This window comes from Lissotriton vulgaris, chromosome 7 (genome assembly GCF_964263255.1).
Source record: "Lissotriton vulgaris chromosome 7, aLisVul1.2, whole genome shotgun sequence".
Taxonomy (NCBI): domain Eukaryota; kingdom Metazoa; phylum Chordata; class Amphibia; order Caudata; family Salamandridae; genus Lissotriton; species Lissotriton vulgaris.
In genome coordinates, this window is record NC_141695.1 from 1588018291 (window position 1) to 1588306648 (window position 288358).

The following is a 288358-nucleotide window of genomic DNA, read 5'->3' on the forward strand; positions in this document are numbered from 1 at the left end:
AGATGCCTCACTCACTAAATCATGACATGCTTCATCATTGGTGCCTATCCACACCCTGGTAGGTGAGATTAGATATGCCGGGGAATATTCAATATGTGGCAGAAGGGATATCTCCTTTAGGGACATCGAGTAACTGGTTAAGAGCTACAAAAAAAAAAAAAAAAAAAAAGAATTCTTATATTTCACATATAATAAATAACAGGACATTTGTTTTTTCACAAGTGTGTGACTATAGGTATAGGATGATACCTTGCGCCAGACACACGACACCTGAACCACCCAAAAACAGGGTAAGATGTGAGACAAATGTGATTCACCTAGGATTTAGTGCATGCGTTTAGATAGCATGGTTATGGCTCCATACTAAGCAATGTGAACATTTTTAATGATTTTGAATAAGTTGAATTTAGCTCACCAACTAACAGCTGGAGTTGGTTGGAATCTTCCAAAAATCTATCACACCAATATTCGGTCTGCATGCATAGCACAGAATTGGGAGGAGTTTGAAAAATAAAAGTGTTGCTTCCTCTACCTAGCAAAAAAACTGGGGTACAAATAGTAACAGGGAACCATCCAGGCCACAGTAAAACTACAAAGTTGGGATTATCCAAAGAAACCCCTTGTGACCAAACAAACTTCTTTTTATTTTTTTTGTTCTTACCTCCATTGTGTAGATATTCTTGCAATCAGGGAGTCCTGTCTCATGGAGGGCCTTAAGTATTTACATGGAATGCATGCATAGGTAGGCGGGGATACGCACACAGCCCTGATGACGGACCCAGTACCAGATAGGCTCCTGGTGTGGGCCAAAACATATTGGCAACGTAAAAAGAAAAATCTGGGGCAATTGACACACGGAAGCCCCATTAAAACCCATATGCTTTTTATTAATTTCCACAGTACCCTACGAATAGAGAGGAATCCCTTTAGGTATACAGCGAGGCATTATAAGCTTGTCTTCCCTATCTGGATCCCTGAATTATCCAGAGAAATCCATACTAACATTATAAAGAGAGAGCCCAAACCTTTGAGGCGGGTAAGCTCCGGAACCACAGCACCAATCACAACACCCAATACAGCGTTGGAAAGGAGAATATCAGCAGATGCACATAGGCTATAAACCAGCCCAACATATACATTAGAAGGGAAAAGAACGTTTGGGAAAAAGTAGTCCGTTGTGGGCATGTGCGTTCTGCGATGGGCGTGTGCATATAGCGATGGGCATGTGAATTTGGCAAAAGCCTGTGGTATTATACAGCTTGCAATAAGCGTTCTGTGTGGGACTAGCGTTGTAACACGAGTGGGCGTGCCCTTCGGCATTGTTGTGGGGGTGTGCCATCGGAGACGCCGGAAGCATTCAGAAGCAGGAGTTGTGGCGTTTGCCGTTGACGCGATGTGGGGCGTCTAAGTGCACCGCGCCGTGTTTGGGGAGTGCGTGCATTTTGTGGCGATCAGGACGTCGGCTGGAGCGGACACACACGTTCGCATAATTCGGCAAGGACAACAAACAGGAGAGCACACGCTCACCTTTAGCGGTACCGAACGAGGGCTTCTGAGCGGACGCACAGGCAAGTTTGGAATTAAATTTGCCTTGCCTATTACAACCATTGCAGACATTCTATTTCATCCCCGGACAACATCGGGGTGGGCTGCTAGTATTTGATATAAGACCTCGCACTACTGTGGTGGTGACTGCCCTGGTGGTAATATCCATCCTGGGTGTGGATAGGCGTCAATGATGAAGCATGCCACGATTCAGAGAGTGAGGCATCTACTCCAAATTCTATAAGTGGTTCTCTTTCCACTTTCCCAGTTTCCTTCTGCTAGGTGCTCTTTTATGTCAAAGTAATTATTTGGGGGAATGCAACTATGCATGTCTTCTCTCCCTCGCCCTGTGTAAAAACACATGTGCCACTGCACCCACTCCCAGAAAACCTTTCTGTCCTTGAGGGAGTGGGTAGTCCTAGCTGACCCTACCCCCAGAGGCCACCTTGTGGGGCAGGTAATGCATTGTGAGCCAAATAAGGCACCCAACCTCTCTCAGTATAATTCCCACCCCTACTCTTCCCCAACATGGCCCTACCCCTCCTTACCCCCAAACAAACCTCCCTTCAACTAATAACTATACCTAATATATTAAACCACTAAAATTACAATCACCTGATAATACAACTTGACCTCCCGTCCAGTACCCTCTCGGGCAATTTCCCCTCCATTTCAACCCACAACATGTTAGAATCCTCCCTGGACCTAGGGGACACATTAGCTCCCATCAGGCCTCCCAACTCACCACTGCAGGGGGACCCGTTTTTCTTTCAAGCACTGTTCCCTTCTCCCTCATTGGCACATCCACCACACCACTGCAGGCCCCATCCCATTGTACCTGGTGCATTTCTTGCCCATGTCTCCTGATACTCCTTGAACTCTCTCTTGGGCTCCTTAATCGATCCGAGTCCTGATAGCGAGCCTACGTTCCCTATAGGGTTGAATTGCCATGGACTCAAACGCAGATGCATAACATTTTACATTATATCATGCAATGAGCCATGCTGTTCTTTGCTACAAGAATACGCACTCTGATCACATGTATCACACTTAAGAGATCAGAAAGCACCTTTTATCACCGACACCCCTTAGTGGTTTGTTTTATACTTTATATTTTTGCATTAAATTGCCATTTAGAGACAATAGCCTGGGAAACTTTGGGTGCATTGTAATTACCTGCAATTCCAGTGACCTCAGAGTGTGAAATTGTGACAAGATTGCACCTTTTATTTAGACTAATTAACTTCATGCTTGCATTTGGACTTTGATTTATCAGGTCTTATATAAGTGAAGCTAGTACAAGAGACCAGGCCTTCAGCAAGATCCATGCAAAGGCCCCCTCTGTTCAGCAATATACAACTTTGCCTCCCAGTCTTGAATGACATTCAGGTGCACGAGGGCACACTTGTATCACAACTGATTATGTATGCCACCACTGAACACCAATATGCTGGACCCGGGGTCACCGGTCCACTTAGGGTAGCCTGGCTAGAGGTGGTAAGACCTATCTCGAAGGCAATTGTGCAAGGCTTGCGTCACACTCACCACAGCAACCCTGCGCCCATCCACCAAAAAAAGACACCACACCTTTTTAGAAAGAGTAATGAAGCTTTATCTTTTCTTTAGTTTCCTCTTGCACTACAGTTTCATTACTTACAGAATGTTCTTCACCATTAAATTTCCTACTTCTCTTTGTGATCAAAGCACAGGAGAAAGATTACAAATAAAATCACCTTGCTTATTATTTCAAGACTTTGAACTTTCCCTTTCAGACATACGTGCAGTGATAAGTTTAGGCTATTACACATTTACATTTGTCTAGCCAATTAGTTTATTTCTTCCTTAACCCTGACATTCAATAGGTAGAAACACCCCTCCTAAACCATTTGTGACAGATTTCTAATTCAGTTTAGGCCAGCGAACACATCAAAGGTTACTATATTAAATATGCGATGGCCTTCCTAGAACGTCTAGCATAAAATGGCTTCACTTTTCCAACCAGTTTCTTCTTTAACTTAAATTAAGCTCTGAAAGACATTTACTTTAAACATCATGCCGGTTAGTTAATCTGAGGCTGCTGTCTCTCTTACTCCTCTGTCTGAACAATTCCTCACAAGTTTAATTCCAAAAAGAGGGGGGGGGGGGCGAAAGTTGACACCTCCGATTTAATTCAGGAAAGTCGAGCAGGCTTGAATGGGGGATATTCCTTTGCAGTTCAGTTCCAGCACAAGCCCTTCTGTTTCCTCCCCTCCCGGACTCCCAAATACCTCAGCACTCGAGCAGTACTTGCGCGGAGCAGCTCCGGGACTGGGCCCTCTGCCGATCGGTCTACCTTCCTTCCCGCTCAGGTCTGGAGACTCGCCTGAGGCGGAAAGGGGCCTCTGCCACTCTGCAGGATTTACCTTCCCGGGGATACCATAGCACGGGGTTTCCGTGCGCTTCTGCTCCAGTCCCTCCGGAGAGGCAGCAGACTTCCACACAACACCAGGAATCTCCGACTTAACAGGGAGAGCTGAGAGACGTGCCTGGCGGGAATCTGGATGCCAGGCGACCCTGCCCCTCTCCTCAAGCTGGCGACGACCCCAATTCCTTCTCACGCCTGGCACGGGAATATTTCACTCTATTCCTCACAACAGAATCAGCGGTGTCGAGACACCCCTAGGCTCTCAACCAGGTCACACAAGTTGCTAGCAATGAGGAGGGCAGAAAGAGGTTATCTCGGCCACGCTACCACAGCAAAGTCATCACTCCCCAGACAGGCCACATAATAACCCAAGTCACCACTCCAGATGCCCTCTTACTTCCGAGCTCGTGTCAGCAGTCCTTTTTCTCTGAAACCCAAGGCACCACGCTTTTAGATTTTTAGGGTCACAGCCAGGTTACCCCAGATGCTGAAGTAATTTAGTTATTTCTCTGCAGAGGCCACTCTGGAATCCATGAGGCCCACAGTCCTTTTTACATGGGCAGGGTCAGATCAACAGGGGGGGGGGGGGCAGCACCCATGACTATCTTGCAGTCCCTAGGAACAATCAGAGTAGCCTGTGACACAACCCCCCCCCCCCCCCCGACGCAGTGGTCTATACTCCAGCCAGTTCAGCAGTGACAAAATGGCCGTCCAGATTCTGACCTAATATACCCGAGGCCCAGGTCACTAGAATGGGCCGGAAGGTTCTAGATCCCTCCAATACTAACCTATTGGCCGAACCCTGAGGTAAATCTTTGACAGTTGGTATGCCACCATTTTGTGCGAGAGAACCTTCCTCCATTCTAGAGGAGCACCTGCACTTCATTACTAATAGGTAATAATGAGGTGCCCATAAACCTACGGTCAATACCAAAAAAAAAAAAAAATTATGGTGGCCAGCGAGTGGGAGGGAACAGGCCAAGCGCGCGCTCGAGAAGAATAATTAACACACATTGTCGGAAATCCGACTGGTTTGAGAGACTTTGATTCAGCAGTAATAGGCTTGAGTATAACTCGACCTAAAAAGCATGGAATCATCAAGAAAGTCGGAGCAGAGTTCTGGATCTGCATCAGAAAGCAAACAAATAAAGAACAGATGTCAGAACGAAAAAGTAGTGCTTTTGTGGGTCCATACCATCACTTATGGAGGAGAGCCTCATGCTACCTAGTGGTTCAAAGCACACTGCTAGGAAAACAAATTGATTCGGTCTGGCACCTAGGAGAGATTTTAAGGCGAGAAGGACAAGTTACTTATCTTCAGAAGCACCTTATCTGGTAGAGACAGGATCTAGCTGCAGATTCCTTACCTATGAACTTCCAGGCATCAGGCTGGATCTGGAAAACTTGATATTAGTACCCCTGCACGCCAGTAGGTGGCATTGGTAGACTCAGGAGATCGTAGGCAGCGTGTGAATCATAGTTACGTCCATATAGTCAATATAACCACCACCACTTCGGCACGCTGACATCAGTACCTTTCACGACTTTCCAAGCCAGAAGTGCAGAGCCATGAAGGGACTGACCATGGTGTGTTTTAAAAAAAAAAAGGCAACTAGGACCCCCAAAGAGAAAAGCCCTCACCATTAGAACCAATCTGCAGTGCAGGGAGGATGGGTGGGTCAGTAAGTAACCTGCAGCTAGATTATGTCTGCACCAGATAAGGCATTACCGAAGGGAAGCAACTTGTCCATCTGCCAAGAGACATCTGCCCCCAGATTGCTTACTTTTGAACAGCTACCCAAGCAATGCTATACCCACAGGAGGGACTCTGGAAACGTTTAGACCAGGTAGTCCTGCAAGACAGAGCGACCAAACAGGGGTTCTCTGCGAACCTGGAAATCCAGCCAGTAGTCTAGCAAACGTGCACAGAAGTGACCACTTGGCAGATATCCAAGATGACAACACCATGCTGGAGAGCCATGGTGGCTGCTTTTGCCCTGCTGGAATGGGCTCAAAGTCCTTCAGGATGATACTCCTGCGCTAATGCGCAACAGATTTTGGAACAGAGGATAACCCAGCAGGATGTCTTTTGGACAGCAGGCCCTTTCTTTGCACCCACGTACCCTATAAAGAGTTGGTCATCCACCCAGAACTCTTTGGTTCAATTGAGGTATAACAATAAAGCTCTTTTTGGATCAGACTATGGAGGTGCTCCTTTTCCTTGGAAGGGTGCAGAGGTGCATAGAAAGCATGTAGAACAGCCAACTGCCCACTATGAAAGGATGTTACCACCTTAGGTATAAAAGGTGGCCTTGGGCGGAGCACAATTTTATACAGAAAGACAGTCAAGGAAAGAGGCTGCGATAGTGCCCAAAGTTCGCTCACCTTCCTGGCAGAGGTTATTGCCACTAAGAAAGCTATTTTGATGGTGAGCAGCCGTAGAGTGCAGTTGTGCAGCAGCTCAAACTGTGCACACATCAGAAAAGGGAGAATCAAATTAAGGTTCCACTATGACATAATAAAGGGGGAAACAAGTGGGTTAACCCCTTCAAGAATCACTGCACCAGAGGGGATTTGAAAAGAAGGCTGATTAGACAGCCAAAGAAAAGAGGAAAGGCAGCCCTTCAAGGTTCCAGAGCAGTGCCCTGCTGGGCCAAGGAAAGTATGAACAGGATATCAGATAAAGATAGAGGGTCAATAGACCGATCCGTACAATATTGACAAAGTTTGGACCATCGGCAGGCATATACTGACTTCATGGAGGGACGTATGGCTGCCAGAATAGCCTATCAGAATTCAGGAGGAAAGTCAAATGCGGTCAGCTGTCGCTGCTCAATCTCCACACACGGAGGCAGAGTGTGCACAGACTCACTTGGTGAACCTTCCCCTACTGCTGTAACAAGAGATATTTGGGATGGGGCAGCCTGATCAAAGGATTGATTCTCATTGCCAGAAGCTCAGGATACCAGACTTTTAATTGCCAGTCAGGATCCACAAGAATGACTTGTGCCCAGTCTCTCCTGATCTTTTTGAGCACTTGGTATGGGCTGAAAGGCGTACAGGAGGCCAGAGCTCCATTTGTGACAAAAAAGTGTTGACTAGCAAGAGCCGCCTTGGAAACTCCAGCGTGGAAAACTGCTGACATTGTGCATGCTCTACAGAGGCAGACAGTTCTAACCAAGGCTCTGCTCACCACTGAGAGTCCTTGCACCATCTCTGGATGGAGCCGCCACTTGTGATCCACTAGGCACCTTTGGCTTAGTTCATCCTCTGGCGTTTGGAGAACTGACCAACTGCTGAACCACCAGGGAAATGCCCTGCTGTTCCCGCCAAGTCCAGAGATGCAACACCTCTTGACACAGAGTCCACGACTGCACCCTGCCTTGCTTGCTGCAGTACCACATAGCAGTCGTGTTATTTATAAACACCTGAACTAGTGTCCTCTAGGACAGCAAGAAGGCTTTTAGCGCCAGCCAGATAGCCCGAAGCTTCAACAGATTTATAAGGAGCCAGGCCTCCGCCAGAGACCAGAGTACTCTGATCTCCACCCCTCCCAGATGGCTGCGCAATCCCAGAAGCGACACATCCGTGACTACTGTGCGGGTCTAGATGGGGCAGGAGGGAGTCTGCCTCTTACCCAATCACTGTTTGAGAGCCACCACAGCAGGTCTTTTGCAGTGACCTCCGAGATCCAGGTCAGTGAGACTTCCCCGATGCTGCACTCCGGTCCAATTGCAGAGCCCGGATGCATCATCTGGCATGGCCCACAAGAAGGATGCAAGAGACCATGATTCCAACAGCCTTCTTCATTCTTACCGAAATCAAGAATAGAGGTTGAAACGAATTGTTGGGATGAGCCCACCTTCAACAACCGGTAGTCGAGATAGGCGAAGACTGGAATCCCTAATCTTGGCAGATTGTCTACAACCACTGCCATCACCGTTGCGAACACCTAAGGGGCACTGGTGAGGGCTGAGTGTTGACAGCCCTGCTCCTTTCGAGGACTTGGACTAACTTCTGCGAGTATCAGTGGAGTGTTTGGGGTTCGACAATTTACCTCCTTCGACGTTTTCTTTTCGACCTCTACTATGGCAGCTTTCTCCGGTCCTTCGGCAATGTTGTCTTGCTCTCCACTGGAGAGTTCAAAATCTCAGAACAATGGAGGTGTCCCGGCATGTTGTAGTTTTCTCATCTTTGCCTCTCCCTTACTTGCAGGTGAATGCTGCACAGGTGTTGCAGTCCTCGCTTGGATGGTCGAGGGTCAAGCAGAGATTGCAAACCAGGTGTTAGTCCTGTTGCACGTACTTGTGGTGGCAGTTTGAGAGCTTTTTAACAGTTTTGTCCATCACCACGCCTACAGAGCCCCCTGTATGTGCATTCGCCATAGAATCGTCAAATTCATCGATGTTCGCTCTTCTTTCGTTGACATCTGTCTTTACTTGTCTTCCGGTGTCTTGTCCGGTCACATTTGATGGTTCTTAAATTTTGTTGATTCTTCTCTCCAAAGTTATGGAGCTCCTTCACTGTTGATCCAGACCCAAAGCGGAAAAAAGAATCTGAAGATGGAGACCAAAGGTGGAAGCTTCCAGAGGAAGCGGGTGGACATCACAAAGGACACCCACCTGGGCCACGTAGAAAAAAAAACTACAATTCCAAACCCAACCATTAGATGGCAGAATAATGCACTGCATAGTGAATCCAGAAAGATTCACCCTGCAAAACGAATAGTTTCTTACCTGTCGGTGTAGTTTTGCAGCTTGAAGATCTTTCTGGATTCACTATGCTGTGCATATTCCGCGGTCTTGTGGTTGGGTCCGGATTCGTAGTCTTTTCTTTGTTTTTTTTGTAGCCCTTGTGGGCGTCGGCGTCACACCTCCTCGGGTGCATTTCCGATGACGTCGGCATGCTTCCGGCGGAAGCTCCCACTCTTGGGCGCCATCTTCGGATTCTTTTTTCCGTGTTTCCTTCTTTTCCGAAGCAATGGCAATGTTCTATTCAGGTGATAATTTCTTTACCACTTGTCCTTATATTCTGTTATTTCTTCTCCTCCTATCTCCCTTTTTTTTTTGTGGACCACCTCTTCTCTCTCCAGCCTCATCTTTCTGGTGGAGGTGGGTGGGTTCGCTAGTGAATCCAGAAAGATCTTCAAGCTGCAAAACTACACCGACAGGTAAGAAACTATTCGTTTTGCAGCGTGAATCTTTCTGGATTCACTATGCTGTGCATAGATTTTGTAGCGGTTTCTCATTTCCGTGGTGGCTGGGTGGAAGATGAGCTCTGGTTTCTGAATATATGCTGGAGCACCCTCTGTCCGACTTGTGCTTCCTTGTTCATCTGAACATCCACGCAATAGTGCTTCGTGAATGTGTGCACCGAAGCCCATGTTGCCGCCAGGCATATGTCTTGTATGGGTGTATTGGCCAGGAAGGCTATTGTAGCCCCCTTTTTCCTAGTGGAGTGGGCGCGTGCCCCCTCTGCCAGTTCTTCTCCTGCCCTTTTGTGGCAGACTTGGATTGTTTGCGCGATCCATCGTGCAATAGTGGTCTTAGTGACTGCTTTGCCCATGTAACTGTTGGAGAACGACACAAAGGACTGTTTCGTTTTCCTGTGACCTTTTGTCCTTTCAATGTAATGCATGACCGCCCTTCTGGCGTCCAGGGTATGCAGAGCTCGCTCTGCGCTAGTGGTTGGTTTTTGGAAAAAACGCGGTATCTGTATGGACTGGTTCATGTGGAACCTGGACACCACCTTCGGCATGAAGTGTGGGTCGGTCCTCATCACCACCCTGTCACTGTGTATTTGTAAGTAGGGCTCCTGTAGCGTTAGCGCTTGCAGCTCGCTCACTCTGCGCAAGGACGTAATTGCAACCAGGAAAGCAGTTTTCATAGTTAGCATCTTCAAAGAGGCCTTCATGAGTTCCGTCAGGACCACGTTTAAGTTCCATGCCGGTGGTGCAATCCTTTTTGCTCCTTCCAGGAACCTCTTTACAACTTGTGATGTGAAGAAGCTTCTGCCCATCTCACCCCTTGTGTATGCCACTATAGCCGCCAGGTGAACTGTCAAGGAGGACGAGCTGAGCTTTTTGTCCAGTAAGTGTGTCAGGTACTTCAGTACCGTGGAGTCTTTCTTCATTTTATTGTGAAGTCTCTCCCTCCTGCACCACATCGTGAACCTTTTCCACTTTGCGACATAGCACTTTCTTGTACTGGTCCTTCGTGCCTCCCGAAGGACCCTGAGGGTGCTCTCTGGCAGTTTCAAATGTGCGAATTCGATGTCCTCAGGAGCCATGCTACTAGGCTCATGCTCTCTGGTTCTGGGTGCAGCACCTCTCCGTTCTGCATGGAGAGCAGGTCCTTTCTCCTGCTGCATCTGTGGGGCGCACACTGCGCCATCTCCATGATCTGCGAGTACCATGTCTGCCTCGCCCACTGCGGCGCGACCAGTATCAGGGTCATGGTGCTCTCCCTGCACTTGCTCAGTACTCTGTGTATCAGTGGTATCGGGGGAAAGAGTATGCAAATTTCCCGGACCAATCTATCCATAGGGCATTCCCAAGGGACCCTTCTTCGTGTTGTCTGGATGCGAAGTTTCGGCATTTCGCATTCTGGCGTGTTGCAAACAGGTTCACTGATGGTGTTCCCCACCTGTTGAACAGCCTCCTGGTCTCCTGAGCATTGAGCTCCCACTCGTAGGATGCCGAGGTCTGTCTGCTCAGCCAGTCTGCCTGAATGTTCTCCTTCCCTGGTAGGTGTATGGCCAGCAGGTCTATCTGGAGAGGGATGGCCCACCTCCATATCTCCTGCGCCAGCGGCGAAAGCGTTGTTGACTGTGTTCCACCCTGTTTGTTGATGTAGAACATCGCCGTGGTGTTGTCTGTCTGTAGCAACACCCTCTGCCTGTACAGTCTTGTCTGGAAGGCTTTCAGTGCAAGGAAGATTGTCTTCAGTTCTAGGTAATTGATGTGCTTTGTCGCATCTACTGGCGTCCAAAGACCCCTCACCTTGAGTTCCTCCATGTGAGCGCCCCATCCCCTCAGGGATGCGTCCGTGGTGATGGTCACTGTCGGAGTTGGGAGTGTAAGAGGCTGTCCCCTTGTTAAGTTCTCCAGGGTCCACCATGCCATCTCCTTCTGCACTGCGTGCGTCACCACCACAAGATCCTCCCAACTGCCCGAAGCCTGTGACCATTGTTCCTGCAGCCATTCTTGCATGGGTCTCATGTGGAGCCGCACATTCGGCACTAGGTGGATGCATGATGCCATCATCCCCATGATCTTGCTCGCAGTCCTCACTGTCCGAGCTTGCCCCTTCCGGTATAGGCGAGTTTCCTTGACCAGTGCCCTTGCTCTCTTCTCGCTGGGGAACACTTTGCCCTGTAAGGTGTTGATCTCTGCCCCCAGGAAGATCTTCACTTGCTCCGGCTCCATTGATGATTTCTTCCAATGGACGGAGAACCCCAAGTTTATGAGTGTGCTCGTCACTGTATGTGCATGCACTTCTGGTACGAGTTTGCTTTCACCAGCCAGTCGTCGAGGTAAGGGTATACGTGTATCCCCTGTCTTCGTAAGTGCGCTGCGACTGCCGCGAGGCACTTCGTGAATACCCTCGGTGCTGATTTCAGTCCGAAGGCCAGCGTTGTGAACTGGTAGTGGCCTCCTCCGATTGCGAACCTGAGCATATGCTTGTGCTTCTCGTTCATCGATATGTGTAAGTAGGCGTCCTTGAGGTCTATTGTGACCATGAAGTCTCCGACCTGCAACTGCGGCAGCACCTCCTGCAAGGAGGTCATTTTGAACTTTTGTGTTCTTATGAATTTGTTGAGGAACCTCAGGTCTAGGATGGGTCTCATTTTGTCGCCGACCTTTGGTACTAGGAAGTACGTTGAGTATATTCCCTTGTTCCTTTCCCTGAAGGGAACTCTTTCTATGGCCTTTTTTGTAGAAGTTCTTGCACCTCTTCCTGAAGCCTCGCCAGCTGTTCTTTTGCTGGTGGCTTCCCCCTTGGTTTTCTGTTCGTTGGTTTTCTCTCCAACTCCAAGCAGTATCCGAATTGAATGATGTTTAGGATCCATTTGTCTGATGTTATTTCTCTCCATTCCTGGAGATAGAACTTTAATCTTCCTCCCACTGGTGTCATGTGGTCGTAGGTCATTAGATTGTCCTGACCCCCTTCGTACGTGGTGCCCCCTGGAATCTTTTCTGTGGTCGGGCACCCGGGGGAGTGTGAAGTCACTTCGAGGTGGGCTGCTGCCCCCCTCTTCTATTCTGGCCACGTCCATTTCTCCCTCGAAAGGACCGACCCCTTGGTTGGTATTGCCAGGACTGCTTCTGGTGACCTTGCTGAGCCTGCGAGCCTGCCTGGTGCGTCTGCTGGAAGGCCTGGTGCGATGTACCTGGCTGGTTTCCACCTCTCCCGCCAGGCCTCCGTGTCGGGGTGCCTCTTCTGTTGCCTCTGAACTGCAATGCCCCCATGGATCTTGCAGTCTCGTTATCTTTTTTGAGTTGGCATAGTTTGTCGTCAACCGTTGCTCCGAAAAGTGTTTCGCCGTTGAACGGTGTGTTCAGGATACTGTGTTGTACCTCGGGTTTGAACCCTGAGATCCTGAGCCAGGCGTGTCTCCTTTCCGTGACACCCATCATCATTAGCCTGCTGGCGGTGTCTGCTCCGTCCAGGGCCGTCTTAAGTCAAGAATTTGCCGCGTTCTTCCCTTCTTCGATCAATTTTTCGGCCTTCTGCCTGGCATCCTGGGGTAGGTCCTTCACCAAGTGCCCCAGCCCCTCCATGATCTGGTACATGTGCCTGTTTAACAGGGCGTTGGAATTAGCCATGCGCCAGCGGGTCGCGGCATTTCGCTCGATCCTTTTCCCCACCAGATCCATCCTCTTGCTCTCCTTATCCGGCAGTGGGCCCGAGGTAGTAGATACGCTCGCCCTCTTCCTAGCTGTGGCCGTGATAATGGAGTCAGCGGAGACATCTCGAAGGACCCGGCCTACATTTGAGGCGGAGTGTTTGTATTTTTTCTCTGTTCTGGGAGTTACCGCCTTGCATGTTGCGGGCTCTTTGAACACTTCCTTTCCCTGCGCCAAGACGCTCTCGAGCATTGGGAGGAACTGGCTTCTTGTTTGTGTTGGGAGCAATGTCTCTAGCAGGAAGTCTGCTTTCTGCTTTTCTTCGTCGAGCTTTAACTTGAATGCAGTCGCGGCAGATTGTATCGCCGAGTTGTATGCCCCGATGTCGTCCGGCGGCGAGGGTCTCGAGGGGTATGAGTCGACCGCCTCCCCTGGGCTCTCGGTGTCGACGTCTAGGTAATCCTCCTCACACGGGTCAGAGGTGACCGACTCGGCGTCCACTCTACTGCCCTCTTCGTCCTCGTAGCTGTAATCCTCGTAGGGATTTTCTTCAACTTCCCGGTCGTCGACCATCTCGTCGCTAGGCACATGGTCGTCGACATGTTCCTCTTCCTCCTCGACCAGATCTAGCACGGCGTGCTTGGTCTTGTGTGGAATCGTGAAGGCACTCATCTCGGCGGCGACCTCCTTTCTCCGCTGCAAGAGGCTTGCCATCTCGGCTTCCAGCCGACGTCTTTTCCTTTCCACCCCGACCGCGTTTTCGGCTTCGGAACGTTCGGCTCCTCTCTTCGGCGCCTGGTTCGGCGTCGAGATTTTCGGCGTCGACGGCTTGGACGTCGAACTGGCTTTCGGGTCCTTGGGCGTTGCCGAGGCTTTAGGGTCTTTCTCCCTCAACGTCGATCGGTCCCTTTCGGCGACGATCTTCGACGTTTTCTGCTGGTCAACAGCCTTCGGCGCCAGGGACTCCTTCTCCAAGGATCCGCTGGGCCTGCTCGTGGTCCCGGACGGCAGCTGTCGCTGTGTCAGCGCCTTCGGGCTCTTGGCCTCGTGCTTTCGAGACTCAGAGTCTCTCGTGTTCTTGTGGGACGTCGAGTCTCCTACCTTATCAGGTGTCTTCTTGTAATCGGTCTCTACGACTGTGTAGCCGTCGTCTTCGGCGGCAGCGTTGTCCTCCTCCTCTGATGACATCCCCAGCTCGTACAGCGATGGCGTCGGGGATTTTCCTCCGAGGGCGGCGTGTGCTACCCTCTGTCTCTTCCTCACACGGAGGGTCTTCTGGGCGAAGACGGCGCAGGCGTTGCAGTACTCGCTTCTGTGTTCTACCGGTAGGCAGAGGTTGCAAACCGGGTGCTGGTCCTTCTGTGCGTACTTGTGTCTGCAGTTCGGGCAGAACTTGAACGGCGTGTTGTCCATCCTCGTGCGTTCAGGCCTTCCGGAGCGCGTGGACGTCGACGATCGTCGAAGTTCGAGGTTTTCACCTTCTTTCCTCTTCGTCAATGTTTTGTGAAGTCTTCTTCTTCCAATATCTCCTCCAACTTCCACTCTTTTCAGTACTTTCTCCAAAAATGTCTGGAGCCCAACGGGAACGATCCAGACCCGACCGCGGAAAAAAGAATCTGAAGATGGCGCCCAAGAGTGGGAGCTTCCGCAGGAAGCATGCCGACGTCACCGGAAATGCACCCGAGGAGGTGTGACGCCGACGCCCACAAGGGCTACAAAAAAAAAAAAAAACAAAGAAAAGACTACGAATCCGGACCCAACCACAAGACCGCGGAATATGCACAGCATAGTGAATCCAGAAAGATTCACGCTGCAAAACTGCAAGTGCTTGTGGCCCACTGCAAATCGCAGGTAGCAACGATGGGCCAGCAGGACGGGAATGTGGAAATACACGTCCTGCAAGTCCAACACTACCATCCAGTCTCAGTGGTTTTGGGCAGATAGTACTTAAGTTAGTGGGCAACTTGAATATCTCCTTCTTGAGGAAGTAGTAGAGGGCTCTGAGGTCGAAGATAGGACAGAAGCCTACGTCTTTCTTTGAGCCAAGAAATAGTGGGAATAGCAACCAAAGCCTATTTCTGGCCCAGGAAACCTCTCTATAGCTCCCTTAGGCTCTCAGAATAGCAAGAATCCTCGGTCAGCCTGTTGTGAGTTGAAGGCATGGAGGGAAGGGGTCTCGAAGGGGAGTATCCCCTTCAGAGACTATCTGCAACACCCACCTGTCCGAGGTGATGTTGCGCCAGTGGTGGAAGTGATGGGGGTATCCTGCCAGCCGTGATCCCAAAGGACTAGACTAGGATGACCGTGAGGGCGGGATGAACTGCAGCCCATTGTGGCTTCTTACCTTGCAGAACCAGCTGGCTGGAATAGGGTTGTCGTGGTTGGAAGCCTTGAAGCGCTCAAGCACCGAATCAGCCTGGTCTCTGAAGAGACATGAGCCATCAAAAGGAATGTCCATGAGGTTTGCCTGGACATCACCTGAAAAGCCAGATATCCTAAGCCAGGCATGGCACCTAATTGCCACCTATGAAACCACTCTGCCCTGTTGAGTCTGTCTTGTCCAAGTCACAGCGAATGGCAAACTGCTGAATTGCTCAGTCTGAAATAGCTTGGGAAAGCAAGGTCAGATTATCCTCCGAGACCCTAGGCAGCACCTGCACAACTGTATCCCATATAGAAGCAGAGTAACAGCTCAAAAAAGCCTGCTGTGTTAACCAACCTCAATGCAAGGCTGGTGGAAGGGAGAATTCTTTCCAAAGTTCTCCAGTCATTTGGATTCCCATTCCAAAGGGGCGAAAGGGAACGTGCCACAGGAAGTGGTGCCTGGACCAACGAGCTAGGGGGGCAAGTGAGAAAAAGTTGGTCAACCAGTGCAGGGCAATGGTGGCTGGCAATTGTTCTATTCAGAGAAGCCCCTGTGCTGGGTTTGAACCAGGTGCCCAGAAGAACATCTGTTAAGGCCTCGTTAAAAGCCAGCAAAGGTTCCAATGAAGAGACACCAGGCTGCAGGACTTCTATCAAGACATTAGTCTTGACCGCACCTGGAAAGGGATGGAGACGGTCTACTCCGGTGTCTGCGGAACAAGGCCTAGAACACAAGTGCTCCTTAGTCTAGCTGCGTGGCAGACAGGGCAAAGTCAAAGCATGCTTCGACTTCTTGTGGTGCCTCTTACCGGAGGCCTTCGAGCCCCTGAAGCGATGCTCAGACCTCCCTCTCGACTGGAGCTGGCTACGGTATGTGCGGTCCATGAGCAGCTTCAGGGACCACCCCCTCGAAGACTTCTGCAAATGGCCCGGCAATTGCAGCAAGACTCATGGACACGCTCCAGGCACCAGAGACACACAAGGTGGAAGTCTTTTACGGATATGGCATGGTGACAGGAGTCGCACAGCTTGAATCCGAACACCAAAAAGAGTAAACACAAAGCTGAAAAATCTGTCAAAAAGTGACAGGTGGTAGGTCTCGTCAACTGATTGGCACTGGCTGGCGTAGAAAGAAAAGAACTGATGGCAGGGCACCAGATTGGGGAAGGTTGTTTTACTGATGACAGAAGTCATGGCAACAAACAAGATATAACACAGATGACCAACGCCATCAACCGGTCCGCAGGGGTACTGCTAACAAAAATTTTCCAGATCCAGCCTGACTCCTGGCAGTTCAAAGGTAAAAAATCTGCAGCTAGATGTCCATCAGATATCTCAATTTAGGGGAATCCATTAAAAAGAACTGAATGCACTGCAAACAATGCAGACTAATAGCACTTGCCTTTATACAGCCCAGACTAAGCACTTTACCTTCGTCCCGGAGGTGTGCACTACATGTTTTATTTTAGGTATTTTAGTCTTGTGTTTTCAGATTAAATCCTTACATGCATTACCCATTTAATTTTTTAGAAGAATTAGAGTGGGTTAAATGTCAGTAGGTGGAGCAGGTTAGCCATTCACCCCACCAATAATGTTCATGTACTAAGGTAGAGAAAGATTAGAAGATGGACAGCCTTTATAGTTCCACTAATGAATTCATCATTTCAGGTTCGCTGCACACAATCAAATCTATATTCACCAATACCATGTTAAGATAAGAGTTGAAATGGCACCCACCAGCTACATCCCTCAAAATGCATGCCACGTATCATGGCCACCTTCAAAGCAAACATCCTATCTCACCAGTCAACATTGGCTCATTCTTAAAAGGACCTTTATATTGTTATGGACCAATTCAAATACTTCAACCTATCCCCCATTCTACTTTGTGATTTCAACATCAATCTTACAATCCCATCAGCAGAAAACATTCTCCGGACTACTGAACACTCAATACCTACACAAAAACAACCACTGGATTTCATCCAAATGTTTGAAAAAACATTCTCTGCAAGAGAAAAATGGACCCCCTCCAATATACACTGGTATCTCTAGCTTCTCCCCTCCCCCAAAGTCCATTGCCTCTACGATCTCAAAAATAGATTTACAACTTGCAGCCTACTTTCATAAAATTTTACAATAACAAAATGATTTACTGGTAGTTTTGCAGCTTGAAGAATTTGTTTTATTCACATGCTGTGCATTATTCCACCAACTAGTGTTTTGGCCTGGAATAGTCTCCTTGTAGACTTTGGTAGGCCACAAGCATGAGTTTAAACTTTTGTGCAACAACCGACGTATGCCCAGGAAATCCCACCAGTCAATCTTTAGATTCTCTTCCCCTCTCATTTATGCTGGTCTGCATGCAACTACAGCTCAACTGGAGAAGGGCGGGTCACATGTGAATGCAGAAAATGCTTCGAGCTGCAAAACAACTTCTACAGGTAAGTAACCATTTTGTTTTGCAGTCTGAGTGCCATATGTAGGTAAATGGCATTTACCGAATCGTAAATACAGAATTTTAACGATTTGGTATTTACAAATCGGTAAATGCCATGTAGGAAATTGTTCGGTATCAATTACCGAATCGTTAAGAATCGTTAATTACCGAATTGGTATTTACCGATTCGGTAATTGCCATTGATTCCTATGGGCCTTGAGGCCCATAGGAATCAATGGCAATTACCGAATCGGTAAATACTGATTCGGTAATTACCGAATTGTCAAGGGGGACAGGGTGTCCCTTTGACACCCTGTTGCACCCCTGATTCTGGCTTGTGTGCCATGTGTGGCACATACATGCCCTTAGGGCATGTATGTGTGCCACATGGCACAGGTTTACACGCACAGATGTGCATGTACACAGAAATTCGTTATTTACCATGCTATTGTATTTCATGGTAAATAACGAATTCCTAAGGGCCTGTGGCACGGTTTCCAGTGCCACCTACATCCCATATTACTGATTCTGTACATTTACCGATTCAGTAATTTACCGATTCGGTAAATATACAGAAAATGGTAATTTTCTGGCCCCCTACATCTGAAACTACAAATACCGGTCGGTAACGGCCGAAATCGTCCGTTACCGACCGTTATTTGGCCACCTACATATGGCCCTGTATGTTTTCTGTATGCACATGCTGTGCATTGGACAGCTAGATTTCTTCCTGCGGTTAGGCTGGGTCCTTTAGGCAGTGTGTTAACAAATGTTTCAGTTCGGTCCCACTGGTGCTTCCCGGTTGATCAGGATATCCATTCAGTAATGTTTTGTGAGGCATCTATCTTGATCAAAGTGCCTGCAGTTTTTCTGCAAGCATTGCTCCCCCTTCTTTGTGACAATACTGTATAGTTTGTTCGATTTACCTCATGACAGTTCATTTGGTGACCAGGGACCTCCTTGCATGTGCAAAACACTGTTCTTTCCTGAGTTTTGTCCTTTCAAAGTAGTACATAATTGCCCTTCAGAAATCTAGCATGTGCAGCGCTCTGCCTGCGTTTTAAGCTCCTGAAAAATACTGGTAAGCAGATAGCATGCTCAATGTGGAACTTTGATAAGAGAAACAATGGTCCTTACCAGCAATCAGATATTACATGAGTCAATACTTAGTTACTCAGGCAAAGCATTATTTAGAGCATATCATAATTCTACAGCTCTATGTGATGAATCCCGTGTGCGGTACAGCAAACGCAACAGACTTATTTATTACCAAGCAATTTAATTCATTGCTACTCCAATAGATTTTTTTTGTGGTTCATAAAAATTTTCTGAGTATCAATTCAGTACATTAGTATAGCAAATTGATCAAAGGTGATTATGCCCCAAGAGGGGACGTGCAAAGGCAGACGTGATAAAGGATAAGTGTTTAGAGAAAATATATAGAAAGAATCAGAAATTTGTGACAGAGTGAATTACAATCTTTACAATGGAGAAAAGACGGTTTAGGAATTACCGTCCCAATAGACACCCAGCCATAATATTGTTCATATACAATTTCATCAATGCAAAATGGACATGAATTCCAAAATAGGCACGTCAGGTTGGGTGGGTGAATCAAGGTCCGGGTGAGATCGAGAAATGGGAGTAGACGCTTCGACTCGCCTAGTGGCCCGACGGGTAGGTTACACCTCGGCCGTGCGAGTCTTCATCAGGACAATAGAGGGAAGGGCAGTATCACCAAGACTTGGTAATCCTTTTTATTATTATACATTTGTCCTTTAGGCGAAATAATATATCCCGCTCCGGTGTGAGAAAGCCCACATACGGATATCTGTTCTCCAAGTGGAATAATATACCCCTCCCCGATGTGAGAGTCCACATACGGGCGATACACTTCCTGCTCTGGACCTTTGCGGGTAAGCTTGGCCCCCCCCTTTTTTGAGGTGACTTTAAATTATGAAGGAATAGTTAAATCAGTGCAACAGGTTTACTATGCCCTTAATCTCACCCGGACCTTGATTCACCCCCCCAACCGGACATGCCTATTTTGGAATTCATGTCCATTTGCATTGATGAAATTGTATATGAACAATATTATGGCTGGGTGTCTATTGGGAAGGTAATTCCTAAACCGTCTTGTCTCCATTGTAAAGATTGTAATTCACTCTGTCACAAATTTCAGATTCTTTCTATATATTTTCTCTAAACACTTATATCATCCTTTATCACGTCTGCCTTTGCACGTCCCTTCTCGGGGCATAATCACCTTTGATCTATTTGCTATACTAATGTACTGAATTGATACTTAGAAAATTGTTTTTATCAACCATAAAAAACTATCTATTGGACTAGCAATGAAGAACAAGTTACTTACCTTCGGTAACGATATATCTGTAAGAAACATTAGTTAGTGTTAGATTCCTTACCTTAGAATATCCCCAGGCGTCAGTCTGGATCCGGAAACTTTTGCGTAGCAGTACCCCTGCGCGTCGGTAGGCGTCGTCTGCAGGCGTCCCCTGCGGCTCCGCGTCCGTCGTCGGCGTCGTGCGCCGTGATGACGTCGCTGGAGTACATAGACGCCGCCTCCGCGCGCTGACGTCAGTTCTTTGCACACAGCTTTTCCGCGCCAGGAGACGCAGAGCCATGAGAGAACCAACACTGGAGCCATGTACAAACTAGGGCCCTGAAAGGGATGACCTTAACCCTAGGTATCAGTTCGCAGAACGGGGAGGATGGGTGGGTTCGGTAAGGAATCTAACACTAACTAATGTTTCTTACAGATATATCGTTACCGAAGGTAAGTAACTTGTTCATCTGAAAGAAACACGTTAGTGTTAGATTCCTTACCTTAGAATACATACCCCAGCAATACCAACCCCGGTGGTGGGTCTGCGAACCAATACAAAACTACACCAGAAAGTCCTGGAGGACAGAACGGCCAAAGAAGCCATCCCTCCGGACTTGACTGTCCAGGCAGTAGTGCCTCGCAAAGGTGTGCAGCGAGGCCCACGTAGCCGCCTGGCAAATGTCCTGCAAGGGGACTCCCCGGCCCAGGGCAGTAGTAGCCGCCGTGGCCCGAGTGGAATGGGCCCTCAGCCCAACAGGAGGCTCCTTCCGAGCCAAAGAGTAGCACGCTTTGATGCAGAGGACGACCCATCGAGAGATGGTTCGTTTACAAACCGCCCGTCCCTTCTTCGCACCCACGTAGCCAACAAACAGTTGGTCATCCACCCGGAACTGGCGTGTGCGATCCATGTAAAATGAAAGCGCACGTTTTGGGTCCAGACGATGGAGCCGCTCTTCATCCTTTGAAGGATGCGGAGGCGGGAAGAAGGAAGGGAGGGTGATGGACTGCCCGATGTGAAAGGCCGAAACAACCTTGGGCAGGAAAGAAGGTCTAGTCCTCAGAACCACCTTGTCAGGATGAATGGACAGGAAAGGAGGTTGGACAGAAAGAGCCTGGAGCTCACTCACCCTCCTGGCAGAGGTGATGGCAACCAGGAAAGCCGTCTTTAAAGTCAGGAGACGGAGAGGGCAAGAATGAAGGGGCTCAAAGGGAGCACACATCAGGAAAGTTAGAACCAGGTTCAAATCCCACTGAGGCATCACAAACGGAACAGGTGGAAACATGTGAGTGATGCCTTTCAAGAATCGAGTTACAATCGGGGATTTGAACAAAGAAGGCTGATCAGGAAGCCTCAAAAAGGCTGAAAGGGCAGAAAGGTAGCCCTTGATAGTGCCCAGAGCAGAGCCCTGCTGGGCAAGAGAAAGAAGAAACAGAAGAACCTCCGAAAGAGGGGCAGAAAGAGGATCCACAGCCTTTGCTGTGCACCATGCCACAAATCTGTTCCACCGACAGGCGTATACCGACTTAGTGGAGGGACGCCTGGCTGCCAGAATAACATCACAGACTTCAGGAGGCAAGTCAAATGGCCTCAACTGCCGCCGCTCAATCTCCAAGCATGGAGGTGGAGACTGGACAGGTTCGGGTGGAGGACCGTCCCCTGCTGCTGCGACAGAAGGTCCTCCTGAAGGGGCAGGCGGATCGGGGGACCGACTGACATGCTGAGTAGCTCGGGATACCAGTACCTTCGAGCCCAGTCCGGAGCCACAAGGATAACTTGGGCCCGGTCGCGCCTGATCTTCTTCAGCACTCTGGGCAGAAGTGGTATAGGCGGAAAGGCGTATAACAGACCGCAACTCCACTCGCGCCGAAAGGCGTCGCCGTGCGAGTGCCGTCTTGGAAACTCCAACGCGCAGAACTGATGACATTGCGCGTTCTCTTCTGTGGCGAATAGATCTAACCAAGGCTCTCCCCATTGCAGAAAGATGCCTTGCGCCACGTCCGAGTTCAGACGCCATTCGTGATCCATCGAGCACCGACGGCTGAGTTCGTCCGCCCTGGCGTTCAGAGAACCTGCCAGGTGTTGAACCGTCAGAGTCACGCCCTGACGTTCCAGCCATTGCCAGAGGCGCAGAGCCTCCTGGCAAAGGGTCCACGACCCCACTCCGCCCTGTTTGTTGCAGTACCACATGGCGGTGGTGTTGTCGGTGAACACCTGCACCACACTCCCGTTGACAAAGGGGAGGAATGCCTTCAGTGCCAGACGAATCGCCCGCAGCTCCAACAGATTGATATGGAGCCGGGACTCCGCCGGAGACCAGATGCCTCTGATCTCTGCCTCTCCCAAGTGGCCACCCCAGCCCTGGAGGGACGCGTCCGTCACGACAACGTGCTCCGGTTGGGGAAGGGAGAGGGACTTGCCCCTGACCCAATCGCGGTCCGTAAGCCACCACTGCAGTTGTCTCGCAGTGCCCTCCGAGATCAAGACGTGGTCGGACAAGTTGCCCTGATGCTGGGCCCACTGAAACTTCAGGTCCCACTGCAGAGCCCGCATCCGCCACCTGGCGTGATGCACCAGAAGGATGCAGGAAGCCATCAGTCCCAGCAGCCGCAGCGTCAACCTGACCGAGACTCGGGATAGCGGCTGAAAGATGGGAATCAAAGCCTGAATATCCCGAACCCGCCGTTCCGGAGGATAAACCCGAAACTGCGCCGAGTCCAGAACCGCTCCGATGAAAAGGAGCTTTTGAGAGGGACACAGGTGTGATTTCGGCACGTTGATGGAGAACCCCAGGTCGTGCAAGAGGTCTGCCATCATCTGAAGGTGGTGGACGACTGTCTGGGGCGAGCCCGCCTTCAACAACCAGTCGTCTAGGTAGGGGAAGACTGAAACCCCCAACCTGCGCAGATGGGCTGCGACCACCGCCATCACCTTTGTGAACACCCGTGGGGCGCTGGTAAGGCCGAAGGGGAGCACGATAAACTGAAAGTGCTCCTGGCCTACCGTGAACCGCAGGTAACGCCGGTGGGCCGGCAGGACGGGGATGTGAAAATAGGCGTCCTGCAAGTCCAACGCTACCATCCAGTCTTGCGGGTCTAGAGCAGCCAAGACCTGAGCTAACGTCAACATCTTGAACTTCTCCTTCCGGAGGAAGCCGTTGACGTTCCTTAGATCCAAGATAGGACGTAGGCCCCCCTTGTCCTTCTTGGGCACCAGAAAGTAGTGGGAATAACAACCACGCCCTACTTCTGGCCCAGGAACGCGCTCGATGGCCCCCTTGGCCAAGAGGGCCGTAACTTCCTCCTGCAGAAGTGTCAAGTGGTCCCCCGACACACGGTGGTTCTGCGGTGGCATGGCTGGAGGAGAGGTCTCGAAGGGGAGGGAGTAGCCCCTTCGGACAATTTGCAGCACCCACCTGTCCGAAGTGATCGTGCGCCAGTGAGCGTGGTGATGGCGAACCCTGCCACCCACTGGCGTCACATGGGGCCGAAAGCACGGACTAGGAGGATTTTGGGGTAGATGCTGCGGGGGAAGGTGTGGTCTGACCCCGCCGTTGTCCCCGACCGCCACCACGGCGGTTTCCACGGCCGCCACCGCGTTGGAAGGATTGTTGCGGCGCGTGGCTGGCAGCACGTGTGGGGGCGCCCCTTCCTTGGCCACGAAAGGGACGAAACGAACCCGGTTGCTGACGCTGGGTCGAGAGACCCAAGGACTTGGCCGTGACCCTGGAGTCCTTGAAGCGTTCCAGCGCGTGGTCCGCTTTGTCACCGAACAGGTGACAGCCATCAAACAGCATGTCCATCAGAGTATTTTGGACATCAGCCGAAAAATTGGCGGATCTCAGCCAGGCGTGACGACGAATCGCCACCGTCGTAGACATAGCCCTGCCCAGCGAGTCGGTCGTATCAAGACCACACCGAATTGAATATTTCGCTGCATCTCGGCCCTCAGCTACAGCTTGACCGAGCTTTGCCCGCACCTCCATGGGGCATTCTGGCAGCAGCTCCGCGACCGTATCCCACACAGAGTGGGTGTAGCGGCCCAAGAGGCAGGCGGTGTTGCAAGACCGCAGGCCCAAACTAATGGACGAGAAGACCTTTTTGCCAAACTGGTCATACCGGGGCCGACGGGAATGCGGACTGGGAGGTCGAGGCCTGGATCACCAGACTCTCAGGAGTGGGGTGGGTAGACAGGTACTTGGGGTCGTCCGGACAAGGACGGTGGCGCCTGGCCACGTTCCGATCAACAGGCGCACCTGAAGCGGGCCTGGACCACGTGCCCAACAGAACGTCAGACAAGGCTTCATTAAACGGCAGCAGAGGCTCCAAAGGGCATGACTGCGGTTTGAAGACCTCGGTGAGGATGTTAGGCCTCACGGCCGCGACGGGGAGCTCAAGGTTTAAGGCCTTGGCAGCCCTCATCAGCACCACAGAATAGGCAGCTCCCTCCACCGATGCCACGGTTGGAGGAGAGATCAAACCAGGGTTAGGGGAGTCGTCCAAACCACTGGCATCCCCCAAGTCACCTGTCCAGTCCGGGTCATACTGGCACTCGCGAGCCAGAGGGTCCTCGGACCCCTCCCAACCTTCACCGTACTCCTCATCCTCTCCGTATTCGGAGTCAATGATGAAGACCGGCTCCTCGGGGTTCATGGGCCCCATCGGCGCCGGGACCGGCGTCGATCGACGCCCGTCCGGCGCCGCGTCCGGCGTCGGAGAAGGTAAGGGGACGGCGCCGCCCGGAGCCGGCGTCGGAACCCCACCGCCGGCCGGAACCGGCAGCGGAGAACCGGCGCCGCGCGGGGGCGGCGTCGGGGGCAACCCCGATGGCAACGGCGCCGGGGAGGCCGGAAGACCAGCCGGCGCCGATCCCGAAGGCCCCTGCGGCGCCGGGGTCGGAGCCGTCGGCGGCGCCGGGGCCGGAGCACCCGACGGCGCCGAGGCAGGGACACCCGAACCGCCAGGGCCCCCAGACGGTAGCACTGGGCCCGAAGGCGCCGTAGGCCCCGTCGGAGAAGCGAGCGCCCTCATGGCCATGAGGAACGCTTCGATCTCCTCAGGCGTCGCACCATGCCCAGGGACCGGAGGGCATGAGGCAGGCCGCGCCGGCGACTCTCGCGGAGCCGCGGGGTTGGGGTCACCCGAGCCCCCGGCCGCATCGCGCGAGCGTCGGGGGGAGTCGGGGGTACGATGACGACGCCCCGACTTCTTGTGCTTCTTACCTGACGAGGATGACGAGTGGCGTCGGCTTCCGGAGCGCCCGGCGCGGCTCCGCGACCGCTCCCGCGAACGCTCTCTCGACCTCCGGCCGGACCGGGACCGCTCCCGGTCCCGACGTGGGGCCGACACCCGGAGCTCCAGTAGCTTGCGGGACCGCTCCCGTCTAGCCTTGTTGGTAAGGGCCCGGCCGTCGACGCAGGAGTCCACGTCGTGGTCGGGGCCCAGACACCGGAGGCAGAGGCGGTGATGGTCTGTGACCGACATCGTGCGCTCACAGCCATCGCAATTCTTAAATCCTGGCATCCTATCAGGCACAATAGAGAAAAAAGACAATCGAAAAACTTGGTCAAAGACCGGAGTACTGCTCTTCAGATCTGCGTCCACTGGCGCGGAAAAAAGAAGAACTGACGTCAGCGCGCGGAGGCGGCGTCTATGTACTCCAGCGACGTCATCACGGCGCACGACGCCGACGACGGACGCGGAGCCGCAGGGGACGCCTGCAGACGACGCCTACCGACGCGCAGGGGTACTGCTACGCAAAAGTTTCCGGATCCAGACTGACGCCTGGGGATATTCTAAGGTAAGGAATCTAACACTAACGTGTTTCTTTCAGATTTAAATTGCTTGGTAATAAATAAGTCTTTTGCGTTTGCTGTACCACACACAGTATTCATCACAAAGCTGTAGAATTATGATATGCTCTAAATAATGCTTTGCTCGAGGAACTAAGTATTGACTCCTGTAATATTTGATTGATGGTAAGGACCATTGTTTCTCTTATCGCACTTCACCCAGGTCGTTGACCCATTGGGTTGCCCCATTTTTGAAAATGGTTAGCAATGTGGAACTTTGACATATGCACAAATGTTGCGTGCCCTCATTACTAATTTTGTCTATGTATCCACAGATATAGTTCCTGGGTGGTGAGTACTTGCATTTCACTGCCATTCCTTAAAGACTGCATTACTCATTCCTATCTCGTCACTAGAGCGAGGAATTGGAGTAGTGCATTGGCTCAAAGAGTGATGGCATTAGTAGCGCAAGTACTACATTCAGGTACCACGTAGGCATGGTCCCGCTCTTTGGAGGAGGCACTTTCTTTGCTCCCCCCAGGAAGCATACCACTGGTGTGGGATGTTGAGGGTATGGGGTGGGGAAGCGCAGCCCCTAGCATGCCTCTTGTGAATGCTGCATAATCTGGTACATGAACTTTAGCAGCATAGGAGAGATGCTCACCCAGTAGGTGGTATACAGGGTACAGTCGGTTTCCCTGGTTTCTTGCCCCCACTGCCTTCCCAAGAGCATGATCTTCACATCACCTAGGTGTACTCAACCTTTTGATGCATACGGAAGAGATTAGTATTAGCACAACAGCAGTTTACTACTAGGTAATACACTACACCACCTCTTGAATTTCTTAATGTTAAAACCAGCAATTCAAATACTTAAATTAGACTATGAGAGCCTACTGGCATGCCCACCTCATTCTTTCACTTCAAAGGAAAATGGTTTTACTTTTAGGAACCAGGTTCAATTGGACCATACACACCCACAACTCCCATTCATCCTCCAAGTTGGGCAGCTCTGTGCAAAAAATAAAGGCATTCTACAAACTGGTGGAAATTGTTTCAAGGGATTCATGGCACTTCACCAACACCTCGCTAACCTCTTTACCTATTACACACCTCTCAGAACCTGGTCTAACAACTTACTGGTCATCCACAATTTGCTCATCATTCACCACCACAATGAACAAGTTGATGTCTTGATAGTTAAGGCCACCCTTTATAGGACAGTCACCCCCACATCTGGATGCTTTCAAACAAGTTTAAGTCCATTTAATAAAACTAGTGGGTAAGCATACCAAAAAAATAAATAACCTAAAGACAATATCAATATTTACTCCCAATTAATCAGCATTCCGAAATTTGCATCAGTGTTCAAATGCTTTAGTCATCCCTGGTTCATCGACGAGTCATGATATCACACTGTACCAATATGTGCATTAAATAGAAAAGGGGTGTGCTGGTTTTAAATAAATCCTATCTAGTCCTCTTCCTTTCAAATACCACAATTTCTATTCCTAGGTTCAACACTAACTTCACCTGTTGGGATACTGCCTTAATCGAACCCAGACTGTCTTTGACGAAAAGTGTTTTGACCTCCATACTGGTTGAATCCTGCTCTAAGATTTTATGATCAAGGTGAGCCACGGAAAGTAGATGCGATACTGCAACAGTCCTTGTGGTATCATCGGTCGTAAGGCCTTGCAGAACTTTTCCAAAGCTGAATGTGAAGTGCCTGTGTAGGGCCCTAGGTGTAGATGTGTAACCAATGCTGGGATAGTGATTGTAGGCGACTAAAAAGGAGCAGACAAAGCTCGACTTTAATTCTGCGGCTTCACCAGTCAGGTTAAAAACAACATGTGCGCCACTGATTGAGGCTCCTTATGTGGTCGACATGTTTCTTGATAAGGTGGTCAGTAAACCATCTCTGGCTAGTCTTCAGGACCAAAAAGGGGAAATGTAATACACAATGCTTGGAACGAGTGTAGCGAATGTGATCCAAGCAGTGTAGCGAATGTGATCCAAGCAGTGGCATAATCTTTAAGTTTCTGAAGGCCAACTTAATCAGGGTCTTGTGATATATCACTAACTAGGTTAACCCTATTAGGGTTACTTGTGTTCCTCCTCGTGGTAGTCTAGAGAGGCACGCTACATTACAGCATAATCATCCTGGTGATAATTTCACAGCAACCTACCCAGTTTCCAGTGCCTCAGACAGGGTAGGTTTCCACTGTAGTACATTCCCTCCTGCTAACTGGCAAACACCCACATTTGAAGCATCCATCGCCACATTGGTAATTTAAGAGGTCTACGCTCCTTCCTTTAGGATAGCTCTTGATGTTTCCCTCTTGGCGGCATTACTGGATCTTATCCCGGAGCATGACATGCCACAATAGCAATCATATGACCTAGAATCACCATGGCATCTTAACTGAGGTTTCTGTCAGAGAAAAAAATTAGAATATATGATTCCATTCCGCAAACAAAAATCCCGCATACCATCACTCCGCATTTTTTAGTCCGCAAAAACCATTACTCCTCAAGCCATAATTCCGCAAATTTTTACAACGCATATGACTTTACTACGCATGCAATTACAACGCAAATGCATGTGTGGTGAAGTCATATACTTTGTAAAAGTACTTTATTTTTAAATATATATATATATATATATATATATATATATATATATATATATATATATATATACACACACACACACACACATATATTTTTAATTAAAATGAAACATTATTTCTTTAAAGTTACATTATATTTAGAACTATATTAATATTACACACATATATAAAAATAGATATATTTAATTTTTATTAATTAATAATTACCCTATACACCCTAAAAACTAATCCCACCCGAGTCCCTTTAAATACCCCAGCACCCTTAAACTAACTCATCATGACCCTAAAGATACCCCTGTACCCCAAAACCCAAACCTACCCCTGAACCCTAAAAATACCCCTGTACCCCAATACCCAAACCTACCACTGAACCCTAAAAATACCCCTGTAACCCAAACCTACCCCTGAACCCTAAAAATACCCCTGTAACCCAAAACAACCCCTGAACCCTAAAAATACCCCTGTACCCCAAACATACCCCTGCACCCCAAAACCCAAACTTACCCCTGAACCCCAAACCTACCCCTGTTCCCCAAAACCCAAACCTACCCCTGAACCCTAAAAATACCCCTGTACCCCAAAACCCAAACATACCCCTGAACCCTAAAAATACCCCTGTACCCCAAAACCGAAACCTACCCCTGAACCCCAAACCTACCCCTGTACCCCAAAACCCAAACCTACCCCTGAACTCTAAAAATACCCTTGTACCCCAAAACCCAAAACAACCCCTGAACCCAAAAAATACCCCTGTACCCCAAACCTACCCCCGAACCCTAAAAATACCCCTGTACCCCAAACAACCCCTGAACCCTAAAAATACCCCTGTACCCCAAAACCACCCCTGAACCCTAACGAATAGTTTCTTACGTGTCGGTGTAGTTTTGCAGCTTGAAGATCTTTCTGGATTCACTATGCTGTGCATTATTCCGCGATCTGGTGGTTGGGTCCGGATTCGTAGTCTTTTTTCTCTTTTCTCTCTTTTTTTTTTTTGTAGCCCAGGTGGGCGTCGACGTCCCACCATTTGGTGCACCTTCGTGACGTCGGCACGCTTCCTGCGGAAGCTCCCACCCTTGGGCGCCATCTTCGGATTCTTTTTTCTTTTCTCCTTTGTGGTGAATCCATGGCTATGTGTATTAAACTTTCCTTCAACGTAAACTTCTTCACGTATATATGTCTTTGTTAAACGTTCCTATCTTGCTCCATGTCCTTCCACCTTCTCCAGCCTCATCTTTCTGGCGGAGGTGGGTGGGTTCGCTAGTGAATCCAGAAAGATCTTCAAGCTGCAAAACTACACCGACAGGTAAGAAACTATTCGTCTTGCAGCGTGAATCTTTCTGGATTTACTATGCTGTGCATAGATTTCGTAGCGGTTTTGTCACTCATGTGGCGGCTGGGTGGAAGATGAGCGTTGGTTGTTAAAGATATGTTGAAGCACTCTTTGGCCCACTTGTGCTTCCTTGTTCATCTGCACATCTACGCAATAGTGTTTAGTGAAAGTGTGCACTGAAGCCCATGTTGCCGCCAGGCATATGTCTTGGATGGGCGTGTTTGCCAGGAAGGCGATCGTTGCCCCTTTCTTTCTGGTTGAGTGGGCTCGTTGCCCCTCCGTGAGCTCTTCACCAGCTTGCATGTGGCAGAGCTGTATTGTTTTGGCAATCCATCTTGCTATGGTGTTCTTAGTCACTGGTCTAACCAGAAGACTCCTTGCGAAGGACACAAAGAATTGTTTTGTCTTCGTGTGTTCTTTCGTCCTTTCTATATAGTGCATTACTGCCCACCTTGCATCCAGAGTGTGGAGCGCCCTCTCCGCGTTTGACGTGGGCTTCTGGAAGAAGCTAGGAATCTGGATACTTTGGTTCATGTGGAATTTAGATACTACCTTGGACATGAAATGCGGGTCTGTCCTCATCACGACCCTGTCACTGTGTATTTGTATGTACGGTTCTTGCAGCGTCAAAGCTTGTAGCTCGCTCACTCTGTAGCGATGTTATTGCTACTAGAAAGGCGGTCTACATTGTCAGCATTTGTAGTGACGCTTTATGGATGGGTTCAAACGGTGGCTTCATGAGTTCCGTCAGTACCACGTTCAAGTTCCATGCCGGCGGCGGCATCCTCTTGGGTGGCGCTATTCTCTTCGCTCCTTCCAAGAACCTTTTGACCACTCTGGAAGTGAAGAAACTTCTCCCTGTTTCTCCTCTTGTGTATGCCTCAATCGCTGCCAGGTGAACCCTCAGCGAGGAAGAGCTTAGTTTGGCTTTGATCAGGTGCGTGAGGTATCTGAGTACTGTAGACTCTCTAGTCAGTTTTCTCTCCAGGTTTTTCCTATGGCACCACTGCGTGAACCTCTTCCATTAATCCCCATAGCACTTCCGCATGCTGAGTCTCCTTGCTTCTCTCAGCACCCGAAGTGTGCTCTCTGGTAGTTTTAGATGTGCGAACTATAAGTCCTCAGGAGCCACGCTGACAGGCAGAGGCTTTCTGGTTCTGGGTGTAGAACTTGTCCCTCTTCCATGGAGAGAAGGTCTCTTCTTTTTGGGAACTTGTGTGCCCTGCCCTGCGACATCTCCATAATCTGAGAGTACCAAGTCTGCCTCGCCCATTGGGGAGCCACCAGGATGAGAGTCATGTTGCTCGACCTGCACTTGTTCAGGACTCTGGGGATCAGTGGCATCGGTGGAAAAGCGTAGGCAAATTTCTTTGACCAGCTTATCCATAGGGCATTCCCATGGGACAGTGGTTCCTGTTCCCTCGACGCAAAGTGTTGGCATTTTGCATTCTGGCGTGTTGCAAACAGGTCTATTGTTGGTGTGCCCCACCTCCTGAACAGGTTCTCTGTCTCTTGGTTGTTCAGTTCCCATTCGTGGGACACCGATGCTTGCCTGCTGAGCCAATCCGCTTCCACATTGTCCTTCCCTGGCAGGTGTATGGCAAGCAGGTCTATCCTGACTGGGATCGCCCATCTCCATATTTCTTGAGCCAAGCTCGACAGAGGGAATGACTGAGTCCCCACCTTGCTTGTTGGTGTAAAACATCGCTGTGGTGTTGTCTGTCTGTATCATCACCCTTTTGTTGTAAAGGTGCTTTTGGAAGGCCTTGAGGGCCAGCAACACTGTTTTCAGTTCCAGGTAGTTGATGTGCTTGACCGCATCTCCTGGGTTCCACAGACCCCTCACTCTGAGCCTGTTCATATGTGCGCCCCATCCTTTCTGGGATGAGTCTGTGGTGATGGTCACAGTTGGGTCCGGTGGCGTTAGAGGCTTCCCCATCGTTATATTCTCCTTCGTCCACCATTTCATCTCCTCCTGCACATTGTGCGTAACAACCACTAGATCTTCCCAACTTCCTTCTGCTTGTGACCATTGCTGTTGCAGCCACTCCTGTAGTGGTCTCATCTTTAGCCGAACATTGGGGACCAGGTGGATGCATGACGCCATCATCCCCAAGATCTTGCTCACCGTCCTCACTGTCAGAACTTGCCCCTTCTGGTAGTGACGTTTCTCCCTCAGCAGGCTGAGTGTTCTCTTCTCGCTGGGTGTCACTCTGCATTCGACCGTGTTGATCAGGGCTCCCAGGAAGATTTTCACTTGTTCCGGGTCCATGGTGCAGTTCCTCCAGTGGATGGAGAAGCCCAGGTTCGTGAGCGTTCTTGTGACCCGTTCTGCGTGGGCTTTGCATCTCGTGTAAGAGCTTGCTTTCACGAGCCAGTCGTCCAGGTAGGGGTACACGTGTATACCCTCCCTTCGTAGGTGTGCGGCCTCCGCCGTGAGGCATTCGGTAAAAACCCTTGGCGCTGACTTGAGCCCGAAAGCCAGGGTTGTGAACTGGTAGTGGTCTTCGTTCACCTTGAATCTTAACATGTGTTTGTGTTTCCTGTTCATGGGGATGTGCAGGTGTGAGTCTTTTAGGTCTATCGTGGACAAGTAGTCCCCGGGCCTTATTTGTGGGATGACCTCTTGCAGGGAAGTCATCTTGAACTTTTGAGTTTTTACGTAGGTGTTCAGGAAGCGTAGGACCAAGATGGGTCTTAGGCTTTCGTCCGCCTTTGGTACTAGGAAGTAGTTTGAGTACACCCCCTTGTTCCGTTCTCTGTGCGGGACTTGTTCTATGGCCTCTTTGAGAAGCAGTTCTTGAGCTTCCTCTTGGAGCAACTGCAGTTCTTTGCCCTTGTGACCCCTTCTCTTTGGCTTTCTGCTTGGTGGATATTTTTCCAACTCTATGCAGTATCCGTGTTGTATAATGTTTAGTATCCACTTGTCTGTGGTTATTTTTCTCCATTCGTGTAGAAAAAATCTCAACCTTCCCCCTACTGGTGTTGTGTGTTCTCTTGAGCCGTGTCCGTGTGAGCCTCCCCTTAGCTGTTGGTGCTCTCCCCCCTGAGGCTTTGGGTGGGTGAGCGCCTCCTTCACGGAGTCACTTTGGGGGGGGGGGGGGGTTGATCACCACCTCTCCGTCTCTGGCCCCGTCCGTTTCCTCTCCCTCGAAAGGACTGGCCCCTATTCTGGGAGTTCCAATTCTGCCTCTGTTGACCCTGGTGCCATTGGTTGTCACTCTGTTGACCATGGTGGTGCGACTGTTGCGAATGCGATTGCTGGTTTCCCCCTCTACCATTTGGTCTCCTTGTGGGGGTGCCTCTCCGCATCCCCCTGAATTGTAGGGCTCCCATCGATTTGGCTGTCTCATTGTCCTCCTTCTGCTGAGCCAGTTTGTCATCTACTGATGCCCCGAACGTCTCCCCGTTGAAGGGGGTGTTCAGGATGTTATTTTGCACTTCTGCCTTGAAACCTGATATTCTGAGCCAGGCTTGCCTTCTCTCAGTGATGCCTATGGCCATCAGCCTGCTAGATGTTTCTGCCCCATCTAGGGCTGTCTTCAGGCATGCGTTTGCTATGTCCTTTCCCCCCTCCACGAGGTGGGCTGCCCTCTGCCTGTACTCCTCAGGCATGTGTTTCAGCAACTGGCTCATCTCATCCCAGTGCTGATATTGGTGTCTATTCAGGAGTGCATTGGAGTTTGCCATCCTCCAATGCATAGCGGCATTTCTTTCAATTTTCCTTCCAGTGAGGTCCATCCTCCTGCTTTCCTTATCAGGTGGTGGCCAAGATGTGGTTGGCACGTTGGCCCTTCTTCTGGCCGTTGCCGCGATTATGGAGTCAGCTGCCACGGTGCCCTGGATATAAGGGGGGTCCTCGGAGAACTTGTATTTCTTCTCTCTCCTCGGGGTCACTGACCTGCAAGTGGCCGGTTCCTTGAAGGCTTCAGTCCCTTGGGCCGTGACGCTCTTCAGCATGGGCAGGAAGCTGCTTTTCGTCTGTGAAGGGAGCAAAGTCTCTAGCAGGAAGTCAGCTTTTGTCTGTTCCTCCTCCAACGTCACATTGTAGACTGCTGCAGCCTTCTTAACGACCTCATAGTAAGCCCCGATGTCGTCTGGCGGCGAAGGCCTCGAAGGGTATGTCTCCACAGGTTCCTCGGGGTTATCGGCCTCGAGATCCTGCCATTCTTCCTCTAGCGACGCCGAGGATTCTGAGTAGTAGCTCTCGCGGAGGTAATCTCCTTCCGAGCGGTAGAAATCCTCCTCTTCTCCCTCATCTGCGGGGTTTGGAGTTTTCGGCGGTTCCTCGGCTTCGAAGTCCTCCTGCACCTCTACCTCTTCGGCGGTCGCAGCGGTCTTCGAGGGAGTCGAGCCGGTCTTCGAAGGAATCTTATAGTTCTTCATTGTTTCCTCGAAGGCTCTCTTCCTCTGGAGCATACTCTCCATTTCGGCCTCGAGCCTTCTTCTCTTTTTCTCCATCTCTGCCGCTTGCTCGGCATCGAGCTTTTCGGCAGGTCTCTTCGACGGTACCTTCGACGTCGAGGCCGTTCTGAGAGTCTTCTCGCTCGAGGGTCCCTTCTCGAGGGCCTGCTTCGACGACCTTTGCTTGTCGCTGGTCTTTGCCATCTGGGAGTCCTTTTCGAAGGATCCGCTGGGCCTTTCGGAGGATGCGGCTTCGGACGTCGAAACTTTCGTCGCCGGCGCTCCTTTCGAGGACTTAGCCTCTGCTTTTCGGGGTTCTCCCTCAGGCTTTTTCGGCCCGGTCTGGGTTTTCGGGGTCGTAGACTCTCCTACCTTTTTTGAAGGTCTCACATCGGTCTCTACGACCGTGAAGTCATCTGGTCCCTCGGCGATGTTCTCCTCTTCGTCGGAGGAGGCACCCAGCTGGTAGAGGCTCGGCGTGGTCCCTTTCCCTTGCATCGTGTGGTGGGCTACCCTCTGTCTCTCTCGAACTGAGTCTTCGGCGTGAAGATTGAACAGGCGTTGCAATCCTCGCTGGAGTGGTCGATCGGTAGGCAGAGGTTGCAGACCGGATGCTGGTCCTTCAGCGCGTACTTGTGGTGGCAATTACGGCAGAACTTGAATGGGGTGTTGTCCATGTGCTCGCTCAGGGGGCCCCCTGCGCGCGCTCCCTGCACGCGCTTTCTCCTTGGCCGTCGAGTACCACGAGGATTTTTCCTCTTCCTTCGTTCTGGCTCTAGGAGGTCTTCTTCTCCGACTTCCCTCGGTACTTCTTCCTCAAAAACTTGGTGTATTTCCTTCCTTTCTCCTGAAACTTCTCCGGAGCTTCGTGCGGCGATCCAGACCCAACGGCGGAAAAAAGAATCTGAAGATGGCGCCCAAGGGTGGGAGCTTCCGCAGGAAGCGTGCCGACGTCACAAAGGTGCAACTAATGGTGGGACGTCGACGCTCACCTGGGCTACAAAAAAAAAAAAAAAAAAAAGAGAAATGAGAAAAAAAGACTACGAATCCGGACCCAACCACCAGATCGCGGAATAATGCACAGCATAGTGAATCCAGAAAGATTCACGCTGCAAAATACCCCTGTACCCCAAAACAACCCCTGAACCCTAAAAATACCCCTGTACACCAAAACCCAAAACAACCCCATAACCCTAAAAATACCCCTGTACCCCAAAACAACCCTGAACCCTAAAAAAAAAACTCTGTACCCCATAACCCAAACCCAGCCCTGAAACCTAAAAATACCCCTGTTCCCCAAAACCCCTGAACCCTAAAAATACCCATGTACCCCAAAACGCAAACCTACCCCATAACCCTAAAAATACCCCTGTACCCCATAACCCTTAAATACCCCTGCACCCCATAACCCCAAACCCACCCTTAATATACCCCTGAACCCAAAAAACATACTCCAAAACCCCAAACAAAAACCATATACTTACCTTAAAACATACTTTTACCAATCATGCTTTTACAACGATTTTCGTTGTAAAAGCATGCGTGATAAAAGCATATAATATATAATGGTATGCGTTGTAAAAAAATGCAGAGTAAAGGTACCTGCGTTATCATGGTATGAGGAGTAAAGGAATGCAGAGTAAAAAAATGCGGAGTGACGGTATTTTACCAAAAAATTATCCTACCCAAATGGTCAATAAGTTTCATATCCTTGTCTGGTGAACCAGACAATGGAATTGTTGAGGTCTCGCGTCCTTTGCTGAGCTGCTGAAGCAATTACTGAACCCGGTCTAGTAGGAACAGTGAGGCAAGCCAGAGCTAAATCTGATACTCAGTATTTCTTTTGCATACGAGGCATCACAGCTGGAACAGTAGTAAGTGTCATCATTATTTCAGACCAATCAATAGGGATGGATTTAACATATTTCCAAGGTTGCTCTTTAAAGTCACTAACAAAAACGAAGGTGTGTGGAGGGTCAAGGGGAATATTTAGAGACCTGTATGCTACCTCCCCTGCTATCAGAACATAAGACATACGTCAAAGCAGACCAGGTCTAGAGGGGGTGTATGACTATGCCAGTGACTATGGACCAGCTGGGTGCGCATGTGTATACACATGCACATCCAGCTGGTCCATAGTCACTGGCATAGTCATACACCCCCTCTAGACCTGGTCTGCTTTGTCGTATGTCTTATGCTCTTTAAAGTCTTCTGAAAACATGGACTGATGTTTTATTGGTAAGTTGAATTTCTGACCAACTCTTCCAATTAACAAATGAAACTTGGAATATCTGTAGCATCTTGTGAATTTGGCCCATTGTTTTCACCTGGGTCAAAAACTTCAGTCATCATCTCAATCAGCGTCTGGTGGTAGCTCCGCTTCTTCTCCTACATCTGAACACGTAGAACCATTAGAGTAAACATAATCCAGGTTATCTCCATGTAGCAACCCCTTTGGCATCGAAGGTTGTTGCGGATATTGCTGCTTAGCAGCTAAAACTGGTAAAGGTGACGCTGAGGAAGCGGAAGGATGGGAGCAGCAGGTAACCCCATGCTAGAAGTATGAGATGGTTGCTACAGCAATATTTTAGTAAACATATCCATAATTTTTGCAACGTTGATAAGCCATTGGCAGTTAAACTACATCCTGCCCTCTGAAATACCTACCTGGCTTTGGCCTTAAATCCATTTGAGAACATACAGACTTACTCCTGTTTACACACTCACTATAGGACTCCTGTCCCAGATTTTGAAAAGGACTTTATTGGATGATGGCTTATAGCCCAACACAACTGGATGTGCAATGTCAGTGAGACATGATCACTAGCCTATTGTTTACAGAACTGCAATGATTGCTCTGTAGGCACATCCATCAGTCTTGAAGTGAAAAAAACATCTCCTACAATGTTCTTCGCTGATTTAATGGATCCTCAACGTTGATGCTGTCAACGTTATGGGCACTGTATAGTTAAAGTCATGTGTGATCAGCAGTTGACAGAATGGTCTTCGCATGTAGACAGTGGCTTCGACAGAATGCTCAAACAGTATGGTCGTCGACAGGGACTCTAAGATAAAGGTCGACAAGATTACCTTTGAAGATTCCTTCTTTGCCACAGGAGAGTTTCTAGAACGCTTAGACTCCAGTTAGCCAGGAGAAGAGGTGGCTGCATGCACTACACCAAATAAACCATGGTCGGGAACCTGAACAAGTCTTATTGCGCGCTGCCTTCATGAAGAAAAGAGGCAGGGGGGGAAAACTGCACCGTAGAAATCTTTCAACCCACTAACTTATACTTACGATAAAGGCAATATATACAGTGCAAATCTTACAGCCACAACATAAAGGTTTTAAACCGCAATCTTCTTTGGTCTGACAAGTAACTGTTCCCATGCCGGACAAAGATCTCCCTGGTCCAGAAATTGAAACAGTCTTTTCCAAAAACCAACCCAGTCCAGTAGAGCAGAGTCAAACCAGGGCAGACCAAATTGGAAACATTTCCTGGCTCACTGAAAGGTTAGAGCAGAGCTCCAAGAGAGGATTCAATTAAACACGATGTGCAATAGAAATCTGATCTATTGTGGCCTGTAGGGGGTCTTAAGCATTGGCTGAAGTTTGGGTTCTTTCAAAAGAGGTGGATAGGTTACTATACATACTGTGTTTCAGGCCTAAGGTCTTTAGCACTCTATACTATAGGTGGTATATTTTTGCACTGCTATTTTAATATGCCGGAGAGTCCCAGTCCGACAACAGGGAAGGATTCATGCATGTCAATATATGAAATATCCAGTGTTATTACATTTTGCAGTGAAGACAAGTGCATGGTGTCAGTACAGCACAAATGTTAGATCGGTGCCTGAAGCTAGCAAATTCAAAGCATTTTGTGGAAGGGTTAAAGTAGACAATGGACGCTAGTTGAGACTTACCCAACAATTTTCAAATTGTCACTGTCTACACAGTCGGGGAAAATATTTGGTCACATGTTTCACAAAAAAATAGCTGCATAAGTAATCTTGTCAAAAATGACCTAAAAAAAGAGTAGAGCTCAGATGAGCAAACTTTGCACCTCAAATAGCAAAGAGTAAAGCAACAGGAATTTCCACAGACAAAATAAGGTGGCTAGGCTACATAGACTAAGTGTTACACAGCAACAATCCCCACGGCAAGTGACGGAACAGCATGTTCTATGAAATCTCAAATTATGGGAAAATGCTTAAATGGCCATGCTAGATGCCACTATAGTAAGTATCCTAATCTGCTAAAGCACATTTAGAACATACAAGTATAAAAATCTATTTATTTTATTTGTTGTATTTCTGAAGACAATATTAACAAGGACAATATTAACCATCTCTGAAAGCAAAATATTAAACATACACAGTGAAAAAGGCATCTAGTAAACACTTAAGAATTATATAGGCTCCTCACAGTCAGACCAGTCAGACAACTCATCCGCTTGATATTCTTTGCCTAATCACACCATTCAAACAGGACTTTACAATGTTAATTATGTACAGTGTATTTACATACATTGGCATTCTTCCTTCCCATTCACAAGTGACAAGTGCATTGCAAGGACAACCATAGCAGCCTAACATGACGGTAGTACAGATTGCACTTTACCAAGTGCAATGAGATCACGCAAGTCACATTAAAGGTCAGAATACAGCCCTGAAAATAAGATTTTTTTTTTTTTTTAAGGACACTGATTGACAACTACTTATGTGCTCGAATTTCAGCTCAGTCTGCTAAAAGTCAACTTTGGAATGCTGCAGGAAATGCTTTCCACTGCCAATAATTGTGATGAGCTTGTTCCAGCAGGTGCAAATGTGTGCAAGATTATGGCCCCCCTGTTTTAAGATGGGTCACTGTGAAGGCGTTACAGAATTCCTTTGGGACGCTTAGAGGAGTTTGCTACAATCCACGGGTGTTCCAAAACATCCTTTAAAGGCAGCCTTTGGTATGGATTATGTTTTAGCAGCTTTGAGATCAGGTCACGAGCGCCATCAGACACAGATGAAGGAAACTGATAATCAACCTAAGGAGAGAGAGAAAAAAAAAATAAGCCATTAGCATCTGTAAACTCATAGAAATAACCAGCGCACTTCAGTCTAGTACTATTGCCACAACTCGCCACCACTGCATTTAACTAGTGCGAATGGCCCTACCGAGTCAGTGCCCTTTCTGCATGGTTGCCCCCAAACTTTTTGCCAGATACCAGACAATTTGACTGAGTGACCGGGGTCACTGCCAATCAGGTCCCAGGGCCTGTGTTTTCCCTAACCTGTACCATTGTTTCCAAAATGGAGCCACTCTTGCCTACCTGTAAGCTCCATATAGAGGTTACCTATGGTTCCAAGGGCCTGGTACCCAGGGAAAGACCTCTGAGGTTTGCAGTGCGTCTGCCAGCTTCAGAGACCTCACCGCAAACATGCACCACTGCTACTGCAGCCTGCGCGTTGTGGTGCAGCTAAAGCCAACAAGGCACTCATTCCTGTGTGATAAATACACCAACTTTTAAAGGGGGTCCAAGGGATATAAAGTTTAAAGACCCATACCTGGTTTTATCCCCAGCTACAAATTGATATATACCATAAGAAGCACAGGGGGTCTATTAGCTGCTTATTAGGGCTATACTATCACTACGGAGTCGCCTAGATCTCAACGTGTGTGAAAAGGATGAAGACAAAATTAAAGACAAGTGGATACAAAGGTGAAGAAAGAGACCGATACATTATAGACTATTCATCAGTGGCTGACCAGTCCAAAAGAGTGATATAGGGTTTCCATCAAAAGAGACTTTAGTGATCAGTCATATCATCTGGCCAAACCCTGGAGTGTGAACGGCTAGTCCTCTGATCATGGGGACTGAACCACACAGTATTGATATCTTCGGATTTGGTCCACCAACACTGATGAAACATCCGCAATGACTGATCTATTGATGGTTTTGAAAAAAAGGTGCAACAAAACAGAAAATGTGACTTAAAATAGGATGGAATGTCCTCCTTTATGCAACTTTATTCTATGGACAAAGACATGCCTCCTAATTAAAAACAGAACAGTGCAAGATGACAGTAACAAATATCTGTCTGTAAAAGGGCCCTTTTCGGTCTCTTTCTTCACCTTTGTATCCACTTGTCTTTAATTTTGTCTTCATCCTTTTCACACACGTTGAGATCTAGGCGACTCCGTAGTGATAGTATAGCCCTAATAAGCAGCTAATAGACCCCCTGTGTTTCTTATGGTATATACACATTCCTGTGTGCCATGCCTGCCCAGAACTGCATGAGGCCCAAGTCAGTCATCCTTACGGCAGGGTGCCCTATACCTCATGTGAGGACCCAAGAGCAGATATGTCCCTATAATACCCAAGGACATTCTTAGATAAGTGCCCAGCTAAGCCATCATGAGGATATGGATTAAAAACTAGTCATTAGAAGTTTCCTATCATCATAACGGCCTTTCTGAATCCTGTGATGCAGATTTATTATTCGGAGAGGTTTGATACCAGTGTCAGATTTATTCTTCCATGCACTCAGGGGTCTATTCTAGAGGGGAACCCCCTGAAGAAAACCAACTGCACCGCTGGTGGGTTCCTGACTGATGAACACCAGCCTGCCACCATGAGACTGGTTATTGGACCCCTGGGGTGGGAGCCTTTGCTCCCTGGGCCTAGAAAAAGGCCTTCCTGCATGGAGATGTTCACACCGCCCCAGGTTAGGAGAGCCATCTGTGGCAGGGGAGCTTCAAAGGACTTGCCGCCTTTGCAACGCGACCTAGAGCCTCTTTCATCAGGAGCAGCCCCACCCGCACCTTTTTGCAGGAAAAATAAAATAAAAATCAGGACAGCCCAGGTGTGCCCATCCTCTGCCAACCCCACCCGTCAGATGGGGAGGCAAGGTGAAGCCCACTCTTCAGTGCCTGCCAACTTGTAGATGTTAGTCATCCTCCAATCAGGATCAGGATTTGTGCCAACTTAAAGTGCAGGGGGCACACCTAGTAAAGTATAGGCACCCCAAGGACAGTAGTCCATTGGCTACTATCTTGAGACCTCTAAACCGCCCCCCTTAATACAGTATTTAGAAGGCAGCCCAGAACCCAGAATTTAGAATTGATGACTTAAGACTGGAATTCAAAGTCGTAACAGGGAAGACTCCAGGCCCAACTGACTTGGCCGCAGTCCCATCGGCCTCCCTACAGCTCCAAATCCCCTTGTGAAGAAAACGACGGCTCCAAATAAAGATAAGCATCCTCCAGACTTGAAGACTGGTCCCCTACTTCAACAAAGACTCTGGACTACAAGGACAGTGGCTGTGTCCACAAAAGACCAAGACCTTACGAAACCAAGAAACCCTGCTCCTGGACTTCTCTGCACTTCCAGTCCATGACAAGTGTCCAGAGAGTCCACCGATCCATCAGTGTTTCCCCAGTGGTCCTCATCTCCAAGGTCTTGTGTCGACTTCTGAAGCCTCTTCACTCCGACCGACCTCCACTGCAACAGGTATTTGCCTTACAGACGTCGAAAGTCCCCCCTGCAGTCTCCAAACTTGCAGTCTGGTGACCAGACCCCCGAAGAACCCAGACGATGTGGAAAATACCTACTTACCTGCCCAGCTGTTGGTTCCACTCAGAAAGGTTCCTGGACCGAGCCTACAGCCAAAATCTGAAGAACACCTCCATAGGATAACATTGGGCTCCCATCACCGTCCAAGCACCCCGCACCCAGCCACTGGTGGTGTATTCTTAGTGCTGACTTTGGACCCGCCTTTGCCTTCACCTTAAAAACCAGGAGCGTGCCTCTTAAAACCATGGACTGCCCGTGCCCCATTGACTAACCTCGGCACCCTGCCACCCTAGTGCTGCTGGAGTGCTAACCTGAACCTTGGTTCTAACCTCCAAACCGATTTACCTACCTGCAAACTTACCAGGTTTTTCCCTTTAGGATTGCATGATGGGGGTTTCTCCCCAAAAATTTCTACGTGTTGACTGTCTTTTATTGCAACAGTTACTTAGTACTACAATGCCAAACTATGGCTATTTTTGATAGTGCAGATCAATGTCACCACCGCCGCCCCCCCCCCCCCCCGCCCCCCTGAGCTCATCATGAGCATTGGGGCGCACAGCGCCCCCCTCCCCCCAGCACAGCCGGGGAATCGGCACGCAGCGAAGGGGTTAAAGTTCCCAAGTGTGTATCCACACCCGGAGTGCAACACATCTGCTGTGTGGGTCAGTTTTGGATATTTCAAGTACCCAACTTGGTTTGCATTGTCCACCATTTTAATTGCTTTTTGAATTTGCTTATGAGAGCTACTTCGTTTTAATCCCTTTTTCCCCTAACTTGAGACGGCAGATAGAGAAACTCCTATTCTGGTCAAGAAAGTTGGCCAACATGTACTGTTTCAGCACAAGTCTCTCCTGGAGTAGGCAGTCTTCATCTAGCTTCAAGGTGTTGGCATCTGCTGCTCTCTTGTTTCCATGCCCAAGGAGACATCCAGTGAGCATGTCTAGATGGGTATGAGTCACTCAGGAGAAAATCACATTGTTGATTTTTTCCATCCAGGCTTTACTCCTCTGGGGATGTGTCTGGCTAGTCTTAAACTAGGAAAGTCCGACACAATATTTAGAGTTCACAGGGCTAATTATTCGTCCCGCTTTAGATTTTTCTTCATGTGCGTTTTATTTGCCGCAGATGGGAAATTTGAAACTCTAAAATGGTAGCACAGTTACAAGTTTTAAAATTTTAGCCAAGACTTATGTCAACTTCTCTGTTTGGTGCAAGTCAGCATGGCATGTTTCCTAGCTGTAGTAGTCATTAAAGGTGAAGAACCTATACAGGGATATATTTGAAGAGAGGACTGAAATTGGTTTGCTCTAGTGACTTTAGTTTCTTGCCTACTTACACCACATGGACTGCAATTTTGGACTTTACCCATCTGGATCTAGTCATTTTGGCGCAGATATGAAGTTCCTAAAGTGTTGCAGGTGTATGACTCTGATAGTAATTTTGCAGAGTGGTGTACGTAAGAACCTTGATGTCTGGAACAAATTATGCAAAACACGACAGCCTTGCTGCTCCCCTCGAGCATCCATCTCTGCTGTCCATTCTTAATCAGAAAATTCAAGGTCTCAACGAGAAGTTACTTTCAGCTCTAGTTCTTAACTGGTGCTGTGGGTTTATGCTCAATATAGCATGGTATTGACAGGACACTGTCAAATAAAAATCCAGAGGAAAAATTACCTTGGAAATGCGCCGGTAGGTTTCCTGATGCGAGTCCGCTTCAAAAGGTGGCCTTCCAACAAGAAATTCATAGCACAGCACACCAAGACTCCAGAGATCCACTTTATCGTCATGCATTTTACCTTCAATCATCTCCGGAGGCAGGTAGTCTAAAGTACCGCAAAGCGTACTTCGCCTAAAGGGAAAAAAATAAAATAAGCAATCTATGGGAACTTACTGAAGAAACCAGCATACATGATTGTATGGTTTGGATGGAGTAAATAGTTAGAAGGAAGTGATTAACACTGAACAATATAATCTATAGAACTGCACAGACAAGAGAATTAAAGACAGATAATGCAGCCTATAAAACCAGGCTACACTGTCCAGTACTTCAGCTAGAAATTCCACTAAAAATCCACAAACAGCAAAGTCTGTCCAGATTTCCCTTGCTTCAACAGCAAAAACCCTCTGGAATGATAGAGAGGAAGGCATGGACAGACAAGCCCCATATGCTGCCATTATGTGGCACAAAAAAGGATATTGTGCCTTTAAGAGAACTTTCCAGAACTTCACAGTATCCCAGAATGCACTGCAGGTCTCTTTTCCTTTCAGTTCTTTTGGAAGGCGTAACACGCCAGACCAGTAGCATTCCTTACATGAATATCTCACTCCACCGGGAAGGCGGGCGGGCGCTTACGACTATAACAGAGATACCCCTACTAAAGAACTGGAGTTACAGGACAGAAACTACTCCTTCTGTAGTAGAGGATCTCTGTGTATAGTCATAATCTAGTGAATAGAATGGCAAGCCCATCCCCCACACCAAAGCAGCGGTGGAGAAACGAGAAATAACACCACTATTGTGCGAACAGATTTCGCAGCAAAGCCTGCCCAACCTGAGCGTCTGCCCTGGCATCAGTGTCCAGACAGTAATGCTTAGCAAAGATATGGACCGACTTCCAAGTGGCCGCCTTGCATATTTCTGCAATGGGAACATTACAGAGCAAAGCTGTCGTGGCAGCTTTGCCCCTGGTGGAATGAGCCTTAGGTTCACCCCCTAAGGTCTTATTAGCCTTTTGGTAACACAGTTGTATGCAGGACACAATCCACCTAGAGATAGAGACTGCTTAGAGGTAGCAAGACCCGTCCTGACCGATCCATAATTGATGAACAATTGGTCTGACCTACAAATATCTTTGGTCTTATCCTGATAAAATTTAAACACCCTCCTAACATCCAGGGAATGTAAAGACCTTTCCGCTGGAGATTAAGGATTCTGAAAAAACGTAGGCAGTTATAGTCTGGTTGACTAGAAAATCAGAAATAACCTTGGGAAGAAATAAGGGGGGTGGGGGGGGGGGGGGGGGGGGGGGGACGCATAACAACCTTAGCAGCATGAAATACAGTATAAGGTTCTTGGCAACACAACGCCTGAATTTCACTCACCCTGCGGGCCGATGTAATGGCCACGAGGAATGCCGCCTTCCAAGACAGGTGCTGCAACAAAGCCTTATGAATAGGTTCAAAAGGCTCCTTCATCAATCTGGACAGCACCACATTCAATTCCCATGAGGGCGAAGGAAGCCTGACAGGAGGAAATACTTTCTTCAAGCCTTCCAAAACATCTTTGATCACAGGGATCTGGAAGAAGGAAGTCTGTGAAGGGCATTTCCTGTAGGCAGTCAATGCAGCGAGATGAACCTTAATGGAATGAACATTAAGGCCAGATCGCGCCAAATGTAGAAGGTAAGGAAGGATGACGTCTTCCTTGCCTGTCGTAGGGTTTTAGTTCTTAGACTCGCACCAGATATAAAACCTCTTCCACTTGTAAGCAAAGGAAGTCCGAGTGGAAGGTCGCTTAGCCTCCTTCAGTATGTCCATGCATTCTCCGGGAAGATTCAAATGGCTATATTGCACTCTCCGGGAAGATTCAAATGGCCATATTGCACTCTCTCAGGAGCCATGCCGCCAAACTCAAAGACGAGAGGTTGAGGCGCAACATCTGCCCCCCGGACTTCGTGAGAAGGTCTGGCCTGCACACCAGCCGTATGTGAGGAAGCAGAGACCGGTGAAGCAGGTCCGTGAACCACCACTGTCTGGGCCATTCCGGGGCGATCAGTATCATCTGCGCTCTGGACCAGGACAGCTTGAGGAGCACCGCTGGAATCAGGGGAATGGGTGGAAGAGCGTACAGAAAGCTGTTCGACCAGTTGATACATAGCGCATTCCCCAGCGTCCCTTGCTGGTAGTACCTGGAGGCGAAGTCTCAGCATTTGCTGTTTTCGGCGGTGGCGACAGATCTATGTCGGGAGTTCCCCACCTTGCGAAGACTTCTCCTAGTACTTCATCGTTTATGACCCATTCGTGGTTTTCCTGAATTAGTCTGCTCATTGCGTCCGGCTGAACATTCTGCACACCTGGCAGATGGGTAGCCGTTATCGTCAATCCTCTGGCCAGAAGCCAGTGCCAGATCGCCTGCGCCTCCTGCGGCAGTGCGTGATCAAGCCCCCCCCCCCCCCCCCCCCTGCTTGTTGAGGTAATACATTGTGGTCGTATTGTCCGTCTGTACAAGCAGAGAGTTGGTCTGAAAGGACGGATGAAAGGCCTTCAGTGCCAAGTGAACAGCTCCGAGTTCCAGGAAATTGAGGATATACGTGGACTCCATCGGGGACCACGTTCCTTGAATTTGTAAGTCTCCGGAGTGCACCCCCAACCGTGGAGAGAAGCATCCGTCACGATAGTCTGAGTGGGACTGTCCTTGTGGAAGGGGACCCCTCTGAGGAGATTCCTCGCTGAACACCACCACTTCAGAGACTGAAGAGCATGCAGAGACAGTCGTATCTTGTCGTCCCAAGACCCTCTCTTCTGATCCCACTGATTCTCCAAGCACTCTTGCAATAGTCTCATGTGCAGCCGTGCGTGTGGCGTTAGGAAGATACAAGAGGCCATCGATCCCAGTAGAGAAGACACCGCCCTCACTGTTGTAGAAGGAGTGGTCATAAGTGCCTGAGCCTTCCGAACGAGTGATAACCGTTGCTCCTCCGAAGGAGACACACTTGCTGACAGCGTATTGATGGTGTCTCCCAAGTACTGAATGCACTGGACAGGAGTCGGGACAGACTTGGACATGATGTGCAACCCCAGTTTGTTCAAGAGAACGCACGTCTTCTGGAAGTGAGCCTGAGCTTCCGAGAAGGAGGCCTTGATCAACCAATCGTCCAGGTACGGATAGACAAACACCTTGTTCTTCCTTAGGTGTGCTGCTACCACTGCCATGCACTTCGAGAATGTTCTGGGCGCAGACTTCAGCCCGAATGGCAGTACGGTGTATTGATAATGATTGGTGCCGACTTGAAATCGCAGGAACTTCCTGTGTTTGTGTGCAATGGGCACATGGAAGTACGCATCCTGTAGGTCTATTGCTCATAACCAGTCTCCCTGTTGCAACGGAGGATAAATCTGATGCAACGACAGCATGCAAAACGTTTCTCTGCGAATCCACTTGTTTGCCTGTCGCAAGTCCAGAATGTGCCTGAACTCGTTCTTGCGAACCGGGAGTACAGACCTCTTCGAGACAGAGGTAAGTCCAGAATGGGCCTGAACTCGTTCTTGTCCTTCTTGCGAACCAGGAAGAACCGGGAGTACAGACCTCTGCCTCTTTGAGATAGAGGTACGTCTTCTATTGCCCTTTTCCTTAACAGGATATCGGCCTCCACCCTGGAGCTCGAGCAGTTGAAACTGCGAGCTGACCGGAGGAATTGATGGAGGCGGGCTTGTGAACCGAAGACTGTATCCATTGCAAACAATATTCAGCACCCGCTTGTCCCGAGTATTTTTTCTCCACTCTGCCAGAAAAAATTGAACGCTTCCCCCCCCCCCCCCCACCGGAGCGGGTAACGGATGTAGGGGAAGTAACTGCTCAGGTTCGAGACACGGCCGGGCCCTTGTTTGCTGTAGAGGACTGCTGTCCCACTCTACCCTTCTGGCGCTTCTGGAAGGGTCTCCGGAACTGCTGCTGTCCTGAAGACTGACCTCGTCCTCTTCCCTGTGCACCAAACCCTCTCTGGAACGGTCGGTAGGCCTACTTTTCATTGGGCTTCTCCAAGCCCACAGCCGTCAAGAGTCTCTGCCTCCGCCTTCATGCGGGCCATCTCATCATCGGCATGCTTTCCGAACAGGGTTTCCCCATAAAAGGGCAGATTGGCCACCCGCTGCTGGGCCTCCGGCTTGAGTGATGATAGCCTGAGCCAAGCACGGTGCCGCTGGTTGATCCCATGACCGTACCCATGGGCAGCAAAAAGACATCCGCAGCCGCGCTGATGACCTGGTTTGACACCAGCATCCCCTCTGAGGATCTCTTGGAAGTCCTCCCTCTTGTCTCGTGGCAGAAGTTCCGTGAACTGTTGCAGGGAGTCCCACAGGGCACTGTCATACCGCCCTAGCAACGCAGCATCGCTGGACACCTTCATGGCCGCGGATCCATCGGCTCTCCTTATCGGGCGGCACTGTTGAGGACGCAGGCTCTACCAAACCAGGCACTATTGGCAGTAGAGGGAGAGACAAATGCTTCTTGTGAAGCGTTTCAAATAACACGGACGTCGTGGGTGTTGGAGCAGTCACCGTGATTCCCAATTTTGCAGCCCCCCTCAGGAGAACATCCTGGAACGTGCTGATGTCGTCCACCGGAGACACCCTTGTCCCTGGGGATTCCAACAAGGTCGGTGAATAGGTCCTGGAGGAGTCCGTGCAGGACCTAGATCCCTGCCTACTATGGCCACGTCTTGACCTGGTGGAGGATCTCCCTCTCCTTCTGGAGCGTGACCGCGACTTCCTTGGCTTCGATCGATCCGCCAGTTCCACCGGAGCGGGCGCCTTTGGTTCGGCCGGGGCCTTCGGCTTAGGGGTCCCCTTGGGAGGGGTCGGAAGTCTGGGCAGTGAGACCGACCTCAGAGGGACCGGAGGTGGCTTTTCTGGCAACTGAGGTCGAGGTACAGGTTGCTGAAGTGGTGGTAAAGGAGGAGGAGTAGGGGCCCTCGGAGGGAGACCCGTCTGCAATGGAGGCGGGGGTGTAACTGGCCTCTGACTGGGTATACACCTCTGAGTACACAGATCCCGGTGATCCGCCTTCTTTTCCAGCCTGGGACGTTGGTGAACCTCCCAGCCTGGGACGTTGGCGAACCTCCCAGCCTGGGACGTTGGCAAGCCTCCCAGCCTGGGACGTTGGCAAGCCTCCCATGGCGTCAGACCTCCTTCCAAGTCTCTTCGGCGCCTAAGAACAGCGACCAGACGGAGAGCGTTTGTCCCTCGACGTAGAGCGGCTTTTCCTCGGCGACGACCGTCTCTCCCTCTACAGTGAGTGCCTGCGCCTAGACGGCGACCTTCTGCGCCTAGACGGCGATCTACTCCTTTTCGCCGACGGCGAACGGTGGTGTCGCCTCAACGACGAGCGCAGACGCCGGGCCTTTCGACGTCGATCACTCGACGATGACTTCGACGAGGATGACGAAATAGTCACAGGAGACTTTGTTGGCGGTCTGTTCAGTTCCTTCGACGTCGAGCGTCGGCGTCACCCCAGACGACGGGAAACAGACTGCACCGACTACGGCGTCGAGAGGGAGGACTACAATCGACCCAGACGGAGAATGGGGACGCTTGCTGGTCTTCCTGCCCCTGGGAAGCTCCCCAGAGGCCTCAGCACGGGCAGAGAAAGCCCCTCCAGACCCACCTTGCGCCTTCAGCCTTCTTTACTCAAGGCCATGAAGCCTGATCTTCTTTGTCCTTCAGGGTACTGCCAGAGAAGCCCTGAAATCACACACTCCTCTGGGACATGGGAAGAGGGAAGGCAGAGGATACACACCTCATGGGGATCTGATTTGGCCTTCTTCCTGGAGCACTCTGAACATATGTCAAACAATGCAGGCATATTTGACATCAAAAGGGTGCAAAAACCAAGAAGAAAAGCACTAAAGTACTTTAGAAAGCACTCACTTGAAACAAAAGTGAAAAGAATCACCAATAAACCCTTGAAAAGGGAGAGCTCAATGCTCCAGGGTCCTGCTTGCAGGAGCCGGAAAAGAGAACTGAAAGTAAAAGGGACCTGCAGTGCAATCTGGGATACTGTGAAGTTCTGGAAAGTTCTCTTAAAGGCACAGTATCCTGTTTTGAGCCACATATTGGCAGCCTATGGGGCTTGTCTGTCCAGGTCTTCCTCTCTATCATTCCAGAGGGTTTTTGCTGCTGAAGCAAGAAAAATCTGGACAGACTTTGCGGTTTGTGGATTTTTGGTGGAATTTCTAGGTGAAGTATAGGCTGCATTATCGGTCTTTAATTCTCTCTCAAGTGTCTGTGCAGTTCTGCACTTTTGACACCTCAAGAGATTATTTTTGATTGCTAGATTATGACTATACACAGAGATCCCCTACTACAGAATGTCTATTTTCATGGATCAATTTACTAGGACCACTATTGGCAGATTAGCACAATGACAACTCCACTCAAAGGACACACGGGAGTGCTTAAAGGTCTGCCCATGTCAAAATAAAGCTGAATTTTAAAAAAACTAATTAAAAAAAAAACCAAACCAACATACAGCCTCGGAAAAGGGATATTTTCTAATCTGTCTAATAAAGCCATGCAGCTAGTTCAGCTACGTTCACTAGGTAACTGGACACACTAAATACTTGCTGTGAAGACGTGCCTGTGATGGCCACTGTTTAATTAAATGTTTATTGGATTAAAGAGCTGCACCAACGAAGTGTCATTTTCAAGCCTTATTTAGAACAAGATCTTCCCAGATGCTAAAAATGAATGTTTACACCTATGTAAATCACCATGAATAGGCAAAGGAAACCCCCTTAATGAAATGGAGTTCACAGCTCATCCAGGTTACAATGTGTTAAGCATATCCACTTTAACCCACTTTGTAATATAAAGGACAACATTTTATTTATTTTAGGAGATTGAGTGCACAAATACCCGTAGGTGTCTCGGTGCTTGTGGATAGACTGACTGTATGGTTCGTTTTTGACCTACCTAGTCGGGTTCGCCCGAGAACACTAACTTTGCTTTTACTAGCCTCCATAGACTTTGTCCCGCATGAGAGTGCACACTCTGCACCCGAGTTCCCTAGGCCTCCTACAAGTAATCTGAAGGTTCAGTAACGTAGTCCTAGCGATTCCAAAGCCTATTAGTCCAGTACTTACCTGCTAGTAATTTTGCATTCCACTTTCATAGTATATGGTTTTTCGTGCCCCTCGGGCATTTGTGTAAATTGTGCAACTTAAAGTATTTTTGTTGTGTGCTTAGTACCCTGTCCTCATAAAGAGTACAGGGCTGTTGTGATCTAAATAAATACACTGTTTATTTTCATAACACTTGTGTGGTGTCCTTTCACTTGGTGTTCAAGGGGTATATGTGATGGTATAACAGCTGGCTTAACACGCCCTCTAGAGTTTAGCCCGAAGACTGCTCTTGTCCATGCTACTAGGATAGCTGGTCTATCGGTTGACTTACAACCAATCACCATAAGGGTTGTTTGGACTGATACATAGTGATCACTAGAATAGTGAAGACTGAATATCAGGCCAACTTCTCACAGACACGAGAGAATTTAAAGACATATAATGCAGTCTATATCCACAGGCTATACTGTCCAGTACTTAATCTAGACATTCCACCAAAACCACACACAGCACAGCCTGCCAAGTTTTCATAGAGAAAAACTTTCCCTTTAACCAAAAAAGCCTCTGGAATGATAGAGAGGAAGGGGAGGACAGACAAGCCCCATAGGCTGCCATTATGTGGCTCAAAAATGGCTATCGTGCCTTTAAGAAAACTTTCTAGAACTTTCTCAGTGTCCCAGAATCCCCAGCAGGTCCCATTTACTTTCAGTTCTTTTTGAAGGCGTATAACCCCAGACCTGTAGCATTTCGAACAAACATCTGTCTCCACCTGGGAGGAGGGCGGGCGTTTATGATTAACAGAGATACCCCTACTACAGAACTGGAGTTACAGGACAAACTACTCCTTCTGTAGTAGAGGATCTCTGTGTATAGTCATAATCTAGTGAATAGAATGGCAAGCCTATCCCCACACCAAAGCGGCGGCGGAGAAAAAGAAGTACAACACTACTACTGTGCGAACAGATTTCGCAGCGAAGCCTGCCCAACCTGAGCGTCTGCCCTGGAATCAGTGTCTAGACTGTAGTGCTTAGCAGAGGTATGGACCGACTTCCAAGTGGCCGCCCTGCAGATTTCTGCAATGGGAACATTACGTAACAAAGCAGTTGTGGCAGCATTGCCCCTGCTGGAGCCTTAGGTTTACCCCCTAAGGTCTTATTAGCCTTTTGATAACACCTGTATACAGGACACAATCCACCTCGAAATGGATTGTTTTGAGGTAGCAAGACCTGTCCTGACCGATCCATAATTGATAAACAATTGGTCTGACCTACGAATATCCTTGGTTTTATCCAGATTACATTCCCTGGATGTCAGGAGGGTGTTGAAATGTTGAGACCTTTCCGCTGGAGAGGAAGGATTCTGAAAAAACGTAGGTAAAGTTATGGCCTGGTTAACATGGAAATCAGAAATAACCTTAGGAAGAAATTTAGGGTGAGTACGCATAACCACCTTAGCAGCATGAAATACAGTATAAGGTTCTTGGCAACACAACGCCTGAATTTCACTCACCCTGCGGGCCGATGTAATGGCCACGAGGAATGCCGCAATCCAGGACAGGTGCTGCAACGAAGCATTATGAATAGGTTCAAAAGGTTCCTTCATCAATCTGGACAGCACCACATTCAATTCCCATGAAGGCGAAGGAAGCCGGACAGGAAGAAACACTTTCTTCAAGCCTTTCAAAAAATCCTTGATCACAGGGATCTGAAGGAAGGAAGTCTGTGAAGAGCATTTCCTGTAGGCAGTCAGCGCAGCGAGATGAACCTTAATAGAATGCAAATTAAGGCCAGACTGCGCCAAATGTAAAAGGTACGGAAGGATGACATCTTCCTTACATGTTGGATCATAGTTGCAACCAGATGCAAAATCTCTTCCACTTTTACGCATAAGAAGTCCTAGTGGAAGGTCTCTTGGCTTCCTTCAGTAAGTCCATACAATCTGCAGGGAGATTCAAATGGTCATATTGCACTCTCTCAGGAGCCATGCCGCCAAACTCAAAGATGAGATTGGGGTGAATCATCTGCCCCCCGAACTTCGTGAGAAGGTCCTGCCGGCACGTCAGCCGAATGTGAGGAAGGAGACCAGTGAAGCAGGTCCATGAACCACCACTGCAGGGGCCATTCCGGGGAAATCAGGATCATCCGCGCCCTGGACTGGGCCAGCTTGATGAGCACTGCTGGAATCAGGGGAATGGGTGGAAAAGCGTACAGAAAGCTGTTCGACCAGTTGATCCATAACGCATTCCCCAGCGTTCCCTGCTGGTAGTACCTGGATGCGAAGTTTCGGCATTTGCTGTTTTCAGCGGTGGCGAACAGATCCACGTCTGGAGTGCCCCACCTGTCGAAGACTTCTCCGAGCACTTCGTAGTTTATGACCAATTCGTGATTTTCCTTGATAAGTCTGCTTAGTGAATCTAACATTCTGCACACCTGGTAGATGAGTAGCCGTTAGTCAGTCCTCTGGCAAGAAGCCAGTGCCAGATCGCCTGCGCCTCTTGCGACAGGGTGCGCGATCGAGCCCCTCTGCTTGTTGAGGTAATACATAATGGTCGAATTGTCCGTCTGTACAAGCAGAGAGTTGGTCTGGAAGGACAGATGAAAGGCCTTCAGTGCCAAGTGAACAGCTCTGAGTTCCAGAAAATTGATGTGATACGTTGACTCCATCAGAGACCACGTTCCCTGGATCTGTAACTCCCCGGAATGCGCTCCCCAGCCGTGGAGAGAAGCATCCGTCACGATAGTCGGAGTGGGATGACCTAGTGGAAGGAAAGCCCCTTGAGGAGATTCTCTGCTGAACACCACCATTTCAGAGACTGTAGAGCATGCAGAGACTGTCATATCTTGTCGTCCCAGCTGCCTCTCCTCTGGTCCCACTGATCCTCCAGACACTCCTGCAGCGGGCTCATGTGAAGCCATGCATGTGGCGTGAGGAAGATACAGGAGGCCATCGACCCCAGTAGAGAAGACACCGTCCTCACCGTCGTAGATGGAGCGGTCATAAAAGCCTGAGCCTTCCGATGGAGTGATAAAAGTCTTTCCTCCGAAGGAGACACTTGCAGACAGCGTATTGATGGTGGCTCCCAAGTACTGTAGGCATTGAACCGGAGTCGGGACAGACTTGGACATGTTGATGTGCAACCCCAGCTTGTGCAAGAGAACGGACGTCTTCTGGAAGTGCGCTTGAGCTTCCGAGAAGGAGGATGCCTTGATCAACCAATCGTCCAGGTACGGGTAGACAAACACCTTGTTCTTTCTCAGGTGTGCCGCCATCACTGCCATGCATTTGGAAAACGTCCGGGCGCTGACTTCAGCCCGAACGGTAACACTGTATTGATAGTGATTGGCGCAGACTTGGAATCGCAGGAACTTCCGGTGTTTCTGTGCAATGGGCACGTGAAAGTACGCATCTTGCAGGTCTATTGCGCACAGCCAGTCTCCCCTTTGCAGCCGAGTGTATATCTGGTGCAAAGACAACATGCGAAACTTCTGGATTTGCGACAAGCAAACAAGTGGATTCACAGAATAGGCCTGAACTTGTTCTTGTCCTTTTTTCAGACTAGAAAGAACCGAGTATAGACCTCTTCCCCTTTGAGACAGAGGGAAGTCTATCGCCCGTTTTCTTAACAGGGTATCTGCCTCCGCCTGGAGCTCGCGCAGTTGAAACTGCGAGCAAACCGGTGGAATTGCTGGAGGCAGGCTGGTGAACCGAAGACTGCATCCATTGCAAACAATATTCAGCACCCACTTGTGCGGAGTAATTTTTCTCCACTCTGCCAGAAAGTATTGAACGGTTCCCCCCACCGGAGTGGGTAACGGATGACGGGGAAGTAATCGCTCAGGGCCTAGACCCGGCCAGGCCTTTGGTCGCGGTGGCAGACTGCTGACCACCCCTGCCCCTCTGACGTTCGTGGAAGGGCTTCCTCTGGAACTGATGCTACTGCTGTCCAGACTGTTGACCTCGACCTCGCCCTCTGCCCTGTAGCGTCTCTGGAACGGGCGGTAGTTCTGGTCCTTGGGCTTCTCCAAGCCCACCGCCGTCAGAGTCTCAGCCTCCATGCGGGCCATCTCATCGTCGGCGTGTTTCCCGAATAGGGTCTCGCCAGAGAAGGGCAGGTTGGCCACCCTCTGCAGGGCTTCCGGCTTCAGTGATGTCAACCTGAGCCAAGCGTGGCGCCTCTGATTAACTCCATGGCAGTACCCGTGGGCTGCCAGGAGCGACGAGTCTGCAGCAGCGCTGATCAGCTGGTTCAACACCAGCAATCCCTCATTCAGGATCTCCATAAAATCTTCCTTTTCCCGTGGGAGGAGGTCGGCGAACTGTTGGGACTCCCAAAGCGCCCGTCATAGCGCCCCAACAGCGCAGATGCACTGGCAGCCTTCATAGTGGTAGCGGCCGTCCCGCACACCTTCCTGCCCGCTGAGTCCAACCAGCGACTCCTTGTCCGGAGGCACATTGGAGGACGGGGTGGTGGAGTGTTGTTTCCTTGCCGCCGTCACAATTACGGAATCCGGAGTTGGATCCAATTGGAGGAAAGCCGGGTCCGCATCCGGAGCCTTGTACTTCTTTTGCAGCCTGGAGGGAGCTGCTTTCTTCACCGCCGGAGTGAGGAAGAGCTCCATGGTGGGCTCCACTAATCCAGGAACCAAAGGCAACAGAGGCCTCGATAGGTGCTTCTTGTGGAGTCTCAAATATTACAGAGGTCGTAGGCGTGGGCACAGTCAGTTGGATGCCCAGCTTGCTCGCACCCCTCAACAAGACTTCCTGAAAGGAGACCACGTCGTCCACAGGGGATACCCTCCTCCGAGGGGATCCGGATTAGAGTGGCGAATAATCCCTTGCGCTGGACGACTCCGTGCTGTACCTAGATAGACTCCTCCTACAGTGTCGCCTTGATCTCGATGAGCGGCGGCGACTCCTGGATCTCCCTCTCCGTCCGGAGCGAGATCTAGGTCTGCTAGGCCTTGGACGTTCCGCAGGTGCTTGCAGAGGCGCCTGTGGTTTTGCAGGTGCCTGCGGCGGCCTGACCGGGGACCTCGGCCGAGGTGCCTCCTTAGGCGGCGTAGGGAGGTGAAACCGATCTCGGAGGCTGTGGCGATGCATGTGGAGGAACAGGAGGAGGTGGTGGAGAAGGAGTGTGCGGCGGCGGCTCCTTAGGCAGTGGAGGAGGAGTAGGTGACTTTGGCTTGGGAGGAGAGTACACCACAGAGTACACTGAGCCCGGTGACTCCCTCATCTTCTTCCTTGGCGTAGGCGACCGAGAGGCAAGGCCCCCGGTCGGTGACAGACGTCACCGTCATGCCCCTGAGGATCGGGAAGGACTCCTGGCTCCAGAACGCCTCCTGGAGGATGATCTCTTCCTCTTAGGCGACGAGCACCTCTTCGGCATCGAAGAACGCCTCCTCGACGTACGTAGTCTCGGCGTCGACCTATGCCTAGACGGGCTTCACCTCCTCGACGCTGAAGGTCTGTGCCTTGTTGGACGGGTCCTCTCGACGCTGATCGCCGCCGAACAGTGGCGTCGCCTCGACGGCAAGCGCCGACTGGAATCCTTACGACGTCGAAGATGACGCCGACGAGGAGGAAGTCTTCAGCGGCGGTCTCGACAGCCCCCTCGATGCCGAACGTAGACTCGACCCAGAGCCCTGGGGAGACTGGGAGCAGACCGCCGTCATGCCACTCAACGCGGTCGTCGATGTTATAGATGTCGACGGAGAATGGCGAGGCTTTCTGGCCTTCTTGACGCTGGGGAGACGCCCAGAGGCCTCAGCATGGGCAGAGGAAGCAGATCCAGCTTGCCCAGACCCACCTACACTCTGCAGCCTTCTTTCTTCCAGTCCTTGGAGCCTGATTTTCATTCCGTCTCTCAGGGTCCTGGAGGAGAAGGTTTGGCAAATCTCACACTTCTCTGGAAAAAGAGTAGAAGGGAGTCACAAGATACACAGGGTGTGGGTCCGACTTGGCCTTCTTCCTGGAGCACTCCAGGCATTTATCAAACAATGCTGGCCTTTTTGACAAAAAGGATTGCTAAGAGTATTAGAAAAGGAAGAGGGCACCAAAACACGTCGAGTGTAAACACTCACACACTTTAAAAGTGCAAAAATTCTTATCACAAACCCAAAAAAGGGAGAGCTCAATGCTCCAGGGTCCTGCTACCAGGAGCCGGAAAAAAGAACTGAAAGTAAATGGGACCTGCTGGGCATTCTGGGATACTGAGAAAATTTTCTTAAAAAGGCACGGTATCCCTTTTTGAGCCACATAATGGCAGTCTATGGGGCTAGTCTGTCCTCCCCTTCCTCTCTATCATTCCAGAGGCTTTGCTGGTTAAAGGGAAAGTTTTTCTCTATGAAGAAAACTCAGCAGGCTGTGCTGTGTGCGATTTTGGTGGAATGTCTAGTTGAAGTACTGGACAGTGTAGCCTGTGGATATAGGCTGCATTATATGTCTTTAAATTAGCTCTTAAGTGTCTGTGCAGGACTGCATTTTTAGACAGCTTAACAGATTATTTTTGATTGCACCAGGGTCCACGCTCATGAGCGGGACAATTCACTAGATTATGACTATACACAGAGAACCCCTACTACAGAAGCGGTAGTTACTACTCGCAGCTTCTCCAGCTCTTCTTGGTCCAAAAAGAGTTCTAAAGTTCAGGGTTCTGGACCCCAATATTTATACACCAAAATCCTGTGATCTCTTAGGCAACGAGTGTGAGTCCAACCAGTTATGCCTTCTCTGGTGTGCCTTTCTGGCAGGAGGTGGAGACTGCATTGTCAAAGGCTGATCAGGCCCTTTGAGGTGCAAGAAAATAGCCTTCCCTCTTGCAGTCCAGGTCTATTCAGCCCTTTCCTGACCAACCTAGACTCTGGAGCCACTCCTGCTCCCCAGTGATATGTTATCCAAAACCCAGACAGGCAATCTACATTCCAACAGAGGCACAAAGGATGACCGAGCAAGAAAATACCTACCTTCTACAAGTGGCATTTCAAACACAATGTAAAAATCACCTTCACTAAAAGAGGCATCTTTAGATTCTGAGTTCAGGCATACTAAACAGTTTTCCTACCTAATTTCACAGGCCAGTTACGTTTAAAATCGGTTATAAACAAACTCCCCTTTCTGTCCTATGGCGAACAGGTAGCCTTGCCATAGTGACAAACAAAATTGGCCGTAATTCACTATCAGGACATGCCACACAAATTAGGGTATGTCCCACCTTTCCCATATATTGCACCCTCCAAACAGGGGTACCATGGGCCTACCTTAGGGGTGGCTGACATGTAAGAAAAGGGAAGGTTAGGGACTTGCAAGTGTGTGCACTTGTCAAGTCCACATGGCAGTTACAAACTGCGCGCATACTCTAATGGCAGGTCTGAGTTACCTTTTATGGGCTACTCACATGGGTGGCACTATCAGTATTGCAAGCCTACTAGTAGCATTTGATTTACAGGCCCTGGCACACTTAGTGCACTTTACTAGAGACTAACAAGTAAATCAAACATCCAATCATGGAAACACCAATCCATAACAATTTACAGAGAGCATATGCACTTTAGCACAGATTAGCAGTGGTTAAGTGCCTAGAGTCCTAAAACCAACACAAACAGGTCAGGAATAATAGGAGGGAGAAACAAGTAGTTTTTGGAAATGGCCCTTTCACGGTTATCTCCAAACTTCAAGTCAATTCCTAAATATTGCAAGTGCCAAGGAAGCCAAAAGGAGTACAATGGCTGGGAACTCATGAACTCTAGTTCGCCAGCACCATGACAGCTTTCAGAAACCAGGAGTGTGTGGTATCAAACAGTTCTGTGTAATAAATCAACACTGATGCCAGGGCGATTAGTAAAACATTTAATCAGATTACTGAACAAAAGAAGCAAAATGTATAATTGAACATTTTAAAACGGTTAATGTGAAGTGAAGGAATTTTAAGGCTAAATATTAAATAAGTATCCCAAGATTAATAAGTGGGAGCAGTACAAGTGGATCAAACAGAACATCGTATGGATGATGGAGACCTCAAATGAATTTAGAAACGCTCCAACCTTCCTATTAAAACAGAGTTGCTTTTTTACATTTGTTATCAAACTAAATAAAATGTTTTATAGTTTGTTTTTGTTTGACTTTCTGCATTTGATGAATATGGTTTTGCAGTTCAAATAATCAAAAAGGTTTAGGCTGGGGTCCCTGGTTTCCAGTTATCGATTAGTGGGGGTCCACAATTCAAGTAATGGCTCAGTGGGGTTCTCCAATTCCAGTACTGATCAAGTGAGGGTCCATAAAAGTCAAAAGGTTAAGAACCACTGCTCAGGCTAAGTCGGCGGAGCATCTAAGGTAGGTATTGTACGTGACAGAATGACTGATGGCTGTTTATTTCGAACACTCAATGGGTCACACTAAAAAGAGAAAGGCTGGACTTTTTGGAATGTCGACCCCCATTTATATTTCCCAAAGATCAAATCACAAATGGCGATAGTAATGAAGCACAAACTGTCCTTGTAAAATACATGGAATTCAGATAATTAAAAGTCAGTACAGTGGTTCTTAACCTGGACTTCTGGTAAACCCCACTTAACAATAATAAACCCCCACTTAATAAACAGCTTGTAAAGCATGCAGCAACCTCCAATGTTTGTGTCCCGGCGCTAGTAGTGCTCGTTGACTTTGGCATGGGGAACCAGTAATGGAATGTTAGGGAAGAGCAAAGAGCCAAAGCTTTAATGCCTTCCTGAACATTTATTCTGAGTTGATCTTTTAGATGTTCCGGCATGGTGTTCCACAGAGTGGTGGTTTTGACCGTGAAGAAACAGCCTCCTGTCCTGGCCGTTGCAAATCGTGGAGTGACCAGAAGATTCTGGTCATTTGATCTTAGTGCTCTTTTATTGGTGTATTTTCGGAGCCTATGCCTCAGATAATGAGGTCCAATATTGTTCATTGCTCTATGTGCCAAGGAAGGGTTTTGTACTCTACTTTGTCTCACTGGTAACCAGTGAAGGCAGAGCAGGTGAGGAGTTGTGGTGACGCATTGGCACATTCCGTACCAGCCTAGCTGCTGCATTCTGTATAATCTGCAGCCTTAGGTACTCCGGAAGTCCAAAGTAAAGGCTATTCGCATAGTCTAGTTGGGAAGTGACCAATGCGTGGACCACAGCCTTCCTACAGTCAATTGGAAGATAGTGAAGAAAGCTCGGGAGAGCTATTGGTTCCAGAAGCACTGCCCTGAGACATGTGCAATTTGCACGACAATTGTGTATAAAACTTAAAGCCCAGATTCCTGGCAGGGGTAGCTGGGCATGGAGGCGGATTTAGCTCAGCCGGCCACCAAAGCACTTAATTACTGGAATCCAGGACCTCCTCCAACCCACTTTAAATTACTGGAATCCAGGACCTCCCCACCCCGCTTTAATTTTAAAAGTTACATATTTATAGAATATTTTAAAATCTTTAATTTACAGTTTACTTTTTTATTTCTACTTTTTTTCTATGCAGTCATGGACCCCCAAGGGTTTGTAGACCATAGTTTAAGAACCACTGAGCTACTATACTCCTTTAGTGGTACATAAAGCAAACATTGAACCACTATGCCCAAGTCATGTTGGTTTTTAGGTATCTCGGCTTTGGAGCAGAAAAATGCTCACCTGACACATATGTTCCAATAGTTAGAGAAGAGTTTTTCCTATATTTACCACGGTCTGCTGTTCCCAACTAAGAATTGGTGATCTTCACCCAAATATTTTTATAGTATTTTTCTCAGAATTAGATCTGGCCTCAAGTTTTATGGATAATCGTGTTCATAAAGGACCATTCTATCTTGTTGCAGGGTCTTCGTGCGTAGAGAAAGGTTCTACCGTTGGAGTAGAAAAAAAGACAGACAATTCAGAAACCCTACTAATCTGTAACCAGCGACTATTAAACTAACAAAAAAACCTTACCGGGACGAGGGTGCATGCACAGACCAACCGAAGTCTGCAATCTTCAGCTCTCCATTTGAGCCAAGCAGTAAGTTCTCAGGCTTGATATCCCTGTGAATGACCTTCTTCGAGTGGCAGTAAGACAGTGCATCTGCCAGCTCTGTTATGTACTGAAGACAAAAAAAACAAACCAAAATAACTTGACCACAGCGACCATTTATCCTGTACAAAATAGCTTTAAGGCTTGGCAATACACCACAAAATACCACCCTCAGTGAAGCAGAATGCACATACTGGTAAGCACATACTGGTAAGCACACATGCCAACTCCCACTTCTATTGTTTTTTTTTTTAAATATTTTTATTTGCATTTTTTCAGTAACATTACAACTTCTTACTCATCAATCAGCATCCACTGCCCTCCATCCCCCCACCATATATCAAAAAATAATAATCCAGTCTGTTCTTCATTCCAGCTCAATGATTCTATCCCCAACATTTTCGGTATCGCCATGTCTGGATTCCCCCTGAGCCATCTACACCCGAATGAGTCCTATCCCTGCTTTCCCACTCACAGTCCCCCATGAAAGCCCTCTTGCCTTATATGTGACCCTTTCTGCCGTCATGTAGAGGTCCATACCCCTCCTCCATTCCTCAATCTGCGGTGTTGTGTCCGCCCCCCCAGTATTTCACAACATCCCTCTTAGCCACAACCAAGGCCAAGGCCAGGAAGATCAGTAGTGGGCGCGCCAGATCTATATCATTAGTCATACCTAAAAGGACTAGCTTGGGGTTCATGGGCAAAGGGGCCTCCAGCACCGCTTCCAATTCTTTCAGAATCTCCCCCCGGTATACTTAGACCATATTATATGGAAAAAATCTCGTCCTTCCTGGCCGCAGCGGAGGCAGCTCGTACCTATCTTCCACATTTTGTATAGCTGTACCCTATCAAAATAGGTTCTATGCAGTACATTAAATTGTATGAGTCTCAGCCGGGACTTAATGGCTACCTCCCTCGGATGCATAAGAACTGTGTCCCAATCTACCAAGTCCATCTCGCCTACATCTCTCTCCCATTTACTTCGAAGGGTGTTCAGGCCGTCTGGCAAATTATTCATAATAGTCCTGTATGTGATTGAGATTGTACTTTCAGGTATTTGTTCCTGTAGTAACCGATCCTCTAGGGGGGCCTATTCTGGTATGGTGCCTTCTGGTATTTCCTCTGTCCGCCACGCATGACGCAACTGAGCATACTTAGATATTGCGTGGGAAGCAGTCCAAAGTCTGTCCGCAGAACCGGGAATGATTTCAAAACACATCCCACAGTAACATCCCCCATCGTTGATATCCCTGTATCGTCCCATTTCTTGAATCCCTTCAATTTATTCAGTACATAAGCCAGGTGCAGTGCCATAGTGGCGTTAGTCTTGTAAGCTTTTTCTCCCATCCTATGGTCCTGTTCGCTCTACTTCATATCAGCAGCATCAGTTTAGTGGCCGGCAGTAGTCGACCCTTCCCTTTACCCCCATATAGATAATAAGTATAAGTCTGGTTACCCATAACACTTCTGTCCAGGGCATACGTGGGGTGAGTGGCCGAGGGGTGGACCCAGTCATTAATCGTTATCAGGTGTTCAGCCCAGTAGTAAGCCTCAATATTTGGGAAAGAGATCCCTCCGCTATACTGGTGTCTCTGCAGCGTCGACAATGCTACTCTAGGCTGTTCACCTAGCCACAGATAGGTCCAGACTTCAAAGTTTATATCTCTGAACACTCGTCTTGGGAGAGGGTAATATTAGTTTTGAAACGCATACAGGAATTTAGGTAGCGTCACCATTTTGAACATGGCCCGTGACCCAGAAGCGTCAGGGGCAATAGCCTCCATCTAGCAGTCTTTTACAAAGTTACGCACTATACGCCTGACATTTCTATCACACGAGCGTTTCCTATCCATTGTCACAAACACTCCAAGATAGACGAAGCCCTCCACTGTAGTCTATAACCTGTCCCGGAGGGTTGTCCACTTCTCCCTGCCACTAGTGTCATATGACAGATTTGTGCCAGTTAATCTTATACCCCGAGTGTGCTCCATATCTTTCTAGCTCTGAAAAAAAGCACCGGTACCGTTGTCTCCGGGTGCGTGACGTATAGGAGGACATCGTCCGCATATAATGATATTTTTTCCTCTGCCACCTCGAAGTCTTTAACCTCCGGGTGTTGTCGAACCATCGCTGCCAACAACTCTTTTGTCAGCGTAAAAAGCAGTGGGGACAGAGGGCACCCCTGCCTTGTTCCTCGCTTTATTGGGAACTCCGTTGTGGGCCGCGTCTATAAACAGCCCCAGGAGGTCTTTTGCTTTTTTGAAGAACTCTGCCGGGAACCCATTCGGGCCAGTAACTTTACCCGCACGCAACCTAGCTATGGCCTTCCTAATTTCTTCGATTGTAAGTGGGGCCTCTTCCCACTTCTATTGTTGACCAGGAATAGCAGACAATATAAGCACGGCTGGGGACTCCTGTTGAGTGAAAATGGTGTTAACTTCTTGCTTAAAACTTTGAATGTCATGATGCAGTTTCTATTGATTAACCAATCATTTTGAAACAGTGGGAACTTTGATGTCGAGACCTGCTCTTTAACTACAATTCTACAGCACTAGTATATTCATTAATTTTTGGGCTGCGAGTACTTTAAAAGATTTGTCAGTTCAGTTTTTCACTGGGTTAGAAGGCTTAAAGTGTGTTAAGAACTTAGAGTTCCCTGGGGTGACATGACTACAACACAATGAATTGTATCTACTAGGACTGATAACCTAACAAGGTGTGCCAAGGCTAGAAACTTAAGGTGTATTTAGTTACGAGTATTCATACAGAAAAAAGCAGCAAAAGAAAAAGAAAGTTCAGAAAGGTGGGCATGAAGTCCAAGCACAGAATACCAAGAATATCAAATTGTGCATTTAGATAAGTGTCAGATGAGCTGAAAGTCCCAGACTGTCAAAAAGTAGTGTCTCATTTGTGGAGATAGTCATTTTACTTGCAAGGCTTACAATAAGTTTTTTTTTTTTTTTTTTAATAATGGGAGTTTACCACCACCCCCCCCCCCGCTCCCACCAGAGTGCAATTGCAATTGACATGGTTTACATCCAGGCATAGCGGTCATTAAATAATCTGAACAGGTGACATATTAGACAATAGGAATTGCCAGTGCGGGAATTTTTTTTACCGCTATATTGCAATCTCATTAAGACTTATCTTTTTATTTAGTGATGGAGTGGAGGAGGACCTCGACCCCCCCCCCCCCCATATGAATGTTTACCTACATTTGTTTAGACAGGTTCCTTGGTTTGCCTCAACTTCCTTGGTTGCTCACAAGTCTCCTAAACTTCAATTTCGAGGTCAGCGATATCGCAAAACTGATACCAATCCTTAGCAGTCAATTTCTTTTCAACTCCGGTTAAGGGGAGGGAGGGGGCAACAGAATTGTTACTCACTTGGTAGGAGTGGTTTTGCAGCTTGAAGAATTTTCTAGATTCACATGCTGCGCACTATTTTGTCATCTGGTGGTGGGGGTAGGGAAAAGTCTCTTTGGTGGAAGGCTACCATTTGGGTTTAAACCTTCATTGTGTGACAAAACACATGCACCGGAAATCCAGACGCATGGACCATCTTCAGATTATTTTTCTCTCTTCCTTTGGATGACTGTTAGTTGTGTATGTAAATTCACCTCTACTGGTGGAGCTGGGTAGCATGTGAATCCAGATAATTCTTCAAGCTTCAAAAAACTACTCCCATCAGTAAGTTCCCATTCCGTTTTGCAGCGGTAATCTTTTCTGGAATCATATGCTGTGCATGGATTTCAGCAGTTTAACTCCACGTGGATCTGCTGGGTTTCTTAGAGTGTGCATGTGCAAACAATGTTTCAGTACTCTGTCCCACTTCTGCTTCTTGGTTTATCTGAATGTACATGTAGTGGTGTTATCTGAAGGTATGTATCGATACCCATGTAGTAGCTGCATAAAAATGGGCTAGTGCTACGCTGCCTAGGATGGCAAGAGTTGCTACCTATGCTTTTTTACAATATTGTATAGTTTGTACTATCCACCTTGCAATTGTTCCCTTGGTGACTCGGAATACTTTCCTTGCATGGGTGAAGAATACAAAGTGTTCTCCTTTCCGGATGTCCTTTGTTCTCAAAATAATACATAATTGCCCTTCGTGCATCTAACATAAGTAAAGCTCTCTGCTTGAGTTTTAAGATTTTGAAAAAAGGCTGGCAGGTGGATTGGTTAACACTGAATTTGGATATCAACTTTAGAATAAATCTTGGATTGTTACCATTACCTCCATGTATCCATAGGTATGCCTCCTGGGAGGAGTGATTGCATCTCTTAAAGTGCTAGCCATGAGAAAGTTATGAGAATTAGGAACCTCAGTTCTGCATTCCACATTGGTTCAAAGGGTGAATTCATCAGCTGGGCGAATACCACATTGAAGTTCCATGTAGGCATTGACATGCTTCGAGGGGTGCTTCTTTCTTTACTCCTGGGAACGGCTTCGCCTGTGGTGAAGATTCTCCTACTCAGTGTACGCAATGATGGCTGCCAAGTGGACTTTGATAGAGGCATAGGAAAGCTTTTAGTCTAGTAGTTGTGTCAGGAATCTGACTGTTCCCGCAATAAATGGAAGGTAATTCAGCTAGGTGTAAAGTTTACTGGCTGTTGGCCACCTTGCTTCTTTAAGAATCTCCATCGACCTTCTTGGCAACGTGAGATGCCAACATTTTAAGTCATCAGGGACCATGCTGCAAGGTTGAGGAGGTTTAGTATCGAGTGCCACACTCGTCAGTACTGTATTGTTAATAGGTCTTGTGCTGGTAGTGGGATACATTGCCTATGGGATATTTCCGTGAAGTTTGAGAACCAGGTCTGTCAACCTCATTGTGAGGCTATTAGAATCCGGTTGATTTGTTCCTGTCTGCACTTTTGGATTACCTTCGGTATTGGTGCAAAGGAACAAACAAATCTCCTGACCACTTCGACAGAAGCTGCAAAAAACAAATGGACGTATTGTGGAACAAATTAAACATTCACCCCAGTCAAGAGATCTGGGTTAAATCAATTGTTCTTTTGCTCACCATGCCACTCCAGCTTGGAACCAGCCATATGCAAACCAGTCTTGACTGATTCTCATGGGAGCAGACCAGCTTGAACTGCCATTCCAGGTCCTCCCTGGACACGAAAAAAGCATCCTGTGATCGACTTTTTCGCAACACACACGCCCTTGTCTCCACAGGACCTGAACTTCCACCTCAGAAACAACAACACCACCAACTCCACCACCCTGATCAACAACCTAGCCAACCTCGGACTCCGACAACTCGTCACAACACGCACCCACTCCGCCGGTCACACGCTTGACGCCATCTTCTCCGCAAGCCCCCACGTCTCCTTCAACCATACCTGGGAACTCCACTGCATCCACTTCACCTTCAAGAAGTGCACGCACCACCGCACCCAACAGATGCCTCGCCGCTGTTGGAGCAAAGTCAAAGACCAGCTAACCACCACCCTTGCCCAGAGCCCACCCGCCGCACCCACCGACCCAGACACCGCCGCCCGCAACCTCAGAAAGTGGAACAACTGCGCCAACACCCTCGCCCCGATCAATAATCCCTCCAACAGTCACACCTACAAGAAAGCCAGCTGGTTCACTGAAGACATCCGGGCCTCCAAGCAACCCTGCCCAAAGCTGGAGAAGATCTGGCTCCGTGAATGAACACAGGACAGCCACACAGCCCACAAAAACGCCACCCGCAGACACCATCAGATCCGCCAAAAAAGCCTCCTTCAGACTGCCTAGACAATGCACACAACAGCAAAGAGCTCTTCCAACATCATGAAGAAACTCTCCAGCCCCACCTCCAACACCAATGACGTCCCACCCTCGCAAGACCTGTGCGACTCGCTGGCCACCTTCTTCCACCGCAAGATCGCAGACATCCACCAAGACCTCCACGACCACCATCCGCACCAACCACCTGCTCCCCTGGACCAACACCATCAAGATTATTAACATCCACTCCGGATATCCATCAGACCCATGCCCACACCACATCTTCAACAAAGCCAGCAAATCCATCGCGCCCCATCTCCGGAAAGTCATCAACACCTCCTTCGAGACAACAACCTTCCCGGAGAGCTGGAAGCACGCCGGGATAAACGCCTTACTCAAGAAACCCAAGGCAAAACCCATGAACTTCCGGCCCATCTCCCAGCTCCCGTTCCCGGCAAAGGTCATCGAGAAAACAGTCAAGGAACAACTGACCTGCTACCTCAAGGAGAACAACCTGGACCCTTTCCAGTCCAGGTTCCGCAGCAACCACAGCACCGAGACTGCCCTCATCGTTGCCTCCGATGACATCAAGTCACTGCTGGACAACAGAAACAGCAGCACTCATCCTCCTGGACCGGTCAGCCGCCTTCGACACAGTCTGCCACCACACACTATGAACACGCCTCCACAATGCCGGGATCCAAGAGAAGGCCCTGGACTGGTCCACCTCCTTCCTCTCCGAAACACAGAGCCCGCCCCCCACCCCCCTCCGCGCCAAAGCCACAGAGATCATCTGCAGCGTACCCCAGGGATCATCCCTCAGCCCAACTCTGTTTCACATCTATTATGGCACCGCTCGCCCAAGTCACCCATCAGCACGACCAAAACATCATCTCCGAGGACACCCAGCTGATCCTCTCCCTCACCAAGGACCCTCACACCGCCAAACCCAACCTTCACGAAGGAATGAAGGCTGTCGCTAAATGGATGAGGAACAGCCGACTGAAGCTGAACTCGGCAAGACTGAGGTCCTCCTCCTGATCCACCCCTTTGGCCTGGGACTCCTCCTGGTGGCCGACCGCACTGGGAACCACTCCAACACCCACTGACCACTCACACAACCTGACCACTCACACAACCTAGGGATCATCCTCGACTCCATCTCTCCATGACTAAACAGGTCAACACAGCCTCATCCTCCTGCTTCAACACCCTCCGTATGCTCCGAAGGATCTACAAGTGGATCCCCACTGAAACAGGAAGAACAGTCACCCAGGCCCTCGTCTGCAGCAGGTTGGACTACGGAAACACCCTCTAAGGAGCCTCAGCCAAACTCCCGAGACGGCTCGAACACATCCCGAACGCCTGATCCTCAACATCCCTCGCCAAACCCACATCACAGCCCACCTGAGACCTGCATTGGCTCCCGGTCAACAAGAGGATAACCTTCAGTCTCCTCACCCACGCACACAAGGCACTCCACAACACTGGACCAACATACCTCAGACTGCTTCTATACCCCTACCAGACCGCTCCGCCGACCTCAGCACAGTCCCCCACTTCCAAAGAGCAACCTCCGGCGGCAGATCATTCTCCCACCTCGCTGCCAAGATTTGGAACACCCTCCCCATCCACCTACGGCAGACCAAAGACCTGCTGACCTTCAGAAAACTCCTCAAGACCTGTCTTTGAGCAGTAGCAGCATTCCCCACCCCAGCGCCTTGAGACCCTCACGGGTGAGTAGTGTGCTTTACAAATAATATGATGGAACGTGAAATGCCAACATTTGTATCCATGTTCTGCTTGTGGAGTCCCCAAGATCTAGATCTGCTTAAACACCTCTGGTTTTCGTTAAGTGTGTGGTTTTGCTATTGCCCATCTCCATATATTCGCAACCAAGGTTGATAGAGTAGGATCTTGTCCGGCCTGGTTTGTTTAAGTAGCGCACTGTTTAGTTCTGTTGGAATTAAAAAAAGTCCTCACTGTCCAGTCTAGGAAAAGCATTTAATGCCAGAAAAATCTTTTGCAGCTCCAGCACGTTGCACTGCTTCCGTGGGGTTCCAGATATCCCAGATATTCAGTCTGCCCATCCTATGTGGGATACATCTCTTGTGTTGCAAGAGAGAGTTAGTGAGGGAAGCAAGGGTTTTGTGGTTCCAACCTTTAATCCCATTCTGAACCTGGTCTGTAACCAACTAGCTTGTCCCAAATCCCAGTTGATTGCGACTGTACGTCTCCAAGTAGCTCTACTTACCTGGGCAGCTGTGGGTTTTCTTCATCGGGTCTCTTGGACCGAGCCTTTAGCTTTTCTTCAATCTCAATCTCCCCACTGATTTACATTAGGTGCCAGACGCTCCATAGGCACTATACACCTGTGCTGCCGAGGGTGTAAGTTTGGCGCAGCCTTGTGCCCTCCTACTCCTTCCCCCAGACTTCCCTTAACTTCAGGAGATAGAATCCCAACACTGCCCCACTCACCTGTGAGAAGTGCATCTCCGAGGACCCCCAATGTCCATTGGTTAACACAAGGCACCGTCCCTGAATCAGACTTCTGCACCTGGCCACCCCTGTGCCACTGCAGTTAAGGTGCCAATCTTAACCTTGCCTGGTGTCAACCTGAATCCGGAACAGTAAGTTGTGTACTTACCGGAGAAATGCATTCTTGTTTTCCTGCACAGGTTAACATTTCAAAGCTTGAAACTTGCTCTAAGTGTACACTTTAAAGTATCAAGGATTTCCCCAGAAAAAAAGTACTTAAAGTTTGAAAACATCGCTAAAAAAAAAAACCTTCAGAAATGTCTTTATTGGCGAGGATCTCCATTGAGCTGTGTGTCATTTATCAATCACTGTGTCAATAAATAAATGTCTTACACTCCTTTGCATTAGGCCTAAGGCTGCTAGACCACACTACTACAAACTGAGTGCAGTGCTTACCTTGAACCCTGTACACTTCTGGGGAAATCTTTGGACTCTTTGCACAATGTAACTACTTAATGAAATATCATAACAGTTATGTTGGTTTACTGCAGGTAGGTGTCCTGGAGGTGCATTGTTGCCACATAGTCTATCAGGGAAATTACCTCTTGTAGCGCAGTCATCTTGCATTTCTGCTATTATGAACTTGTTTACGGACCTCATGTCCAGTATTTGTCTTGGTCGGAAGTCTTCTTAGTCGACGAGGAGGTAGTCGATGAGGATGTCGTCGACTGTATCTTAGTCGACGAGGAAGTTGTAGATGGTAACTTGGTCGACGAGGATGTCGTCCACGGTAGGGCTAGCTGTCGACGGCAAGATGTCCGTCTCTTAATGAGCAGTACTAAACTACCCTTCGGGTCACTGCTTTAGCTGGATATTTAAATAACTCTGCCCTGATCTAGCAGGCTTGGGAGCATTGGAAGAAACTCTTTAGCGCCTGTAGAAGTGTCTCCAGGAGGAAACGTGCTTTTGATTGTTCTACTTCCAGTTACTCTCTGCAGGTGCCTGCAGTCTGCTTTTACTACTGTGTTGCATGCAGGGATGTAATCTGGTGATGGTTTTGATGGACAAAACTACACCGCCACACATTCATCTGGTGAGTACAGAGATGTCTTGCCAGTCCACTGTTTCCCCTGTGCAGGAGGCCTTCTTGCTGTTCTTCCTACAGGTTGGAAAACAAACTCTTCTTGCAGCTCCGATAGTGAACATGCCTCCTGACTAGCTAGTTTTCCATCCGGTCCTTGAGCTAAATCCGCCTCAGGGCGGGGGGCATCTCCCAAGTCTGGGGAGAAGCCAAGGTGACACAAAGACAGCAAAGACCTCCTGCCTTGAAATGCGGATCAACCATCCTGCTTAGAGGAGGTGGCAACATCTTCTGACAGAGCAGGAATGGTATTTGCCCTCAGAGAATATAGGTTCTCACCTGCAGGGGATGAGAAACCTGTCTGATGGCAGGCTGGTCTATACCAGTCAGCCAGCACACTAGAGGTTGGTAGGTTCATGGGAGGGGTACCTAGAAGGTACCCTATGGATGCATGCATTTATTAAAAACAAAACACTCAAAGGAATAGGAGAGGTTTGATACCAAACCACTTTGATTTCAGTGAAGCCATCATGCAGCTAGGAAACTCCAGCACAAGCTCCCAGTACATTCACTCAAGATGGCTTCACTGTTCACCGGCAATGACTAAGAAATCAACTTGGACATCACAGGGGTATAATCGGCTCAAGCAGATAGGTTCTCACATTTAAAATACACCCAGACGTGGGGCTGTAAGGCCAGCTGTAGAGCGGACTAGCATATATTGTTGAATGCAGTGCCTGCTGGCATGGGATTAATGTCCTAGGAAGTTTAACTTAGAGCAAAGTAAGAAAGGTATGACTGGTATGGTCACGTCGGAATAAGTGTCTTCAGCAGTTATTTCAATAAATACAAGTGAGATTTTGTTCCGTTTGTCAGCATTCATCGGACGAGTCTTCAATTGAAAGATACTAACAGTAAGTTTGTTGAAGGTGCTTCTTAGATGGCTTTTCACTCTAGTGGTGAAGAGGAGGCAGGGTAGACAGTATGGCTTATTGTTTGGGACTCCTCTTCACCTCTGTTTTACACGAAGGTTACTTGTGAATTTAGCAGCATGGAATTTCCCTTATGGGTGAGGCACGAATGCCATATAATAATGTATACACACTTCAATAGTGAATCCCCCAGTTTGACGCTGAATATTTTTTCTTGCTCAGATAAGACTCTGAAGAAGGGATCCCATCCCGAAAAGCATTGGGCAGGGCAGATTGCCATGTAAACTACAAGATAATTTGGTGTTACATAAACTATGAAGGCATCAATGTTATGATTTAGCAATATATGCAGTCTATTAGAAAAAGAAAATTGCATTAAGTATTTTCTCAAATAAATTTGAATGGACACAATCATAAAAAAATTAAATGGATTTGAATCTGTAAAACGCGTGGACATTACATTTAAACTGAATAATACATTCCCAAAGCTGTGCATATAGGGTCCAAGGCCCTTGTAGTTCTTGGCTTTAGTTAAAATGACATACGTATTGCAGGTGGCATACATTTTAGTGTAGAATGCAATTGACAAGCAAGCAATATTTTGCCTTACATAGATTAGAAAAGGTGTGTACAATATATTAACACAAAATGGATACACTCCAGGGTGCGGGACTTCATGCAGACAGAAGTGAATACACAACATAGCACATCTCCAATGGCAGTTCATGCAAGTGTGGTGAGGGGTTCCCTTAAGGGGGCCAATACATGCTGCAGCCCTTAAGGACCCTCTCTAGCATCCATGCCCTAGGTATCAGGAGTCCTATTCTGTAGGGACTTACAGGGGTGCTAAAGTTCTTGCCGATTGGGTAAACACTTGTACAGTTTTAGGGAAAGTTCTGACACTGACCTGGATAGCACTTCTGCCAAAATTGCATCATTTACCATGCAAAAAGTGGGTGTGACCATGACCAAAAAGGAGGACTTTCCTTCCGGAGCCATAGCAGATATTCACTCTGCTCTCAGACAGAATGTAAGTTGCACATGGAACCTGCTACTTGGCAAATATCCCCGCTGCGGACACCATGGGGGTCATTAACAACAAGTAGGGGGACAATAAACTAAGTTGCAGGTAAGACTTATTCTTGCCTTTGTGCAAGTACTAGGACATTGTATAGACAACCATATTCAGCCTGATGAGGGCCCGAAACAAGTTGGCACAATGAAAAAGGATGCATGAACCCCAATGTTTCACTTGATCCGTTTTTTCAAGGCTTCATAAATTCCAAATAAAGGAAACTGCTACAGGTTTACACAGGCAGTTCGTTGTATGGACATTAGGAATTCCACATAGTTTATTTTAATCTCCCTTCGCTTGAGGCCGCCTTGATGGTATTATTCAATCAGGGGTGGGACTATCAGTCAGCAGGCCACAAATGTGCTAGAGACTTTACAAATATCTAGGATATTACATCAGCATTGCCAGAGACCATCTTTAAATGTTCAAGCGTGGGCTTCCTTCTCCTTTGATAGTGTGGAGGGAATACAATAAATCAGTTTTATAATACTTTGCTTCCACTATCTTGCTGTTGTGTGCCACACAGCATTCCAAATCGGACATGTCGTAGCCTCTGTAGAAGATTGACTCCATGGGAACCAAATGCTCAGACCGGTTGAGCATGCAACCGTCCAAATAAAGATCATGCACTTAGAGCATTCATGTTGGCCTTGCACAGATAACCAACTTTACTACAGATAAAATTCAGGAGCAAGGACCTCAGCTGAGGAGGCAGACATAGCCAACAGGATGTTATGAAACAACAAATATTAGCATCATAAAGGGAGAGGAAAATCTAAACTGGGTCAGAACCCTTCACTTGTAAACACCACTGGAAAATTGCTAAATAGCTTACCGTAGCAGATCTTTGGTCATCAAACATCTTATTTTTCTGGAGCTCTCTGAATAGCTCTCCACGTGGTGCATATTCCAAAATAAGGTAAACTCTGGTAGCATCATGGAAGTAACCATACAGCCTTAATATGTTGGGATGCCTGAAAGACAGATTGAGTGTTAAAAAACAAAAACTAGGCTGTGCTCTGAGAAGTAATACCAACCTGGTATTCTATTTCAGCCCATCTACACTTTACCTCATGTCCTTAGTCCCTAGAATAAATGTACTTACTAGTACCTTATCTAAGATCATAAACTCAACCAATCTCTGTAGCGTGGATTCAGTCTGTCGTCGTCCAAGTTTGGCCAACTTAAAGGCTTGTTGGACAACTAGCCCCTGCAAACAAAAAGATAGGTACTTAACTTCTCCAGCCTTTCTGGGTGTTGAATGGATTGAAATAGAATTGATGAAATTGCATCAGTGCACTGTGTAGGTTGCCCACCAAGCTGGTCTAGTGGCTAGGCTGTGGGGATAACCACCAATGTACACTTCCTCCAGCAAAATGCACCATGGCCAGGCCCTGGAGCCAACCTGACAAAGGCAGCTAACTCACTTCATAGTAGGGGGTTGGGCAAAAGGACAGCCCAGAACCAAGTGTATAAGGCCCACAGGAACCCGTCCAATTTATTTATCTTTTATTATGCACATTCTAAGTTGCACTCCCTATTAGCCAGTAAAGGATCTGAGATTGCGGCTTGGTTTGTGGCATTTCAAAGAGGCGAGGTACCCTGTACCTTGGTCATTGAAAAGCGAGTGACAGAAGTATATGGCTTTAACTGAGATTCTTTTAAGAGACGGCCAATATAGGCTAAATAGAGCAGACGTAGCAGCATGTCGGTGGATTTAGTACAAGGCAGGCCTTGTACACCATTTTGCAATTGCTGTAGTTTCTGTAATCTCGATTTAGTAGTTCCCAGGTAGAGTCCATACAGTTGTCAAACTGGGAGGTGACTGATGCTTGTAGAATTATCTTCCTTACCGAGGGTGGAAGGACATTGAAAATCAATTTTTCGCCACAGCAACTATTTGGTGTTAGAGTGATAGTGCCAGATCTAGCCACACAGATTTTATATTTTTTCCTTGGGGACTGGTAGGGCCCATTTTTATCACGCCACCAAGCTGAGGAACATTTAGAAGGGCCTTTTTCCAAAAATGAGAACCTCAGTTTTGTTGGCATTTAATTTGAGGCAACTATTGGTCATCCATTTATCAGTCTGTCAGGCACCTCTCCAATTGTATTGCCCTCCCAGACTCCTGTGATAAAGTAACTATAAGTAGAGTGACATCCGCATAGGATAGAAGCGTTACGTTACAACTCCATTTCAGCCTGGGAGATTGGAGATATTAAATAAAATAGGGCTCAGGATCAAGCCCGGTTGCACCCCTTGGGCCAGTGAGATGGGGTCAGAGGAGTCAGGTTTTTGCACAACTTAGAAGGAGCAGTCCTGTAAAAAGTATGCCAACCATTTCCCCTCGTGCCAAGCATGTAGGAGTAAGCTGTATGATAGTGCCCATGGCAAAAAAAAAAAATATATATAAAATAAAATGGATGGGCAGAATGCTGAACAAAGCCATATTTACCCCAGTAAAAAGGGCTGGTCCTAAATCTATCTTTTTTGCTCCCAATGCCATTCCAGTTGAGATCCAGCCATATGCAAATCAGTCTTCACACTCTTTCCCATGGGAACAGTCCTGCCTGAACTGAAAGGGCGGAACTCCGATCTAACAATCAGTTCTGCAGTCTGACCCTGCCATCACCATAGCGCAACAGGGATTCTGTATACAATAGTGCCATGTCTATCTGGGTTAGAGGGGCCACCTTATCCAGGGTAGCTTTGACCAAACTACAGATGCCAGCAAAATCTGCTGTAGTTTACCAGCCCCCCGTAGTGGTTTGATATAGAACGTGTAGCAGATCCTCCCGTGGCATTTTCATCCACCTACAGGATTCCGGTGTGTGAATTTGTGCGGCACTATCTGGTACGGTTGCATCGGAAAGGGTACGAGTCTATGATCCGACCAAATTACCTGCTCAAGGGGCCTGCACTATGATGTTGGCAACATTTGCAAAAATAGGATAGTGTGTGTGTGTGTGTGGGAGGGGGGGGGGGGGGGGGGGGAGGGGGGGAGGTAAGATTAGCTGCAGGTACCAAAATCGTCTATCAATGTGTTAGCTGCTGGGCAGTTTTTATCATTGAGCTGCAAATTCAGATCCTCTAAAACCATTGCCTAAAATCGGAGTGTATAGGATGGTATTAAATCCTAATGAATTATGATAAGTAATTAGAGATAAAGTAATATTATGGAAACCTCAAAATATATAGCCCATTGGCTTTCATAACTTGAAGACACATATGCATCCCTGCATATTGTCTTTGTATGCAAAGCCAAAATGAGGCACACAAGATGGTATTTTAAAGTTCAATAAAATATCAATACCCATCAAAACGTAGTGCAGCTTGTCTATGGAATCTCTATGGGGGCAATTGTGTTATTGCCAATACCTATGGCATGAAATGCAGTTTTGACACTGCGCATGGTTTGTTTTTAATGCTATCATGAATTTTCCGTTATTAACATATGCCCCATTACTTATCAAAATGTGTTAACATTTGAAACATAAGTTAAGATGAACTCCCACTTGCCAATGGGTTTTAAGCTCTAGCCCCTGTAAGTGCATGTATCGTCTTGCAGGCGGTTGTATTACACATCAACAAGGCGAACACCAAAAAGCGCAGATTTTTGTTTCTCTGCACGGTGACAATGTAACTGAATAAAACAGTTGCATTTCACTGGATTGGACTTTTTCCTGCCATAGCCAAGTGAGTCTCAATTTGGTGGGAGAGGAGTGTTGCGTTTATGGACTGGTTCCTCAGACAAGCGCACAGTTTCCGATTGGGCTCCCCGGCAAAGAACTAGGAGTTATTATATATATATATATATATATATATATATATATATATATATATATATATATATATATATATATATATATGTCTATCTATCTATATCTATACGCACACAGACCCCTCAACCCCAATACAAGACCATTGCTCAAACAGTACTTTTAAATGTGGTGGGAATAAGCTAGCTACAACTCACCTTAAATGAGACTGGATTTCAACTTCTCTCCTTAGCTGATGTTCAACTCCTGCCTTTTCCAGCTGAGATTTGAAGAGCACCTTCAATGCTAGAATGAATTTGCTTTGCTGCTCACGGGCAAGATACACGTTGCCAAACTTTCCTTTACCCAATGGACGTCCAATTTCGAAATCTTCCAAACACCACTGTTTCCTAACAAAATGTGTAATTAATGAAAAGGTAAAGATGTAAATGTTGAGTAAATTCAGATCATGGTTTTGTCAAGTAACAACCCAAAATGAGAACCACACTACAAATTCATCCACCAAACCCAAGTTAAATACCCAAATACAATGAAACAAAATCCATTGCCAACTTTGACTTCGCACTGGCCAATTCTTCTGCCATCGAACCACATGTTCAGTACAAAATTAATGTGGAGTTGAATGTAAAACATCTTTGTTTCCATCTTCAGCTTTTGTAACACGTATCTTAAATTACTTTAGCTGTGCTGGGGCTTTATCCGTTTAGGCTACCCATACACTTTCACTGGGAGGCAGGTGGGTCGCATGTGAATCCTGAAAACTGCACAACTTGTTCCATCAAACTTTTGCAAGATTAATATATTCTAGACTCACTAGCTGTAAAAACATTAAAGGATGGGGTTTAAGTGAGTTTGCAAAAGTGAAACTGTCCCACTTGTGCCCTCCGGTTACATCGATATCCACTACACCGTAAAAGCGCAGATTAATGACCTTGCACATTTAAAATGAAACATACACCCCAAAAAAAAAAAAAAGCTAGCGCACTGTTGCTTATTTAAAAAGGTCTTTCCTGTTAGGCTGTATCAGATGTGTATGGTTTGTGCTACCCATTTTATGACCGGAATTTTTTTGTTACAATGGATAACACATTCCTTTTTGCCAATACGCTTCCCCCGCCACAGACCTGCGATACTTCTTGTAGTTGGTTTCTTGGGACAAGCTGGGCAATTACCTGCAAGGTGGTCCTTTTTATTAGATTACTGAAGGAGTTCATCAGGGGACAAATTTCAAGTTTTTACCAGGAATTAAAGTCTGATCCTCTGTGGGAAATAAAGCACTGCCTAAATTTGTTCCGGTTAGTACCTCTATTGCCCCTTTTTCCAGAAGCTCCAGTAATCGTAATAGTTTTAGTTCCCCTCTGCAATTGCCACTCCTCTTTGGCTTGAGATTCAGAGGTATTTTTTCCAGTTCTGTGCAATATCAATGTTTTATAATATTCAGAACCACCTGGTCAGGTGATTTTCTACAACTCCACAAGACAACCTCCAAAAAGAATTCTCACGGATTGTCACGGGTGTGGCCCAGACAATTACTGCCAATAACAATCATTTACCTAGGGTGCAAATTTGTTCATGGGTTGACCCTTTTTTCTGGCTCAGAAGAAATAGGTTGGCTACGAGTAGCAGTCGTTTTGCAGCCTTAAGAGTTTTCTGGATTCACAAGCTGGGCATCTACTCCGCCACCTAGTGGTCTGGTCTAGAATTCTGTTTTGTCCAGATTTCTGCCCAGACCAACCACCGCAATATTTATTTTTTTAGACTGCCTCAGTAGCATTGGTTTTCACACCAGAAGACATATCAAAGGGGTTTCATATTGGTTTATTTAGATGTTCCCGGAATTCACATGCACAAGTGACTCGAGATTTCACATTAAGGTAATCAGTGAAGGATAGAGTTAGATTAATTTCTTACTCCCCACAATTTAAGAGTCACAAGCACTAAAGATGCTGATTATGTTTTTAGGTCTAACCTAGGCAGTGTATGCACGGGGTCTGAGACATGGTGCATCTACAATATGGGCATCAAGCACTGCCCAACTTTATTGGTTCCACTTGCTATCCTTTGTAAATGCAGCATTTTGTTTGGCGAATTCACTTAGTCCTTCCTTTGGACTTTTGCATCCTTCAATGAGGACTGCCCCGGTTACAAGTGGTCTCCCTCTGCAAGTTATTTAGCAAACTTTGAGAACACCTTTGTTGGCCTGCCACTGCTCTATTAAGTGTACTGCTTTGATAATTTGTGCACTATTAGTGCCCGTTTAATTTGCTGGGCAAGCCAGTCTTTGCAGGTTGAGATGAAAGGGTGAAGCTGAAATGGTAGGCATTGGGTGAACCGGTGCAGAGACTTAAACCCAGTTCCCAATGTAGCTGCTCACATTCAGTAATCAGATACAGTGAATATGTTGGGAGTATTTTTATAAGTGACCACCAAACCTTCCCATGGCGATTACTGCAGCTGTTGCTAGTTATCAACTTGAAATTTGACGCTGCAGATACGGCGCAGGAGACATGGTGTTTTATTCTTCCTTCTGAATGCACTGCACAGCGTCCGATTCCTTCAAGTCATGACTTCTGCATTTCTTTAACATGCCAACATGCTTTGTGTCCCAGTGCTTGGTTATAAAGAGGTACTTTTGTGCCTGTTAGTTTGGTATACTTCTCATGCTACCATGAGCTCACTGCAACCGTCACACTTACAGAAAGAATTCCTAGTATGTATTCTCCTTGCAGTTGCACTTCCCAGACCCCAGAAAGCCTACCAATTCTCAAGCCTCCCAAAAAAAAAAAAAAACGACTTGTGCACGGTACCCATGCGCCCTGTTAGCAGAGGGTGCTATGTTTCTGCAGGCTGGTAAACAAGACTATCTAGTCCACCTACATGCTAGTACCTTTGCTCCTAGGTATGACATGCCCTTGTGTGCATACCCATCACAGACCCTAAACTATTTACAGATTCCTAGTGCTTATAGGAATTACACTGCCCAATATTGAAGAATTTATTTTGGGCCCTCTAGATCCAAACCCTCATTGCCTCAGATACCTACAGAGATTTTGCAGCTCTCCGGGTTAATATATGGTTGCCTCAAGTCTGTGCTTGGACTTAGTGCCCAATTGATCAAAGTCTAATGAACACTTTTTTGAATTCATCTCATCAGTACTCCTGAACCATACACAGTTCTGAGCAATGAAAACATTGAGTATGCATAAGATACACCAAGCATATCAAAGTAAGATAGTCCCTCTTAAATTAAAAAGGCATTATTTATTGGAGGCTTGTGTTGTACTTTAGTGCATTGAATAGTAATGGATTGATATCTTAAATTAGTGAGTTTTAATACGAACACATTTCCTACCCCTTAGTAGCTTAAGACACTGAAAGCCAATAGCTCTGGCTAAACACTTTAAAAAGGTCCCAAAAGCAGGACCTATTGACTAGGCCAATGCTGGTTTTCTTGTAGTATCCAGCAGTTCTGAGGAGAACCCCCAAAATAAATTGGGCAGTGTCAACACAGTTCAAACCTAATCACCAGAGTTTACTAGAAACATCCCAGGGAATAAGTAGAAACAATAGCACAAAAGACATCCCTGTTAACAGCCGGTCTTCAAATAAACTTAGCACCTCTGGGCATAGTACAAACCGGCAGGAGCTAGCAGGATTTGCTAAAGTTTTGTCAGCTCCCAGTGGGCATCCAATTTCAGAGCTGGGATATGCCAGCCATCCATAAACATGTGTGCAATTTCCATGCAATAGTTAAATGGCCTGTCCAATGTTGTGGGCAATTAGGATTGGGACCTGCTCGACACCACAGGCCCAGAGGTAGCCTTCCTGACAGAGACGTGGTGGAACGACTCCTTTGCACCAGACATTGCCGTGGCAATCCCAGACGGATACAAGATCACCCGCAGGGACCGCGCCAACAGCATCGGAGGAGGAATAACCATCGTCCACAAATCCACCCTCAAGGTCACCACCCATGCAGACGACACCCTCAGCACCGCCGAACACCTGCACTTCCGGATCCACACCTACCCAAACACCACCCTCGGAACTCATCTACAGACACCCCGGGCCCGCTTCAGCAACTCAATTGCTGACCTCGCCAGCACCCACACACTCGCCTCCACGGACTACATCCTCCTCTGGGACCTGAACTTCCATTTCGAGAACAACAAAGACGACGCCAACTCCTCCACGCTGATCGACAACCTGGGCCTCAGACAACTCGTCACCGCGCCCACCTACGCCGCCGGCCACACGCTGGACGCAGTCTTCTCCACAAGCACCCACGTCACCTTCGACCACACCACCGAACCCCACTGAACGACCACCGCTGCATTCACTTCACCTTCAAAAAACCAACCACGCACCATCACACCCAACAACTGTCTCGCCGCTGCTGGTGCAAAGTCACCGAAGATCAGCTATCACCACCCTCTCCCAGAACCCACCCACCGACGACCCCACCAACCCAGACGCCGCAGCTCGCAACTTCAGACTGTGGATCAACGACTGTGCCAACACCCTCGGCACCACGAACGCACACCGGACAACCACGCAGCCCTCAAGGACGCCACCCGCAGACACCACCATCTCATCAGATCAGCCAAGAGAGCCTTCTTTAAAGACCACCTGGATAACAAAGCACACGACAGCAAAGAGCTCTTCCGCATCGTAAAAGAACTCTAACCCCAGTGCCAACACAAACGGCATCCCGCCCTCACAGGAACTGTGCGACTCACTGGCCATCTTCTTCCACCGCAAGATCGCCGACATCCACGAAAGCTTCAACACCACGACCGACCAGACCACGACAGACTCCACCCCTCTCCCGATCACCAACCGCCTGACCTCCTGGTCCAACGTTAGACGTCGAGACGCGCAAGGTCATGAACTCCATCCACTCAGTGTCACCGACAGACCTGTGCCCACACCACATTCAACAAGTCAGACCCAGCCATCACACCCCCAACTACGGAAGATTATCAACATCTCCTTCGAAACAGCGACCTTCCCGGAAAACTGGAAGCAAGCCGAAATAAACGCCCTCCTCAAAAAGCCCAAGGCGGACCCCAAGAACTTCCGGCTTATCTCCCTGCTCCCGGCGAAGGTCATCGAGAAAATAGTCAAAATGCAACTGACCCGCCACCTCGAAGACAACATCCTGGACCCGTCCCAATCCGGTTTCAGTCGAAACCACAGCACAGAGACAGCCCTCATCGCCGCCACAGACATCAGGCGCCAATTAGACAACGGCGAAACATCTGGCCTCATCCTCCTGGACCTCTCGGCTGCCTTCGATATGGTCTACCATCGCACTCTGAAAACACGCCTCCAAGAAGCCGGTATCCAAGAGAAGGCCCTCGACTGGACTAAATCCTTCCTCTCACAGATCCCAGAGCGTCCGCCTCCCACCTTTCTGATCCGAAGCCCCCGACATCTGCAGCGTCCCCCAGGGCTCCTCCCTCAGCCAGACGCTGTTCAACATCTACATGGGAAAACCTAAATTAGTAAAAGCACAACAGGAAAACCTCTTCTGCATTTTTCTATGCTCTTTAACATCCGTTTGGCTGTTAAGATTACCTCTTAATGTGCTCCAGAACTCTGCCTCAGGGTTCTTGTACAACAGCAAATGACTCACTACTTTCAGACCAGTGGAATAAAAAAAAAGAAATCTGAAGATTAGGAGCAACTAATAGGGCATTGTGGCCTTGCATTTAGCATGAGGGGGGCTGGTATTAGCCACCTCTGTAGTACACAAAGAAAAATGTAAAGACATTTCCAGACCCAAACACCAAATGGCAGAATAATGCTCAGCAAGAAAATCAAAGTAGGTTCTAGCTGCAAAGCACCAGCCACATCATTAGCATTATGTACTACATCCACTTCCATAATTTAAGTCCACTTTGAGCTGTACATTTTATTCCCAATGGTGTATACAAACCTTGGTTGTGGCGATGCAAAGGAAGATAGGAATTTACCTTCTAACCTATCAAGAATCTGGGTCTAGGCAAAATAAAACATTTCAAGCTTCTGTTTAAACAGAAAGACAGTCACTTACTTTTTTTCCTGGTCACCAGGATGGTCAGTGCCTTTTGGATCAGCAGATTTAGGATTCTGACCTGCAGATTACAAATTAAAACAAACTAATATCCAGAAACAAAATCATGAAAAGCTGCCTTATTTTTACTGGATTAAAGATGGCCCTTTCCCTTCTGAACACAGGCCTAAGAAAATGTAAGTGTATCCCCAACCTGGGTTGCTACTCTTAAAGGACGCAAGCTGCGCTAGCTCACTGGCTGTGGTACTATTGTGCAGGGCTAAAGAATCCACAAACTGACAGCATACTAGGACATGAGATATAGAGGATAAAAACAAGGGGTGGGGGGCTGCACAACTTCGTTCTAACCACCATCCATTCAGAACCCAAAAAACAAGCGAGTACAGGATCAAAAACTAAATAGCTAGAAATCAGGTATTCCAGACACCCCAGTAAGGAGTAACTGACAGTCTTCACCCCAAAATTTGCCAGCGACAGTACAAGGGATGAAAAAAGTTCCCAGAAACAGGTTCACACAGGGCACAAGACCAGAGAGAGCAGCTCAGAAAAACATCACAAAAGGTGAAAATGTTTTTGTGGGGAAAATAACTCCAATTGGAGCTTTTATTCAATAAACTGTAGGTTCCCCCTCTAAACAAAGTAGACTTCTACTTTCTTTGAAGAATCTCAGCCAGATCGATCTTTGATGGAAACCTGGTTGGAATAAGAATCTGCACCATATTTCAGTGTTACCCTTCCCCAGAATGATAAAATATTTGATTCAGACTGGCAAAATAAGGCAGGGGCTCCATCTTTATAAAAAAATAACAACAAAAAGGTGAAATCTGTATTCTTGGACGAGAGTCTTGCATTTACTATTCAACTTTCCCACACTTTCACCTTGTCCGGTATAGTAATTTATCACCCTCTAGGATCACCCACCCTGTATCTACAGGTTCTGCCTGATATAATGGCAGAACATAACATGCAAAACACATTTTTTTGGTTTTGGGTAATTTAAACATACCATTTCGAAATTCCAGAGACCACTGTAAACAAACGCAGGACCTTGAGGCCATCCAGCTTACTCAAAGAGGGGCCTACTCATCCCTCTTTTCTCAAACTTACCTCAATTAAGATTACAACCTTCCCTCCAAGTGTGCTGGTTGAACCACTACCTGTTTTTTTTTTTTAATTTAAACAGCCAAATTGTCACACGCCCAGCATTCATGACCATGTAGATGTCTGGATTTTGGGAAAAAATGGAAATCTGATCCAGCTCAGTTCCTTCTATCAAAAAAGGGAGTTAGCGGTTATGTACACCACATTTGAAAACTGGATTGCCAATTCTCTAGACCAGTTAATTCCCAAGAAAAAAGTAACGCTGTCCAACCTGCCCATGGCAGGAGCCCCTAAACCTGAAAAGGAAATGCTAAAAGAAAGTTGGAGAACACACTAGGATACAAATAGTAAAGCAAGAGAAAACAAGCACTGGCGTTGTCAATAGGTTTCTCATTTGGAAAGTTGGAGCTATTGGTTTTGTAAATGACATTTTATATTTATATATCGTTATTGGCATTGTCAAAAACAATATATAAATATAAAATGTAATTTACAAAACCAATAGCTCCAACTTTCCAAATGCGAAACCTATGAGCAACGCCAGTGCTTGTTACATAAGAGAAATCAACACATGGAAAGCGCACTATATAAAACTCTAAAATAAATAAGCAATGCCCACCATCCTACCAAGGTAGTACGACCGAACCACGCCTTGCTTCGCCTGTGCTAAATGATGTAGAAGACCAAAAAAGAACAAAAAAGTTTATTAATCTATGTATATATTTATTGCAGATGGTTTAAAGTAGCCAGATACATGACCTCAATGTTCGTAGTTCCTGTGTGATTGGTAATCTAAAAGACAACATTTGTGTACTCAAGTTCCAGAATGCACGACCTATCAACCAATTCTGAGCAATAAATGTAAAGTCATCAATAAGAAAAATATTTAAAGGCTGAGGGGTTGCCAGAGCACTTTAATATTTTCCAGGCATGGTATATATAGATTTTACAATACATGCATAGTTGTCCCACTAATTTCTGTGGATGCTCGGTGTCCACATACAGTGTCCCGCTGCTGTTCGCCAGCAACTTAGCCTGGCTGTGTAACCGCACTTGGTAACCCGATACAAAGCAATTCCTTGAAACTGTTGGGCAACTTTAAAAAAAACATTTCCCAGTTAAAAAGGCAGTTGACAGCTTTATCGGAACACTTCCGGAGATTTTGGAGAAACAAACGAATCTGAATTAGCTTGCGTTACAAGGGATGCGAGGCCGGCTGACAAGGGCGAAAAAAGATGCGCCATTTATCCCAGGTGGGAAAAAAAACACAGCTGTGTGCCTTATTTGTAAGGAGCTTTCAGAATTCGATTCTACACGAAGCCTGTTTGCAGACTTTTGCCTGTACTTTGGCTTGTCTATACCAAAACATTAAGGTTATCATTTGTTAAGGCCTTTTTCTCCCCGCGGGGGCCCGTTTCCCTCCCTCCCCCTTTGCTCCCGGGTGGTTTTGAAGAGCGTGCTCTGCCTGGAGATGTTTTTTCTAGCCGCCTAGACCTGCCAGCGACGGAGCCGGCTGGTTTTCTCCGGTCGCCCCGCGGGATGCCCTGCGAGATGCCCTTGTGTCTCCCGCACAAAGCAGGTCATTTCAGAGGGGCGTTGAGGTCTGGGGCCTTCCAGCTTTAAAACCCACTAGACATATTAAGGTGCCCCTCTCGCCATACCACACATTAATCAACTAACAATGAACTGGCGCCTGTACGGTCCGCAAGGCCGGATATATGATGTTACAACGCGTACTTTTAGCACGCATACCATTACCACGCATTTTTTACAACGCAGGTCATTTTACAACGGAAACCTTTACAACGCAATACACTACAACGCATACCATTACAACGTAAGTATAGGTAAGTATATAATATCAATATGTAATGTAAATAATTATTTTATTTTTTATTTAATTATTAAATAATTTTATTAATAAAAATTAATTTTATTATTTGTAAATATGTTAAAAAACCCTGTACCCCTGTACCTCAAAACCAAAACCCAGCCCTAAAACCAAATACCCCTGTACCCCAAAACCCAAACCCAACCCTAAAACCTAAAAATACCCCTGTACCCCAAAACCCAAACCCAACCCTAAAACCTAAAAATACCCCTGTACCCCAAAACCCAAACCCAACCCTAAAACCAAAAATACCCCTGTACCCCAACCCTAAAACCTAATACCCCTGTACCCCAAAACCCAAACCCAGCCCTAAAACCTAATACCCCTGTACCCCGAAACACAAACCCAACCCTAAAAATACCCCTGTACCCTAAAACCCAAACCCAGCCCTAAAACCTAAAAATACCCCTTTACCCCAAAACACAAACCCAAACCTAAAACCTAAAAATACCCCTATACCCCAAAACCCAAACCCAGCCCTAAAACATAATACCCCTGTCCCCCAAAACCCAGCCCTAAAACCTAAAAATACCCCTGTACCCCAAAACCCAAACCCAGCCCTAAAACCTAATACCCCTGTACCCCAAAACCCAAACCCAACCCTAATACCTAAAAATACCCCTGTCCCCCAAAACCAATTACCACTAAAAAATGTTTAAAAAAAATGTAAGAAAAACTTACCTATAATTATACGTACGTTGTAATGGTATACGTTGTAATAGTATGTGCGTTGTAGTGTATTGCGTTGTAGAGGTTTCCGTTGTAAAATGACCTGCGTTGTAACAGTATGCGTGGTAATGGTATGCGTTGTAAAAAAATCCGTGGTAACAGTTACATACCGTAAGGCCTCCGTGACTGGCCCCTTCCGATTGACTATGTGCAAAAAGCTCATATTTCTGTGGTGACTTGTCACTGGTGGTGTTCCTTCACATTAGAGTTCCTTTAGCCTCGGCATTTCCACGAATTACCAAGTGCAACCCATGACATTCAAACCCAAAAAGCACTAAACTGGTACATGGGGAGACCTGGCCACAGGCGGCCATGTTATCACCCTAAATTCTGTCATCACGACTTCCGTCCTCGAACTATTACAGAGCCTGCTGGTCCTGATGTGAATAGACCTTCCATAACTCGTTGATGCCTGCGACCTGGGTACCACGTGACCAAGGCAGAGAGAGCTCTGAGGTCTGGCAGCAGAGAGGCACTAGCATCAAGAGGGCCTGGACAGGTACTGAGATCAGACACAGATGAGTACGTGTCTCATTTAAGGAGTTGCAAGTGTGACTATGTATCTCAATCCCAGGCTAGTCTTGCCTCACTGAGAGCGTTACAGTGATGGGGTGATGCAAGTAGCATCCTTGAACCCCGAGCTTTGTGGGGACATAGGGGGCCACCCATTGACGGTTTTCTGGTTATACATTTGCCTCCAGGGTGTGTAAGGCAGCAGGGAGAGGAGCTGAACTCAGGGCCGTGGGCAGCCATTTCCCTCAGCGCAGGCCTGCCCTTGTATGCCAGAGCCGCTCCCTACTGCTAGGGTGCAGGGCCGTGGGCAGCCATTTCCCTCAGCGCAGGCCTGTTGCTCGAATGGTGAGATCTCACTCTGTGGTGGCGAGAGCCGTGCCTCGCACTGAATGGGTGAGGCGGCGGCATGCATTAATCCTCGCTCCTAAAGGCCTCTCACTATGTTCTAGTGGACGCCGAGGACGGGCACTCGCACCCTTTCAAAGCCCTCCTTCTGATAGCTGTTTACATGCCGCTGCTCACAACACCACCGACCTGCCATTAGACACGGAAAAACAACACCGGAGCAGCAACCCGGGCCAGGGAGCGCCTGTGGGGCTTGAGCATGTACTGCGCCCTCCCGATTCAAGTCCTGGCAGCAGCAGTAACGAGACTCGCATGAACAAATGAGCAGAGAAGCAGCAAAAGAAATAGTGGTTGCTGTCCTACTGGTGAACTTCGTGTAGCCAAGAAGTAAGTCGCATGAGCCGGAGCAACGTGATATTCAAGACTAACATGATATTGCGCATCTGTTACGGTAGCCGTGTTGCAGGGCGGGAGAGACTGGTTGGGGGGACGGGGGGGAAGGAATGCGAGCGAGGGGAGGAGAAGTGTGGCAGGGAGATGCGCGTGCTTTTGTGGTCACGCGACTCACATGCAATGTGAGAAAACCGCAGTGGTTTGACGAGTCGATCAAGCCCTTGAATTTTCGCCTATTACATTCGCAAGCGAATGATAATAGGCGAAACCTAAAAACAAGTTTAACAGCATAGTCAAAAAAATACCACCATGCCATTAGGAAGGCCAGAGGAATTTAAGGTCTTTTCCCTCCATTAGGGGAATGGGTGGAAAAGCGTGCAGAAAGCTGTTCGACCAGTTGATCTATAGCGCATTCCCCAGCGTCCCCTGCTGGTAGTACCTGGAGGCGAAGTCTCGGCATTGGCTGTTTTCGGCGGTGGCGAACAGATCTACGTCTGGAGTCCCCCACCTTGCGAAGACTTCTCCTAGTACTTCGTCGTTTATGACCCATTTGTGGTTTTCCTGAATCAGTCTGCTCAGTGTGTCCGCCTGAACATTCTGCACACCTGGCAGATGGGTAGCCGTTATAGTCCGTCCTCTGGCCAGAAGCCAGTGCCAGATCGCCTGCGCCTGTGACAGTGCGTGATCTCGAACCCCCCCCTGCTGGTTGAGGTAATACATCGTGGTCATATTGTCCGTCTGTACAAGCAGAGAGTTGGTCTGAAAGGACGGAAGAAAGGCCTTCAGTGCCAAGTGAACAGCTCTGAGTTCCAGGAAATTGATGTGATACGTGGCCTTCATCGGGGACCACGTTCCTTGAATATGTAAGTCTCCGGAGTGCGCCCCCAACCGTGGAGAGGCATACATCACGACAGTCTGCGTGGGAATGTCCTTGTGGAAGGGAATCCCTCGGAGGAGATTCTCCGCTGAACACCACCACTTCAGAGACTGAAGAGCATGCATAGACAGTCGTATCTTGTCGTCCCAAGATCCTTTCCTCGGATTCCCACTGGTCCTCCAAGCACTCTTGCAACGGTCTCATGTGCAGTCGTGCATGTGACGTCAGGAAGATACAAGAGTCCATCGATCCCAGTAGAGAAGACACCGTCCTCACTGTTTTAGATGGAGTGGTCATAAGAGCTTGAACCTTCCAAAGGAGTGATAATCGTCGCTACTCCGAAGGAGACACGCTTGCTGACAACGTATTGATGGAGGCTCCCAAGTTCTGTATGCATTGGACTGGAGTCGGGACAGACTTGGACATGTTGATGTGCAACCCCAGCTTGTTTAAGAGCACGCACGTCTTCTGGAAGTGTGCTCGAGCTTCCGAGAAGGAGGAGGCCTTGATCAACCAATCGTCCAGGTATGGGTAGAGAACACCTTGTTCTTACTCATGTGTGCTGCTACCACCGCCATGCACTTAGAGAATGTTCTCGGCGCAGACTTTAGTCCGAATGGGAGAACTGTGTATTAATAATGATTGACGCCGACTTGGTATCTCAGGAACTTCCTGTGTTTGTGTGCAATGGGCTCATGGAAGTACCCATCCTGTAGGTCTATAGCACATAGCCAGTCTCCCTGTTGCAACCGAGGATAAATCTGATGCAACGACAGCATGCAAAACTTCTCTCTGCGAATCCACTTGTTTGCCTGTCGCAAGTCCAGAATGGGCCTGAACTCGTTCTTGTGAACCGGGAGTACAGACCTCTTCGAGACAGAGGTATGTCCAGAAAGGGCCTGAACTCTTTCTTGTCCTTCTTGCGAACCAGGAAGAACCGGGAGTACAGACCTCTGCCTCTTTGAGATAGAGGTACGTCTTCTATCGCCCTTTTCCTTAATAGGACATCGGCCTCCACCCTGGAGCTCGAGCAGTTGAAACCGCGAGCTGACCGGAGGAATTGCTGGAGGCGGGCTGGTGAACCGAAGACTGTATCCATTGCAAACAATATTCAGCACCCACTTGTCCCGAGTAATTTTTCTCCACTCTGCCAGAAAAAATGTAATGCTGCCCCCCCACCGGAGTGGGTAACGATGCGGGGGAAGTAAGCGCTCAGGGCCTAGACCCGGCCGGGCCTTTGGTCGCTGGTGCCGACTGTTGGCCGCCTCTGCCCTTTGGGCGCTTCTGGAACGGCCTTCGGAACTGCTGCTGTTGCTGCCCTGAAGCTTGGCCACGCCCTCTGACCTGTCCACCGAACCGTCTCTGGAACGGGCGGTACGATTTCTTTGTCTCTTTGGGCTTTTCCAGACCCACAGCCGTGAGTGTTTCGGCCTCCACTTTCATGCGGGCCATTTCGTCATCTGCATGTTTCCCAATTAGGGTTTCTCCAGAGAATGGAAGATTGGCAACCCTTTGCTGTGCGTCAGGGTTCAGCGAGGTAAAGCGGAGCCAGGCGTGTCGTCACTGGTTAATCCCATGGCAGAAGCCATGCGCCGCCAAGAAGGAAGAATCGGCTGCAGCGCTGATGACCCGATTCGCAAGCAACATCCCCTCATTTAACACCTTCTGGAAATCTTCCCTCTTGTCACGAGGCAGGTGTTCCACAAACTGCTGGAGGTAGTCCCAGAGGGCACGGTCATAGCGTCCCAACAAGGCTGTGGCACTCGCAGCCTTCATGGAGGTCGCCGACGTTCCATACACCTTCCTCCCAGCCGAATCCTTCCATCTAGACTTTATCTGGGGGGACTGTGGATGACGGGGTGGTAGCATGCTGTTTGCGAGCAGCCGTCTCTATCACAGAGTCTGGAGGAGGTTCCACTCTTCGAAAAGCCGGATCAGAATCGGGAGCCCAGTATTTTTTCTGTAGTCTCGAGGGGGCCGCCTTAGTCACCACCGGGGTGAGAAAAAAAGGTCCATGGCCAGTTCCTCCAGGCCCGGCACCAGTAGCAATAAAGGACGAGACAGATGTTTCTGGTGCAGCGTCTCGAAAATTACCGATGTCTTGGGCGTGGGCACCGTCAACGAGATGCCCAATTTTGCTGCACCTCTTAACATGACATCGTGAAAAGCCACCAGATCAACTGGCGACACCCTTGTCTCCGGTGACCCCCGACAAAGTCGGAGAGTAGTCCCTGAGGACCTCGTATGGGAGCGAGACCTGTGCATCCTGTGGCGACGTCTCGACTGTGTGGATGACCTGTTGTGCGATCATTCCCTCCTCCTGGAACGAGAGCGCGACCTCCCAGTTCGTGGGCACTCCGCAGGTTTCCGTGGAGGCGTCTTCCGTGGCCTATCCCGGGGTTTTGATCTAGGCGTCCCCTTAGGCGGTATAGGAAGAGGAGGCAGTGACCCCGACCTTGGCGGAGGAACAGGAGGTATCTCCGACCGAGGGGCGGGCCCATGCGGCGGAAGCGGTGGTGGTTGTCCTGATGGAGGAAGCGGAGGGTTGATGGAGGATCCTCCTTAGGTACAGGAGGAGGGGGAGCCTTCGGCCGAGGTGGTGTATATACCACCGAGTACACCGAGCCCGGTGACTTCTTCGGGGGAGGGGACTGCGAACCAGCCCCTCCAGTAGGTGATTGCCGTCTCCGGCGCCCTCCACCAGACCCAGCGTGACTTCTGGCAGCAGAACTCCTGCGCTGCTTAGGAGAGTTAGAACAACTCCGAGACGCCGATCTCTTCCTTCGACTCGGAGCGGCGCTTTTCTGGGGTCGAATGCCGCCTCCGCACCGTCGATCTCTTCTTCGATGCCGAACGCCGCCTCCGCGACGTCGAATGTTCCATCCTAGATGACGAGCGTCGACTCCTCCTTGACGCCGACTGCTTTCTCGAGGTCCTAGACGTTGAGGATCCCCTCGACGCTGACCGTCTTCTCGGCGGCGTCGCCTCGACGGCGAGCACCGACGCCTGTCGCTCCTTTGACACAGATAGCTCCACGCTGACGACGAATATGCTGTCGACAGTGGTCTCGACGGAGACCTAACCAGGCCCTCTGACATCGAATCTTCACGCCGTCACGACCCGGAGAGATGGGGAACACACCGTCGCCATCCATCTCGACGTCGATGCAATCGACGCCGATGGAGACCGGGACCGTTTGCTGGTCTTCCTGTCTCTGGGGAGCCCGCCAGAGGCCTAAGCAGAGGCATAGGGAACCTTCCCAGCCTGCCCAGACCCACCTGCAGCCGTCTCTCCTCTAGGCCTTGAAGCCTAATCTTCAGCCTTTCCCTCAGGGTCCTTGCTGAAAGGTGCTGGCAGATGTCACATTTTTCAGGGACATGTGCTTCAGGGAGACAGATAATGCAGACATCGTGTGGATCAGTCTTGGACTTCTTCCTTCCACATGCTGGGCATTTGTCGAAAAGAGCAGGCATTTTAGAGCCCTAAAAAGCCTGAACAAACACACAGGAGTGAAGGGAAACACCAAGATATATAAACTGCAAACACTTATCAAAAAAGTGAATCCAATAAACCCTTGAACAAGGGAGAGCTTAATGACAGGGTCCTGTTAGCAGGAGCTGGAAAAAGGTACTGAAAGTAAAAGGGACCTGCTGTGCATTCTGGGATAAGTTCTGGAAAGTTCTCTTAAAGGCACAGTATCCTATTTAAGCCACATAATGGCAGCCTATGGGGCTGGTCTGTCCATGCCTTCCTCTCTATCATTCCAGAGTCTTTTACTGGTAGAGGCAAGTTTCTCTATGGAAGAAACTGGGCAGGCTGTGTTGTGTGTGGTTTTTTTGTTTGGTGGAATTTCTAGTTGAAGTACTGGACAGTGTAGCCTGTGGATATAGGCTGCATTATTTGTCTTTAAATTCTCTAAGTGTCTTTGCAGTTCTGCATGTTTTTGACAACTTAATAGATTATTTTTGATTGCCGGGGTCCACGCACATTGGAGGGACCATTCACTAGATTATGACTATAACAGATACCCCTACTACAGGACAGAAACTACTCCTCCTTAAATAGCCTGAGTTATTGTTTTCAGGCAGGACAGGATGAGGCCTTGGACTGCAGTTCTTTGGGTGGCTGGGGTGAGCCAGCTCCATTTTCCTCGGGACCTAGAGAAGGCCAAAGGAAGAGGTGGTTAGTTTTCTTACTCAGACCTCTATGGAGATCTATCCAAAAAGCCAAACGTTTAAGAAGGGAGTTCAGAGATTGGTGGCCACTGCGTTCAGACCAAAGAGGTATCATAAGAGACTAAACGGTCAGGCTGTTAGTAAAAAAACAATGTGGCGGGCACTGTGGAAAGGAAGAAAGTATGTGGCAAGCGTGTGGTTCATCTAAGAACTCAAGCAAGCGTGGTGGTTCAACCACCACGGTGATTTGTATGGTAATTACAACTCACCCGGCTAGAGTGGCTCACCAGCTCCTTCAGATTACTGGTGGAAGGTACAAAAAGTCCTGGCTAGGCAACAAGAAATTTGGAAATACAGACCAGGCCTCTAACTCTACTTTTCCTCAAGGAACTGCTTTGAGATTGATAATTGATTATCCTGGGGAGTGTATGCTGGACTTACAAGCGCCACCTAGTCCCTCCCTTTCTTGATTCAGATTGAGCATGGTGGAGAACTGTGGCACTTATTCTACTAAGCTTGGCCTGGACACTCCTCCCACCCCTGGCACAGTTTGCCTTGGGTTCTTTATTCTTTTTCTTCCCTCCTCTATGACCTTTGGTCATACTTTTCTAGTGACTGGTGAAAGAAAAATAAGGACTTAGCTTTGGGGGATGAGGTGGTTGCAGAGATCTAAGAACTTCCTCATTATTGGGAGGTGAAAGCAGCACTTCATCAGGTACACAATCCGGCGACTGGCATTAACTTGCCACAATGAAGGAATGGGTCAAGATCACGCTCCATGGAGAAATCATGACCGTATTCAAGAGCCAACATAGCACTGAATGAGTTACTTGGTAGTAACTTTGCTCACTTTTTAGGAAGATGCCACTTAAAAAAAAAAAGAATGATCTCCAATTGCAGGGAAATGCACTAGGGCTTGGCTTATCCGAATAATGAACACTGTCAAACGTCTGGAGGATGCACTACGGACCAAACTCCAGGAAGGAGCCTTGAAAACAGGCATCTTGATAACTGCTTACAAAACCAAACTAGCTGAAATAAACCGTGATCTCTGTACAGACTACATAATGAAACAGAAAATTACAAAGGTACAAAAAGATATCAAAAAGTTTGATAAGCAGTAGCCCCATGTGAAAGAGGATTACACACCTTTTGGAGGCAATAACTTCAGCTCAAAGCCAGAACTCATACTGAAGTTTATCCTACAGTAACAACTCTAGTAATGACAGCTAGAGCAGTAGTGGCACTAGAAAGACACCACAAGCACCTCTTTGGAGATTAAGGAGCACCGGTTCAAGGACCTGCCCAATGTTCCCACAGGGACCACAACATTTTTTTTCCACACTCTTCCACACCCCTTTAGAGGGAAGCTGGGCAGAGAAAGAAGGCACAGAAGGACACAACAAACCAGTGCAGTGGCAAGAACCACAACCATCAATGCATGCCACACTAAGTTTAATTTCGGTTTCTGACTCGCGGCTAAGTTCAAACAGAGATAGTCCGCGTGTAACAACCAGAGGGCAGAAGGCTAGGCGCAAGTCTAAACACACTAATAGGGAATGTCTATCTGCGAAAAACGCTAAGGGGAATGTATGTGGTAACAAACAAAAGAAAGTGGCTGATAAACAAAATGTATCTAAGAGGAAGAATGATCATAGCAATGCATCTGATGCTGTACCGATTCCCACCAACGACAGAGCTCCAATAGTCGATGCATGCTTTTGGGAAAGAATGGAGACCCTCTTTGATAAACCCCCTAAAACTCTAGCAAGTGGCGGACCAACTAGCGGTAATACTGCCCCGTTGCCTAGTACCAGCCCAAACCTAGTGTGCCCTTCAACCTCTGTAAAAGAACTCCCCTTATTGCCCACATTGAGCAAATTGTGAAGTCCCTCATATTGCCGGTACTTGAGAGGCTAAAAGTCTTGTCAGAAAGATTGGATAGCTTTGAACAAGGGACCCTTGACAACTTCTCTATAAAGGCTTTAATTAAACTACATTAAAAAAATAGCCGTGATACAGCTGAACAGAAGCGAATTCCACGGGTAGACCCCTCAAAAATGGGCAAACGCGTATCCTTAAATCGTAAAGATGTTTCTGGGCCCCAAAGCGGAACTAATTCCCCAGCGACAGCCATTACAACCCATAATGGCAGTAAATCAGTAAGCCAACCACTGACTAAAGGGGATAAGGGATCTCGTGACAATGCACCTACACTTAGCCAGAAAGGTGAACATGCCCATAGTAACGTAGCGAGGCAGGGAAAAGATCAATGCAACCCACCCCGAAAGCCTGATTTGCCAGACAGCATTGATACCAGCCCTACCCATATCACTTTGCCTCCCGCTTGTATGCCCTATGTAGTTGTCCTGACGGGATTTCCACGGCTAACGCCGGGTAGATCAGAATCATACACCGAACTCAAAAATAAAGCTACATTCTGGCTAAACAATAGACCTCTCCCAAAGCTACTTGATGGTCAGGTCCTTTTTGCTAGACGAGTTAGCTGGGTGGGCAGCAGGACCAAGGATATTCCAGGTGATTGTATCCTTGTTAACTTCAGGGATATGAGAGTCATAAGGTCCATTTGTAACCAACAGAACATGCATGATGGTAGAGGAATTGGCACTTCTGATTTGGGAGACTTCCATCCACAGCCTGCATACTGGGGGAGGGCCTACAGGCGATTCCCATACTTATCCAACTTCTGTCTTTGGCGGAGGTCTAGGCTGTTATGGAACTGACGTTGGGTATGGACAGTGATTACTCACTTATTAATTCCTTGCCTGTCGTCGATGATATTAAAAAGGTCGCATAGGCACTGGACCCCAGCTAAATCTCAAGGATCTTCCTCATCCCTCCCAATCTTACTCCCCCTGAAGCAACTGAATCGGGGAAAAGGCTAGGGCTAGTACCGTTAATTGCTGAGAACTGCTGCTGGAGCACCGATGTGGAGGTATCAGCTAACAAGTCCAAGGCTGGGATTGAACTGACTAACGTCCGGGATACCCATGTTGGTCCCATAGGTACTTGCACGACCCCAGTAGCCCAATCTATTGATCAGAGCAATGCCCCTTCGTTGAATGTTCCCCTTCCGCTGTGTTTGGCAACTAAGACTTTAGGAGAGCAACCTAATCTATTTAGTGTACCACCAAATTGCTCCCAGGAGCCATCAGTGGCCGATACAATGTTAAACATCATTAGCTGGAACATAGCAGGTATTTCCAGGAAGTTAGATCTCCCAGACTGGAATACCCTGGTGGAGTCATATGATCTGCATCTTCCAGGAGACCTGGAGTCTGGAACCAAACCATAGAGTCGGCTACACTACATATTTTTTTTGTACCTGCGGTGCCCCCATCATCTGGGAGGGGTCGTCCTTCAGGTGGGCTCCTTATTTGGGTGAGCATTTCCTTGGGTTGTAGCGTTGTACAAAAGCAATGCAGTTCAACAGACATCCTAAGGATCTCACTGAGAGGCCCCCACAGGGGGAGAACTCTCGATATATATTTAATATATATGCCAGGGGCACTAAAGGCGGTTCCCTATCCCCTACAGTAACAATGTTAGAAAGCGAACTCAGATTGCCATGATGGTACGCAAGTCCTGGTCGCAGGGGACTTTGCACATTCGAGCCCCTTGCGACAGAGGACATTTTAGATCTTACCGAGGATGATACTAGGAGGGATATACCTACTTTAGCAATTCAGCTAGCGTTAGAAGTGGGCGGGGACGGAAGGGCACGGCATGCCCCTACTTCTTAAAATTATGTTAGTCCGTTCCCCTACTTCTTAGTTTTGAAAGAGCGTACCGGGGACTGTAAAATTGCCATACTTTAAAAGTACACCTTTTTTTCACGCATGAGTGGTGCAACGTGAATATTCAGAAGGCCTCTGCACTGCGCCCGACCTCCTCCCCTTCCCCGCTGGGTCTAATGGGCCTGCAAAGTGAGACTGAACGGGCCATCAGTGTAGCAGTGCGAAAACGGCTACTCTGATGGCCCTGCGGCTGCTGTGAGCCCGTGATCACACCTCATTTGTGAGGACGCTGCCAGCAAATTTACATGCCAATTTAAAGCTGCTATTAGTTGGGTTTTGTGGCAGAAATATTCATAGTGCTTACCTGCGGAAGCAACGTTCATCAATGCCTACCAGACTGTTTCCCGGCAATCTCGGCCCGGAGGTGCACCGGGGCCGTTCTCACACCACTTCTAGTTCTGTTGACATGCAGGCCCCGGTGTAACACACACCATTCCAAAGATGTTTGAGAAACCCAAGGGCAAGAGTGGTTTTGCACCCATAACCAAACGAGTAAGCTCATATTTGGAAGCAGTATTTACACCACCTCCTGACCCATGTGCACATGATTTGACAGATTTAATAATTGCATGTACTAACAGATTCGCCCCCCTGCAAAGCCCCATTGATAATGACGCCATCTGTGCAGACAAATCTTTTCCAACTCAAGCAATGACAGCCCCGGCGTTTGACCCCAGTATTTAGGAGTCTGTTAGTGATTTAAGAAAATATTCCAATGTTCTGAAGTCTGATTGGTGACCTTATAGGGATGATTAAGGGCAGGAGCAGTGATGGGGCAGGAGCAGTGATGGGGCAGGAGCGGCGACAGGGCAGGAGAGGAGACGTGAAAGGAGAGGCAATAGGGCAGGAGCAGTGAACGGGGCAGGAGCAGTGAACGGGGCAGGAAAAGTGACAGGGCAGGAGAGGAGATGTGGAAGGAGAGGCAACAGGGCAGGAGAGGTGACCGGGCACAAGAAGTGACGGGCAGGTGACATGACGGGGCAGGAGAGGTGACGGGGCAGGAGAGGTGACGGGGCAGGAGAGGTGACGGGGCAGGAGAGGTGACGGGGCAGGAGAGGTGACGGGGCAGGAGAGGTGACGGGGCAGGAGAGGTGACGGGGCAACCTTTGATCCAATACGCTAGGAAAGAATATAACCTGGCGATAACAAATGCTAACAAGCATTTACAATGCAATGGTCTCGGTATTGTTAAAGTTAAAGTTAGAGGCATTGGCATTGCTAATGACATTTTTATTTATGTTTTTGTTTTGAAAACGTAAATAAATGACATTGTCATTTACAATGCCAATAGCTTAATCGCTCGCAAATGCGAGACCTATTGCATTTGCACCCACAGAGCCACCCACACACACATACAGAGCCGCCCACACAGTCATTCACATGGAGCCACACACAGCCACCCACACAGAGCCACCCACACAGAGCCACCCACACACACACACAGCCACCCACACACACACACAGCCACCCACACACACACACACAGAGCCACCCACACACACACACACAGAGCCACCCACACACACACACACAGAGCCACCCACACACAGAGCCACCCACACACAGAGCCACCCACACACAGAGCCACCCACACACAGAGCCACCCACACACAGAGCCACCCACACACACAGACAGAGCCACCCACCCACACACACACAGACAGAGCCACCCACACACACACACACACAGAGCCACCCACACACACACACAGACAGAGCCACCCACACACACACACACACAGAGACAGACAGAGCCACACACACACACACACACACACACAGACAGACAGAGCCACCCACACACACACAGACAGAGCCACCCACACACACACACACAGACAGAGAGCCACCCACACACACACACAGAGCCACCCACCCACACACACCCACCCACACACACAGAGCCACCCACCCACACACACACAGAGCCACCCACACACACACACCCACACACACAGAGCCACCCACCCACACACACACAGAGCCACCCACCCACACACACACACAGACAGAGCCACCCACCCACACAGACAGAGCCACCCACCCACACACACACACAGACAGAGCCACCCACCCACACACACAGAGACAGAGCCACCCACCCACACACACACACAGAGACAGAGCCACCCACCCACACACACACACAGAGCCACCCACACACACACAGACAGAGCCACCCACCCACACACACACAGACAGAGCCACCCACGTGCACACAGAGCCACCCACGCGCACACAGACAGAGCCACCCACCCACACAGACAGAGCCACCCACCCACACAGACAGAGCCACCCACCCACGCACACACACACACACACACACACAGACAGAGCCACCCACGCGCACACAGACAGAGCCACCCACGCGCACACAGACAGAGCCACCCACGCGCACACAGACAGAGCCACCCACCCACACACACACAGACAGACAGAGCCACCCACCCACACACAGAGCCACCCACACACACAGACAGAGCCACCCACACACACAGACAGAGCCACCCACGCGCACACAGAGCCACCCACGCGCACACAGACAGAGCCACCCACCCACCCACACACAGACAGACAGAGCCACCCACCCACACACAGAGCCACCCACACACACAGACAGAGCCACCCACACACACAGACAGAGCCACCCACGCGCACACAGAGCCACCCACGCGCACACAGACAGAGCCACCCACGCGCACACAGACAGAGCCACCCACGCGCACACAGACAGAGCCACCCACGCGCACACAGACAGAGCCACCCACGCGCACACAGACAGAGCCACCCACGCGCACACAGACAGAGCCACCCACGCGCACACAGACAGAGCCACCCACGCGCACACAGTAGCAAGTAAACAAGATTACCAATAAAGCCAACCATATGTAAGCAATGGGCTGGCTCCAAGTCTAAGCCCATTTAAAGTTGTCGGACCGCACGTGGAAAGCAACTTCATGCTATCTGTTCGGCAACACTTAGCCCGAGGAAATTCCAACTCTAAACTGAGGATCACCAGCATGGAGCGAACGAAGCAATGCGGAAGAAGAGGAGTCCGTGTAAATGCAAACTCCATGGAAACATGACAGAAACAAAGCAAAAACCAAACACAAAATACACTGGTTTTAACCGCGTGTCAAATAGACGGTACTCACAGTGGCAGGGCATGAGGTAACAGCAACAAACAAAAGCAGTTACAGCACAGAGACATTTTCTGCAACAAATCAGCAGTCCCCCCAGTTTTGTCATCTCATTTAAAGCCCTGTGTAAAAGCCTTTGGATTTACCTGGTGTTTTACAGACCAGGACCTATATTAAAAGTTGTCCCGGTCATTTCGGGGGCGGGAATTAACAGGGCCGCTCGTAAATAATACCAAAGCGAAACGTCTATACAGATTTTTTACGGCGGCTCGCGCTGCGAGATGAACAGCAATAAAGTTGGCCTACTGTCTGCTTTCTGTCAGCCATTATGCATCACTGTGTTTGATAGACACTCTCGCTTGTCTTTGTGTGCCCTAGTCCTGTGTTCTTCTGGCAACTCGCCTTCTTACGCGCAGCGCTAACAAGCACATCATTGGTTAAAAGAGAACCCTGAGTTTGTACTGTCAGCGAGTAACCCGTCTGCATCCTTCAGGTTTGCAGCCGAGCTATATTCCTGTCCGCCTTGTCCCTTCTGTCGCCGGTGCAAATGCACTCCTCCCACTGAATGCAGGCAGCCGCTGTAATGAAGTGCTACCAGTAACTGCTTATCAAACGAAAATGTACCTCTTAAAAATGTGCGCTGTAGCATATCATATTTTGCACAGCTGTACCAAAAATTACCACTGTAGAATCTTCTTGCCTTGCCAACCACAGTGGTGTCTGCCATGGATTCCCCTCAGGCTCCGCTACAACGCCACACCAGTGCAATCCTCTGACCCCAGTATAACACCTTTAGCTGAACAGGTGACCCTCTATGCTAACAACCGACGCTAGCGCGTTTAAGACAAGGATATTTTCTAAAACTTTGCAGACCTGAGAAAGGCATCAGTATAATATATAACAATTGATACCATAACTCACAGGACCCGCACGTATCCACAAATGCAGCGCATTCCCACAGCCTAAACTCCTGGAGTCGGAACATTGTGGGAATATTCCCAGTCCAGAAACAGCCTGGCAGATAGAAACATGGCTCCCTGTCATTCCTGCTCTGACAGCTGGCAATGAACAGTATGAGTTATTGACTGCGCTGGATTAAACGATGGGCCTTGCGCTCCTGAAGCACCTGCAACAGGCGCGCCTTCGCATCTGACGTGTCACCGCCCTGCCGGGCCCGGCCCGCTGGCAGGTATATATACATTGGCTGCGCAGGCGTCATCTCCTCACAGCCCTGCGTGGTACCCGATGCTACGTGACCCAAATACCAAACGGCCGCAGCTCCTAAACCAAACGCTGCTTCTCTAATTTCGCGGTGGGAAAGTGCCCTTGGCAATGTTCACCCGTCCCAGAGGGGCTGGGCTGACAGGAACCAGTGGCTGGAGATAACATCTTGAACTACACTCTGAGACGAGGAGCGTTACCAGCTTTCATTCACAGTGTGACGCTTGCCCTCCACAGGACAGAGGGCACATACACGCTTAAGTGGCGGAAAAGCTTGCCTTTAACGCTTCAAGCGCACACTATATTTCTCGCTGGAGCTGTAAAACTAGAAAGAGAGACACGTTGGATACCGAGTGTTTAGAAAAACAACAAATTCTGAAATTGCGTCAAAGCAAAGAATATTTAAAACTGGATTCATGGGTGTGGGGAGGCTCTAGTTGGCGCAGTGCAACACTAGCGACAAGCAGGGACTCTCTCTTCCTCGTCAGGGCTGAGGGTTACCTTCCAGACAACCTCTGCTTACCCTCTAGGTAGTGTGGCTTAAGCAATCGTAGGCTAATCTTTGGGGCACATAGGGTTAAACACTTGCAATATTACACCCTCACAACCAACCCACCACACAATGAGACCAAACTGTATTCTGTAAAAATATATATCTTTATATAAATTTCAAGCAGGCTTGTGAATACAGTTATCGAACTTTCAAATAGCTGTTCCAAGTTACTTAGTTCAAGTTGCCACAGTTCTTTCCAGCAATAAGCGTTCTTTAGGGCCTTCTGCCCAGTTCAACAAAGATCTTGTGGAGCAGGCGGCTTCCAGGGGAGCTGTCCCACGTCGCGTTGCCTTCCCGGGGTCGCTGTTCGTTGCGGCTCCCAGCCGAGTAGTTCACGGGTCATCCGGGGCAGCGGTGTTCTGTGGCAGGGTCCTTCCTTCGGCGTTCTCTCCAACCCTGGAGGCGACGACTGTTGTGGTGACGGCCGGTGGCAGTACGGTCCCCAAGTGCAGGACGTACCCAGCCAAGGGCCGGTTGTAGCTATGCGCTCACAGCTGGGCTGTCGGGCAGGATACCGACCAGAGGGGGGGTTCTCACAGGCGGTTGTCCGTCTTCGCAGGGGGATTGACGGCTCGAGGCACAGTCAATTCGGGAGCTTGGACCGGACGGGTCCTCCTTTACTTTGCTCTAGGTTTCCCGGTGCAGAGGTGGTCACGGTGTTCAGGCCAGCGGCGGCTGGACCTCACTTTGTTCTCGCTGTTGCTTTGGGGCGCCAGTCACGGTGTTCGGGAGGATGTCGATGCCTTGGATTACGGGGAGCGTGGCAGGGATGCCCAGCGCTCCCAGACTCCTCTGTCAGTACTGCAGCGATAGCAGCACACACAGTCGCTTTCTTCAGGGTGTAGCGCCCACTGGTCCTGGGGCGCTGGTCAGGGGGCAAGTTCAGCAGCAAGCCCTTGGAGATCGTTTCAGCAGAGTTTGGCACAAAGTCTTGTCAAGCAAAAGTCTTCTCGCAGTCTTTCCTTTTTCCTCTCCTTCGGCAGCAAGGCACCAGACACAGGCAAGAGACAGCACTCTTCCTTGTCCTTCACGGTCCTTCTCGTCGGGCAGAGTTCCTTCTGTAGCCCAAACCGGATCTAACTTCTTTTATACGGTATTTCTTTTCTTCTCGCAGGCCAGGGGGGCCTTTGCATAGCCACTTTCAGTCCTTGAGTACCCTGGTGGGTGTACTCCGGCTTCTGCTTTCAGTGTGAGGGGCAGGCGCATCAGACGCCCCACAGGAGGTGGAGCCAGCATTGTGCGGACAGGGGCAGCCAGAGTACCTTGTTGATGGGGCTTGGCCTTTCCTGGGCCAGGTGTCGGCTGAGTCATCAGTCGCTCCCCAGGAGGGTGGAGCCAGCATTGTGGTGGCAGAGCACAGCAAGATTCAGAGTCAAGAGCCACTCCTACCTCCCACTAAGGTGTAATCTGCGCATTCACCACCTGTCATCCCCCCAGCCCTGTCACTCACACATCCCAGACAGTCAGATACACATACCAGCAGAGGCGGGCTGAAATGGCTAGGCAAGCAAATGCTAACTTTCTAAAAGTAGCTTTTGCAAACACAGGATACTAAAATAAACTTTACTACAAGAAATATTTTATCATCCTGAGTTCAGGCATACTAAACACGACTCGCTACCATGCTCCTTGAGCCTGCTGGGATTATAGGGTGTAATAATTCCAGCAGCTCAGTCTGGCCTAATGGAAGCAGGTAACCTTCAATAGTGAAATACGATTTTAGTTGTAAGTCACTACTAGGACATGCCACACACATCAGGGCCTGTCCTACCTTACACCTACAACGCACCCTGCCCGCAGGCCTACCATAGGGGTGACTAATATGTAGTCAAGGGAAGGTTCAGGGGCTGGCAAGTGGGTGCACTTGCCCAGCTAGCGTGACAGTACGAGACCGCACGCGGGTTCTGCGGTCGCAGTCCCCAGACACATCTTTACGGCTGCTTCGGTGGGTGGCGCAACTAGCGCTGCAGGCCCACTAGCAGTATTGGCATCTACAAGCCCCGGCACTCCTAGTGCACTTTACTAGGGACTAACAGTAAATCCAATGAGCCAATCATGGATACCAATCGCATGTACAATTTACAGTAGGGAGCACTTGCACTGCGGCACGGGTCGGCCGTGGCGCAGTGCCCTGAGTATCGGAAAACCAGCAAAACATCGGAGGCACATCAGCAAAAAGTGGAAGGGAAACTCACGCCAAGGTGCCAGGTCTAACAATGGGGTGTCAGGTGGCAAGCCGACACCGAGGGTCAAAGCCCCAATAACAATCTAGTAAGCATCCACAAAAGGTGACTGTAAACAGATAAAACACAATCAGCAGAGTAAAGGGCTAAGCAAGATGTGCTGTTGATTCCGTTATGGATTTTTTTTTAAGGGCGTGTATGCTAGAGCTCCGTAGGCGAAAATAAGCATCTATACCGCCGGTCAGAAAAATGACGACGCGAGGTAGCTACCACTCGCATCAGGCGGTGTCGACCGGCAGTGCTCACTCAAAAAACAAGCTCACGTGCCACTGGTATGCAGACTCCCCCTGCATTCCAGCAGGCGCGTGTCGCTATCCGGGCTGCATTAGCACTGTGGAGACAAGACCTGGACGCATGCACAACGTTATCCTATGGGGAAACGCTGCGCGCGGCCAGGTCTGGTCTCACTTCGGCGTCTCAGACTGCTGAGACGCCGACAATAGTTCTCTGGCGAGAACGCGATTTCAGCGCGTTATAGCAGAGACCTAAAAAGGAGTGGGAGGACCAGTACTGGCAAACACTAAAAGGCCAGTGCTGGAGGGACGCAGGACACTTCTGGAACACCATAAGAGCCAGGAATAGTCCTGATAGGGATCTTATTACGTGTAACATTACTGGCCAGGCATGGTTTGACCACTTCTCGAAATTGTATACGTGTCAGTAAGGAGCTGTTAGTGATCTTGCTTCATGTAATCTCCATATATCCCCAGGAGATAGCACCACATCAGTTTACAATTAAAGAAGTTGAATACGCGATTAGTCGCATTGTGCCCCAAAAGGCAGCTGGTCCGGATGGTATACCCGGGGACCTGCTTCGCTTAGACCTGCCCAAATGGGGGAAGCTTATCTACACCCTACTAATCGCCATCAACAAAGGTGCCGCCATTCCCGAATCGTGGAAGGGGCCAGAGGTCGTCCCCATTTTCAAAAAGTGGCATAGGGACAACGCTTCCAACTACCGCCCAATAAGCTTAATAGATTCCACTCAGAAGGTTGTTGGAAAGGTGGTACTTGAGAGAATTCTACAATGGGCTCAAGAAAATTAGATTCTCTCCGACTATCAAGCGGGGTTCAGGGCTGGCACTGGAACAATAGAGCAGGCTTTCAGATTATTGCTAATCTACTGGAAAGTGGTTGTTATAGGCAAAGGCAGTCTTTACCTCACGTTTATTGACCTAAAGACTACCTTTGACCTTGTGCCCCGGGAACGACTTTGGGGAGTGTTGTCCGATATGGGGATTCCTTCCAATATTTTGTCTATCCTAGTGAGGCTCCACGAGGGAAACTTTGTGCAAGTGAGGTGGGGCACCGAGGGCCAGAAAACTAACAGAATCCCAGTGGAGAGAGGGGTCCGCCAGGGATGTGTTCTTGCTCCCACCCTCTTTTCGCTATATGTGAATGGAGTGGTTGAGCACTTGCTGGAAAAACCATCTGACGCACCATCCCTGGCAGGTGAGCGAATTCCTACCCTCTTATTCGCTGATGATACGCTCTTAATATCCAAGACCCCTTCAGGCTTCCAGAGCCTTCTAGATAATTTCCAGGCTTTTTGCATATAACGTGGGCTTGTAATAAATACAGATAAGACAAAGTATTTGGTGTTGAACCCCCCGAAAAACTTGGGCGACCCCCAGTACTTAATCATGTATCCCTGGAAAAGGTCACTGTATTGGATTACCTAGGTATACGTATTTCGGACACCATGCAGTGGACCCCACATCTTTGCAAAATGTTATGCCACAACAGGGTCACGGGGGGGGGGGGGGGGGGGGAAAATCGGGGGGGGGCTCATCAAGGAGCAGCGCTCTTCCTCAATTAGACAGATTGCCCCCATCATGATGTGGTAAAAGTCCAGCCGTTGCTCTTATGGGCCCGGCTGTGGCGAGTGCCAGAACTGGCAAAGTATGCAAAGGGGTTATCAGAAATAATGTCGATGGCGGGACGGCATAAAATAAAGTGGCTAAACGATGTAAAATCTTTACTTTGTGACCTGGGCCTCAAAGAAGCCTGGGTAAGTAGGTTCTCTCCCTCGAAGGCAACTCTAAAGACTCTTTATTGGAGGTGTGTCGCATCTAGAACCAGTACTGACCCAACCCTTGGCAGATTAACGGAAGATTTAAGGTTTAAGGATGTGACATTCCGGGAACCCTACCTAGATATTGTTTGGAAATCTGTTGATAGGGCCTTGTATTTCAGATTTCGGGTTGGGGCTCTTCCGGTGCACGCTTTAACTGCTCTGTATAACTAGAACAGAATCTGTTGCCCATATCGGTTTGCCTGTCCAGCATATGAGTCGCGGAGGAAAAACTGGCTCAAACCAATATGTCGGTTGTTGGGCACTAAGCACCATAACGAGGCACTTTGTATTTGATGTCTGACACACGGTCACTGTATGTTTGTGGTCTTTCGAAGTTTTTATCATGGGCATGGTCCATTAGGACAAAAAGGCTTAAGCAAAATGTTTAATTTGGAGTTTTAAAATAACATGGCTAAATTGTGATCGTAATTTCTAACTGTGGTTTTATATTCTTCTTGTTTTCAATTTTAAATTTGGTGTAAATGGATTGTCAAAATTCTTTTTTAATGCTTAAAATGTAATGCTTTTAAGATATGTTTTATCGAATAAAAGCCTTCTACTACTACTACTACAAAAACACTGAGGAATTCTACGAACCAGTGAACTGACACTACCTCCACAGTTTGCATTTAAACGCAATAAGAACTTGAAGGACATACTTGCACATACCAGAACACAAAACAGTGCCCCTTATGACCAACGATCCCTGTGGGGTCTCCCGCCAGTGATGGTGACTTTCCATGTGGGTCCTGTACAGTTTGTGCCCTCACGGAGACTACAAAAGAAATCCAATTTTCCAACACGTTCGAACGGGAACAAAAAAAAAAAATCATAGCAACTGCAACACAAGTAACAGTACATACACCCTTACATGCCCATGCAACCGACAATACATAGGTATGACCACAAGAATGGTCAAAACATACATCGTGGAGCACCACCAATACATCCACTGCCACAAGCTCATCAAGCTGTGCACACATTTTGAGCAAAAGGGCCACACTCCAGACAGCCGAAGGTGGACCATTGAGGCACATATCCAGAAGAGTAAACACGCTCTGTTCCGGAGAGAACATTGGATTTTTCACAACTCATGTGCTAAACGGCGTCTGAATGAGGACATCCCCTGGTGCAAGTTAAGCAGTAATACCTCGTCCAATCGAAGCACCCACCCCTGGTTCCTGGAATGGATCCCATGAGCAGGGACCACCTCACCCACCAACCTGTTATATACTTTTAGTTAGGGCGGGCCCCTTGATTTCCATTTTTATATAAGTCTTAGAGACTCATGTTTCCTCTTGCGGCCGGCATACATTAACCATCCCATTACCAGGGGACATAAAAAAAATTTGCACTGTTATCCTCATCTTGGCCTGGCCCCTCCTTTGACCGCAGTACATTATCTGAATATTTCTATACTGTATACCTCCTTAAATGTATTTACATCACTTGGAGCAGAATAGTACACACTTGCCCTACAACACGCCTAGCCTCTGGGTACTCATGCTCTACCATTGTTCAGGGTTCCTGGTTTCTAAAATCCTCTGTACTTTGAAGTTTAAGGATTTAAACATTGCGAGTGCTACCAACACTATTCCAGTACCCAATAAATCGTGCTGGTTTAACATGCTACAGCATCAAGATGGCACCTGTTTTTTGCCTCTATGCTCTACTTCTGTTACAAATGCAAAAACCACAGTTGATGGACAGAATGCAGAACAATGTCATACATTCACCCCAGAACAGAGATCTGGGCCTAAATCCATCGTTTTTTTGCCCTCCACACCACCCCAGTTCAGACATGGCCATATGCAAATCAGTCTAACCCTGTGCCTCATGGGAACAGTCCAGCCCGAACTGCCAAGCCATGCCTTCCCTGGACCGGAAACAAGCTTTCGAGGACCGGTTTCTGGCATTCCAACAGTCTTTAGCCCGGCTTGCTTGAATCCAGTGGTGTGGAGTGCATGGGACTCATGTCTGAGCATACCCATCCCACTCGGGGTGACAAATGCAAAAACCACAGTAGGACAGAATGCAGTTACAAGGCACGGCCTCTGCTTTTCCCCTCTATGCTGGACCCGCCCCCTTTCAGCACAGCCAGCATTTCCCACACCTGCGGCTGTACGCTGGCTGCCGGCAGCAAAAAGTACTTAATACAGCCGCTCCTCTCCCCGTACTCTACCGAGCTGGTAGAGAGAGGATAGGCGAGCCGGAAAACTGAGTAACCCGAGAATGTTCTTCCCACAGAGATGCTCTTGCGCATCAGTTAATCTTAATTCTTTTGACTTGCCTGTGCAAAGGCAGACGCCCACATTACTTAGTTTCTCCTCATTTTCTCTCTTCACCATTGTGGCTATCCAGGGTGTGTTTTTAACGTACCCTCCAGCAGTGATTCGAAGGAGCTGGTGAGCCACCCTAGTCGGGCGAGTTGTAATTACCATACAAATCACTGGTTGTTGAACCACCACGTTTGCTTGAGTTCTTGGATGTACCATACGCTTGCCATATACTTTCTTCCTTTCTAAAGTGCGGGTCACATTTGTTTTTTTTACCAACAGCCTGACCATAGAGTCTTGCACAATACCTCTTCAGAGGCTGCCATTGTTGTTCCCAATGATTTATACCATTTTCGTTTTATGTCGGTATGACAAGAAGGTACCTCAGTGTTAGGGCAATTTGTGCACTTGGTTTATTTACACTGTATACCAACCATGGAACCAACCACTGTAGATAGTTATTCCTTGTTGTAGTCATGCTTGAGGTACATATAGTACAGGTCCATCGGACACCAATCGATGACGGGAACTGCAGGACTTTAAGCCAGCCTTTCTAGTTGACATACCGGTCACACCACAAAAAGATTTCCTCAAAAGACTGACAAAAGTCAACAAAAAAAACAAAAAACAAAATAAAAAACGAACGTTTGTAAAAAAAAAAAATAATAAAAAAATAATAATAAAGTCCTTCATAAACTTAATTGTACAATTTCTAACCCATCTCTACTGGAGGAAGCCACTAATCGCCAGTTTAAAACATGGAAAAATCAAACAACATTCTGTGACAATGGCAGCCTTTAAACCAGACATGCGAATGGTGACAGATTAAATCCGGTAGCAGATAATCTTCGGTTGATCGCAGACCACTGCAGTGCTGGTGCAGCAATTCTACATGGTCTGCCTCATTCCGCACCATACTTTCAGTAGATCAGGGTTTGAATTAACGTTCATGCTCTTGTATGGATAAGATTCATTCAATAAGAAAGGACTTCAGGGGTCTGTGGTTCATTCAATAAAAAATGAAAAACCCTGAGCAATGCACAGTAGGAACCTGCACTCTCACCTGTACGTCCTCAAGTACTGCACGAGCAAAAGGCCATTCAATAAACAAACTTTTCCAGAACACAGGCAATGCCAAAACAGTAAGGACACTGACAAAACACACTATATATAGGTTTAACCATCAACACCTTTATAGACTGTAATCTGGGCACCCAGTTCACTCCAATCGGGACAGAAAACTAGGCCATGTCCAAATCTTATTTTACCACCGTTGGCTGCTTTAACATCATTTGACAAGCTTATATGACTTTGTTCAGGCACAGATTAGGTTACCATTAATGAAGTTAACAGAAACCAATGACTCAAGCTACCTCACATCTGCCTCAAAATGGGCAAGGTAATACAATCTAAATAGCCCAAGTTTACTTACTAGGTTGTTGCTTCTCCTGTTCGGTTGTTTTTGAAGGCGGTCTACATGCTTGTGGATTTGGAGTAGTCGAGTGTAAAGGCGGAGGTCGCACTTGTGTCCCTGGTTTGGCGTGCTGCTGACTTTGTGTCACTTTAGCCTGAACAGTAGGCTTCTGATTGACAGAGGGAGTTTTTTGAGTTTGTGATAGGACACGCTGTGGACCATTTGATGAACATAAAATCCTCTGTGGTGGAAGCGCCCCACTATGGCCACTACTTTGAGGCTTGTGCGTCACAGGTACACGTTTTGCATCACCACCAGCTGGTAGCATATTCTGAAAAGAAGACAAACGTTAGAAGAAAAAGAAAATGCATTTTAAGACAATTAAAAATAAAAAAAGTACATACTAATTTTATCATTTTACAATTTGAGTAAAAGTAGCAACCAAAATATGAACCAGAAGCAGGGCATGCCATACCACAATTAACATTTACAATCTAGCTAGGCATAAACAGTGCGCATGGGTGACAAGTGTGTCAAGACAACTAAATAATTACCAAGATGGAAAAATGAAGTCTTATAGGCTAAATAACCACACAGTGGGAGGAAATCAGATTGGACCACATTAGTGTACTGAGAGCTAGACTTGGTTGTTGGTGGGTGTTACCAGGATTCACAATCAATTTGTCAGGACCCAATTTAGGTTGTGGCATATACCAAAACTGGTTCTACCCAGAGACCTCCTATTCTAAAGTAGGAATTAGCATGCATGATTAGTTTGTGCTCTTTGTTCATATAGGTTTAATAGGATTAGTACATCCCTAGTTTTCATTCTGTCATGTGTACAGAGAATGTTAAGTACTCATTCGCGGTGGTCTTTTACTTCTGTATTTGAAGACATGTGCAAAAATATATAACTGCCAACACAAGTTTCGGCCAGGGCTCTCTCAAGACAGGACGTTCTGTTGATTAGTTGTATTGTAATTAAGTAATTCATCAGATGCGTCAGCTGAGTGTCTCCTGTACGTCCGAGTCTCTGCGGTCTGAAGGACACATTACTGTACTGATTTGTAAATATATTGGCGAAAGTGCTTGTGAAGCATGGTAAAACAAGCCATCCCAGTAAAAAAAAAAAATACATATTAAGACCTAGTCCACATTTCTCCACCGCCATTAAAATTGTAGGCAAAAATGGAAAAAAATTGCATTGCAGGCAAAAAAAAAAAAGGGCCATGGCAAAGTTTAAATGGGGTCATGGCAGAAATGGCCATTTAAAAACTGGAAAACTGAAATGGCAATTGAAAAATATGAAATGGGAAAAATGGCATTGTTTATAACTAGGAAGTACATCTGCTAGACCCACAATACACAAAAAAGAACAGAATTACATTTCCTGAGGTACTTTAAGTAATACCATCTGGTGCATTTGATAGACAGCAATAGACATTTCAAGCAAATTGCAAATATTGCTTAGACATTACATAGGTCAGGCCTTCGTGTTCACCTGTCACTTCACTGAAGTTACCATTATGTGAAGCTTCAAGACTATACAAAGAAAGTAAGAGGGTATGCTTGAGCATGTACTCTTGTATGATGGGAAGAATTAAGGTCAGCAGGTTGACTAAAGCGGACATTGACAAGTCCACTGTGGGTAAAACTTAAGTTGGCCAGATCTCCTTGCCCCCAAAAGGCCCACATACACCATTCAGAGGGTGAAAGCAAGAATGGCTGCCGCACATGGCTAGGATAGTAGTTTTTTGCCAGCAGGTTTAGATATGCATAACCCTTTCCCAATGTGGCACCCACCCTGGAGAAACTCCCAAGAAGGGAGAAAGAGAAAGGCTGCTTACTGTCCCGTCTTACCACGGGGGTTAGAAGGCAAGGGTGCATCTGGCTTGTCAACATTCATAACACGTGCTAGAAGTGCAGCGTTGATCTAGAGCAGATGTCTTCAAACTGTGGGGCGCACCCCCCTGGGGGGCGTTAATGTGTTCCCAAGGGGGGTCCTAAGAGTCTGCAATTACATGTAAATACAAGCATTGGAAATGCAATAAGGCTCCCATTTGGAAAGTTTGAGCTATTGGTTTTATAAATGATTTTTTTAAAATGTTATCTGTTATATTTTAAAATAGCTAAATTAATAGCTTTGTAATTTACAATGCCAATAGTTATAACTTTTGCAAATGTGACCTATAGCATTTGTATTTACGTGACTTAGATGTATTGATATTACAAACAACAATGGCTTTTTTAAAATATAATTATTACTTAAATAATTTATTTAATTTGTAGTGGCAATAGCTTAAACTTGTGTAAATAACTTTTGTGAAGATTATGTTCAGTGTTTTTTATTGTGACGAAAATCCAAAAACAGAAGTGAAATATTAACATCTTTTTGTAATTTGTAATAAAGCGTGAAAGCTTGAAAACAGCTTGAAACATTGAAAGAACATATTTGAACCAGTGATGCTGTGGTTGCGCCGAGTGGTGTGTGCATCGGTGGAGCTTAGTGGGTGCATTGGTGGAGCTTAGTTGGAGCATCGGTGGAGCTGTGCGGTGGGTGCATCGGTGGAGCTGTGTCGGTTGAGCTGTGTGGTGGGGGCATCGGTGGAGCTGTGTGGTGGCTGCATCGGTGGATCTGTGTGGTGGCTGCATCTGTTATTTTCTTTCTATTTTGTAAAGGAGTCAGGTAAACAGAGCTACCAGGGAATATACAGCAACTACCTTTTTGCACTCTAGGATCAAATCGTGCTATAAGGTGTCTGAAAGATGGCATGTTGACGCTATACAAAGGACAGGACCTATATAATATCCAGAGAATAAAACATTTTTAAAAAGTCTCTTTAGCTTAAAGGCTAGCTCAAGCCAGGCTCATTCCTCCTTCGGGGAGTCAAAAAGCTCTAAAATGTATAGACGCAATATGTAGGCACTACGCAAAATACCAATAAATAAACAAATAAATAAATATATAAATGAAGAAATGTGTCTAGCTTGTAAAGAATTCCGCGCGGCATATCTAGCTTTTCTTCAATCGCTGCAGGCTATGCAAGTGATTGGACGTGACTGGAGGGCTACATGTTGGTGCTATACAAAGCACCGATACCTAGTAATATAATATATCAAAAAGTGAGTACTTGCTGCTCTGGAACGTCTAAGTGCTCTGAAGTTTTCGAACGGCAAATTGTTAGCCCTATACCAAATAGGAGCACACATTTGAAGAAAATACATTTGGATGTCTCCTCTGTGATAGTACAGCACTCTGCCTCTCTTACCCAACACTCACAGACCGCCACGTCAACACAGTCTGTGAGTTCCATTAGGGTTTGTGATAGAGGAAATATGTTGTTTTTATATGTAACACATTTAGATATAAGCCTGTATTTATTTCTACGAAGCCCTGCTTCTGGCAATCGAACAGTGTACATTTCAAGCCAACAATCGAAGACATTTTAGAAAAAAACAAGCAAAGTCTGCGCTGCACATTGTCTGTCATATTTTGCTAAAGCACTGAAATTTATAAGCAGCAATGTGCAGGAGATGGTGTGGGGGGGCCTTGGGATTTTTAGATAAGGCAAACTGCAAGCTGCGAAGGGTGGCGAAGCCCTGAATTGCTTTGCAAACAAAGGGAGGGAGCGGAGACGACCACCTCCGTTTCTGAGCATCTGAATAATAAAGCACAGAGTCAGGGAAACCCTGGCACAGACTGTAAAACTGAAGCAGTGGAAGAGGACAAGTCCTGGTGGCGAAAGATGGGAGTCAACAATTGAGAAAACAAGTTTTAAAAGGAGACAAGACTGAAAGTACGGCCGGCCGTGAATAATGAGGGGGTGAGAAATGCGCTGGGAGGGCTGCCTTTGATGTGGTAATGCGAGGCAGGCAGGCAGGGGGCATTGTGCATGCGCTTTTTAGGGCTTGCGCAAGGACCTAAGCACATGCACTGCAAGGAATCGCCAGTGGTGGTTAAACTCTGGATAAGCCACAATAGAGCTTCGCCAGCTATGCGCAGAAGCGCATCAGCAGGCGAGCCCTAAAAAAAAAAAAAAAAAAAAAAGATAGTCTGGAAGTGCGAAAGGAGAGTTTCCACACGGTCTTCATTTACATGCAGCAGTTATTGAAAAGTGTGAGGAAGGGAGGCTTTTGATGTGGTCGGTCAATAGCCGGCCCAGAGCGCTACCATTAGTGGTGAAAAGTGACTACCTTCACCAGGTGTTTTGCAGCATGAGCAAAGGGGTGGCAGCACACTATTGAGCAGTAGGAGTGAACAGGTCCTTGTAAACCGGTGTCTCCGGAGTGAGGCAGACAGGCTCAATCGTTGAAAGTTATGTTGCTGTGTGCAGCACGAGGGATGTAACTGTGCTGGGCGTGAGCCCACCTGGGAAGGGTACACACAGGGATAATATAGTACTGTTCAGTGATACAACAATATGTGGAGGACTCCAGGTTCCATATGGGAGGCCCAGGGCATCATGGTGAAACATTGAGTGGAGGCAAGGGAAACCCACGGACAGGTTTGTGGATTGATGCATTCTTTTAAGATGAGTGGGACACTGGAAAGGGGCAAACCAGGCTGCCCCAGTACCCTTCAATGGGTGATCTTTGATTCAAAGGTTACAAGGATAGGCTTGGGCACATCTCAGTAAAGTTGTGTCTGATAAGAGAATTAAAGTAGGACTGACTCCCCGGGCTAAATTTGATACACCTTACTGTGGCTGACATCCAGGTGTGAAATGTACTCACTACCATGGCCTGCGTTGTGGGGCTATCAGCCCTGGAGTCGCTCCTGCTGCGACAGACTGCTTTTAAGAGTGAGAGGGTAGAGAAGTGGGCACCTAAAATACAGACCTCCCAACATAAACTTCAAAGACTCGTGCTCTAAACAGTTGGTGCCTGGAAAGGGACTGGGAGCTTGAGATGAGAAAAATGCTCAAGCATCTGTGCTCTGCACTATGCAAAGAGTAATCTGCTTGTATAGCCAGTGAAGCCAATAATCTTTTGAAGACTATGAAATGGATACAGGAATATGACAGGAAGGTTATTTTACAAAGTGAACTTGCACGTCGTAAAACTTGTCCAACAATCATGAAGCGGAAGTAATTAACATTTTGGTGTTTCAAAGCATGCTCTATCAAAAAAAAAAAAAAAAAAAAAAAAAAAAAAAGAGTGGCCATGGCAACCACCTTAAAACAAACTGCAATCCAATAGTAACTCAACTAGACTAACCCACTCCACATCAAGCTAAAGATAAAGACAGTAACAGCGATGCCGTGCACTGAAAAATTACTTCCATTTAATTGGATCTTCAAGACAACAAAACTGACCCAAACGTTAGATGACCAATTACTAATGCAAAATTATGAGTAACTACTTTACAGGGTATAGAACATTAGGGCTGCAGAAAAAACATGGTAAAAGTACAGCAACGTAAAATAATTTATGGTAAGCAATCATCAGTACTCATAAACGACCATGAATAGGTGTACGCCTTCGTTGCATCTAGATTTTTGGATTCTGGATACTACCCCTCCAAAACGTAAGCCTGCAGGTATGCTTGAAGATTCTGTACTCACTGCAACATTAAAACTATTGCTGAATCCAAGTTTTACGGCGAAACGTTTAGCTTTACTGTACATAGAGCGCTATTTAGTACGCAAACACACATGGCACAACTCTAAAAGTGCATTCTTCAGTTAAGAGTAGAAATACTGCAGTTCTACACGCAACAATAAGTGGGAAAATACGTTTAAGTAATAAAACACCACCCATAATGCCCGGAAACGGTTTAAGCATAGCCTCCTGTTGTCAGTCACTCGCAACAACCAGTAAGGGACGATTTAAGCATTACCTTTGCAACTCCGGTAGATCCATTTTGATTTTCCTTGCCATGCCGGTCCATGTCTGAAATTGAAAGAGAAAATTAGATATAAATAGAACGTCATTCACAGAATAATAATTGCAACTCAGCAGGTCACTTAAAGAACACGGCAAGTGCCCTTCATAAAGTATGGTTTTTAACATTTAGGAGTTTTACATCAAGGCACTAGTGATATTTGACATTGAATTTCGGGAGCGTTTTCACAGATTACTACCCAGTTTAGAAATGTGGTTTCATCACTAATCATGCGTTTTCGCTGTCAAGATGGAAAGGGCTACCCTTCAATCTGTTAGCAGAACTGACAATATGTATTGTTCGTACTGGCAATCACTTGGCCTCCTGCTGTGTGCCTGGGGGGGGGAGAGAGAGAATTCAACGAGGTTTTCTGGTGTGCAGAGGGTACCATGGACGCCGCGTCCCTTACAGTTGCGTTACTATGGAAGAGAGCGAGTAGAAACTCCTGTTCCAGAATCTATTAACCTCCTTCAGGATTAAAAGGACGCACACCCATCCTCATTTCCGCTGGTGTGTGTAAAACTCGCAGCTCTGATCAGTTTGTATATATATTTCACACACCAGTCTGTCTAAATACTTAACTTCGATCACATTGATCGGAAGAATTTGGGATTCAAACGTGTAGAATGGCTATTCGGAAGTAAATTACGCTGTGGTCCCAAGGTTATCCTGAGTCTCTAAAATGCCTGTTAGGTGGGTGGACATACGTGTTACGACTTTCTTGCAAAACCTCATGCACTACTCACAAGCAGGGTACAACGTCGCTTGCGGGAAATTAAAATCCCGCGTCTTGATCGATATTTTAATCCAAAATTTAGAACACGGAAGATGGCCGCGCCTGGTCCGCTGCCTCTCTTTCTCTCGCAAGACCACACCACAGCCAGAAGCCCAGCAATGCACTGTTTAAATTCAAAACTGCCCGCTTTAAATACCTTTAAACTGTTACCCGTCAACGATTGGCCACCTCCGAAATCCTACTTCGAGCTTATTGGACAATGAAAGAAACACACCACGTTACCGAGCACCAGGAAACGTAGCCTCACGTCAAAGCGCATGGACGCTACCAGCTCGAACGCTGTCATAGACATAGGACAACTAGTTTTAAGATTTCAATCGCTTACATTCAGTTGCTACGCGCCTGCTCCCTCAAAACAGCGCTGCAGGGATTATATGAACGCTGGAATTGACAGCCCATAAATAATTTAAACTCCAGTGGTACACTATTTTGGGAAAGCATAGATTTCTTCCAAAGTCTTATGGACGTAGATAAATAAGACAAAGTGAATGAATGAGCTTCTTTAGATGCAGTGTTTAGCGGCCATCTTAGAAGAGTAGATTCTGAATAAACGTGCTAATACCAGTTGCCATGATGGCAAAGCCAAACTAGCATTTGCAATCCAATAGGTCTCGCATTAGGAAAGTTTGAGCTATTGGTATTGTAAATGACACATTTTTATTTATGTTTGTGTTTTGAAAATAGCGAAATTAATAGCTTTGTCATTTACAATGCCAATACTTTTAACTTTTGCAAATGTGACACCTATAGCATTTGGAATGTAAGATGTTTTGTATTTACGTGACTTAGATGTATTGATATTACAAATAACAATGGCTTTTAATTTTTTTAAATAATTAATACTTAAATAAAAGTTATTGTAATTTATAATGGCAATAGCTTAAACTTTTGAAATTACTTTTGTGAATATTATGTTCAGTGTATTTTATTGTGAAGAAAATCCAAGGACAGAAGTGAAATATTAACATCTTTTTGTGACATTTGTAATGAAGCTTGAAACATTGAGAGAACATATTTGAATCAGTTGTTGTTGAATTGTTGCATTGATTGATGCTGTGGTGGCGCGGAGAGATGTGGTGGCGACAAGTGATGCTGTAGCGTTCAGTGATGCTGTGGTAGCCCATAGTGATGTTGTGGTGCCTCTGAGTGATGCTGTGGTGCCGCTATATATAGATCAAGTGCAAAAGATAAGAGTGAGGGCGATACATAGATAAATAGTGTGACGGTGATAGATAGACAGAGTGACGGTGATAGAGCGACAGATAGATAGAGTGAGGGCGATAGACAGATAGATATATAGATAGACAGATAGATAGACTGAGGGCGATAGATAGAGTGAGGGCGATAGCTAGAGTGAGGGCGATAGAGTGCGTGCAATAGAGTTAGGGCGATAAGAGTGAGGGCGATAAGAGTGGGGGCAATAGATAGAGGGCGATAGACAGAGGGCGATAGATCGAGTGAGGGCGATAGATAGAATTAGGGCGATAGATAGAATTAGGGCGATAGATAGAATTAGGGCGATAGATAGAATTAGGGCGATAGATAGAGTGAGGGCGATAGATAGAGTGAGGCGATAGATAGAGTGAGGGCGATAGAGAGAGTGAGGGCGATAGAGAGAGTGAGGGTGATAGATAGAATGAGGTAGATCAGCACAAGAGAAGAGAAGAGAACAGGGAGTTAAAGAAGGAAGTGTGGTGGAAGAGAGCAGCAGATCATCACAGGAGAAGAGAACATGGAGTTAAAGAAGGAAGCGGGTGGAAGAGAGCAGCAGATCAGCATAGGGAGAAAAGAAGAGAAAAGGGAGTTAGAGAAGGAGGTGGGTGGAAGAGGCAGCAGATCAGCATAGCAGAAGAGAACAGGGAGTTAAAGAAGGAGGTGGGGTGGAAGACAGCAGCAGATTAGCACAGCAGAAGAGAACAGGGAGGTAGAGAAGGAGGCGTGTTGAAGAGAGCAGCAGATCAGCTCTGGAGAAGAGAAGTGAACAGGGAGTTAGAGAAGGAGGTAGATGGAAGAGAACACCAGATCAGCACAGGAGAAGAGAACATGCATTTAAAGAAGGAGGCGGGTGGAAGAGAGCAGCAGATCAGCACAGTAGAAGAGAAGAGAACAGAGAGTTAGAGAAGGAGTTGGGTGGAAGAGAGGAACAGATCATCACAGGAGAAGAGAACAGGGAGTTAGAGAATGAGGCGTGAGGATGAGAATAGCAGATCAGCATGGGAGAAGAGAACAGGGAGTTAGAGAAGGAGGTGGTGGAAGGGAACAGCTGATCTGCACATGAGAAAAAACAGAGTTAAAGAAGGATGCGGGTGGAAGAGATCAGCAGATCAGCACAGGTGAAGAGAACAGGGAGTTAAGGAAGGAAGCTGGTGGAAGAGAACAACATATTAGCACAGGAGAAGAGAACAGGGAGTTAGAGAAGGAGGCGGTGTGAAAGAGAACAGCAGATCAGCACAGGAGAAGAGAAGCAAATGGAGTTAAAGAAGGAGTTGGGGTGGACGAGAGCAGCAGGTCAGCACAGGAGAAGGTAACATGGAGTTAAAGAAGGAGCGGAAGGAGGCGGGTGGAAGAGAACAACAATTCAGCACAGGAGAAGAGAAGAGACTAGGGAGTTAAAGAAGGAGGTGGGTGGATGAGAGCAGCAGATCAGTACAGGAGAAGAGAAGAGAACAGGGAGCTCGAGAAGAATGCGGGTGGAAGAGAGCAGCAGATCAGCTCGGGATAAGAGAAGAGACCAGGGAGTTAAAGAAGGGGGTGGGGTGGATGAGGGCTGCAGATCAGCACAGGAGAAGAGACCAGGGAGTTAAAGAAGGAGGCAGGTTGGAGGAGAACAGCAGATTGGCACAGGAGAAGAGAACCGGGAGTTCCAGAAGGAGGCGGGATGAAAAGAACAGCAGATCAGCACAGGAGAAGAGAAGATAACAGGGAGCTATAGAAGGAGGCGGTGAAGGAGAGCAGCAGATCGGTAAGGGAGAAGAGAAGTGAACAGGGAATTAGAGAAGGTGGTAGAGTGAGTGATGGCGGTAGAGTGAGTTAGGGCGGTAGAGTGGTAGAGTGAGGGCGGAAGAGTGGTAGAGTGAGGGCGGTAGAGTGAGGGCGGTAGAGTGACAGATTGAGGAGGAGGGCGATAGACAGAGGGTGGAGTTGGAGGGTGGAGTTAGTGTTGGAGGGTGGATTTTGTGTTGGAGGGTGGGGTTGGAGGGTGGATTTGGGGTTGGAGTGTGGATTTGGGGTTGGAGGGTGGATTTGGGGTTGGAGGGTGGATTTGGGGTTGGAGGGTGGGATTGGAGGGTGAAGTTGGAGGGTGGAGTTGGAGGGTGGATTTGGGGTTGGAGGGTGGATTTGGAGTTGGCGGGTGGAGTTGGAGGGTGGAGTTGGGGTTGGATTTGGGGTTGGAGGGTGGAGTTGGAGTTGGAGGGTGGAGTTGGAGTTGGAGGGTGGAGTTGGAGGGTGGGATTGGAGGGTGGAGTTGGAGGGTGGATTTGGGGTTGGAGGGTGGATTTGGAGTTGGCGGGTGGAGTTGGAGGGTGGAGTTGGGGTTGGAGGGTGGATTTGGGGTTGGAGGGTGGAGTTGGAGTTGGAGGGTGGAGTTGGAGTTGGAGGGTGGGGTTGGAGGGTGGAGTTGGAGAGTGGAGTATGGAGTTGGAGGGTGGATGTGGAGTTGGAGGGTGGAGTTGGAGGATGGAGTTGGAGGGTGGAGTTGGAGGATGGAGTTGGAGGGTGGATTTGGAGGGTGGAGTTGGAGGATGGAGTTGGAGGGTGGATTTGGAGGGTGGAGTTGGTGTTGGAGGGTGGTGTTGGAGGGTGGAGAGGGAGGGTGGGAGGGTGAGGGTGTAGTTGGAGGGTGGAGTTGGTGTTGGAGGGTGGGGTTGGAGGGTGGATTTGAGGGTGGAGTGTGGAGTTGGAGGGTGGAGTTGGAGGGTGGAGTTGGAGGGTGGAGTTGGAGGGTGGAGTTGGAGGGTGGAGTTGGAGGGTGGAGTTGGAGTTGGAGGGTGGAGTTGGAGGGTGGAGTTGGAGGGTGGAGTTGGAGGGTGGAGTTGGTGTTGGAGGGTTGAGTTGGAGGGTGGAGTTGGAGGATGGAGTTGGAGGGTGGAGTTGGAGGATGGAGTTGGAGGATGGAGTTGGAGGGTGGAGTTGGAGGGTGGAGTTGGAGGGTGGAGTTGGAGGGTGGATTTGGGGTTGGTTGGAAGAGTAACATAGAGAAGGGGGGGCAGGGATGTGAATGGGCAAGCAGCAGATGAAGAGGAAAGACCAAAGCCAGAATTGCAGAGGAGCACACAAACTGCCCCTGAGGTGAAGCCTGGCATAGAACTCTACCATGTTTTGTCACAATCATCATCTGAAGTGAGTCTGTCGTGGCTTGAGCTGTTCAAAGGTGGTGAATGCGTGAAATAAACCGTTCTCGTCTGTTGTGACAGTGTACACGGCGACAGTGCAGGAGCAGCAACAGTCACCAACTCCCAGGGCATTCGGAAACTTTCACACTGGCAAGGTGCAACACTCTTTCATCTCGCAGACAGATGGTTGACGCGGTTTGTGCAGGGTGGAGCGAGAGGGTGTAGGAGCAGCTCTGACAAGTCCCCGAGGGGTTTAAATTAAAAATGGCCTAACTCTTGCAAACCGCCTTGTATGCGGACAAAGTAAGTCTGTGCCTGGAACAGAGAACCATTATCATACAAGTATGGGCTTGTCGCTGCACACGCTCCGCAGTAAACATGACACGCACAAAAACACTCACAAAATCTGCCATTCGACGGTGAAAAGCCGCTGCGCACTGAAGTTTACGGGGGACGGCATGGACCGTTTTATAAAGTGTGAGCTCCTGCAGGAAGGTGCAGCGACCCCATAGGCACTGTGCACGTGTGACAAACCATTCATTACAGCCGGTCAAAGAACAAGGCTGTTAATGACCGGAAAGACAAAGCGGTTTGAGTCAATGAGGGAGGTGCTGCACAAGGGGGGGGAGATTGCGTGGGAGTCCAGCTTGGCCACGCTAATTAAACAAGCAATTCACATATGAGAAATATGCATTTCATTGATATAAAGGCAAATGACCTAGTGGTTATCCTTAAAAGGTGTCATGGATCCCAACCCTCGCGAGCCATCAGGTGTGGATCACTTGATCTAGCCCTTGCAAGCCCTACCAGAACCACCCCAGCCCAGCCGCGCAGTACGGCGGTGGGCAGGGGGCGTTTGCTCCAGCAGCATAGAAGCAGCAGTGGATGTGAGGAACCGCGTGTTGAGTGGAAACCCAGGAGCTCAGGAACGCCAGCCCATGCCAGCTTAAGCTCAGCTCAGCTCAGCTCTCCCTCGGCCTGCGCAGTGGGCAGCAGTCTCCGGAGCAGTACGGAGCCGTGGGAGTGAAAAAAGCAGCCGTGGGAGTGAAAAAAGCAGCGTGGGGCTTTAGCAGCAGCACTGGGCGACACAAGTGGGAGCGCTAAGACCCAGTGAGTAATATCTTCACCCCTCTGGGGTGAGTAATTTCTTCACCCTCTGGGGGTAATAACTCTTTCGTCATCACAAGGAACGGCGAGTTCCGTGCATTTTATTGCAACTCATTGATCTTAAACTCAATTCTACCCCCCTGGACCTCATTCTAAGGGCGTGGGTTAAGACTAAAATCCAGACCAGAAGCATTTCCCCAGCTATCTACCTTTTGGGTCTACCTTCTTCACTCCCTTTTTCATCTCACTCCCGCCCAGCCTCACCACATCACTCCCACCTGCGCTTACCAGTATCAGTCGGTTTCTGCTAGTCTCCATTTGACCCAAACATTGAAAACCGGGGGGTCAAGGACTCCAAAGGAATCTGTGCAACCGCACAAATATTGTGCTGTCATACGGACAAGGAAAGGGTAAGGGCAATCTCCTGTGAAGAAGAAAAAAGGAGAAGGGAAAAAACGACTTAGGTGTAGGAACAAAAGCTGGTTGATAATAAGCCCACTATGAGGTCCGGGAGATCCAGGGATCCCCACGTAACCCTGAACCCCACCAAAAGATCCAGGAGAGCAAATAGGGGGAAAAAGAGCCCAAATGCAGACTCCAGGAGCACCAGAACAGACAATTTGGTAAATGGGGAGGCAGAGGGCCGAAGGGAAGGAGGAAGAAACGAGCGGCTGATCCCCCTAACCCCCTTTTTCCCAGATGACTCAAGCTCTGAACTTCCACGACACTCTAAAGGGCCAAGTTTCCAACCAAAAATTTATACGAAATTCTCATTTATAAAAGATGCTGGTTCAGTCCTCTGTTTGAACACCGGGCAACTTAACAACCTGCCAGCTCCACTACTCCCGGTGTCCTATGTTTCGGTTCAAGGGTTGCAGGCAGAGCAACTGAATGAGCCAACGAGAGGGAGAGGGAAGAAGAGAAAGCCCTCCCCAGAGGAGTTGGACGTCATCACTGACGATGAAGATGGAGAAGGAGGAGCGTGGGGTGGTGAAGAAGAAGAAGAAGAAGAGGGTGACGTTATGGACCCCCCAGACTCCACACAGACTGAATCACGCGGCAGAATTGAGAGTGAGCCCCACAGAGGGGCGGCACTTAAGACGACCATCATGAACTGGGGGATCGACTCGGGCCAGGTGCGTGAACTAAAAACAAAGGCTCCCACGAGCAAGCAACAAGACTCCACCCAGAGGGCCCAGGGGATGGCCTCGAAAACAAACTTGCCCCAGAAGGACCCCTCTACTCCATTGGGAGCAAAATGGTCCCCAGAACACTAGCCTAACTCCTCAAGAGATCCTGGGGACATTCGAGGGACACAAACGGCTCCCAAGGACCCTAGTATATTTGACGCTCCGGAAGCCCCGGACATACCCGTACCAGTAACCAGCGTCTCAAGCAATTTGGAATCTCGGACAGCAGGTCAGGCAACAAAGGAGGGGGAAGACACCCCTGGTCTAAAACAAGTCCCTATGCCAGAGGAAAATATACTCTCACCCTCACCTTCACTACAAGATCTCAGGCAACCCCAACTAGATCTTAGTAAGTGTACCAGGACGCCTGTAGATCGTGATAATGAAACAAAGGGGCAGCCGCTCGCTGGGTATCCCTCTGAGAAACAGGAGCCAATTGTCATCACGGCCCAAGTCCACCATCTGGCAAAGTTTGAACAACTACCAACTCCCCCTCGAGGCCATCTTTTGGCGCAAGACACTTCAGTCACCAGCTCACCAAAAGCTCCGGATCCAGGGGCCATGTACCCCTCACAAGAAGAGTGGGAGGAATTGGTCGCCCTTTACTCCTCACCGCCTCAAGCGATCCGAAAAGCAACTGCAATAAGCCCAAAATGCACTGTATCGCAACCCAACACCACGATCCCAACTTCGAGGGCAAAGGCAGATATATGGGAATCTCTCCTGCATACAATGCAACTGTCTGTCAATGCCATCCAATATCAATCGGATAAAATGGACCTCCAGCTAACAGTTTTACATTCGCTATCAGTCTTCGTCTCCAACATTGACAATAAGCTAGCCGAACTGAATATACTGGTCAAAAGGGCACAAGAGGAGACAGCACTGATACAATCAAACTGTCCCGGCATAGCAATCGTGGATAAGCTGGCTACACTCCCCGGAGCAATGGACAATATCCTCACAGGCATCAGGGAGGCAGTTAAAACAGTTCACCAACGAGTCAACTTGAAAGGAAAAATAGAACATGGCAAACAAACAGCAGGGAAACTCTGCTTCCACCAGAGGAGCTCCTCCCCCTAACACATAAAGAAACAAGCATTAGAAATGCAATAGGTCTCGCAGCATTAGAGTTAGTGCTTTTAGAATTGTTAATGGTTTTTTTTGTAAATCTTTAGCATGAGGTTGAGGGTGAGTGAGGGTGAGGGGTTGAGGGTGAGTGAGGGTGAGGGTGAGGCTGAGGGGTTGAGGGTGAGTGAGGGTGAGGGGTTGAGGGTGAGTGAGGGTGAGGGGTTGAGGGTGAGTGAGGGTGAGGGGTTGAGGGTGAGTGAGGGGTTGAGGGTGAGTGAGGGGGGTTGAGGGTGAGTGAGGGTGAGTGAGGGTGAGTGAGGGTGAGTGAGGGTGAGTGAGGGTGAGTGAGGGTGAGTGAGGGTGAGTGAGGGTGAGTGAGGGTGAGTGAGGGTGAGTGAGGGTGAGTGAGGGAGGGAGGGTGAGTGAGGGAGGGTGAGTGAGGGAGGGAGGGTGAGTGAGGGTGGGTGAGGGAGGGTGAGTGAGGGTGGGTGAGGGTGAGTGAGGGTGAGTGAGGGTGGGTGAGGGTGAGTGAGGGTGAGTGAGGGTGAGTGAGGGTGAGTGAGGGTGAGTGAGGGTGAGTGAGGGTGAGTGAGGGTGAGTGAGGGTGAGTGAGGGTGAGTGAGGGTGAGTGAGGGTGGGTGAGGGTGGGTGAGGGTGAGGGGTTGAGGGTGAGTGAGGGTGAGTGAGAGTGAGTTAGGGTGAGGGGTTGAGGGTGGGTGAGGGTGGGTGAGGGTGAGGGGTTGAGGGTGAGTGAGGGTGAGGGTGAGGGGTTGAGGGTGAGGGGTTGAGGGTGAGGGGTTGAGGGTGAGGGGTTGAGGGTGAGGGGTTGAGGGTGAGGGGTTGAGGGTGAGGGGTTGAGGGTGAGGGGTTGAGGGTGAGTGAGGGTGAGTGAGGGTGAGTGAGGGTGAGTGAGGGTGAGTGAGGGTGAGGGTGAGTGAGGGTGAGTGAGGGTGAGTGAGGGTGAGTGAGGGTGAGTGAGGGTGAGTGAGGGTGAGTGAGGGTGAGTGAGGGTGAGTGAGGGGTTGAGGGTGAAGGGTTGAGGGTGAAGGGTTGAGGGTAAGTGAGGGTGAGTGAGTGAGGGTGAGGGGTTGAGGGTGAGTGAGGGTGAGGGGTTGAGGGTGAGGGGTTGAGGGTGAGTGAGGGTGAGGGGTTGAGGGTGAGGGGTTGAGGGTGAGTGAGGGTGAGGGGTTGAGGGTGAGGGGTTGAGGGTGAGTGAGGGTGAGGGGTTGAGGGTGAGAGGGTGAGTGAGGGTGAGGGGTTGAGGGTGAGGGGTTGAGGGTGAGTGAGGGTGAGTGAGGGTGAGGGTGGGTGAGGGTGGGGGGTTGAGGGTGAGTGAGGGTGAGTGTGGGTGAGTGAGGGTGAGTGAGGGTGAGTGAGGGTGAGTGAGGGTTCATTCAGCGGTGTAGACAATGTAGTGGCAGCAGGACATGACGTCCCTCTCCAGACTCTCGCATCAAGGCGCTCTATCAGAGTACAGACTTTCCTATCTTGAAGGGAAAAGTAAACTCGCACCAGAGTATTCCAATATAAAAATCCATAGCTTTAAAATCGGAGACCCTTCAAAGTATACGCACCTTATAGCTTGGCGGCGCGACAAATAATTTGTTTGTGCAGAAAGAAAAAGGTGTGTTATTGATAAAGATGTGGTTCCTCATTTAAAACCGCCGGGCTACCTTGGCAAATAATTCACACTCATCCCCCACAGCCCAGGTAAACCGATCCTGCTCATATTGAGCCCGCAATTCCACCCTGTTCATGAATGAGTAAGAATAAGGTGTAAGTAATGAAACGCTTACCCTGCTGCAGCCTGCCAAAGTGTCAACTCCGACAAAAGCCCTAGCATTCCTCCCTGCCCTGTTGCCAGGCCAACTCACAGTGAGGCAGGAAAGCGAGAGACTGGCTCTAATAACCCCCTTTGGAGGAGAGAGAGAGAAGGAGCTGGGAGGCGACAGCAGGGCGGAGCTCCTCTCGGCTTCTGTTAATGAAACTCCAGGAAATGAGTCAGTGCCTACTAACACATCCCTTCTATACAACTGGGCATCAAGTTACCGACCACCCACTCAAAACAGGAGTGCTCTGGGACAACGGCTGCAACTGCCTGGAAGAGTAAAAGGCGGAGAACGTGGTTGCGCCGAGTGCCAGGGCCCAGAGGAAGGGGCAGGTCGGAGCAGACGACTCGAGAGCACCAGAGAAAAGGCATAATGGCAGCCTCCATGGGAGGCGGGCACACTAGATTCAGCATGACCAACTGTCTAGTGGCCCCACGCCATCTGCTGCGCCGTCAGCCTGTCCCGATTCCAAGACGATCGCAAACTGCATTTTGGGGCTTGCAGTTTCGCTTTTACACTTGCAAGCCTGGACTCAACATCCCATCATGCAAAGTGCTGGAGGTTAAAAACGTCAAGCATGCCTTTAGGCGTCTAGGACATGAGAGCAACTACAGAACACAATCAGAGGTCCCGTCCAACGACAGTATTCAAGGCGACCGTTTTTGTTGAGTGTGCTTTGAAACAGACTTTAATCGCTTGCGCGTCCTTTCTATAAAAGCTTCATTTCAGAGTATAATGAAAACATGCACTTTGTGCTGCGCAGCGTCCTTAGCACTAGAAACTGCATACAGTACTTGATAGACAACTATTGGCAAACGTATCTACTCAAATATGGCGACTGTCTATGCCTACGTGAAAAGCCTAACCGTTTTAATGGGGCCGATTCAAAACCACCTAAAAGTAAAAGAAAGTCTCGGAAGATGTGTAATGCGGTTCTCTATTGTGGCTAGACCGGAATAACATTTTATGATGTAATCCGAGATACATAATCTTGTCAACAAAAAAACGATACTCCCGAAAATAAATAAAAAGTAGCCTATACACACAACACTAATTAAGAAAGGAATTGAATTAGCCAAGCCGTGTTTTGATGTTTTCTCAATCTTTCAATTACGTTTAGAATAGCTTCTCAAGATGGCTGGCCGTCTATGTTCGACATCGGTAATCGTGCCCTTAAAGGTAATCTAACTGCAGCCAATGCGTAGAGTCACTGCATGTTCTGGAGGAAAAGGGATACCAGCTGATCGCAATATGTGGTGCCAGGGAGCGCTTGTTCCCCGTACCTTGGCAGCCCAGCCCGCTTTCAGCTGGAAACACGCCCACGTCCCGCAGAGGAGTGAGCCTGGGACAGGGGAAATATAACGCTGTACAGAACGAAGCTAGACTCCTGCTGTGAAAATATGCACGACACCGTAGAAAGAAGTAGTCGCAAACGTGATTCTGATGATCCATTAGAAAAGGCTTGTAGTAGGAGCAATGAGGGGGAGGAGAAATGCGCTGGGGTCAGGCGGGGGAGGGTGGGTTTGGAATGACGAGCTCGCGAGGCGGTGTTGGCGGGGAGGGGGCGGAGCGGGGGAGAGGGTGTGTGTGAAACGAGACGGAGGGGAGAGAGGGGAGGGGGAGGAGAAATGCGGCAGGCAGGCAGGGGAGGAGAGGAGGGGGGAGGAGAAATGCGACACGGCGGGAAGGGGAGGGGGCGGAACGGGGGCGGAGAGGGGAGAGAGAGAGTAGGCAAGGGTAAACAAACACGGACGTGCACGCGCCCGTGACTTTTAAGGTCAATGCGCATGCGCATAAGCTTAATGCGCATGCGCATTGACCTTAAAAGTCACGGGCACTGCAAGGAATCGCCACGATTCCTTGCAGTGCAGATAAAGTGTGGATAACTCGCTATAGTCTCGCCTTGCTCGATGCGCATGCGCATCGACAGGCGAGACCTAAAAAAGGCGAGTGATAATGAAACCGTAAGGCCATCAAGAGCCCAAAGACTCTTTGGGGACGGTGAAGCTTCTCAACCAACAGTTAATGACCCAGTTCCCACTCGGGATTCTAACCAAAAGGACGGCCCGCGGGGACAAGGGCATGCCCCAAAACGGGGCAGAAAACAACGGAGGAAGGGCTGCAAGCTAAAGCAAGGAACGCTGACCGAAGGTAAAGCTATGAATAATCAAGTCAGCACCCAGCTCCTAGGATCAACGCTTGTTAAGTCCGCTCGAACGAGCCCAGATACAGATACAGAACTGGACTCATGTCCCTCACCTAATCGGGCTCGGAGTCACATACGCCAAAGGAAAAAGATCAGTGAAACACAGACTTCTAACACAACGTCCCCCAAAAAGGCTGTCGGCCCTGTCGGAAGCAGTTGTGACAAAGATACAAAAGTTATCACCAGCGAGGACCTGAACGAAGGTGGGGAAAAACCCTCCTCTAACCTGAGCGCCATCAGAAATGAAAAAACATCTCCTAAAGTTGGGAACGAGCCTCAACCAGACCACCCCTTAGCAGCCCCCCCAATAGTAAGTCCTACAAACCAGGTGCAAACAAGAGCAGATGACCCAAAGGTCACGGACCAGAGAACTTTAGCAGCGGCCCCCATTACGGCTGAAACTACCCCTACATCCCTGCAGAGTGGTCCGAACAGGATAAAGGTGCATTCAGGTGACCCCGCAATTTTTCGGATCCCGGAATATACCTCAAGGGGTTCCTTCGACATTCTCAACAGGGGCAATATTCTACGCCTACTAAACTCCATAGATACCTTAAAAAACATATCTTCCAAGGATCTGGCTTCAGTGGAGTTTACAGTCTTACCGGAACACCCAGGGGTGGAAGTTACTAAAACAGTTTGGGCCTCAACTGACTTGGCTGAAAGCGTGCTCAACGAACAAGCAAAACTACCCAGATCCCTTGGCAAGCGCTTTCTTACATCGGAATGCTCAAAATCAGTCTAATCAGGATCACCACTCGCTGTCTGTATTGCGAGGGGCCCGCAGTAAATCCCCGGTCAGCCAAGAGCAAAAAGACCTGGGCCTCAGAAGGCATAACCCCGTAAACAAACGAACTAACCCAGACTGGACATGGTTGAGCAGGTCTATAAACAACAAGCCGGAAAACTCTGACATGACAATCTTGAACTTGGAAAATCGCTCAAAAGCTTCAAAATCTGCTCCTGGATCATCAATGGCATTGGGGATAAGCTTATGGATGCAGATCTAAAACATTATATGCAAAGCTTCGATATCTTAGCTCTCCAAGAAACTTGGTCAGATTCCCCACCTCTACTTCCAGGCTTTACCTTGAACTTCACTCCTCCAACCCAGTCCGCAAGATTTGGCCACAAAAAAGGAGGCCTAGCCATATACAGTTCATTAACAAGCATTTACAATGCAATGGTTTTGCCTTTGTTAAAGTTAGAGCTATTGGCATTGCTCTTGACATTATTATAATTTTTTTTTTAACATAAATAAATGGCATTGTCATTTACAATGCCACTAGCTTTATCTCTCGCAAATGACACACACAAACACACACACAGCCCCCCCACACACACACCCACACAGAGCCCCCCACACACACCCACACAGAGCCCCCCACACACACAGCCACACAGAGCCCCCCCCCACACACACAGCCACACAAAGCTTCCTACACACACAGCCACACAGAGCCCTCCACACACACCCACACAGCACAAGCAGGCAACAGGGGCACACGGAGGCACAAGCAGGCAACAGGGGCACACGGAGGCACAAGCAGGCAACAGGGGCACACAGAGGCAAAAGCAGGCAACAGGGGCACACGGAGGCACAAGCAGGCAACAAAAATGTGTTTAAAACAGTAACATACACACTTGATATCTAGGAGAGCTCACCGTGTAGCACTGCAGACCCCAATACTCATTTTTGCCTGCACACCCTAAAAACGACCACATACAACATGTATACACTTTACGCGTTTAATAGCAGTTGACTAGGAAGTTCAGAAAGCTTTTTACAAGCGAGTAGTCCGCCTGCTCACGTTTTTTCTGGGTTTTCCGCTGCTCGAGTTCGCATTTTTAACATGAAAAGCAAAAGGAAAAACACAAACAGACTCGATGGGCTACTCAACATATCTAATAATATACAACCGGATATTTGCGTGTTTAAAGTTAAAAAATGGGTTTTGGCAACTTCCAACTGAGCGAGGAGTGATGAAAGTTTGGGTGAATTACAGAAATAATTCTGAGAGTACTGTCACTTATCCACACCATAAGCGTCATCTTCAGACTATTCAAGCTATTAAGCACCAATTCTGAAGAGCAACCAATCTGCCGCTAGCTGAATAGCCAGAACTGTATGGAGGTGTCAGACAACGTTAACGGGCATTGGCAATGTAGGGCGAAGGATAAATCAGGTAGGCGAACCACTTTGGTAAACATTGCGAAAGGTCGACATGCAGATGGGACAGCTACCCTTCGAGAGAGCAAGGTTGACGACGGGGAAACCCTCCTTGGGAGAGGGCATGTGTGAAGATGACGTGTAGTGAAAACCCTGTAGTGGAATTAAAATTACGTTGCACAGAAAAAGAAAGAAACATTACGTACCCAAACAGTTGTACCTTTCCCTTGCTTCCTCCGGACTCCAGACATGCAGCGATCCTAGGCTGTGTGTGTGTGTGTCCCAGTCAATTACCGGGCGGTACTGAGCATTTTATTAGGAACCAAACACCGCCGACTCTCTACATGACAGCACACGGTGATAGGAGTCCTTACTCTGGATGCACACCTCAGCGGGCAATAAAGGGGGTGGGGCGATGTGTTCTAGATCAAACTCTAGAAGAGCTCGGCCTTTCTAGAGTGCAGACCACAGTGGCAGACGTCCCTGCCGGGTTACATACCTCAGAGTGGGAGATAAGGGGGACTGGGTGTTGTGGGTGACTATCTGGAACACCGTGCCCTTCTCAGAGTGCAGTGCACCCGGCAGACGGACCACCCCTGAGTGGGGATATATTGAGAATAGTGGGTTCCAGATCCCACCTTAGGACAGTCCGGTCTTTCTAGAGTGCAGCCCATGGGGCAGGCACCCCAAGGGCACACACCCAGCGGGGAGAGGGTGATACAGAGAGCAGTGACTTTTGGAGAATACTCTGGGACAGCCAACCCCGGATATGAAATCATATACCACAGCGTTGTTGCCGATTCAGAAAAGGGGTGGTGATGAACAGAGTGTCTGAATTAAGCAGACCACTCTTACCCAGTCCAAAGATCAGGGCTTGATCCATCACCGTTATTTATCTCACTGCACCATCCCAGCTCAGAACCTGGCTATATGCAAATCAGTCTGTCCCTGGCCCAGTGCATCATGGGAACAGGGCAGACTAAACTACCAAGCCAATTCTTCACCAGAAAGGAGACAAGCTACCGGGGACCGGTTTCTGGCATTTCAGCCGTCTTCGGCCCGGCTTGCTTGAATCCTGATGGTGCAGTGAGAAAGGGACTCATGTCTGAGTATACCCTTCCACACCTATAGTGGCCAAAAACGATTCAGAAAAGGGGGTGGTGATGAACAGAGTGTCTGAATTAAGCAGACCACTCTTACCCAGTCCAAAGATCAGGGCTTGATCCATCACCGTTATTTATCTCACTGCACCATCCCAGCTCAGAACCTGGCTATATGCAAATCAGTCTGTCCCTGGCCCAGTGCATCATGGGAACAGGGCAGACAAAACTACCAAGCCAATTCTTCACCAGAAAGGAGACAAGCTACCGGGGACCGGTTTCTGGCATTTCAGCCGTCTTCGGCCTGGCTTGCTTGAATCCTGATGGTGCAGTTAGAAAGGGACTCAGGTCTGAGTATACCCTGCCACACCTTGCCAGCGCGGTGTCTCAGTATTAGTGCATGTATTGTATAATCACACACTGTGGCTGCCCTCGCTGCGGTCTCATGCTGGACACGACACCCTCAACTGTTTTATGAGGGATTTGAGGTGCATCTTCCCCCCAGAACAGGAGAGGTGACAGTTGTATGCAGTAGTGGGTTACTTAGTGCTGTGCACGTGTCTGCGCCTGCCGAGAATAGGCGCTACACCCCACGGTCCAGCTGTGAGGTGGAGGGGGGCTCCTCCTCTCCAGGGAGAACGCGATACTGCGAACACCCAGGCGCGACAGGGGCAGCAGCGAAATGTTTGCAAGACTCCCTTGAGCTAAAAAAAATCAAAAACTTAAAAAGACGCATTTTCGTCAACTAAAAAGGACTAGGTGTGGGGGTAATACACTATAGACAAAGAAAGGAGGCGTTATATCCAAAATCAGCTGTACTTAAATAGATTTCATTTGACATTAGGGCAAATAATAGCGCTTAGAAAAGTGACCCGAAGCCCTCTGTTTGAATGGCACTCGCAATCATTTCCACAGAAGGAGGCTTTTTTTGTATGTGACAAACCTGTCCCAAGCACCACAAACTCTAAACGCAAACTATTAAAGTTTTGAAACGCCGCCTGATGCTTCTCAAGGACGGCTAAGTGACCCTGGCTCGCACTAAAATAACCAGCTTATTGTTGGCAGGGGTCTAGTTTCCCGGGAAGCATCCATCTCGCTATTTCCATATTTCCTATGACCGCAAAAATTGTAGCCGGGCAGTATGTTGCAGATGTAAACATAGGTCACTGACAGTGGCGGTTACATTTCCACGACTTAACAACCCACAAAGCAAAAAAGTTGAAACAAAAAGTGCGTCTCCTACAATGCAGCGGGAGGGGGGCGGGAACGGCCACACACTGACAGCGGAGGGGGGGGGGAGCGGGAACAGACACACACGGACATAAGGCAAAAAAAACAAAGCACTCACGCGAGCAGGAAGGCGGGTGCCGGCTCAATGCCGGACCAGATTCGGGGGCGTTCCCGAGGGCTTTTGGCTGAAGTAGCGTGACGTAGCCAAAAGCCAAAAAATCTCGGGAACACCCCCGAATCTGGTCCGGCATTGACGGACAGGCCCGTCTTCCAATGGCTAGCCTCCATTTATGGAGCTAGCCAATGGAAGACGGGGGCCGTTCCTGTCTCCCGTACAATACTCATTAGGTTTTCGCCTGCGCGAAAAAGATGTGCAGAGTGCATCTTTCGCCAGGCAAAACCTACAAACTTATTTTCACCTGCGCTGCATAGAAAAAGAAATATCAACGCAGCAGGACAGTAAGCAAAGGTTACCCTTGTCAAAGAAAGGATTTGTCGCCTTTCGCCGTGCAGAGATGAACGGGTAAAAAGCCTCGTTAACGTATACACAGTCTTGTAAAGACCTGTGAAGTACTTGGGGGCGGCTGCGATCATCTCTAAAACTGTCTGTGTGTGCGCGCCCCTCAGCCCGGGCTGACAACGCGACAGGGGAGGGTTGAAGCACTTCGATCCCAAAGACGCCTGCCTTCAAGCCCTGAACTGCGAGGACCAAAGATCCTGTTTGGGTGGGCCTGGCCCACCCGGCCCACCCGCTGGAACTGGGCTTGGTCTGCACCCTCATTCCTTCCTTTCCATTGTAAAGTCGTGTTATTTCCAGGGGCGCCCCTGGGGAGCCAGACTGCAGGGGCCCCCTCGAGCTCCCTGGCCACGGGCAGGTCCTCCGGTAGGGCGCCGGGGTCATGGGCATGGGTGAGCAGCAGCCATCCCGGCTCCAGCAGCAGCACGACGGGGCCCCTGGAGCAGCACGTCAGTGGGGGCCCTGGAGCAGCACGACGCGGGGGGCCCTGGAGCAGCAGGAGGGGGGGCCTGGAGCAGCAGGAGGGGGGGCCTGGAGCAGCGCGACGCGGGGGGCCCTGGAGCAGCAGGAGGGGGGGGGGCCTGGAGCAGCAGGAGGGGGGGGGGCCTGGAGCAGCACGACGAGGGGGGCCCTGGAGCAGCACCACGCGGGCGGGCCCTGCAGCAGCACGACCAGTGGGGGCCCTGGAGTAGCACGACGCAGGGGGGGGGGCCCTGGAGCAGCACGACGGGGGGGGGGCGCATGGAGCAGCACGACGGGGGGGGGGCGCCTGGAGTAGCACTGCGGGGGGGGGCGCCTGGAGCAGCACAACGGGGGGGGGCCCTGGAGCAGCACGACGGGGGGGGCTGGAGCAGCAGAGTATCGTAAGAAGGGTCCGCAGGGGAGGCCGGGAGCACAGGCGGGGCCCGCAGTCCCGAAAGAGCAGCAGCACAGGGCGGAGCCTTAATCAGTATCAGCTGGGCGCAGGGGGGGAGCAGCACGGGGCGGATCGCCAGCAGCAGCACGGGGCGGATCGCCAGCAGCAGCACGGGGCGGATCGCCGGCAGCAGCACGGGGCGGATCACCGGCAGCAGCACGGGGCGGATCACCGGCAGCAGCACGGGACGGATCACCGGCAGCAGCACGGGACGGATCACCAGCAGCAGCACGGGACGGATCACCGGCAGATCACCAGCAGCACGGGGCGGATCACCAGCAGCAGCACGGGGCAGAGCCTCAATCAGGCTCAGCTGGGCCGGCGGGGCCTTTATACCCCCGTAGAGCCCTCCAGCTGCGGGTGGTTGTTGGGTCTGCCCCGCCCTCGAGCCTTCAAGGCCGAGGACCATGGCGCTCTCTCTCTCGGATGAGCTCCGATCCCGTTCCTGCAGTGAGGGTGAGGCCAGGCCGCCACACCCCTGGGGCTCACAGGGCTTCCTTCTCGTTTCACCCCTGCTAAGACCCCCGCAGCTCCACTTCGCCTCTTGCTTCAAGTTTCAGCCCCCCCCCCCCCACGTGGCTCTAGTTGCGCCTCTGGGTGAAGCTCACTCAGGTCTTTGCAGTCAGGAAAAGCAGGGTACCAGTCCTGCGTTTTGGCTTCATCAAGTGCCTTCTGGGAGTTGTAGTTCATGTATGCTTCCCTCGGATTTGTAAGTGAGAAGCCCAGCATTGAAACACTGGTGCCTTGCCCCAAGGAGCCGCGGTGCGACCCCCCTCTCGCCTCTTCCCGTCGCGTAGGCGCTCCTACGTGACACCTTTATGTATTGCATGCGAAGTGTTCTTCTGCCTTCAGAGCAGGCCTCCTGCGCCATAGACCTCTCCAGGAGAAGCAAGGCCTGGCTGACCCCCCTTCACTGCCCCCCCTTGATGGGGTCGGGTTCAGGCTGTGCCCGCCGCCCGGGCCCGACATTCCAGAACTGGAAAGGGTCCAGCATGACCTGGAAGAAGCAATGCCGTGGAGTGCGGAGAACAGGAACACACATCCAAACATTACTGGCAATACTTTGACATTTTCAAAATCAAATAGCCAAACCGGAACGGATTGGCATTTAACGTGGAGTTCCATTTGTTGCGCTATATACCAATATGCAACGTGCGGGTTTCCTTACATGACCTTTTGGAACCAGTCTGTAAGATGACATTCGATGGGACATCAGCATTACACAAAGAAACACAAGTGTTCGCGTTATTCAGATGTGAATGATTGCGCTAAACGTTTGCCACGAATGGCGCTTAATTGTGATTCTTAGTGAGGTAAGTAATGTTATGAACTTAGCATAACCTGTGCAACGTTAAATTACGCGAACCAGAAGTGTCATCAAATCAGGTACGGAAGACTTGCCCTTCATTCTTCTGAAGTCGATAACTGAGCCTCGAGCTCCGTGAATCCCAGGAGACACACACCCGCGACACTCAAAGAAATCCCATCTCCCCCACAAAGCAAAAAAGTTGAAACAAAAAGTTCGTCTCCTACAATGCAGCGGGAGGGGGGCGGGAACGGCCACACACTGACAGCGGAGGGGGGGGGGAGCGGGAACAGACACACACACGGACATAAGGCAAAAAAACAAAGCACTCACGCGAGCAGGAAGGCGAATGCCGGACCAGATTCGGGGGCGTTCCCGAGGGCTTTTGGCTGACGTAGCGTGACGTCGCCAAAAGCCAAAAATTCTCGGGAACGCCCCCGAATCTGGTCCGAGATTGATGGACAGAGCCCTCTCCCAATGGCTAGCCTCCATTTATGGAGCTAGCCAATGGGAGGAGGGGGCGTATACCCAACACCACACACAAATCATAAGGTTTTTTGGCGCATGCGCACTACGTGCGCATCGCCAGTCAAAACCTAAAAAGCACGTGTACAGCGGAACCGCTGCCATATAACCTAGACTCCCCGAATGCAATTCAAGTATTACGAATCGTCATTCGAAACCAGGGTAAGATTGAGGAGATAATTGTAATAAATCTTTACCTACATCCCCGAGGTAAGAAGCAAGGAGCTCGTCAGTTGATAGAAGAGCTCTCAAAGCTTTTAACTGCAGAGCACACAAACAGTCTGATTGTCAGTGGGGACTTCAACCAGAATATGCTTAACAAATCCGTATCGGAAGTCAGTACCGTTGACGACCCTCTTGCGTTGGAACAATATCCACAGGATAATTCTTCAGGGGGAAGATCTACAAATGCAGCACTTTGACTTTTAATTAGAAAAAAGAGTGCCTCTCCACCACTTAATTACAACCATATTTATGGAACATTGAAAACGCAAGCTGTCGTTTCCAAGCAGGTACTTTTATTTATACCAATTAATTAGACATTTATACTTCATTTGTCAAACAAAACGTATTATGAGCAGACAAGACCTATGTGTAACATAAGATCAAACCAAAGTAGAACTTTGAAATACACCACAGTGTCAAAACTAAATATGAGCAAAAACTTAATATAGTCATTGGTTAAACAGACAATATATAGAATACAGACAAAAACATTACAACATACATTACAATCAATGGTAAGTACAATTAGGCATTTGATTGAAGCAAAAGAGGAGTAAAGCAAAAAGGAATTGGGAAAGAAAGAGACGCGAAAATGAATTCGAGAATCTTGTGTGACCAGTGGTTGCTGGTAAATGAATTATCCTTTTCAGATTAGCCGACGCGTTTCGAATCCAGAGATTTACTTTCCGGATTCTCATCAGGGCATGGTTATTCTGTCTGTAAGTTTGCCAAAGAGAAGGAAAGATTGTGTGAACTTCATGAAACAAGAGCGACAGTCTCCCTATATTGTGACACTCAGTTAGGGGGGACCTACCGCTTTTGACGGAAGCTAATTCAATGAAGGTGTGGTAGTGCATCCAGGAATTGGAGCTGCCTATGACAAAATGAATTGACATTAGACCGATTGAAAGGCTAATGACTGGGGGGTGCGAAATACTTTGTTTAAAATCCCTTATCAGAATATCCCCAAAGAGGTTCTCGCATTCGAACAGGTCCTTCTGTCATCCATCGAGAAATTAGAAAAGGGCAAACATTTTGTTCAACAAAATATAGGCCAGAATCAACGTGCGGCAATTAAAACCCTCAAGGAAGACAATTCAATTATCATCAAGCAAGCCGATAAAGGCGGGGCAGTTGTGGTGTGGGCTCGTGAGAAATACGTAGCAGAAGGGAACAAACAGGTCAATAATGCAACCTGGTACAGACGTCTCCCAGAAGATCCTGTTAAGGAGATTCAACGACTCATCGCTGACACTCTTCAGCAAGGGTCAGACGGTGGGCAAAAAAGAACATGACTATCTACTTAAAAAGCATCCCAGAACTCCTGTCCTCTACCTCTTGCCCAAAATTCACAAGAGTTTGCAAGATCCCCCGGGGCGCCCAATCGTCTCCGGGTGTGACTCCTGCCTAGAGCCTCTTTCACAATATGTGGATTTCTTTTTGAAACCATTTTTAACAACAGTCAAGTCGTACTTACGCGACACTACTGATTTTCTTCTTAAAGTAGAAGACACTGAGTTTGACCCGGAGATCCAACTGTTGGTAACAATGGATGTCACCTCCCTCTACACGCAGATCCCTCAGGGGGAAGCGTTAGAGGTGATGGAAATTTATTTAAATCAGAGAGAGAGACCCCACCAGGTACCAACTTCCTTCATCTTGAGACTTGCTGAAATTGCCTTAAAAAAGAACTATTTTTCATTCAATGGCGAGTTTTACATGCAGGTTAAGGGCACCGCGATGGGGTGCCCTTACGCTCCTGAAATGGCCGTACTGTACATGGCACAGTACGAACAGATGTTTGTGGACAACAACAACCCTTTCAAACCGAACATTCTGCAATGGTTCCGCTACATAGATGACGTCTGGCTCCTGTGGCAGGGGAGCCAGACTGATCTGGCGGCATTCCATGACTGGCTCAATAACAGGCATGCTGATATCAAGTTTTCGATGGCACAAAGCAACGAAAGGATGACCTTCCTTGACGTTGAAATTGTGAACATCAATGGGGTTCTTAAATCAACCCTGTTCAAAAAGGACACAGATAGGAATACTATCTTGCACCATAAGAGTGCCCACCCAAGGAATCTGAAATCCAACCTTCCATATGGGCAACTATTGCGCATCAGGAGAAACTGCTCTGATTTGAGAGACTTCACGTCCCATGCGGAGACATTTTGCCACGAAATGCAAGAAAGGGGGTATCCTAGAAAACTGTTGAAGCACTCATTACAAAGAGCGCGCTTCACCCCCCGCGAAACCCTTTTGCAAGTACGTCCTAAACCCACACTTGAAAGACTGGTCTGTGTCACCACTTTTGGACCAGACACCCACAAACTCAGAAAAGCTGTACTGAACAATTGGCACCTAATGGCGAATTTGGAATGCCCACTTCCAAAGCCCCTGTTCGCGTATAAAAGAAACCAAAATGTAGGACAGCACATCATGAGAGCGGATGTATCTCTACCAAAAAAGAAAAGTGATCTTTTGAGTCAGTGGAACCTCAAACCGATCACGGGACACCACAAATGTGGGACCTGTGTCGTGTGCCCAAACACTATTGAGGGCGACGAGTTCCAACATGGTTCCACCAGATGGAAACATTTGGAATTTTCGAATTGCAAAACCAAAAATGTGGTGTATCTGGTCCAATGCCCCTGCGACCTTATTTATGTTGGTAAAACCACACAACAAGTCAACACGCGAATTTGCCAACATCGTTCCAGGATCAAAAATAAAATCATGACCGCCCCCATGGTGGAACATTTTGTTAATGTTAACCATGATGCCAACGATTTGAAGTGGACGGTCCTGCATACAATACGTCCATCCCAGAGGACTGTTGATTTTGACAAAATGCTCCTTAAAATTGAAGCATATTTAATTCTGAAATTTAATAGCGTCCAGAGGGGCTTGAATAGCCTATCTGAAATCGCCAGACTTTGACCTAATAGTGCCCTGGCGCCAGATGTCCGGATGGGTCGCGTCTCAGTGTTGTTCACTTCTCTCTATAATGGAGTGTTTCCATTCAAACAACCACGTAGCACAGTGCGAACTACATATCCCACAAGGCCTAGCGCCTTTCCAAAAAGCTTATTGCCATGGTTACACTGACAGTACCAGCCTTGGCGATTTGACAGAGCACAGGGAGCCCAGAGCAAGAGACACGCAGGTAAGCAGCGCCTCAACGGGACCTGCCGCCGGCTTCTGCTTTACTCGCGGTTAACGCGGAAATTATGCTAATCATTTCGCTCCGTTTTTCCCTTAGCGGAAACTGACTCCGGTTGAATTTTTACACGCCGGTCTTCTATAAACAACGCTTGTCCAGTCACTCGGACGGCCTCGCATCATCCTTTAAGGTATGTTGCATGCAAACCACCACACCACTCGTGTAAACCCCGTTTTTTTAAAAATAATTACCGCTCCCGGTTTCAATAACACTATTGTTCTTCCCCAGAGTGCCACAGGCTGCTTGAAGTTTAATAAATGTGCCAAGGAGCCTGCAACCAACGTAGAAAAAACCGCCCACACTAATTTGAAAAAGTCTACGGTATGTGCACTTTTAAACAAAGTATTTCGCACCCCCCAGTCATTAGCCTTTCAATCGGTCTAATGTCAATTCATTTTGTCATAGGCAGCTCCAATTCCTGGATGCACTACCACACCTTCATTGAATTAGCTTCCGTCAAAAGCGGTAGGTCCCCCCTAACTGAGTGTCACAATATAGGGAGACTGTCGCTCTTGTTTCATGAAGTTCACACAATCTTTCCTTCTCTTTGGCAAACTTACAGACAGAATAACCATGCCCTGATGAGAATCCGGAAAGTAAATCTCTGGATTCGAAACGCGTCGGCTAATCTGAAAAGGATAATTCATTTACCAGCAACCACTGGTCACACAAGATTCTCGAATTCATTTTCGCGTCTCTTTCTTTCCCAATTCCTTTTTGCTTTACTCCTCTTTTGCTTCAATCAAATGCCTAATTGTACTTACCATTGATTGTAATGTATGTTGTAATGTTTTTGTCTGTATTCTATATATTGTCTGTTTAACCAATGACTATATTAAGTTTTTGCTCATATTTAGTTTTGACACTGTGGTGTATTTCAAAGTTCTACTTTGGTTTGATCTTATGTTACACATAGGTCTTGTCTGCTCATAATACGTTTTGTTTGACAAATGAAGTATAAATGTCTAATTAATTGGTATAAATAAAAGTACCTGCTTGGAAACGACAGCTTGCGTTTTCAATGTTCCATAAATATGGTTGTAATTAAGTGGTGGAGAGGCACTCTTTTTTCTAATTACATATACTAGGCCCAGCCTCCCCACTTGTCCACTAGGGCCAAGCTCCCCTTGCACTTTGACTTTTAGGCACACTTGAAGATCTGGGTCTTAAAGCACTCAACGGGAGATTTCCTGGGGATCGTCCCCAAGCAGCAACATTCCACAGTACAACGACTAGCTCAACAATCGAATTGACCTTCCTCTCGGGTAACTTGTTTCAAGCAACTATCGATTTCCATATTGGCTCACTTGACTATGGTGATCACTTACCTCAAGAAGTGACACTAGAAGCCTTCACAATACCAATCCTGGCACGCGCTATTGGTCATGAACAAGTTTTTACAGTCAACGATAGGCGTTTAAAGTGCAGAACAGATGATCCCGTGGCCCTCTTAATTCACGCCAAGCAAGCAATCGGCGAAACTCAAAATGAATCAAACAATCCAATTGCCAGCTGGGAGATCTTTACAGAAACTCTGCGCAAAAATATGGGAAAAGTACAGAGGAAAAATCGGCCAGAAGGAGGGAGCAATACCGTTAACCACATGCAGCTCTTTAACCCCGCCTTGACAAACAACCCTCGCCTAAAAAATCTAAAAACTTTAATCGGTCAGACTTTACGAAGGGCAAGGAATGATCCCGAAGCTAAGGTTGAACTGAGATTGCTAAAGCGTGACCGCAGGAGGCTGGCTTGGCGACTCAGGAGGGAATCAGAAGAGGCCCTCTGGGCCAAACTTTTACATGATGCCAAATCAAACAATAGCACGCAATTCTGGAGAAAGATTAATAATTTATCAAAGGTGCAGAATCAAGGCATCAACTCCTTTGTCCATGAAGACGACTGGATAACCTTCCTTAGTACGCACTTTAGGGGCACTGACGCCAACATCCTAAGTTCTCCCATACACATAAAATCCACCAAGGACTGTCAAAAATTCAGCCGTGACCGCCATGAGCTCCAGCAGTCAGATCAGACTATTGTAATCAAGTGTGCATCGATTTGCAACAGAATTTCAAAGGGGAGGCGTGAGGGGGCCCCGGGACCAAACGGGATTCCACCTTTACTGTTTAAGCAAGATCCCGCGTTTTGGGCAGATGCCCTTAAACCAATGTTTGTTAAGATTCTGCAGACCTCCTCAATCCCATCATCGTGGAGGGGAGCCATTATTTCACGATCCTCAAAAGGGTGACCAAACTGACCCAAAAGATTACTGGTTAGTGGCTCTGCTCGATAACGAGGCAAAATACTTTGCGGGCCTCCTTCTTGAGGAACTGTTATCGATGTCTCAGCAATCCCATACAACCAAACAGGCTTCTGCAAAGGTATGGGAACCTCTTCCAACATCTTAGCACTATCCTTATTAATTGATGCAGCCCAAGAAGCGAACCAACCACTGTACCTGTGCTATATTGATTATAGTTCGGCTTTCGATCATGTGGACAGGAACCTCCTATGGGAAAAGTTACACAAACTGAACATCCCTCCGCTGCTTTTAAAACAGTTAATTCTTCTTCACAGCGACACATGGGTGCAAGTCAGGCTGGGCACTGGTGACAATCTTTCAAGAAAGATCCCAACCTACACGGGAGTAAAACAGGGTTGCGTTTTGGCCCCAACACTCTTCAATCTTTTTATGGGAGACCTATCCAAATTGTTGAATGACTGTAATTCTCACGCTCCAAAGTCAGGGGGCTCACAGATTTCCAATCTATTCTATGCAGACGATCTGTTACTCATTAGCCGGACTCCTGTTGGCCTTCAGCGGCTGTTGGATATTACTTCAACATATTCTGTTGCTAATAGACTTACCATCAGCCGTGAAAAATCAAAAGTTATGTGTATGAATCTATCCATAAAGAAAGCAACACAAAACTAGTTCCTGTCATCTATCAAGCTGGAAAAGGCCAGAGAATATCGATATTTGGGGGTCCTAATAGATCATAAGGGCAACTTCACACCGCAACGAGAAGCTATAAAAAGGAGAGGGCTAACTGCGGCAGTGACACTCAGAACCTTAAAAAACACAGTTTCCGGTCCAAGCTTACTTCCTCTAATAAAGGTAATACAGGCAAAGTTAATTCCAGCCATTACTTATGGCAGTGAAGCTATGAGAGGGAGGGACGCTCCTTTATTAGTCAGAATTGTGGCTAAAGCACTTCGCATGATCTTTGGCCTTCCGAGGTATTCATCGCCGGCCCAAATGAGACTAGAATTTGGGCTACAAAAAGAAGAGCTGGCACGTAAGGGAGCCTACATAAAAACCTGGCATAAATTAAGCAGGGGTGAACCGAATACCTTAAACGCTCTCCTGTGGAAAGAACTTCAAAACAAAGTAACATGTCCAGCAAGGAGGTATCTGGAGGGAGCAATTGAGGACCTCGGGGTACAGCAACTCTGGGCTCTCCCAGTCTCCACACCAGTCTTTAAAAAGGTGATTAACAAGACAGTCCGGAAGGAATCGGTGCTGCAGGACAAAGCCGCCCTAATAGAGCGGGCGCATGGTTGGCTTACAGTACAATCATACACCGTGCCTTCGCCTCAAACTTATTTGCAGATAGGTTTTACCAAACAAATAAAAGAGACATTTTTGAAATTTCGCCTGGGGCTGCTGCCTTCAGCGGCCCATTTACCTCCATGGCTACGGCCTCCGTCACCAGCCAGATGCCGAGTTTGTGGGGAAGGAAAGGAAAACATAGTCCACCTGATCACCACCTGTAAGGAGCTCACTCAAGATCGGCGAGTCTTCTTGCGACCGCTTTTTAACTTCCATAAGATACGGACCTGTAGACAAGCAGTCCTGGCCTGCTTTAAAGGGGACAACATCCAGCTGAGTTGTTGAATGGTAAAATTTCTTGAAAGAGCCGAGTCCCGCTTCAAAAGCTTAACGGTACCCCAGAAGACCATCCCCCAACATTGACACTTCTTGACTCTCACATTAGTCGATATTTTATCCAGTATTCTCGTTTATTTCCTTCATGTACAGATTTTTTTTTTTTTTTAACACGTTTAATTCAGATACACATTTTATAAATCGAAGTTTCTTCCTTTGTTAACATTGTAAAGGTTTTAAATAACCATGTACAATAAAGTATTACACATTCACAAGAAAAGGTTAATTTCCTGCCAGGCTGTTGCACTGAGCATACATTTTAAATACAAATCAGTTTTGTAAGCGAGCGTTCAAATGCGGACAACAGAGGATAACCATGCCACGATAATTGTGTTGCATTTCACACATCTAAAAAAAGATAACGCTAGTCGAAAGGTAAATGCAAATATCACACCGCGCAACCTACCTACAGGAGTGTCACACGACTCCAAAGTTGGTGAAAGAAAAGCTAATTTGTGAAACAAAATGGAAGGAAAACAGTGGAACAGAAACAATGAGATGGTATACATAATTAATAATGCTGCTCTATGGGGGAGGAGCCAAGCTGGCGACCAAGATGGCCGCTTAGGCTCCCGGCTCCGCAGACCTTCTCATCCTGCTACAAGATCCTGCCAGTTATCCTGTCCCTATGCAACTCTCCCGGGTAGACAAAACGAAATAACGCTACAAATAGTGACCCCGAAAGTTCCACCTGCTTCGAGAACGGAGAAACGTCGCCTTGAAGTTTGCGGCCTACATCAGCATTGAAGCCGGGGCCTCGAGTAAGAATGCAGCCGGCTTCTAGTTGAACAACATCGGCCATAAGAGTTCGGGAGGAGCCGGTCCACCGGAATGGAAGTAAATTTTGTCCGATTTCAACATCAAATATCCGTATGGATTAGCGCCGAAGTGGGGCACCTCAATGACACTGCGGATGCGAGCTGAATAATTGGTTGTCAGAGCCCGGAATATAAATGGCTTGGTACTGTCTAAACTGCGACCCGATGGTTTCGGACATATCCTGAAGACAGCTCCGCAATATCCTTGCATGCAGAGGGGTTGGAACGTGTGTCTTCGCTTCTGATTCTACTGGGTCTATCCCGAAGGGCCCAAAGATAGACTGTGAACGAAGCGCGCGAAATGGCGCTCAATATCGGCCTTCGTGGGAATCGGACCCGATCCTCCGAGAGGTCTGGGAAATATTCGAACGGATTACCTGGGGCGACGTATCCTATCTAAGGGATCTCAGAGACCGGACCAGAATTTCCCTATCGAGGGGGACCAGGGTTGAACCTACGCTTGGGGCTATAATGGCGGCGATCGAGGGTCTTCATCTCTCCCTGAATTGGAAAGCCCAAGCCTTGGAGCACAAATTGGACGCCGTAGCTTTTGGACTGGGAAATAGTGACATAGCTTTTGTTCAATTCAATTACACTGCGGAAGTAACAACATCCACACCACCCGGACTGATGGCGGCCAGCAACCCCATAAAACGAGTGATGCGAGAGACCCTGGATTGCAAATTAGCTAATGCCCGTGTATTGGAGGTCCCGGTCGTGTCAGTGCTCACAATATTATTATCGACTGAGGGTAAATCGCACCAGGCAATGTATCTAATGAGTCATGTGATGACTCAGGAGTGGCTCGACAGGGTGGCCCTTTCTCCTTTTCCGAACTCAGTGTACCTGGACTTTAAACAACATCCATGGTTCTTATCGACACAGATGGGACCCAGAGACAATGAGACTGAGAAAGTCCAGCTATTTCCGGCTCGCTACTGTTCTTTCGAATTTTTCAAGATGGCGGCTGTTCGATTGAAGAACATTCGTGTATCTGATCGGGTCAAGGCTGAGAACGGCCTATCGTTTCAAGACTTTTATTCAAATGGTGGCAGTGTGGGATTCACTCTATGATGTTGGTACCGGGAGGCAGTGTAGGCGAGTAATGTATCCCCCGATTTTCGCTTGATAGTGAAATGATAATATATCCGTAATAGGGGGAGGCTTAGAACTAGCGGGGGGGAGACGCCGGGAGCCTGTACGAATGGCCCTCCTCCACTTACTTCTTTTAGTATTTGTAGATTAGATGGGGGTGACAGGCAAACTGCTAGTTGGGGTCAGGCGTAAGCTACATGCAGGGGTGCAGGGTGGGGGGTGGGGTGTTGCGTTTTTTAAAATTAATTTTTCTTTATTTACTTACTGGATATCCTGACTTTGTTTTCAGTATTAAGGTGCCAATGCGAGCTCTATTATTTTGATTTGTCCATTTTTGCATTCAAGTGTCTGTACTTTATCCTGTTTACGATTTTAGTATCGAGGGGCACAATGATCATTGATATCCTGATTTTGTGAGAGGAGGGGCCTGTGGGCAGCACGCATTGATATAGGCTAACTCAGCTAGTTTTATAATCTTGATTCGTCAACTGTGTGTTAGAGTCTCAGTGTCCTGCTTCAACGGCTGCTGATAGTGCGACCTTTCAATTGTTTGATTCCTTGTATGTTTTGGACTGCATTGCACTTGATGCGCTTTTATTGTTTTTCGTTTTTTTATAACAATAAAAAGATTTACAAAAAAAAATAATGCTGCTCGAATTATTAAGGAAAGCAGCATACAATGAACAAGAATAAAAGCACTTCTACTGGATGAGCTTCTAAAGATGTGTTGCTACAGCGATGTACTAAGCAAACATTGCCAACTCTAGATCAACTACAAATACGTTGTAGGATTAAAAAACAAGTCTTCGGAGGAGGGCTGATTCTGCGGAGCACGTGAAGTGGCTAGCTCTGGCATTGCGCAGAGGGGGCGGGGGAGAGCATTCCTTTCAAATCTGAAGCTCTCGGCATTGCTGTGGCGGGTCTGATGCGATGATGCGAGGCGGCTCGGGAAGCAAATCGCAAGCGCGTGCACGGGCACATGCACTCTGTGTAATCCGCCTGCCAAAGCCCCTTGGTCAGCTTTCGTGATCCAACTCTATATGTCTCGAGCTGCAATGCGCTTGCGCATTGGCAGGTCGAGACTTAAAAAGGGAGATGCACCTGCAGGATTCTGAAGCTTCTATGGGTATGCATACCGCAAATGCTTACCATTGGCTTTGTGGCCTGTAATTCACATTTTCTTGCTTTCTATTCGCTGGCTTTATTTGTTATAGGCTGCCCAGCTTAAGTTCTCCATTCCCTTGCCCAAATTCTATTTACTGTATTCTTCCACCAGTACTGAAAATCTGTAAACAGGCATTTCAATCTTATTTTTATTTTGTCACATTTTTTGTGCATTCAAAGACAGAGGTCAAATGTCAGGGTCTGTCTTCCAGGGTGCTCAGTGTTTGTTTCCTTTTCTTCTTCTGACTTCAAAGTGAGAGGATTTATGTGGCATTCATCCTGGCTACTGACTGTATGCTGTACGTTATTTTTTTTTAGCTCAAAACAAAATGTGAATGTCTGTAAATTAACTGTGCAGATATTTAAGAATATAGAAAGCACAAATAAAGCAACATTTTGGGTAATTCAGAATTGTGGTGGAAACAAATATTTTAATATGATTAAAAAAACAATACAGTAGGTGATGACATATCCTCACATTATCTTTTGAAGCTGTATACTTTAATCAGTAAAACTGTATCTCTGTGCAAATGTAATTGAAGATGTGTTGTCGTTGTCTGTAATGGCAGTGCATTACTACACCTTGCATACTACACTTTATCACACTCCACTCTACTCTGCATCACTCCACACTTTGCCACTCCACTCCACTCCACATCACTGCAATATACTCTGTACCACTTCACACTAAGCCACTCCACTCTGTGCCACTTTACTCATTGCCTCTCTACTCTACACCACACTACTCTACTCTACCATGCACCCCTGCACTCTTCATATTGCGCTCTACAACACTCACTCAATGCCACTGCGCTCTACAACACTCACTCAATGCCACTGCACTCTACGACACCTCACTCAACTCTATTTCACTCTGCGTCATTCCACTCTACGCCACTTCACTCTATGCCATTGCAATCTACCCAGCGCCACTCCACTCTACCCCATTGTACTATACGCCGTTGACATCTGTGCCAATGCTCTATATACCATTTTACTCAAAGCCAACACACACTACACCACTGTACTCTATGCTAATCTACTCCACACCCCTCCACTATATGACACTATACTCTACTCTGCCACACTCCACTCTATGCTACTCTATTCTACACCATTGCACTCTACGTCACTTTACTCTGCGCCACTGCATTCTACATCAATGCACTCTACGCCACACCATTGCACTTTACAACACTCTACTATATAACACTGCACTCTTTGCCACTGCACTCTGCTCTGCACCACTCTGCTCTACTGCACTCTATGCCAATGCACTCTACGCCACTACACTCCACGCCACTCTGATCTACTGTTCACCGCTGCACTCTATGACGCTGCACTCTGCGCCCTCAACTTTACATCACTCTACCCCACTCCAATATGCACCACTACACTCTTTACCATTCTACTCGACACTAATGCACTCTACGTCACTGCACTCTCCGCCACTGAACTCAATGCAACCTATTCTATGCTACTGCACTCTATGCCACAGCACTCTACACCCATTCATTCAACTCTACGCGACTCTACTGTACTCCACGGCACTATAATCTATGCCACTTTACTCCGCAACAGCTCACTTATTCTGCACCACTGCACTCTACACCATTCTACTCTATGCCACTGCACTCTATTGCACTCAACGCCTCTGCACTCTTCCCTGCACCACTCCACTCTGTACTGTACCACTCCACTCCACGCCACATCACTCTACTCTGAAACAATGTACTCTACATCACTGCACTCCATGCCACTACACTGTACTCCACTTTGCGCCATTCCACTCTGCACTATTGCTCTCTACGCCACTGAAATCTACTCTGCATCACTGCACTCTGCGCCAATGGACTCTATACCACTTAATGCACTCTAGGCCAATCTACTCTGCACCCCTGTACTTTACACCACTTCACTCTAGTCCACTCCACAACCCTCCACTCTATAATACTTGACTCTATGATGCTCTACTCCATTAAACTATACCCCACTCTGTGCCATTCCACTCTCCTACACTACTCCACTCTACAACAATCTACTCTGCGACATTCTGCTCTACAACACTCTACTCAACTCTATGCAGCACCCTGTACGCCGCTCAACTCTGCTCTGTACCACTCCATGCATTCTATGCCACTCCTCATTACAACACTCTACTCCACTTTGACACTCTACGCTACCCCACACCACTCAACTCTATTCCTCTCTATGCTCTTCCACTCTATGACACTCTACACACTCCACAACACTCCATACCACTCTACACCACCTCACTCTATGCCATTCCATGATAATCCACTTCACTCCACAACACTCAACTCAGTTCTACTCTACACCACGACACTCCACTCTACTCTACTCTACTCCATTTTATGATACTCCATTCCACTCTGCTTTACCCCACTAACTTGTAGCCAAGCTGAGCAGCAGCCAATCCGGTGAACATCATGGCTAAAACATATTGGCAAAGCCATAGCTCTTGCCTAGGTGAGGCCTATTTGCTTTTCCAAAGCTTGTTTTAATGCGGGGGCAACAGCAATTTGCTGGCTGGTTCTTCCCCCACTAAAACAAGAAAGACAATGGAAGATGGGGGTAATGGAGGAGTGGGAAGCAACAATTAGTCGACTGGAGGAGGGGTGAAGCAGCACATGAGGGAGAGCATGTGGGACAGAGAAAGTGAGTGAAAAAAGAAATATGGAGCTTGTGTGAGGCAGGGAGTTTGGTGAGGGGAGAAGCATACAAACGTGAGCTTGCAACACAAGGGAGAAAGCATTACGGAGTGCGATATGGCGGGTATTTGGCAGGGGGATAAACAACAGAGGGATAGAGGTGGAAAATACATGCACTCTTATGGAGTGCTTAAAAAAGTAGTAGTTCCCTAAAAGTGAGCATTGGAAGGATAGGAAGGGTAGATGCAAGCCAACTAGAGAGCTGATAAAAGGGACTATGCTTCAGGGAAGAAGCAAACACCAGATGCTCAAACTGGTACAAGGAAATGAGAGTGACAATAAAGCCAAAAAATAGTAAGCAAAGGTAGCCTGTAAGTTCTTGCAAGCCTACAATAAATCCACAGCTTGCTCTATCGAGTAGGCGAAACCTAAAGCGGGATCCGCTGGGGGTGGAGATTGGGGAGGAGGCGCCTCAGCACTAATGTGATTAAGGACGTTCAAATATAGCAGAGTCACAGGAGGGATGGTAACCAACTCTGACAATAGCAGACATTGAAGAAAGACGTAGAGAGGATAGGCTACATACGTGTTAACATGCTTTGAAAGTTTGACTGCCATTTTGAAGAGCTAATCAGGTATTTTCTTCATAGTTCAAACTCATATCTAAAATGAACATTATCAGTTGTATTGCAACACTACTGTCACCTAAGAGTAAGGTAAATCTTGCAGAAAGTACAAATATAAAGCAAAACAATGAAAGTTGTACATTAAATGCAGAACAAATACATATATTGGGGTTCTGAAAGAAGCATATGTAAACTGAAACTAGTTGTTATATTTCCTGTGTCATCTAATAACAATCCCCTTGGACCCCTTGAATTTGGAATCATAAAGGTTCTATAGGAATGCTCTATATGAGTGAGGAAGCACAGGAACAAGATGCTACTAAAAAGGAGAGGAAGCAAGGAAATGTACGGCAATCTAAAAGATAAGCATGAGAAATGTAACTGAAGTTACAAGCTATCAAGTACACCACTAGCTTTAGTTCTCCATCATTGGATTTTTCATATATTCACATGCTTGAATCCTTCCCCTTCATCAGACTGGGCACCCTGGTACATTTTACTAACAGCAGTACATACTTAGGCATCACTCTACCGTTGACTAACAGGCATCTTTTCCAACCTATCCTCATCTTTTTATGATCAAACTCCAGCCATTAAGAGTGCCTTACATCCAGATGTTCTGATGCTTCCACAGGTCTCATTTTCTACCAGACGTTCAGGTGTAGGAATCCTAACTGGCAGCTCTCGAAGAAGGAATTTCTTTTGAATTATGGCAGAGGAAGCAATAAAAAAAAATCTTAATTTAAAAACATGTACATCATGGCAAAAAAGAACATTTATGTAGAAGAACACAATCAAACGTGTATCTACTGTTCGCATCCAGAGCACAAGCCAGTTGACTCTGAGATTTGTCAAACTTTCAAAGTAACTTATTTTCTTTTCCACCGACTTTGTATTCAATGAAGAGTAAAGCCCCTTTCCTCAGTCATGGTTGCCAAACTGATGCCTTTTTACAGAGCAAGCCAGGCGGGGACTTGTTCTGAAGCTCTCTCCCATATTTGTTGTGCCCGGATGACTATGGTGGTGTTGAACAGGGCAGCCGGAGAGTCCACCCAGTTGATTCTTGCTGCTGATGTCTGATGATAAGACCAGAAAAACTAGCCCTGGAAGCCACCATCATGAACCAAGTTACTGAAAAGAGTAGCCAAACCTCCCCCAGGCCGCCGCATATGGTCTTCTTCTACAGCCTGTGTATGTGCTACCTGGGTGGCTCAGCTGGCTGGATGGAGCGTGACCTGGAGGACCAAGCTATGACGTTAAAAGGCAGGTCCATGACTTATCTATTCACTAAAGATATCAAGACAGTGGTTTACTCAGGCACCTTAAATCTGACTGGTTGGGAGTGAGTCTCCCTGTTGAAGACACAATCTTCTTTTGGCTGGCATTAGGTGCTTCAGTTCATTATTGACAGCAGCACAAATAAAGATGTTTTCAGTGTGAAAGCAGAAATTTATAATAAAAGGACCCCAGGTGTTGGGTGGGTGTGGGGGGCAACAGAGGAGCTGGTGAGGGCAAGAAAGAAAGGTGGAAAAAAAGAAGGGTTTACCCTCTGTTGTACAGGGTAATCTAGACAATATAGTGGCATTTGGAAGCAAAACCCTGGACAGAGGTACAGGCACGTAAAATCCATTTTTGTAAGAAGAAGCAGGAACAAGAAAGAAACAAGCAGGAGGTGACAGAGAATGCAGCAGCTAAGTTTCTGAAGCAAAAGTTGGTGAAAAAGGAGCAGTGGAAGTATTAGCAGCCATCACTCAGATGACTGCAGTGTCTATGGGATCGGTCCAAACGATCATCAACCAACAGTACCCACAACAGCAGGGTAATGTAAGGGCACAAGCAAGTAGCAGAATAGGACGAGGACGATTAGGAAGAGGCCAGATAGGTTCCCAAAGAATGGATCAAACCTTCCATGATTGTCACAGATATAGACATTTCATTAGAGATCGTAGGACTGAGAGATTGGATGAGTAAAATGGAAGGACACATGTTTTCACTCAGCCAGGAAATACAGTAGTGCAGCCATAAGTTGGCAGGGTATGCTCAGACGTTAGCACTTGCTCACTTTGCCACTGGATTCAAGCAAGCCGGGCTGAAGACGGCTGAAATGCCAGAAACCGGTCCTCGGAAGCTTGTTTCCGGTCCAGGGAAGGCATGGCTTGGCAGTTCGGGCTGGACTGTTCCCATGAGGCACAGGGTCAGACTGATTTGCATATGGCCATGTCTGAACTGGGGTGGCAGAGTGGGCTAAAGAACGGTGATGGATTAAACCCAGATCTGTTGACTGGGTGTGAGTGTTTGATTGGTTCAGATGCTCCGTCCATCACCACCCCCTTTTGTACCGCTTCGTTCACCATAAGTTGGCAGGGTATGCTCAGACGTGAGTCCCTTGCTCACTTTGCCACTGGTTTCAAGCAAGCCAGGCTGAAGACGGCTGAAATGCCAGAAACCGGTCCTCGGAAGCTTGTTTCCGGTCCAGGGAAGGCATGGCTTGGCAGTTCGGGCAGGACTGTTCCCATGAGGCACAGGGTCAGACTGATTTGCATATGGCCATGTCTGAACTGGGGTGGCAGAGTGGGCTAAAGAACGGTGATGGATTAAACCCAGATCTGTTGACTGGGTGTGAGTGTTTGATTGGTTCAGATGCTCCGTCCATCACCACCCTCTTTTGTACCGCTTTGTTTGCACAGGGTGGTCACTCCTTGGCCACAAGGGAGATTCTTCAGTCTTCTAGTTGCAGTAGAATGTCGAAGGTCCAGAGTTTTGTTTCAGAGTTTCAGTTCAGGATAATCTAATGCCTCTAGACACAGCTCCTAGCTTTATACCAATCTAAGGGGCTGGATTACCTGCCAGGCCCCTCCTATGGGTGGAACCTGGGAAGGAGGTGGTTACACCCCTTTCCCTTTGTCCAGTTTCGTGCCAGAGCTGGGGCTGGAGTGCCCCAGCAACTGGTTTGAACCGGGCTATGCATGGAGCACCTCGTGTGCCCCAGGCAGTGTCTCATTTCATTCAACCCATCCTGCCCCAATACACTATAGCCTGTCTGGGGAGGTGCTAGCACCTCCCAAGGCAGGAAACCTATTGTCCAGGCCTCCCCTGCCGGAGTTTCGTCCAGCAGCAGGAGGTCAGACTCGTGTCTGTGACAGCAGCATCCATTTTGTGATGCTGAGGCTCTGTTTAACATTAACGGGTAAAGCTACAACTACATGTCTTCTCCCTCTAGAAGGGTGGAATGCTACCCCCGCCGCCAGGACTGGCGGGAGGGGCACCTAGTATTCCAACGCGTATGACACCTTACACAACATGTTTTGATAAAGCCAAACCAAAGTTAGCATTAACCCATTAACCGCGAGGATTATAATGCACTTAAGAGTATATGGTATGGCTATATCATAGAACAGCTATAAGGACATGGTTCAGAAAGCTGCAGACAGGCTCAGCTCATGCTAGAGCACCATCTCACATAAAACCAAGCACTCTGCCTTCAGGATTGTCAAGGACTGCCATAGGAGTGACTTATAGGTATATATGTGTCTATATGTAATGGTAGGTATAGGGATACCATACCTAAGCAAGGGGTGATTACACGACCTTGCCCCAGCTGAGTGATCAGCCAGTTGTGTCAATGTGGATGGCCAGCCAGGGGTGGCAGAATACATGCTGCAGCCTCTGGTAGGCCTTGGATGCACCTATACCCTGGGTACCTATGGTACACTATACAGGGGCTCACAAAGGTGACCCAATACCCAATTAGGTATGTACCTAAAGTACATGGTATTAATTTAGAGAGAGAACAGCTGGGCTGTGGGTCTGATTAGCAGGCCCACAGCCACACTAAAGTCGAGAAACCAGTGTATCAGAGCAAAAAGTGGGCGTGACCATAGGAAGCAGACCCTAATCTCCTACAACCTCCATACTATCTGGCATTACACGGCATCTATGCAGTGATCTTGCACTTTAGGATCTGGCACTACAATGGTTTTGCGCATGCACCTCACATTTTATATTTCTCCCATGATTCTGATCCTGCACACCATTGTTTACACATGCATCTTGCACTTTATGGATACACACATGCTTGGTTAAGGCTATCGTGAAATGTTGGGCTCAGAATACCTGACCACACAATGCAATATTCGAAGTTACTTGCTTGTCACCAGCTAAACGGTGTATCACTGGCTCTGTCTGTGCAATATCTAGTATAAGATGACCCCTTGCACATTGCGCACACATAAGCACTAATGCGACCAGGAGGACTTTAGTCGCGCTTTAAATGTCATGCTTTTCTATATTGTCTTAAACTGATTTTATGGAACCATTCTGTTTGTTCAAAGCGATCCAAAGCTTCATTTACACAGCTGAATGCCTACAACCAATGGCCAGCAGCATTTAACCAGGGGCGCAGTTCTACACAGATTTGCAACTACAAACGCATCTGTTTACGGTAGCCTACCACTAGTCTCTTCCTCTGTTATGTTATTTTCTGTCTCTCCTCCCGACTCCCTCTGTACAGCGCCAAGAAACCTAATGGTGTTAGCGCGCTTAACAAATTGATTTAACATAACATAACATAACATAACCCAGAGGCTGGCAGTGATAGTAGGATCATGTTCATCGAAAGTAACACAACAAAACATCCTAGGAAAACAACAGAGAAATCCCAGGGGAAACCACCCGACTATCCACCCACCCTTTTCCCGCACCAGTCATCTATCTATCTAAGTCATATGGAGAGTGAACGCCAATAGGACGCTTTTTGGTTCTTGGACGCTATCTGTGGGATTGACACGGCCTCTGCCCCACATCCTGGGAGGAGTCGAAGTATTTGAGACATGTGACCTCTCGTAGGTCTGTCAAGAGGATCTGAAGAAAGGGGGCCCAAAGCTCGGCGTAGGTCTCCACCTTGTACTCTACCACTAAGGACATGTGTCCCATGGCTAGTATTACCCATAGTTTGTGTAGCCATGCCGTGTGGTCTGGTATATTAGTGGTGTCCCAGCAGGCTAAGATTACCTACCGTGCTGCCAGCAGTGCTAATGCTAATTGTCTTCCCCCCAGGGAGCATAGGGGGAAAGTCAGAGGGTTCGGCAGCCCTAGGAAAGTATATGCTGGGAAACGTTGAAGTGTGGTGTTGACTTCTTTGTCTATATCGTCCATTACTAACTCCCAAAAGCGAACCAGTCTTGGGCAATGCCATAGGTAAGTGCAACAGAGAGCCCGTTAGGCCACACCCCCTTCAGCATTTCTCCGAGCGATCTTTATCCCAGATATGGATGCAGGAGGGGTGTAATACCAATAAGTTGTCACTTTGAAAGCCGATTCCGACCCTGAAGTGTTGTGTGGTGTGCCCTATAGTGTATGTCTGCCCATTCTCTATTTGAGAGTACTCTACCCAGCTCTCCCTCCCAACAAAGCTGCCCTTTGGTTCGCACTCCCTCCCTCCCTTCCGTGGGAAAGCATTTCATATAGCTCAGAGACGAGATGTTTGTCTCAAAGGTCGTTAGTGGTCATAATGCCGCTGTATGTTATTCCGGAGAAGTGGCCCAGTGACGCACCTGGAGGTAGCTAAAGACATCAGCTTGTGGGAGAGCGTACTCCTGCCTCAACTGCTCAAAAGGAATAATCCCACTGGGGTCAAATAGGGAACTAACCCTTTTGCATCCTTGTTCTCTACATCTATGAAACACCTCCAAGTAACGACCCGGGGGGAAGTTGGGGTTGTCTACTATTGGGGACATCGGGGAGGGGAATGTTGTTAGGCCTTTCTTTCCGGATACTGAGTCCCATACTTTCATAGCTAATAAAGTTACTGGGGAGGAGTATAAGCCCCATGCCCTGTGTTTACGTGGAAGCCGGAGGCAGGAGAGCTGGAGCTGAGAAGAGGCGGGACCTGGCGGAAAGGTATGTTTAATTTTTAATTTTTTACTTTACGTCCCTGCAAACCCCCTCCCAACCGCCCCCCTCCTCCCCCACCCGCGAGCAATGCCGAACGCTACCGAGTTTCTTTGAGAAAACCTGGAGGGATCATCACAAATGACATTTTACTGAATCCGGAATTTTGTCTACCTTTCAAAAATGTATAGCTTTCCGCGATCACACATGGCTTTTACACCTGTTTCCGCCACAAACTGCAAGTAGGCCGAAACCACAAAAAACTGAAAAAATTGACTATCTCTAAAAAAATGCTAAAACTATGACAACAATTTGCTTTTTTATACAATTCTGCTTGCTCCTGAAAGCTGTGAAGATAGTAATCCTTGCACAGTAAGCCTTTTGTCAATGCCATTTTTAGCACAAAAAATATATGTTTACCTGCAGAGCAGAGTGCATTTTTCAATGCCCCCCTCCAAAAACAAATTCTAAAGTTCAGCTATATTTTGGTTATTTTCCAACTTCCTTCCTGGGGAATCTACAAATCATGGGTTCCTGTAGAATCACCAGGATGTAGGAGCAAATATTGGTAAAGCCAATAGATCTCACCTAAGAGAGTTATTGACTTAGCAAATGTCTTCTACCCGTGTTGTAAAGCAGCTGTGAAGCACGGCTGAAAGTTAGGAAGAAAGCGACATGAGATGGCCAGCGTCATAGCACTTTTTTGGGGGGGGGGGGGGGATTGTGGGATGGCACAACAAGGTGCACAACGGAGGATGGGGAGGGGGGGTCAAGAAATAACATGAAGGGCGAGAGAAGGCAAAAAAACAAGGACAGTGGGTGAGGCAAGCAACAACTCGGACAGTAGGTGGGACAAGCAACAACAAAGAGTGAGACACAAGCACATGGGTAAGCAAGTGCGCGTTGGGGGCAGTGGAGTAAAGCACATGAGGGAGACAGCCTGCAAACACATGCATTCTTATAAAGTACTTCAACTAAAAGAAAAAACTATCTCAGAAGCTGCCAGCACTGGAAGGACCAAGTACTTCGGCTGTTCTCCATGGGAGGGACAAGCACACAACAAGCATTTGCAATGCAATAGGTCTCGCATTTACGGGAGACCTATTGCATTGGAAATGGAAGGCATCAGGGTAACGGGTGGGAGGGCGGGTGGGGGGTAGCGGGGAGGGAAGGCACGGACAACGGGTGGGGTGGAGAAGGCCCTGACAGCGGGATGGAGGAGAAGGCACAAAAAAGGGAGGGTGGGGGGGGCGAGAAGGCACAGACAACACGAGGGCGGGGAGCAAAAAGGCACGGACAACAGGAGGGAGGGGGAGTAAAGAAGGCACCAAACAGTAGGAGAACCTCTTTGAAGAAAATAGTGCTCACAGTCTAAATAACACGTACCATGTAACAACCGAAGTAAAGAGGCCAGTCGCCATGGGAGGTGACATATGAAGAGGAGAGGGTACTACGGAGGGACTAACAAGCCTATCAACGAATCAGAAGCCAGCATTTAGGACAGACAATGACACAAGCCAATGCCAAATATGGGTGGAGAGTGGGCGGAGCTTCTATTCACCTATTCCTCTACAATAAGCCTCACGGAGGCAGTGCATGTGCACTGGTTTTAGGCGCGAACTAAAAAGCAAATGAATCTGGCATGCACTGATCAAAGTGAATCAAGAAAATTAGAGGGACAATGAAGCCAATCGTCGATAAGCAATGGAAGGGTTCTAAGCCCACTGTAAGCTCCCAAAAAGTGTCAAAAGCATATTGCGTGGTTTATTAAGGTGAGACTTCGAAAAAGAACCCAAAGTTTATGCGGATACTTTTTGTAGGAAAAAAATATGACGCATGCAAACAAGGGCTTTACTTACATTGGGGGTGTAGTGAAAGCCTTAACACCCAAGTGGTTAAAGCATGGTAAAATCACACGAAACCAATATGAAAATGTACCTCTTATGCACAGGTGGTACGCTGTGTCTAAATTTTAGTTTACATCTTTTAAGCCACACCCCTAAGCACATAAGTCATTACCTCTACGTCCCTCGTCCTCGACCCAGTCATAACACATGAGGTATTCCACCCGACAGGAAACAAAACAGGAAACGCTTTTTTTTAGACTCCACCCACCCTCCTGTCAGGTGCTATATTACACCTCACCACCAGAAGCAAATCCTGTTTTGTTTCCTGTCGGTCGGAATGCTGATGGGTTACGCTGGGGTGAGTGCTGGGCACTTACCTGCATCAGGAGTCCTGTGGTGTCTTCCTTGGCGGGGCCTTGGGGGAGCTCATGGACCGACGTGGGACCTTTTGCAAAGCCGGGCTGCTGGGCTTCCTGGGCTTTCCTCCAGACTGGGACCCTGGGTTGCGGGGCTTCTCGGGTCCCCGTGGATTTCCTGTCTTCGCCTCCGCTTGTTGGTTCCTGGGCTGGTCGCTGCTGGGAGGGGCAGTCGGCTGTCCGCGCGTCCCTCACTTGCCAGTGATTGTGGGCGGGACGCGTTTTTTTCCGCTTCGCTTCTGCCGGCCCCTGTTTGGCGGGCGCCGGATAGGCGGTGTTTCTGCTTGCCGGAGACCGGGAGTGCATCGGCCGGGTGTGGAGCCCGTGTGGGGAAGCGGGACGCTTCCGATTGTCGCTTCATTGCTCCGTCTGGCATGGTCGTGAGCCCGGGTGGGCTCCGGGTTCCCTGACGCTCGCCTGAGTGCCGGGATGGCGCGTCCTGATGACGTCATCGGATCGTTTCAGCTGGCGTGCCGTTTCTGCTTCCCTCATTGGCCATTGCTTGGAGGCTGCTTTCTGCCCCTCCGTTTGGATTTCGAAGTGGCTGCAGCTGCGGGGGTGAGTGTTTTAGTTCCTATATAATGTCCTGGAGGTCATTTTGGACTGTGACGCCTTGGTGTTGCTGTGTTTGGCGTTTGGCTGTGTTTCCTGCTTTTGCTGTCATTACTTGTCATGGGGAAACACCACAGGAAGAGGAAACATGTCTCTCCTGTTCGGTACTCTTCCTCCTCCTCTTCCTCCTCCGACAGTGGGGATTCTGCGCCTGCTGGTCGGTGTGCTGGTCAGAGGGGCTCTGGTCGCCTGAAGCGCCTGCTGTTGGAGACTCTGTCCAGTCTCAAGGCTTCCAAGAAGGGTGCAGGGGGTCGCTCTTGGGAGGCTGCCCCCCTGTATTCGGATATTTCTTCCGCTGCTTCCTCTGATGAGTCTACTTTGGGTGCGTTGGATCTGCAGGGCAAGTACATCTCGAGGGAGTTGATGCCTGATCTGCTTTGCCATGTGCGGGGGAATATGGGGTTCCCGGTGGAGCCTGTGCCCAGTACCTCCCAGGATACTGTGTTGCCGCAGTTTCGGAAGCCTGCGTCCTCCTCTATGCCTGTACACCCGTTTGTCATGGATGTCCTCCTTAAGGAATGGAAGGACCCGGACCATATTTCTGTGCCCAGATTCATGTCTAAACTGTATCCTTTGCAGGATCTGGAGGTTGCCCTGCCTGATTCGGTGCAGGTGGATTCTGTGGTTGCTTCCCTGGTTGGTCGTCCCTCCATGGCTGATGATAATATCCTGCAGGATGGTGTTGACAAGAAGATTGACTCTGCTCTTAAGAAGTCCTATGCTGGCTCTCACCTGGCTCTGCGGTCGGGAGTCTATGGGGCTTATGTAGCGCAGTCTTTGCTGGCTGACTTCAAGACTTTGTTCTCTGCTATGCAGGAGGGGATCAGTTGTCCTGAGTTGCTGGAGTCGATGGAACGTCAATCTGAGTTCCTTTCGGACATCGCTTTTGACTCTGTCAGGGCTTCTGCGTCGTCTTGTGGTTCCTCGGTGGCTGCCCGTCGGAACTTGCTGCTGAGAGGATGGAAGGCTGATGCTGCGCAGCGTTCTATTGCTTTGAGGTTGCCATTCTCTGGTACTCAGCTTTTTGGGGACGCCCTGGAGACCAAGCTGCATAAAGTCTTCAAGGAGAGGAAGCATTCCTTGTCGTTCCGTCAGCCTGCTTCTCAGAAGGGGTCGTCCTTCTCGAATGCCAGGTCCTTTCGCCAGCCTTCCAGGTTCCAGCAGTCCTCGTTTAAGGGCCAGCGGGGGGCTCGCAGGTCCTTTCCTCGGAGGTTCCAGAAGAAGCCCCAGCCGGAGGGGGGGTCGGGAGCTGCTCGCTCCTGACTATTCCGTTCCAGTGCCCGTTCTCTCTGGGGGTCAGTCCGCGGTTGGTGGGAGACTGCGGCTATTCCTCCAGGCTTGGCTGGTGACGGCATCGGACCAGTGGGTGATGGATGTTCTTTCACGGGGCTACCGGATGGAGTTCCTGTCCCCTCCTACTCCCTCGGGGTTGGTGGTGACCCCTTTGCCTGCAGACCCTGCTCGCCGGAGGGCGTTGCTGGAGGGGGTTGGGTCACTGTTCGTCAAGAGGGCGATTGTCCCGGTTCCCTGCCTGGAACGGGGACTGGGGAATTATTCAATTGTCTTTGTGGTTCCGAAGATCACGGGAGGGTTCCGTGTTGTCATCAATCTTCGGGCCTTGAACTTGTTTGTTCAGAAGATACCTTTCAAAATGGAGACGCTGCAGAAGGTGATTCCCCTGATCCAGGAGGGTTGGGTGTTCACGTCGCTGGATCTCCAGGATGCCTACCTGCATGTCCCGATGGCGTTGGAGGATCAGAAGTTCCTACGCTTCTGCCTGGATGGTCGTCATTGGCAGTTCTGCGTCCTTCCTTTCGGTCTCCGGTCCGCCCCCAGGGTGTTCACCAAGGTAGCTGCTCCCTTGGTGGCCCATCTCCATCTCCTGGGGGTGTCCGTGTTTCCTTACTTGGACGATTGGCTGCTCCAGGCTCCATCTTCGGAGGTCATGTCTGTCCACCTTTCATTGACCATGCGTACGCTCGAGGAACATGGCTTCCTGGTCAATCTGCCGAAAAGTCACCTGGACCCGTCTACTCAGAGGACCTTCATTGGGGCTGTGTTCGACTCTGTGATGGGCAAGGTTTTTCTCCCGGAGTCCCGGCTTCTGCGTCTACAGTCTTTGCTGAGGAAGTTGCTTTCCAGGAGGTCTGCTCCTCCCCTGCAGTGGTTGGTGGTCCAGGGACACATGTCTGCCACTGTGTTCACGGTACCCTGGGCCAGGGTCCATCTTCGGCCTCTGCTGTGGCATGTTCAGCGTTGGGTGCCCTTTCCTGTCCTGGACTTCTCGATTCCTGTTCCGGTGACCCCAGGGTTGGTGTCTGCTCTCCAATGGTGGCTGGATCCTTCCAATCTGTCGAGGGGCATGTGGTTCCATCCTCCGCCCCCTCTGGTATTGACGACGGATGCCAGCGCCTCCGGTTGGGGGGCGACTCTGGGTCCTTGGGCGATCCAGGCACGTTGGCTTCCTTCGGAGTCGCACCGGTCTTCGAATTGGAGGGAACTGTCAGCGGTGGAGAGGGCCCTTCGCCTTTTCAAGGATCGTCTTCTGGGATGCAACGTGTTGGTGAGGTCGGACAACACTGTGACTGTGGCCTACATCAACCACCAGGGCAGTACCCGCTGCCTTTCCCTGAACTTGGTGGCCTGTGCCATTGCGAGTTGGGCCGAGTGTCATCTGGTGGCCCTGTCTGCTCAACACATCAAGGGTGTGGACAACGTGGTTGCAGACTCCTTGAGTCGGAAGTTCCCGTCCTCTATCACACTGTGCCTGTCCCCTCGGATTTTCAGGTCGCTGTGCCTGAGGTTCGGGACTCCGGTGCTGGATCTCTTTGCCTCGCTGAAGGACGCCCTGCTTCCCCTGTTCTGCTCCAGGACTCCGGAGGAGGGGGCTTGGGGAGTGGATGCCTTGACTGTCCTCTGGCCTCCTTGGTTACTCTATGCCTTCCCCCCCTTTCCTCTGATCCCTGCTTTCTTGCTGAAGGTTCAGCGGGTGGGGGCTCAGGTGGTGGCTGTTCTGCCTTATTGGCCTCGCCGCTCTTGGTTCCCACTTCTGCTGCGGCTGGCGGTGGGCCCTCCCTGGATCCTGCCCCGCTACCCGTCTCCTCTGGGTCGCCAGTCGTCCTCGCTGTTGGTGCCTCTCACCTTGGCGGTCTGGAGGTTGAACGGCTGTCTCTTGGGGTCCGGGGTTTGCCCGATCACCTCATCACTGTGATGCAGGCTTCCCGTAGGAAGTCCACGATTTCCTCATATTCTAAGCACTGGGTTTCCTTCTCTTCTTGGTGTGCTTCCATGGGCCTGTCCCCTGCCTCTTGTGCAGTTTCCTCTATTCTTCAGTTTTTTCTGGATGGGTTTCACAAACACTTTGCTTTGTCCACTTTGAAGGGTCAGTGGGCTGCTATCCGGGCATTTCGGGATCCTGATTCTCTTTTGCCTTCGGATGGCTTGTTGGTTTCCCGTTTGTTTCGGAACTTTTCTCTTTCTGCACCTGTGGTACGTTCCCCGGTTCCTCCCTGGGATCTTTCTTTGGTTTTGGGTGCCTTACAGTCGCCCCCGTTTGAGCCTCTGGAGTCTGTGGACTTGAAGTTCCTGTCCTTCAAGGTGGCCTTTTTGGTCGCTGTTACATCGGCTCGGAGGTTGGGCGAGCTTACAGCGTTGCGCTGTTCTCCCCCCTTCTTGTGGTTTCTGGACGACGCGGTGGTCCTTGCTTTGGACCCCGGGTTTCTACCTAAGATTCGTTCCAAGTTTCATTCCTCCCAGGAATTGATTCTTCCTTCTCTCTGTCCTTCTCCCTCCTCGCCCTCTGACGTCTTGCTCCATTCTTTGGATGTCAGACGGGCTTTGTCTATTTATGTTGCTCGTTCTGCTGACTTTCGGTCCTCTGACTCCCTCTTTGTTACCTTTGGTCTGGCTGGTAGGGGTAAAGCTGCCTCTCGGCTTACTTTGGGTCGTTGGATCAAGGAGGTGATTTCCTTGGCTTACCAGGGCTCTGGTTTGCCTTGCCCTTCTGGTGTTCAGGCTAGATCTACCAGGGGTGAGTCTGCCTCTTGGGCGGCTTTCCATGGGGTCCCCCTGGATGAAATCTGTCGAGCGGGGACCTGGGCGTCCGAGTCCACTTTTGTGCGACATTATCGCCTGAATTGTGCTCTTTCGGGCCGCCTGACTTTTGGCTCTGGGGTGCTGGTGCGGTGGGGGTTCCTCCACTTGTTTGATTTGGTTTCTTAATAAACTTTGTCTTGCTGCACGCCTTTGTGTCTGTTCTTGTTTCTGGTTGTGGTGTGCCAAAGGCCGTTGGGGTTGCTTTGGTGTGCCTCATGTGTTATGACTGGGTCGAGGACGAGGGACGTAGAGGTAATGCCTGGATTACTTGAGGTAATCCCCATTACTCTTAGTCCTACTCGTCCTCGACCCAGTCATACTACCCGCCCGCCCTCCCTTGCCGGGCCTTTGGTGCTTGGTACATCAGGATTTGCTTCTGGTGGTGAGGTGTAATATAGCACCTGACAGGAGGGTGGGTGGAGTCTAAAAAAAAGCGTTTCCTGTTTTGTTTCCTGTCGGGTGGAATACCTCATGTGCTATGACTGGGTCGAGGACGAGTAGGACTAAGAGTAATGGGGATTACCTCAAGTAATCCAGGCATTCGTGTTAGAAAGAACTCCTAGTTACACTTCTTTGGCCACTTTATCATCCCACTTAAAGCACTTAATTTAACATAGATTATACAATAGAGAGAAAGGTGAAAATATTTTATAATAACACTTAATACATATTTCATTTCACGGTAATCCACTTTCTCATGTATTAATTCAAAATGAACAACTGATATAACTCACGCGTGAGACCCCAGTGCAGCTTTCTCGCCGGAGCCGTCTCCGTGTGAAATGTAGCTATTCCTATGCAGCAGGATTCGGAGCTATCTGCCTTCCATGGATACCGTCTTTGTTCCGTCACTAGTGAACTAGGTTACCATTCTAGTGCTCAGCCAGAGTTCGGGTGCTAGGAGACAGAACGAGCAGTGACAGCGATTTAGATGCCCCACCCCCTGAACCTGCTCACCGTTTTGACATGTGCGTCCTTGCGTCTTTAGCGTGCGCCTGGTCGCAGGGTGTGACGTAGGGGCGGCGGTTTTTCTGTGTTTAATAGATCCGTGATTGTGATCACGTTGTTGTTGGTGAGTATACGTTTGTTTGCTCTTGTCCGGTAATCTTTGTTTCACGTGGTGATCATGTTATGCTTCGCGGTGTCTGTTGAGTTAACATCTAAGAGGATGATCTGAATCTGGAAGAGTATGGCGGACCGTAGGGAAGGTTTTGATTTCCACAGAAGGTGATTACATCTCAAACATGGGGTTAAACAATCTTGGCTATTTGTAGTAGAAAAGCTTTTTATTTTTATCAGGGCTTATCCAAACGCACCCCATTCTGAAGGACCAAACTTCGCCAGTTTTTTGCTAACACCTTGTTCCGTTCTTCTCATTGCTTCGGAAAAATATATCCAATGTATGATGATAACTCTTTGTTGGTTTCTCTTTTCTTTCTCTCTACTTAATTCATGCTTATCTCCCCAATCCTTTTGAATGATTACACAGCCTAAATTTAACCGCCGGAGCCCCTGCTATGCTCATACATCATATCTTCCTAGTGTCATCGTTCATCTATGTTTCATGGTGGCATGCAATGTCCTTATCTTGTACAGTAGGTGCTACTTTAGTGTGTGTAAATATATATTTTTATTTATTAAGCGCTTACTTCCCCTGAGGAGGTCTGAAAACACTTTACGCTAGGCAGTACGCTGCTCCAGAAAACCAAGGTTCGTGATTAATATAGGGTTATTGGTTATTGTTGGGTTGCAACGAGTATGATCGTTGACCGAAGGAGAGGTTGTATTTTTTTTATTAGAGTTGTGGCCATTTTTCAGAGATATTATTATAGAGATTGTGGAAAACATGCATGTGACTAGGAGCAGGTTGTGCTCAGAGTGAGGAGGGCATGCAATTTGGTAAACGAGGCGAGGGTCATTTGAAAGAAAAGGATGCGACAGTCAGACGTTAGGCTTTAGGGTCTAGAAATATAGACATTGCTTTTTGAGGTGGAATGCAATTTAAGGATGCAAGGTTGTAGAAGAAACAGCATAATTTGTATATGACAATAGCGATATATTATGTATTTTTGATAGGCACAAGATTCAGAAGTCAGTTTGTCCCCTGGCAGACTGCGACTAGACAATCGCTCTAGTAAGGCCAAGAAAGCATAAAGGTATTGCTGGACGCATATGGTAGCAAATAACAGTTTTAGGTTATTCTCAAAGGGAACAGTGACCTCCTGATAATAGCAGTGTGAGAAGATTTATGGGTAAATAGTAGTAACATTGAAAGGGAGAATCTGCAAATGCTATAGGGGATGTCTAGTGATGTTTATCCTCAACTGTGGCTCACAGTATTAATTATAAGTTGAGGTCCCAGTTTTATGGTCCTTTTTTTAATTTTACCGTCTGTATTTAGCCATATTTATTTTTGCTAATTTTATCTGTATTAATCCATATTTATTTTTTGCTTTGTTTAAAAAATGAAACTGCAATGGGTAGATTTCCACATTTATTTAAGTGACCTGTTTACACGTTTGAATATCCAATGGGTTTTAGCCACTTACAGTACAACACAGCCAGTTAAAACAGTTTGTATTGTAGAACAGATTAAGCAGATGTACTGCTGCCGTTACACAAGCTTCATTAGGAAATATTAAAAAGTATTTGCCCATGATCACATAATTTGAAACTAGCAGGTCGAGTGACATACATAATCAACTCAACACAATTGTCATGCTCTTGACCCATAAACTGGTTTCAAACGATGTGATCCTAGGCAAATATTTTAATTCACTGAGCCGCTATTTTCTTCATTGTCACATATGAGAGCACCTTGAAATACACAAGTTCAGCATCTCTGCTATACAAAAAAAAACTTGTTTAATTTAATAGACAACGTTTGCTCCATATATAATACCAATCTAGCCAAATATAGAGTACACATTACCCCTGGCCTGCTCCTTAGTTTATCACGAGCATTGTCATCAGGGCGGAGGTTGGAATGTTTCTCAAAAAGTGTTCGAAAAAACCTCACATCTTACAGCCTTATGTTTTACAATGATTGTCAGACATCTCACGTAACCAAATCCTCGAACTGTAGTAAGAGAAATAAAAGTAAACCCAATTTTCCAGGATAAAATAAGCAGCAGATAGTAAAAAGACAAATTGTCCTTAAACAGATAGCAAATGTATAATTATAAAAACAAGATTTAAAGGCCTCTTTATTGCTCATTCACTTTCTGAATGGACAGAACACCAGGTCCTTTCCAGCTTTAGTTCACTTGCCGGAACGGACTATTAGGTCCTAAAAATTGGCTCGACCTGATAAAAACTGACTCGCCATAGTGAGTGGCCCTGCAGATATTTCATGACCTACTGTGGATATATTTTTTGGCATGTGTGAGAAATATTACTTCATAGCTCCCTACTAGAAGTGAGTGTGAGAGATGCCTCACTGGCCTTTATTTTTCTCAACACACTTCACGCACCTTCATGGACCGGGGGAAGAGTAATTCTGCAAAGACCCCACTCCTGCGCTCGTCCTGTCTTCAGTTAGTATTTGAAAAATTGTGACAGTCCCTCAGATTGTAAAATACAAGTTAATTCATGTGATCCTTATAAACGGAGCTTGAGTCCAAATTATTCTGAGTTAAGGTAGAGGTTTTGCCGCCATTTATTTTAAAAATCAGTTTCACACACATTTTTACTTGTTAGTTATTTTCCAGCATCATGGGGAACTTGAAAAGCTTTCAATCAGTGGGGGGTTGGATCACTTGTCCTGCCAACCTGGATTACTCAGGTATTCGGTACGTCCCTTGTAGGGAGAGACGTACCGAATACCCGAGTAATCCAGGTTGGCAGGACAAGTGATCCAACCCCCACTGATTGAAAGATTTGAGCCAAAGGAAACTGGTTGGATCGTTAATTTCCTTCTCCCCACCCCCATTGATTGAAGAAGAACTTGAAAAGCTGTCAGGTGGTGGGGGCAGGGATGATTGAGAATTCCCGGATGATGGTAAACACAGGGGCTAACACCCCCCTAATTCCCCAACTTAGTGAGAAAGGGAGCGCAGGAATGGATAATGATGTTCTCGTAGATCCAGCGGACGCCTCCTTCCAAAAGACATAGCCACACTGTTCTGTACAGCAGATGAAACAGCGAAGATGGCTTCAGAGTTCATGGCCTGTGCATGATCTGAAAGCCTCAGTAAGGTAATTAAGTCCTACACCTTTCAAGCATCGACAGTGAGCGTCAACCGATTGAGTAATAGCAACACATCTTATCAGTGCCTGTAGAAGACATGGTTTACATATATGAGTGTGTTCAGTACTCTGGTATAGAAATAAATAGTTTAATCGACTAACCAGGTTGACAAAGTTCATCACCATGTCGGTGTTGCTGAGGTAGGCACTATCCTGGGTACTGGTGTGGTGGCTACCCCTGAGAAGGACCAGTGTGCCCCCTGGGTCTAGACCGCCCGCTCGCCCTGCTCTAGTCTGTGGTAGAGATCCAGCATAAAGAGCGGTGCAGAGTTGAACCTGCCGACTGCTTCTATTTATTTATTATTATTTATAAATTTATAAAGCGCCTGGTGACCCGTAGGCATCCCCGCGCTATAGAGTTGTAATATCCAGGAGGAGGGGGGACCGGAAGACTATTTGGGGAATAAGAAAGTTTTTAGTTTTTTCCGGAAGAGGGCGTGACAGGGTTCCAGACGCAAGTAGCGGGGCAGTGCGTTCCAGCCTGAGGAGGCTTTGACCGAGAAACGACGGCCACCGGTGCGGACCTTCTTAAATTTAGGGACGATGGCCAGATGTTCGTCGTCCGAGCGCAGTGATCTTGGGGCTTTGTAAGGGGCGACAAGGTCTTTCAGGGCGGCCGGGCCAGCACCATTAATGAGTTTGTGACTGGTGCACATTGCTTTAAACTCAATTCGCTGGCGGACAGGGAGCCAGTGCAGGGCCTTGAGGGCTGGTTTGGCCGAGGCTCTAGGGGGGAGGTCCATTATGAGCCTTGCCGCGGCGTTTTGTGCCCGTTGGAGTTTGGCTAAGGTAAACTCCGGCTCGCCGCGGTAGACGGCGTTGCTATAGTCAAGTCTGGCTAGGATGAGCCCTTGAACCAGCAGTTTCCTGGAGAGCGGAGGGAGGAGAGGGAGAATTTTGCGGGTTGACCGCAGGAGGCCAAAGCATGTTCCAGCGGTCTTGGTTGCCTGGGTCTTCATGGTGAGGCTTGGTTCCAGCCAAACGCCTAGCGTTTTGACTTCTGTCTTTGGAGTGGGTATCTCGCCAAAGGTGTCCGGCCACACCGCGGCGGGGATTGAGGACCATTTGTTGTCCAGGAGCATAATTTCGGTTTTCGCACCGTTCAATTTTAGGGAGGATTCGCACATCCTGGAGTAGATGTCCTGGAGACAGTTCCGCAAGCTGTCAGGATGTTTGTCCAGCTGGGAGAGGGAGACGACAAGTTGGGTGTCATCAGCGTAGTTGACAATTTTGATCCCATAGGGGGTCACGACGTCTTCCAGGGGGGCCATGTAAACATTAAACAGGGTGGGACTAAGCGAGGACCCCTGCGGGACTCCACATGTGAGTGGAAGGGGGTCTGAGCGAGAGTTGCCGTCCCACACCTGAAATGAACGGCCTGATAGGAAGGAGTTAATCCAAGCATGTGCTGGACCCACAATTCCTGCCCTGGCCAGGCGATGTAGAAGGACACGGTGATCCACCGTATCAAAGGCGGCACTGAGGTCCAGGAGGATCACCGCCACTGAACCTCCTGAATCTGCTTCGGATTTAGTCTCTGAAAGTCTCAACGTGTAGTGACTAGAGGGACATGCAGAGCAAGTTGACCCTATTGGGTCCAGTTGACATAAATTGGGGCACTCTGTAGTCTGCCATGTGGATGAGGGTTTAAAGAAGCAGGCACTGATCACTTGTGACAGTTCCTTACTCTGAAATTAGAATGAGTCTGTGTTTGTCCATCACATAAGTACAGGCCTCGAAAAATAACAATTTTACCAGATCTGCGGGTATAGTGACTTAAATAATCAGGTCGACCTAACTGTAATGCCCTTGACCCATAAACTGTTTTCAAATTATGTTATCCTAGGCAAATATTTTAACTCACTGAGCAGCCATTTTATCATCATCACATGACAGCACCTTCAAATAGGTTAGTTCAGCAGCATGTCTGCTGTGCAAAAAAACAAAAATTCGTTTTTTATTTAATAGACTAAACTCCATATGTAATACAAATCTAGCCAAATATAGGATACACAAGACCCCTGACTTGCCTCTTAGTTCACTAATAGCATTGTTATTAGGTCAGAAGTAAGCATGTTTCTCAAATCATGTTTAAAAACTATCACTTTTAATAAATATGTAATTGGATAATTTAAGCCTATGGGGCTACTAAAAAGTTTTAGGGTGAGATGTGAGTGGTTGTAGCTGTGCGTAGTCCCCGCTGACGTCATCGTATGTCATACTTTTGAGCCATCCAGCAGTTAAAGGGACTTGGCCGCTACCCCAATGAACCGCAGTTTTGTGCTTGGTAAGCAGAACTTCCATCGACATGAGCCGGCGAACAGACTTAGGGACATCGTCGCTGTATCCTAGACGGGGACCCAGTGCAACTGCAACCTCAGTCATGGCAGAGATGTGGGAAAAGATCGAGGTCCAGTAAAGGCCAATCTGAGGACGTCCACGTCAGATGTGCGAAATCTGCACTCGGGCGGAGCATTTGGGACACTGGTCAGATTCTGTGTGGTCGAATTTTGCGATGTCGGAAGGAGAAAGAAATGCCCGGTAGAGGAATTTTAAACGTAGCAGTTTGTCTGTGGTTGACTGAAATATATTGCGTCTGTGAACAGCAGTATGGCCACACATTATCTGTGAGAGGGGAGCCCAGCTGTGCATCCCAAGCCTCTCTAACTCAGGTTGTGGTGTCAGGTTTCATGGCAATGCAAAGTCGTTCTAGTCAGGAGACCAGACGGTTTCCATCAAGGTCCAAAACGACAAGAGTTGGGGTAAGGCGGGGGTGGGGGGTTGTTATCGGGGGCCACGGGTTAGGAGAATATAAGGTAGCGCAATGTGGTATGTACTGATTGAAGCCCAAAACGATCCATGTAAGAGGCGTATTGAAAGTGGTTGTCATCAGCATGTGTCAGGACATCGCCTTCTGGGTAAAATGGCTCCCATAGTAAGGAGATTGTGGCTTTGGAGGGTGCGCTGTACCAGTTTTTTGCGTGAGTGGTAGCCAGGGGTTGTCAGCTAATGGTAGTGCGGGAGAATAGAGGGGGTCTCTGCCCAGTACCTAGACTGTGTTTAAACACTGAAAAGCACAGTTCTTTTTTGCTCTCTTACCTTTTTTTTTCCTGGAAAAGTCACACGGATTAGCTGCTTAGAGTACATGTACTACAATATTGTTTATTGCTCTTCAGAAGTTCATGACCAGAAAGCTGACACATGTATCTACAGGTACCCACACATTCAGAACTACAATCAACCTGCTTTAAACTCATTTTGCAATTAATTACAAGGTGCATGTTTCTTCTCACAATGAAAATTCCATATTCTTTCTACATGTCTGCAAAAGTAGTATCTTTTTATAAGGTGCAAGAAAGAGACCAAAAATTGGAAACAGTGCTCTGAGAAAGTTGATAGCATGACAGTGTATTATGGTTGTCTTATTTAGTACTTATTTTGACCATTCAAGCCGTAACCATATATATTTTCCCCCACGTCTAATTGATATTTTTGTTGATTTCACACTGTATTCTTCCATATATATGTAAATGGTAAACTTAACTTGGTTGTCTGTAGTTTAGTGTTCTGCAAACAAAATAATACACACTCCTCAAAATATTAGGATTGTAGTACTGGTATGATTACAAATGTGTTGCTGTTTATGCATCATTAAGAAATATTATGAGTTTTCTCCATGCTGTTTATTTGCCCATCTATGGTAGGCGGTCATGAATGACAGCACAATTTCTGTGTTTTTCCATTAAAAAAATGCAGCCAGAGAAACCTATTGTTTTGTCTCTTTGTGTTCAAACAAAAAAAAAGAGGGAGACCAAGAGTCTTTATTAGGAAGAAAGAATAAAAAAAGGCCTCCTGTAAGTTATAAAGAAATTGTGCGTCACTTTGGAGTACTGTGAGCTGGCCTTCAAGCGTGTTCTTCGAAATGAACCTGGTACTACCTGTGACCTTTTGAATTTATATTATTAGCGCTTTCAGTTCATAAAAACATTTTTTCACAGCAAACCAAGGAAACATACTTTTTAACATTGGATTCAAGCATCCAGGAGCCGCTGGTCCTTTTAAAAAGTGGTTGGGCAGAAAGATAAATATAAAGTCTAAGTGGGGGGTGGGGTGCAAAGCAGATGGGGAGAGGATGTAGTCACGTTCAAGTCAAAGCGTTGCCTCAACATCCTGTGATTCTGGGCAAATCGCATAGTCTCCTAGTGCCTACAGAAAATGCCCTTATGCAATGTAACTGCTAACTTGAACTAATGCTCACCACACCTATAGTTTGCTGGCGAGCCGCATTCACGCTTGTGGTGTGTCGCATTTCTAACCTTGCCTTGTAATGGCAGTGTTGAGCATAATGCAAACAGCCTTTCCTTCAGTGTAAAGTCACTCAAGCTTGAGGGTGAGGGTTAGGGCCCGATTGGCAATAGAAGGCTCCGGGTGTTTTCCCGGTGGGCCGGAAGGATGGGGGCCATCCATTTTTTGACTGCAGGCTGCCGTTTTTGTTACTGGGGGCCAGTTCTGCAGCAGTGCTGTAATATCGGCCCCCTGTAACAAAAGCAACAGCAGTGCTTATCATTAGCACCCCGACCCAGACACCCTGAGGCTTGTTAAACTGAAGGGCTGGCTTGTGTTCCTAGTCCATCCCTGGTGAGGGTAACTCGTTATTTCAGAAAAAAACCACACACTGTACTTAGACCTGTCACCAGGTACATGTACTTTCTATTCTGGGTTTCACATGTAGCCCTCTCAATAACAATAGCCACATGCATATAAAAAAATAAAACCGATACTCACCACTGGTCACCAGGGCCTAGAAGCACACTCTGGGCAATGGAGACGACACATAGTGCTTGAGTAATCCCACCCCTGCACTTCCTCTGAGCGCTTCGTCATTGTCACGTCACCGCAGCCTGAACAACTAATCTGTGTCATGCTGTTTTTAGGTCTCGCGTGGCGTAGGCTGCGCACATGCGCAGTCTTGCTCCCGAGATTTAATGACTCTCTGAGTAGCGAGGGTTACCCCCGCCCCTCTTCTCCATTGGCTGGCCTTCTAAACGCCAGCCAGCCATTAGAGAAGAGGTCTCAGTGTCGTCATTCTCTCCATCTAAGCCCCGTCCTTTTCGGATTGGGGATGTGTTTTTTTAGTTTTGTTCTACTAGTGACGTTCTAAGTCAAAAACACGCCCCCCAATCGCAAAAGGACGGGTCTTAGATCAAAAGAAGAACCATTTGTCTCTAAGCCCCGTCCTTTTAAGACTGGGGGGCGTGTTTTTGACTTGTTTACATCCTAGAAAGAAAGTAAAAAACATGTCCCCCCAATCGCAAAAGGACGGGGCTTAGAGACAAATGGCGAGCGCTTGAGCGCTTGTTATAGCATGAGCCCTAGGACCCCAGTCCTCGTCACGGTCATTATTCTTCTCTTGATTACCTTATTCCTGCCACTACAAAATGAAGAAAACAGAATTTTTATCCTACGTGACGTTTCAATCATGTGACAGTGCGTTACAAGTATTATTATTTTTTTTTTTCAGGTTGCACGCTCTTTAGTCTTTTGTCTTTTAAATATTTAGCCACGCCCCTTCAGATCTCCTCTCTCGCTGCTCTCTCCTCTGAAACCAGTGGCGATAAGAGTGGCGGGGCCAGAGAGGGTGAGTACCGTGGAGGTTAGTCGTTGCCTGTGAATGTTAGTGTGAAACGCTGCATCTCCCCTCACAACGGCCAACAGCATGGCTATATTTTTATGTGTCCGGGAGGTGAATAGTGAAGGCGCCAAAGCGCCCCATCCGGCATACGCTTAGCCGATATACTCACTTCAGTATGTACCGACCTGCAAGTACTGTAACGTGTATTGCATTTGGGAGGGTTCAGTCGTGGCTGGGAAAGGGTGTCTTGTGCTTTACAGTCTTAATATTGCCACACGACGTCAGTCTCGTGGTGATGTTCTCCAGATATACAACTGTTTATTGGAAGGGGCGCCAGCGTTTAAGTCTTTTTCACTTATGCCCTCATACCTTTGCGCGTGTTCTCACCCTATAACACCTTTAACCGTACCCCAAATTAAAATACACAGCCTCATTGCACATTGTACAATTAGACAGTTGTGGTACCTTTTGTATCGACTTCTGCCCCCAAAAGTTTGGGTCAGTTGATGCAGTTCTCATGTGCGCACACTTTGCTTGCGACCCAAAGTGATGAGTCGTTCTTAAATTCTGTACATATATAGGCTCGTTTTTGTTAATAAAATAGGTATCACAGAGAGGGTGGGGATGTTGTGCTCAATATGTGCAAGTCTCCTTTGTCATGTTATCCGTCTGATGAGTTTATAGTCCATCTTGGCAGGGATTTCCTGGAATAGAATACTGCTCCGCTGTTTCCGTCACTCCAAGTGTGCTGTTTAGCAACATGCTCGGGGGCATGTCAGACCGCTCAGAAGATCCTGTTCGCGTGCCCCCCCCCCATAAATGTTTTCTTGCAGCTTTGTGCTCCATGGTGTCCACGTCAGCCGGACACGCCCTAGGTGGATTCAGATCTCCTTTATATAAAGCCATTTAGTTTACATCGATGATGCTACGCGAGTGAGAATACCGTTACACACGGAGTCACGGTTTGCGAGAGGGAACAGGTATACTAGCGACCCAAAAGCAAAATACGGAAGTGTACATTGAATGGACAGATAGATCCACGTGCATATTCCCGAGCAGTTAATACGGAAATGCCTTCATATGGAGTTCGTTGTACTTGATTGATTTCATTATGGTATTGCTAGTATTTTATCTTCAGCTGTGATTGCCAGGCTTACACTGAAATGCTAAATGGCAATGTTTCAACCCAGATTTACACTATGCGGGTGGGGCTTCCTCTCACTGAATAAGGCTTCTGGTTGCACAATAGTAGTCCTGGGACCCCCGCCTGTAAATCCTCCCCTCCCCAGCTCCATACTGCAGGCTCAATCCTCTCTCGGGGCACAGGAACCCCTGCCCGCGTCTAGGGACGGAGGCCCGCAATTGCCAGGCCCAAGACGGTGACCTCTAGGCTTCATCCAGACCCGAGTTCTTCAAGCCCCCTCTGCATTCCTCGGGCTTTCACGGGCTCTCGCTCAAGGGCAAAATATCACTGCCAAGGGTGGGGTCTTTATCCGTCCCTGGGACCTTTTTAAGAGAAGGACGGCGACAAAGTCAAATGTCAGGCAAAGCGGAAGTGACATCGCATCATTTGGTCAGACCTCTTGACCCACCCATAATCTTGTACCAGTCTCCTCTTCATGCAGAGGAACTATGGGATTGAGTGGATGTTCTAGAAAGCAAGCAAGTTCCTTAGCTCGCACCCTCTTCACTCCTGTCGGGCCTTCAAGACAGCTGAGACCAGGTGAAGAAAGAGCAGTGTGTGGCTCTGTGTGTGTGTGGCTCTGTGTGGCTCTGTGTGTTTGTGTGGCTCTGTGTGTGGCTCTGTGTGTGTGTGTGGCCCTGTCTGTGTGTGTGTGTCTGTGGCTCTGTGTGTGTGTTCTGTGTGTCTGTGGCTCTGTGTGTCTGTGGCTCTGTGTGTGTCGCTGTGTGTGTGGCTCTGTGTGTGTCGCTTTGTGTGTGGCTCTGTGTGTGTGTGTGCAAATGCAATAGGTGTCGCATCAATCAATCATAGGCATTTATAGAGCGCTCCACTTACCCGGAGGGTCTCAAGGCGCTAGGGGGGGGGAGGGTGCTGCTGCTACCCGAACAGCCAGGTCTTGAGCTTCTTCCTGAAGGCGAGGTGGTCTTGGGTCAGGCGCAGGTCGGGAGGGAGGGAGTTCCAGGTCTTGGCGGCCAGGTAGGAGAAGGACCTTCCTCCTGTTGTCGTTCTTCGGATGCGGGGGACGGCGGCGAGGGCGTGACTGGCTGATCGGAGGTGTCGTTTGGGAGCGTAGAAGTTGATGCGGTTGTTGAGGTAGCTCGGGCATTTGCGAGAGTTTAAGCTATTGGCATTGTAAATGACAATGCCATTTATTTATCTGTTTTCAAAGCCAGCACACAAATAAAGTTTGTCATTTACAATGCCTATAGCTCTACCTTTTAAAAAGGCGAGACTGTTGCATTGTAAATGCTTGTTCTAGCAAACCGAATGAGAGCAAAGCATGGATTGGTGTGGTAGCCTGAACCATCAATCCGTGTCATGCTGTTTTTCTAGTAAACAGAATGAGAGCAAAGCAACAATTGATGTGAGCAGGGGACCCCATATCTCCAAAGGAGATTGGGGCAGCTGAGCTGCATTTCTGCCTTGTTCCTTAGCACTGCAGTTCAGAAGCCTAAAGTATGCATGTCTGGTTGGCCACAGTAACACATCTGTCCAACCAGACATGCGAACCAGGCTTTAGCTGCTGACTGCCAATTAGCAGGTTTGACCACACCCTGTCCTACCCAGACTGGAAGAACACGCTTCAGCCACAGTAAATAATAATCTATGGAAATTTTGATTTTGCACTTTCGATTAGCAATGCATGTGGGGGCAATAGAGGTAGCGGGTCAACCCCCCTACGCCCCAATGAAAAAAACGCCACTGCCAGAACCCTACTAGCATGGCATTCCAATAACACATGGTATGCATAGCACATTGGGCACATGGGGAAACGTTTGACTAAAACTGTATCTTTTTATGGTCTGTACTGTTTGTGTGCCATTGATATACGAAATAAAGTTATTTGATTTGACTAAAACTATTTTACTGCAATGTGTGACATAAGCCAACAAATACTGCAGCAAAGAACATGTAAAAACAATTTCTAGCAAACATTATGGCAGCAGGTCCATTATTTAAAAAGACAAATTCCAGGCACCAGACAGGGAATCCGATACATTTATGTCTCTTCAAAACGAATGCATTAGATGGATAAATAGCTCACATGCTCAGAAATGGGTGGGATGACCACGGACTCCAAGTCCAATCTGGGTGAGGTGCATTCATGCTCAAATTTTGAAAGCTAAAGCTTGGGTTTATAGAGCAGAGATGGCTGCCTAGACGTCCTTTAGGTGGCGCGGCAGAGGGAGCAGCACAGAGCCTCACCTGCCTGCCTGCATCATTTTTGCATGCAAAAACAACAGTTGATGGACAGAATGCGGAACAATGTCATACATTCACCCCAGTACAGAGATCTTGGCCTAAATACATCGTTGTTTTGTTCACCAGGCCATTCCAGTTTGAACACAGCCATATGCAAATCAGTCTTGACCCTGTGCCCCATGACAACAGTCCAGCCCGAACTGCCAAGCCAGGTCCTCCCTGGGCTGGAAACAAGCATCCTAGGACCGGTTTCGGGCTTTCAGCCCTCATCAGCCAGGGGCTTGGCAGTTCGGGCTGGACTGTTCCCATTAGGCACAGGGTCAGACTGATTTGCATATGGCCATGTCTGAACTGGGGTGGCGGAGTGAGCTAAAGAATGTTGATGGTTTAAACCCAGATCAGTTGACTGGGGGTGAGTGCTTGCGATGTTCAACACTACGTCCATCATCCCCTTTGGTTTTGCTTTGTTCGCCCTAAGTTGGCAGGGTATGCCCAGACGTAGGTCCCTTGCTCACTTTGCCACTGGATTCAAGCTAGCCTGGCTGATGATGGCTGATTAGCCAGAAACCGGTCCCAGGCTGCTTGTTTCCGGTCCAGGAAGGACATGGCTTGGCAGTTCAGGCTGGACTGTTCCCTTGAGGCACAGGGTCAGACTGATTTGCATATGGCCATGTCTGAACTGGGGTGGCGGAGTGAGATAAAGAATGGTGATGCATTAAACCCAGATCAGTTGACTGGGGGTGAGTGTTTGCAATGTTTAACACTCCGTCCATCATCCCCTTTGGTTTTGTATAATTTTCGCAGCACTTGTCGCCACTCCATCACATGCTGGTGTCAACATATTCTCATATTGGTGGATGGGGTGCAGGGCATCATGTCTCCAGCGAAACAGCGGGTGCGAGGCTGTCTGCCATCTTTTCATTGGCGGCAACAGGAGATTTGGAAGTAAGTCTGCATGGATGGCTGGTGGAACAGAACTTGCTATCACTCTAAAAGGGCGACTTGCAATATTCAATTGATGCATGTTTGGCGTTGCTTTACTCCACCTATATGAGTGTCACCTTAGTGGAGCTTCTGCACCAAAACGTTAAAGAAAGACAAACTTTGGAGTACCAAAAGATGGTGAATATGGATAACAGCTATTTCACCATTTCTCACTAGAAGTTAATGTCTCCTCAAAGTGCACACTGGATTGTGTGGATGACCGTAGGGTCTCCAACAAGTAGCTCGTGAGCTACCTCTGAGTAGCTCATCTGTGCAGACCAACTTATTGAATTAGAAAGCTTTTGCTTGGTTGAATTATTAAAAAAAGTTCAATTGATGGACAGAAAGCAGAACAATGTCATACATTCACCCTAGTACAGAGATCTGGGCCTAAATTCATCGTTTGTTTTGCTCCCCATGCCATTCCAGTTTGAACCCAGCCATAGGCAAATCAGTCTTTAGCCTGTGCCCAATGGGAACAGCCTAACCCGAACTGCAAGGCCAGGTTCTCCCTGAACTGAAAAGAAGCATCCTAGGACCTGTTTTAGGGTTTCACCCTTCTTCAGCCAGGATAGATTCACTCCAATAGCATGGAGAGCACAGGACCCATGTCTTTACATACCCTTCCCACTCGGGCTGACAAATGCAAAAAGAACAAATGATGGACAGAATGCAGAACAATGTCATAGATTCACCCCAGTACAGAAATCGGGGCCTAAATACATCGTTTTTTTGCTCCCCGTGCCATTCCAGTTCGATCCCAGCCATATGTAAATCAGTCTTGACCCTGTGCCCAATGCGAACAGTCCAACCCGAACTTCAAAGCCAGGTCCTCCCTGGACTGAAAAGAAGCATCCTAGGACCGGTTTTGGGGGTTCACCCCTCCTCGGCCAGGATAGCTTGACTATAGTGGCATGGAAAGCACGGGACTAAAGAATGATGTTGGATTTAACCCAGATCTGTGACTGGGGGTGAGTATCTGAAAAGTTTCAGCGCTCTGTCCATCATCTCCTTGTGTTTGCTTTGTTTGCCCAAAGTTGGCAGGGTATGCCCAGACGTGGGTCCCTTGCTCACTTTGCCACTGGATTCAAGCCAGACTTGCTAATGAGGGGTGTTACCTTTAAACAGGTCCCAGGATGCTTGTTTCCGGTCCAGGGAAGACATGGCTTGGCAGTGCAGTCTGGACTGTTCCCATGAGGCACAAGGCCAAGACTGATTTGGATATAGCTGTGTCTGAACTGGGATGGCAAAGTGAGCTTCAGAATGATGATGGATTCAACCCATATCTGTGACTGGGGGTGAGTGTCTGAAAAGTTTCAGTGCTCGGTCCATCATCTCCTTTTGTTTGCACTAAGTTGGCATGGTATGCCCAGACGTGGGTTCCTTGCTCACTTTGCCACTGGGTTCAAGCTAGCCTGGCTGATAAGAGGTGTTACCCCGAAACCGGTCCCAGGATGCATGTTTCTGGTCCAGGGAATACTATAGAGTTGTGTTTGCGGGGACCGCAGGTACATCCCCAAAGAGGCACACCAATACTGATCATCAAACGTGATTCAAAAGTTCATTTGAAAGGTAACATTTATTTTCTTCAATGTTTTTTTGTATTCCTTTTTTGGATTGTTTTACTGATATTCAAAGCATATCAGATGACAACATGGTTAAACATATGAACAGTTGTTTCCAATGCATTTCGGGCTGTTCAGCCCTTGATCACGGAAGAGCTGAGGAGGAAGAATACAAAAGAAGGTGTCAGAGGTAACGTGACTATGCAGCATGAGAGTTATATCCAAGTGCTCGTGGTGTTAGAATCTAGTTGAAGAAACGGGTGCCAAATGATAAAGTGAAAGGTGAAGGGGTTGTTCCAGAATTTATCAATGGTGATTACACAGAAAGATAGAGGTGTGTAACCGACGTGTAGAAAAACGGGTAGTGACATTAATATCAACGAAGTGCTCGATATTAGCGCAAGCACTTCGTTGATATTGATAGTAAAACAATCCAAAAAAGGAATACAAAAAAACATTGAAGAAAATAAATGTTACCTTTCAAATGAACTTTTGAATCACGTTTGATGATCAGTATTGGTGTGCCTCTTTGGGGATGTACCTGCGGTCCCCGCAAACACAACTCTATAGTATTACTCAGCGGTGTTTAGACGGATAACACCACCCTCGGAGAGCACCCAGAACCTTAACAACCCCTCGCCTACATACTCTTCAGCCTAGTTGTGCACCCCCCATACTCTCTTTTGTCATATCTCTGGTCCAGGGAAGACATGGCTTGGCAATTTGGTCTGGACTGTTCCCATGAGGCACAGGGTCAGGACTGATTTGCATATAGCTGTGTCTGAACTGGGGTGGCGAAGTGAGCTAAAGAAGGATGCTTGATTCAACCCGGATCTGTGACTGGGCGAGAGTCTTTGAAAAGTTTCAGCACTCCGTCCATCATCTTCTGTTTGCTTGGTTGTATTATTATACATATAAAATAATTTAAATTATACAGCAATAACCATATTAGTAGCGCTCAATGGGTTTCATTGAACATAAGTAGCTCTCAGTACAGAAAAGGTTGGCGACCCATGCGTCTCTCTCCCAAGTGATTATGTGGAGGTGTACTGACTTTTTTCACACCTTGATTCATTGGGGAAAGAAGATGACTGAATCACTGCTGACTCTATGAACATGTAGGCAGAAACAAGCTGATTAGAACAAGCATTTGCATAGCCAATAGGTCTCGCCTTTGGGGAATTGCAAGTGTTTAGCCAGCAGGAACATTATTCACCAGTTACTTGACATTTTTATTGTTGCCTGAAAACTCCTGCAAAAATAGTTGATGGACAGAATGCAGAACAGTGTCATACATTCACCCCAGTACAGAGATCTGGGCCTAAATCCATCGTTTTTTTGCTCACCACACCACCCCAGTTCAGCCATGGCCATATGCAAATCAGCCTTGACCCTGTGCCTCTTGGGAACAGTCCAGCCCGAACTGCCAAGCCATGTCTTCCCTGGACCGGAATCAAGCATCCTAGGACCGGTTTCTGGCTATCAGCCGTCTTCAGCCAGGATAGCTTGACTCCAGTGGCGTGGAGCGCACGGGACTCCCGTCTGAGCATACCCGTCCCACTCGGGGTGACAAATGCAAAAACAACAGTTGATGGACAGAATGCAGAACAATGTCATACTCCTGGACACGAGTAATTCGGCAGCAGGAGGTTTTAAACCAATGCTAATTCTAAATACACAGCGCTGTACATTCCTCCCCCAAAGTACCAGAAGAATCTCTGTGACAAAAGTAGTAACTCACTGCTTATCCTTACATGGTATGTGTTCTTTACAGTAGGATCTTAACTCTTCGCGCTAGTACATGGCGAGTTAAAATTGCCTGCCAGCAAACACAAACAACTCTTACCTTTTTCCGGCAGGAAGATTATAATCACTGTTATGTTTTAAACTCACTTACCAAGTCTCAGAGTCACAACTCTGTGCTGCAGCTTGGAAAATAAAGCATGCTGCCTCAGACTGCAACTGAACCCCCTCTCTCCAGTCTGAGCAGAAGGACACTTCTCCTAGAATCTGAAACCATCTTTTGCAAACTGTGGGACTTTTTGGAGTAACTTGAAATAAAACTGCAACAACAGATAAAGTTCTTGGAGAATCTAGCCATGCTTTGAAAAAAAACGGTACCTTGCAGCATTTCTTCTCTTAAAAGCACAGAAGAACAGTTATTACAAGCAGTTAGAACTAAGTCATGTGCACACGTTTAGGTAGATGGTTTTAGTGTAAAAAAACGCTATTTAAGTACTTTTCGTTCAGAAAATATGAAGGTTGACATCAGGAGTCTTTTTAAAGATATTTATATATCAAACCAGATCAATACAGAAAGGAAAGCCAGCCGACACGTGTTTTGTCACAAGACAATACAATTGTGACTCTTCAGGGCTGTAGTGGGGAAAAATCTGTGGTGCGAGAATTGCAGTATCGGTGATACTTCCAACCTGGCAAGACACGGGCTCTTCAAACTAATTGACAGCTAGAAAGGTTCAAAATGTGTTCAAAAAGTGTTTCAGAAGTAATCTGAAAACACGTATCAGGGTTGTGGAATTTATTGAAATATGTACTTGTCCATGGGACAAGTAGCTTCATAAATCTACTTGTCCTGTAACAAAATCCACTTGTCCCTTTGGTGCTATGTAGTGCACCGTCAAATAATGGCTGCAATCTCTTTGTAGAAGAGCTCTGATAATAGCCTCTCTGGTTATGTCAGGCTAATACTATAGAAGGATTTGAATTTTGGAGGTTTTCACCAGCTCTTCTCTAATCTTTTCCCATACTGAGAAAGGTCGGAAATTTACCCCTGACGGCAGAAGTAAAGTTTCTTCCAGGGCTGGGAAAAATGTGGTTGGAGAAAAAGTGAACTTGTAAACACTCAACAGATTTCCGCTGGGGCATATTCATATTTGCTCATGCTAAGATGCAATTCACTAATATTTTCTAGGACTACGGTTTTCTGGCCTACTTAAGGATATTCATGTGAATTCATGAAAAACGTAAATCTCCTTTAATACAAGGAGATATATCATGGGTGCACTTTCGTGACTTTAACATTTAAGCCCCTAATGAAATTTGAGTTAACCAAGACCTTTTGTTTTAATTGAAATGCTATCTCTTCCTATCTGTGAGCTGGCTTCATTGTGTGTGACAGCATTCTGCTCTTTTACAAAGTAGTTTTGTTCAGTGCCGGGAATTTCTATGGCAATGTGGCCTTTATGAGACCAAATACTAGCTGTCTAGTAAGAACTCGCTGGCAAACAGCACCACGCCTACCTGATAATCCCAAGGTAGAGAAAGGAGCACAATGTAGGCCAAGTGAGTAATCAGAACATTTAAATACCCCCCACGTTGATTCAAAGTTCTTATGACACCAAGCAAGCGAAAAAAAGTAATTGGAATCCTCTCCACAATAGCTCTCTTGCCTCTTCCATCTAAGCATCTATCCATTCATCATTTCACCCACTGATATCTAGCATTTCACCTTTACATTGGCACTCATTCATTCTTTAATCCATTACATTTCACTAATCTGTTCATCCATCTGTTCATCTGTCTCTCAATCCACTCATCCATATCCAAACCTACCCATTCATCTCCAAACCTATCCATTTCAACCATCCATCCATCCTTTCGCTCATCCATACACCTTCCCTTTCACTCCATCCATATACCCTTCCATTCACTTCATATTTCCACCCTCCCTTTCACTCATCCTTCCACCCACCCTTCGACCCATCCATCAATCCATCCATTTATCCTTTACATTCATCCATCCTTTCGCTCTCTAATCCTTACACCCTGTAACCCATCCACTCATTCACCCTTTCCCTCATTATAACATCCTTTGTCCATCCACCATCCCAGTCACTCATTCATCCATCCATCTAGCCAGCCACACTTCTACTCACTCATCCTTTCACCCACACATCCATTCATCCTTTCAAATTAATTACAAGTCTTTGTCTGCGGAGCTGCAGAAAGAAGAGGCCCATCAAGAGCTCCACCACCTCTACTGTAGCTGATAAAGCCTATCCTGCCATCTCCAAACCTATTGATCCAACTGATCCATCCCGCCTTCCTTTCACTCATCCATCCTTTTGCTCATCCATCCATCCTTTCACCCCACACATCCTCCTTTTCACTCCTATTCATCCACCCTTTCACTCACCCCTCCATCCATCCACCCCATCCATTCTCCTTTTCACTCATCTATCCACCTACCCTTTCACTTCATCCATTTATGCTTTCGCTCATCCACCCTTTCACCCATCCATCTTCCGTTTCGCTCATATATCCATCCACCCTTTCACGAATCCCTCCATCCACCTTTAAACTCAACTCTCCACCCACCAAGCCATCCGTCAACCCTTCCACCCAGCCACCCACCCCTCCATCCCTCACCCAGTCAGCTATCTATTCATCTACTCTCTCACCCCTTAATCCACCCTTTCAGTAAGTCGTCCATCCTTTCACTCATCAATCCACTTTCAACCTATCCATCCACTCACCCATCCCTTCATTCACCCTTGCTCTTTTCCTCCCATTCTCACACATCCATCCTTCTATCCATCCACCTATCCATTCACCCTTTCACTCCACTCATTCATCCATCTATCCATCCAGCCTTTCACTCATTCATCCATGCATCCATCGAGTCACCCTTTCACTCAATGTATGCATCTATCATCCACTCTTGCACGTATTCATCCATGCATCTGTATATCCACCCTTTCACTCATTCATCCATGCATCTATCCATTCACCCATTAATGTATGCATCTATCATCCACTTTTGCAAGTATTCATCCATGCATTTATACATCCACCCTTTCAGTTATTCATACATGCACCTATCCATTCACCCTTTCACTCATTAATTTATGCATCTATCATCCACTCTTGCACGTATTCATCCATGCATCTATACATCTACCCTTTCATGTATTCATACATGCACCTATCCATCCACTCATTCATCCATGCACCTATCCATCCACCCTTTCACTCATTCATCCAGTTATGGATTTAAAAATCCACCCTTATGCTCCACTCATTCATCCATCCATCCAGCCTTTCACTCATTCATCCATGCATCTATCCATTCACCCATTAATGTATTCATCTATCATCCACACTTGCACGTATTCATCCATGCATCTATACATCTACCCTTTCACGTATTCATACATGCACCTATCCATCCACTCATTCATCCATGCACCTATCCATCCACCCTTTCACTCATTCATCCAGTTATGGATTTAAAAATCCACCCTTACGCTCCACTCATTCATCCATCCATCCAGCCTTTCACTCATTCATCCATGCATCTATCCATTCACCCATTCACTCATTAATGTATTCATCTATCATCCACTCTTGCACGTATTCATCCATGCATCTGTATATCCACCCTTTCACTCATTCATCCATGCATCTATCCATTCACCCATTAATGTATGCATCTATCATCCACTTTTGCACGTATTCATCCATGCATTTATACATCCACCCTTTCAGTTATTCATACATGCACCTATCCATTCACCCTTTCACTCATTAATTTATGCATCTATCATCCACTCTTGCACGTATTCATCCATGCATCTATATATCCACCCTTTCACTCATTCATCCATGCATCTATCCATTCACCCATTAATTTATGCATCTATCATCCACTCTTGCACGTATTCATCCATGCATTTATACATCCACCCTTTCAGTTATTCATACATGCACCTATCCATTCACCCTTTCACTCATTAATTTATGCATCTATCATCCACTCTTGCACGTATTCATCCATGCATCTATATATCCACCCTTTCACTCATTCATACATGCATCTATTCATCCACCCTTTCACTCACTCAAACACTCTTTCAAGTCCATTATGGGCCTTTGTCTGTGGACCAGCAGACTGAAGAGGCCCATCAAAAAGTTCACAGCTGCTGTAGTTTCTACAGCAGTGTGTTCACAATGCACTGGTGCAGGCACAACGTGACATGAGAGGCCTAGTGCAAGGACAGAATTGGGTGTGGCCTTAGGCCTGCATGAAAACCCATGGGGAAACTAATGAGCTTTAATGTAAGCCCTCGATGTGTGAGATATGAGAGGCCAAGGGGAGTGGGTCAGAGATGTTAGAGAGGGCGGCTAAGGGGGTGGGGTGGGGTGAGCAGGTTCGGGCACTGGGTTTAACATAAGGTGTACAGGAAAGGCAAAGTGCAAAGGAGGGGGTGCATGAGAAGGGAAAGCAAAGTGAGTTAAATATGAGGCCCAGGAGTGGAGTAGAGAATACAAGGCAGGGGTCATACAGTTCAAGTCAGAGCAAGGGGCCAAGAGGCAGATAAGGCAGCCTCTTACATGGGGCCTGGAAGCTACACGAGCACGAGCTATTTCCAACTTTAAGCTCTGCTTTATCATTTTGTTGTTCTGTTCTGGGGAAATTAAAGTGCAGGCCCCAGCTTTTGCATTCACTCTTTCACTGCCAATAAACTGCTCAGAGCATCTTATTAACTGGCTGTGACCTACAGGGTTGAACAGCTGTGTATCGGATTACCATAAAACGGTCTACTTGTCTTTAGGACAAAATATAAATTAAAACCTCTTGCCCTCCTAAGAAATCTAGATGTCTCGGGCGTCGGGAGATAGGAATTCCACACCCCTGACGTATGAACGGACGTGTAAGTCCGTGAAACCGGGATACCTATGCTCCCTTGATTGGGTGGATGGTAGTCCCGTCCTGAATTCCAGTATAATGGACTATTGTGCTAATCACATTTTTTTATTGGACATCCTGCTGGCCTCGCTCCAAGGAGGAGAAAAGCAGTTTGAGTATCGTTAAATTAGGCAGCAGTAGCACCTGTTATTCACGATGCCTAGAAGCCATAAAGCGCCTTAGAATACATGTTAATAATGTTGCATAGAACATTTCTGTTATAGTCTGACTGCCTCTAAGTCGCGAGAGGAGTCACGCCAAAGCCAGCTCAGAGCAGCCTCAAAGTTGGTGAAAACATACAAATGGCACAGTGCTGAGCAGTACACTGCACAGTTGTTACCACTTCGTTAGAATATGAGGCACAGGAACTTAGTAAATTAAAACCAAGGTCCCAACTTTCCTGGGATACCTGTCAGCAATATAGGCACACACTTGCAGCAACATTCAAGTAAAAATGACTTCTTTATCTCTCCTCAAAAATAACAAGCACATGGCATGCGTAAAGCAGCATTCTGCGTCCACGCTCCTTTCTATAGTCGCTTCCACACTGGGGGACAGGATCTTACAATAAGCTTACACACTGTGTAAAGCACTTTAGCCAAGCTGCAAGCCTCTAAAAGCAGATTTACATTCACTGAGAAAGCAGAAACAGATAACCAATAAGCTAAACCATTTTGCTAAAATCAGTGGTAAGTACGATAAACTAAAACCCAGAAACACGCACTTCTAAACACCTGAGAAGAAAATAATAGCCTTCGTCCACATGCGAGGTCAGTCGATACAAACGACTCCGGCATTTACACTGCTTAGCTACAAAATACAAAGAAAATCAATCCATATTCACTTAGGGACGGGAAATGATAGGCACCCTGGTGTCGCGAAGGAAAGTAAACATGCCGTGGAGGGGGGCAGGCGCCGGCTGGGTGGAGAAAGGGGGAGCGGGTGGAGGACCGGGCACGAGCCACTCGGGTCACACGCCACTCAGGTCACACATGTACGCCCGGCGGCTGGGACGCGCTGGGCAGCCTTGGCGCACCTACCATCTTCCTTGTCCATTACCATTATCCTCAGGGGCATTCGATGTTTAGTCCCCAGCAGGCACTCCACTCCAGGCAGGGGTGAGGTGGGGGCTGCTCCTAAGAACAGTGCCGGCTCCGGTGAGCTACAGTCAACCAAATTGTCCTGCAGCAGCGAGTGAGCTCTAATTACCCGCCGCTCTGCCGGCTTTTAACCCAGATTGCAGTCAGCTACTATTACATTCCCAAGTGAAGCACTTTGCGATATCACACGCAGTGACACCTACTTCTGTGCCTTGGAATAACAAGCATTGCCTTAGAAAATATTTGCAATGTTATATGTCTCGCATTTAAATGCGAGACATATTCAAACGGACGCATTGCGCGGCTGTGCTTTAAAAGTGAAAGTGGGTAAGCGCGCTCAATGGAAGCGATTTCCAATCACGAGCCAGCGTTTTCCATAAACCGAACCCTCCCACGTCACGCAAAACAAAGATGGCGTCGGCCTGTCCAGATGGGACGTCCTCAAATTGAACAAGGCGGTAACCAAGCAGCCCGATCTCAAGTCACGCCCCACTGTTTACCATAAACGATGACACAAGCCAATGGGAAAGAGGGGCGGGGCTTTAAGTCCCTTCTGAATCCGTATCGATTCCAAGAAGCCCTCGTAGAGCGAGCAACGCATGCGCGCTGCAACTCCAGGCGAGACCTAGAAAGGACATGTGCATACTTCTTTACTACAGGAATCTGACCTTTCCTCTCCTCCTCCAAAGACTCTGTTCAAGTCAGGCTGATGAGGTTTCTTGGAGAGTGCACACAGAAGATGCTGTTACTGGGAGCATGTGGATACTGTAAATGCCTTTACTAGGCACGTGTAGATTGGCAGTATTGTTTCTCTTTTTAAAAAAAAAAAAATTTTGTAAACCTTTATTGTGCATAAAAAAATTAACAAATACGGGCCCACAACCGTCAGGCCGGCCACGATACTTTTAGCACAAGAGCGAACAATACAGATTCCCAGCGGCACCAGGATGGATAGCAACAATCATGGAATAACACTGCAAACAATTACGTGCCACTAGGAAAACAGGAGCAGTGAAGGTTAGTTTTTAAATTTTTTGTAAGTGTAAAACATAAACCGTGAAGGATAGAGATCAAGGAGTACTGAGTCCGTATCATTGCTTCACATCATGAGCAGGCAACAGCATAGTATGGAATCAACCGTATAAGCTAGCATCTGAGACAACATGGCGGATCAAGGCAAAACAGCAAGAACGTAAACTGGCAAGTACACGCCACGCACAGCGCCACCGACTCCCACTAACCCTTCCCTCGGACCCAGGACAGAAATAGGTAAAGAAAAGCGCAGAAAATAGAAGGCCCATAGAAATGAATTATATGAAATTAAACCCCCCCCCCCCCACCCTACATCAATGCGGAGGCTACGGCCTACCCCCCCCTGCAGTGTGTCTGTCGCCCACTAAAGAACCCGAAATATAGAAAAAGGAAAGGGAGAAATAGAAAAAGAATTCCCTAATACTGGAGGAGGGCCAAATTCCAAATCACCCGAACTCCCCGGCCATTAAATCTCTCCACTTCCCACAACAACAAAGTCAGAGCGTCCCTACATAGAGAAAGCAGGGAGAGACATTAGAAATCGCTTCAGCACGCGTCGAGGAGGCGTCCCGCCCCGGGCCCCCACCCGTCCCTCAAGCACAGTTAACACGAAGAAGGTCACTCCTAACCCTGGCCAGATTTAAAGCGTCCACCCAAATATGACCCCGGATAACACACCGCCCCAGATAGAACAAAGGGATAAGATGGCCGCCCTCTACAAGGAGAAGGTCCCCCTGCACAGATTGTACACACCCAGTCACAGGCCATGGCATTGATCCAGAATAGTGCCGCACCCAAGTCCACCCAATGCAGCATAAAACAGCGACTTAAACCCACAGCATCTCCAGCCTGGGCAGCGTAGAAACATAGTTGCATCCCCAGCTGAGCCACAAACGAGGATAGGGGTTCATTGTCCGACAGTGAGAGCTGAGGCAGGCTAGGAAACAATGTAGCTTCCACGACATGGGCTGGCGGCAGTCCTGCAGAGATTCCAGTCTCAGAATGTTGCTCCAGCTGATAGTTTCGCGGCAACAATGTCCCCATTTCGATTTCAGGAGAGACTCGGTCGATCCCACAAGGGGGGCCAGCTGGCGAGGCACTCTCCGGCCCGAGAGCGACTGCTTCCAACTTCACGCCGAGCGCACAGTAGCGATCATGCCAGTCTGCCCTTAAATCGGCTAGCGCTGCGAGGATGGAGGCATGGGTGATGCTAGGCGGCCGATCTAGTGAATCGGCAGTGCGGAGTTCAGCAAAGTGTTCCGACCGCCACTTGAAGCCATGGAGGGCGACACCTTCAGGGACAGAGACAGAGTCCATTCTTGCTGCAGAGGAGACGACCGCCATATTGTGCACCAACAAAGGGGTATCTACTCGTACGGGTGGATCCCACGATAAGCAGCTGGGGTGCGATCTCGTACAAAATCCTGAGCTCCCCTTATTAGCGTGTAATGAATCCTGTAGGTCCCGTCATGGAGACCCGTCCCGGCGTGAAGCAATGGCGAGTCGCAGCGGCCATTTCCGCCTCATCGAGTACAAAGCAGCGCGGCTCACCTCAACACCGCTCTGAGGGGAAGAAGCGATGAGAACCCACTGCCGGTCGGGTAGCACTTCCACAGGAGGGATCGGTGCGGGCACCTGACAGGCAGTCGTAGCGGGGGACGCAGGCACACCACCCGTCGGTGGGATCCAAGGAGCTCCGGCCGTCTCCAGCTGGGCACATCGACCCGGGGCACTGGTCCAGGGCTCGGCACCGGTCGTCGAGAAAGCCCGCCGTTACAACCAGCAATCGGGCAGGTAAGAGCACCGGAGAAACGCCACCAGCAACAGCGCACCTCCCTCGTCCTTTCGCGGCTACTTTGCCGCAGGATAGTGGTCAGGATAGATTAGTAGCGGAACAGGCTCGGGGAGCCGGGCGATTACACGTCCGTCTCCGCCGCCATCTTGGCTCCTCCAGTATTGTTTCTCTTAATGAGGAAGATGTGTGGGACTACCTACCGACACGTAAGGCTGTTTATGTATTACTGAGACCATGCAGAGGTTTTCTGTGGTGGTATGTCAAAACGCATTTTGTGTTTTTTGTGAATCTGATGTGTCCATGCGTGCACCATTCCAGCCCTTATGTTTGCATAAAGAGAGTTCGGTCTTCTTGCTCAGTCAAACATTGGTCTCTTTGCTGATATTGTTACCAGGTAAAGATCTGCAGTACGAACAGCACCAGGGTCTCACTAAGAAGTGATGGTAGCATCTCCTGTTGATTAAGTGTGCTTTCTACCGTGCCAGGACTCAGAAGAGTTCAGGCTTGATGCTTATATGCCCCATATCTGCTCTTGAGGTATAGGTATCCATGTGGCAGAATGTCACACATTCAACTCCTGTTCTCACTTTCGTATGCAGTTTTCACTGTAAAATAATTCAAGAATTAGCCTATGTGCCTATGGGCCCCAGTTGGCCCGTTTTCTATTAGACAATAAGACTTTGGGCTCCTTGCAGCTTGTTTCACTTGCACCTGTATTTCAGACTGCTGGCAAAAGGAACCAAAACTGCAGGTCTTTTAATTTCGAAAGCCACATTGAAAAATCAACAGGCTTTATAGGAGTAGTTTAGGTAACATTGGTTAAATAAAAGCCAAGTACAGTTTACATCACGGGTAAGTTGAAAAGCACAGAATGAGGAAGTAACCCAGAGGGAAGGGGGTAGGTTCTACTGTGGTCAGTATTACTGCATAGTTGTCTGTCACCAAAAACACAACACATCTATGATGGCCGTCTTTGAGCTCAGTTTGAAAAACATGAAAGTGGGTAATCGCAGCTCCAGAAATGAGAGAAATATTTATTTCTCATTTTTCAGGCAAGGAAAAGGTTTACCTTTTACTTATTATAGGCTTTCACCTATTTGCATTGGCAAAGGTATTGGGTTTCGCCAATGCAAAATCCATTGGCTTTGTCAAAATGTTCTTACATGTTGCTCAGCAGTCGAGCTGCTGCAGCGTAGCACTTTTTTTTAACCTTAGGGCATGTTCCACAGCAACTCAACTGCTGTGTTACATGTAGAAAAACATTGGCAACACTAATAGATTTTGCATTCGCGAAATCTATTGATTTGCCAATGCTTGTTAGAAACTGTGCATAAGCAGGTGAAAGCTCATATTAAGTAAAGGTAAACTTTCCCCTTGTTTGAAAAATGAGAACCGAGAGTTCGAGACCTGCCACACCTCTTCCTCCTAAGGCAGTGTTATAGACATATCATGCTTGACCTGCTATTTTTCCATTCTCACCAAGAAAGATAGCCCCAATAGTGATTTTTTTCCTTTTGTTGACTTCAGTTAATTTGCCCATCATTCGGTTTGGATTGTAATTGGATTTTGTTTATGCATCCGTTTTTTTAACACAAACAAGCGTCGGCAAAGCACTCACGCAGGCGCTTCAGGTTCCCGTGGGCGTCCGCATAGCCTGCTCAGGTGGTCCGCAGCTGCTTAGAAAATTAAGTACAATTAGCAGATTAATAAAGTATATATAAAAAAGCAAAATGTACAATTGAAAATGTTATAGCGTTCTGTAAATGTGAAGAAGGTATTTGAAATTGGAGGCTAAAATTAAGGTAGATTGAATCTTTGGAGAAGTGCAAGGAACCCAAACAGAATATAGTATGGACAAAAATTCTGATATCTTTATATTTATTTGTGAGTTAAATAAGTATTTCATCATTCATGAATTTGTTTGATGAATGCTTGCTTGTGTATTTTGTGGTTCAAAGCACTGAAAATGATTAGGCTGTGGTTCTCAGCTTCCTGTAATGACTTAGTGAGGGTTCCCAAATTCCAATAATTTATTGAAGGTGCCAGCATTCCAATGATGATTAAGGGGGTGTCCACAGAAGCCAATATGTTAGGAACCACTGATGTAGGCTGAACTGCACAGCATGCATGTTGAAATAATGCATGCTGTGTGGAATATAGAACAAAACACGTCCCACTTGCTTACAAAAAAGGACCATGCTCGTCTGGTGAAGTCCTATGAAGCAGAATGCATTTGGAAAGAGCAGGAAGTAAGTGACTTGGTAGCACTTAAAGCTGCGAGGCACCCTTAAAAAAATTGTAAAGGTTGGCAAATAAAAAAATAAAAAAAGTTTAGTCCACCATCCCAGACTCCCGCTCTCCCTGAAGCACACTCCTTTTCAAGGAGATGTGCATGTAATCAGGCAAAAGGTTGCCACTCACAATGGAAGACAGTCAATGGCTGAAGTTGGCTTAGCCATTTCCCCAACTGCATGCTGTAAGAGGCGGAAGCAAACTGTGAGTGACATTTGGCGCGGCAGGTTTCTGGACCAGGGTCAGCGGACTCGATAATTCTCTCGCCTCGGTGCCCACTCTGATCAGCGATCACACTCGGCAACTCTGGGCATTAGCTTGCCTCGTCTTCACTAACGGCCCCACCAGACCGCCGGGGATGCCTGGTCTCACCCTGGAGATACCCATTAAGGGACCATCTCTCAGGGAAGCCAGGAAGGGTTTCGCAGCGGTCGAAGCGCCTTGGGACCCTACGGGTAAGTAGTGCGCTATATAAATGCCAATACATTTACATTTACATTTACATTTTGACAGATCAGTAGATGAAAAGGCGTGACCCAAAGCCCCACCCCATGTATGTTTATACACATGTATTTTTAATATCAATTATTTTGATTACATCAGGCTGGCGTGACAGTTAAAACTAAAAACAGAATTTTGCCTTTTTTATAGGTCTCGACCTAAAGCATTGTCGAGATTCTAGTAAGCAGTACGAAAACTACCAAAACTGCGGATTAGACACAGTTCATGTGAGACAGGCGCGTGCACAAACCAGCCACGTGACACACCACCATTTGTCTGTGCCTCGCATCAGATTTCAAAGGCTGCCGCTCCCCCCCCCCAATCAGACTTCAAAGGAATGCTCTCCCACTCTGGCTATCTTTCTCTTCCGTTCTCTGCCGTCTTTTCTATAATCTTGCCTCGCTTCTCTCCCTATAAAATTTACAAAGGGTGGAAATGTTTTGCTTCAATGGTAATCATTTTATTAATAACATTTTACACATGCATTACTCAACATAGTTCATGCCTTTTACACATGAATATTTTTAGAACCTTTTAAGGGGGAGTTATATAAAAGCGCCATAGATTTTGGATTGGTATTAAAGTTTGGAAACATTCTTTTAGTAAAGCAATTCCCCTGTTGTTTGTACACATTTGGAAGCTATCCCTTTTGCAAGAAATAACATACTACGTGCCCACCGGCTTGCCTACCTCTAAATTCACCACAGAAAGTAAAGCGCCCTGAACTTTTACCACATGCAGCGCGATTTTTACAACTTCCTTACTCGTCTGGAAAGTACCTTCTTATCTATGTCGCCATCTATTTGCCTCTTGCTGTGTTTGTTCCCGCACAAGTGGAACATCCCCCACAACCTACCCTTTCATCCTTCAACTGTTACGTTCGCACCTACTTGGCAGACAAGTAAACATTTGCAAAGAATGTCTAGCTCACGTACATTTCTTGGTGAGACTAAAAGCAAGTGCGAAACCTTTGTTATTTAAAAAACACTCCCCGTTTTTTTCCCCAAACTAGTTTGCTACTTAAATGCAACCAAACTAGCATTGACCAGCTCTTCTTGATACAACGCCATACCTGGACATCACCAATGCTAAAAGCTCAACAACCTTTGCTTTAAACACAGTAAGTTTCACAATGTTTAGTTGTAATCACAGCGCATGCTTCATACCGTTGCAGCATTCGAGAGTAGGATAGGACTGGGAGCTATGGTTTTTTTTGTTGATAATGTATCAGCCTGGTACGCCTATTGTGTACTATGAAATATTGCATGCCTTGTCTGCTTTTACATGCTTGTATGCCATGTCTCAGCGCGCTTGTGTGTGTGTGTGTGTGTGTGTGTGTACACACCGCGTGCCTGCCCTCACCACATGTAACCTTGTGATTCAGCTGAAAGCAACTCTCTAATTGAGGTGCCAGCTCATCCACATGTCGTGGTGCTGTGTTATATGTACGGTGCACCCAGGAACATGGCAGTATATTTGAAAACTAGTATTCTCCACAATTGCGATTTCACCCATGTCCTTGACTTGTGCGGTTTCCACTAAGGAACCTGTTTATTTATTTATTCCATGAAATGCGGGTTCTTGCGATTTTGACTTCTGGACGACTTCAGTCTAAAACGGCTCTCTTCCAGCTTCCATTAGTCGATTCACAAGTCTTTTGTGGTGAAGTTTTGTGCATAGCAGTGTGGCTTACATGTTTGGCTGAGTAAAGTTTTTCGTGTAATTGTTTGCATACAGAGGACGTCAGGGAGACAGAAACGTTAGGTCTGTGTTTATTATAACTTTAGATAAGCCATCAATCTTGGAGTGCAGTGTCTGTGGGAGCGGCGCGCAGGGCACTCTCCTTCCTACCTTCAAAGCAGGCAGCCTGCGCATGAGGCTCTCTTCGGTCCTCTCCCCCGCACCTGCTCCCTCACATTCAGAATATTTGGCTCCGCTTTCAGTATCTTTGTTAATAGCAGTTCGGGGGGGCTCCCTCCAGGGTGACCCTGCGCAGCCTGGCAGTGGAGACGGCACAGGCACACGTGACAAGCCTGAGCATTGTTACTAAAGGGCAAGTGTGTTTCAGTCCCTCATTTCCATGTGTGAGGAGTCCGACTACCTGGAAGAGGGCCGTGCCCTACAAGATGCTACTTTGTTTTAAATGTACGTCGCAGATAATATATGCATAGTATTGGGCTTCTTGAAGGGTTTCCTTTGATATAAGAGCCATCCCAGGCTTGCCAGTCTTGTGCGCGCATGCATTTGGACTCGAGCGTTTTGAGGGTAGAGCATTGCAAAAGACAATAGTTCGGAATTTTGCAGCTGGGACGGATTGGCTTTGCCAGTGATTGTCTCCTTGTCTTTTTGGGTACTTTCCTAGTGCTGCAATTTTAGAGCTTTCACGTGCAAGACCTTATTTCATCTGTTCATGTGCTCACGGCATATGGCTTGTGTATGATCTCAAAGCGCAGCTTAGCTTTCATTACGAGCAGCGAAGTGTTATATGGGGGTTTTATTGACATACTGACAGAGTTATGGGATCTGCGTGTGCCTGTCGCAAAAGCAGACGTTCAAAGCAACAACTGCTCTAATTATTACTGGTATATTATCATGGACTCCGCTTGTTTTCCTTGAAGGAAACGCGCCGGATGCCACTATCCCCCAGATGCATGAAGCACCCACTCTGCGAATCCTAAATAGCGAAAAACACAGAATCGCTATTCAGAATTTGCAGAATGGGATGCATCACCAAAATCGGTAAATATCTGAGAATCGCAACCGTCCGCAATCGCCATATGCGAATTTACTAAACTCGCTATAAAATTACAGAATCGGCTGTTTCCCAACCCCAAATTGCGATTTCGCAAATACCAAAATCGCAATTAGCGATCTCGCAGGTTGCGAGATCGCAAAAACGGGAAGTCGCATTTTGAGCACAATGAAGACATCACTACCAGGAAGTAGCCTGCTCCATGCATCATTTGGATCACAGAGCTTGATAAGAGGAGGCAGAGCACTGAGCTCCAAGAGACACACCCTGCAGTCCCAATACAGGATACATATTAATACCACAATGTCCCAGGAAGCTGCAGGACTAAGTGAATCCCCCAGGAAGCGCAAAATCAAATTTTCAGGTCAAGAACTGGAGTACCTGATAGGAGTCAGCAGGGAACATGACCAGCTGTTTGGGAAACTGTCCCGGAAGGTGCCCGAGGCTACCAAGAGGCGCATCTGGCTGCACATCAAGGCCAAGTAGAACGCGGTGGGAGTCACGCACAGGTCCATCGATGACCTAAAAAAGAGGTGATACGACCTCAGAGGCCGTGCCAAGGAGCGCATTGCTGAGAGACTGGCTACGGGGGGAGGAGACTCCACAGTCCCCGAGAACACACCAGTGGAGGACACCAACAACCCTGCAGCCTGCGTGGGGGTCACTCAACTGGACACCTCCCGAGCCGCACACCAATCTCAAGGTAAGAGCCATGCAACTGCGACCCCGTACCCTAACAATGCCCATGCCCCCAGAGCAAGCGATATTTGTTACCCCAGCAATCCAGTTCCTGCCCCTCCCCAACGCCCAAATGCATTGTGGGACCTGTAGTGTGACAATGTGCCCTGATAGCCACACACAGTCAGAATAGTCAAGTGAAACATACCCCTAAAGCCAGTCAGGGAATGCAAGCCTAACATGCATGTTGCTACATGCCAGGTGCCTGAATCATATAATTAATCATGCACTCATCCACATCACAGGTGCTGCAGATGCTGAAACGTCTGACAGTGAGACACTCCACATTGCGGAGACACCTGATGAGACGGAGGGAGAGAGCCAGCCAGCACCTGGACCAGCACCTGCACAAAGACACAGGGCCACCCCTGCAGCCATAGGTGGAGCACAACCTCACCAGTCGGCACGCATGGCAGTGGAGCAGATCCCACCCGCACCGGGGAGGCAGACCTGACGCACAGCAACTGTGCGGTCCCACGCAAGCAGCGGGTTGAGGCAGCAGTGCTCTGTGCCCACCCCATCAGACATGGAGCAACAGGCACACAACTTTGGCCTTGGCATTGAGGCTCGGATGCTTGCTGTGCACTGCAAACAGGCACAGCACATGGCAGCAATGCAGCTGCAGTTCTACAAAACTACACGCAACATAAGTCAACTCACTGAGAGTGTGCAGGAGCGGACCTCAGCGGTCAAGGAGAGTAACCAACTGATGGTGGCGCAGCAGGACATCGCAGGCAGACGCCACAGGCAGCTGCTCACACGGCTATCAGCCTACACTCGCTCAAACCACCTGACTGGGAACGCCAGTTCCCAGCTGTCACGCAGGTCATTGGCCATGCACATACAGATGGTCCAATGCTGTGCAGACTCGTTGCAAGGGCCCTGGAGCAAGTCGCCACCGCTGTGGAGAACCAACAGGCGGCCGACCATGGCCATGCAAGGGGGGGATGATACCAGTTAAGGGACTTCTAGCCTCAGCAGCCTGTCTGTGCCAGTGCAATCAAAAAGGCGCCACAGTTCCCGGGCCAACGCTGCATCACGGCAGAACACTCCCAACGTGGAGGGTGAGAGGCGACAGGGTGCGTCCGGCAGGAGGCGCCAGTGACTGGACATTTCCGGCAGTGCCGTGGTGAGGTAACCACGCCGCCTGCTCAATATACATGAGCCTGTATGTCTTAATACAGTAGCACTGTTATTTGCTGATTAAAGCACATCAAGAGCTTGTGAAATAAACAAAAGCTTTATTTTGAACAGAAATCTTCCTCATGTCAATCATTCATGTGGCTTGCATGAGTGCAGTGTTGTGTGAGGGGTATGGGTACACTAGAAATAGTTCTGTGTGATGTTGGCGCGGCGCCTGTGACCTTCAGCAGGATTCTCCCTGTCTGCATGATGCACATGTGCAGGTGGTAGGTTGTCCCCCTCTGACTCCCTACCAGACACCTCCACAGCTATCCTCCGCTTGGTGGCAGTATTGTGGAGTATGGCGCACACGGCCACGATGCGGCAGCAGGTCTCAGGCCGGTATTTGAGGGCCCCGCCAATCTTGTGGAGGATGCAGAATCTACTCTTTAACATTCCAAATGTCTGCTCAATCACATTTCTGGTGTGTATATGCACAGCATTGTACCGCCGTTCCTGTGGTGTTGCAGGGTTGAGGTATGGGGGTGAGGAGGGTATTCACGGTGGCCGCAGGCGCAGTCACCTGAAGGGAGGAGCAGAGGGTCAGTGCCTGTTATGTGCGGCAACATGGTCTTAACATAATTTATGTGGGCATGTGTACTTAACTAGGAGATTCCCTCGCCAAATTCAGCCCTGGCCAAGCGGGTGTGTATGCGGCTGAGCCGGAAGATAAACGAATCATGCGTGCTACCCGGGTATTGTGCCACAATGTCTGTGATGATGGTCTTCGCATTGCAAACCATCTGGATGTTGAGGGAGTGGTATGACTTGCGGTTCCGGTACATGTATTCGGTCTCTGCGGGTGGACAGATGTGAATGTGGGTGCATTCGATGCAGCCAATTACATGGGGGAAATGGGCGGTGTGATAGAAGTCCAGTTTTGTTTGCAATAAGTCCTGTTGGGTTGTTGGGAAGGTGATGTAGTGGTGTATCCGGCTCAGCATGGCGTCCAGGAAACTCTGTAGGCAGCGTGACCGTGTACTCTGTGATATTCCCCCTGCATATGCGACTATCCCCTGGAAGCTGCCGGAGGTCAGGAGGTGCAGACAGCACAGGACCTGGACATGGGTGGGCACGGCATTGGTCCTCCGTGTTGGGTGCTGCATCAGGGGGTCAAGGTCTCTGATGAGATTCTTTATCATTGCCCCATCGAGCCTGTATTTGGAGTAGATCTCTTAAGTCTGGCCCAGGAGTGTAATCCGCAGCCGGAAGATGCGCTCCTGGATCCTGCGTCAGTTCTGGGCTGCAGCCTGGAGCCTCAGCCGTCTTGCCACGATGTAGAGACCTGGCATTGTGACTTTCCTCATGCTCCTACTGAGTCTCCTTAAGTGTGTTTGATTTACCCGACACCTGTTTCTTGTTAGCCTTTTATTTATTTTTTTACCAATTGGACTTCATGGTTACCACCTGGTTTTGCTTCTCCTTAAATTGCGACTCGTATTTAGCGATTTATGGTATTTTCGCAATTTGCGATTTATGATGAATGGGAATACCGATTTATTAGCAATTTCGCAATCTGACTGCGAATTTGCATTTTATTTTGCTAAATGTGTGGGTGATCGCTGTTAAGGAATCACAATGGGGGTTTCCAAATGGTTTTGCGAATCTTTGTTTTGCGATTTCGCTATTTGCTGCTTTTGTACTTGATGCATTACGGAAGTGGGAATTGCAATCGCTGTTTCGCAGCGATTGCGATCGTAATATCGCTTGATGCATCTATGCCTATGTTTTGTATCTCACATCAATAGCGCGGTGTCAGAAGGCCTGTTATTGACATTCTGGGGGCAGGCCTCTCTTTTATGGCTTGGGCAAGTCGGGCCACAAAACACAACATTAAAAAACCTGATGTGACTGACCTTGAATGTTACTCGATAAAGGCTAATATTGTGAGCGTGCACGGCAAATTAACCCTCGTTTCCAGCGCTTTGTTTAATTATTTAAAGGCGAATATGCAGGGCTTTTCCTTTCCATTATAGCAACAAACCTTGCCCGAAGGAGGAACAATAAATCACATCGTAATCCGTACTACTGCCTTGGGCCTCCCATGACAATTTGGTGGTGTTGAAACTTCATTTTGACACTTGGATCACTTAAGGGCTGTCAAGTTTAATAACATTTTATCAATCGGATACTTTTATTATACACTGTTTCGCAAAAATAACAAGGATGTCTTAGGCTTTCAGTCATATCCGGAGATAATTATGTTGACTGGAGAGAGATTTGGTTTCCAATAACTGTTGGAATATGTGACCAGCTTCCCGACACGCGTTTTATGGATTAACTGAGATGCGTTGAATGGATTGTAATATGTTTGCTACGGCCAGATGCGTGCAAAATCTGCGCAATGTGCAGATTTGAAAATGACTGCATTCATTTCTTGTCCATAATTTTTTTTTTTGTTCCGTACTACATACATCTTCTTCGGCCCAACACACACCGACCACCTATCCTATCTCCAAAGTCTTCTACGCACACCCCCTCCCACTCTCATTTCACTATCTCTTCACTATCTATAGCCCTCACTCTATCTATCTATCTATCTATCTATCTATCTATCTATCTATCTATCTATCTCCCTCACTCTATCTATCTATTGCCCTCACTCTATCGCCATCTATCTATCTATCAGCCTCACTCTATCTATCTAGCGCCATCACTCTATCTATCTATATATCTATGTATCGCCCTCACTCTATCTATTGCATCACCACAGCATCACTCTGCACCACCACTCAGCACCACCACCACCACAGCATCACTTAGCACCACCACAGCATCACTCAGCACCGCCACAGCATCACTCGTCGCCACCACAGCATCAATCTGTGCAACCATTCAACAACAACTGGTTCAAATATTGTCTCTCAATGTTTCAAGCTTTATTACAAATGTCACAAAAAGATGTTAATATTTCACGTCTGTTCTTGGATTTTCGTCACAATAAAGTACACTAAACATAATCTTCACAAAAGTTTAAGGTATTGCCATTATAAATTACAATAACCTTTATTTACATATTAATTTATTTTTAAAACGATTGTTATTTGTCATATCAATACATATAAGTCACGTAAATACAACACATATTGCATTACAAATGCTATAAGTGTCACATTTGCGAAAGTTAAAACTATTGGCATTATAAATGACAAAGCTATTAATTGCGCAATTTTCAAAACCAACACATACATAAAAAAATTGTCATTTACAATACCAATAGCTCAAACTTTCTTAAAGCGAGACCTATTGCATTGCAAATGCTTGTTTTAAAAAATATATATATTTCAAAGAAAATTGGATTTTCTTTTGGAATCTATCGCCTGACAAAATAATTCACAGTATTTGCTATATTTAACCTACTGCATATCAGAACTAGAACTGTGTGTGTAGGTGGTGATGGAAAAATTAGGCATTGTCACATTTGGATCTGTGTTGTATGTTTTGACTAATAATTTCAGTATGTGATTCTTTTACACGATGGTCATTTACGCAAAAAATGTAATTCTGCTCTTCTTTATCATTTGTAGTACAGTATTTGTACCACACCATGTATCGATCAAGGATCACACTGAAAGATCGTCATCAGCTCTATAAGCTTATGATCAGCCAGTTGTTGTACGACGGGTACATCAACCTTGCCAATGGTCTGATAAATGAAGTAAAGCCTAACGCTGTGTGCGCGCCTTCGGAGCAGCTACTTCATCTCATCAAAGTGGGTGAGTGAAATTTTGTTTGAGAGCTTAATGAGAGCAATAACATTATATTATCATCTTTGTGATTTTTTTTCCAAACAGTAGTATTTCTAACAAACTCTTAACAGAACAAGGGATAGAGTATATCCTAATGTTGGCAGTGGTAATATTACATTGAGACGTGTTAATGAGTGGTGATATATGATCAGAGACATTACCAATCAGTACTTTTTAATACTTTATATTTGTAGAGTCAAGCAAGGTGTGGAATGGGATGGGACGTGCGCAGTCCTTGATCGGACTATGTGCAGGGCAGTCTAGCCGAGAGGGGTTTCTACATAATGTGTGCAAGATTTAGTCGATTGAACATTCAAAAAGTTTGTTCCCCATGCTTCGGTATGACTTACTCCTCAAAATTAGGTGTTGGTTGGTGGGGATTGAAGTTTGGAGCTGTGGACGCCCAAGCCCTGAATACCTTTTGATGCAGTTGCGCAAGGGTATATCGTTACTTATTCCTGATCATGTCTGCAATTTAACTGCAAGACATGGACCAACTGTCTGTGAAGGGACAGAGCCATGGAGAGCAGGTGCCTTGCATGTGATTTCAAACATTATATATATATATATATTGATTGTTATTTATAATATATTATGCCAGGACAACTACACTCCATCGCAGTAGCTTCTGGGGCGAAGAGCATGAGAGACAGAGCTTCACTGCTTTTACTTCCTTTGAAAGTGTGTACACATAGTTTGGATTTACACGTCTTCTCAGATCTTAATTTATTTCTGGATTTTTGTAGTGGCGTCAGTGGTAAAAAAATCATTTACTGGCTTTGAACTTATTACACTGTGATTTCTGGGACACAGATGTCTTTTTTTCCTTCCTGCGTGCTTAATTGTGATTTTTTTTCTTTCTATTATATGGCCATAAAAGAGTATTATTACAACATACTTTTGGTGTTTGCATGTCTGTGAGTCAGGGGTGAAATGGCAACCCTGAGGACTACTACCTACTGTTTTTGCTTTTTACTTTCAGTTAGCTAGAAGGCATCAGGATTCCTTTCTGTTACTATGGCGTCACAGAAAGAAATACATTTCCTTGCATTTACCAATATGGAAGGCAGGGTCAGTCTTTTAGCATAGGTATAAGAACTATTAAACCTCACATAACATAACCCATTCCCCAGCACCTATGTTTGTGGTTTTATTCTGTCTTCCCTCTCTGGGACAATAAGGAGAGATGTGCATTTTGAATGTTGATCCGGGGAGTGTATCCACAACGCAGAAACATAGTTAAGGGTGGTTTTGTGGCCTTCCCCATGAGAGGAAAATCCCCTGGCTACCAAATGATGGCTTGATGATAACTACCTTATTTCTGAAAAGATTGTTGAAGGTTGCTGGCCCCTATTGTCATTGAAATTTGACTTGAGTCAAGTTTTACATGTTCAGAAGGATCCCCTCCATTACGTACTAGTACTTTTTGTGTAATGACTGCGCCTTGATTTGATATCCGCTGGCATTTTTTTCCACATTTTAATTCCTGCATGTGTGAAGGGTCAAATCCTAAAATGAAGGATTTTTTGGGATAGTAAATGGCATCTTGATCCTACTGCCACCATGTTGTTTTAATGTTGTAAGTAAGCGGTTGCTCTGTAGGTTTCTCTGCTATCACAGAAGCGAGATGCAGCCTGAGGTCCAACCTTACTGCGTACAGAGCAAAACATTAACAGGCAGGAGTGTTATTTGCTCTTACCAGAGTCGCTGAGCTGACTTGCTTATGTTTGCTTCTCTCCTTAAAATGGTGTCGGATTCCACTGACCTCTGAGGTTGAAAAGGCAGACATTCTTCCTCCTCAGTGGAGATCTCCACCACATCATTTTGGCTCCAAACTCTTTATTTTCACTTTTCCTGTAAACAGAACCAGGAAAATTCAGCTGTGTGTCTTATAGCTTTGCACTGGCAGCAGTTAAAATCTTTCAGATATTATTTATGGTCTTTGTTCAGATGTGCTAGTCTTGAACTAGAATATGAAGATAAATTAGTCCACCATTCTCAGAGAGGTGGGATACAGTCCGATTGTGATATATATATATATATGTATGTATATAATGCTTTTTACTCATAATTGTCCATAAATCTTGATTTTCATAAAACAATTTGTGACAAAAAAGCCATTACTTGTTTTGGGGCAACAGGCGCTGATGAGTCATTGATGAGAAGACACTCTAGTGTGTGTTCAATAACCTCTACAAGGTGCAGAAAAATGTAAATTTGAAATTGGTGAGGGGCATTCGTGGAGTCCTCCTCATGGGGCCTAGAATTAAGGGAAAAAACTAATGGAGTGTCTCTGACCTATGCATCTTTTGGCAGTATTCGATAAAGTATTCCTAAATCCTCCATGACTACAGGAAAGAATTCTAAGTGCATAAATGTTGTTAGGATACTATGCTGAACAATAAATATTTTCTGGAATGTAGTTCAGTTAAAGAAGTGATTGAGCGAAGAGTCTTGAACCCACAAAATGGAAAATTGTACCCAACACCTTACTATGCCAAATTAATGAAGCAACATTAGTCAGAAACTGGTTGACCTTAAAACACACAATTTATCTTAACCCCCATGTTTGTTTGTACATAAATGTGCAGAGTTGTGTAGTTGTATTTACCATTTTTTATGCACTCCTTCATTTGTTGAACAGCTTCTAGTGCATCAATTACCTTTTCTGGAGATGTTTACTGTATCGTCCAGCTGCATGGCTTACGTCGAAGAAGTGTATGAAGCTTATGCAATTTACAGCTGTCACATTTCAAACTTTTATGTTAAGTCTTATTTGCTTCTTTTACTTTTAGGCATGGAAAACGATGACAGTGCAGTTCAGTATGCAATTGGACGCTCTGATACCGTCGCCCCAGGGACAGGAATAGACTTGGAGTTTGATGCGGATGTCCAGACAATGTCTCCGGAAGCATCCGAGTATGAGACCTGCTATGTCACCTCCCACAAAGCGCCGTGCCGCATCGCCACATACAGTAGAGATGGCCAGTTGATAGCCACTGGGTCTGCTGACGCCTCCATAAAAATACTTGACACAGAGCGAATGTTGGCAAAAAGTGCAATGCCGATTGAGGTATAATAGTAACGCATTTTTCCCCTCATACTGTCTTTTAATATTTTGTACAGTTTAGAGCAACTGGGGCTTTTATTCGACCTTCTGTAGAAAGAAATGTTACTCCCTTGTGTAGTAGGCCTGTTATTTTTTAATTTAAGATTTCGAAGGATCTGAAGAAAAACATTTTTGCGTATTCCAAGGATAGTGGTCCAGTTTTAGTTGACTTCCTGTGTGCTAAATGCTGTCTTGTGACTGACAGGACCCGAGCACTTGAACAGCTGCATGGTGTGGTGGTGGGTCAGTAACATCAGTGTTTGTAAGTTCAGAGACTGCTCCCCCTAACACTCTTCATTTGATTATAGCTTTCTTTCTTTTAAGTGCACTACTTTAGATTGTTATAGCTATCACAAAATAGGCAGATCTTGGAAGGAAAAAACTATGCCTGTAAAGTTTGACTTTGTTCTAAAAGAAACATCTCTGTTACTGTTGTTCTTTAGATTGCAGTCCGACACAAGGACCCGTGAGTGAATGAAATGAAGTTAAATGTGTACAAAGGACAACAGTGGGATGGTGTGGTGGTCTCTCTGTTCTTTGTAAACAAGTCTTAGAAATTAAAGCATTCACATTTAGAGATTTCAGCCTGTATTGTGTACTGCAAAGCATTTCATTAGATACATTTTAAGGTTTAAAAATGATCTTGTTAAGAAATCATGCTTATAAGAAAGACACAATTTTATACCTTTTCTAATGGAGCTATTATGTGAAACAAAGGAAAACGGAACCAGAAATCCAATAAATGTATGACAATGAGACTTGCCTTTTCCCTCAAGGCAACATCATAGAGGATAGCTAATCTGGTTGCCTGATACCCTACTGTGTAAAGAGAATATGTATTGTTTTTTTAGAACATGTTGGCCCCATGGGAAAACTTTGTAGACCTAATGGAGATCATGGGGACCCTTTCTAGTTTAACAATCAGATGATAACTTATTGTACAATTTAATGGGACTACAACATTTTGTTGAAGAAAATCCCTTTTTTCCTTTTGAAGTGCATGTATACAGACACATGTCTCTGTTAATTGCCAGTGATCTGTGACTAAAAGTTTTTCTGCGCCATTGATTGTAAATTTAAAAATGTGTATTATTGCAAGTAATTTTAACTTTTTGTTTATGTTGCAAAGTATTAATTTTATCAATAGCATTAGCAAAACTTAATAGAAATCAAGAAAACAAATTGTACAGATGGAGCGCTAATGTCTTCAAAGAATACAACGTGTGGAAAAACTCAATTGAGCTAAAAAGCACCTTTGACTAACCGGTTTCTTTGATAATAATTGGTAACTTATGCTGCTCATTTGCTATTGTAGATGAATGGGGAGCTCAGCTTGGAACCTGGATTTAAAATTGTCAAAGTTTGGATTTTCCCTATTTGCCTGCTGACTGAATACTTTTACTTAGGTTAAAAATACACTGACTTCAAGCAGACAAACCAAATGCGTATTGTATGACGAACAGACATAAGGGCTTATTTAGAACCTGGAAAAGCACTACCTGCCACATTTAGAAATCCGTGACAAACTGGCAGAGATTTCTGTGACTTCCAGGAAGCCCCTATTGTAATGGCTTCATCAGAACCAATGACCCTTTGCCAAATGGAGGCCGAGTTTGTGGCACCCACATGGCAATGTTTTCTTTTTATCAGAAACTAAAAATCAATAGCCTTGAGGCAAATGGAATTTACTCAGCGTCTGAGGGGGGCATTGTGTGTTTTGCTATAATTCTGATTAATTGGACAATCGTAATACACCAACTTCTCTCTCTGAAGGTTTTCTTGTAATCCGAAGCTTATTTCTTAGCAGCTTTTTGTAGCCCCTTCTCGGAGCTTTCTCTAGAATGTTGCAGTAAGCTCGTTCACAAAAGTGGATTTGCTTGCCCGTATTCCTCTCTATTTAAACTTCTACTTTAACCCCTTCCATGCTGATGACGAACCCCAGCCGTCATGCACTATGGTGCTCGTGTGCTGGTGACGGCTGGGGTTCGTTACGGCCCGCCCCTGTTCGTGCTGTTTACAGCACACCAGGGGAATCGCTGCCGCATGGAAAGGGTTAATAATGAGAATTGTTATTAAATAAAGTTTCCCTGTCAAGCTTAAATGTAATGCCTTAATGAATTTGACCATCACAGGTTATGATGAACGAGACAGCACAGCAGAACATGGAAAACCATCCTGTTATCCGGACTTTGTATGATCACGTGGATGAAGTTTCTTGCCTAGCTTTCCACCCCTCAGAGCAGATTCTGGCATCAGGTTCCAAGGATTTTACAGTGAAGTTATTTGATTATTCAAAGCCATCTGCAAAAAGGGCCTTCAAGTACATCCAGGTGAGAACCAAACAAACATGAACAATTAAATATTATTATTGCTATTGTATTTGGCATTTTCTGTTAAATATCCACTTGCTCCAAAGTCTTTTGAGACTGCCAACGTAGAGTTTTATTGCGGCTGTTATAGGATCTTAAAACAGTGCAACTTCACCACATTTTCAGCGGTGATCTTGGGCTTGTTAATAACCTGTATTGGCAATCTTTTATATGTAGAGGAAACTTTTTCCGCAGAACAGTTGCAGATTCTTTGAATCCCAGACCCTAGAAAAAGGTCCTAAGCATGAGACTTTAGTCTGTAGGGATATGGAGCTGCCATGTTTTTGTTTTGGCCCATGAGATTATTCAGGTGCCATGTTTCTCATATTATCTTCTTACTGGTGGTTGTTTTTAATTGTTTGATGTGTGTTTCATTTTATACTAACTAATATATGTTTCCAAACTTTAACAGGAGGCTGAAATGATACGCTCCATTTCCTTTCACCCATCTGGCGACTTTATAACCGTAGGGACCCAGCACCCTACGCTGAGACTTTATGATATTAACACATTCCAGTGTTTTGTTTCTTGCAATCCCAATGACCAGCACAAGGATGCCATCACTGCTGTTAACTACAACCCCACTGCCAACACGTATGTAAGTTCCAGTAAGGACGGCAGTATTAAGTTGTGGGACGGTGTTTCAAACCGCTGCATCACTACATACGAGAAAGCACACGATGGTGCCGAAGTGTGTTCTGCCATTTTTTCCAAAAATTCAAAGTACATTCTGTCAAGTGGAAAAGACTCAGTGGCTAAATTATGGGAAATATCAACAGGACGTATGCTGGTGATGTACACAGGTACGTGTGGTAAACCTTTGCAGTTTGTATTGCTTATCCAGTTTGTGATATCTCGTAGCCATACTGTTTTCATGACTGCGCACCATTCTTTTCATATTGTTTGGAATTTTGTTTTGCCATTAGTATAGCTCATAGGCACTGTGGCACATCGTCTCTCTCACTCTCTCTCCCTCCCTAGCCATAGCAGTGGATAATGGCAGAGTACGACTGGCAGGGCAACAGAAGCAGTAATACAATGTAGTCCCCTTGGCGGCGAAAAAATCCGGACAGACATGTTTTGTACCAGGGCAGTGTTCCACCGTAAAGTCCTTCCCTTGTAGGGAAATGGACCACCCTAACAACTTTCGGTTGTCACCCTTCATCTGCATCAACCATCTGAGGGGCCTGTGGTTGGTCTGAACCCGGAAGTGAGTCCCAAACAAGAAGGGAGTCAGCTGCTTCAGGCCCAGACCACAGCAAAAGCCTCGCCCTAAGTCGCTCTTCACCTCTGTTTCTGTGGAAGTAACCTCCTACTAATGAAGGCTACAGGTTGGTCTATGACCTCCTCATTCACTTATGAGAGCAAAGCCCCCACACCGTGCTCTGAAGCATCTGTCTGTACCACAAATTCATGTGATAAGTTGGGTGCCTTGAGCACATGGCAGATTTCAGGGCATCAAAAGCTTTCTGACAGACGTCAGTCCCGATCACCTTCCTAAGCTGCTGCCTGGGAGTCCTCTCTGTCAAGAGGGCGACAATGGTGCCACACCTCCTGACAAATCTCCTGTAATATCCGGTGAGCCTTAAAAAGTCTCTCACTTCTGTCTTGGACTTGGGGGGTTCCCAAGCCAGAATGGTGTCAATCTTAGGCTGCACCACCTGGCCGCTTCCAACCTGGTGACCTAAGTACACCACCGAGCCCTGCCTGATCTGTCACTTGCTGGCCTTGATCGTGAGGCCTGCCCTCTGCAGAGTCTTCAACCCTTCCCACAAGAGGTGCAGATGTTCTTCCCAAGTGGCACTGAACACTGCAATGTCCTCAAGGTAGGTGGCACTGAAATTCTCCAGTCCAGCTAACAACTGGTTGACCAACCTCTGAAAGGTGGCAGGGGCATTCTTCAAGCCAAACTACATAATCTGGAATTGGAGTTCCACCTGGGTTGAAAATGCAGACCTCTCCTTGGCCCCATCAGTTAAGGCAATCTCCCAGTACCCAGACGTTAAGTCAAACGTACTATGGTACTGGGCAGCTCCCAACCAATCTATGGGCTCATCAGCTCTGGGGATGGGGTGTGCGTCAGTCCTGGTGATGTAGTTGAGCCCTCGGTAGTCCACAAAGAACCAGAAACGGGTGCGGATTCGTCACGCTTCTCTTCGTTGCGTTATTTTTCCAGCTCCCAACAGCAGAAACCATCTACAGAGGCCCAAAACAGCAACGGGCACCTCTTGGCAGGTCAGAACTCCGTCAAGGAAGTTCAGGGGAGCTGGAGGTGTAGTCTTTGCATCCCTGAGACTTCAAAACAGGAGGAAAGCTCTACTTCAAGCCCTTGGAGATCTTCCTCAATCAGGGGACACAGCAAAGTCCTTGTCCTTTCCTTGACGGAAACAGCCACTGCAGCCCTACCTTAGACAGCACACAGCAAAAGGGCAGTTCTTCAGTTATTCTCTTTGACAAAGGTTCCTCTTGAATTCCAGAAGTGATCTAAAGTTCAGGGGTCTAGGCCCCACTTGTTAAAGCACAAATTCCTTTGGTTTCCGGTGGCAGAGAAGCTCTTTGCTCAGCCAAAACCAGTTCTGTTTTCTCTGGTGCAGTTCCCTGGCAAGAGGTGGAGACAGCCTTGTCTAAGGCAGACCATGTCCATTCAGGTGTGAGAGTAATCCCCTCCCCCTGCTCTGAATGCAGCCCAGGCCTATTCACTCCAGCCCTGACTCACCCAGGAAAGGCAGGACACACCTCACCCCCCCCCCCCCCAAAGTGGATGTCTCAACAGAATGCACCCCCCCCAGCCCCTGTTACTCCAAAGACTAACATTTGGTACACAAAGCTAGCAGAGGCACACAGGATAGCTGAGCACTGAAATACCCACTTTCTAAAAGTGGTATTTTTAAACACAATGTAAAAATCATCCCTACTAAAAGATGGATCTTTATATTCTAAGTTCAAGCATACTAAACTTTACCTTCCTATCTTGTCCCCATGGAAAGTTATATTTATAAGATGTTATTAATGAACTCCCATTGTATCCAATGGAACAGATATCCTTTCAATAGTGAAAAACAAAATTGGCAGCTTTTCACTATCAGGACATGCCACACACACCAGGACATGTCCTACCTTTCACATACACCGCACCCTGCCCACAGGGGTAACTTGGGCCTACCTGAGGGGTGACTCACATGTAAGAAAAGGGAAGGTTGGGGCCTGGCAAGTAGGTGCACATGCCAGGTCGACATGGCAGTACCAAACTGCACATAGCCACTGCAGAGGCAGGTCTGAGTTACATTTACAAGCTGCTCATGTGGGTGGCACAATCAGTGCTGCAGGCCCACTAGCAGCATTTGGTTTACAGGCCCTGGGCACACACAGTGCACTCTACTAGGGACTTAACAGTAAACCAAATAAGCCAATTATGGAAACACCAATCCACGACAACAATTTACAGGGGAGCACTTGCACGTTGGCACTGAACAGCAGTGGCAAAGTGCCCAAAGCATCTAGACCAGCAAAAACAAATTCCAACCCACAGTAAAAACACAGGAGGCAAAAATACAGGGGAAACTCATGCAAAAGATCTAGCATGTGTCCCCTCCAGCAGAAATGTGGAGAGAACTACCCACCCTCTTCTGAGCTGATAAAAGTTTTATGACCTGTCTGAAGGACCATAGAGACCCCCCCCTAACTATTCTAAATTTGATTGATATGATGTCTCATACCTTTTAGCAATTTGACGATGCGACCAGTCCTAAAGTCGAGGCTTATTCCTGGTTTGACTAGTGCTCTTGATAATCCTAAGGCTGCCTTATGAAAGGAGCCCTGTGTTCAAGCAGACATACAATTTTGCAGGCTGGCATACAAAAGTGAGTTGAATGGTAGAATAGCCACTAACAGAGAAGAGGCATGGGCCCCTTTGCAATGTGCCAATATTTTACATCATAATAGGGAATTTTGGTGTTTAAGGCTCCATATTGTAGTTTCTTTGTTTAACAACAACTAAGCAATTATTTTATCTGACTTAAAAAATTGTGAAATGTATTCACTATTCACATAGGATAATGAAGTCACTGGCATAATAGCCAGGTTTATAACATATTTATGGATTGACATGTCAAAATGTGCATTCATTACCAAACTTTTATTTTCTAGATGTTTACTAGCTGATCTTAACTATCCTCGTTATTTGTTTGCTAGGCAAATTCATAAAATGTATGTATTTTTATCTGTCTTTTTATGTCCTAATTGGCCCAACAATGATTATTTTGAATTTGAGGAGTTTTGATGGCATACTGGGCAAGGGCAGAATTATATGGGTAGAACAAATATTTCCAGCCAAAGCCACCTTAGAGCCCCATTTAAACAGAGCGTGTTTGCTTTGAGCTGTGCATAGCATACGTTTGTATCAATACCTTACTTTACTCTGTGCGCAGAGTATCTTTCTATAATAGTTTTAACTACGGTAGAGTGTGTGTAATATATATATATATATATCTTCACTGAAAAACAAAGGATACAGGGACGTTATAGTCATTTTCACATTTTACACACTCAAATCCATAGAAATTCAGCAATTATAGTTTGTGTTCACTCAAGTAACTAACTTGTGGCCTAAGCTAACTATAACTCGCCCCCCAGGCATGCACAGTTTTCTCATCACACTTTTTACTGCAACTGTTTCAGTGAAATTATTCATGATGTCAAAGATGATGTCAAAGATGATGTCATGAGGGATGTAATATGTGGGGTTATTAGCGAGGGTGCGAGTTATAGAAACCTAAGAGCACAATATATAGTTATTGCGAGAACTCTAAGTATAACTGCTGAATTTCTGTGATTTTGTGTGTGTAAAATCTAACCCTAACTAGAACGTCCCTGGAACCTTTGTTTTTTTTCAGTGAATTTTGGCTGTTTTTTAATGCTATTTAATAACTATAATGTCCCTGTAACCTTGGATTTTTTTCAGTGAATTTCTAGGGAATGTTTAATGTAAAGTCAGCCCCCTGCATGCAGCCAACCCCACGCGCGCATGGCGCGGGGTTGGCTGCAGGGCCTTGCTTGTGGGCAGCCCCATAACGGCAGCCAACCTCAGAGGGGGACACATAGCACTTCCCAGTGATGATTTCGGCCCCGGGGCTTGCCACATTTATTTAGGTGAAGTGGGGTACGTGGCCCCAGGGACCCCATCTCCTGGGGCCCACCACTTGATTTCAGGCCAGAGGCACAATCGCCTGGGCCCTATACATTTCTTAAAGAAGGAGGGGGACAGCGTGGTCCACCTCCCAGGCCAATTTTGGCCCTGGGGACCCCAGGACCAGCAAATAAAGTGTGGGTGCCCTGGAACCCACCCAGTGCATCTTAGTTGGGGGCTGCGGCGGGAACCCCAGTGGCCCCATTGCCCCAGCTGGCCCCACATCCAGTGAGGACCGGCATTGCTCCCGCCTGCTGTCAGAGCGTAACACAAAGGTTTCCCTGCCCGCGGCTTCGTGTTCTCCCCGGGGGACAAATAAGAACTGCTCACTCAAGGGGAACATCAAGAGAAGGGAGAGTGGATAAAATAATAAAGAACAGCTTAGAATACAGGACGACCTTTCTTGCTAAATCTTCACAGGAAGAAATGGTTAGTCATTGTATCCAAAAAGGCCATCCATGGTGTGTGCAACCTGCAAGTAGAGGAAGAGAACACAAGGCAATTACAGTATACTGCTCCTACCACCAGCTTCCCTTAAGCTATAATACTACCATCTCCTATACTCACTTATGCAGAGGGACTGTACAGGCGGAAAACAGGAGTTGGATACTTCACTCCTGCACCAACTTCAGAGAACTGGCAAAAGAAGTCTTCTCTTTGATAAGGGTTTTGCAGGGCTATAACACTAAAGGAACTGGTGAATGCCACAAAGTGTCTTAACTCCAATCTCCAAAAGCAGGCCAATCATCCTGGGATAACTCTCTCTAGACGTTAAGTAGTTTATGAGGCTCACAGGGTGCCTCAATGGCAATTGACAGGCGAGGACACAAAAATGTAGAAACCTGAAATATGAGGCACTGTTCCGTCCGTGAGCGTGCTCTTCAAAAGCTCTGATAGTTCCAGCAAAGCACGCAATGACACGAAACCGAAAAGGAAGTTTTAAAGAGTGCTGCACGAGTCCTCGATGGGGCTTGATTGACCTCCGCAGAAGCTGGTAGGACGAACACTTAGCCAGTGATCCCACCAGCAGTACAGAAATCAGCTGGACATGTGCGGGAAGCCAACGGCTGGCGGAAGAGACTTGAAGGCAATCTCATTCGTAGTGTGGACTACTTCTCGACGTCTGCTGGCACATACAGGAGTCTGCAGAGGGCTGCCTTCAGGAACAGGGAGTCAGACTGTTAGCCTCTTGAGATGAAGTTTTTCATGCAGTGGTTATACGGGGAGGACGGTATTTATAACCCTTGCAATCAACGTTGTTGTAGGGAATGCACCTGAGGCGCTTCTCTGCTTATGTAGTTCTTATGCCAGGTTAGTGTAAAGACGCACATGCAGTCCTCGGCAGTTCACCCATTACGCGGTTATACAATACAGGTCGTGTTTCTAAGCCTCTGCTGAAGGATAGGGTCATGATTCCACAGGAAGCTGCTAAAAATGCTTCTCCCTGCTGGCATTAGCAACTTTTTCATCTGTTTCTCTGCCCGCTTCAGTGCGGGCAGGGAAACGTATGAAAAGTCTGCTCCTAGCAGGCGGGAACATTTTTCATGTTCCTACCTGCTGGGCTGGGCCATAGTGTTTGCTCTCGCTTAGCAGGAGCTTTAAAATTGCTCCGGCCAAGTGAGAGCAAACACAGGATTCCCTTCCCGCGCCAGTGTGGCCAGGGATAGTGCTATGTCCTGGGGTAGGCACCCCAGTACATAGCTGGGCAAGGGCAGCTGCCTGTTTGAGCCTGTTCGAGACTGACCAGAACCAGGGCCAGAAATGCTACCCTTTGTCCCATTTAGCAATACCCAGCCCACACCATCCACATACTTAAGGTTCTTATGGATCTATATATTTATCACTTACTTCTAATTTAGCATTTCCAATGTACTACCCCATTCCTCAGCCTATACGTCTATGAATATATCCTCTACATACACTCTCATTTATTCCAAACCCCATACCACTACTGTGATCCAAAAATAACCCTTTCTTGACTCTCTCTTACTCTATCACTCCTTGTATCATCTGACACCTCTTTCTACTATAGCTATCCCCCAAAACAAACCTTTTCTAAACTCTTCCCTCTGACTCCTCCCTTCAAAAAACTCCTTTTTACTCATCCAAAAGCCTCCACCTACTGCTAAGACCTAAAAACAAAACAAACAAAAAAAATCCTTCGCTCCTTTATCCCTCCACTATTCTTTTCAATCAAAATTAACAGACTAACATGTTCACTTCTCAAATTCCATATTCAACTATACTAATGCACCACTAATCCTTTATGGGTTCCAGAGTGGCATTCTTCAACACCCCATCAGGGGTAGCAAGTGCTATATGAATGCAAACCTTTCTTCCCCTTTTATCCCTCCCCTATACTTATCATTCCAAATAACTGACTAATATCCACCACTGAGATTACTTTCATATTTCACCATACTAATTCCCAACTAATCCTTTATGGGCTTCCGGAGTAGCGTACTTCAACACCCCATCAGGGGTAACAAGCGCTATAATAAATACAAACATTTTTTCTTCCTCTCTCCTTCTACTATCATTTCAAATTCAAATAACTGACTAACCTATCCACACTTCAACACCCCATCAGGGGTAACAAGCGCTATAATAAATACAAACCTTTTTTCTTCCTCTCTCCTTCTACTATCATTTCAAATTCAAATAACTGACTAACCTATCCACACTTGAAATGTACTTGCATGTTTCACTATACTAATTCCACACTAATCCTCTCTTGGTCCAGGGGTAGTGTGCTACTCGCCGAAAAAGCGTTTCGGTGCTTAGTCAGGGGTAGTAAGCGCTATATAAATGCAATTACAATACAATACAATAAATGATTTACACAAACTGCCTGTCCGCAACCACTTCCAGATTTGTACTTCTGCTGTTTTTATTCAGCAGTTTTTGTTTTGGGGTGAAAGGAACAACTCCTAATTCGTTTGTGCACATCTTCAAAGTAACTTTACCATTTAAAATACAGAATCGACAGTGTTTCTCCATTTTGTGCATGTTTAATAGGTTTTGGAGGCATTTTAATTGCTGAATTTTTAAAGAGCTTGATCAATGTTATTGTTTAGTTTATAATCATTTAGGGGTTTGGGTATTTAATATGTTATTGTTTAACATGCCTCTGTAATAGCCGATTTCCCTAAACTCTTTTCTTATTCATGAGTGTGTAAGAAAGCACTTCCAGATATATAAGTTCGGATTACTAGTTGTACAAAAATAACACTTTAATTATGTTTATTTATTTATTTATTTAAAGAGTTTTATATAGCGCAAACAAGATCTTCACAGATATCAGAGCGCTTTACATAGACGGGTACATGAGGGAGCAAAGTCAAACAGGCAAATCAAGCTTTACATAGAAGGGTGCAAGGGGGAGCATATTCAAACGAGTAACTCAATAAATCACAGTATAATAGTACTACTAAGTGACACAACCATTCATGTGGATGATGAAACAACTCATACAAATAAGTCAAGGGTCAAACGTGTAATACAGAACGGTGCAAGGTGTTAATAGGATTCGAAATAGTAGCTCAAGTGTATTTAGCCATGAGGATAGCTTTTACTTCTTTTTTAAAGAGTGTAGTGGAGGAGATCAGCCTGGTTTCGGGAGGGAGTGAGTTCCAGATCCTAGGCGCCATTCCTGAGAAGGAGCGCTTGTATGTTTTTTCCTTCCGGAATCTTCGAGGTTTGAGCAGGAGATTGTTTGTGCCTCTCGTGTTTCTAATTCCCCCAGAGATTGTCAACTTCTGAGCGAGGTAGCCGGGTGAGTTTAGGTGTACCGCCTTGTGTGTCATGCAGGCGATTTTCAGATGTATTCTGGCTTCAAAAGGCAGCCAATTCAGGGATTTCAGGTCAGGGGTAATGTGGGAGTACTTTTTTGACCCAGTGATGAGTCTCGCTGCAGCATTTAGAGAAGCTTTTAGTGGAGCGGTTGTAGTTAGGGGGAGTCCGCAGAGGGCGGTGCTGCTGTATTCAATTCGTGGGATGACTAGTGCTTGTACTGCAGTTTGGAAGTCTTTGGCCGGGAGGTAGGGTTTGAGTTTCCTCAGAGTATTGATCTGGAAGTTCGCTCCCTTTGTTGCCTTGCTGATATGTTGCTGCATGTTGAGATTAGTGTCGAGTGTTATGCCTAAAGATTTTGCTGAGTCCACGATGGTGGGTTGGACATTGAGTGCGGTTAGGAGTTTAAGCCAATGTTGAGTGGTTGATATCTTAGCTGGAGGTGAGATCAGAAGGAACTCTGTTTTCAGGGCATTGAGTTTGAGGTGGTTATCGGCAAGCCAGGATTGGGTGCAACTGATCGTTGAGTTCAGGAGCAGGATGTCATTGGGTGATTGTAACTTGAGGTAAAGTTGGGTGTCATCAGCGTACATGTGAAAGCGTACATTGGATGCTTGTAGCAAGGTGGTGAGAGGTTCCATGACTAGGTTGAACAAAGTTGGGGATAGAGAAGATCCTTGGGGGACGCCTAGCGTTACAGGTATTGGCGAGGACATCAGGTTGTTGCTCTTGAATTTTTGCGACCTGTTGTGAAGAAAGGAAGTGAACCACTTGAGGACAGTTCCAGATAGGCCCATTCTTGTGTTTAGTAGTTCTAGTAGATTCTCATGTTTGACGGTGTCGAATGCTGAGGAGAGATCAAGAAGGATGAGGAGGCAGGTGTCGTTTTGGTCTAGCATTTGAAGTGCGTCGTCAATTATGTGAGTCATAGCAGTTTCTGTGCTGTGTCCTGCTCGGAAGCCTGACTGGTGAGGGTTGAGGAGATCGAATTGCTCAATGTGTTTAGACAATTGTAGTTGTGCGCATTTTTCCAGCAGTTTGGCGAGAGTGGGGATATTGGTGATGGGACGGTAATTGTTGAGATCTGAGGGGTCGGCTGTAGGTTTCTTTAGTAGAGGTGTGACCTGGCCAACTTTGAGGGAGTCAGGTATGCTGCCTTGTTGGAGAGAGCTGTTGATAATTTTAGTCCAGAGAGGGAGAAGAAAAGGGGTAAGGTCTTTTACTGCGGAGGCAGGGAGGGGGTCCGTGAGGTGATTGGATGGTTTCAGGGTGCTGAGCAGTTTGCCAATTTCTTCTTCCGAGTATATGCTGAAGGTTGACCATGTAGCATTGTTTTTTGGTTCAGTGGGTGCTAGGCATTGGGGTTTGGAGTAGAGGCTTGCGTCAATGAGGAGATCGCTTTTTATTTTGTCGGTTTTTTGGATAAAGAAAGCAGCGAAGTCTTCACAGGAGGGTGCCTCACGCCCAGTGTTTAGTGGTTGCGGTTGCTCCTTTGATTGTGACTTGATTAGCTCGAACAGTTTTCTCGGGCGGTTTTTTGCTTGGTCGAGTTGGAGGCTGAAGAAGTCCGATTTTGAGTGTTTTATTTTCCTGAAGTAGGCGTTTCTCTTTTTCTTCAGATCTTTTAGGTGCATTGCAGAGGGGGCTGATCTCCAGGTCCGTTCTGCCATTCGCATGTCTCGTCTATCTTCGTTGAGACTCCCGTCGTACCATGGTTTGGAGATTTTAGTAGAGACTCTTTTTAGCTGCATAGGTGCGACCTCATTAATTATAGAGGTCATAGCGTTGATATAGTGGTCAGTCAGAGTTTGGACGTCCGTGTCGCCTGTAGGTGGGAGTAGGAGATTGCAACTGTTAGGGGGCAAAGAGCCTGGTTTGAGTTTTTTCAAGTCTCTTTTCCAGACTTTGGGCTTGGAGAGTTGAGCCGGGATGACTTTGACTTTTTCATTGATAATGAATGTGATAATATAATGATCTGACCAGTCACAGGGTTGGATGGATTCGAGTTGGATAGATTCCTCTTTGGAGATGATCAGGTCGAGGGTAGAGCCTTTCTTGTGGGTTGGGCTGTTGCAAATTTGGGTGAGGTTAAGGGCAGCGAGGAAATTTTTAAGACCATTTACCACCGCATCGTTGCGGTCATTCCAGTGGAGGTTGAAGTCACCAAGGTATATTTGGGTGAGCTGCCGTCCGGAATTGGTTGAGATCATATCCATGATTTCTTGGGAAAAGGTGAGATTGTCCCTGGGTGGGTGGTAGATGCTGTGAAGAGAGCATATCGGTTTGCCCTCACTAATGATGTCGAGGCAGATGTATTCCCAGGATGTAGGGGATGGTAGGGATGTGGAGTTGACTTTCTGAACAGAGATGTTGTCCCTGTAGATGCATGCGATTCCACCACCTATTTGGCCTTTTCTGTCGAGCCTGATAATGTGATAGTTGGGAGGGACCAGAATGTCCATTATGGGTGTCGAGGATTCCGTTAGCCACGTTTCAGTCAGGACGATTAGATCAAGGTCTTGTGATAAGAGTAGTTCAGCAATGGCGGCGGAATGTTTCGTGGCCGATCTGCAGTTGAGAAGAGTGCATTTGAGGCTGGGTGTGTAGAGGGTGTTAGATGATTCTATGGAGAGAGGGATTTTTCTAAGGTTATCGGGGATAGAGGATCTGCTGTTTAGTGTAGGTGGTCTAAGGGGATTTGGGTGTATTGTGGGAATGTTGCGGTGTGGTGTGGTTGAGTGAGGTTCGGGTGTTGGGTCATAGGAGCGGAGAAGGGCGAATGTGTCGAGGTCAGAGGAAGAATTGTGGGTGCGGCGAGGGCGGTTGTTGCGATTAAGAACTGGGATGGAGGTCGGATTGGGGTGGGTTAGCTGAGCGCGAGAGTTAGTCGGAGGGGTGGGGGACAAGTTGGGCGGGGATGTGTTGATGTGTGAGGGATTGCGGGGGCGATGCGGGGGACGAGGGCAGTTGCTGTGCCTATGAGCCGGGATTGACGCCTGGTGTGGGGCGTGATTAGGGTGGGAGTCAGCCGGCGGAGTAGGGGACAAGTTGGGAGGGGAGGTGGAGGTGGGTGGGGGGTGTATGGGGTGTTTGGAGAGTAGTTCTTTGATGGCGTGTATCTCTTCTTTGATCTGAGTGAGGGTGGCCGTGATGTATTCCATCGAAGGGCAGGTGATGGGGGTGTGGGTGACCGTCAAGGGTGAATGGCTGACCAGAGAATTTGTGTGCAAGTGGGAGAGAGGGCTGGTGTTTGAGCAGGTCTGCGTTGTGATGGTGTGAGGGATGGAGTTAGGAGGGCAAGGGGTTTTGGGCGGTAGGGGTGTGGATGAGGTAGGGAGGAGGTTGGTGTTATGGGTGCGGGCATTGGTGTGGATGAGGGGTGTGGATGAGGTAGCGAGGAGGTTGGAGTTATGGGTGAGGGCATTGGTGGTAGGCGGGGGGGTCAAGGTGTAGACTGGGAGCCTGATAGCCGTGGTGGGGGTGTAGGGAGGGTAATGGGGGCTGAGGGTAGGAGGGGAAGTGGGGTTGGAGATGGTCCTGTTGAGGGGGGGGGGGAGTTAAATTAAGAGGGTGGGTATGTTCTGCGAAGTTGGTTGGAGGGTACTGAGGACTGAGAATGGGGGGGGATAAATGGGGGGACTTGTCGGAGTGCGTGTTATTCTGGTGCTGAACTACGTTAGGTGTGTTATGGGTGGGAGCTGTGCTGTCAGCGCCGAGCGGGGTGTTGATGCCCGCTGTATGTGTGATAGGAGTGTTGAAGGTATGTGTGGAGGTCCGCGAGTTGGTAGAAGGGGCGGGGGAGAGAGCGGTGTAAGGGGGGGAGAGATCTGTCTCTGTGTGTGAGTGCTGAGTTGCGGTAGTGGGGTTGTGGGTAGGGGATGGGAGGTCAGGGGTGGTAGGTATGTCCCTGATTGAAGCGTATGTAGCTGTGAGGTCATGATTGGTGTGACTGGGGGAGGTGTGAGTGTTTGTCCGTGAGTTGGAGAGGTGTTCTTTGAAAGTGGGGAACAAGTTGTCTAACAGTTCCAGGTTCCTGTCTGTTGATTGTGATAGGACAATCCCGTTATTGTAAATAGTGATGGTGGCTCTGGCTGGGAAGACTTGGGATGGTGTGATGGAGAGAGTTAGACTATGTGCGGATTTTCTGGTGGAGGAGACGGTGAGTAGGGTGAGGAACGCTTTTCTCCATTGTGCTCTGCGTGTGGTGTGGAAGATGATATCAGTGTTCAGGGATCCATTGACCGGTGAGAAGTAGGTGTCAGCAAAGGGCGTTTCCGGGTGTGACCTAAGGAAGTTGTGTTTAAAGCGTTTGGCGGCTTTTTTGGTGAGGGATGGTGGGTAGTTGATTTTGTATGTGTGTTTGCCGATAGAGTCCATGTCGCGTTGAAGGGTTAGATGGGTATGGGAGAGTGCACTAGTGCACTATAGTGGTACAGATGTGCGGAAAAACAAATGTGCAAAACAACAGGTGCATACAGTAGGTTACACAGTAATAAGTTATAGATTACAAAGTGTCAGTAGTAATCAAGCAGCATACCAGTATATAAGAGTGGGCAATAGAGCAAGTACATACGGTAAATTCTAAGGCATAAGGTGTAAGAGTAGGCATAATACTGATAATATATAAAGGTAGGGTACAATGGGAGAGTGCATAAAACTGATAATCTATAAGGGTAGGGTAGAAAGGGAGAGTGCACTAATGCACTATAGTGGTACAGATATGCAGAAAGACAAATGCGTACAGTGGGTTACACATTAATAAGTTATAAATTACCAAGGTGGTGCAAGTGATGACCCAACACAGCCAGGACTATAAGCGTGTGCGGTAGAGCAAATACATATGGTAAATTACAGAGTACATAGTGTAAGTGTAGATACAAAACTGATATAATATATAATATATGGGCAGGATACAAAAATAGATATGAGGTAGCATACGGTAAACTACAAGGTACAAGGTGTAAGTGTAGGTGTAATCCTAATAGTATATAAGGGAGGGATGCAAGAAAAAATATGAGGTGGCACACAATACAGTTTACAGTAATATACGTAAATATATGAGGAATCAATCGGTGCATTCCAGGAAAAAGTGAGATAGGTGCAGCTTACAAATGAACAATAAACAGATACAAGAATGGTACTAATGATGTACTGAGACAAGATACTGGTGCAACCACAGAGTTGCATGATGATGTGTGCGAGGTATACCTCATGGTATAGTGCAACTTGCAAAAGTACATTAAACAAATCCGGAATGAAATACTGAGACTAGGTGCCGATGCGGCCAGAAATCTGCGTGAGGCAGAAATGACATTAGCGAGCAGCCAGAAGAAGTTGAGGTAGCGCACTGTACATTACCAGTAGGAACTACTGCGTAATAGGTATAGGTATATGAGGTAGCAATCCGTGCATTACAACTGTTCAAAATCCCGGCAGAACTATAATACTACAATAATAGGTAGACATTCTTTTAAATATGAGGTATCCATTTGTGCATTGCAAATGCTCAAAATAAAGGTACACAAGTGTTCAAAATATAGGTGGAAGTACAAAATTGCAATAGTGAGCAGGTATCCTTTCCCAGGGAGGTGTAGATAGATCACTGAGCATAGAACTCAGAACTGATGAAAATGACGAAAATGACTAGACCAGTATGGCCGCCCAGGAGAGAGACTAGTCTAAAATGGCCGACACAAAGGTGAGATAGAGGCAGTAGTCCTCTGTTTGTTGCTGTTATCTAGATAGCAGGGAGGAGCAGTTTCCACTCGCAGTCCTCTGTCTGCTGCTATTGTTTTAAGCATAAGGGTAGCTTTCTGTTTCTGTTTGAGCAAGCCATGCTCAGTCTGGCTGAGAGGAATTCTTATCTCTGTGTGGGGGAGTTAGCTGAGGAGCCTCGTGGACATCAGAGGTAGGTAGGAAGGGGAAGGGGGGGATTTATGGCTACACTTTTATGGCCCCAGCCATTTTGAACAAAGGAGGTCGTTTTTTTTTTAGGTGGGCGAGTGGGAGAAATAAATACCTTGAGACACTGTGTGCCTGTTGCGCTTGCCAGCAGAGTTTTGCAGAAGGACTGTTAAGTTGTATTCCTAAAATGACTCAGACCCATCTCCTTCGTAGATCTGTGTGCACTGTGTGGACGTGATGTCAAATCAGGGCTCCGTGTTACCCTATGAGGCCGGTCATACGATTACATGTAACCAACAGTGACAATGGGGCATGCTGCGGACTTCTGCTGCCCCTGCAGCTCTTTTTGGTCTCGGGGTTCACTTCTCCCGCTCCTCAGGGCAGGGCGCCACATGTACTTCTCAATTCAGTGTTATTATGTGCCTATTAGTGTCCAAACTTCTTGGTTAAAGAAATACACTTTTTTGAATTTTGAAGAGACTTTATCTTATTTGGAGCCCAACCTTGTTTCTCTTTCTTAACAATAGTTGAGGCAAAACGCAAACAAGCATTGGCAAAGCCCACAGGGCCTACTGGCTAGGCCTTCAGGGCCTACTGGCTTTGCAAATCTTTTTTAACCTTGTGGTACAGCATTGCAGCTAGTGTGTGGCATCACTATTGATGCAGCTGATGCACCATTTTCTATTCATGTACATGTGGTCAACATGCATGCATGCACCTACAGAATTACTTGTGCATTTGATTTTCTATTTACCAATCTGAGATGGATCAGTAAAGTATTTAGTTATACAGCAAAATTTCCATGGTGCAACAACATCAACTGTTGCATGGCTAAACGCTTATAAGGTCCCAAAGGCGAGACCTATTGGCTATGCCAATGCTTGTTACAGTTGTAGCCGGGGCCCGAGGCCGAAATCCGCCAAGAGTTACCTTTCTTCCAAATTTGGCGTAAATCCGTCCAGTGGTTTGGGCTGTAGTGGTGTCAAAAATCTCTATGGGAAATTGAATGGGGACAAAGCAGCTAAAGTGGGTGGCAAACTAGTTTTGAAATCAAATAGCTCCTAAGTTATTAGCAAATAAAAACGCTTTTCCTATGGTAAGTAAGTCCTAACTATAACTACCTACTGGTATGTGTGTGTGTGTGTGTGTGTGTGTGTGTATAGATATTTATATATATACGCGTTTGTTCGGCATTTCTCACCCTGCACTTTATAATTTAATAAAAGCAGTAAACATCTAAAGACTGGCTTTGGCATATTTCTGTGTCTACGCGCTGGATTCTGTGCTTGGAATGTTGGCGCGGCTGCCGGCAGGATTGTAATATATATATATATATATATATATATATATATATATATATATATATATATATTTTAAATAAGATGTAAATAATTGTATCTGTGACTGATTCTGCCGTGAGGGTGGGGAACATAGACCAGCAGGGCATAGCAAATTACAACCTATCAATTAATTATCTGTACATTTGTTTTTCGCCAACAGCAATGTATGCAAACATACAAATAAAAGGTTAAACAGGCACTCAGCTTAACCCTTAGTCTCTGCCCAAAAGGTATTTTGACTAATTACCTGACGGAAACAAGTACAAACAAACACCAAACTTACCAACTTATGTCCAGTGGGAATGTTCAAAACCCTCCGAACACATTCGCAGTTAGGCTATGAATTACTAGATAGCCACGTACTATACTACTGAGCCCACAATGCACCTTTAATTGTAAAAGCGGTGACTCCGTATAAATGACCAGAAACAAATGAAGGACTTGTTACTACCGTGATCAGGAACTGTTTAGAGTTTGAAACGCGTAGGTGAAGGAGGAAAATCCCGAGTGAAATAAATCTGTGTTTAAAACATCCGAAGAGAGTGCGGCGTATTTGTGGAATATATATATATATATATATATATATATATATATAGATATAGATATATATATATATATATATATATATATATATATCTATATCTGTTTGGCCAAATCCTTGAAATCAGCAATCATAAGAGATTCAAAGGTATCAATGCTACAAGTAGGTAAGGAGGGGTTAAAGGTGGACTTAGGTTTAAAAGAATTGGGACAATTCAAATTCGTAGTAAAACCTAAGGTTTTTGCATTGATAGACTCATTCTCAGGGGTTCCAAATTCTAGACATTTCAAGGTAATCAGGGATTCCACTTCAGTAATACTTTCACTAACTGGTTTGATGCTTGATGGTGTAGAAGTGATGTTTTTTACCTTAAGTTTATTCCACTTGTGTAACCTCAGTTTTCTTGTAAATTTAAAAAGGTCTATACGTTCCTGTGAATAGCAAAAGTTAGAGGTGGGGCAAAAAGAAAGACCAAATTGGAGTACCTCATGCTCACTCTTAGAAAAGAGAGCGGGATGACAGGTTGATTACATTTTGTTGATTCATTTTCATCTTCTTTTTTGACCCCGTGTTTCCACTCCCATAGGGGTTGAATTTCCTCTTGCAGCTTCCGCCACGCCTAACTTGTGACTGGATTTGGTTGCGTCTTCTCCTTGATTTCCTCTGCCTTTTCCTTTTCCTCTGAATCCTCTGCCTCTTCCTCGACCCCGGTCTATCTGCCAATTCTGCTGTTGTTGTGTTTGATTCATACGTTTGAACTCCTCCCAAAAATTTGTTGATTTTGTTAAATTCTTTGTTGTGCTTTCTGCTGTTCCTGGCGTCTGCTCTTCTACAGATACATCGCTTTCCACCACTTCATCCCCAGATTCAGCTTCCACCTGGGTTTTATCAATATTAGCCTGCACTCCTTTTCTTGTCACATAGTCATATTTTCTGCTGAATGTGAACACTGCCCGAGCCATAATCAATTTGATCCCTCAGGAATTTTCGTTCCTTCTTGGCAACTATTTCGTCTTCGTGTTTGCCTATTATTTTGTTGATCTCCTCCATTTTTTAGAGAAATCATCTGCAGTTTCATCTTTGCATATCTCCTCCTTAAGTTCTGCTATTGTCTTGAGTAATATTAGTCTGTCCTTCCATGCATGTTTTATTAGAATGGATAACATTCTATTGGAACCGAAATGAATAAATAGAAACTTAAGCACACGCGCTTTCTTCGTTGGATTTTGTGAGAGGCTGGAGTGGAGCAGCCGCTGTGCGTGGTGAGAAGTTTATAGTTTCCAGGGCGACCTCTACCCCTGATATGCACCACAGTCGCCTGTCCCGGTGAAACGGAGGAAGTGGATTTGGAGATATATATTTATATTAAACTTTGAAAATGAGTTTTAGCAGAGGAGCTACACTTCTGGACACCAGAGAGAGACAGACAAACACTGGAGAGGGCAGTGGAACTACCGAAACCAGCATGCTGTGCAAGCGTCCACTAGGGGGCAAGCCATGCAACTATAAGAACGGAGGTGATTCCACACAAGCCCCCTACTTGCAGCAAATACCTCTGAAGAAGTTGACAGCCGTCAACGAAACATGTCAGGTTACCTGCAAAATCCATGTCTGCCCGATACTGCTCTCAATAAAGAAACATCATTTCAGTGCAGCGTGTGCGACTCAATTGGCTTCCCAGGAAGGGGGAGCCTCTTGTTGATATTAAAGCGATGGTGTCCAGTTGCAGAGGCCGCACCGACAGATAGAGCACCGAGTCTCCCGCAATTATATGGACACACCTCTTCAGACCCGGTGAAACGGCAAATGAAACTGGCAGCCGCCCTACACCAGAGTGGGCAATGTCGCCTCCATAAACTTTGAAAACGAGTTTTAGCAGAGGAGCTACACTTCTGGACACCTCAGGTTCCAGAGAGAGACAGACAAACACTCTGCAGTAAGCAAGGAGACGGCAGTGGAACTACCGAAACCAGCATGCTGTGCAAGCGCATCCAAGCGTCCACTAGAGGGCAAGCCATGCAATTATAAGAACGGAGGTGATTCCACACAAGCCCCCTTCTTGCAGCAAATACCTCTGAAGAAGTTGACAGGTGTCAACTAAACGTGTCCGGTTACCTGCAAAATCCATGTCTGCCCGATTCTGCTCTCAATAAAGAAACATCATTTCAGTGCAGCGTGTGCGACTCAATTGGCTTCGGAGGAGAGGAGGAAGGCGGGAGCCGCTGGTTGATATTAAAGCGATGGTGTCCAGTCGCAGCGGCCACACAGACAGTGCGCCGAGTCTCCCGCAATTATATGGACACACCTCTTCAGACCCGGTAAAACGGCAAGGGAAACTGGCAGCCGCCCTACATCAGAGTGGGGAATGTCGCCTCCATAAACTTTGAAAATGAGTTTTAGCAGAGGAGCTACACTTCTGGACACCTCAGGTTCCAGAGAGAGACAGACAAACACTCGGCCGTAAGCAAGGAGAGGGCAGTGGAACTACCAAAACCAGCATGCTGTGCAAGCGCATCCAAGCGTCCACTAGAGGGCAAGCCATGCAACTATAAGAACGGAGGTGATTCCACACAAGTCCCCTACTTGCAGCAAATACCTCTGAAGAAGTTGACAGCCGTCAACGAAACGTGTCTGGTTACCTGCAAAATCCATGTCTGCCCGATACTGCTCTCAATAAAGAAACATAATTTCAGTGAAGCGTGTGCGACTCAATTGGCTTCCCAGGAGAGGAGGAAGGGGGAGCAGATATATATATATAATGACGCGTTTCGTAATACAACTTTTTCAAATGCCTTCAGTCCTTGAATGCTCGCCAATGGCCCAAAATCAGCACCCTGCTGCGCTCTACGTAGAAAAGAAATGAAGCGCGTCTGAAAGCACAACGTGTAAAGCACACTTCATGCTTTTGGGCCTGGTATGACAGAGCGGGTGCAGCTGCCACTCTGTGCCCCAGCAGAGAATAGCAGCTGGTGTGCCAGCGTAGGGCCCATGCAATAGCTGCTGATGGCTGTGGCTCAGGATCCGCACGCCTCTACTGCTTCCGTTGTGCGGCTGCTGCAGAGCTCTCCCCTCTGATCCTGGAGCGGTGGCCGTGGTCCGAGGGAACTGAAGCTTGAGCCATGGATACATTTGTAGTGCGGGATGAGAACAGCAGCGTCTATGCAGAGGGGTCTAATATCCTCCTCTCCACCGGTCAGTGGAAGAGGTTTAAGAGGGACAATCCCAGATTCAACCTGATGCTGGGAGAGAGGAACAATACAGAAAAGGGGGGTGGTGATGAACAGAGTGTCTGAATTAAGCAGACCACTCTTACCCAGTCCAAAGATCAGGGCTTGATCCATCACCGTTATTTATCTCACTGCACCATCCCAGCTCAGAACCTGGCTATATGCAAATCAGTCTGTCCCTGGCCCAGTGCATCATGGGAACAGGGCAGACTAAACTACCAAGCTAATTCTTCACCAGAAAGGAGACAAGCTACCGGGGACCGGTTTCTGGCATTTCAGCCGTCTTCGGCCCGGCTTGCTTGAATCCTGATGGTGCAGTGAGAAAGGGACTCATGTCTGAGTATACCCTGCCACACCTATAGTGGCCAAAAACGGTACAGAAAAGGGGGTGGTGATGAACAGAGTGTCTGAATTAAGCAGACCACTCTTACCCAGTCCAAAGATCAGGGCTTGATCCATCACCGTTATTTATCTCACTGCACCATCCCAGCTCAGAACCTGGCTATATGCAAATCAGTCTGTCCCTGGCCCAGTGCATCATGGGAACAGGGCAGACTAAACTACCAAGCCAATTCTTCACCAGAAAGGAGACAAGCTACCGGGGACCGGTTTCTGGCATTTCAGCCGTCTTCGGCCCGGCTTGCTTGAATCCTGATGGTGCAGTGAGAAAGGGACTCATGTCTGAGTATACCCTGCCACACCTATAGTGGCCAAAAACGATACAGAAAAGGGGGTGGTGATGAACAGAGTGTCTGAATTAAGCAGACCACTCTTACCCAGTCCAAAGATCAGGGCTTGATCCATCACCGTTATTTGTCTCACTGCACCATCCCAGCTCAGAACCTGGCTATATGCAAGTCAGTCTGTCCCTGGCCCAGTGCATCATGGGAACAGGGCAGACTAAACTACCAAGCCAATTCTTCACCAGAAAGGAGACAAGCTACCGGGGACCGGTTTCTGGCATTTCAGCCGTCTTCGGCCCGGTTTGCTTGAATCCTGATGGTGCAGTGAGAAAGGGACTCATGTCTGAGTATACCCTGCCACACCTATAGTGGCCAAAAACGACTGCCCTTCGGGAGGCTTGGTAAGGATCATTCAGACAATGCTCCATTCTACTACCAGCTCCAGACCCTTCCTGCGCATCCTGAACTCTCACCAACAAAGGCACACCCACCCCTACATCTGCTGCTGCTTCTTTCTTATTTTTACCCTACATATGCCTACTTCTTGAAACCAAATCAGGCAGCTCGTTTATGCTATACCTTTCCCCACGCGCGTTCCTTAATTATTTCAGAGGAGATTTAGGACGCTTTGCTTGGGTGGGGCCCTTCCGTGCTTGGAGAAAGGCGAGACGTGGTCTAGAATAAGTCACAATGCGAGTGAGAAGTTGACTCGAGCAGCGACCTGTACCATTTCTCCTGAATATAACGCTGTAAATGGTTTGTCCGGTATAAAGTATGCTCCTAGCAGTTAAGTGTTCCATTCCTTTTCAGAGAGCGTGTACTAAAGGACCGTCTCTCCGCTTGGATTCCTTAATACAGATGTTGTCATCCATGGCAGCATTAGAAAAGCAGGAACGGCATTTAGGCGAAGGAGGGGTTTCTTGGGGTACTGACCCAACACTGTAACTAGGGATATTGTAAATGTAACTTCTGAATAGATGCTTTCAATGTTTGGTATATCTTATAAAGAGTTAGAAAGTTTTTTTTAACATGATTTTCTTATTACACTCCTTGATTCGCCAAGAGGTTGATCTAGTATCCTGTTGACCTTCATTCCGTTTCTGCATTTAGTATACACTTGTATTTACGCATGATTCTTTAAGAATATACTTGACAGCGACTTTGCCAGTGTCCAATTTTTTTGGGGGGTCTTTTGAACCTATTCCACTACGAGGATTTTGCACTACTTTCACAGACACTGTTAAAGCAAGCATGAAAAGCAGGCTTAGCAAAATTAGCCAAAGCACAAAGTCTAGTAAAAGCATGTTGCAAGTTTATCTTATTGAGATTTCCGCTGTCATATTATCGTGAGTTTCTGTCACTTAGCTGCTGCCTGGTGTCTGAGTAGGATTTTATATATTCCCACAGAGTATCGAACAGTTTCCATCAAATACATTTATATAGATCTATTTCAGTGAGTAAAACTGATTTTAAGTGGATACAGATTTTTTTTTACTAAGTCTGAGGTGATGAGCAGCATTTTCAATAATTCTATTTACACACAAATACTTGTTGGTACACATTGAACGCTCTTGACCTGAGAAAATCTACTATGTGTATATAGAGATAACTCTAATCACTAGCATATGCAGTAGACCTTTGTAGTCTCTTCCATTCCTATGTGACTCTTAGAGTATAGCCATTTGTATCTCTTCCTTGAGTGACTTTACTACCTGTACATTTGCAATTTTTCTTTCTGTTTGTATCTCTTGTGTGACTTTACATCTTACACATTTTTTCTGTTTGTATCTTTTATGTAATGCATGTAATCCTAAATCCTTTTGTTTTGCAACTGGTTCTTATGTAAAGCGCTCTGACACCTTTGGGTAAAGTTTGCGCTATATAAAACCGCATTAAATAAAATAAATAAATGTACATGCTTTAATATTATATATTTTTTTGTATGCATGGGGAGATTAATGGACAGAATCACAGGATGTTAGGTTGACCCGAGACTAAAAACCCATCTCCTAAATCGATAGCTCGAGCATTAGCCACAACCCCAACCACAAGAGCAGAAGCATTTTCAATATTATATACAACTTGATGCAAAAAACAACCATTTACAAAGCCAATAGTCTTGGCTTCTTGTATGTGTAATGTTACTTGTATTATATATCTGGATGCAATGACAGAAGCAGCAAAATATCGGTAGGGTGGCACACTATGCGATGCACATATTTTTAGTGTCATTGCCTTTAAGCCACACCCTTATTTGCATCGGTTACGCCCCTTTGAAAGATCTCGGAGTATTTTCATCCCTCTCAAAGCCCTAGTCTACACACGCGGTTAGGTCCTTGGCGCACATAGCCTTGGCTGCAGCGCACACAGACCTTACTCTGCCGCACACAGAGGAAAATAATTAGAGGGAACATTGGTTGGGATGGGAGATGTGGAATAAGGTGCGGGTCACATTAATGTGTCCTCTGGTAATTGCTAGAAATGTTACTGTAAGTGACAGGTGTTCTGGGCGTGGAGCGGGGATGGGGGTCTATTTGCTCTGAGCCTGCTGTGGTGAGGTCTAGGTGACTTGTGGGTTTAGCATGCACTGGATTGGCCTTAGGGTTTGTAATCAATATGTACCGTGCTTTTTACATTGAAGTAATATTAATAATTTGAACAAGCTTGGTGCCCCTTAAATAGCCTGGTCTCTGTTTTAGGTGCTGGCTTAAGTGGACGACAGACTCACCGAACACAGGCGGTTTTTAACCACACTGAAGATTATGTGTTGCTTCCCGACGAGCGAACCATCAGCCTTTGTTGCTGGGATTCCCGGACAGCCGAACGTAGGAATCTGCTATCCCTGGGACACAATAACATGGTCCGCTGTATTGTTCACTCGCCTACAAATCCTGGCTTCATGACATGCAGTGATGACTACAGGGCCCGTTTCTGGTACCGAAGATCCACAACTGACTAGAGACTGCTGCACTGTATATATGAGAAAAATCTTTATTTTTCAGTTTGGTGTTCATGCACATACAGAGGTAGACCTGGTTACGAGTACAGTGCATATTTTGTCAGTCAAGGTAAACCTCTTTTTGGTCACTTTGGCAGGTGTTCACTGGCTTTTCATCAACATAGAGTTGTATGCTGAAAATTCCCTTTGTGCAGCTACTAGATAACGATACAGAGTGAAAGTGGATTAAACATCTAGTTGCATACATTGTCTCTGTCTTCGGTGATACCATTGTGGATGAACTTGGAGAAGTAAATGCATTTTATTGCCTGAAGATGGCCTGTTTAAATGTATATTAATTACATTGTTATTATGTGGTGGCCTTGGGAGAAACGTGAAAGAGACCATAGGTAACAAGTTTTGATTAGGTTGCTTACATTCTATTGAAGTTCATGAATTGTAAAACGGATAATGTCTGTATTCATATTGACCTATTATTGACATTGTATGGTTGTGCTCAAACATGTCTGATTTGTACTGCTGTTGATTGAGCCATGTTTCTTCATACTGCCTTTATATAAAAGATATCTCGCCGTAGGAGACTCAAGTAGGTGGTATGTCTGGTTGTTATTGCAAAAGCGTCTTCCGCTGTTCTACCATTTTGCTGAATTTGAGAAGTATTTATCAGACCAGTTTTGTATGAAACCCCAATTTCTGTACCTAATTAAATAACTTTCAAAATTTCATTTAAAAAGTTGTAGAGTTTAAGTTTATGAATAAGATATGGATTGACTCTGCATTTACTAAAAAGGAAATTCAGATGGCCACATTCTACAGTCTTTGTATACCACTTCCTTCTGCCGAAAACCGTGCCCTTTCAAAGCAAAGGTTTCTGAAATTGTTTGTTACTGCCATCCAAAAGTAGGTGTGTACTCTCAAAATATGGTCTGGGGCCATCACAAACTAGAACGCACTCATTCCCTTCACATGGTTGGTGGATCCCTTAACAGTTTTGTACAGAGTTGTTTTCAAGAATTAAAGCGGCTGTTGACCAGTTTTTACATGCTAGTACATAGATTGCATAGATCATCAACTTGGGCCAGGTTATTTTCATTTTAAAACCGTTTTAGTGCAGGTGCTGTGAGGACAAGGTTACCAGACATAAGGGGAAATTTCTTCTCAATTGTTTCAACTTTTCCCAGAGAAAAACACTGTTTTAAAAAAAAAACATCCAGTCAGAATTACTAATTTGCTCATGTACATTTTTCAAGGACATTGGACTTTAAGTAACACCCTGAATGAATAGTAAATTCACTGGAGCAGGGTCAATACTGATTTGCACATGGCTAGGTCTAAACGTAGGTGCCATGGTGTGCAAATTAACAAAGAACTGTGATGCCGCCACAGTAATTACCAGTGGCTGAGATTAATTTGGGTATTCCATCCAACCCTTTTTGTATACTTCAGTACACCGCCTTAACTGAGACTGGTTCAGACAGTGCCATCTGAATCAAGCTTTACCCAACTGATGAGCCCCAATAAGGGTGAAAACTGCCTTGGATTGATTTTGTCAGGTTATCAGAGGACCTGGCCTGGAGGTTTGGCATAGACTGCTCCTTTTGGAGCCAGGTCAAGACTGATTATATATGGCTAGGTCCAGACTGAGGTGGTATGATGGACTGAGATGCGACCCAAGTAATTACCAGTGGCCGATATTGATTCAAGCCTTCCATCCATCACATTTTTGTATACTGAAGTGGCATCATGTCATGGAACTCAGACTTTTTATGTATGCCTTACGGTACAAGATGCCAAGCTTTTGACAGAGGAGTAAAATGCCAGAAGCTTCTTCTGCCATTTAAACCCTTAGAGGGGAAACAGAACTCTCTGTAATGCTTATCTTCAAGGCACCAGTCAAGGTGGTCTTGTTGAAAGGGCTCAATAATAATCCTCGCCATCTTCAGAAGTTCAAAATGTGGTACACATTACCCCATATGTGTTCTGAGCCGCGGCAGCCTTCCAAAAAGTTCCAGTTTTTTGCTACCATGGCACACTTTCTGCTCTAGCACTGACACTCCTTTGAACATCAGTGCTAAGAGCACAGAGTTTAGCTTTAACCCTGACTCCTGTTAAGGTCAATTTAGCAAAGCTTATAAAACCTTAATCTTTTTGCCGGCATCTTCAAAAGTCATTCACTCAATTAAATCTGAGGCAACTTCATACCAGTTGCAAAAGACAAAAAATGATGTCTTCTGAGTAAGTTCATAAGCTGGCACCTTACCCAGTTGTGCTCACGAAAGTGGGGTGCTATGACCTCTTTGACATTTAAGAATAGATATTTGATAGTTTATTATCTTTCCACGTTTGGAGAGACTAATTCAGAAGGTGACTGCCATCTGCTACTCTGGCTCCACATCTTAATTTTTTGCCCAGCTTGCAGAAAGTCTGTGGGCTAGACCTTATCGAAGGTGATATTGTCAATGCCTTCTTTGGCTCAGTCAAAGCTCTGGGGAGATCTTTTATGATGCATGAGATGAGGACTCATTTACTCAATTAAAAGTCAGAGCTCTGAGATCTAGGGATCTAAATCTTGGTTCCCTTTTATTGATGCTCTGCTTGAGCCAATCTTGACAGTGGGGTGGAGTAGAGGACAGTCTGCTCTCATGGAATTAATTCCATTAGTTGTGGCACCAGATTACTCTAGTGACAAATAATTCTCTTGTTGGATGTGTGGAGTCCATGTAAGGTCTGTGTCAATTACCACTCCTAAAGTCCCTCAGCATCATAAAACCTTTTTAAGCACCAATTTGTATGGAACCCAAAACTGTTAAGTGAATTCATAGTTAGATTTCAGCTCAGTTTATTCAAAACCAGAACTGCTGGAGAACATTGCACAGTAATGAAATGACATAACTGCTGGTGCTCTCAATGTGATCAATACCTTCAAAATTAGTAATAATGTTGGGGCACTTATTTTGAGGTGCAATAGAGTTGACATTATCTTGATTGAGGAGTGTCTAGTATCTACATCTCCAAGAGCTGGAAGGTTATTCTCAGTCTTTATCACAACTAGATCTTTTATCTCAACAGGTGGGTAGGGTGCTGTCTCCTTATGGTGACAATTTGGCTCTGCGTTGTGGAGGATGTGTGTTATGTTTTATAGCTAGGCCACTAATGTGCTGGTTGTGACTAGGGTTTTTCTTCATAAGTCTATACCTGCCGATGGAAGAAGTTTTCCTGTTGGTGTCATGATCAATAAGTACACCCACTGTGTTACAGTCCTCCTCATTTTGTTCTTCATGCTTTCCTTCCCAAAGGATGGACTCCATGTAGGGAGTGATCGATTTCCTGCTGACATTTCAGTGCTTTCTGGAGCAAGATTCATATTTCCCTTCTAGTACTGTTTTTGAACAATCTCCAAAATAATTTTTCTTACAAGGTGTTGTGTTTCCCCCTTTCACACACTTCTATTAAGTTGACATTCCTGATGGATGCTCAGTTTAGGCCCTTGCATTCGCGACCCTTATATCTTAGCATGTAAATCATGGTTTATGATTACCATTACTTTACACTTTAAAGAGTCTCCAAGGGCTGTGTACATCTTACTTCTTCTTTGTTTGTAGCTGACACAGTGTGTGACCTAGGTCTTTTTATCTCTCGGAGCTGATTCTGGATTTCAATTCCCATGAAATGTTATTCTACAAGATTCATTTCTCTTCTCAGTTCTAAACAAAAGATTCATTTGCAGTGTTTCACCTCTAGAAGGTATTTAGTTTGTATGTGAAATTCCATCTGGATACCAAGTTTGTCAGTTTTTCAGGTGCAAGAAAGGTCAGTGTGGTTTTGAAGCAAACCATTTCTAGGTGATTTTTTTTAATTCATCTACTTAAGAGCTTGGCAAGAAGTATCTTTTGGAACATTGGAAGAGTACAGCTTTGTCTCTCTTGGGATGGAAAGTGGGCCATCGCTGACTCCAATTTTTAGGTCTGGCGTTATCAAAGACCTTTTGATTTGGGTACAGTTATTATTGTAATATGCTTTTAGGGACTTTAAGCCAACTTTCTTCGTTCATCAGTCTGTTTCTTTGTTATTAAACATTTTCTTCCACCCTATACATCATACAGCATGGGGCAGTGGGTCAGCCCAATTGGTAACTTCACTGTTAGTGACCGCATTCTGTTCTTTCATAAGGAACACAGCCACACTTAAAGTAGAACTTTTCAGACTGATAACATATTTTTGTTTTTAATCAGTGTTTTTTGTTTGGTTATTAGATTGGTTATGACCTGAGAGCTTCCCCAACAGTACAATTTTGCAAAACAAGATTAAACAGAGACAAGAGGCTAGCAGCCAACGCTGGATCTATTAGCTTTGCTATTGCTTGCCTTATTGAGTGTTCAATTCATTCAACGTTAGTTTATTTCTGTTGAAACAAACCTATAAACAGACATGCAAAATATTTAACTGAGAGAAAAAACAAAAAAGCGATGGAATAAAACAACAAAGTCCACAAATGATGATCATCCTAAAATCTATTCTGAGATAACTCATCATCATTTAGCATCCATAGTTTAAAAAAAAAGGTGAACCACAAAACAAACAAAGGGAAATTAATAGAGAATTCTCGTTTCAGTAAAGGAACTGGATATCCCTTACGTGGCAGGTCATAACATTTACAGAAACATAAAAAATGCAGTGATGCATTGACACAAGGGGGCAAGTTAAAACTTACAGCAGTGGTGTATATTTGAAGAAATGTTAAGCTGAGGGGCAGTATCAAACCAAAACCTTAGTAACAAGTCCCGTTCATAAACATTGTACCCTTAATTTAGTTAGGTTCCATGCCCACTGTACTTTTTCAAGAATGCAAGTGACCTTACTATAGATTTACCCAAGAGATTCCCAATAGATACATTAGGTTAAATAAATATATATTTTTTTACCCTAGACTTTTTATTCTATTTATGGTTATTGCACATGACCTTATACAATGATGGTTGACCCGTCACTGAGCAGGTGTCTTTTGTAAAACACACTTGTAAAATTTACAGGAGTGAAACCCATATACCAATTCAGGACTGGGTAAGTAAGGTGCAACAAAGAAACAATGTCCTGAGAGGTAAGGATATGTAGACAATTAAACATGCATGCATACATCATTACTTGCAAAGAAAGAAGGAGAGTAGTCCCAACTCAGACAACCAAGTCCTGATGATGATCGAAACGCCGTCGACCTAACAGCTCAATAACAGGCGCAGTCCTCCTTTGTGGCTCTACATCCAATTGAAAGAACTTTGGTTTCTGTGATATCACGTTGTCACATGTTTTTGAGCCACTCACTGTAAATTATCTGCACTTTGTTCACAGTGTGCCGTCCACGCTGTTCACTCTTTCACTTGCTTCGCCACTCTCACTTTGTACACCTCTATGCACCAAGTATTATATGATTGTCACCAATTCAGTTTATGCAGTGCTGCTTCTAACTGTATAAAGTCCGACCATGAAACTAATGTCATAATATAAAGATGATTAACTATCTTTTTTCATACCAATGAGTACCCTCCTTCTTTCTTTGCAAGTAATGCTGTATGCATGCATGTTTAATTGTCTACATATCCTTACCTCTCAGGACATTGTTTCTTTGTTGCATTTTGTAAAACACAGCCATTGAATTTCATGCTAGGCATTTAACTTCATACATTCCCGAATAATTTTGTGTTTTAACCTCTCCATTGGATTAGACCAAATGGCGATCTAGAGCAGAATGTTCTCCAACCTTAGGCCTAATTCCTCGTAACAAACGGTGAAGTGATATGAAGGTAGACCCATTTTATTCCACCTGTAAACTGGTAGTGTTTACCGGTACTCAAAGACCCGAGATTACACTTACTGTTGTATTTGGTCTTCATGTGTTGAACAGCGTTATTTCCCAAACGAAAAACAATAAAATGTAATTATAAAGACTTGGATACTCAAACTGAGGTTTGCTTAGATCAGGATGTTTATGGCAGATTTTACTGCAGTTTTTTCACCTGCCGTTCGTGCAAATTAGACCTGACTCTGAAGGAGCTGTGTCCGGAGTGATTCTTTCTGAAGATTTGAAATCTATAGCCAGAAGTATGCAACAAGAGAACAAGTTACTTATGTTAGGTAGATTTGTTTTTTGATGGATAATTTCTTTCCACAAATTCATGATCATTCCCTTTTCCCTCTTATCAGCGACCAGAATTGTTCAATTGCAGTGTAGGGTCAATAGCTGAGATCCTTTGATCCATGGGGATATGTCAAATCATGGTGTAGAGTGACAGAGTATCAATCATAAAAAAACATTAGTGACTGTGTTTAACTTGATTTCAGCTAGGCCATGTTGTGAGTTATATTTGCAGATACTTTAGTGTGTAAAGTTTTTCCAAGGTCCTGCACATGACCATGAAGAAATACTGTGATTACAACCAAGTTACCTGTTAGTAACTGGGGCTAAGCAATCGGAAACGGCACAGCCCTAGCACCTCTGGAGATTGTCAGATGTGCAGTGTTCACCTGCCGATGGGATCTACGGATATTTCAAACTCTACATCTTGGCCTCTAGCCATGATTATTGAAAAACAAAAAAGTGAATTATGAAATGACTCGGTTAATCTCATCCACTGGCAATTGCCCATGGCTGCAATCCACCTATCCATGTTTTTGTTCACCATGCCACTGTAGGTAAAGACAAACTATTCTTGCACCAATCTTGGCCCATTCCCGATGGAGACCTAACTGTGGATCCTGCTGGGTTACGGTCCCTCTCCAAAGGAACTTAAACACAAACATGCACCAAATCAATCTGAATTTACTACAGATGTTCCTCATTTTTCCCTCCAACCTCGTGAACACTGCTTGGCAGGGCTGGTACTAATGTCTTTCTCACTGTTGTTGGTAAATCAGGGATGTCTGCAGTCCATTTTGCTGTCAAATTGTTCAGCTTGAACAGAATCTACCTCATTTGGCTGTGGATCTGTGCCACTTTTACACCGCACTTTGAATATCTAATTGGCGCTTGAACGACTATACAATATGATGCAACGATGGATATCTCTGTGTCATGCTCCGAAACGTGCTGCTACTGCAAATATTCCCAATGTGCACCTTATCACGAATTTCTTCTTTGCCTAAAGCCTCTAGAAACATGTTTTTTGGATGCAGACATTTCTTTGAAGAATCATGTCCATGATGGTGCCTCCACGTGTCCCATTAGAAGGCCTATACAGCAGGTTTCCCTGTTACCAGGTATATCTTTAGTGCACTCAGGTTTTCTCCCCAAAGTAGTGCAGGGTTTGTTTATATTCCTTTGTAGCAAGTGGTAGAGTGTGCTCAGAGAATGTACCATGCCTTCACAATGAAAGGCTACAGTAGTGATGACCGATATGTGTTTGGAGCAGTCTAGTTCCAGAAAAGTTTTCAGGAAAGAGAGTCCTTGCACAAATGCACTTTTACTTTCCCCCGTCAAGCTAATCTCTAGAAGATATTGATGTTCAAATGGCTGATTAAGAGTTCCTTTAAGCCCAAATGAACTAGCAAAGGTTGTGTTGGAGGGTGTGGTTTGAGAGGTAGAAGCTCAGAATGTCTGGTACTTCTGATCTTCAACACCACATAAAGGGTGAGAATACTGAGCGATTAATTGATTTAGTGTATACAAATTCTTCATCCTCTACTGCTTAAGGAATATTCCTGTCAATAATTGATCTGGTTGTCCAGCAAAAAAAATCTGTTTTGAATTTTTAGATAATTGTCCTGCTAAGTCCAGGCATCAAGACTTTTGATGATGCATTCTGTGAACGCGGTTGTCACAGAGAAGGCACCTTCGACCACTAGGGCTCTGAATTTGTGGAAACCCTTTACACTGGTGTGAACTTCATTGCCAACAGTTCTCTTGACCATGTGGCATTTGCTCAATCAGGTCAATCCAGACTTGAAAATAAGGCGAAGACCGTGTTACTCAATAAGTGAAGATTTTGACAGAGGAATTTTCTCGAACTACATCTGTCTCTCGCACGTCTTTTCCACTGCACAGGTAACTCTGGAGGCAGCACTCCATAAAAAATGTTCGGATATCTGATGCAGGATAAGTCCGAGAAGGGTCTTTGCTTTTTCTTGAATAATAGGCATGGCACTCAGGTATTTCCTACTAAATTATGAATTCAATAACACTGCACTGCTAGTGGCCTTCCCTGTCTTTGTCTATCAGGCAACATGACTTAAATATGGAGTCGAATATTTGTGCTCTGGGTGGGAAAAATGTTGGGCGTCCTACCAATCAATTGTCTTGCAATGGTATGTTCCTATGCATGTTGGCACAAGAAAGCTGTTCTATCGCCAGGTGGTGATTTTTATTGTTTTATCTGTTCATTATACTCTGTGGATCTGCTGGGAAGGAACATGCTTTGTAAGTCAAGTCAAGTCAAAAGATTTATATAGCGCGCTACATACCCAGAGGGTCTCAAGGCGCTTGAGGAAGGGTGGGGAATTATTTGTCGAATTTCCAAGTTTTAAGTTGCTTTCTGAATGCTAGGTGGTTCTGAGTGAGACGAAGGTGAGTGGGGAGTGAGTTCCAGGTTTTAGCTGCCAGGTAGGAGAAGGATCTACCTCCCATGGTGGTTTTGTTGATGCGAGGTACGGTAGCAAGGGCTTGGTTGGAGGAGCGTAGCTGGCGGGCGGGGGGTGTAGAAGGAAAGTCGTGTGTTGAGGCAATCGGGTCCAAGTTCGTAGAGTGCTTTGTGTGCGTGGGTTAGGAGGCGGAAAGTAATCCTCTTATTGACGGGGAGCCAGTGGAGGTTTTTCAGGTGACTGGAGATGTGGTCTTTACGCGGGATGTGTAGTATGAGTCTGGCTGATGCGTTCTGGATGCGTTGGAGTTTTTTCTGGAGTTTTGCGGTGGTACCGGCGTATAGGGTGTTTCAGTAGTCCAGGCGGCTTGTAACCAGTGCATGGGTGACAGTTTTTCTGGTTTCGGTGGGGATCCAGCGAAATGTTTTTTTGAGCATGCGAAGAATGTTGAAGCAAGATAATGAGACGGCGCTGACCTGTCTGGTCATCGAGAGTGAGGAGTCCAGGATGACGCCCAGGATCCGTGCGTGGTCCGTCGGGATGGGTGCTTTTCCGAGGGCCTCTGGCCACCAAGAGTCATCCCAGGCGGCGGGGGAGGTACCTAAGATAAGGACTTCTGTTTTGTCTGAGTTCAGTTTCAGACGGCTATGCTTCATCCACTCGGCTACTTCTTTCATTCCTTCATGTAGGTTGGTTTTGGCGGTGTTAGGGTCTTTGGTGAGTGAGAGGATCAGTTGAGTGTCATCAGCGTAGGAGATGATGTTGAGGTTGTGTTGGCGTGCGATGGTCGCGAGGGGGCTCATGTATATGTTGAAGAGGGTGGGGCTGAGTGAAGATCCTTGTGGTACGCCGCAAATGACTTCAGTGGCCTCTGACTTGAATGGTGGGAGGCGGAGATACTGGGTTCTTCCGGTGAGGAACGAGGTAATCCAATCCAGTGCTTTTCCTTGGATTCCGATGTTTCTGAGGCGCTGTAGAAGGGTGCTATGGCAGACTGTGTCGAAGGCTGCGCAGAGGTCAAGGAGGATGAGGGCGACTGTGTCTCCATTGTCCAGTAGAGTTCGAATGTCGTCTGTTGCAGCGATGAGGGCGGTCTCCGTGCTGTGTTTGGCTCGGAAGCCGGACTGTGAGGGGTCGAGGGATTTATTGGTTTCGAGGAAGGCGGCGAGCTGGTTGTTGACAGCTTTCTCGATGACTTTGGCTGGGAATGGAAGGAGCGAGATGGGGCGGTAGTTTTTGAGTTCGGTGGGGTCCGCTGAGGGTTTTTTCAGAAGGGCGCTAAGCTCGGCGTGTTTCCAGCTTTCCGGGAAGGTGGCGGAGTTGAGGGAGCAGTTGATGACGTCTCGGAGGTGTGGTGCTATGATGGAATCTGCTTTGTTGAATATGTGGTGAGGGCATGGGTCTGTAGGGGATCCTGAGTGGATGGAGTTCATCAGGTGGATGGTGTCCTCAGTGGAGACTGGGTTCCAGTCGTTAAGGATGTTCAAGGGGGGTGAAGGTACGGCAGAAGGTTGGGTGGGTTGGTCTCCGGGATGGTTGTCGAAGCTGTTGTGGATGTCTGCGATTTTGTTGTGGAAGAACGAAGCTAGGGAGTCGCAGAGGGCTTGAGAGGGGGTGATGTCGTTGGAGTTGGCTGAGGGGTTGGTAAATTCTTTGACGATGTTGAATAATTCCTTGCTGTTGTGGGCGTTGTTATCTAGTCGGTCTTTGAATGCGGCTTTCTTGGCAGATCGGATTAGTTGGTGGTGTATGCGAGTGGCGTTTTTGAAGGCGTCCCTGGTGGTGCTGTTTGGGTCTTTTTTCCAGGCCTTCTTGAGGGAGCGACAGAGTTTCTTCGATTTCTTAAGATCATCGTTGAACCAGGAGGCGTTTTTGCTGCCTAGTTTGATTTGACGTTTTTTCAACGGTGCTAGGATGTCGGCGCTGTTGGATAGCCATTGGGTGAAGTTAATGGCTGCTTGGTCGGGGTTTGAGGAGTGGACAGGGGGGGTTTTGAAGAAGCGATGAGGAGATCTGGTCGATGGTGATTTATGCAATCTCTGTCACACTGCGGTAATTGGGATCAAATGCTTATAACTGAACATAAACTCTATCCCCTAAAGGTAAAATGGAAGGAAGTTTTGAATTCTAAATCCCACCCAAAAAAGTCTGATGAAGAACTCTATCCTGAGGACTGTAGAATGGTTTCTAAAGTGTCTGCTTCGGTACAGTCCGCTGAAGCAGCATTATGATTGGCTGTAGGTTCAAAGCGTGGATTGGCTACAAAACAGAATTTCCCATATAACAATTTATAGAATTATCAGTATAGAGCTTTATCTAGTAACGTAGAACCTTGCCTGCAGAATTGTGTTTACAGTGTAGACGACAAAGCATTAAGACGCTTTCTTGATGGGTGTTGTTGGTGATGTATTTTATTTATCAGATTTTTAAAAGACAAACTTCACTACAAAAAATATTGGAATTAGGTAAGTTAAAAAGGTTAAGGGAAGCGGAAAAAGGAAAAAAAACTGTAAACAAAATGTTAGCTAAAGGAAGAGGGTCACAAGGGGCAACCCCTGTATTAAAATAACAAGCATTTGCAATGCAATAGGTCTCGCATTTAGGAGAGTTTGAGTTATTGGCCTTGTAAATGACCATGCCAATAGCTTAACCTCTTGCAAATGCGAGTCCTATTGCATTATAAATGCAGGGGGATCTAAGAGGGGTTGAGGTTAAAAGGATACAAGCCAATGACTAGCGCAAAGTGCGTGAGATAGAAGGAGATGGCAAGTGGGCCTTGATGGACAGAATAAGAGAGTGGGGGACAGATGAGCGAAGAATGCAGTGGGGTGACTAGGAAGACAGAGCAGCAGGAGTAGAGAAGGTAACATGAGGGGAAAGGAGCCGTGGATGAGAAAGGGTAGTGTGCGGTGGGTGAGAAGCTTCGGGGTGGGGTGAAGGGTAGAAGGAGAGGGAGACAGCGGGGAATGTAGAAGGGGATGTAGTGGAAATTAGAATGGGATGGCGTGGAACACTCTGAGGTGTAGCATCCGGTCTTTGGGGTTGCTCAAAGATAGCCCTTGGGATGCACCAGCACCCCGCCCGCCAGTCCCCCGGAACCGCCTACAGTGCCGCAAGGCACTGTCTAGTGGGGGCTGAGAGGGCCATGGGAGCCCATGACCCTCAGCCCCAGGTGGGAGCCAGGCATAGTAGTTTCTGGCCGCGGATGTTGCGGTTATGCGAGTATGTTCCTGCGTTCTATAAGCCGCTCCGAGCCATGCGGAGCAGTGTGTGCTGTAAAAATGACGGCGATATTGGCACCTACTCTATCCGCTGCCTCAGTGTGCCGAGCAGCCCAGCCCTTCGCTGGTGAGCAGGCAGGGGTAGCCTTGGAGCTCAGCAGAGCTGCGACTGCAGTGCCTATGACTATTGGGATGGGAAGCCAGCGGGTAAACAGCCTTGGCGAGGGAAGAAGGTTTAGTGCCTCAAACATACGCTAGTTTGCAGTACTGCTGCCATGGAACGCTGCTCCAGGTAGATGTGAGGGAGGCTCCAACAGGGGGCGCCATTGCGCTAACTAGTCTTTCATCACGCATGTGGGGTGTCGTAAACACGGTCTGTGGGAAACAGTTTTGAGTGCTCTTGCTTGTGGCTGCCTAGCTATAGTGTGCATGCACGGTGATCCTGTGTGCATCAGCATCATGGAACGTGTTCAGCTGCCATGTTGGGGACACCTAACAGAGAGTAAAGTGCAACAAGGCCAACAGGGTACCATAAAGCCGCGTTTCCAGTATAGCCTGCCTTAGGAGGGGCGCGGCCATGTTAAGACTGTAGTGAGACTTAGCTGCAAGCCCGCGGCCACTTACCGAGCAGCAGCAGCTTGAGCTCGCGGCGAGCGTTCTGCTTGTCCTTCTTGATCCGCCGCTCGATCTCCGTGTTGATCCTGTGCTGCTCCTTCTCCTCCGCCGAAAGGTAGTAGCCCGCCATCCTGCCCGACTACAGCAGCAGCAACAAGTGTGCCAACGCGGGACCAGCACCTGGCTCCTTCCCCCTCCTCCCAGCAAAACCAGCTCCGACAGCGAAACCGAATCCTTCCATGGGGCGGGACTTCCGTCTTCGGAAGCCCGCGCACACGCCCACGGAGAGAAGCAGTGCTGGTGACGCGGGGCTCCCATTCCCGAGGGAGAGCCCTGCGGAGTCTACAAGAGTTTAGAATCGCGGTAAGTGGGACTTGGGGGGGGGGGGGGGCACGTGTATGTATGCGGCGGTGGCCGGGGCGCTTGTATGTATGCGGCGGTGGCTGCGGCGGGGGGGAGGTCTCTCTATGTGTGTGTGCGTGCGTGTGTGTAGGTGCGCTCCTGTGTGTGCGCGGCGGGGGGTGCCGGTGAGTGGGGGGAAGTAGGGGGGGTGCGCACATGTGTGTGTGTGTGTGTGCCTTCCTGCCTGCGTGTGCATGTGTGTGTTCAGGGAATCTGTGGCAGGGGACGTGCACAGCGCCAGGCTGGGTGTGCGCGCCCACGAGGTCAAATCTCTGCCAGAAGAAGCGCGTGGCAGTCTGCTGTCCACATTCCCCCAAAAGTGACAACATAAGTTGTCTCGCACTAGACCGCAAAAGCTTCGCTTTTGCTTTCGTCTAGGCGAGACCTAAAAACAGGGTGGACACAGGAGACATCTAGCTGTATATAATTATTTTCAAAATAATTTAAAACGAAATAAACATCAGAAACTCAAACAGTTATCCTCTGAGAATGTTTGCTTGCCTGGCTGCTATTCTTGCATCCAATCGTTTCTTCAAACAAGAGCTAAAGTTTTCTTGTAATATTTTAGTTTGCTTTCTTTCTGCTTGAAAGAGTTTGAATTCTGTTTGAAATACACGTTGCTCTTGCGTAAAAGGTCCTGCTTCAACAGAAACACCAGAAAGGGATGCTACCACATTAATCTTTTTGGTATTACCACATTTGATTATGTAAATCAGCTTGGAGGAAACCAAATTCTCAAAATGCTAATTTGAAGCCATTTTGCTTATTTGCAGTTACACATTTGAATATTTTCTCTAACTGCATTCTATAACATCTGAGCATATCAGAAACATTTGTGGCAGTATTTGGGCCTGTTTGTATTCTCATGATTTTGATAAAGTGGGTTTTTAATGTTTTTCTCATAGTTATTTATTTTTAGGTCTCGTAGAGAGACCTAATGCCGTCCATCCACAAAGCTGACTTTTTACGATCCGGATTTTCAACAGTTCACGAGAAGCGAATCACGTGACAAGCTCCTCGTGCACGAGCTTCCCCCTGCCAGCAGCATTTGCCACATCAAAGGCTTCCGCTGCCCCGCCCCCGCCGTCACTTATTCACGGCCGCAGGCCATGACTCGCATGTACTTCCCCGGCTCTGCTCCCCGCCCCGCCTCCTCTCTATCCCTCGCTCTCCGCCAGATGCTAGGCTTCCTTTTCAGCTGCTTGTTTTTTTTTATGTCTACCCCGCTCCGAGATCGATTCACGGCACTTCCTATGTGAATTCGATGCTGTGACTTGTTTAGGTTTCTTATTTATGTTGCTTGTCCAATATCTCAGCTCCTCTTCTCTTCACTTGTTTTATGTAGGTTTAACTTTCCTTCCTAACACGGGGCCCTCTTTTCTCCATGTGTGCTTTAAGTAAAAAGAAACTTCCCTATACCTGATTTCTAGTTATTAGAGTTTTTCTAGACTTTCCCTTGTTTCTCAGGTCTCTGTAACAGGTCTCCAACCCCCCCGCCCCCGCCCGTCTGCTTCGGCGCTGATTTGAGTTTTTGCAGTTCACAGAAGTGCAAGTGTTTGCAGTTCTGTCTCGCCCTCCTGCCGCCGCTTCACAAGTGCTTTTACCATCCTTGTCTCGCCGGCTAAGGTGTTGCATTCCTGTCCCTTTGTATTTCATTCCAGGATAGCCCTCACACTACTACCAGTCTCTGGCAGAGCGTGGTCTCCCCGCTGCTAGGGGAATAGGTGCTAAGTCCACAGACCCCATCAAAACACCAGCCGCCTGGGACCGACTGTGCCCTTCAAGCCGAGGCATCCGCCTGCTGAAGAAGACATCATGGAAGTTCGCGAGTGCACATTTGTGCCACCGGGACTAAATTTAGACACAAATCTGTAATGACCCATAATATACAGACATATTTACAACAAGGGGTGGTGAGGGACAGAGTCTCTGAATTAAACAGAATACTCTCACCCAGTCAAGAGATCAGGGCTAGATCCAACACCGTTTTTTAGCTCACTGCACCATCCCAGTTTCAGAACCTGGCTGTATGCAAATTAGTCTGTTCCTGTCCCAGTGCATGATGGGAACAGGGCAAACCAAACTACAAAAGCCAATTCTTACACTGGGAAGGAAACAAGCTACCGGGGACCGGTTTCTGGCATTTCAGCCGTCTTCGGCCCGGCTTGCTTGAATCCTGATGGTGCAATGAGCAAGGGACTCACATCTGAGTATACCCTTCCACGCTTAGGGTGGACAAAAATATTTACAACAAGGGGTGGTGAGGGACAGAATCTCTGAATTAAACAGAATACTCTCACCCAGTCAAGAGATCAGGGCTAGATCCAACACCGTTTTTTAGCTCACTGCACCATCCCAGTTTCAGAACCTGGCTGTATGCAAATTAGTCTGTTCCTGTCCCAGTGCATGATGGGAACAGGGCAAACCAAACTACAAAAGCCAATTCTTACACTGGGAAGGAAACAAGCTACCGGGGACCGGTTTCTGGCATTTCAGCCGTCTTCGGCCCGGCTTGCTTGAATCCTGATGGTGCAATGAGCAAGGGACTCACATCTGAGTATACCCTTCCACGCTTAGGGTGGACAAAAATATTTACAACAAGGGGTGGTGAGGGACAGAGTCTCTGAATTAAACAGAATACTCTCACCCAGTCAAGAGATCAGGGCTAGATCCAACACCGTTTTTTAGCTCACTGCACCATCCCAGTTTCAGAACCTGGCTGTATGCAAATTAGTCTGTTCCTGTCCCAGTGCATGATGGGAACAGGGCAAACCAAACTACAAAAGCCAATTCTTACACTGGGAAGGAAACAAGCTACCAGGGACCGGTTTCTGGCATTTCAGCCGTCTTCGGCCCGGCTTGCTTGAATCCTGATGGTGCAATGAGCAAGGGACTCACATCTGAGTATACCCTTCCACGCTTAGGGTGGACAAAAATATTTACAACAAGGGGTGGTGAGGGACAGAGTCTCTGAATTAAACAGAATACTCTCACCCAGTCAAGAGATCAGGGCTAGATCCAACACCGTTTTTTAGCTCACTGCACCATCCCAGTTTCAGAACCTGGCTGTATGCAAATTAGTCTGTTCCTGTCCTAGTGCATGATGGGAACAGGGCAAACCAAACTACAAAAGCCAATTCTTACACTGGGAAGGAAACAAGCTACCGGGGACCGGTTTCTGGCATTTCAGCCGTCTTCGGCCCGGCTTGCTTGAATCCTGATGGTGCAATGAGCAAGGGACTCACATCTGAGTATACCCTTCCACGTTTAGGGTGGACAAAAATATTTACAACAAGGGGTGGTGAGGGACAGAGTCTCTGAATTAAACAGAATACTCTCACCCAGTCAAGAGATCAGGGCTAGATCCAACACCGTTTTTTAGCTCACTGCACCATCCCAGTTTCAGAACCTGGCTGTATGCAAATTAGTCTGTTCCTGTCCCAGTGCATGATGGGAACAGGGCAAACCAAACTACAAAAGCCAATTCTTACACTGGGAAGGAAACAAGCTACCGGGGACCGGTTTCTGGCATTTCAGCCGTCTTCGGCCCGGCTTGCTTGAATCCTGATGGTGCAATGAGCAAGGGACTCACATCTGAGTATACCCTTCCACGCTTAGGGTGGACAAAAATATTTACAACAAGGGGTGGTGAGGGACAGAGTCTCTGAATTAAACAGAATACTCTCACCCAGTCAAGAGATCAGGGCTAGATCCAACACCGTTTTTTAGCTCACTGCACCATCCCAGTTTCAGAACCTGGCTGTATGCAAATTAGTCTGTTCCTGTCCCAGTGCATGATGGGAACAGGGCAAACCAAACTACAAAAGCCAATTCTTACACTGGGAAGGAAAGAAGCTACCGAGGACCGGTTTCTGGCATTTCAGCCGTCTTCGGCCCGGCTTGCTTGAATCCTGATGGTGCAATGAGCAAGGGACTCACATCTGAGTATACCCTTCCACGCTTAGGGTGGACAAAAATATTTACAACAAGGGGTGGTGAGGGACAGAGTCTCTGAATTAAACAGAATACTCTCACCCACCCCCTTTTCTGAATCGTTTTTGGCCACTATAGGTGTGGCAGGGTATACTCAGACATGAGTCCCTTTCTCACTGCACCATCAGGATTCAAGCAAGCCGGGCCGAAGAAGGCTGAAATGCCAGAAACCGGTCCTCGGTAGCTTGTCTCCTTTCTGGTGAAGAATTGGCTTGGTAGTTTAGTCTGCCCTGTTCCCATGATGCACTGGGCCAGGGACAGACTGATTTGCATATAGCCAGGTTCTGAGCTGGGATGGTGCAGTGAGATAAATAACGGTGATGGATCAAGCCCTGATCTTTGGACTGGGTAAGAGTGGTCTGCTTAATTCAGACACTCTGTTCATCACCACCCCCTTTTCTGAACCATAATATACAGACAGCATTCATTTAGCTTACATCCGATCCTTTCATGTGAGCCACCGACTGCAAAGGTGCACCGGTCCAGACTCTTCTTCATAAGAAACGCAGACCAGCCCTTAATCGAAACATCTGGTCTAAAGTGTGTAGCTGCAGCTTCAGATTTTCCCAGGGCAACGGATTGATCTTCCCAAACCCCCTTCCACTCCACCACACACCCCAGCGCCGATTAAAGTCCTGCTTCTTGTCAGTGTATTTAACAAAGTATTTTGCGAATCCCAAAAGTTATGTCGCATAAAATATACATATTATAATATATAAAGGCGCTTTCAAAAGGATTTTTTTATTAGAACGTCTGTCTCTTTTAATATATGAGCAACCCATTATGTTTTATATTGCCACAGTGCTTTGCATGCTGAGAATTTTCAGCGCTCTCCAGTTTCCCAGTTCAATGCCCGAGTAGCATATCCGTCCTTTTTAGGTCTTAAACAGACTTTACCCAACTGTTCCCTCAGCCGCACTCCTCCCACACCTTTGAAGTGAAGCTTAGCTTCACTTCAAAGGCCCCTGCTGCTTCACACCCTCATCGCCGCTCTCCCCACTCCGCCCCACTCCGCCCCCTCCCCTGCCGCTGTGTCGCATTTCTCCTCCCCCCTCCCCACAGCAATGCCCTCCGTCTTGTTTAATTATTTGTCACTGCTGTGTGCACCCCAAAGCGCAGTTGCTTCATTTCGTCTATTAAACATTTCTGAATTTAACCGTGTTCTTATATGTCCCCTTATTTTGTATTTGCAAATCTACTGAAAGAAATCCCTTTAGAAAGAAAATTAATACAATTTTACAGACGTTGTAAGCTTAATAGTTGCCTATATTGTATATAACGCGCCACAATTTAACCTAGACATCCCACTGCGCACTCTCCCACCTGTCTTTAAACATTTGTGCATTGCTTTAGCCCTAAATAGTATCCTCAGACCGTGTCATCAGTACGTGTTGAGGTACGGGCTCTTTTCATGTTGAACCTAGCCTTTATATTTGTAGAGCATATATGTTCTGAACAATCTGTACCTTCGTGCTTTTGAAGTGAAGCTTAGCTTCACTTCAAAGGCCCCTGCAGCTTCACACCCTCATCGCCGCTCTCCCCACTCCGCCCCCTCCCCTGCCCGCCGTGTCGCATTTCTCCTCCCCTCCTCCCAACCCTCTCACCCTCCCAACCCTCTCACCCTCACACACCCTCACACCCTCGCCCTCACCCTCACACCCTCGCCCTCACCCTCACACACCCTCACTCACCCTCACACCCCCTCAGTCACCCTCACTCACTCACCCTCACTCACCCTCATACACCCTCACCAGCATAGCATAACAAAACGTAGCATAGCATAACAAAACATAGCATATCATAACAAAAAAAGCATAGGATACACACCCCCTCACCCTCACTCACCCACCCTCACTCTCACCCACCCTCACTCACTCACTCACCCACCCTCACTCACTCACACCAGCATAGCATAACAAAACATAGCATAGCATAACAAAACAAAGCATAGGATAGGAAAACAAAGCATAGCATAGCATAGCAAAACAAAACCTAGCATAGCAAAACACAACAAAGCATAGCATAACAAAACACAACAAAACATACCATAGCATAACAAAACAAAGCATAGCAAAACAAAACATAGCATAGTATAACTAAGAATAGCATAACAAAACAAAGCAAACAAAACATAGCAAAACACAACAAACCATAGCATAACAAACCATAGCATAACAAACCATAGCATAACAAAACATAGCATCGCATAACAAAGCATAGCATAGCATAGCAAAACATAGCATAATAAAGCATAGCATAACAAAGCATAGCCTAGCAAAACACAACAAAACAGCATAGCATAACAAAACACAACAAAACATAGCATAGCATAACAAAACAAAGCATAGCATAACAAAACAAAGCCTAGGCTAGCAAAACAAAACATAGCATAGCATAGCATAACAAAACATAGCATAACATAACAAAACATACCATAACACAACATAGCATAACAAAACACAACAACTCTGTCACGACGTCCTGGTGCTCCAACGCTTCGCAGGGGCAGTACTGACGAATGTCCCAATCACCCCTCCACCGGTACCCTCGCTTCAAAGAGCAAGACCACCAGCAGAAGGGAAAGGGGAAGTGGACAGAGAAGAGAATACCTTAACTTCGACTGGCACCTCTATCTTCTAGTGACTGCTATATTTCTTGCCGTCTACTCTGAAGGTGCCTAATACACAGAAGGGAGAGAAGCAGAGAATATACCACAAACCTTTCTTCACTACGCAGACTGTTCTTAAAGGTAAACAAAACTTGTCCTACCAGTTTTAGCCCAGGTATTTGCCTCTCTTCTATAATGTGAATTGTTATCTGGCAAAGCTTCCTGCTGTGAAGACATATGCATACATTAGTTTCTCTACCTCAGGTATTCCTTCTCACTCGCTCTAACTCTCTCTGACTGAACTTGTACCTGTGAAGCTTTATGCCAGACTTGGTCTCGGGGATTCTGTGATGGGTTGTAATTCTCGACAGCTGTACAAGTAATAGTTCAACAGTCTTATCCGAAGCACGCAAAAAGGAAACAGGTAGGAAGAGAAGGGGAAGGAAAAGATAAGGAAAAGCGCAAGGGGAATGTCCGCGGGAAAATATGAATGCTGGACAATTAAGTTCTTGTACTTGAAGGCTTGGCATGAAGATATAACACCTTACTTGCCGAGTTCTGCAACCTCTTCTGCTAAATATTCTAATTCGTCGAGTCTTCTTGGAAGCAAGGACTTCTCAGGAAACTGCTGTGACGTCTCGCTGACTTCTAATACCACTCTATGGATAGCGGTCGGAACCTCTGTCAGGAATGCAGGTGCCTCTCTGAGCTGTGAGTTCGTCCTGCGAGAATTTATATTCAATTAGTCTCTGAGATTCTCTGATACTATAAACTCTCAGACTTCTTGTTATTCTTTTCTACAATTCTCCCGTCATGAATTATTGACGCGGAGCAGCGACAAGGAAAAGCTTCTTGAACTGAATCTTCGTTGAAGTGCGCAGTTTGAAGCGCGCGACTTCCAGAAGCCCACTAGAGGGCGCACCTCTCAATTACTCTAAACGGAACATTGCGCGGCCATCTTAGGGAGGGGAGCTATGTACAATCTTAGCAGTTTTCTGTTTAATAACCCTGATTACCTCCGGAGTTTCTCAGCTTACCAGAGGATCAAGGGAACCAAACATTAGCCCGTGTAGAACGGGGCAGAAACAGGGAGTTAGTTAACTGTCTTGTGGAGCCTACAGTAGCTACTCGCTGAATCCTGACAAACACATAGCATAACGAAACACAACAAAACAGCATAGCTTAACAAAACACAACAAAACATAGCATGGCTTAACAAAACATAACAAAACATATAATAGCATAGCAAAACACAGAGTAGCATACAAAACAAAGCAAAACATAGCATAGCATACCATAACAAAACATAGCATAGCAAAACAAAGCCTAGCATAATAAAACGCAACAAAACATAGCATAGCATACCAAATCATAGCAGAGCAAAACATAGCATAGCGTAACAAAACATAGCATAGCAAAACAAAGCATAGCCTAGCAAAACACAACAAAACATAGCATAACAAAACACAATAAAATATAGCATTGCATAACAAAGCAAAGCATAGGATAGCAAAACTAAACAGCATAGCATAAAAAAACAAGGCATAGGATAGCAAAACAGCATAACAAAACACAACAACACATAGCATAACAAAACACAACAAAACAGCTTAGCTTAACAAAACGCAACAAAACATAGCATGGCTTAACAAAACATAACAAAACATATAATAGCATAGCAAAACACGACATAGCATACCAACACAACAAAACATAGCATACCATTGCCTAACAAAACATAGTATAGCAAAACAAAGCATAGCATAATAAAACACAACAAAGCATAGCATAGCATAACAAAACATAGCATAACAAAGCATAGCAGAGCAAAACATAGCATAGCATAACAAAGCATAGCATAACAAAACATAGCATAACATAGCATAGCATAGCAAAACATAGCATAGCAAAGCAAAACATAGCATAGCATAACAAAACATAGCATAGCATAACAAATCAAGTATAGGACAGCATAGCATAACAAAACAAAACATAGAATAGCAAAACAAAACATAGCATAGCATACCGCACCAATCAGCACCACCACAGCATCACTCAGTGGCACCACAACATCACTGAGCTCCACCACAGCATCAATCTGTGCAACCATTCAACAACAACTGGTTCAAATATGTTATCTCAATGTTTCAAGCTTTATTACAAATGTAACAAAAAGATGTTAATATTTCACTTCTGTTCTTGGATTTTCGTCACAATAAAATACACTGAACATAATCTTCACAAATGTTTTTTACAAAAGTTTAAGCTATTGCCATTATAAAGAACAATAACTTTTATTTAAGTATTAATTATTTAAAAAAATTAAAAACCATTGTTATTTGTAATATCAATACATGTAAGTCACGTAAATACAACACATATTGCATTACAAATGCTATAGGTGTCACATTTGCGAAAGTTATAACTATTGGCATTGTAAATGACAAAGCTATTAATTTCGCTATTTTCAAAAACAAAACATAAATAAAAAATGTGTCATTTACAAAACCAATAGCTCAAACTTTCCTAATACGAGACCTATTGCATTGCAAATGCTTGTTAAATTTTGATTATGGTTCGAAATAAACTACCCTATTTATTTTTTGTTGCTGCATTTGAAAGTATGCAACTAGTTGCTCAACAGCACTGTATAGTAAAGGAGTTATGGGTAATGTTTTTATCATTGTGTTCAGGGTGTTGATCCTTTACAAATACAAACAATGCTGCATCCTGTGGTTAAAACCTTGTTCTTCTAGTCTGGTACGATGACACCTTGTGCAATCAGTGCCCATGTTCTCCTCTGTGGTGCGTGCTTGATTTCATCCTTCTTGTCTGGCTGACGGGTCCTTGGTTGTCACAATCGGAAACCCCTTGCAGCTTTTGTGGGCTGCTCTTTAAACTTGTAAGAAGGTCCTTCCTCATATGCTGGGCGCCTGTTTCCTTCTTGTGCCAGCCATACACCCACATTGTAGTAAACAGCGCAGACACCGAGGAGGTATGTAAGCTTTGTTTATCACTGTAAAAATGATTTTTGAATGTTTTTTTTCTGTATTTTGCTTTTTTTTTGTTTTGGGTTCCTGACATTGAGGTGGCCTTGTCTTAATTAGGCATTGGCCTTTGATTGAAATGTGACTTTTGGTGTCCTCAGTTGGAACTTTTCAAAGCTTTCAAATGTAGGCGAAAATGCCTAACTACAGTTTATGCTTCATATTGTACGATTTAAAGTGTAAAGACGACTTATTTCAAAACTAGAAGATATGTTTTAATGTTTACCACTAAATTTGCAGTACTGCACCTCTGCACAAGATTTAAGAGAGTAACATTGTATTAATGGATGGTTTAAATAGGGCTTGGGTAGATATAGCAACTGTGCCTACTTAGGTTATGAGACCGAACCTTCACGTAACTGCTCAGCTTGAAAGGAGGGCTTTTCCAACCACCCCTTAAATACCACATTTAAAGACCGCGCATTTCAATAGGAAGATTTTACTACAAAGACAATATAGATTTTTACCCTATCCCCTGCCCCCATACTCTTCAGCCCCTCACCATTGTCAGATGTATCTACACTTAAATGAATAAATGTGTATATTGGACCAAGAATGCTTGCTGGTTCTTTTGAAATAACTAATAAGCATTGTATACGGTTAGAATTAGAAATGATTAATAACCTTGAGAATTGGTCCATATCCATTTATCTTCCTCTGTGCATTAAAGACTCCTCTCCTTAAGGTGCAAACCATCTCTAGATTTGCTGTTGATTTCGGAGGATAACTGTTAATTCTTCTTAACAGAGAAATGAGAAGCTATAGGACTACTGGAATTTAATGATTTACTTATATTTATTTATGATTTGTGTAATATAGCCTGAACTCTACCCTTCCGGGGTTCAGAGTGCTGAATAGTGCTGCTGAATAAAAAGATAATCACATATTGACTATATTACTTCAATAATTATCATTGTTATCCAATAAATAATTACTATTGCAAGTCAGAACAGACAGGCTATTTAAATGTACACAAAACCCATGCTATGTATAACACAGCACAGAAAGGTATATTTGAGAGTGAGGGACGTCATAGATTAAGATAATTGATAGTGATATGTCGACGTAGAAGTCTAAGACAATATAAAAGAAAGGCGCAAGCGAGGGGAGAGATGTATAATAGAGGGATCCTATCATGAGAGGTGTGGGAGGATCATCACTAGATCGAACAAGAATTTCAAGGATTGTATGGAGGCACAGCTTGAGGGAATTTGGGTTGAAGGTGCCAAGGCACTGATATACTAAATGAACAAGGTGAAAAAAAGAACATACCAACAATGAGGGAGACCTAGAACTAAAATTGTTAGATCCAAAGGCGAACTAAATGTTGAGAGATCAGTAATGTCTGGGTAGTAACATCAATTTTCTGAGTGAGAGTGCGCAGAGATATATCCTTAACAGAGCAAGAACAGGAGAAACGTCTACGGACATGAGAGCTTTGTAAGGGTGAGGTCAGCAACCAGAAACAGCGGAGTAAGAATAGGAAGTGTCAGATGTAAGTGTTAAGGCCATGACTGTTTCAGGATAGGTGATGTCAAGCATATAGCATCATCATGGGTATGAGATGAGGAAGTGCAAACAGTGGTAATATCTCATCGTTTGAATAAGCAAGAGAGTCTGCTACAAGCCTAATGAGTTACTGAAGCCACCGGAAGGGCATGGGTGAGTATGATGGGTGAAAGAGAAATGGACACAACACTGAAGGCGGGGGAGGAGGACATGAGGTTATCCAGTCATGTGGAAATATTTCTTGAGGAACATGCTCTTTAGAAGAGTTTTGAAGGCAGGAAATGATGGAGCATTCCTGAACTGTAAGCAAGTGTGTTCGAAAATCTTGGTCTGTTACCAAAGCTGAATTTTTGCAGGATACGGAGTGAGAAGATTTTTTTGGGTGTGTGCATCTTAAGTTACATGAATGCACAGATATTGGGAGCTTTACAGTGAGGTACTTGGGTGAGTTGTGATGGGACTTTCGAAGTCAGTCTGGAAGTAATCGTAGCATTGTGTATCAGTAGATGGCTATGCAAGGTGTGCAAGGGTAGGAGTGATATGATATGTACGGTGCCAACCCTGTCTCCCGTTCTCAAATATATATTTAATTACTTTTGCATCCAGTACCATCTCTTCGTACTTACTACATGGCATGTTCAGGCCGCATGATCGGATACAACTCTGAGATAATTTGTGACCAACAAAATAGTAGAAATTGATATCAAGCCTCATGCAGAGAACACACAAACCGTATGTTCCGTCCACATCTCTGACTTCCAGATCTCTAGCCATCTTTGGTGATGACATGTTGGGGTCGTTTTGTGTCCATTTTTCACTCGCCCTGTACTTGGATACACTCCTGGTTATTATTTTTTGTAACTCTCTTCCTTCAGCTACATTAAGCAGGTGTGTTGGAAGTCATTGGCTTTTTATTTCCCTTTGGGTATTGTATGCATACAGATTCGGGAAGTATTTGTGCGCGCCTCACTGTTTGCGTGGATGCCTTTTTCTGCAGTGTACCCTAAAGCGTAAGGAGATGTTGTTTGAGTATTAGAGAAACTAGTCCCAAAGGCTCCTGGGATGTTTGAACTAGGTCACCGGGCTTCATGCGTTTCTCAGAGCCCTACACAGGAATAGTTATAACACCAACCTGGCCTCTTGTACTAGGTTTCCGGACTCAAACAGCCCTCTGAGGTGGTTTTCGATGGCCGATACGCAGTGCACTTTTAGCCATTTCACCGAATTACACAGTAAAAACCATTTTAGTGCTTTATATATAGAGACCTGCCCAAAATGTCCCTTCCTGGTCTTTATGCAAGGCGCTGTGCTTGGCTTTCTCAGTTGGCAGGGCCAAGAGAGCTTTCCAGAGTTAACTTCTCCATCTTCTGCTTGAGGAGCTTGCAGTGCCTTTACACCAAACTATAGCAGAGGTGCCCTACTGCCTTTATCCCCATTTTTATGTTATTTGCAATTGGGGGCCTTCAAAAGGCATCTCAGAGGACCTCTTGTATGTTTAACTTATTCCCACCAAAACAGTTCTGCAGTGTTGTCTTTAACTATGTTTCTGTTCTCGGTTGAATGCTTCATTGGCTTTTCACCAAGCTACAACCTGGAATATTTCTGGGGGGTTTCACCAGAAGCCAGTGAGATAGCCTCTGTTGGCGCTGGCAGACATTCCTTGGGGTATTTCCTTGTCACCACCTAAGGGCCAAGGTCCTCTCTGTGGCATTGTGTTACTTTCTCTTTAGTGCTCTTTGAACCTGTCAGGTAAGTCTTTGTTACTGAATTTCCCATGATGTGCCATCTGGAGTTTTAGTGCAACTCTTCTCCCTCTAAAGTTGCCTTCACTCTCAGCCTTCTTCAGAACATCCCAGCTATTGCGAGCACTTCTGTTACTGGCTAGCTCCATGACTCCCCTCTAGATCTTTCCCTCAGATGTGTATTGACACTGATGAGACTTTGTTCCCCCACAGGGTTTTCACTTAATGGAGCCCTGATGAGTTTTATCAACCTTTGACATCTGGTAATCTTTTGTGAGTGTCCTCTGGACCATGCCCATCTTTTCAGGTTTTCCTTTCATTTGGACCGAGTTCTGAACTTTGCTAGATCAATGGCACCTCACAGTTATATTTTTGCAGAAGATGGTTCTCAGAGGTGCTCTCTAGTTCTGTCACTGTTGATGAGCAGGTGTAAAATGTCCTTTACCATATGTCCCTTGAAGAACAAAGCCCAGTTTCTTCTTGGCGCCTCCTTCTGTGTTTTTCACCAGAGTGTTGTGTCTTGGGATGTTTTTTAGTCTGTGTCCATTCGCCCCCTGAGATTCTGCACAGGATTTGGGGCAAGGGAGTATGAGGTTAACCGTGTTAAGGTAAGGAGTTAAGGGTGCTTTTTAGAACAGCCACATAAGATAAATATACATATGGTAAGTCCAAATTAAAGTCATTTGTATAGTTAGCGATTTTCCTTAAACTTTAGTGTGGATCCAGCCATTTTTAGTGTTAAATCTGTTTATTGACAGAAAAAGACAGATACAAGCAGATGTTCGTGCAATACATAACCAAGACAGTATTATGTCTCCAAGTAGCTCAAACCAAGAGCTGACAGTATCGCAAAATAGGCACAATATCACAACTGGCTTACTGTCGCAACTGAAAGCTTTGTCCGGAAGGGCATAGGAGTATCCAAACATAACATCAACAACTAACCCCCCTCCCCACGCCCCACCACCCCCCAATCTACCCACCCACCAACCCTGTTCCATGTCCAATATCCTCCTGCTTTTGCCCTATAGTCTAACTGGGCGGTTCCGGGTCTCCTCCCTGCGATAGTCTTAGAAGACGCAGATATCTGGGACAGGTCACTTCCCTAAATTCCGTGGCCAACAGAGCTAAAAAGGGTTGCCACAAGTCTGGCTATTTGTCCCCTTTCCCTTTTGCAACCAAGGACAGCTCCTCCATACCAAGTACGTTCCAGAGACGGTGCAACCAGCCCTGAAAGGTGGGAATGTGTGTGGTACGCCAATAGGTTAGGACATTCTGTAGAGCGGAGCCCAGGGCTATGACCATCAGCCGGCCCCGGCGGGCACACAGCGGGTATGTAATGGGATTGGGCAGTCCCAACAGCACATAAGCCGGGAACCTTGGGAGTGTCGTGTCAAAATGTGTGTCCACCTTGTCTAAGACAAGCTTCCAATATTCCTGTAGTTGAGTGCAGCCCCATAACCGGTGAACCAGGGATCCCCTCTCACCACACCCACGCCAACAGGTCACATCGCACGAGCGATCAATCTCATGAAGCCTCTCCGGGGTGTAGTACCAATACGTGGTAATTTTGGTAAAGTTATCAGTCAGGCCCATATGGTAGGCAGAGTGTCGAGCCCGATAGCAAATGCCCTCCCACTCCTGATTGCTGAGCGTGCGTCCCAGGTCTCTCTCCCATCTTGCCCTCCCTGAGTTGTAGGTGTGTGTGTATCTGCCTAGCAGCAAGCGGTAGAGATCTGAAATGAGCTTCCGATCCGATTTCCTCGATAACAGCCAATATTCGTACGCGCTAAGTCTGCAGTCCGCCTCTCCTCGGATCTGTCCATGGAGCGCCCAGTGTCGCACCTGAAGATATCGAAGCCGCTCCTCCTCAGACATGTTGAATTCCCGCCGGAAGACATCAAAGGGAATTACTCCCTCCGCTGTGTATAGATGGAAAAGTACCCTGCATCCAGCCGGGCCCCAACGAGCGAAGGCCGTTGTATCTTGGCCAGGGCTGACGTCCGGGTTATACAGAATGGGTGTCAGTGGCGATGGAAAGGATGTCAACTCATGTGCAACGTTCACAAGATCCCACACTTCCAGCGGGGTCCTCGTAATATACGAGGCATAGAGGTTATGGGGCCGGTGCTGACTTCGCAGCAAGGGGACTTCTTGAAGCGTGTGGCCCGCCACTGCCTGGTCCTGAAAGAGCCAGTGCTTCTCAGACTCCCACTTGCTCCATTCCACCAACGTTCGCAGTTGCGCCGCTTGGTAATATAGCAACAGATCGGGTAACCCCAGACCTCCACTCTCCGGGGGCAGCATTGCCAAACGGAGTTTCATCCTTGGCCGCCTTCCGTTCCAGATGAACTGCGCTAGATCGGATTGTGTCTGGCGAATCCAGCCCTCCGGGGGTTTCAGAGGTATGGCGCGAAATATGTAGAGGACCTGCGGTAGGATCATCATTTTAATGGCCGCGACTTTGCCCAGCCTAGTTCTGACCGGACCAGCTGCCGGAGCAGAGTATAGTTAAGACGGACCGTGTCCTGTAAAGTGGCCGCCAGCTGAATCCCTAGATAAAGGATAGCCTCCGAGGCCCAGGGGAAGGGGAAGAGTCCCTGCAAGTGGGTGCGGTCAGGCGCCGCCAGGGAGAGATCCAGTGCCACCGACTCGCTCAGGTTAACCTTAAAGCCTGATACCCTTGCAAAAGCGTCGAGAATGTCAACACAGGCCGACAGAGACTCTCGGGGGGGGGGGGAAGATAGTGACAGTAGAACATCGTCAGCATACAAACTTGATGTGTTCAAAGGCCCCGATTTTTATCCCGCAAACTGAGGGGGCAAGTCTCATAGCCTGCGCCAACGGCTCCATGTAGAGAGCAAAGAGCAAGGGCGACAACGGGCACCCCTGTCTCGTACCCTGCTCGATGGAAAAGCGGGGTGAGGAGCAGCCGTTGAAGGCCTCGAGTAACAATTTAATATCCAGGTACGGAACCTGTCCCCCAGCCCGGCCCCCACCAGGACCTGCCCCAGGTAAGGCCAGTGGACTCGATCAAACGCTTTCTCTGCGTCGATCGCAAGCATCATATACTCCCCTTTTGTCCGCGTAGCCTTTTCTATTAGGTGCAGAGCCCTCTTTGTGTTGTCCACAGTTTGCCGCTCCGGGATGAATCCGGCCTGGTCGGGATCAATCAGCCCCGGCATAAGCGGGGCAAGTCTCGCCGCTAGTATGCTTGTGTACAATATCTGAAAGAGACACGTTAGTGATAGATTCCTTACCTTAGAATATCCCCAGGCGTCAGACTGGATCCGGAAACTTTTGCGTAGCAATACCCCTGCGCGCCGGTAGGCGTCGTCTGCAGCTCCGCGTCCGTCGTCGGTGTCGTGAGCGCCGGGATGACGTCGTCGGAGTACTTAGACGGCGCCCATGCGCGCTGACGTCAGTTCTTCTTTTTTCCGCGCCAGCTAGCGCAGATCCGGAAGAAGCTCTACCCCCAGTCACTTTTTGACTGAAAATATTTTGATCCTTTTTGATCTTTTCTTAGTCGACTGTCTCGACTATCGGTGCCAGGGATGCCCGGGTTCAAGCCTTGTTCGAAGTGCGGCCGACTCATGTCGGTCACGGACCCCCATCGCCGGTGCCTGAAGTGCTTAGGCCTCGACCACGACGATCGAACCTGCGCCGACTGCCGGGCCCTGACGTCGAAGGCTAGGCGGGAGCGGTCCCGCAAGCGTCTCGAGCTGAGGCACTCGGCCCCGCGCCACTCCAGGTCCCGGTCCCGGTCCCACGGGAGGTCGAGGGACAGGTCGCGAGGTCGGAGTCATCGACGTTCCGGAGGTGGACACCGATCGTCTGGTTCCAAGTCCTCAGGTAAGAGGCATGAGAGGTCGGAGCGACACCATCGGTCCTCCGACCCGCCCCGACGCTCGCTCGATGCGGCCGGGGACTCGGGCGACACCGCCCACGCGGCTCCGCGGGAGTCGCAAGCGTCGCCGCCTGCCCCACACCTTCGGGTCCCTGGGCACGGCGCGTCGCAGGAGGAGGTCGAGAGGTACCTCATGGCCATGAGGGCCCTCCCCCCTCAGTCGGTTCCCGTGGCGCCTTCGGGCCGATCGGCTCCGTCTGGAGGTCCTTCCGGGTCAGGCGCTTCGGCCCCGACGATGTCGGGTGCTTCGGCGCCGCTGGCGACTTCGGTCCCGGCGCCGCGCGACCTCGCTGGATCCGGCTCCGGATCTGGGACCTCGCCGGTCGACCTTACGACCTCGCCGGCGCCGTCCCTTCAGGTGTCGTCCCCGGCAGCCGATGTGGTTGCCGCCCCCAATGTTTCCTACGATCCTACTCAGGAGTCGGAGGGGCGCCGCTGGGCGCCGATTCCGTCGGCCTTTGGAGACTTCTATCTCCACGAGGAGGCCCTGGCTGCTAATCCTGGTCTCCAGGAGCCAGGTGACGAGGAGCAATGGGAGGGGTCCGAGGACCCTCTGGCACGTGATTGCCAGTCACATCAGGACTGGACATATGAGCTTGGGGAGGCCAGTGGTATTGACACCTCGCCAGACACTGGATTTACGTCGCCCCCGACTGTGGCTTCGGAGGCGGGTTCTGCTTACTGCGTAGTGTTGACGAAGGCAGCTAAGGCCTTAAACCTTCAGCTCCCCGTCGCGGCCGTGAGGACTAATCTCCTCACTGAGGTCCTCAAACAGCAGTCCGGCTCCGCGGAGCCCCTCCTGCCGTTCAATGAGGCCTTGTGTGACGTTCTTCTGGGCACTTGGTCCAAGCCCGCCACAGGCCCCCCCTGTGGACAGGAACGTGGCCAGACGCTACCGCCCGGCGCCGGGCGACCCATGCTTTTTGTCCACCCATCCCACCCCCGAGAGCCTGGTCATCCAGGCCTCTAACTCCCAAACCGCATTCCCGTCGGCCCCGCCCGACAGGGAATCCAAGAGATATGAGCAGTTCGGGAAACACTCTGTGGGACACGGTTGCGGAGGTGCTGCCACAATGCCCTGAGGAGGTCAGGGCTAAACTCAGCCAAACCCTTGCGGACGGCCGGGATGCGGCACGCTTTTCTATCCGGTGTGGACTGGATACCACGGACTCACTGGGCAGGGCGATGGCAACGACGGTGGCGGTTCGACGCCACGCCTGGTTGAGGTCCGCCAACTTCTCGGCCGATGTCCAGGCCACCCTCCTGGACATGCCGTTTGATGGCCGTCGCCTCTTCGGCGACAAGGCAGACCATGCGCTGGAACGTTTCAAGGACTCCAGGGCCACGGCCAAGTCCTTGGGTCTTACGGCCCCACGCCAGCAATCGGGTGCCTTTCGCTCCTTTCGTGGCCACGGAAGGGGCGCCCCACCACGGACCGTCAGCCACGCGCCGCAGAATGTTCAGCAACGCGGTGGCGGACGTGGGAACCGCCGTGGCGGTGGTCGGGGCCAGCGGCGAGGCCAGTCCACACCTCCCTCAGCAGCCCCCGCCTCAAAACCTTCCTAGTCCGAGTTTTCAGGCCCATGTGACGCCTGTGGGAGGCAGGGTTCGCCATCACCTCTCCCACTGGCATACAGTCACTTCGGACAGGTGGGTGCTGCAAATTGTCCGAAGGGGTTTCTCCCTCCCCTTCGAGTCTTCCCCTCCATCCATGCCACCTCAATACCACCGTGTGTCGGGGGATCACTTGCAACTTCTGCAAGAGGAGGTTTCGGCCCTCTTGGCCAAGAGGGCCATCGAGCGCGTTCCTGGGCCAGAAGTAGGACGTGGTTGTTACTCCCACTACTTTCTGGTACCCAAGAAGGGCAAAGGGGGCCTACGCCCTATCTTGGATCTGCGGAACGTCAACGGCTTCCTCCGGACGGAGAAGTTCAAGATGCTCACTTTGGCTCAGATCCTGGCTGCCCTGGACCCAGGAGACTGGATGGTAGCGTTGGACTTGCAGGACGCCTATTTCCACATCCCCGTCCTGCCGGCCCACCGGCGTTACCTACGGTTCACGGTAGGCCAAGAGCACTTTCAGTTTACCGTGCTCCCCTTCGGCCTTGCCAGCGCCCCGCGGGTGTTCACGAAGGTGATGGCGGTGGTCGCAGCCCATCTGCGCAGGCAGGGGGTATCAGTCTTCCCCTACCTCGACGACTGGTTGTTGAAGGCGGGCTCGCCCCAGACAGTCGTCAGCCACCTCCAGGCTACGGCCGACCTCCTGCACTTGCTGGGGTTCTCCATCAATGTGCCGAAGTCACACCTGTGTCCCTCTCAAAAGCTCCTCTTCATCGGAGCGGTTCTCGACTCGGCGCAGTTTCGGGTTTACCCACCCGAACAGCGGGTTCGGGATATTCAGGCTCTGATTCCTGTCTTCAGGCCGTTATCCCGGGTCTCGGTCAGGTTGACGCTGCGGCTTCTGGGGCTGATGGCCTCCTGCATCCTTCTGGTGCGTCACGCCAGGTGGCGGATGCGGGCTCTGCAGTGGGACCTGACGTTACAGTGGGCCCAGCATCAGGGCAACCTGTCCGATCATGTCCTGATCTCGGAGGGCACTGCAAAGCAACTGCAGTGGTGGCTCACGGACCGCGACTGGGTCAGTGGCAGACCCCTCTCCCTACCCCAGCCGGAGCACGTAGTTGTGACGGACGCGTCCCTCCAGGGCTGGGGAGGCCACATGGGAGAGGCGGAGATCAGAGGCCTCTGGTCTCCGGCGGAGTCCCGGCTCCACATCAACCTTCTGGAGCTGCGGGCGATTCGTCTTGCACTGAAGGCATTCCTCCCCTCTGTCAGGGGGAGCGTAGTGCAAGTGTTCACCGACAACACCACCGCCATGTGGTACTGCAACAAACAGGGCGGTGTGGGGTCGTGGACCCTCTGCCAGGAGGCTCTGCGCCTCTGGCAGTGGCTGGAACATCAGGGCGTGACCCTGGTGGTTCAACACCTGGCAGGCTCTCTGAATGCCAGGGCGGACGAACTCAGCCGCCGGTGCATGATGGATCACGAATGGCGTCTGAACTCGGACGTGGCGCAAGGTCTCTTTCGACAGTGGGGAGAGCCTTGGTTAGATCTATTCACCACAGAAGAGAACGCGCAATGTCAGCAGTTCTGCGCGTTGGAATTTCCAAGGCGGCACTCGCTCGGAGACGCTTTTCGTCGCGAGTGGAGCTGCGGTCTGTTGTACGCCTTTCCGCCTATACCACTTCTGCCCAGAGTGCTGAAGAAGATCAGGCACGACCGGGCCCAGGTCGTCCTTGTGGCTCCGGACTGGGCACGAAGATACTGGTATCCCGAGCTACTCAGCATGTCAGTCGATCCCCCGATTCGTCTGCCTCTTCGGGAGGACCTTCTGTCGCAGCAGCAGGGGACGGTCCTGCACCCGAACCTGTCCAGTCTCCACCTACAAGCTTGGAGATTGAGCGGCGGCAGTTGAGGCCATTTGACTTGCCTCCCGAAGTCTGTGATATCATTCTGGCAGCCAGGCGTCCCTCCACAAAGTCGGTATACGCCTGCCGGTGGAACAGATTTGTGGCATGGTGCACAGCAAAGGCTGTGGATCCTCTCTCTGCACCCCTTTCGGAAGTGCTGCTCTTTCTTCTTTCCCTTGCCCAGCAGGGCTCTGCTCTGGGCACTCTTAAAGGGTACCTTTCTGCTCTATCAGCCTTCTTGAGGCTACCAGATCAGCCTTCTTTATTCAAGTCCCCTATTGTGAGTAGATTTCTGAAGGGCATCACGCACATGTTCCCTCCTGTTCCCTTCGTGATGCCCCAGTGGGACTTGAATCTGGTTCTCACCTATCTGATGTGTGCTCCCTTTGAGCCGCTTCATAACTGCCCTCTTCGTCTCCTTACTCTAAAGACGGCCTTCCTGGTTGCCATCACCTCTGCCAGGAGGGTGAGTGAGCTCCAGGCTCTTTCTTCTTCTCCACCTTTCCTGTCTGTTCATCCTGATAAGGTGGTGTTACGCACACGACCTTCCTTTCTGCCCAAGGTTGTCTCGGCCTTCCACATCGGGCAGTCCATCACTTTACCCACCTTCTTTCCGCCTCCGCATCCCTCGAAAGAGGAGGAGAGGCTCCACCGTCTGGATCCAAAACGTGCGCTCTCCTACTACCTAGATCGCACACGCCAATTCCGGGTGGATGACCAACTCTTCGATGGTTACGTGGGCGCGAAGAAGGGAAAGGCTGTGCACAAGAGGACCATCTCTAGGTGTATCATCTTGTGTATCCAAGCATGTTACTCCATGGCGAGGAAGGAGCCCCCAGCTGGATTGCGGGCTCACTCCACTCGGGCCACGGCAACGACAACTGCCCTGGGCCGCGGTGTCCCCCTACAGGACATTTGCCAGGCAGCTACGTGGGCCTCGCTGCACACGTTCGCAAGACACTACTGCCTGGACAGTCAAGTCCGGAGGGATGGCTTCTTTGGCCGTTCCGTCCTCCAGGACTTTCTGGTGTGATATTGGTTCGCAGACCCACCACCGGGGTTGGTATTGCTGGGGTATCTATTCTAAGGTAAGGAATCTATCACTAACGTGTCTCTTTCAGATGCACAAGTTACTACTTGTGTAACGATATATCTGTAAGAGACATTAGTTAGTGATAGATTCCTTACCGCCCACCCATCCTCCCCGTTCTGCGAACCGATATCTAGGGTTAAGGTCATCCCCTTTCAGGGCCCTAGTTTCATGGCACCAGTGTTAGTTCTATCATGGCTCTGCGTATCTGGCGCGGAAAAGCTGTGTTATCAGAACTGACGTCAGCGCGCATGGGCGCCGTCTAAGTACTCCGACGACGTCATCCCGGCGCTCACGACGCCGACGACGGACGCGGAGCCGCAGACGACGCCTACCGGCGCGCAGGGGTATTGCTACGCAAAAGTTTCCGGATCCAGTCTGACGCCTGGGGATATTCTAAGGTAAGGAATCTATCACTAACTAATGTCTCTTACAGATATATCGTTACACAAGTAGTAACTTGTGCTTCAGGTCTACATTCAGTAGCGAAATGGGCCGGTATGCTTCGCATTTGGAGTGGTCTTTCCCTGGTTTGGGGATAACGGTGATGGTGGCGTCTAGTAGGTCTCGCGGAATCGCGCCCGGCTCCGAGAAAGAGTTAAAGAGGATAGTAAGCAAAGGCGCTACCTGTGTGCAAAACGTCTTATAAAATATGGCTGTGAAGCCGTCAGGCCCCGGGGCCTTTCAAAGTTTAGGCTTAGAGATGGCCGAGATGACTTCCTCGGGTCTTATGCTGCGGTCCAAGAACTCCGCCTGGTCTGGTGTAAGCACCGGAAGCGGGGAAGATTCCAAGAAAGCCTCACCCGCCGCGAGATCTAGTGTGGCCCCGGTGTATAAAGAGGCATAGAAGTCGCTGAACGTGGCTGCGATCTCCGCATCCTCCGTTGCTAGACCTCCATCCTGTTTCCGAAGCTCTTTTACCGTGTGACGCTGTCTCGTTTCCCTAAGCACCCGGCCCAATAAATGGCCGCATCTATCCCCCCGGTATAGTACATAAGTCGCACTCTCAGAGTAGCAAACTCTGCCCTATCCTGGTCTAACGCACTCAGCTGCTTCCTGACCACTGTCAGTTGCTTCCAGATCCTGGGGGCACACGTCCTTTGATGAATGCGTTCTAGCTCCTTAACCTTTTGTGTGAGTTCGTCCCTTTTATCCGCTCTGACTCTGTTCTCGGCCACCGATATTGCTATGAACTCGCCCCGGAGAACTGCCTTAAGGGCTGCCCAATGTGTTGCCGGCGAGGTGTCGGAGATGTTGTGGTGCGAGTAGTCTTTGATCGTTCAAACTATTTTCTCCACTGTGTCTTTGCGGTGTAAAAGTGTGTCGCGCAATCTCCAGCAGCGAGTAGGACGCGTCACCGGGGGAAGAAGGAATATTGCCGAAATCGGGGCATGGTCAGAGAGGGATGCTACCCCTATGTCAAGAGTGGATGTCAAAGCCCGAAGGGAGGTGGAAGCTAAAAAGTAGTCCAATCTCGAGTAAGTGCGGTGTGCGTTTGAGAAGTAAGAGTATGCTCTCGTACCTGGGTGGAAATCACGCCACAGGTCCACCATACCCATCTCCCCAGCCTAGTCAACCCCCCACTAGAGAGGGTGCCCGCCTGTGTGGTGCGCTGCGCAGATCTGTCTAAAGTGTTATTTAGTACCAGGTTAAGATCCCCACCAATTAGGATATGTCTGTCTGTGGAGGCTGCCACTTCGCTTAGCGCTGAATGAAGGAACTTCTCCTGCCCCTCGTTGGGGGCGTAGACTGAGCAAATCGTGAATTCAGACCCCCCCAGGGAGAAGCAGTAGGACAGCAACCATCCCTTAATCTCCGCTCCCTTCTGTAGTACCTGCCCTCTAAATCGCTGCGACACCAGTATCGCAACCCCAGCTGTTTTACTCGAGGTTGATGAGAAAAATTGCTGTGGGAAGCTACGTGCCCTCATCCTAGCGCAGTCTTTCTGTAATAAATGTGTCTCTTGTAGAAGACCTATATTGGCCTTCTCGTGTTCTAGACATGAGAGGACTGCCCTCCGCTTGACTGGGTTGTTGAGCCCCCTGACGTTCAGGGGGAGAATTCGCAGTTCAGAGGGGGGCATAACCTATCCCCAACCATGACAGCTCCACACACCTGAGGCCCACCGCCGAAACGGCACTGCTTCTTAAAGATCGTTCGCGGTCTGGCCAGTGCCGCAACCTGTTGTGGCCTGCGAAAATGCTCTGGAGACTCGCCTCATCATCTCTCTTTGGACATTCTAGGACCTGGAACCCCACCCACCCCTCCCCTCAAACCCCAACCAACCTATCCCCCCCTCTCCCTTGCCCTTTACCCTACACCCTCCCGTCCCCCACCCCCGCTCCCACTGAACCACAAACTTGAACATGAAGAAGTAGAAAACTAGACAATTGTCCATCATCTCCCAACGATGATTGGTCGAAAGGTAATACAGGGTATATCAAGTCAATTTCTTCCTCCCTTCCCCCCACCGCCGACCCCCAAAAAGACACAATAGGCCCCAAACGCCTCAGGATCCAGGCGATTATTCAGCCCGGCTGCTGGGAAGATAAGTCCGCTGCCTCCGCTTCCACTGCCGCCCTCTGACCATCTTCGATCTCCGTCTTTGGCGGTTTCTTAACACAGCGCCGACCCCGTGGTTGACGCCATTGGGAAGCTGAGTCTCCCTTGCCCCCGAGGCTCGCTGTCTGCTCATCCTCCTCTTCCGGCGGGTCTATACCCAGCACCTGACAAGCCTCCTTCAGAGAGCGGAGTTGGTATAGTTTATTGTTCAGTTTGAACACAATCCTAAAAGGATGGGCCCAACTGTAAGGGATGGCTTGTTGCTGAAGGTAGCTCGTGACTGGCTCGAAGCAACGTCGTTTCTGCAACGTGAGTGCCGATAAATCTTGGAACAGGGTCGGCGAATGGCCACGAAAGGAGACGGGTGCATCTGCCGCGCCTTTTGTAGAATTTCTTCTTTAGTGCGGAAGTCCTGTACACACACCAAGATGTCAGTGGGGAACGCTGTCCCGGAACGCTGGAGCCCGACCCTGTGCGCCCTGTCAATCGTGAGCACTGCCTCTGCCGGGCGACCCAGGATGTGGTTGAAAAGTTCCCTAGTAAATTTAAACAGGGTCTTGTCATCGTCTGACCGTGCCACTCCTCTAATACGTATGTTATGCCACCGAGAGCGGTTTTCAAGATCTTCGAGGTGCGCTTGTAGGTCCACCTGTTGATCATGCAGTCTTATAATCTCCTGCTGGAGCGCCTCCGTCTCGACATCGCGGTTATCTTGTTTAGTTTCGAGCTCCGTCATCCGTTCCCCAATGCTGTTCATATCTGTCCGCACCGCGGGGATCTCATCCGAGAATTCTTTTTTGAGGGTATGGATGTCTTCCCTCAGGGACGTAAATAGGGACTCAAGGAATGCCTTTGTGATGGGTTCCGAGCCCGTCACCTCAGGGTTGCCCCGTCGCACTCCTGTGGACGAAGTGTCCTTAGCTGTAGTGGGCGACCGGGCCTTGAGGAACATCTCTTTGACTGTCTTATCCTTACGGGCCCTCGTTCCCGGTATCATGGCCATCCAGCGACGGGGGGAGTTTCTCCTTGGGAACCTTCCAGGCCACGTACCGTCGGTATGATCCTTGCATGTGCCAAGTCCTGGACACTCTTGGGCCCCCGCGTGCACCGTATCCACGCCCAACCAGCAGGGGCCGGACCGCCGCCCCACTCCGCCTGTGTCTGCACCACCTCCCAGGCGACCGTCCGCAGCACTTCTGCTTCCAATAGTCCATGTGAGGGTCGCACCCCCAACAGGCCTGCAAATATGCTATAGTGGTCATTGGCCTGAGCTCCGTGTGCCTCCGCTTAGAGCCTCCAGAGGTGACACCTGCTGTAACCTTCACCTCAGGCCACGTGGCGGAACCGCCGTATCCGGGCCCTTCCTGGCTCTGCCCGCTCAAGGCACGGACAGTATCCCTTCCGCTCCCTGTTACAGCTAACTCCTCACGTCCCCCCGGACCTGCACCTGCGGAGGTGTCCACGTGCCACTATGGTGCTCAGTTCTCCTCCTCACCACTGCTACCTCGGGCCTTCGGCCTCTTCAGTCACCCCGTCTTCGAGGGCAGCCAACCACCGAATGCATAGGGCCACTATAGGTGCGCGGCCCCCCACAGGCGGGCTCCGTGTCTCTCCCTGCGCCACTGGGGCCAATGGCTGGCCCCCACCTTCCAGACAAAGCGGCCACGCGGCAGGCCTGCAGCAGCAACTAGGCGCGGTCCCCGCCTGTTGCTTCGCGTGGAGCGTGGGCCGGGCCTGTCGCCTCCGCACCTGTCCTCGCCAAATACCACCTTGCACTTCGGGCTCTCTCGGCCACTATTCTATGCGGCCTCTGGCCTGCCCCCAAGGCAGATCCCGACCTCGAGACTCGCTGCAGGCCCCTCTGATACTAGTTGAGTCCCCCGTGCGCGGGGATGCCTGCCAAGCACGATCGCCGCTCCCCTCTCCTCACCTCTCTTCGCCCCTGGGCCAGAAGCCGTCTCCAAGGCTATGGGGCGGGTCCGCAGTAGCAATCGGGCGGAGCCCCCGCCGATGCCTCGCGCTGGATGTATGCGTGGGCCGTACCCGGCGTATCTGCACCGCACCTCGCGTAGGGAGGCCTTGAGCCCCCGGCCCGGCCGCCACTGCTCTGATCCTCTGCTCCGCCCCTCTGGCAAGTCAGGGGCGCAGGCCGCACTGTAGCCTCGCGGCTGCGCCGCTATGCTCGCCTCATCTGCTCGCCTTCAGTCCCCAGCTGACTTCTCAGGCCACCGGGGATGCCAGGCTGGCTGTTGGGGTCGCTGTGAAGGGGCTCCGTGAGGTCGGAGCCCGTGCAGTAGAAGGCGGGCGGCGGGAGCTCGGAAGGACGCGTCTGCTCACGCCGCCATCTTGGCCACGCCCCCCTCCAGCCATTTTTAAACATTGGACACCCCTGCTTGAGGTGTTTGTCGTCTTTGAAGGCCTTTTGTGGCCCTATTCCTTTTGTTTGATTACGAAACAATCCTATGTTGTTGCTTATGTTTTATTCTGTTATGTGTTTGCTGCTTGAGAACAGCGTTTTTCTTTCTCAATATCTTGGTTCATTTCTGGGAACCTTGTGGTTTCTCTTACGTAGGGTATAGTGAGGATTTGGGTGCATTATATGGTACTGTTTTTGGCCTTGTCTTATAATACACTCATAAAAACCGCCTTGGGTCCAGTCTGGCTTGTTTGTAAAGCATTAAGCTCAACCCTGGGTAGCTACAGCTTTGAGCAGCTAGGCTTAAACGAAAAAACTAGTGTAAAGCATTTAACAGTTCCGAACAATGAAATAAGAAAGCCACATAACATGAAAGAAACCCAACACCATATTTTAAAAGTATATACTTTTTTTTTAATTTTTAAAGACCAAGATAAGTGAAAACACGGACGGGGGTTTGAGGGTCTAAGGGAATTTAGAGACCTGCCCAGGTTATCATCCCCTATTACAACATTTAAATACACAAAAACCTGGGGGTCTGAAATCGCAAAAGAGATAACAGTGCTCTAAGGACTCTACTCCTCTCTTCTGTCATTGAAGTACTAGAGTTAATAGTTACATAGTCCGATTACAGAGTTCACAAACCAACGCATAAGACCACCAAGCTCAGAGTAACTCTAGTACTTCAATGACAGAAGAGAGGAGTAGAGTCCTTAGAACACTGTTATCTCTTTTGCGATTTCAGACCCCCAGGTTTTTGTGTATTTAAAAAAAAAAAAGACCAAGATAAGCCAAATCCACCAGAGGGTTCCGGAGATACAGATTTTTAAAGAAAACTTAAATCGCAGTTTAACTGCAAACAAGCAATAGTAAATGTAAAGTTGATCAACTTTTTAAAAGTTTTTAAGAGTTGTGTTTGGCTACTCTGGCCCAATTTGGGCAACCACATCTGACAGGATGTAGGTATGGGGGCCAATAAAGAGTATATGGACAGGTATCTGGCCACCAAAGTGTTTGTCCAGTCAAGTTCCAAACTTTACAGCATGACGCCATAGACCACAATGGAGTACTCCTGATTCTGCATGCAGGAGATGGAAGATGCTCAAGGATGCTCTGGGCGCTGTGCGGTTGACAGGGGTGCCTTTGCAGTTATTCCTCGGTCAATGGTGAGGTGGAACATCTGTGGCTACAGAGGTCGGTCTACCTTGAAGACCTCTTTGAGACAGTAGTAGGCCAGCTGCTGTGGGGCTAGCGGTCTTCGTCCACAGTGGTCCCAGCGAAAGTCCTTGATGGAGGCTGTAGTCCTTCTTGGATAACCAATCTGGATTCATATGATACTCCCAGGTCCGGCTGTCTCGGTACAACTTTTAGCAGTTGATGATCGGTCAGTAGGGGTGCTTAGCGGCAATCAGCGACAATTCTTTTGAAGTGGCTACTGACTTACCAGAGTTGAATACTTCAGCTTTAACAGCCCTGGGGCTGTTTCCAGACAGTCAGCCGAATGATCCTTGGAGTCACTAATTTAACCTGGGTCTTGGGAGTGACTTTTCCCAAAGCCAGGAGACACAGGCACATTCCTCTCTTTGCTAGCCCAAGGTGGGACAGGTGCAGGCCACCAGATTGTGCAGCCTCTCTTACCAAGTCTAGTGGTCATCAGGGCAGTCCTCTTTCCTGTTCCATCATGGCCTGAGGTTCAGGGTGCCAGGGTGTCCGATTTCTCAGGAATACTCGGCTAGTGGTATTGTTTTAGGTTTTATGGCGCCAGTCAGAATATCACACTTTGTATGGAAGGTTCAGTTATTTAAACGGTGCTATAGGGTAAAGAGAACCACAACCCTCTTTAAGTCTGGCAAAGGCCTACACATAAGCCTTTATTCTGGAATTTCACAGGCTCTGAAATTCCAGTAATAAAACTTCAAAAGAGTCTACCGGACCCTATGAACAAGAATCATTTCTGAATGCAAGAATGATGAATGTTAAACACTGATATACTGAAAAGAAACTTTGATGTTCCACGTGTGCTAGGGAGCGTTTTTGCTTATGTGTCCGATTTCTCATTCAGACCGGCTTTGTAGAGTGCAGCAGCATCACCCGTAAGGATTTGTAGGCGCTGGAAGTGCAAGCTTCCTATTCTTCTATTGGTTTAACAACCAGGTCTTGAGGTCCTTCCTGAACTGCTGGAGCAATGGTGAGGCTTTGAGGTGCAGGGGGAGGTTGTTCTAGGTCTTAGCTTCCAGGTGGGAGAGGGAGTGGCCTCCACCGTTAGTCCTGTGGACTCGACGAGTGGCTGCTAAGGAGAGGGGGTTTCCTGGTTGGTTGGTGAAAGTTCTTTTGATTGTTGAGATACGCCGGTTCTTTGTTGTGTAGTGCCCTGTAAGCGTAGGTGAGCAGCTTGAATTGACATCTCTTTGTGACTGGTAGCCAGTCGAGTTTCCAGAGATGTGGGGTATTGTGGGTCTGTCTGGGAAGGTCAAGGATGAGTCCGGCTGCTGTGTTCTGGATAGTGTGGAGTCTTGTCATGAATTGGGCTGTTATTTCTTTGTAGAGAGTTGCCATAGTGTAGTCTGCTGGTGACGAGAGCTTGCGTGACTGTTTGCCTGGTGTTGGGTGGGAGCCATTTGAAGACCTCCCTGAGCATTCCAAGGGTGTGCAAGCAAGCGGAGGAGAGGGCACTATGTGCTTCTTCATGGATAGCTGGCAGTCGAGGATGATGCAGAGGGTGCATGCATGTTTGGTGGGTTTGGGCGGAGCTCAGGTGACCACCATGTATTTTTCCAGAGGGTATCCTTTCCTTTCCTGACGATGAGCTCTGTCTTGTCGGTGTTGAGTTTGAGACAGTTGTTGTTCATCCAGGCGGCCACACCTTTCATGCATCTTTGGAACTTGTTCTTGGTGGTCGATGGTCAGGGAAATGATGAGTTGGGTGTTGTCAGCGTAGGAGATGATGTTGAGTCCATGGCTCTTTACGATATATGCCAGGGGTGTCATGTATGCATATGTTTGCCCAGAAAGTTCCCTGGGGGGATGATACGGATAATAGCCATTGGGCTACCAGGTCCACTCCCTGTTAGTGACTAGTTTCCGGTTATGTGTGGCATCTAGCAATCCCAGAGTGCACTCTTCTGCATTCACTAAAGATTTATGAACTCTTCCTCTGATGTTAGGAGCTTGGTAGCCCACCCTAGAGATGTGACTACCTGTGGGCTACACGCCCACAGGAAAACCAGTTTGGGCACTTGTCTTCCCTCTCTGTCCCTGCTGCCAGCCCGTCTATCTAAACAAAGGGCAGCCTCTCTGGAGTGTGATTGCCATTTGCCCACCAAAGTCAGCTGCACCATTGAAGCTTGCCTTTTGGGCTAATACCCGGAGTGGCTTTGTGCAAAGGGGAGAGGACACCCCACCCTGTAGCAGACTGCTATTGTTCATAAGCCTGGGGACATTCATACTACTCCCCAGGAGGGCAGTAAGCTGCCTGGTGGCCAGTGACAGAGTGAGGCCACTGGAAAAACTGAGTCACAGAGTGGCAACTTTCTAAAAGTTTAATTTCTTTTATAGTGACATCAAGTCGAGTTTAATACCACAATGTGATACCTTACAGTACCCAGCTAGGTAGTACCATTCAGAAGTTATTCGACCTGAGGGATCAGCCGATAACCCTGTGCTAGCCAATGGGGCTACTAAGTCTCCCACAGCAAAACGACAATTTATAAGTGTTGCTGTTAAGACATATAAACAAGCATTGGCAAAGCCAATAGGTCTTGCTTATGCAAGAGGTATCGGCCTTGCCTATATGTTTTGTCAATGTTGTACACCAGAGTGACTGCTGTTCAGCATGGGTAAAAGTTAGTAGTGCAAAGGAGAGTGGCATGGAGTGGAGTGGAGTGCAGTAAAGCAGAGTAGAGTGCAGAGTTATGTAGTGGCGTAGAGTGGCCTGGAGTGGCGTAGAGTTGAGTGGCATTGAGAGTAGTGAAGCGGAGTGTCATGGAGTAGCGTACAGTGTTATGGTGAGTTGTAGATAGAGTGGTGTCAGAGTGGAAGGTTGTTGAGTTGAGTGGCGTAGAGGAGAGCACAGTGTCTGAGTGGAGTGGCAGAGTGTTGTGGAGTGGCGAAGAGCAGAGTAAAGTGGCGTAGAGGTTGTTGTGTAGAGTGGAGTAGATTGTTGTAGAGTAGAGTGGCATCCAGCGGAATAGATTGTCGTGGAGAGAGTGGGGGTAGTGTGTCATAGAATAGAGTGGAGTAAATTGACATAGAGGGAGTTGTGTAGAGATTCATACAGTGGAGCAGTGTCGTAGAGTGGCATAACATGGAGTTGAGGGCTGTAGAGTCATGTTATGTTATAAAGAATTTGTATCGCACACTAATACTCTGGAGTGTCCTGGCGCGGAAGTGAACTGGGGTAAGGGTGGGAGTGTCAGTGGAACAGAGCATCATAGAATGGAATATTGTGGAGTGGAGTGTCATAGAGTGGAGTGTATAGAATGACCTCGAGTGAAGAGGCATACAGGACAGTGATGTAGAGTGCAGTGGAGTGGAGTGGAGTAGAGTGGCACAGAGTTCAGTGCCATAGAGTGCAGTCATGCAGAGTCGTAGAGGGATGTATAGTAGAGCAGTGCGGACTAGAGTGGTGCAGGGAGCAGTGATGTAGAGTAGAATAGAGTACAGTGAAATGGAGAGCAGTGGTATAGAGTGACGTAGCGTGAGGTGGCATGGAGTGAATGTTGTAGAGTATAATGGTGTAAAGTGCAGTGGTGCAAAGTAGTTGGTGTAGGTGCAGTGGTTTAAGGTGCATTGGTTTTGATTAAACTGGTGAGGAGTGCAGTGGTTTAGAGTGCAGTGGCATAGCATACAGTGAAATAGCTAGACTTCAGTGGAGTAGACTGGCGTAAAGTACAGTGGAAAGGAGCAGGTTGTTTCAGAGTAGAGTGGAATGGTGCAGGGTAGAGTATAGTGGTGCAGAGGAGAGCATAGTGGCATAGAGTAGAGTGGTAGGGCACAGAGTGGTGTAGAGTGGCATAGACTAGAGTGAAGTGGTGTAGAGTGGAGTGGAGTGGTGCAAGGTAGTGTGGGGTGGTATAGAGTAGTGGCATAGCATCCACTGGCATAGAGTGCAGTGTTGTAGAGTGGAGTGATGCTGAGTGAAGTGGCCTAGACTAGAGTGGTGTGAAGTGTAGTGTCATAGAGTGCTTTGGTGCACAGTAGATTAGAGTGGCGTAGAGTGCAGTAGAATGGCGCAGAGTAGAGTAAAGTGGTGTAGAGAAGATTGGCATAGAATAGAGTGGCAGAGAGTGCAGGTTCTGAATAGGAGTGTTGTAGAGTAGCATATGGTGCATTGGTGTAGAGTGCAGTGGCATAGAGGAGTGCAGAGTAAAGTCACAGTGTGCTATGGTGTAGAGTGGCATAGAGTACAGTGTCATAGAGTATAGTGGCGTACAGTGCAGGAGTGCAGCTCAGATTGGTATAGAGTGCAGTGACGTGGAGTGTATTGGTTTTGAGTTAAATGATCTAGACTGCATTGGTGTAGAGTGCTCTGGCATTGAATGCAGCGGCATAAAATTGAGTGGCATAGTGTGGAGTGGCTTAGAGTGAATTGGCACAGTGTTGCAAAGTAGTTGTTGTAGGTGCAGTGGTTTAAGATGCATAGAGTGGCGTAGACTGCAGTGGCATAGAGTAGATTGTTTCAGAGTAGAATGAAGTGGCTTATAGTGCAGTGGTATTGCAGTGGTATAGCATAGAGTGTTGTAGAGTGCAGTGGTGCAGAGCAGATTAGAGTGGATTGGCGTAGAATACCGTGGTGTTGAGTGGATTGATGCAGAGTAGCATGGTGTAGAATTCAGTGGCGGAGAGAGCAGTGTTGCATAGTAGAGTGGCGTAGCGTGAAGTGGCATAGAGTGGAGTGGTGCAGAGTAGAGTGGAGTAGTGCATGGTAGAGTGCAGGGACATTAGAGTGGTGTAGAAATCATTGGAATAGAGTGGTGCAGTGACGTAAAGTGCAGTTATGCAGAGTAGAGTGTCGTTGAGTGCTTTGGCGTATAATGGTACAGAACAGTGCTACAGAGTAGAAGAGAGTGGTGTAGTGTAGCGCAATGGGTAGAGTGATGTAGTGTGCAGTAACAGAGTGCAGAGGCATAGGAATAGGATAGAATGTTGTAGAGTATAGTGGTGTAAAGCGAAGTGGTGCAAATTAGTTGGCAAGGTACAGTGGCATAGAGTGAATTGGTTTTGAGTAAGTGGTGTAGAGTGAATTGGTGGACAGTGCAGTGGTTTCAAGTAGAGTGGCGTAGCGTAGAGTGGAGTTGTATAAAGTGACGCAGTGTAGAGTGCAGCGAAGCAGAGGGGAGTAGAGTGCAGATTGTTTCAATGTACGGGGGTGTGGTGTAGGGTAAAGTATAGTGGTGCAGGGTAGAGTGCAGAGGCATATAGTAGTGGAGTAGAGTAGTGCAGCATTGATTGCAGTGAAGTGGCATAAATTGCTGTGGTAGAGTAGATTGTTCCAGATTATAGTTAAATGGCGTAGTGTGTAGTGGCACAGGGTAGAGTGTAGAGGCCTAGAATAGTGGCATAGATTGCAGTGTTGCATAGTAGAGTGGGGTAGAGTGCACTGGCATAGAGTGGTGCTGAGTAGAGTAGAGAGGCTTTGAATGAAGTGGCGTAGAGTGCAGTGGTGCACAGTAGAGTAGAGTGGCACAGGGTAGAGTGGGGAAGTATAGAGTAGTGGCATAGAGTGCAGTGTTGCAGAATAGTGTAGCATGAAGTGGTGTATAGTATGTGGAGAAGAGTGGTGTAGAGGGGTGCAGAGTAGAGTGGCGCAGAGGAGAGTTCAGTGGCAAAGTGCAGTACTGCATAGTAGAGTGTTGTAGAGTGCACTGCTGCATAGAGAGTGCAGTGGGGAAGAGTAGCATAGAGTGTAATTGTGTACAGCGCAGTGTCGTTCAGAGTAAAGTGAGAGTGCAATAGTGTATAGTAGAGTGCAGTGGCATAGAGTATAGTGGCGTACAGCGCAGTGGTGCAGAGTAGGTTGGCATAGAGCACAGTGGCGTAGAATGCATTGGTTTTGAATAAGGTGATGAAGAGTGCAATAGTGTCATAGACTGCAGTGGCAGAGTAAATTGTTTCAGAGTAGAGAGAAGTGGCGTAGAGTGCAGTGGTATCCAGTAGAGTGTGGTAGATTGCAGAGTAGGTTAGAGTTCAGTGGCGTATAGTTCAGCGGTGCAGAGTGCAGTATATACTGTTTTAAAATACAGTTGTATATAGTAAAGGGGTGTGAAGTGCATTGATGTAGAGGAGTGGCGTAGAGTACAGCGGGGCTGAGTAGAATAGGGTGGTGTAAAGTGCAGTGGTGTGGAGTAGTTTGGAGTGGTGTAGGGTATAGTAGTGCAGAGTAGATTGATCTAGAGTGCATTGGCTTTGAGTAAAGTGGTGTAGAGTGCATTGGCGTAGAGTGCAGTGTCCTAGAGTGTAGTTATGCAGAGTAGGGTGGCACGGAGGGGAGTGAAGTGGTGCATAGTGGTGTAGAGTGCAATGGCATAGAGTGCAGTGGTGCATAGAGTAGTGTGGAGTAGATTGCATTTGCGTGGAGTGATGCAGAATACAGAGGTATAGAGTGGTGCAGAGAAGAGTACAGTGATTCAGTGTGAAGTGGCGTGGCGTGGTGTAGAGTAGAGTGCAGCGGCTTGGAGTGGTGCAGAGTGGAATGGAGTGGGCGAACATGGAATAGGCATGGTATGCTAGCATACTGCCATTACAAACAACACATCTTCAGTTGAAATTACCATTACATTTGCACTCATACATTTTTACTGCTAAAAATGTGCAGTGTACAAAGAATGTGTGGAAATGTAATCACCCAATGAATTGATTTCATCTCACTTTGATGTCAGAGAAAGAAAAATAAACACCAAGCTCCCTGGAAGACGCATCCTGACATTTTACCTCTGCCTTTGGATGCACAGCTAATGTGACATTTGACCTCTGCCTTTGGATACACAGCAAATGTGACAAGATGAGAACAAAATTCAAAGGCCTGTTTACAGAAAGCGAGATTGTGGGAGTGCACAGTGAACAAGGTTTGGGCAACGGAGGGCTGAACTCAAGCTAGACAGCCTACAGCAAATAAAGCCAGCAAGTAGAAAGCCAGAAAATGTGAGTTACAAACCACAAAGCCAGTGGTAAGCAGTAGACAGAATAAACTCATAGGTTAACTTTGCAAATGTTCCCAAGATTTTGTTTGCAAACCAGACAACTGTGCTGTCTGGTAGGCTGCACCTAAAGATACATGTCCTACTTAATAATATACAGCTCCCTGCCTTTCGGCTTGATGGGCCTTTAGGGGAGACTTACATATATTTTTTAGGAGAATGGGGCCTTAGCCATTGGTTTGAATAGCAAAGTGGAACTAGCAGTGTTGCCACTGCCCTTCCAGTCTGCAGTGGCAAGCTGGGAGCCATTTTGTTGTTTCTCACACATACACAGTGGCACAATCAGTGCTGCGGCCCTGGGGAGACACTCTGCCTTACATGCCCTGGGTACCATATACTAGGGACTTATAAGTAAGTCAGTCTCTGCCTATTGGGGTAGCCTATTTGACGTATACTTTATAAGGGGTTAGAACACTGGTACTGGGATCTGGTTAGTAGGCTTCGGAGCATTCTCAGAGTTGATAAACTAGCAGCATCAGTCTGAAAAATATAGTGGGGGAACATGCAAAAAGAGGCATTTTTTTATTTTCATAGGCATTCACTATTAGGAGCATTTTCGTAGATACACGTTCGGACCAGAATTAATTTGTATGAATGTGGGACTCCAAGTACGAATCCCCACTCACATTAGAATATTCATTATTCCTGTGGGAGAGGTGTGGCGCAGCAGCCAAGGTGGCTAACTAAGGAGCGCAGAGCTCCCGGTTCGTTTGCCAATAGCAGCTCAGCCCAGCATCCTGGGCAGTAGCTCACTATTGCCTAGATGCATCAACCTTTTTAGGAAGTGCAAACGGTGCGAATCGCAAAAATCGGCCGTTTGCACTTCCTAAATTGGTTTCTGGGATGCATCAAGCATTTTTGGAAATTCGCTATTTTTTGCGAGTTCCAAAAACGCGATTGCTTTTAAGGAATCGCAAATTTGCGATTCCTTAAGTGCAATGCATCATCCTCACAACATTTGCGATTTTACAAATTGCAAATGCAAATTACCACGAAGTTGAACTTCGTGGTAATTTGCAAAAATGTGTAAAAACGCATAAAAATGCATTTTTTAAACGTCTACGTTACAGACACACATGTCCTTAGGACATGTGTGTATGTAACTCACATGTAAAAGTGCATTTCATGGGTGCAGGGGGGGGTCCTTTGGACCCCCCTCTCCACCCTTGAAAGGCTTTGTTGCATTCCGATTTCAAATTGCGAATTCGCAATTCCCATTCATTCCTATGGGCATTTCAGCCCATAGGAATGAATGGGAATTGCGAATTCGCTATTTGAAACTCGCAATTTTATTGGGATTCGGTAAAAATTGCGATTTTTACCGAATCTCAATAAAATTGCGAAATTATTGATGCATTGCCATTTGCGATTCCTTATTTGCGATTCCTTATTTTTCGCAAATAAGGAATCGCAAATGACAACTTTGATGCATCTACCGGTAAATCTCCCCGACAGCTCCAGCACCTAGAAACCCTTAAGGGGGTGATATGTTTGCGCTTTACAAATAGGAATCATTATTATTCCTGCTGGTCCTTACTGATTGTTGGCTGGTCATAGAACCTCAGGCAGATATGATATGTGGAATGAGTAGGGGGATTCCTCTACTAGTATAACACATTATCTTCTTATAGACCAATAATATAGTTCTCTACGCTTGTGATTTTTCTGACAGGCTGGACGAGAGACTGAAGCAGTTTGAGACTGTATCCAAGGGAACTGGACAAAAATATGCATATCGTCTTAAAAGCTGTGTTAAATTGACGATACCCGACTAAGCTCCCAATCCGCTAATACTGGAAAGGCACATGTTGTGATATGTTACCATAGAGGTGTACCGTACGGACTCGAATGTCATTTAAAGGCCATGGCAACTTGAGTGGATATGTGTCGTTTTGGAGGGGGATCCCTCTATCTGTGATGAGAAGAGTGGCTCTTGCAAAGGAGGTGGTCCCACCGCGTTTTATGTTCTAGCGAATCTCTAAACCTGAGTGCCAGGTAAGCTTTTTCACTATTTGGTTGGTATTATCACATGGTTGCTATGGATGCTGATGGATACAGACATGCATATAGTTTGACTGCAAACAAGTGAATTTGATTTTAAAGAGTGAATTTTATTTTGACAGCTGATAACAAATCTTTCATTTATTTCCACATGCCTTTTCCAGGCTAGACCGTTGAAGTGGTCAGATGGTGACTTAAGGATCTCAACAAAGTTCTAAAATGAATGACATAAATATTGGGGGAATTCATGGTCTATAATTTTGAGGGCTAAGAATAAAAATGTGATCAAAGGTACATGCTTTTATTCCATGAGTGGCTGTGTTTATATGGTAACATAAGCCTGGTTCGGTCTATTTTCATTTAGATGGGCTTACGGATTGCCAAGAACTTAAGGCATCAACGCGAGCAGTTATTAAACACTAGATGTTTGGATGGCACTGAAAAGTGTGTCTAAGACTATGCACATTCAGTTTGTAAATTTAAAAAAACATGCATCACATACAATGCTGTGAGTCCGCAGGAAGTTGCACATTTCCTGAGTTCGTTTTAGACGAATACTTGAAAAAATAGTAACATACTGAAGCAGTCAGTTTGGCTGCACCTCTTCATGGTATCCAGGAGCTTCCACAGCAAACCTGCCTGCCTTTTTATATTATGATGTTTTAAGTGATACACTCAGCTACTGCTTTTGTCCAAAAGTAACCATACCAAATGTATTTCCCACTGTGGATGAGACATCCAGATCTTACTCCTGCAGCAGAACAGTAGAGTGGCCTTTATTTCTCTAGTTAGGGCTAGTGGCTTACTTTTCTGCCATAAAGGCAAAGCTAGGCTCGTCTCTTCTTGCACCTGGTAAGAGCCTGAATTAAAACAGTAACCAGGTGCTAGCCTGGTAACCCAGTAGGGCTATTCATGTATCACATGATGAGGGTAAAAAAAAATATCCAACTGCCTGAAACTTAAACCAAGGTTAAAATCCGATGTTTTGAGAAGGGCCCCTGGCAGACGTTAAACAGTGGCAACTGTGCTTTATGGTTATATGGCTACGATGAATATATTGGATCTTGACAGCAACTGGACATGACCGCACAAGTCAACTCTGACACTGCATCCTGCTTACACACACTTAAGATACTGAGGAAGATCTTCAAATGACTCCCATGAAACACTAGAAAAACTGTCACTCATGCCTGAGTCACCAGCAAGTTGGAGTATGGGAACACCCTCTATGCCGGGATCACCAAGCGGTGGACCAAATCCTAAGATATCAACACTGTGTGGTTCAGTCCCATTGATCAGGGGACTAGCCGTTCACACTCCAGGGTTTGGCCAGATGATATGACTGATCACAAAAGTCTTTTTTGATGGAAACCCTACATCACTCTTTTGGACTGGTCAGCCACTGATGAATAGTCTATAATGTATCGATCTCTTTTTCACCTTTGTATCCACTTGTTTTCTTACTTTGTCCTTATTCTTTTGCACACACGTTGAGATCTAGTTGACTCCGTAGTGATAGCATAGCTCTAATAGTTAGCTAATAGACCCCCTGTGTTTCTTATGGTGTATATCTATTTGGAGCTAGGGATAAAACCAGGTGTGGGTCTTTAAACTCTATATCCCTTGGACCCCCCCCCCCCCTTTTGAGAAGTTGGTGTATTTACCGGGATCACCAAGCAGCCCACTAGCCACAAGCCACCCAGAACTCGGCAGCAAAACTCATCCATAACCTCCCACCACCCAGAACCCACATCAACTACACTGGCACCCGATACACAAAAGTGCTCAGTCAAACTCCTCACACACACACATTCAAGGCACTTCACAACTCCGGCAACACCTTCCTAACCAGCCCTGCTTCCTTCTACTAACCACCCAGATACCAGCCCTCCGTAGGACTTCTACTCACACACATCCCATGCATTTAGAGAACCAGATTAGGATGGGTGTTCTCTAACATTGCTCTTTCAAGAGCTCCTATTTTCGATCCCAGAAGATTTGTTTGCATTTTATGTATCACTGGTCATTGGTGAGTTCACCGCCCTTCAAGGAGAGTTGCGATCCATCTAGGCCCTGATCAGAGCATTAAACAAAGGTGAGGTTCCAGACTTTGTCTACTTCACTCTTCAAAATAATCCTGGGATCTATCCACTTCGCCGTACACCCTACAACATGTTATTTCAATTTTTTTTAGATTTATGAATTTTCATCTGAGAAGTAAACATTTTCAATTAAGGAACTTTTGCTTTAATGACAGAGCACACAGAACTGCAACAACGTAAGTTGTAAATTTTCATGAGCGTATCCCCCTGGCTTTCATCTCTAATGTCCCCTGTTTCCAATATGTACTCCTCCAAACTTTGCTTAAAATGACAGAGGAAACAATGTTTTCACTTTGGCAGAGAATTCCTTGAGATTATACCAATACTATTCTGAGGTACTGATTGGTCTATTAGAATTTCAAAACATAAAAAAACTGAACTGACCTGCACCCTATCTGTCAACTGAAAATTCTTAAACTGTGCAGTGTATTAAAAATCAAATTGAAAGTAGTGTGTTTGTTACTCACTGCTTGTTCACTTACGAAAGCTCATGTTAATGCGCATGCATATTGTGTGACCGCTCTGCCCCAGTGTTAAAATCTCCAGCAGCATTGAATTAATCAATTAATTAATCAAACTGACTTATAGTCGATTCATCCAGGATCCAGAATGCCTCTTCCCCAAGGATGTTGAGAGATATGGTAGTATGAAACCAAATCGGTGCTCCCTTCCTGCCACCTTTGGTTAGCAAAGCTTTTCCAGACCGATAATTGAACATAGAGTTTACTACTAATTGTACTTGTTTGATAATATTTAATAGCAACTCACTCTACTCTCTTAAGGTGCTTTGAGGGTAAAGTCATTTAAAATAATTTCAAACCAGATGTTTAAATGTTCAGTCAAGGAACTATGGTCAACATGCCTCAATAAGAAGTGGTATTTGGTTATGGTAAGCAGTGATAAGAGCATTAACGAGAGGTCTTTTTTAACTGCAGATTTAACATTAATAACAATTACCCAGAATTCCGAACTTCATTCCTCATTCCTATGAAAGGTTGATTTTACTTTTTCCTTAAAGTAATAATGTGGAATACATTTCTGCCAGAGTTTAGCAATAGCGGTCTGGTTCGAAATAAAGTGTGGGGAAAATAGAGAAAGCAAAAACTCTCCACTATGGGTAATATGTTCTTTAGATTGAGATGAAAGGGCACAATGCTACCCATGGATGCAGATGGGTTTGTGTTAGGCATGCCAGCGGTGCAGTTTTCTGCTAGATTGCACAAGGAAAACTCCCAACAAGCTAGATTTCAGAAGTGCCCGTCTTTGAGATATGTAGGGTAGGGTACCTTCCCTAAAAGAGAGGAAATAATTCTAGGCCTCAAACACTAAATGCTGGTGCATCAGATATCCCCTCCCTTTATTCTTGGTATGTCCCAGTTTCAGGCGAGGCAATAGAATACCACTTGCACAGCATGTGCAACACATACTCGCCATGATTAGGTACCCACTAGACCCCACACCACAGTTTTTTTCTAAGAAGAATGTGGCGATCAGGCCTGGCTTTACAGCTTTGTGTTTCTATACTTACAAATTCCTCCTTCTTAAGTACAAACCTCTATGCATTCATCTCCATTTACTAACCCCTATGTACCCCTATGTTATTGATAGTCATTGAAGTACCTGGTGGAAAATAATTGTGAAAAATGCCATATGTGTGTGCTGAGAGGACAGCAAACTAGACCAGAAAGTAACAATCGTGGATAATATTCATTCTGATGCTAGACAGTGCTAAAACCAAGTGCCCTGCCAAGTTTGTCATGGACACTAATGCAAGCAAGGGAATGGGCCCCATCACCTGGTTTGTAGGAAAAAGACAGCCACATTGTGGTACAGAGGGCTCCCACCTTGGCCCCAGTGTCTTTGCACCTGATGCACTACTGATTGCTACGCCCCCTAAGAGAACTGGGAAACGTTAAGACTTGCACCGATGACACCTGTACATACTGAACGAGAAAAAGGAGGAATATGCTGACGTTTCTGACAGATTAGCATAAATTGTTTAAATGCATTGTAAACATAGATGGTATTGAAACAGCATACTTGTGGATTCGCGTACATTTAAAAATAATGAAAATCAGAGCTGTGAGTGTATTTGAGGTTCTACAAAAAAATCTTATTTTTCCTCAGGAGTCCTTTATAGGAAGAAAGTGGTGCAGGCCTCTAAAAATGTGAATTACTGAAACCCCTTGACTGAATGTTTTGTGAATAGACACTAATGATTATTCCACACAGTGGCAGCTGGCTTGTACTGAGGGTGGTGAGGCGCGATAAAAAAAAAGAAACCAATGAAAATGCACTTACCTTCTTGCTTGACGCAATGTCTTCCTCCTTCAGTCTGCAATTACCTTCCTGCGTGACGTGATGTCTTCCTCCTTCGGTCTTCTCTGAAGGCAGGCTCCAATGCGGGACCCAACCAAATCCCCTAACCAGTCCTGGAGCTGCTTTCACCAGCATGAGAGAAGCTCCAGGATTTGAGGGAGCAGCCACATGCAGCGCCCTCAAGTGCACCGGAGGCCTGTGCTTTCTCTAACCCAGCTGTCTAAGGAAGCTAGATTAGAGAAGTTTAAAATGTGCAGGTCTGACGGCAAGCGCAAGAGACGTGCACATTTTGAAGTGCACAGCTCCCTGCTGCCAATCTGCAGCACTGGCCCCGCCCCTTCCTGTCACTCAGTTTGGACGGGTTGGTTACTTAAAAATAAAATGGTAATAAATCAACTTTATTACCATTTTATTTTTCAGCTCTGGCCTGGGGCTTTTCTTTGTAAATGTAATTTATATTTATATAGTGCATTATCACCAACTGTCTCTAAGCGCTTGCTTTGGGAACCCGTCCTGGTTTTTCCCTGTGAGATAACCCATACTGAGCACCCCCAAGGTGAAAACCAGGCATCCCGCCGCGGGGGGCCATAGTGGAGATTAAGCAAGCTATTGCCCGTGATTCGAGCAGGCACCGAAACCAGAATTATCGAGTCCGTGGACATTTTTGTGCTCAAGACCCTGCCGCGTCGGGAATTGAACCCTGGCCCCGGGTCTGACCTCTGCTTCATGGTCTGCCTCCTCTAACCATTGAGCCACACTTCTCCACTGTAGGGCGACTCCCCCACATTGCCTTAAGCACTTCCTAAATCGGCAAACAAGATTGATTTTGCTCCAAATAAATGGGCTAGTAAGAACATTTTTGCATATAAATTAGTGTTGAATGATCGTCTGTCCCCCTGAGTCCGAGCTATAGATAGTAATGTTAAATTCCGGGGCACACTTTTTGTCTTGATGAAAACTCTGTACCCTGTGCAGCCATCTTTTTATGTGCTAAAACATATTGACAGACCATTAGGGTCATTATACCCCAACTTTACTCCCACATTTGGCCTTCATTCATACCTGAACACCCACTATTGAAGGGATACGGTAGCTGTTTAAGGTATTCAAGCCCCACAGCTGAAATTCATATTCAAAGTGCTTCCTGGAATATGGTCGAGCCCATCCTGGTTTTCACGGACCAGGATGTGACTCGATGATGAAACAAACTACTAGAGCGGATGAGGGTCTAATAAAAAACAGGTTTTTTTTTACATTGAACTGAGTGATACTCATTGTTTTTCTGCATTTACCTTCATAGGTGTTTTATAGAGTGACATAAGGGTTGTGTAATCGCCTTTGGTATTCATCTCAATTTTAGGCTTTATTTTTGTTAAGTGTATTATTCTTTAGTGTAGGTAAGTGTGGAAAATAAGCTTTATGGTGCTGACAGTCCTTTTTGATAACATCAGTTGTACAATCACAACCTTAAGTTCAGGATCTGCATTGATGCATCGTATAGTTGAGATTGAGTACCACAAAAAGTACCAATTTAACTCGCATATAATTTGCGAGTAACCCTCAATATTTTGCACCAAACTTTCCAAATGTATCATCTGGTCTGCTTTCTTCGATTTTTATAAATCTGGTGCTGATGGGTCCATGGGTATGGGTACAGAAGGAGTGTGTGCGCAAAAGTACCATTATCCAATTGAGACTTTTCGCCACAAAAACAAACAAGAAATGGCAAAGTCAATAGGGCTGTCCTCAGCAGACCAACTGGCTTTTACAATGATTTTTACAGATGGTTCTGCATTGGTAAAAAGAGAAATACAAATATTTTGCCAATGCTGTGCAGCTCCTGCAAAAAAAGGAAAACAAAGTGTGAAGAAACTATGTCTGGTCACCATGATGACATTAACACGTGCGTAGGGCACGACACGGCTGCCATTTTATTTAGTGTTCCAAGAAGTCAGAAGTACATCTAAGAGAGGTAAATAAAAAGAGGAAACATTTGTGAATGTGATGGTGGAGCTCAGAGAGCGACAGTGGAGTAGGTGGGGGAAAGTAGGGTAGCAATAGGAAGTGGGGAGGGCGGGCAAGCAACGGTGGACTTTGAGGTTGGGAGGATTTTTTTTTTTAATCAGACTAAATGGATTTGAGAAAGTACTGGACAAGATAGGGTGAGGCGGATGCAACACTGATTGTGCTAACGGAAGTAATTGGGGGAAAGCAGCACACACGGGTGAGATCAAGAAAGGGCTTTCACTCCCATGTAATGTTGAAAGTGAAAAAAGTATTTCCGTGAATGTCAGCCATGGAAGGATACAAGTCATCCAATTAAAACAAGAGCTGTGGTCCAGGAAATAGATGAGCATAAAAACAGAAAGGGAAGCCTTTGATAATATTCGAATAGAAAAAAGCACTAATGGAGACATTAGGGGAAGAGTAAAAGGAACAAATAAGGCAGACATCAGTGCAAGGTTTTTGAGTGGTGAAATCTTTGTTTGAATGATCCTTATGGACTTTGCCAGCAGAGCAACAAAAATGTTGGGACATTTCAAAATGAATAAGCATACGTTATGTATATGTTAAGGAATGCCAGGCTCATGGATTCCCAGCCTTGAGGGCGGTTGAGGCAGTTGTGAACCCTCAAATTAACTGGGGCACAGTGAAGAATCACTGAACCCTTATGAGTAGAGAAAATCACAGCAAATGCAATTTAAGAATTAACAACGCATAACAAGCATTGGCATCGCCAATAGATCTTACCTTTGGGACCTTCTAAGTGTTTAGCCATGCAGCACATTACTATGTGAGAGCTGTTGGCTTTGTCTGTATGTTTTAGCCATGTTGTATAGCAGTGTGGCAGAAAGTACAGGGGGAAAAGTGATATGGTGCGGTCAGCACCGGCCACATCATACCACTTTTCTTTCTTTAATTTCAGCCATACTGCACAGCACTGCTGTACATGGCTAAACAAAGCATTACAAAAGTCAATAGCTCTTGCAGAAGTGAGCTCTATTGGCTCTGCCAATGCTTGTTTAGTTAGGGCGAATCGCGACCTGGATCCAATGCGAGTCAGAGCACCATTGCTAACAGAATCGGATTTTAGAAACAAAAAACTTGTTATTTTGCAGGGGTGAAAAGGCAGCTCAACCGACACTAGCACTCGTGTCTTTTTCTAATGCTCGCAGCAGTCACAGGACAGCACTTCAAGTTCCAAAGAAATAACTGAGGTCACGTACTGCGGCTAACACTTTCCTGGAATGACCACACATTGCTGCTTTCTTGGACCCAGATGGAAAGTTTGAATTTTTGGATCTTGGCTTGGTGCGGACACTTCTATTTACAAGGTCAAGTGTATCAGCACTCGACGGAGCTTAAAGTGTAATTATTTATCTAAGGCCGTTTGAGTGTAGATCAGCAGCCCTGGCAGAACACCAGACATCAGCCCTCAAGTACAACATCCCAGCCAGGGCTGGCTTTAGCGCTGGTGGCACCCTGTGCGACAATGTTTGTTGGTGCCCCCCCCCCCCCCCAACGACCACCTCCACCACAGATTATCTCACTAGCACCCTTTAACACTGACCAAGTCTCCATAATCACACTGTCTCAGATGCATTGAATTAGTTATATAGCGCCACTCATACCAATGTAGGATGTCAGAGCACTTTGTATCACACACGCATTACATAGAGACAATCAATCATACATGTGTAAATCAGAAATGTTACATAAGCCAAAGGACTAAAAGTGTAGGAGTCACATGTCATGCATACTGCTAGGCAGTATAGTTTAAGAGTGCTTGGTGTGGAGAAGCACAGACTCAGATTAGAAAAAGAAACAGCATAGTTGGGAGTTTTCTTTAATAAGAAGAATCGATTCCTAGCCAAATGAATCCCTTATGCAACATTAATGAATGTTCTAATGTATACTTTACAGTGTGTATGCAGTTCTATGATGAAAGTTAATAGCTCACTGTTGAATATTAGGACTTTGTTATAAATTGCAAGTAACAAAAGGATGTCTCTTTAAAAAGCGGTAACCTGCTGATCTGTTTACATTATATGCACTCTGTAATCTACTTGGTACAAGTTCTTTGCAGCAGGCATATTAACCCTCTGCACTAACTTCACATAATTCAAAACATCAACTATACAAAACGCTGATCTCTCTCCAGGAAGATAATTAATCACACACACGAGTTATCTTGACATTTTTGTGAGGCCTTGCTATTGTCGGGGGGGGGGAAGAAATGCTGCAGCAGGTGCTTCAAAATCATAACAAACTTGCAAACAAGGCACCCCCAGGAAGCCAGCAACCTATGCGGTGGCACCGGTCGCACCGCCCTAGAGCCGGCCCTGATCCCAGCACTAGCCCGTGCTGTTTCTTCGGGGGCTTCTTTGCAGCGCACCGCCTCTTCTGCAAACACGTTACGGTGCTGTTTGTTTTATTATATATATTATTTGTTGCTACCTGAAACCCAGCTAATCTTTGCGCACTGCACCGCCAGAAAAGCACATCTACACAGTGCCTGCCACACACCTTCGTAAATATCTATTAAATCAAACAACGCAAATTCACATCAAAGGGTTTTCCGTGCATCTCTGCATCTGATGAAAAGCATAAAGAAATAAAGCAACAGGAAATTAAACAAGCACGGCCGCGAAAGTGAAAGCGACCACACTGGCTATGCTGAACAAAATAGACATTCTTCAAATGCTGACGAACAAAAGCAAGGGGGAAATAAATAAATAAAGCAACAAGAAATTAACCAAGCTCAGTCGCGAAAGTGAATGCGGCCGCTCTGTGTTAATTAGTAACATGATCCACAACAACAAGGGAGGAATGCAGCTGCCACACTGCGCGCCACTGCTCGCTCCCGAGACCCAAACGCCATGGGAGTGAACGTTTAGAGAGAAGGCAGGACATGCACCCGTCTTTGGCCATTTGCGTGCTTTCATTTTTGAAAGCCACACGTAAAGGCCAATGGAATGTGTGGGAGTTGCCAGACCCACACGGAGAAGTCATGGGGAAGTTTGGAGTGCTCACAAGAAGCCTCCCACAGAGCAGCACATGCGTGCTGCGCTAGGCTCGACCTAAAAAGGATCCCTGCTTTTTTCTAAAAAAGGAGCAAATGGAACAGAGAGGGAATTAATGAGAACTGGGTGAAGACCTAATAGGCAAGTGGAAAAGCCATGCAGCTGAGGAAATTGTTGCCAGGGAATTTCTAACTCAGGTAAGCGGTTTCAATACAGTCATGGTTCATCCTGATCAGGTAGTTATTGTTACTACAGAAGTCTCATATGTGTAGTCTCTTTTTCATGTCTCGAGTAAGCGAAAGCAGTGCACTACGGGCCAGAAGGAGCAACTAAAAGACCAAACACTTGACGGATCTGTTTATACACAAAGAAACTCTCATTACGTATGATTTTGACTTCTCCATTACAATAAAACTGATAGGACATAATCTAAGTCCTTCAGTGCTCTATAAATTCTTTCCTGGATCAGTACGAGTGCACAAAGTACCCCAGTGAATGGAGATTCCTTTCCTATGGCTTGGACATGTGCAGGATTTAGGATTTATTGGTAGAGCATCACAAAAAAACACAAGGCAAGATAGCTTCGTCTGAAACTATACTTACTGGTCCAAATACAGTGTGCATAAAGAGGAGAATCATATAATAAAGTACCTAAATATAGCTGCTTGATTGGCCAAAAGGAATGCAAGTTGAAGTCAATTAGAGGCCCCTTAAAAAAGGGTTTGATGACCTCTAGGTGGACAGAGCAGCAACAGTATCATTGATTAAAAATACCCTTTGCTTCGACCAGACATATGGCATAGATGCGTGGGAAGTCTACATTGAGGCCATGAAACATCCTATATATTAAAGGCTGCCCTGAAGATTCTGCTGCACAATGTTCCGGTGAATTAGATAGCTAAAAAATAATTGAGGGTTGTTAGACCCGTCTGCTTCTGAGAGTCCCCTCACCACTATCATTTCTTTTGTACCCCTGTACCTCTCAAAATTTGTCGCTTTTCTTTGTCTACCAGGACCTTTTATGTGCTGTTTCATGGGGCTAGATGTTCATTGACGCCCAGTTATTCACAAGGTTTTTGGCACCTATTACAAGGCACCTGATGAAACCTGTGACATTATAGACTGGGATTGGCAACCTGTATCAATGGCCTCAAAATGGTGGCCATCCTTTTTCCTCATGTGAGTGACTCCCCTTGGAGCCTTCATGAACCTTGACCTTTCAAGGTTTTGGCGCCCTTTTGCTTGGCGCGCATTCCTGACAGGAATTTCTTTATTTCCCTCAGGTACACAAAATGGCTGCTCTAGAACCATAGTATGGTGGCTGTTAGGACCCCAAATACCCCCCCCCAGTGGCGAATTACGACAGACTCGGGTCGCGAGGCGAGAGCAAGTTCGCCGCGAGCGTCTCCTGTGCCCCTTTGTGACAGGCGCCTCCAGCGAGGAGCGAGGACGTCTCCGAGTTCCACCGGCATAGAGTGCTTCCTGCGCAGACTGAGGTGAGGTGGTGCGCCGAGGCGGGGAAAGGCCGGCCTTCGTTGGGCGGGACTACTGTCTCTGCCCCTCCCAGTG

At 47.3% G+C, this 288358-nt stretch overlaps 2 protein-coding genes across 6 annotated transcripts; one reads left to right on the forward strand and one right to left on the reverse strand.

Annotated features, from left to right (window-relative positions):
* Positions 1 to 38381: 38381 nt before the first annotated feature.
* Positions 38382 to 162176, reverse strand: AURKA (aurora kinase A). 2 transcript variants are annotated; one of them, XM_086932486.1, is made up of 9 exons: positions 161960 to 162176; positions 114247 to 114299; positions 108426 to 108738; positions 81642 to 81702; positions 75781 to 75972; positions 72640 to 72778; positions 60433 to 60581; positions 43344 to 43518; positions 38382 to 39140 (listed from the first exon to the last, which is right to left on the reverse strand). In XM_086932486.1, exons 2-9 carry the CDS (start codon positions 114295 to 114297, stop codon positions 38982 to 38984), a joined length of 1239 nt encoding a protein of 412 aa, XP_086788612.1. In that variant the 5' UTR covers positions 114298 to 114299; positions 161960 to 162176; the 3' UTR covers positions 38382 to 38981. The 2 variants fall into 2 exon arrangements, with proteins under 2 accessions (XP_086788612.1, XP_086788613.1); XM_086932487.1 differs by lacking the exon at positions 161960 to 162176 and adding an exon at positions 115038 to 115173.
* Positions 162177 to 162190: 14 nt separating this feature from the next.
* CSTF1 (cleavage stimulation factor subunit 1) lies at positions 162191 to 228731 on the forward strand. Of its 4 annotated transcripts, none has more exons than XM_086932489.1 (7): positions 162212 to 162297; positions 170995 to 171111; positions 198668 to 198856; positions 201685 to 201962; positions 204131 to 204328; positions 204780 to 205170; positions 227739 to 228731. In XM_086932489.1, the coding sequence occupies exons 3-7, from the start codon at positions 198688 to 198690 to the stop codon at positions 227996 to 227998; spliced, it is 1296 nt and encodes a 431-aa protein (XP_086788615.1). In that variant the 5' UTR covers positions 162212 to 162297; positions 170995 to 171111; positions 198668 to 198687; the 3' UTR covers positions 227999 to 228731. The 4 variants fall into 4 exon arrangements, with proteins under 4 accessions (XP_086788614.1, XP_086788615.1, XP_086788616.1 ...); XM_086932490.1 differs by having other exon boundaries at positions 198673 to 198856; XM_086932488.1 differs by lacking the exon at positions 170995 to 171111 and having other exon boundaries at positions 162191 to 162297.
* The last annotated feature ends 59627 nt before the right edge of the window (positions 228732 to 288358 follow it).

Coding starts and splice junctions, on each gene's coding strand:
- AURKA (XM_086932486.1), bottom strand. CDS start 114,297: ATGGACCGGCATGGCAAGGAAAATCAAAATGGATCTACCGGAGTTGCA. Junction 108,739..114,246: donor GATCTACCGGAGTTGCAAAG/GTAATGCTTAAA, acceptor TCTTCTTTTCAG/AATATGCTACCAGCTGGTGG. Junction 75,973..81,641: donor CCTGGTGACCAGGAAAAAAA/GTAAGTGACTGT, acceptor ACATTTTGTTAG/GAAACAGTGGTGTTTGGAAG.
- CSTF1 (XM_086932488.1), top strand. CDS start 198,688: ATGTATCGATCAAGGATCACACTGAAAGATCGTCATCAGCTCTATAAG. Junction 201,963..204,130: donor AAAGTGCAATGCCGATTGAG/GTATAATAGTAA, acceptor TGACCATCACAG/GTTATGATGAACGAGACAGC. Junction 204,329..204,779: donor GGGCCTTCAAGTACATCCAG/GTGAGAACCAAA, acceptor AAACTTTAACAG/GAGGCTGAAATGATACGCTC.